At 40.2% G+C, this 288358-nt stretch overlaps 2 protein-coding genes across 3 annotated transcripts; one reads left to right on the top strand and one right to left on the bottom strand.

Moving 5' to 3' along the window:
- Positions 1–65210: 65210 nt before the first annotated feature.
- LOC121491532 (citrate synthase, mitochondrial-like) lies at positions 65211–66588 on the top strand. Its single transcript, XM_041756558.1, is given in 2 exon segments — positions 65211–65423; positions 65425–66588. Coding segments are annotated over 2 exon segments (1377 nt in total).
- A 99545-nt stretch (positions 66589–166133) lies between these two features.
- TBX15 (T-box transcription factor 15) lies at positions 166134–276288 on the bottom strand. Of its 2 annotated transcripts, none has more exons than XM_041757449.1 (8): positions 275597–276288; positions 217861–218074; positions 212790–212891; positions 210853–211024; positions 209433–209600; positions 197591–197655; positions 182469–182566; positions 166134–170130 (listed from the first exon to the last, which is right to left on the bottom strand). In XM_041757449.1, the coding sequence occupies exons 1-8, from the start codon at positions 275799–275801 to the stop codon at positions 169346–169348; spliced, it is 1809 nt and encodes a 602-aa protein (XP_041613383.1). In that variant the 5' UTR covers positions 275802–276288; the 3' UTR covers positions 166134–169345. The 2 variants fall into 2 exon arrangements, with proteins under 2 accessions (XP_041613383.1, XP_041613384.1); XM_041757450.1 differs by lacking the exon at positions 275597–276288 and adding an exon at positions 229848–230032.
- Between the last annotated feature and the right edge of the window lie 12070 nt (positions 276289–288358).

The raw sequence follows: 288358 nt of genomic DNA, 5'->3' as shown, positions 1-288358 counted from the left end.
CAGAGAAGAGGCATAGGAAATTCTGGGTAGTGGGAAGGTGGACACTATTTTAAAGGGGGTAATTAGGGACAATTTCCATGAGAAATTCACACCAAGTAAAGTTTTCTAGCTCACTCTTTTGGCTTTTATAACATCTTGGTTTTCCTTCTTTATCATGGTTTCCCTCATGTTTTCCATATTGTTCATTCTTAGTTTCCTTTTCAAGATCCTATTCTTCTGTTTACCCTTGAAAGTTCGTATTCCTCAGATTTTGCCTTGAGCTCTTTTCTCATTCTGCATACTTCCCCTGATGGTCTTCTACATTTCTATGGTTTCAAATATAAAGACATACATTTCCTGAACAAGACAGCTTCCATTGTCTCCTGGCCCATTATCCACTGAACTACTATACATTTCTATTTTGTGACTTACAGACTCTTTCAACTAAAAGTATATGAAAACAATTGCAACAATTTTCCTTCTAAATCTTCTCCCTATTCTGCATTGCTTTTCTTATAACTACCAAAGTCCTGGAAGCCATTTTAAATTCTCCTCTGCTTCATTTCCAAAAATGAGACTGAAGGCAGAGAGAATAGCTAATTGCTTCTATAAAGATGATGAGAACCTACCATGGGCCATCAGGAGTGGGGATGAAGAGGAAGAGATGGTTTTGAAGAATTTTATCAAGGTAGAATTGACAAATTTGTGACAGAATGGCTTGGAGAGAGTTTGGGTTTGGGTAACCTTAGTGAGTAAAGAATTGAGCATAGAAGAGGAAAAGCAGATTGAAAGTAGAAGATAAAATTGTTTCGAATGAAATATTCTTGAGATACCTGTCAGTGAAATGGCCAGGTTAAAAAGTCCTATAGTTTGCTTAATGCCTTACTTTGAGTTAGCACAGAAATAGACTCTTGAGATAAGAATTCAAATGCAAGCAGTGTATTTTGGAAGAAACCCTGGAAAACACCAGTAGGTTAGTGTGAAAGTGAGGAAGGGAAAGTAAGAAAATCTACAAAATGTGCTTTGTTGAACCAATTAAAACCACCAAACATGGGGAAATTCAGTTTAGCACCACTAGTAAAACTTTAGAGGATGGTATAGAACATACCTTAGAGTTACCACAACCTACAGGTTAGGTGCTAAAGTTGCTATCCACCAAATTTCCACCAGCACTGTTTAAGAGCCATTTCTGGAGTCGTTAACTTTCCCAGCAACTCTGCAGCCGTTGCAAGCTTGTGTCATGCATAGGATGCTCATTCTCTGGCAGGCCATCCCCACCTTCCACCAAAAAAAGGCCCACGTGTGGAGAATCATAGGCTACTAAGTAGCCTACATTATATACAGTATAAATGCCAAGGTGATATGAGTGAGACAGTGATGACATTTGATATATTAAATATGTGAATCTGAAGTTCAGGGAAAGATTTAACTAGACAAATAGATTTGGAGGGTCTTTAGTGTGGCGTTAGTCAAATTTATATCTCCAAAACCACTAATTTACTGAATTGGTCAAATAACATCTCTAAATGTCAACTGAGGAGAGAGAGAGAAGATATGAGCTATTTATATCAGTAATCTGAAGGTCAAGGCAATATCCCTTAGAGGATGAAAAACTGTGTTTAGGGGACAGGATCCAAAGAGGATATGAGGTCTACTTTGGAGGTAGACAACATTAAAAAAGGAAAGAAAAAGAGAATTGCTAACAACTAGAGGAAAAAAGGAAATTTCCACAGTGAGGTTGAGAGTGTCCAGGGAGTTATTTGCCCTCATAACAAGGAACATATGTTGCTTGGGGGAAAGCACTGGATTCATCCTTCAATACAGCTCTGAGAAGGAGTAGAATATGCAGTAGAGCTGGCATCATCAGAAATTCCAGGAAGAGCCCTCATAGCAGAAGAATTCCATCAAAAGTGATGAAGTAGGAGAGCAAGGCTAAACCAGTGATCTCTAATTGATCCCAAAATATGAGAATTTATCCTCTAGTGACTGTACTTGAAGGGAGAGATAATACTTCCTATGGATCATCCAGCTACTGGGGACACTAGAAGACATTGTAGCTTCTGTTTTCTGCATATCTCATGGTATGTGTTGATTTTTGTTTTCTTTTAAATTGATCTCTTTCAGTGTTCCCTAGTAGAATATCCGAGTAGGGCTTTTTTTTTTAATTTCTGAGAAGGAGCTTGAGCCAAAATATTAAGACCTCAAGAATATATTTGATCCAGCCCCAAGTGTAACCCAGATCCCAGATTCTGTAGCCATCTTTGATGAAAATGTCCCATTAGCAAGCATTTCTAGCTTCTTAGAGCTGGACATGGGAAGCCAAAAGAAAAAGTATTTAATCTGGATTTTCACTATAGAGTTCTCCAAGAAATCTCTGATATCATTTCACATATCCAAGTAGTTCACCGGATTCAGACATCATTCCAACCCCAAAACAAGCTCCTGGTAATGTCAAATACAATGAGTCCCAGACATGTGCAAATAGGTGTATCAAAAAGCCAGCCTCTACCATGGTAGTGAGAGTTATGCATCTGGAAGGAAATTGATCTTTATCCCATTCAAGTTTTAAACATCTTAAGCTTCAGTCTTTGCAACTTTTACTCCTTCCATCCAGTTCTTTTAAAAAATGTCTTTCTAAGATTAGTGTCAATTGGAAAGTATTTGTATATCCTGGCTGTTAAGATGGAAAGTGTGAATTTACAGAAACTCTAATATGTAGAGAGATGGTGGTAAGTTTAGTAGAGTAATGGAGGGGTAGTAGATGAGAGTGGGGTGCCTATGGGACAGAGCCAAGAAAATGAGACTCACAGACTGAGAGTCAATTATGCTCAGATTTCACAGTCTCTCCACCTATGTGCCAAAGGCAACGTGTTAGATGTTGGGTGAAGTCTCAGCCAGGAAAAGAGAGCCTAGTAATGTGTTGCTGTGTTTAGTAATGAGGCTGGTAAGCATTTGGCCTTCATTTAGTTTTGCTGGCACATGCAAATAACACTAGACCAAACCTAAACATAGTTTTAAGGTTAAAAAATCTCTTGTCAATTTTGCATAATCACTTAGTAGGGAGGATATAGATAGGAAAAAGCAATTGAAAATATAGACTTCTTTTTTCCAGACCCCATCCTCACTCTCCAAAAATAAGGTCCATTAACCTGGGAGATGTGGAGGTGAGGAAATTAACTCACCTTCTTGATCTTACCCTTAGATTGGAGTTTGGGGACAAAATTCATAAACAAGTATTTAGTGAACAGTATTTTAAAGTTTTATTTTCTCCCTTGTCCTGCCTTCTAAAGAAAAACTATTAGATCCCTTTTAAGAGTTGGGAAAGAGAAGCAGTTAATTAGAGCTACAGGGAACTGCTTGAGGGCTAAGCCAACTGGCTCAAATTGACCTGTTTGTGACTGGAAAGTTAGTTTGGCTCCTTCATGTTTTTTGGTGCTTTTATAGACTTTATGTTGTTTTTCATTCAGCATGATTTCATAAGGTGCAGAAAGTCAGTGCTGTTAGAAAAGACGTGTTTATTTACTGCTTCCATTTTTCTATAAATGAGCTATTCCTCCTTACCACCCTACCCAGCCACAGGCTTTAGTCTTCATCTCCATTGTAATCCCACATAGCTCCAGAGCCACCTGCTAGCCAATTCTGTGAGCTCACCTTTTGGTTCTTATACTAAGATCTTGCTATAAGCTTTGCCAAGTCTGGAATAATCAGAGCTGCTTTGGGGAGCTACTTCCCCGGGGTCACCACTTTTCTAAAAATCAAAGTCCACAATGAAATATGGTGAGAAGTTAAGAAATAATATCCTATAGCCCCAAAACACATACCAGTGCCATTACACAACACTTATTTATGAAGCCCCTTTTGAACAATTATGGAATGGAGCCAAGGCAGGAGCTGTTGGAGAGAGCAAGCTAAGAACAAATATTGGCAGTTTTATCTTAAAGTCACAAAACTACCTAGAGCAGCAATAGCTAGTTCGATCGTTGGATATATCCCTCAAAGCAAATTGTTCCTTTTTTCCTGTTTTTATATTTTAAAAATGGTATGCTCACTCTCATTACCATCTGGCTATAATATTATACAATAACAGGAATTATATTGATTCTCAGAAGTATTTTAGTATGCCTAAGTAGTGGGAACATAAGAAGACAACAAGCACTTCTAAATGCATCAGGTTGTTCCTTTGATATAAAATTACCAAAAAAGAATTTTCTAAAGGCTACCTACAAAGTAATCCATATATAGATAATAGAGGGCCTTCCAGAAACTCACATTATATATTAATTAAAGTAACTGGTGTATGACCTTGGGAGAGGGTCCATATTATCATGTCTAAATTGTAGCCTCAGGACGCCTGGGTGGCTCAGTGATTGAGTGTCTGCCTTTGGCTTAGGGTGTGATCCCGGGATCTGGGAATCGAGTCCCACATCAGGCTCCCTGATAGGAGCCTGATTCTCACTCTGCCTATGTCCCTGCCTCCCTTTTTGTGCCTCTTATGAAAAAATAAATTACTGAATAAATAAATAAAGTATAGCCTCATCAGTTGTGTTAGATCTTGTGTCATGAAAAATAAAGGTGCTAATATCCAGGAGCTGGCCGGCAAGGAGATTAGTGTAAAGAGTTGGTATAAAGTAAGAGTTTGTTCTGTGTATTTCCAACTCTGTCCAGAAAAGAGAAAGCCTGGACAAAGGACCCATATCCATTATTTTTGGTAGGTCCTTCTATAAGTGCATAGGGTGACGGCACCAGCCATTAAGATCTTCCGAAGAACTTACATTTTTAAATTCCATGCTTACCTGATTCCACACCTTTTCCAGGGAGGCAGGAGGAGATATGAAGTAGGCATGGGGGTGGGGGTTCACTGTGGAGAGAATTGTTGAAAATGCTGAAAACAAGAGAAAACAACAAGTCCAATACTCAAGATCAAGCAGTGGAGCAAGGCTCATAAACCAGAGAAAGGAGTCTAAACTACTCTTTAAAATACAATAAGACAGCCATAAATAGAGACCATGCCCAATTACAAAGCCAAAGACATGGAGCCCTGGGTAGGAATGATCTGTGAAAAATGGAACAAGTAAGAAAAAAAAAAAAAAACACTGAGTAGGAGAAAGGACATGCCAAAATATTACTTCTGAGGCATATGATGCTGTCTGAACTGATTTTTAAATACTCTCTGTAGCTCAGTGTGAAGAAAATAAGCAGAATCTGATCATAAAGGGCCGAGAGTGCCTAATTGTTTTAATTTTATTTTTTTTTTGTCTTTAAAATGGGGTTACTTTTTATTTTCTTTTTTTTTTAATTAATTTTTATTGGTGTTCAATTTACCAACATACAGAAAAACACCCAGTGCTCATCCCATCAAGTGTCCACCTCAGTGCCCGTCACCCATTCCCCTCCAACACCCGCCCTCCTCCCCTTCCTCCACCCCTAGTTCGTTTCCCCGAGTTAGGAGTCTTTATGTTCTGTCTCCCTTCCTGATATTTCCCAACATTTCTTTTCCCTTCCTTTATATTCCCTTTCACTATTATTCACATATCAGATAAAGGGCTAGTTTCCAAAATCTATAAAGAACTTTAATTTTATTTTAAAAGATATGGGGAGCTACTGAGGGGTTTTAGTTTTGAAGTGGCATTAGCAGATGAGTAAAATATTTATAAGCAAAGTGAAATAAATAAAAATTATATCACTGAATACATGAATACATTTAAAGTTATTATTCATTTAGTAACAAACCAGATGCAAACAAAAAACCAATAGAAAAATATGTATTTTCTAGTTACTCAGCTAGATTTTTAATTTACTCAGGATGTAATGTAATGAGAAATGAACTAACCAGACTACCTCTGACTCTTTGGATATGAGAACAGTTCCATCTTAGATCAAAAGGTTTGTTAGCAAAAGTTATATCAGAACTTTATTATTCATCACATGCCTACTTCTTTGCTGTTTTCTTTTAATTGAAGCCATCATTGATTAGTGAAGCCAAATCTTTTCACTAATTGCCCTCAAGTTCCAAGAAAATATTGTGGTTCATGGCCTGTCCTTTATAATCAGGGGAAAAAACAATGAAGAAAAATGATTCATCCAAATTGTTTCTTAAAATGTATAATTTGGAAGAGGCACTGACTTTATGGTGGTATTTGATGCCTAAACCCTGCCATTCCTGTCCACCTCCAAGTTGCTGGCTGAGAGACATGCACAAGGACCAGATCACCTAGAAATCGCAGCTCCTTTTTTACTGCTCCATGAAGCAGGCATTGAAAAGACAGGGTGGAACCTGCTTCTAGATTTTGAGGGACAGTAACCATACATACTTATAATGTAGTCCAACAATGCCAGTATTTGAACAATCAGGTCAGCTATTCTTCTCCTAGTGGGAGAAGACAATGGGGAAGAGGGTGGAGAAGAAGCAAATGTCCTTATTCCTATATCTTCTGAAGGCATAGAAAATAGAGGACCCCTTCTCTGTGAAAATGTAAAGAGGTGGAAATACATAGACCTTCTTTTTCCCAACAGTGATCAGCTTCAGTAAATTACAATTTTACTTTAGAGGAGAAATAATAACTGGTAAAATAATACTTGTCTAAGAATATTGAGTTGTGTCTAAGCAGGGAGTTGTAAAATATCTAATGAATCCTGCCTGTACTATTTACAATGAACTTAAAAAAAAAAAAAAGAACAGGAAAGATGGGATATGCTCAACTAGATTTGTTAAGTCCCTTGAAAAACTTTTAAGAATCTATGTTCTACTCACATGTTTCCACAAATCTTCAGAAAATATACTTTCTGATAAAATATTTATTTTGGAAAATGAGAAGCTTGGGAAAAATAATTTATGACAATTTTATCTTTTTACAAGATAAAAGACATACTACTTTGTATTTTACTGTGTAAAAGGTAGATGATTCAGGGTGTCTGGGTGGTTCAGTCAGTTAAACATCTGCTTTCAGCTCATGGTTCTAGAGTCCTGGAATCGAGCCCCACACAGGGCTCCCTGCTCAGTGAGGAGCCTGCTTCTCCTTCTCTCTACCTCTGCCACTCCCCCTGCTTTACGCCTCCCACCCATCAAATAAATAAATAAAAATCTTTTTTTTTTAAAGTAGGTGATCCTCAGTTATAAGGATAAAGGGCTTATGCATGTACATGCAATTATCTAAATAAGTCATGCTTCAAACTAATTTTTACCTTAAAAAGTTTACATAATTTAGTAATAATGATTATAATTATTTCCATTTTTCAGTTGACTTTATAAAAATGGTTCTGCTGATAAATGACTTTCTCCTAGGCAGGATTAATGATGAGTTGCCTCTGAAACAACTCTATCCCACTTCCTTGTAACTAATAGCTCATATTTATAAAACTGACTAGAAAGGGGAACATAGTCTATGTATGGTATTAGAACATTTTCCTCTGCATGAGGAAAATTGTTCCACTAAAGGAATCAAACTGGTCTGAATGAGGATCAGACCTAGACTCATTAACACCATATTTTAACCTAGTAGAGTAAATGGTTTAATACATATTTAAGAATTGTGCCTAACTGAGAGGATTCATAACAGAACTTTGTCAGTGATAGGATATTTTTTTCCTAAGTTCTATTCAATATCTACATGTTATGGTACATGAAACAGGATTGTTTCAAATGGATTGGTCTCATCCTGTTCAGTTTACTCAAATTGATTTTGCTATAACTTAAACATGATTATATCTCTTGCAGAACAAAACTATGTACATAGAATTTTCACATTTTTGTAAAATAACATGTATATATAATTTTCCTTCAAATACTTCTGTTTGAAATTTTTTACAAATGTGCTACCTTTGTAATTTAAAAATTCCTGAGATTTTTCAGTGAAAGGAGTATATAAATACAAATTCTATAATTATGAAAATACAAATATAAGCTAGATTTTCATAGTTTTATATTTTACCAACTACTTTATAATCTCTGTGAAATCAGAGGTAGAATTTCTACTGTTTCTGTGTCATACATTTATATTACATTGTATATAACAAATATGGTCAAAAAATTCTTGTTGGAGGAAAAATAATCCAGTATTCTGGTGGCAAATTGGAGAATGGATGTAGTTAATCCTGGTATGTTTTCTTACCTTCTCACATTGTTGTAAAACAAAGAAATAATATATACAGTGGATAATTTGGATGATTCTAGATATATATACAACACAATTTAGTCAAATTATCAGATGCAGTAGAAAGAATTCTTGGGATGAGAAAATCAGAGATCACTCAATTTGGTTAAAGTCATTTTTCAGGCCACAGTATTATGTGAAATGAGTATAGATAAAATGAAAATTAGTTGATGGGAACTTTAAAGACAACAGGGCAGTAGGGGTCCCTGAAGAGGTGTGTTGCTGTCAAAGTTTCTAGTATAAAAAATGTAAGTAGTATGGTCACCAGCAGTTAAGAATAAATACCCATTTGGGAACTGACAATATCCTATGGCTCTGGTTTTCATGAGGTCTTTATGGCACACCTACACCTCTAAAGAAAAGCTGAGTTGATGAATGGAGGACCAACATGGTTCTAGAAAACTAAACCTGAGAGTATTACACAGTCTATGATCCTAAACCCTTGACCAAGATACTACTATTTGTGGACCAACAAACTGAATTATAAAACAGTTTTTAAGATATAACCCACAAAAGGGACATTGGGGTGGCTCAGTTGGTTAAGTGGCTGACTCTCAGTTTCAGCTCGGGTAGTGATCTCATAGGCCATGAGATTGAGCCCCATGTTTGGCTCTACAGTCAGTGGAGATCCTGCTTGAAGATTTCTCCCTCTACCCTCCCCCACTCACTCTCTCTCCCTCTCTCTCTCTAAAAATAAATAAATAAATCTTTTTTTATATAAAAAAAAAACTATACCTACAAGAGCCATTCTTGTACCATATGCTATTGAGATTATTTTCTAAACTCCTGATTAACAAAGCTCTAGAGGAAAAAAGTCTTCCAGAAACTTCTGGCTGGAGATCTTACAGCCTACAAAATCAACATTCAGTGAGAGTAGAGGTACAGGAGGAAGTGCAGAATTATTTTTTAATCACAAGAATGATGAACTTGAAATTGCAGGCATGCACTCCCGAACAAATCGGTTGTTGAGTGATATATATCAAAGCCTTGTTAGAGCAAAATATTGAGTCATTTCCCAGGAGGAGCATGAAGCCCAGGATTTTGCCAGGGAGACTACATTAAAACTAAAATTACAAATAGAAAAAAAAATAGAAAATGGACAAAAAGACGAAAAGCACAAACTTGAGATGAGATGGTACACAAACCACAAATTTAAAAAAGGAGTATTAAGAATTAAGAAATAGAGAAGATGGGTAAGAACCTGAAGCTAAGAAGAAATAAAACTAAGCAAAGAAATACTGTTGTGTAAGTACATCAACATTTTTGAACTTACAAGTTATTTTACTACAGAATGGATAAAACAGGAGATAGCTAATTCCTACACTGATATGAATAACATTTATATGATATAAATATAACATATTGGATATTTGGCTACTTGTAGATAACTCATATATACAAATAAAGATAGCCTATATCAGATTGTGATCATGGATGTATGAGAACATAACTGGTTTCATAATTCTTACATAATTAGCTGCAAATGAGGACCAACTAGTATAAATCAGAAAGTATTGAGGTATATATGTGTGTGCATGAAAGACAAAATGATATATGTAAAAAAAACTTAGTCAAGCACTTCACCTTGAGAGGAGTAATGATCTATGTTAAGGGACAGAGCCAGCCTAGGATGACATCATATGGAAGAAAACAGGGAAATAAATACTCTGACTTGATTCTCTTTCCAATCGCAGACCAAGAGTTTCCCCACCAGTTGATGGCAATGAAACCAGAGAGTGAGGGAGCCCTTGGATGTAAATTCCAGGATCCTGGGGCACAGAGCTAAGTAGAGAAGGGTGCACAGGGGATCCAGAGGTGCAAACAGATGTAGCACACTTACTTTAATGGAAATGTTCCAAGGGTTTCTTTTTTAAGTAAAATATTTGTTGTAGTTTGGAGTGGATACTATTATCAGGTTAGAAATTTCCCTTCCAATCCTAGTTATCTTCATAAAGTTGAATTTTTAATCTTACATAAATTGAGATAATTTTGTGGTTTCCTCTTTTAATCTGTTATCATTTTGATCTAAATTTGTATGTTTTCTGATGTGATTGGTATGAATTCTGCCAAATACCACTCAAAATCAATGTATTATGTATATACAAAGATTGATTTATTTTGCTGATATTTCCTTTAGAACTTTTGAAATATCCACGTTTATTTTGTAAGTCAGAATGAGCTATAATTTTATTTTCTTGAGATTTCCTTGGCTGTTTTTTCTGCCAAGACTTGTTCATGTACTGAAAAAAATTGTAATTTCCTAAAGGTTTGGTGAAATGTGTTTATAAAGCCTCTGAATATAACGTTTTATTTCAGGAGGGATTTTTTTCAATTAAATTGATTAATTTGTCTTTAATGTCTCCAACATTAAGGTTTTTGTCATTCTACATGAATCAACTTTATTCAGTTATATTTTCTGCACATTGGTTTTATCCACATTTTATAAATTATATATGAACATATAGTGTTTGTAGAATTATATATTTTTAAAATCATTAATATTTTCTACTTCCCTTGTGGTCATTCTTTTTTTATTTTAACCATGACAATCATATATGAATTTTTTTTTTTAAGTAAACAGTTCCACTGGGCAGGTTATCAGAATAGTAAAAGTAGTTCCCTATATCTTTCTCCCAGAGACCGCACTCAAGTTTTCTCAGTTGTTTCAGTAGATCCTTTATAACAAAGGAGTGAACCCAGTATCACAAGTGTTACTCCATTTGTCATGTTTTCCTAGTATCTTTAAATCTGGAACATTTTCCATTTTTTCCCTGAAGGTCTATTAAGACTTTCATAACCTTGTCATTTTTTATTGACATTTTTTCTTCAAATTTTTAATGTAAATTCTGGTTAGTTAACATATTCTAGTTTCAGGAGTAGAATTTAAGGTTCATCACTTATATATAATACCCAGTGCTCATCAGAACAAGTGCCCTCTTCAATACCCATCACCCATTTACCCCATCCTCCCACTATCTTCCTCCCTCCCACCAACCCTCAGTCTGTTCTCTATAGTTCAGTCTTTTATGGTTTGCCTCTTTCCCTCTATTTTTTCCCTTCCTCTATGTTCATCTGTTTTGTTTCTTAAATTCCACATGAGTGAAATCATATGGTATTTGTCTCTCTGACCAACTTACTTTGCTTATCATAATACTTTTTAGCCTTACTCATTCTTAATATTATGTCTTTTGAAGGTTGTCTCTTCTGTTTGTTCAAAATATCAGCTTTTATTTTTCTGGATCACCTCTACTGTTTATTTGCTGTCTGTTGCATTACTGTTTTTCTTTTATCCTTACCATTTTTTCCTTTCCACTGCTTTGTTTTAATTCTGTAATTCTTTTCAGTGTTTTGTTTTGTTTTATAACATGTGCTCTTAGGAGTATACATTCACCCTCCAAATACTATTTTAAGTACATCCTACAAGTTCTGGTAAGTAATGCTCTCGTTGTCATTTAACTTCCAAATATTTTTTAATTCACTATGATTTTTTTTATTCTTAATGTATGAATTATTTAGAAGTGTTGTCCTTTTAAATTTCCCTTGTGATTTTTTTTATCACACCATTTTTGGGGTATATTTTCATTAATTTCTAATTTTATTGCACACTAGTCAAAGAATGTGTGAAATTTCAAGACACTACCTCTGTGGATTAGTATACAGTAAAATTTTATAAATAATGAACATAATTTTGAAAAAAAATGTATAATCTCTATGCCTGTGGGTAAGGAATTTATATCCAGCTTGTAAGTCATGTTGTTATGTAAAGGTGATCAGAGAGAGGTATATGATAATTTATCTCTATTAATGTTATGGTTTCTGTATTTTAATCAATTCTTACCTATATGTGTCAATACTTTTTTAGATGCATTTATGATCATATTTGTGGATGTTTCATTTTATCATTATGTAATACCCCCCATCCCTATTACTACTTTTTGTCTCGAGTTTCTTTTCTTCTGATTTTAATATAACTGGTATTGATCAGCCTTATCTTGGCAGAGAATGAATATAAAATGATTTGATTTTTGCAGTCACTTCCCCCTCTGTCTTTTAGTAAAATATTGGGCAGAACCCACAACTTTTCAATCACTTATAGCCATTAAAAGTTCAATCCAATCGTTCAAAACTCTAATTTCCTATATAACTTAATTTTCATCTCATCTCTATCCTCTAGTTGCATACTACTTTTCCATTCCAGATCCCTCAACCACAGCCTAAAAATTCCTCCACATAAACAATTCATCATTCAAGTCAGTGTTGAAATTTACTTTAAAGTAAAAATTAAAATAAACAAAAATCACCATATCTTTGCACAAAAATGAATAACAAAATGGGAGGAAAAAAGAAAACCTTATTAAAATTACTATTAATTCTGATTCTCTCTCTTTTTTTTTTAATTCTGATTCTCAAACAACTTTGCCTTAAAATATCTAATGCTAGGAATCCTGAAGACAGAAAGGAATGAGAGTAGGGGAAAAAATAAATATTTGAAGAAATAATGACTAAGATAAAAAATGCTTAACAAAATATTAGCAAATTGGATTAAGCAATAGATTAAAAAGATCATCCAATAGGGTCAAGTGAGATTTCTTCAAGGATATAAGGATGGCTCGGTATTTGCAAATCAATCAGTGTGAAAACTCTACATCAACAAAATGAAAGATTAAAATCATGATAATTGCAATAGTTGCAGAAAAAAGCATTTGACAAAATTCAACATATATTCATGATAAAAAAAAACTCTCCACAAAGTGGAGGATGGGGGGCACCCAGATGGCTCAGTGGTTGAGCATCTGCCTTTGGTTCAGGGCCTGATCCCAGGGTCCTGGGTTCAAGTTCTGCATCAGGCTCCACATGGGGAGCCTGCTTCTCCCTCTGCCTGTGTCTCTACCTCTGTCTGTGTCTCTCATGAATAATAAAGTCTTTTTTAATAAGTTGACTAGACAGAACAAACCTCAATGTAATAAAGGCCATATATGAAAAATCAACAGTTAATATCATAATGGTGAAAAACTGAGAGCTTTTACTCTAAGATCAGAAACAAGACAAGAATATCCATTTTTGACACTTTTATTCAACATAATACTGGAAGTTCTAGCCACAGGAATCAGACAAGAAAAAGAAATTAGAGGCATCTTTATTGGTAAAGAAGTTAAACTCTCACTGTTCACAGATGACATGATACTATACATACAAAACCCAATGACTCTACTAAAACCCTACTAGAAGTAATAAATTATTTCAATAAAGTTTCAGCATACAAAATTAACACCTAGAAATTAATAGCATTTCTATACCCTGATAACAAAGTAGCAGAAAGTGAAATTAAGAAAACAACTCCATTTACAATTGCGTCAGAAAGAATAAAATATCTAGGAATAAAATTAATCAAAGAGGTGAAAGACAGGTGTTCTGAAAACTATAAAACACTGATGAAAGAAATTGACATGGCACAAACGGAAAGATATTCCATGCTCATGAATTAAAGAACTAGTACTGCTAAAATGTCCATATTACAAAAGCAATCTACAGGTTCAATGCAATGCCTATCAAAATACCAACAGCGTTTTTCACAAAACTAGAACAAATAATACACATAGATTAGTGGAACAGAATAGAGAGCCCAGAAATAAACCTGTGGTTATATGGTCAACTAACCCATGACAAAGGAAGCAAGAATATACAGTGGGAAAAAGGCAGTCTCAAATAAATGGTGCTGGGAAAACTGGACAGCTACATGTACAAAAGTGAAACTATACCACTTTCTCACACTAGACACAAAAATAAACTCAAAATGGATTTAAAGTCCCAAATGTGAGACCTGCAATCATAAAAGTCCTAGAGAAGAGCACAGGCAGTAAGCTCTCTGACATCAGCCATAGCAACATTTTTCTAGATTCATCACCTAAGGCAGGGGAAGCAAACACAAAAAATAAACTATTGGGACTTCATTGAAATAAAGGCGCTTTACACAGTAAAAGAAACCATCAATGAAACATAAAGGCAACCTACTAAATGGGAGAAGATATTTTCAAATGATATCCAATAAGAGATTAATATCTGAAATGAAGAAGGAACTTATACAACTTAACACCAAAAAAAAAAAAAAGAAAAGAAAAGAAATCTGACTTTTTAATGGGCAGAAGGCCTGAATAAACACTTTTCCAAAGAAGGCATACAGATGACCAACAGAACATTTGAAGATGTTCAAAGTCAATAATCATCATGGAAACGCAATTCAAAACAACAAGCAGATATATCATCTTACTTCTGTGAGAATGGCTAAAATTTAAAAAAAAAAACAAGGAATAACAAGTAATGGTAAAGATATGGAACAAAAAGGAGCATTTTATACTGCTGGTGAGAATGTAAATTGGTACAGCCACTATGGAAAACATATGGATGATTCTAACAAAATTAAAAATATAAATACCATATGATCCAATAATTCCACTTCTGAGTACCCAAAGAGAACAAAAACACTAATTCAAAAAGATATGTGTACCCCATGTTTATTGTAACATTACTTATAATAGCCATGATATGAAAGCAACCATCAATAGATGAATGGATAAGGAAGAAGATGTGTGTGCGTATAGACACAAACACATACACACATATGCACAATGGATTAATATTCAGCCATTAAAATATGGGATAGTTGCTTTTGAGACAACATAACAAGGATAGACTTAAACAGTATTATGCTAAATTAAATAAGACTAAGAAAGACAAATACCATATAATTTCACTCACATATGGAATCTAAAAAACAATGAATAAACAAACAAAAAGGAGAATATGATGCATAAATGCAAGGAACAAAGCACTGGTTGCCAGAGGGAAAGGGGTGGGGAAATAGGCAAAATTAGTAAAGGGGAGTAGGAGATACAGTCCTCCAATTATGGAATGAATAAGTCACATAAATAAAGGTACAGCATAAGAAATAAAGTCAATGATATTATAATAGCAGGTGATAGATGGGGAACATAGCATACTTACTGGGAACATAGCATAATGCATAAACTAATTGAATGTTATGTTTTATACCCAAAACTAATATAATATTGTTTATCAACTGCACTCAAAAAATGTTTAAAGAATGGCTAAGAATTATTTTTTAAATTTATGATACACACCAAACCATAGATAGATGCAAAACAGTTAGATGACACCAAACAGGATAAATACCAAAAAAAAAAAAAAAATCTATACCTAGGTATGTAATATTCAAATGGTAGAAAATCAAAGATAAAGGAAAATATCTTAAAAGAACCCAGAGAAATAAAACCCCTTACTTATAGCGGAATAAGAACTATATTGGACATTAAGAAATCTGGAAGTAAGAATAGAGTAGGGTGAAATATGTAAAATGTTGAAAGTTAAAAAAAAAATGCTGCCCAACTAGAATTAGGTATCCAGCAAAATTGTCTTTCAGCAGTGAAGGAAAAACGCTATCTCAGACAAACAAAAATTGAGGGACCCTCTTGCCAGGAGAGCTGCATTGGCATGAAATGTTCAAAGAAGTTCTTTAGAGAGAATGAACTATATGACTTTCTGGAAAAGGCGAAACTATAAGAACTTTAGATGATCAATTCTGTGGTTTCTTGTTTTTGTTTTGTTTTATTTGCCATGGGAGGGAATAGGTGGAGCACAGAAGACGTTTAGGGCAATGAAACTATTCTATATGTTATTACAAAGGGGGATCCATAACATTATGTTTGTTAAAATGCACAGAACTAGATGTACCACACTAATGCAAGATGTTAAAATAGGGAGAAAAAATGTGCAGGAACAAAAAAAAAAAAAGAATATTCAGGAAGTCTGTACTTTCTACACATTTTTTTCATATAAACCTAAAGCTCCTCTTTAAAAAATAAAATCTTTTTAAAAATTAACATTTTAAAAAATTAAATATGTATATATTGCTTGTGTGTGTGTGTGTGTGCACAGAAAGAGATTATTAAAAAGATTCTTAGGGCATGCCAGGGATAAGAGTAGAGTATTAATTATCTGAATAGTGTTTTTAATGTTCCACTTCAGCTTCTTCCAGAAGCCAAGAAATTGTTAAGAATATTTTTTAAGACTCTAGTTATTTTTCTTACTACATCTCAGCTTCATCACCTGGGTGAAGTCAGCATGTGTTGGGAACTTTTCTGTGGGTCACTGGGTTCCCACACAGATGATGCAATAGAAAAATAACACACAAGCAAGGGAAATTATTTAACTTTGTTATTGCAAAGAGAATTTTTGGTTGACCATATAATATGCTGGAAATTAGACTTTGCACCCCAGGATCTCACAGCTGTCGTTCTGCCGTCCAATTTTTCTCTGTCAGAATGTTAGAGCCACTGTAGAATACCTTGTTTGTTGTTGTTTTTCACAACATTCATGTATGAATCCCTGCATTCAGAGCCCCTTGCTGTGCTGATGTGATTCAAAAGAGCAAATTCAGAACAAATGATTGAACCAAAGAGCTCAGACTCAGCCAAACTATTAAGTGGTTTTTACTGTTTTGTTTCTTCACCTTTCTTCATTCTTCCCTTCTTCATGATATTTATATTGTGGCCTTTGTCTTCAGAGCAATAGGGAGATGATAAAATGTTTTAATTAGGGCAGGTGGTGGAAATCATACCTACATTTCAATAAATCACTCTGGTAAAAAGATCAAAAGGAGGCAAAACTGGACATAGATTTACCTATTAGACAGTTATAGTCTTGTAGATAAGACATGGCTCTTCCTTTTTGAGAATATCTGCATTATAATAGTTAATAATCCCTTCACTCAAAGGAAGGGATTAAAATTTCAGATATTCTTGAATTACATTTTGAGTAGTCCCAGGGCCCTTGAAATTATTCTAATTATCTTTAAGTACTAATACACTTTTTGAAATTAAAGAAAAAAATAATGCAGTCAAGCTCAATATTTCTTGCTCAATTACTTCTTCAATGGCATTTGAGTTGTAAGGCTACATCTCATACCTGATTGCTGGAACAAATTCAGACCCAATGGGGTCATTGGAAGGTTTCATTTCAGCCTTGGTAAAGTTACATGATTTCACTATTCTCAAATGATCTTTATTGGCAAATAGTTTACTAAAGGCTGCTGGGTATTTTACAAAATGTATAGTTTAGTCGATGAGTGCAATAAGGTTCAGTTATTCATGCACTAAGGTACATATTTAAACAGCAATTGAGATCCTAAAACCATGCTTTGAACTGTGGAGGATATAAAAATTCATAAGGTACATTACCTACCCTTGAAGGAACATAAAGAAGAGCTAAGACGTGTACACAAACCAAAGAAGAATATACATATAATTTAAAATTACCTGGGAAGCTGTGAACATTCAGAAAAGGAAGACATCTAGGAGAAATTTGTTTAATTTAATTTTTAGATTGTATTTGCATAATATTTTACAAAATAGGTAGATGGAAGCAGAGGATATTCCCAGTTGGAGGTACATCATGAACAAAGGCTAACTCATATAATGGTCAGCTATCTAATTAGGGTGGAGCTTGAGAACCTTAAAAAAGTGTAGAGTCTGAAACTGAAATGGAGTGTGGAGCCAGATTGCAAATAGCTGTGAGCATCAACCAGGATAAGGATCCCAAACTTATACTTTATTAGTCATGGAAAGACTAATGAAGGTTTTAAAATGAGAAATGATATACAGAGAGCAGTGATATATGGAATTATAGGAATTTTTCTAAGACAACATTTCTCAGAAATGCCCAAGGTACAAGGTACACTTTATCTCCAGAGATTGTGAATTAATTGGTCTCTTCATCTATTTTTTAGAACTCCCTCGGTATTCTAATGTTCAGTCAGTGCTGAAAAAAAAAACAAAACACTACTTTCAAATGTATCTGCTCTGCTCACAATAAACCCCCTCCTTCCAGACCCTACTACATAATTTGCATGGTCTAATGCAAAATGGAAATGCTGAGCTGGTCCTCCTCTGTTCAAAAATATTGATAATTTTAAGATGGCAGTGGCATTTAACCAATGGTTGGGCCCTTCTGAGCCGAAGACCCTGCATGACTGCACGAGTCACACAGCCAAGAAGCTGACCCAGCCTTCCTTGTTTTTCTGTTAATTGGCATCACCCTAATCCAGGTGAGGGGTTTCTGCAACCATGTTTAGACTTTTTTATTCCATTCCCCCAGCCACAGCTGGTTACTGCAGCCCGAGCTGTGTAGTGTAATCTACTCAACAACACAATATGGTGACTGAGACTGAGGGAGGGTACATGAATTGCCCAAGGTCAGAGAGAGAGACCACAGCAGATCTGAAGTACAAATCTGGACAACTGACTCAGAAATGAAGCTCTGCCTCCCAGTGCTTCATGTCAGATAATTGTGTGTTCTGAAATAAGTTATATGACAAAACTGATTTAAGACTCAGTTCCTTCTAGCCAATATAATAAATAAGAATATGTTTTATTTGTAAAATTTTTTACATGTGCCACCTATAAAATGCTTTCTTGAATGATTACTTAAATAAGTTTGATTGTCATTTAGCAACACTTTGTCAAGAATTTTTTTAAGAAAAAAAAACTGGCTTCAGGATAGTACACTTGTATCTTAGTTATATTTTGTCTCAAACTGCAGTGGTTTGCTTCCATTTCTACTACCGTCTTTTCAATCTAGGATTGCCTTACACACTCTTGAGACTATTCCAATAGCCTACACCTAAGCTCTCACTGTTCTGCATTGCCCCAGCTCACTTTCCTTAAAACACTGCTATAATTATCACACCCCACCCCCTGCTTAAAATCCCACATCCCAGTCTCCACTAGCAGACCCATTGATTCACTCCATCAGTTACATGAATGAAACTCTAGTTTTCCCATGAGTTTAATTCCTAACTGAGGCAGGAGATTTACCAGTGTCTCCCACACCCCCCTCTCTAGTAAGCCTTAATATTTAGTCATTCCCTATGGCCCAAAGGACTGTCACAACTGCAGCAGCTTCGCTGAACCTGTGTTCCCTCCCAGGGATGACTCCTGGGCATGTGTGTCACATGAGTGTTTTGCCCCACCCTGTGCCCTCCCCTACGCTGCATTCCTGCCCCCTTAGCTCAGGGAGTAAAACAGGGCCCTATCTTGGTTGTTCTTAATTCCATCTGTTTTCAGCTCTAGTTCAACAAGCCCCTTTAGGCTTGGAATGCTTTCTTCTGTTAAATGCAAGCAAAATACTATACTTGAGGGAATTCTGAAACAGAAATGATATGGTCCCTGCTTTCAAGAAAGCATGAGGATTGATGGATATGTTAAATTATAAATCGATAACTGTAATCTAAGGTACAATAAAATGAATACTATAGTAAATGGATAAACAAAGTTCTAGGGATTTCAAAGAGAGAAAGCTCTAAATTCTGGCTTCAAGGACTGGAAAAAAACTAAAAAAGGAGTGGTATTTGAGCTGGCTCTTGGAGAATAAGCAAGAGTTTGATCGACAGAAAAGAGAATTCCAGAGTAAGCAAAGGCACTGGAGTGTCATGTGATTAGAAAAAAATGGTCTAGTGTGACTGAATTCAAGGGTATACTAAGGGATTTAATAGGAAATTAGACGAGAAAAAAAAATGACAGAGGATATGGACCTTTCAAAGCATACTATTTTTATGTTGCAAAGCTATTTGAATAACTATCAGTACAAATCATATTATGATTATAAATTTAAGGTAAAAAATTAACACTAATCTGATATATCAAACAAAACCTTACTTTGGAAAATAAGTAATTTAAGTTTAAAGAAATTAAAGAAAATTTAAGTAATTAAAGTTTAATTAGCATTATGATCCATGACAATTTACATGCAAAGTATATTTGTGTTTGTAATCTTATGTTTTAATCTGGATCACTAAAAGTCAGTTTAGTATATTAATTAGACATCTTTTGGAATTACACATTTTTAGTGAAATGGCATCAATGCTGCAATTCTCTATTTGTCTGTCTCCCACTTGACTGAGAATCCCTTGAAGGCAGCGACTGTCATTATGTATTCCTACTACCTGGCACATGGTAAGCATGCCTTAAATATTTATGAAGGGGATGAGCGAATTGTAATTTATTGCCTTACCACCAGAGAACTTAAATTCCAACAATCAATAATTTCATAGATTAATCTAAATAGTAAAATACCACCACAGTCCTGTCCCTTGATTAGTCAGGATTCAAATACTTGTATCTTTCAATTATAGTAATTCTTAGTACTCTCTTTTTAGGAGAATAAGATTGATTTCCAGGACAATCAATAATCAATTTTACAATCAATCAATTTTACAGGGTGTAAAATTAAAAGTAAAGAACTTAAGCACCAAAAGAATAGTACAATGTTTCATGATTATTTAGTGTTTTCAGTACACAAATTGCATAGCATGCATCAATTTATTTGAGCTACAACCCTGAAAGGTATGAGTTATTTAAATCATCATTTACAAATGAAGAAAGTTAACGTCAAATGAGGTCATAAATTGCTCAAGATCACATGTTTATGAACTGTAGAGCTAAGTTTTGAACATTAAATTATCTTACTACACTTATTGGGGTAGAAAATGCACTAATATTTCAGAAACATTTACCATATCAACTTACAAATTAACCAGAAAAATCTCACTAACCAGAAACCATATTCCTCAAGCAATAAAATAGTACACTTTTTTTCTGCCCTATATGTGAACCCTCTTTTTGTTTGAGGAATTTTATACCATATGAATTTTGGAGGCAGTCAGAACTGCCTTCCACTTATGGAGGCTGAAAAGCCAAATACTTGATTTCCTAGCCTCTGCTTCGGCACACATTGAGGCACTTAACCTGTATTGAGTGTCCAGATGTTTCTGCCCCAGACTTTGGATCTGAGTGCTGGTACCACAAAGAAATGAAGATAAAGGTAACTCTACAAACAGTTCTTGGACATGGCTTTAGCAGTCTGGCCTCTCCCATCTCCTGCTTATTTGCCCAGTCTTATTCTCTAGCTTTCCAGGGATTCTAGTAGGTTTTCAATAAGTTACTTTTCTACTTAAATCAGCTGGGAAATGTTTATTTGCTTGCAATTATGAACCCCAAATGACAGATTCAGTGATGTGCCTCATTAACAGCTAGGTGGTACAGGCCCAGTTTTGTCTTTCAGTAAATACTGGGCTTTTTTTTTTTTTTTTTTTTTTTTTGCACCAAATTGGGACATAGACAAGTCAGAAAAAGACACATTGTGGAGTGAAAAAGTTTAGGAACCAATGCAGTAGATTAATTTATTCATTTATTGTTCTCACGTTCACAATATTTTGTCTATACCTTTATATTCCACAGTGAAAATTTGCCAGTGTTCTATATTATGATCTGAAAATTAAACTCTGCTGCTTCTCACATTTTTGTCACATGTTAATCTTCAGTAGTAGCTCAGCGTGGAGGAAATATCCAACAAAACCTAGTCATTCCAGGGATGCCTGGGTGCCTCAGTGATTAAGCATCTGCCTTTGGCTCAGGTTGTGACCCCGGGGTCCTGGGATCAAATCCCACATCAGGCTCCCTCTGCCTGTGTCTCTGCCTTTCTCTCTGTGTCTCTCATGAATAAATAAATGAAATCTTAAAAAACAAAAAATAAAAAACCTAGTCGTTCTTGAGCAAGGGAATCCATCAGAATATCCTATGGAACATTTTTTTTTAAACACAGACTTTCAGCTAGAAAGTTAACGATTAAAACAAGCAAAAAAACAAATGAACCATAGACTTCCAGATCTTACCCCAGATCTGATAAATTAGAATGTCCGGAGGTCATTCCAACACAAGGACACATATCCCTCTGATGACTCTATAGCATACCTGTGGTTAAGAACCACCGGCTTATTCACTATTTCTGTTTGAATATTTCATGTGCTTCTTTTAGAAGAATCCCACTGTGGTGGTCTCTTAATACAAATAATAAAATTTAAAGAGAAATTATTAAGTTTAATTTTACCTATCAACACCACAGTTTTCTTCCTGATTTCTTTAGGAAATTTTCTCAAATATTAATGCATTGAATCATGTAGTCCTCCTAATATCAACAGAGTCTCTATGACTCTATACCAAGATTTTTCATCTTCAGGTTATTTAGAAAGTGGATTTTCTGCAGAGCTTTTGAGTAATCATGGCAATTAGAATTGAAGGAGAGTTTTTTTTTTAAACCAAAGTGATTAAAGTCCTATTATATTATCATCACTGAAGAGTGAAAATGAAAACAGGAGGATGATGTCACCAGCACTGTGTGAGGTCAGGAAATTAATCACAACTTTCACAGCTCAAAAATTATCAAGTAAACAGATTGTCCAAGACTTCAACACCTTCTACTTTCTAAATTTAAAAATCTGGTAGGTTCTCAGTGTTTTGTCAGACGTGCATTTGAAGAATCTTCACCTTCTTTTTTTTTCTTATCTCAAGATTCTGATCAGTTTGAAGTGGATTCACTCATCTGAGACAAGGCAACTTTATGTGTCTTTTGAGTAAACTTCATAAAGTCAAGTCTGATATGTGCCACTGCATTTCACATCATGATGAAAACTATCTCTCCTTGCTTCAATTTTTTTTCAGGTTTCATACTGTTGTAAGCTTGTATTAAATGTCCTAGGGGAAAAATGTTTCCTTATAAAAGTTGGAGCTGATGACCTGGTGTTTGTTTTAATGGCTTCCTCCTGAGTGTGAAGTACTCGAATCCCATATGCCAAGTGCAGTAAAAAATAATGTGATAAATATTTTCATCTGTCTGGTCCTAGATATATTTTGGTATAGTATACAATGTAATAAGATTTATTTTGAATGGCACACACTTTTCGTGGCATAAAAATCTATCACTTTATTTTGTAAGGTTGAATATGATGGCACACAAAGAAAGGATGGAGGGGGCTTCTGGACATAGCTATCTGAGAGGATGAGAGGATGAGAGTATTTTAATTGTACTCAATACATGGTATTGTGCTCAAAACTTATTTAGGACAATAATCAAAATTGAGAGACCTGCATTCAAAGAAACTGACTACAACAGTGAATGGGGGAGAAGAGGAGAATAGAAACTGTGGGACGATGTCTGAGAAAAATTCAAAAATGAAAAAAGAGGTCAAATAAGGTAAGGTAAATCAAGAAAATATGGTGTTCCAGAAGCCATGAAGGAGAGGGTATGGGAAAGAAGGAATGAGAAGATGAGAGTCAAGGGAACTTTTAGAGGGAGGAGTGAAAGAATCTTGAGCTTGTTTACAGGCTGAATGGAAAAAAAAAACTGCTAGGAAGAAAGATATTGAAGATACGAGAACAAAAAGAGGCCAAGCTCCAGAGGTACAGTGGGAGGACATCAAGTGGGATGACCACTGCTTCTCCAACACTCAGCAATGATCTTAGCTCCTGCTACACAGTAAATTAAGAAGATACCAGGTCGGCACTCTGTCTGCTTCCTGGCCCCTCACAAATAGACTTAGAAATATATCTTTGTCTACACCTCTCCCTTCTTCTTTCCCTTCCATCTGTGTAGAAGATGTATTTCTTCTCATGAACAAGGTCAATCTCTGCGTGGGTAAATAAAAATGTGGTTGATGTTTGCCACATATATTACTATGTAGCCTAAAGAACATAAGAAGTATGAATTATCCTTGATGTATTTAGATCTATGCAGTAAGCATATCCTTTATTTCTGCACAAATAGAACAATTACAATATTGTTCCTATAAAATGGATTACTCTTTTTTAATATAAGAAATCTGACCATTCATTAATATTGCCCCTGGTAAGATTCATATCATGAATAAATACTCGACAATTGACTGATTAATGATATAATCCATCCAATTATCTGAATAAATATTCAAATAATATAAGACACATTTCTTTTTATATTACATCATATAGACACAGTCTTTAGCTTTATTGGACATAAAAGATGATGTAGCCAAAACTCAAGTCAGAGGAATGATAACAATAGGAAGAATGAACTGTCTCATCTATAATTTTATATATGCTTTCACCTAAGCCTTGAGCCTAGTAGTCAAAGCATTAGCTTTATACTGCTTTTGGAAGAAAAAGTGCTATAGTAAGTGTTAAAGTTTATATCCTCTGATCAAACATTTTACTTCTGGAAATCCATTTAAAGGGAACAATCTGAAATAGAAGAGAAAAAATCCAATGCAAAAGATAATCATATTATGATTTATAGTAGCAAAACAAGAATTAAAACAATTCCCTATTTTAGGGAATTAGGACAGTCCAAGTTATGTCATATAATAGATAACCTTAAAATTTTAGTGGCTTAACACAACAAATGACACAATCCAATGTGGTTAAAGGCTCCCCTTGTTAGCGTTTCTGTAAGCAGTGATTCAGAACTCCAAACCCCTTCTGTCATGAATTAGCAGCAATGATATTTGGAAACTGTGCCTTTCAAGAGAAGACAAAAGAAAGCTAAAGGACCATGCTGGATATAAGCACAGGGCCTAGAAGAGGTTGTATCACTTGGCCCACATCCCATCCACTCTAACTCAGTCGTATATGCCACATCTAAATCTAAAGGGAAGCTGTAAATGTAATCTTGTTATGTGCCAGGAAGACAAAAACAGTGTCAAGAACAAAAAGCTATATCATTGTAACAAAGAGTTTATAAACTGGACAATGTATGCATGCTTTTATCAAGAGTTTATAAAAATACCAAAAAAAGGTTTTGCTATGTTTAATAAAAATTAAGCATGCAAAGATTTATCATTATCGAAAAATGTGCATATAAAAGGGACTGGCAGGAAATGCACTAATATGGGATGAAAGAATCATAATTTAAATTTTTTCTGCTTGAATTTCCATGTTTCTATTAAAATTTCCACATTTCTATGATAGAAAAAATCTAATGACTTTTTAAATTTTTTTTAAGACTGTCTTATAGTGGGACACCTGGGTGGCTCAGCAGTTGAGCATCTGCCTTTGACTCAGGGCATGATCCCGAGGTCCTAGGATGGAGTCCCACATCAGGCTCCCGACAGGGAGCCTGCTTCTCCCTCTGCCTATGTCTCTGCCTCTGCCTATGTCTCCCTGGTGAATAAATACATAAAATCTTAAAAAAAAAAAAAAAAAAAGATTGTTACAGCAATTACCATTCTATTAGGACTAACTAGAAATCAGATACTCTATGGAGGTGGCAAAGAGGGAAAATGGGGTGGGGGGCACCTGTGAGACCCAGTCAGTTGAGCTCAGATTTTGGCTCAGGTCATGATCTCAGGGGTCCCCAAACTCCCACATCAGGCTGTCTGCTCAACGGGGAGTCTGCTTGAAGAACTCCCTCTCCTTCTGCCCTTCCCCTGACCTGTGCTTGCGCTCTCTCTCTCTCTCGCTCTCTCTCTTTCTCTCTCTTTCTTTTTTTTTTCTCTCTGTCTAAAATAAAGAAATCGTTAAAAAAGAAAAGAAGATGGAAAATAAAATGAGATAGGTAGTAAATTAGAAGTAAGTAGCTTTTGGAGATAAAAGCAACAGACTGTGAGCAGTTTAACCTAGGAACCACAAAGGGAACATCAAGAATTATTCATGTAAAGGGACTGGGGCCCTAAGAAGCATGAAAACCTGGCATTTGTACAAGAACAGAGGACTGATTGCAGAGTGGCCCTGATGTGAGGTCATCATGGATGAGGCTAAGGGTACATAACCCTCTGGGTGATAGAAGATATAGGGATCATTTGCCTCTGCAAATGTATTACTGAGTAGAAGAATGAAATGTTTCCTTCTGTATAGATGTCCAAGTCATACTATATCTCAGAAGCCAGAGCAAATATCAACATGTACATTTGGACATTGGGTTTCATATTTACTGTCCTATAAGTTACTTATATCCTGTGTAGAGATTATATAAAGTATGTGTGATTAAAATTCTGCCCAGAAAATTATGGAGTCCTATGTACTTGCAGTCTAAAATCAACATAAATCTTTAGTGATATTGCATGCTGACTTTCAGCAAATGAGTATAGAAAACTCTTTCTCTGACATTTAAATACATTGCAGGTCACTTGAGTTTTTCATTTATCTATTCTTTTACTTTTTTCCTTAGGAGTTAAACAATCTACTATTTGTTTTGCTAGATTTATTGTTTTAGTACCAATTGCAGGTGAGAGTGAAGGCTTATACTCTCAGCTCCTCTTACTAAACTTCAACTAGGTCCTGGTTTTATTATCTTGCTGTCTTCCTCAGGGCCTGACACAGTGTCTAGTGGCTAGTTGCTTTCTAAAAATATAATTATCTATTGAATGAATGATTCCTTCCAACTCTCCTTCACATCTGTAAAGCTTGTGCAGTCTAATTTTTACTTTGTAACAAACTTACTGAATATCACTTCTGATGTCATTTTTCCCAAATCAGTTTGCGCTGAATCTTTGCAATCCTTTTTCAAATAGTAGGTTAGCTTGTGGAATTGCCCCACAGGAGCTTGTGGTGTGCCATCTAGTGACCAATGTCACCAATAGATATATCACACTAAGGACATTTGATATTTTAAATGTATGCACTAATGTTCTATTAATATTTGAAGGGAAAGGCATTGTTTTCTGAACAACCATGTGAATATTATTATAACTGAGGTATAACACTCAAATAATAGAGAAAGAGGGGAAAATGTTGGCTGGTGTTGACCTATTAAGCATTCCTATGGTGTATACAAAATGACTAACCTCTATGCTGATCCTTGTTATCACCACTGGTTACTCACCACATACCTAGAGTATGCAAGGAACTGTGAAGAAAACCAAAAACCATTGACATGGTTGGTGTCTTCTCTACAGGCATGATAGGAATATATTTAAAGAAAAAAAAAACAGCAAAATGCAAGGCAGTTTATAATAACAAGTGACAAATATCTGAGGTATACTACCACAAAGAAGTCATAAATAGATTAAGTATGAAGGTTTCAAAGGGTGGAAAAGGCAAAAAGTGGAAAGGGGAATGTCTTAAAAAGGAGAACATAGAGACAATATTCATAAAGAAGTAAAAGAGCCTTAATGATGGCAAAGAAATTCAGATTTTATCCTGCATCCTGTAAGTCATGAGAACCCCAAACAGTTTTAAAGAAGAGAGTAACATGATTTAAAGGTCATTTGAGCAGGGGTGTAATGTGGTTAAATGATAAGCACAAATTCTCTCTTACAAGAAGAAATAGGATACAGATTAAAATTAGACTGATTTAATCCTAGGTCAACATAACAATTTACAAAATAAAATCTGTTTAGAAGATACCTGATATTTATTATTATATAGACAATCATGAAATAATATTGGTAAGCAATATCATATTTGTTTAAATTTTTCAAAATATTTTTACAGACTTGTTGTCCTAGCTACATGAGCAGAGTAGGGGATAGGCTTGGTTTTCACATAGTTATGGGGAGTGTGTGTGGGGGGTATCTTCTCTGTTTTCTTTTACATGAACTCTCATAGTACCAGGGGAGTTTAAGATGTTTACTGGATCTCAGTCCTAATGGTGAGGCTGTAAGTTCCTGCCCGATGATTGACAGGTTCATGTAGGGCAACCTTCACACTAGCAACACAACTTTGGTTGCTAGATAAACATAAGCAGAGGGATCCTGCTTCAGTGATTTGCAGCAGTGATGGATGGCAAAAGTATTTAGAATTCTCCTTTCACCAAGTAGGACACATCAAAATGATTTGGCAAGATGGAGAAAAAGGATTAGATTTAAATGACAAATGATTACCTGACTTCAGCTGAGTTTCCTTGGAAGGGTTATTATGAAGCTGCAAATAGCCAGCATGTATAGGACTGTAATTTTGATAATTTAGTAAGAAAAGTAGTAGAAAGAAGGTAACATTTCCTAGGTAAGCAATCAGGAGGAAGGCTCTTGGCCCTCCCATAATTTATGTTGCCATTCCTTTCCATTAGCTTGACTTGTAACATTGATTATATTGGAAATTGTACATAAAATTTATTTTTAAAAGTTCTCTTAAAATACTTTTCTGAATATGGGGACAAGTTTTTTAAAAAATTACATCTGCCTAAACTCAATCATATCCACAGAAAAGATGATCAAGAGGTTTGACAGTTCTGAATCCTTAATAATAAATTTTTCCTTTATATTTTGTCTGGGTTCATAAAAACATTGTTTTAGACTCACACTTTAATCCAAGTGACTATTTAGGTTCCATCCTATGTGATCTACAAAATATTCTCAATTATGATTTTTTAAAAGGAAATAACAAGAGTGAAATGAAGGTAGCAAAGGGGATCTTTCAATAAATCTTCCGAAAATGACAAAACAATTATACATGTGTATCAAGTAGATCAAGTTCTCATTATTTAGCATGAAGGTTTTTTCTGCTCTTGTAATTCCTACACACTCTTTAGAGTTCACCTCCAGCATTACCTCCTCAAGGCTGCCTCCCTAATCACCATCCAGCCCTTTCCTCACTAGGTTAAACAGCCGCGATGTGCATGCTTCCAGCACCTCATGATTCTTCTCAACTATAATAAATAGGTAACTTTGTAAATAATTAATCTCTCTCTCCTCTTGCAGAATGAGAGGGACATGAGAAAAGGGCTCTGGCCTTTCTTCTCAGCTGTAACTGCAGGGAGAGAGTGGCAACTGAAATCTGGCACCTTTCCAACCTTTCTGCTGAAGCACCTTCCCAATCCCTACCCAGAAGAACACCCCTCTCATTACTCCTCCTGTAAGAGGGCAGATCCTGCATGGCCACCCCACCCCAGCTGCTTGCCTACACCCCATCCACTGCAGAGGACCTTCGCTGATCCAGACAAGGGTCATTTCAAAAGTCAACAGCTTTCTCCTGGAAAGTATTCAAAAATTTCAAGGACAGCTTCCCCTACCTTCTGCCTTTGACCTAAGAAGGGATCCAACTTATAATGATGCTAGTGACTTAACTGATTAGGATGTAGACAGCTAGACTCAAAAGTTCTTTGAAGAGATTAAGGACGCAATTTCAGATTTTAAGAACATGCATATTATAAAAAGTATATAGGACTAGGGTAGGAATGGACAGTTAAGTATAAATACAGATTACAATGCATCATAGTGTGAAAGAAATATTCGTTATTACTTTTTGGATACATTGTATGAGCCACTGAATGCTACTATTTCCATTGGGTGCCATGGAAATACAGATGAAATCAGATCCAATAAAATGTGATACAAAAGAATTTATTTTTACAGCATTCCAAGACTGGCAAATAAAACACTGGTTTCCTAAGGCTCATTATGATCTTGCACATTTTTTGCATATCACGTTTATGAGGATTCTTTGGGATTAGCCAGTATGGCTATGAATAGCCAGTATTCTGGGGGTGAAATCTTTTTTTAGTAACTGCAGTTTCTCAGGAGGTACTGAATTTGGTCATAGAGGCTGTTTTGGTTGCTCATTAAATAGGTCATTCCCTTGGTATGGGGTATAATAAGTGATACCATACATGTAATTTGGAGAAGTATATTATAGGTAGATCAGACTAATCTGATTGCCATGATGACTATTTCCAAACCACTGGGTATCCAGTGGTTTGGAATGTTTCAGTGACATACCCATGGTCAGTGCTTTACAAGAGCAATGTGGTAACAAATTGGTGGGAAAAAGGGGAGGAATGTGACTGGCTTCACATAAGAAAGTGAAGAAGATGCATACTATCAGTGAGATTTTAAAAGAAAAAGTGATGTAAATTGTACTTTGGGACTTTACTATATAAAGAGTGCAGTTTTATCCCTGCTGAATACTTTTGCAGAAAGAAAAAAAAGGAATATAATCTAGAGGAATTTTGTTCAGATATCTCAGAAGACTGCCCAATAGATGTGAATGTACAAGATGGAACCTGTGTTGAACCATTCCCACTGCTTAACATGGTATTTGCAATTCTCACCTTCAGTAGTGCAGAAACATTTTGCTCAAAAAACAAAGAACGGGGGAGTCCTGGGTGCTCAGTCAGTGAAGTGTCCAACTTTTGATGTCGGCTCAGGTCATGATCTCAAGATCATGGGATCGAGCCTCACATCAGTTTTGTTCTGAGTGTGGAGCCTACTTTAGATTCTCTCTCTCCCTCTCTCCCTCTACACCTCTCCCCAACTCATGGCCTCTCTCTATATATATATAAAAAAAAAGAAGAAAGAAAAAAAGGCACAGAATGGTCCTATTAAGAATTACCAGGATAAAGGAGACAAAGTTTTTGCCTGTGGTATTTCAGGCATTAATTACAGAATTACAGAAAAAGTGTCCGTCAAATGAGCAATCAAGCCAAAGAATCCAATGTGTCAGTGCTAAGGACATTCCTATTATGACAGAACACAGTTTCCTAATTCAGACTTGAATAGAAAGCAACAACAGCACTTAGCAGTGATCCCATCAGGCTTGCATGATATTGGAAGAGTGAAAGCTCTTCATTTGGCAAGAATGAAATATGTATTCAAAGAATATGTCAGTACATATCAATACTCAATATGACTGTCATCAAGAAAAGCACACCCAACAGAGATACGCAACAATATGAAATACTGGCACTGTAATGGTCCTATTTTTCTGTGAATATCCTAGAAATGAAAGAAGCTTAACATCAACAGCCCGGAAATCTCACAATCTCTTTTCTCAGGGCAGCCTTTGAGGTCACCTTTCACAAAATAACTTCTAAAAGATATGAATAAAAAGACATATGTCAGGAGTACCTGGGTGGCTCAGTTGGTTAAGCTTCCGCTTTCAGCTCAGGTCATGATCCCAGCATCCTGGGATCAAGTTCCACATCAGGGGGGATACCTGGGTGGCTCAGCGGTTTGGCGCCTGCCTTCAGCCCGGGGCGTGGTCCTGGAGTCCAGGGATCGAGTCCCACTCAGGCTCCCTGCATGGGGCCTGCTTCTCCCTCTGCCTGGGTCTCTGCCTCTCTTTCTCTCTCTCTCTCTCTCTCCCCCCCCCTCTCTCTCTCTCTCTCTCTCTTTCTCTCTGTCTCTCATGAATGGATAAATAAAATCTTTAAAAAAATAAAAATAAATAAATAAATAACCACAATTAAAAAAAAAAAAAAAGTTCTACATCAGGTTCCCTGCTCAGCAGGGAGTCTGTTTCTCCTTCTGCCTCTCCCCCTGCTTGCGTTCTCTCTCTCCCAAATAAATAAATAAAAATCTTAAAAAAAGAAAAAAGACATGTGTCACGTGTGGGACACAGCTATAAAGCAAAATCTTATTTTCACTTTTCAATATAACTATGGGATCTTTCTCATTATCTTGTGATCACACCTTATTTAACTGACAAACAGAAAAATATACCATATTTTTCTCAAAGTTTAAAATAAATTTGCATGTAAGTTTCTATAATGTATTTTTGAAAATGGCAGGGGAAGCCAGAATCATTAATTGACTAGCAATTAATATCACTTTTCATTGGCTTGGCTTCTTTAGATCGGACAATGAAATGCCACGTTGTATTAAAACCAAGTGGAGGGGCACCTGGGTGGCTCAGTGGTTGAGCGTCTGCCTTCGGCTCAGGGTGTGATCCTGGATCCTGGGATCCAGTCCCACATCAGCCTCCTGCAGGGAGCCTGTTTCTACCTCTGCCTATGTCTCTGCCTCTCAATGCTGTGTCTCTCATGAATAAATAAATAAAATCTTTTTTAAAAAAAGCCAAGTGGAACTTTGTTTTCTTCCTATACCTAATGTTGATAATGAAGAAATCCTGTCTTGTAACCCACCTTGTCATAAAAGCATGAAATAATGTATGCTAGATGATCTATGACAGCTGCTTCAAACTACCTGCATTTAACCACCTGTATCAAAATTATCTGTGGAGCTTGTATAAATACATATCTAAGCAAACATTGACAATGTCTAAGGAAAAATATTCTTTTTTTTCTTTTTCTTTTATTTTATTTTTTATATATAAATTTATTTTTATTGGTGTTCAATTTGCCAACATATAGAATAACACCCAGTGCTCATCCCATCAAGTGCCCACCTCACTGCCCGTCACCTAGTCACCCCCACCCCCCACCCACCTTCCCTTCCACCACCTCTAGTTCGTTTCCCTGAGTTAGGAGTCTTTCATGTTCTGTCTCCCTTTCTGATATTTCCACTCATTTTTTCTTAAGGAAAAATATTCTTATCCATATTTTAATCTACAGAGATAATCCTAAGACTATATGTTATGCAGCAGTATAAATTCTACTTTTTCAGTACTAGTTTGCATATAAACAGTGAAATTCCAATCATATGAGTTTTATTTTTTTAGGATTTTATTTATTTGAGAGAGAGAGAGAGAGAGAGAGAGAGAGAGAGAGAATGAACAGTAGGGAGGAGCAGAGGGAGAGAAAAAGAAGCAGACTCCCTGCTGAGCAGGAAGCCTGATGTGGGGCTCTGTCCCAGGACCCAGAGATCATGACCTGAGCCAAAGGCAGACCCTTAACTGACTGAGCCACCCAGGTATCCCATATTATGAGTTTTAAAGAAAAATAGTAGATGAACTTGAGTGAACATCTACTACAGCCATGGTAACAGTTATCTGATCAGTGGTTATATAAACTTCCAAACGTATCTCATCATCATTTAGCTAATTAACTTCTTGCAAAGCTTACAATTATCCATTCAATTCTCTGTAGAATTAGAAAGTACATTAACAAGGCCTTGATTAGACTCTGTTAAATGCTTTTATCTCCCAAAATTTTGTCCATGTATTTTTAGAAAAAATTCTACAGGAGAGACAGCACATTATTAACCCTTCCTGAACCTCTCTCCTTATCTGCAGGCTTACAAAAAGGATAAGCAATACCATATGTTGAGTTACTGGCACAAAGCATCCGCTCAATAATTGATAATTAAATCATAGTTACTGTTATTATTCAGTGGTCAAAATCTATGTTTGGCTTTCCACATATTGCTGTACCTGCTAATGCTTGATTGTTTATAAGCTTATACTACGATGTAACTGGTAAAGGTCAAACTTGATATTGTAAAGTCACAAAGGAGGCTAGACAATTTTATGATTATAGATCTTCAGTCTGTACTATCAGTTACTTACTGATAAAGTCAGCATATTCATTTGATTCTAGACTTCCTTGTCAATATTAATTGCTATATTTGGTGTTCATGTCGTTCAAATTGCATCTTAAACCTTCATATAAAGTTGAGCCTTGAGATATTATTGTTAGGATTTACAAATTGCAGCAAAAGTAACTTATCCTACTATGCACACAAACTAGAATTGTTACCAGTCATCTTTCAAGAACAAGAAGCACAGATCCTACAGATTTCCAATCAAATTAAGCTTTGACAAACTGGAAGAGTATACATGACTTAATTCATAAAAATATCTTTGTTTTTAGAATTTTGCAATTTATACTTTGGTAACATTCCAATATTACCCCTTTGGAAAAATAAAGTTTGTATCACAGCTTAAATGGTGGTGCTAAAATATAAATTCATACCAACATTAGAAATATGTACGTATCTTTTCATAATTGGACAAGTACAAATGCATATTTTTGTTGGTTAAATGCATGGGAGTTTGGTATGAGGTGCCAAGTCTGTTTTCTCAAGTATCTAGCATCTGAGCTGAGTAGAATTTAAAGACTGTATACATTCAGGAAAAGGTAGCATAAGGTTGAGAAGCACTGATACCCTTCCAATTAAAAAAAAAAAAAAAACTGGAACCAGTCCCATTTTTCAGCAATATAGGCAGATAAAGTATCCTAAAGAAAAACCTTCTACCTCAAAATACACAGAAAGGTGGTGGGTAAAATCTATTACATATCTTTTTTAAGTTTCTTACAATAAGAAAACATCCAGAGGCCAAAAAACAAAGAGAAAGCTGAAAATTAAAACTGACCTTTGTTACCTTGAAAGCGTTAACCAAACACATAGGGATTTGGATTTTAGTAGCCATACATGGATACAAAAGAAGACCTTGAGCCAAAATGAGAAAACAAGAACTAAATAACATACATAATGCTTATGTTCCTAAAAGAATACACTCTTAGTGAAAGGATAGGTTAGAAGAAAAAGACTATATATTTTAGCCTCAGTGCTATTCTCATAATCATCAACCTACCTTCATGCAGATTTAGATTCTAATTTACTCTATCTCCAATAAGCCGAGAAACAAAATATTACAACATGAAGTGGTTGAAAAAAGCATTCAAATGTGTCAGCAGTCACAATAAATGTAAACAGACTAAATCAATTAAACTAAAAGAAATGTTCAGTTGGAATACAAAAGCAAAATCCAGCTATAAAAAAAATCTAAAACATAAAAAAAAAAATTGGAAATAAAACAATGAAAAAATATATACCACAGACTGTTAAGTAAAATTACATTGGAACAGCTATATTAATATTAAACAAAATATATTTTAAGTTGAATAACATTATCAGAGGAAAGAGTTACTATCTAATGACAAGGATATAGTTCACCATGGAGCTATAACAATTCTAGGCTTATATATGTTATAAAATAAATACAAAATGCCTTTTTTAAAATGACAATTACTAGGAAAAAAAATCACAAATCCAGATTTACAATGTGTGATTTGAATATATTACTATTGGAAATGATAGATTAACCAGACAAGAAATAATTAAGAATGTAGGATATATTAAAAAAAAACACAATGAACAATGTTGAATAAAAGTACATATTTAAAATACCAACCTTAGCAATTATAGAATGTTCACTCTTCTGACCAAAAATTGCCCTTGTATCAGATCATAAGGCAAGAGTTCTCACATATCAAATCTTAGGTATCATAATATAATAATCAAATGAAATAAATTTAACTTAGAAAATAAATCGTTAGAAAATGACAAGAGTGATAGTCTGCTCAGAAATTTTAAAAATATATTTTCAAACCCAGAAAAAAAGAAGTCAAAATGTAAATTGTAAAACATTTAGAACTGAATAATTGTGAAACTTACTACATCCAGAAGTTTGTGAGAGGAAGCAAATAAGGGAAATATAATGCTGAATGCTTATATAGGTGACTGTGAAAACTAAATAGCTACCTATTAACTTAAGGAATTAGAAAAAGTATAGTAAATCTACGAAGGCTAGGCAGAAACAATAAAGGTAAGAGTAAATACATATATAATAAAAATTAGAAGTATCATAGGTAGAAACTATAAAGCCCTTTAGTTTGAAAAGCCAGTAGGTAAAATTCTGGAAAAATTAATCGTGGAAAAAACAGAAGCCACAAATCAAATAGTAGGGGGAACAGAGTAGGTATGCAGTCAAAATTTTAGAGAAAATGAGGAAATAATGTGAAAATCTTTATTTTAAAATATTTGAAAACATGGATGAAGTGAAGAATTTGCTAGGTATAACCAAGACAGTGAAATAAGGAAACCCTAGCCTTTGTCCCCCAACAAAGATCAACAATTTGACATGAAAATAGATTCCTAGAAACATACACCTTAGCCAGTCTGAATCACAAAGAAATAGATAAATCTGAACAGACTAATAATGAGTAAAGAGAGTGAATCAATACTCAAAAATCTCCCAACAAAGAAAGGCCCAGGACCAGATGGCTTCACAGGTGAATTCTACACAATACTGGAAAAAAAAAAAAAAAGCCAATTCTTTTTATTTTTTTTTTAATTTACTTATTTATGATAGTCACAGAGAGAGAGGGGGGTAGGGCAGAGACACAGGCAGAGGGAGAAGCAGGCTCCATGCACAGGGAGCCCGATGTGGGATTCGACCCCCGGTCTCCAGGATCGCGCCCTGGGCCAAAGACAGGCACCAAACTGCTGCGCCACCCAGGGATCCCGCCAATTCTTCTTAAACTCTTCCCAAAAATTGAAGAGGAGGGAAGACTCCCCAACTCACTTTACAACCCAGAATTATCCAGATACCAAAACTAGATATAGATACTATCAGGAAAGAAAACTGCAGGACAATATCTCTGTCAAAAATAGATGCAAAAATTCTCAACAAAATACTGACAAACTGAATTCAACAGCACATCAAAGGGATCATTTATCACGGTCAAGTGGGATTTATCCTTGGGATTCACAAATGGTACAGTATATGTAAATCAACAAATGTGATACAGTACATTAATAGAAAAATGTCATGATATTCTTTTTTTTTAAGATCTACTTATTTATTTATTCAGAGAGAGAGAGAGAGAGAGAGAGAGAGAGGCAGAGACACAGGCAGAGGGGGAGAAGCAGGCTACATGCAGGAAGCCTGAGGCAGGACTCGATCCCGGGTGCCCAGGATCACACCCCAGGCTGCAGGCGGCGCTAAACCGCTGCGCCACCGGGGCTGCCCTGATATTCTTAATAGATGTAGAAAAATCATTTGACAAAATTAAAAATTCTTTCATGATAAAAACTCAAGAAATTGGGTATAAATGGAATACCTCATTGATACCTCAACATACTAAGGACCATGTGTGACAAGCCCATAGCTAACATCATACTCAATGGTGAAAGTTTGAAAGCTTTCTCATTTAGATCAGGAACAAGGACGAGAGTGCTCACTCTCACCATTCCTATTCAACATTGAACTATAAGTCCTAGCTAGAGCAGTTGGGAAAGAAAAAAGAAATAAAAGGCATCCAAGTCAGAAAGGAAGAAGTAAAATTGTCTCTGTTTATTTATGATATGACCTTATATATACAAAATCCTAAGGATTCCACCAAAAAACAAACAACAACAACAACAAAACCTGTTAGAATTAATGATCAAATTCTGTAAAAGTTCATGACACAAAATCAACTTAACAAAAATCAGTTGCATTTCTATATATTAACAGTAGACTATTTGAAAAAGAAAAAAACAATCCCATTTACAGCAGCATCAAAAATAATAAAATATTTAGGAACGATTTGACCAAGGAACTATAAATCCTCTATACTCTGAAAACTATAAAAGATTGGTGAAATAAATTGAAGCAGACACAAATAAATGGAAAAATATCCTATGTTCATGGGTAAGAAGTTAATGCTGTTAAAACGTCCATATTATTCAAAGCCATGTCAATGCAATTCCTATCAAAAGTTCAATGATGGGCAGCCTGGGTGGCTCAGCAGTTTAGGGCTGAAGGCAGCACTTGTGTGTGTGTGTGTGTATGTCTCTCATGAATAAATAAATAAAGCCTTTAAAAAAAAGTTCAATGGCAGAATTTGGAAAAAAACAATTCTAAAATTTGTATGGAATGACAAAAGACCCCAAATAGCCAAAGCGGGCTTGAGAAAGGAGAACAAAGCTGGATGCATCACATTTTCTGATGTCAAAGTATATTCAAAGTTACAGTAGTCAAACAGTATGGTACCGACACAAAAACAGACACACAGACCAATGGACCAGAATGGAGATCCCAGAAATAAAAGGCACACATCAACTAATATTTAAAAAGAAGCCAAGAATACACAATGGGGAAAGGATTGTCTCCTCAATAAATGGTGTTCTGAAAGCTAGATATTCATATGTAAAATAATGAAATCAGACCCCTATCTTACATTAGTCCCAAATATTAACTTTAAATAGATTAAGAACCTAAACAATCAGACCTAAACACATAAAACTTCTCAAAAAAAGCATTGGAGAAAATTTCTTGACATTGATCTTGCCAACAATTTTTTTGGATGGGACACCAAAAGCACAGGCAACAAAAGCAAAAATCAGCAAGAAGGTCTATAGCAAATAAAAAATTCTGTACAGCAAAAGAAACAACAAAATGAACCTACTGAGGGAGAAAAAAATTTCAAACCACATATCTGATAAAAGATTAACATTCAAAATGTATAAGTAACAATTCAGTAGCAAAAGACAATCAGATTAGAAAATAGGAAGAGGAGTTGAATAGACAAGTTCTTCAAAGAAGACATAAAAATGGCCAACAAGTACTTGAAAAGGTATGCAACATCACTAATCATCAAGGAAATGCAAATCAAAACTGCAATGTGATATTACCTCATACCTGCTCTGATGTTTTTTATCAAATAGACAAAACACAACAAATGCTGGTGAGGATGTGGAGAAAGAGAACTCTATTACACTGTTGGTCAGAATGTGAATTGATACAGCCACTATGGAAAACAGTAAGGAGTTTCCTCATTCTCAAAAATTAGAGAGCTACCAGCAATCACACTTGTGAGTATATCCAAAGGAAATGAAAATAAGATCTCAAAGAGATATATTCACTGTCATGTTCATTGAAATATTATGCACAATCGCCAAGACATGAAAACAACCTAAGTATCCATTGGTGGATAAATAGATAAGGAAGATGTAAAACACATACACACACGCACACACACATGCACACACACACACACACACATTCACACACAGAGGGGAGTGGAATATTATTCAGCCATTAAAAATAGGAAATCTTGCCATGAGATAACATGGATAAATCTTGAAGCCATCCCTCATTTATTTAATTGGAATAAGTCAGCAAGACAAATACTGTATAATCTCTCTTACATGTGCAGTTCACCTAACTCAGAAATAGAGTAGACTGGTGGTTGCCAGGGGCTAAGGGGCAAGGGAATTAGGGCAATATTTATCAAAGAGTACAAACTTTCCGTTTTAAAATGAATAAGTTCTAGAGATCTAAGGTACAGCATGGTGACTATAGTTAATAATACTGGATTGTATACTTGAAAGTTGCTTTGAGAGTAGAGCTTTAATTTTCCCACTATAACAACAAAACAAAATAGTAATTGTTTGATGTAAAGGATGTGTTAACTAATCTCACTGTAATAAACATTTCACAATATATACATATATCAAATCATCATATTGTATGCCTTAAACTTATACAGTGTTATATGCCAATTATATTTCAATAAAACTGGAAAAAATAAAGAAGAAATAAAATCTACAATAATTAAACAAATTGTGTTAGTAATATGATCGATTGAATTACTTGTTCAAAATACTTGTTGCATCTCTTTACCAAGCCCTCCTCATAAGAAGAGCATATTTACCTCCCCATTGATGATCTGTTTGGCCACACGACTTGTTTGGCCAAAGAATATGAGCAGAAGTGACGTATGCTGTGTCTGAGAAGCAGCTTTTTTTTACCCTTTCTTGTTTCACTTTTTGTCACCTTTGACTTACAACATTTAAGTGTGCCCAGGGTTCATAATTGAATAAAATTCTGATTTCCCGTCCAAATATCTATAATGAGATCATCTTAGAACACTTCAAGATGTCTCATATTAAAATCTTCTTTTCCTTAGAACACTCCAGTTTTCCTATCTCACCAGCATCTATTGTCATAACCACTGCAATCATTCCTGAATGTGTATTTCCATGGTGAAAAATATCTATGTATCAAGAAAAACCACTGACTCTCAGGCAAATGCTTAAATATTCTTTCTTTCCCTGCCATCCTCCCCACTGATGTTACCAGCTCAAATCACTATTACTCTGCTTCTCCTCTTACAATAGTTAATTCCCCACCAATTCACAATATAGTTTTCTTCTCATCAGTGGGCAGCTGTGTGCCACACCCTACCATTAATTTTTATGAGTCCTGAATGCTGGTTTTCCATTTGCTCTTACACATGGTTTTCTAATGCTGACACTGGTTTTCTCATGCTAGTTAGTTTATTTTCCCTATTTGTTAGAAGCAGGTCAAAAATCATTCAAGGAGAAAATAATAGAAGGCTATAATTTCAGCTTGAGTCACACAGAAGTAAAAAGAAAGTTTAGAAATCACAGGCACACACTCCATTCTTCCTCGAAATTTATTTCCCAAATCAAAGCCAGAACTCAAGTCGCTAGGATTCTGCCCATTTTTAATGAAGGAGAAAAAGTTCCACAATGAAGTCAGAACGCAGCCAGAAAGCATCGTATGGTCTTGAGTAGAAAGAAACTTATAGCAGCAAACATCAATTGGTGCCAACCATCTGTTACTACCGTAAAAAGGCAAGTGAAGGCTACTGCCAGGGCCTCACAAGCCAAAGACCCAGGCTTCCTGGAGCCCATGAAGAACACTGTTAGAGGGTCTCTGGAAATGTCTTTAGGGCAGTTGCCACACCACTAACACGTGGACTAATTAAGCAGCTCCTGCTGTAATTAACTTTTTGGTCAACATTTTGTCTGGTCAGAGATGGAAAAACTGTATTTTTAACTATCTTAAAAGTGTGCATTCTTGGTCTTAAAATGGAAAGGCTAGTAGAAGTCCCTAAAACTAAAGATTCCATGTATTTTAAACAAAGCTAATTTCCTGGAGTAGCCTTCTGCTACAGGGAAGCTATGAAACTTGCATCCTTCTATAATCTTTATGAAGATTTCCTTCATAGCTTTATCTTTTAAACATTAGCCTTCCCATTGCTATAATCCAACTGGAAATATCCAGCAGGCAGACACTGGTAGTTCTATTCAGACCCTATCTGGCCAAGCATCTAAAACTGAAACTGTCTCACTAAGGAAAGAATTGATAATAGGTTATCTATAGACTTATAAAAGCATACAGGGATACCTAGCCATATTTGACTCATAAAGTCCAAACTTTAGAGGAAGAAGAAAAGATTTAGAATCTCCTAGTCTACTCAATTTACAAATTAGCAAGGCAATGCTATAGTGGGTATCTGTTATATTTGCCTGCCAACCATCCCTTTCCTGTTCTTCTGGTGACAGACTCTACTTTTCCTGGGAATGAATCATGGCACCCCTCACCTTAATCCTTCCCTCACCAGGGGATGGGTACATTAAGCAAACCATGCCAATCAAGAGTTTTATGGAATCTAAATTGGAGCCAAGCCGCCTCTAGGCAGTGTCCCAGAGGGACACTTCGATTCCTGACTCATGTATCCCTGGAGCCACTTTACTTCCCAACCTAGTTGCTCACTTTTTCCTTTGCTTCTGTGGAATCTCACGTATCTTTTCCAAGAAATTCACTCTGCTGCATCCCCAACTTAACTTTTGTTTAAGTTAGCCAAAGTTGCTTTTGGTTTCTGTCACCAAAGAAACTGATACAGAGATCCTGTCAAAGGTATAGGGGAAAATTCTCACTTGTTTACCTCTGACCATGCTGTACGCTGCACAAGGCTGGTTAATGAGCAGGCAGAGCAGGTGGCCAGCTAAGAAGTGTAAATGACACTCTCATACAGCCAAAAATTATGCTCTTAACTAAGTAACCATACTCAAAATGCTGCCAACTTAGAACTAAAAGTGGTTTTCCTAAAGTAAGCCTGTGGCTTATTCATCATGTGATATCAAATTGACTCCTTGTTCTAATATCTGACAAAGACGGGCTTTTCTAGATAGAAATATAAGTGGGAAATGAGAAGAGATAGGCAAAATGGAGGGTGGGCAGTCTGGGACCACCAGAGGTGTCATACCAACCCCTGGTACAAGAGAGAGCATCACCCTGTGTCCCTGTGGCTTTAGGATCTTGCTAAGGTGCTTGCAGCCCCTCCTGTCTCCAGTCCCACCACCTCCCTCAAATCCACCTTCTCTACAGAGGTCCATGATCAATTTTGAATGCAAATTTGGCCATCACTCACCTCCTTTACTAACAATTCACTCACTTCCTCGACTACAGGGTAAAACTCAATTCTTCGTCATGGATTAGAAGGCCTTTCATGATCCTACACTTATTTCTTGCCACTGCCCTATGTTCACTCACATTCTAGCTATACCTAACCACTTATATTTTCCTACACCTGTTCCACTCACCCTCCCTTTATGCCTTTGTAAGTGCTTTCCTTTCATCAGGGATGCCCTTCCCTTACATTTCACTGGGCTCACACTATTCCCAGTATAAGCTCCTTGGGTATCACCATTACTAGCAAGACTCCCAGGACCCTTTAGTTAGGAATAGGTGTCTTTTTTCTCTTCTCCTTTATTATCTTAGAATTTTATTTTAACTAGAATATATACCACAGATTTTAACTGTCCATTTATGGATCTAGATAGACATAGAGTATCTTCAGGGTTTAGTATGTCATTTATTTCTGGATCCTCAACACCTAGGCTTTCAATAAATGTTAGTAAATGAAGTTCAATGCTCAAAACTGAATTTAATTTTCCTTTTTTTAAAGCAATTCTACACCTTTATTGTTTATAAATAATATCATTATTCATCCCATCAACCATGATGAGAATTCAGTCATATTTACCTCTTTACTATTTCTCTATGCCTTTAAGCATTCTGCACACCCAGTGGGCTAAACATCCTAACCAAAGAATAATATTTATATCCCATAAGGAGTAACTATTCACACTTCTTTATCTTTTCCACACAAGTTTACAAGATACCATGAGTCTGCACTACCTACAGCAATGCCCTTGTCATTTGAGTTTTCTCGTTTGAACTTTGGTTTATTAAAAATAGTAGTTAGTTATTATGGTGTCCATTTGCTGAGGCAACCAAATCTTCTGGGGTTAGTGATAAAAGCTTTAAATGGTAGCACATATCTCAAAGATAGGAACATCCGCCATAATAAAATTATCACCTCAGGTTAGGAAGAAGGGACAGGCCTAAATTGGAGTTGGTGGGGATTAACATGGGGGAAGGCAGGAGCAGCTGGTAGACATTCTACCTTGAGCACATAGTATTCAGAGTTTAAGATTAGCATGTCAGAGACCTTCTTTAAAACCACAAGCTCCTTTCACTCCTTTCAACAGCTGAGGCTTCCAGCTGAGAGACAGAATACTTGCCTATCTTAGAATATTTCCCTGCTCAGTGATTGATATGTTCTCTACTGCTGTTGCGTTGTGGAGAAAAAGCACTCTTATATAAATCGCTAAAAGAAATGTGAATTGCTACAGTCTTTTTTGGAAAGCAATCTGGCAATTTCTTTTAAAATCAGAAATACACATACCCTTTGACCCAGCAATCCAACTCCTAGGAATCTATTCCACAGAAATAAAGGCATGAGTATGTAGGGAAATAACAGAGCCAATATTCAGTGAGCACACACCCGTACAATGTACCAGCCAGCATCTGTTCTGATTGGTCTGTACCTATGCCATACCGGTTGTTAAATATTTTTAATGCCACCTCTGGATATATAAATAAAATTTTACATAAGTGAGATTTTTTTTTAAATTACAAGCACTTTTTTCCTCACAAACTGTGTGTGTGCAAGGCAACATGTGCCTTGCTTCTTTCCATCCCCTCCATATCCCCTCACTTTAAGTAATCAATATTTTTTACTCTTTTGTGCTCATATAATTTATGTATAGATATATACACTTATGCACATAAGACTTAGAGAAGCTCATTATTTATTTTATAAAGGAGTTCATATATACATCTTGATTTTCTCTGTACATTTAGAAATCCTTCAGTTAAACTACAAACTCTTAACTCTTAACTCTTTCTTTTAATTTCCATGTAATATTTATAGTCTAGATGTATTACAATATACTCAGTCATTCTCAAATTGATAAGCATTTGCTATGTTTCTGCTTTTCCCTCTATCACAAAGACTGCTGCAATATATAACCTTGTGTTACCAATCTGAGAGGGGAGATGTTCCTATACTGAGGCAGAGCATATGTTCATATTTTAATGAACCCTTTGAATTTGCATTTCTTTGAATTGCTTTTTCCCATTCTTATTGTGTTTTTGTCTTTTTAGTAGCAATGTAAAAATATCGTGTATTTAAATATTATTTCTCACACATATTGCAGAGAAACTATTTTCACTCTTTACTTTGTATCTTGCGTATGATATATCTTACTTTACAAACATTCTTAATTGTTATGTAAGCAAAAACTCAGTCTTTCCTTTCGTGGCTTCTAGGTTTTCTATCTTGATTTAAAAGTTATCCCAAATCTAAATATATTTAACATTTTTCTGCTGAATAAGTATGGAGAAAGAGTAAGGGAGGACAGGGGAGGGAGAAAGAAAAACTATTTCTGGGCTTTCTCTTCAGTTGCATTAATCTTTTTTTTTTTAAACTACTCCAATGCAATTATCTTTACAAAATATCTTTTTATTCATTATTTTGGAGAAATTGACATTTGTACTTGTTAATTTTTTTCACCCAAGAATATGATCTGTAATTCCATTCCATTCCATTAAAAGTCAAGGGTAAGCAAACTATAGCCCATTGGCCAAACCCAGCCCATTTCCATCATTTATATTTTGTCTATAGCTGTTCTAATGCTATCACTGAAGTCAAGCAGTGGTAGAGTTGGATAATTACTATGGAAACCATACGTACCACAAAGCCCAAAATATTTACTATTTGGTCCTTTACAGGAAAGTTAGCAGATACCTGGTTTAAATTATCATTTATATTCTTAACTTCCATGGTTTTACTCATAAGGACCTTTCTTGTTAAATTTATTTGTAGCTATTTTCTAATTTTGTTTATAATGGCATTGTTATGATAACATATTTTCATGATAATTATTATATGTAGAATTAGAATGTCACATGTTGTTTATGTACCAGGTCCTGCCCAAAGCACTTTGTACAAATCACAATTCATTTAATCCTCACAAGGCCCACCATTAGAAGCAAGCAATGGCCTTGCATACACTTCACCAGCTCCTCTGCTTTAGACTTCTCTCCAATCCTCCATTCTTTCCCTTTTAGACCTTTATTCCCCCAGCTTTATTCCCACAGTTATTTCATGTCACTCAGTTCCAATGCTTCCCTAACCAAACACACATTTTTTTCTTCTTTCTGTGCTCTTTTCTTTTTGCCTATTCTTTCCAAATTTTTAAGTTGAAAGCTTAGTTCATTTGTTTGCAAACTTTCTTATTCTTCTACTAACTATTTTAAAGCTACACATTTCCCTATAAAAATTACTTTGGCTGTGTGCCACAAATTTTGACAAACTGTTTTTAAAACTGTTAATGGTGGTTATCCTTTTTTTTTTAATTTAAAAAGTTAATTAACATACGGTATTATTGGTTTCAGAGGTAGAGCTTGGTTGCATATAACATCCAGTGCTCATTACATCAAGTGCCTTCCTCAATGCAGCATCACTCAGTTACCCCATCTCTCCATCCACCTCCCCTCCAGCAACCGTGTCCTATAGTTAAGTGTCTCTTACGGTTTGTCTACCTCTCTGATTTTGTCTTATTTTATTTTTCCTTCCCTTCTCCTATGTTCATCTGTTTTGTTTCTTAATTTCCACATTTGAGTGAAATCATACTTGTATTTGTCTTTGTCTTTCTCTGATATTTGTCTTTCTCTAACTTATTTTGCTTAGCATAATACCCTCTAGTTCCATTAACATCTTTGCAAATGGCAAGATTTCATTCTCCTTGATGACTAAGTAATATCCCATTATATATATGTACCACATCTTCTTTATCCATTTATTGACAGAGAGTCTTTTACATTTTCTTTAGTTTTAAATATTTTTCAATTTCCCTTTTGGTTTTATTTTTAACTCAATGGTCATATGTTAATACTGGAAGAATACAGTCTGTATGACACAGGCTACCATTTTTCTTTAATACCTAGTGATTTGTTCATATTCTCTATTTCTTCTTGTACCAATTTTGCAATTTAATTTTTGCCAGAAAGGTCTTCATTTTATCTAGATTATCAAATTCATTAGCATAAGATTATTAGTACAACATAATGATTAAGAACAATTGCACAACTGAGTGAATTGGACAAGTTACTTAGCTTTTGTGCTGTAAAATGGAAATAATAATGGACTTATTTCATAGGGCAGATTTCTCTAAGGATTCATACTTAGAACCATGCTTCACACATTCTAAACACCTGATTGTTAGTTATTGTGCTCATTTTATGCATCATTACTTATTCCCTGGGATGTATTGAGGCTTCCTTTGTACATGGTCAAATTTTGTAAATATTCTATGAATGCACAAAAATGTATATTCAGTGTTGCTGAGAGTTCTTTATGTAACTAATAGCTTGGACATATTAATTGCATTATTCAGGGATTCTATATCTCAGCTATTTTTTCCTACCTCATTCCAAGAGTATTGTGCTAAACTCTAAAATTGTAACAGTTGATTCATCTGTTTCTTTCCACAGTATTTGCATTATGTATTTTATATAGTGTCAGATGTCAATATTCATAGCTATTATATCTTCTTATTTTATTATTTCTTTTACTGGAATGTGACTTCTTCATCTTTGTAATTGTTTTTACTATTTCATCATATTTTAAGATGGCTAGCACCCCATCTTCTTTTGGTTAACACTTTGGTTATTATTTTTTTGTTCTTTTTTTTTTTCAGTTTCTAAATCCTATTGTTTTAAGTTCCATCTTTTGGACATTAAATGAAGTTTTTTGAGATTTCAGTCTCAACCAAGAGTATCTATCTTTTAATTGTTGAGCTTACCCCTTTAAATATATTACATTTATTGTAATCACTATTATATTACTACCATCTCATTTCACATATTCTATTTCCCAAACTTTTGTTTTTCTCCTTTATTGCTTTCTAATTAAGAGAACAAATTCTTTTTCTAATGGTTTAAAATTTATTACATTCTATTTTTATTTTCAGAGATTGCCCTCAACACTAGATTCAAACATAAAGTTTCTCAGACTTATCACTCTCTATACCTTTCTTTCAATGGAACAATGCTAGAGTTATACTCTAGCATGCCTTCACATTTCTGTGGGGGTTTTTTCCACCCCTTTCCTACAAAGTCAATATTGCCAAGAATTCCAATTCTGAGTTACATTACAAACATCCTAACTTGGGCCTTAAAATAATGGGCATGTCTCTCTGTGCTTTGTTGCCTCTTGATACCAGCTGAAAACCATGGAATACCAGCTGAGACCAAGTAATGATAGTGCCCTAAGAGATGGCAGAGCAACATGATAAGGGGTAGTAAGATCCCTGATGTAACTAGTGTATATAATATATATCATTAATACAATGATATATACAATAATATATCATATATAATATATGGAACCAGCAGTTCTGAAGTATGGTCTTCTAATCCTTGGGGATTCTTAAGAGCCTTTTAAGAGGTCACAGGTAAAAACTATTTTCATAATAATACTAAGACATTTTTTTCATTTTTATTGTGCACTAATGTGCAAAAAAGAAAGGATGGGTCAAATTGTTTAACACAAGGGAGAACACTGAACTGTAATGGAAGTCATTTTCCTCCCTGAAACACATTTGCAGTAAAACAAAAAAAAATACTTTTTTTACTTAAGAATATCCTGCTGAAGCAGCAAAAATAATTAATTTTATTAAAACTTAACCCTGAGCATATCTTTTTAATATTCTATATGATGAAATACAAAATGTGCCAAAAGTACTGCTGTGTATAAGGGTAAGATGGTTGTCTTGAGGAAAATCAATTGTGTGATTGAATTGAGAGCTGAACTACTTGATACACGTACAGACAGAAAAATAACTGACATTTCTTGCTAAAGATAAAATATAACTTTTAAACAAAAGTAACATTTTGAAAAAAAGAATATGACCTTGACCCCTTCCTCATACTTAAAGACTTTTCTGATGAGATTGGTGATATTAATGACTCTAGTCTTTTGATAATGTAAAATGACTTGTCAACCTTTGGAAGATCTGCAAACTCACTGAACCAGTGTTTTCCACATTACCAATGCATGATATGACAAAAGGATACATGGGAAAAAGACCCCTTCAAAGTACACAAGCAATCAATGGATGTTAGCGTAACTGAGTATGTAAGGTTCATTGATATTGTCAGGTTTAATCTGATCGGTAGTGAAACGAAATAGAGAGGCCAAGCAAAAGTTGGTATAAACAGGCTTTTAATAGGACGTGCTATTCTGCGAGGTTCTGCTGCCAGCAGGGGAGGGAGGGGAGGGTGCCGGGAAGTCGTAGGCAGGGGAGAGCAAGCGGGCTTTTTAGGGGGAGAGGGGTGAGGGATTGTGTGTCTGTATGGGGTGATAGGTATTAGGCATATCACTGGTGAAATCGGCATGGGAAGCTTTTGCACAGCAAAGGATACAGTCAACAAAACTAAAAGACAACCTACAGAATGGGAGAAGATATTTGCAAATGACGTATCAGATAAAGGGCTAGTCTCCAAGATCTATAAAGAACTTATTAAACTCAAAAGCAAAGAAACAAACAATCCAATCATGAAATGGGCAAAAGACATGAACAGAAATCTCACAGAGGAAGACCTAGACATGGCCAACAAGCACATGAGAAAATGCTCTGCATCACTTGCCATCAGGGAAATACAAATCAAAACCACAATCAGATACCACCTCACACCAGTGAGAATGGGGAAAATTAACAAGGCAGGAAACCACAAATGTTGGAGAGGATGTGGAGAAAGGGGAACCCTCTTGCACTGTTGGTGGGAATGTGACCTGGTGCAGCCACTCTGGAAAACTGTGTGGAGGTTCCTCAAAGAGTTAAAAATAGGTCAGCCCTACAACCCAGCAATTGCACTGCTGGGGATTTACCCCAAAGATACAGATGCAGTGAAATTGGGACACCTGCACCCCAATGTTTATAGCAGCAATGTCCACAATAGCCAAACTGTGGAAGGAGCCTCGGTGTCCCTCGAAAGATGAATGGATAAAGAAGATGTGGTTTATGTATACAATGGAATATTACTCAGCCACTAGAAACGACAAATACCCACCATTTGCTTCGATGTGGATGGAACTGGAGGGTATTATGCTGAGTGAAGCAAGTCAATCGGAGAAGGACAAACAGTGTATGGTCTCTTTCATTTGGGGAATATAAATAATAGTGAAAGGGAATATAAAGGAAGGGAGAAGAAGTGTGTGGGAAATATCAGGAAGGGAGACAGAACATAAAGACTCCTAACTCTGGGAAACGAACTAGGGGTGGTGGAAGGGGAGGAGGGCGGGGGTGGGGAGGAATGGGTGACGGGCACTGAGGGGGACACTTGACGGGATGAGCACTGGGTGTTATTCTTTACGTTGGTAAATTGAACACCAATAAAAATTAATTTATTAATTAAAAAAATCGGCATGGGGCAATAACTGCCCATGCCCTTATATTGGGTTTGGGTAAACTACGGTTCAGGTTTCCTGGATAGGTCCAGTCTCCCCCTGATGACATGTCCTCAGGTGGTCAGCTGGTGGTGGGAAAGTTCTGAGGTGGTGAGCAACAGGTGGGGGGTCTGCCGTCATCTTGTTGGTGCCTCCCGATCCCCCTTGATCCCACTGGCCCAACAGATATAGTTTCAGATTTCACATTGCAAATAACATTTAAGAGCACACCACTTGTCAGGTTTTGGTGTGGGACTAAAGAAGAGTATCCATAGTTACCTGAAGAGGCTACTGAAACACTCTTCCCTTCCCAACGACCTACGAGACTGTATGTATGAGGCTGGATTTTCCTCACATACTTTAACTGTAATATATACATTACAGATTGAGTGTCAAAGCAGAATATGAGACTACATATTTCTTCTATTAAGCCAGATATTAAAAATACTTGGAAAATTTAAAATATTGTCACTCTGTACTTTTTTTGTTTTTGAAAGTATAGTTATCTTCATAACATATGTTATTCTTAACTTATAATGAATTTATTATTGTTATTTAAAATAAGTTAATGAATATTTTCAACCATCACTTTTAATTACTAACATGGTAAATACAGACATATTATAACTCCCATGTTCTAACATATACCTCTATATATATACCCATAGTATATTTACATACACAAATGCTATTTGGGGACGTAATTATATTTAAGAGTATAAAGGGATCGTGAGACCAAAAAGATTGAGGATCTCTGATACACACAGATATTCTCAAATCATTGGATACAACACTATATTCATATCTATTAAATTCAAACTGTGTGTGTAATAGTGTAATTCAAGTCTTCTGTGTCCTTAGTAACATTTGACCACTAGATTCATCAGTCTTGAAATGTATAACAATATCTCCCACTACAAGTTTAATTTTTTTATATTTTAATTTTTTTGCATAGCATATTCAGCTACATGGTTGGTACACATTGATTTTTTTATTGTTATACATGTTCATAAACTGCACCACTTAATATATATATGTCTCCTCTTATCCTGTTTTATATCTTTTAACTTATCTTTTCTAATATTAATAGTATGATTAATGCTTTCTTTTTATTTGCATGTACCTTGTGTCTTTATTCTTTTATTTATAAACTTGGGTTATCATTTTCAGTTGTTTGTTACTTGTAAATAACTTGTAACCGGGTTTTGTTTCTTAACCTAAGCAGATCATCTCTGTCTTTTAATAGAGGGATTCAGTCTGTTTCTGTTTAGTGTAACAATTGATATATTTGAAATTATGCTTTCCCTGGTACTTCACGCAAACTATTTATTTTACTCTGTAGTTTTATCTTGATCAGCTGTTTTATTTATTTATTTTTTAATTTATTTATTTTATTTATTTATGATAGGCACACAGTGAGAGAGAGAGAGGCAGAGACACGGGCAGAGGGAGAAGCAGGCTCCATGCACCGGGAGCCCGACGTGGGACTCGATCCCGGGTTTCCAGGATCGCGCCCTGGGCCAAAGGTGGGCGCCAAACCACTGCGCCACCCAGGGATCCCCTTGATCAGCTGTTTTAAAGAGGATAAGCACACAAGGCACTCACTAAGAAGCTTGGAATCCAGGGTGAGACAAATTAGAGCAGTTAGGTCAAATAAAATAATTCATCAAGTTTTAATAAAAATGTGTTCTTTTGTATTTCTGTTATTCTTGCAGATATCATCTGTGGGAGATAAAGTCTGCCAAGGTGCCTCAATCTCAAAGCATCATGCCACCTAAAATGATAATACTGACCATCATAATATTGGCCAAGCATTGTTCTAAGTGGTGTATAGCCAAAATCCTCACAACCAACATATGGGATATATATTATGTTAGCCACTTTAACGCATAAGAAAACTGAAGCTAAGCAAAGTGACTTGTTCATAGTCGTATAATCTATATATTTGATTAGGAATTAAATTTCTACTTCTGAAGTTGAAGCTTAGAGGATAAACAAATACACCTTTGCCACAGAGCCCAACTGAAAGAATGTAGATTAAGTGCAAATAAACTTTCTCACCACCTCCCACCTTCCTGGGTTGTATGGAAGAATGGGGAGAATGCATAATAGAACATGAGTCACACCTCATGGTTCTATTGGCAGGCAGGTTTCCGATGTGCTATTAGAAAAGAGTGATTTTAATAAGTTCTTTATAGATCTTGGAAACTAGCCCTTTATCTGATACGTAATTTGCAAATATCTAATCATGAAATGGGCAAAAGACATGAACAGAAATCTCACAGAGGAATACACAGACATGGCCAACATGCACATGAGAAAATGCTCTGCATCACTTGCCATCAGGGAAATACAAATCAAAACCACAATGAGATACCACCTGACACCAGTGAGAATGGGGAAAATTAACAAGGCAGGAAACCACAAATGTTGGAGAGGATGTGGAGAAAAGGGAACCCTCTTACACTGTTGGTGGGAATGTGAACTGGTGCAGCCACTCTGGAAAACTGTGTGGAGGTTCCTCAAAGAGTTAAAAATAGACCTGCCCTATGACCCAGCAATTGCACTGCTGGGGATTTACCCCAAAGATACAGATGCAGTGAAACACCGGGACACCTGCACCCCGATGTTTCTAGCAACAATGTCCACAATAGCCAAACTGTGGAAGGAGCCTCGGTGTCCATCAAAAGATGAATGGATAAAGAAGATGTGGTTTATGTATACAATGGAATATTACTCAGCCATTAGAAACGACAAATACCCACCATTTGCTTCGACGTGGATGGAACTGGAGGGTATTATGCTGAGTGAAGCAAGTCAATCGGAGAAGGACAAACAGTGTATGTTCTCATTCATTTGGGGAATATAAATAATAGTGAAAGGGAATATAAAGGAAGGGAGAAGTGTGTGGGAAATATCAGGAAGGGAGACAGAACATAAAGACTCCTAACTCTGGGAAACGAACTAGGGGTGGTAGAAGGGGAGGAGGGCGGGGGTGGGGGTGAATGGGTGATGGGCACTGAGGGGGGCACTTGACGGGATGAGCACTGGGTGTTATTCTGTAAGTTGGCAAATTGAACACCAATAAAAAATAAATTTATTATTTAAAAAAGAGAAAAGGGTGAGTGACATATTTTCCAAGCAAAAGAGAGAAAGTACTACCATCAGTTTGTCTGAACAGGTGCCATAGTGGCCATAAAGGCTGAGTAATTTTCATTCAGTGTTCCATAATTGGCTTTCAACCCAGTTTGCAAAGTTCCATCTTCTAACAGCTGTTCCAAGTCTTGGCTCTTCCCCAGCCTGTCCTTTCCCATGTGTCATATTCATTCCTTCTGTGGATCCACCAGGAGAGACAAAGCCTCTTGGAAGTCTTTCCACATTAACAAACAGCAGTCTGACCAGTTCATGGTATCACCTTTATTTTTGTACTAGACTATAAGTCTTTTTCAATTTGTTTAAACTACATAGCCATGCTGTAATTTAAACAATATTCCCCAAAGAGTTAAAAAGTAAGCTTAAATCTGCAAAATTTTTAATCACATACTGACACTATGCAAGAGATCATCAAATCACTTTATGTTACAGATGAAGTCCTGAGGCCCCCCCAAAAAAAGAATTTGGGGTAAACCCTATTAATGCCCTGCTGGAAGAGTTTGATTTTCCTTAGTAGTTAACAGTTTGCCCTTGGGACTTCAGAGAATTTCTCTTTGTCCCTAGAGCCTTGTCTTTTACAGAAAGCCTTGGGAAGTTGATTGTTTGCCACCCCCACCCAGCACTCCACCCCGGTCGAGGACAGCCAAAAACTAGCTGGTACAAGGGTACAATGTTCAGGGTTTAGGTGGGCTTTCTTATGTTGTTATTTTTTGTTGTGTTTTTTTATTTGTTTGTTTTTTGTTTTTTGTTTTTTACAAAATTACCTCCATAATAGGTCACTTGTACCCAGATACAAGCCTAGGAGTTTGTTTCTGGGGTACCCACCTGGGGCAGGAGTAGATGTGTCTATGGTTACACCTTTACTCAGAGGCAGAACCAGGACAGAAGTACATGTCTTCTGTCTCTTAGGTCAGTACATTTCTCAGTTGTTTGCAGGGACTCCTTAAAATTCAACTGCAAGAAATAATGCTCAGGTTACCTAGTCAGGGTATCATATCTACCCAGAGCTCATTATTTTGAACTCTTGTGGAGCTGCTGCTACTGAAGTGAGCTACTGTTCTGCCATTGGCTTCTCTAAAGGATTCAATAAAGAATGTTATAACACTATTTTGTTTATGGTAACTAGGTGATCAAAAACAACATCTATCACATTCTCCAATATCCCCTTTGTGAAAATATATAGGAGAAATTTTTATTAGACCTCAATACTGGGGATCCCTGGGTGGCTCAGTGGTTTAGCGCCTGCCTTTGCCCCAGGGCACGATCCTGGAGTCGTCCCGGCATCGAGTCCCACGTCGGGCTCCCTGCATGGAGCCTGCTTCTCCCTCCTCCTGTGTCTCTGCCTCTCTCTGTCTATCATAAATAAATAAATAAATAAATAAATAAATAAATAAATAAATCCTTTTTTTTTTTTAAAGACCTCAATACCAGAAACTCTTTGCTTCTCTTAACAACTCAGGGGTCTATTTATTATATAGTCAGAAAGAATGTTGTAGTTCATACTTTCTCCTTTTGTTTTGGCCATTAGGAAGTTCAGAGGCAAATTTACACTTCATATTCAGTAACCATGTTATGCTTTGTGGCATGTCTGTTACTGACTTTTTCTCTAACTCCATTTAGCATTCCACACTATTTGTCTCTGCCTTAAAATATTCATTTTTCCATCTTTTGATATACAGTTTTTCACCTATCCCCAGACCAAGTTAAACAGAGTGTTAAAGAGACTAAGATGATGATAGTCCATTCTGGAGCTACAGCACAGAATAGTTTTACTTCAGGAAAACTATTCTGCAAATACTGGCTTAAACGTGCTATATACTGTTCCTTCCTCGTACTATCGTAAATAAGCTTTCCACTGATTATTTTTAAATGATTTATGGTAATGACTGTGTTTTTCCAAAAAGTATCTCCACTGAATTACTGTGTGTGATACAACACATATACAGAGACTTTCTATGTTTAAATCATTGCAATATAATTTTCCCATGGCTTATTTTTAAATATTGTTTCCTGTATCATTAATATAGCAAATGTTTTCAACTTCTATTACATTTATTGCAATTTGTACTCACTAGGCAAAGCTTCCTAGTAAATATTCCCAGCATTTCTGTAATATTGGCCATAACAAGTAAAAAGGACTTTCATCCTAAACCATTACAGAATTGGTACTATCTTTAGAGAAACATAGCTAATTGCAATTAAGTTGCCAGGGGCCTCTTTCAAAGGCAAAAATTACTTAATGAAAACTAGAGATATTTTCTTAACTAATTCTTGCCTCATACTAAGAGGTAGTCCAAATTATAATAGCACACACTTATTTGGCACTTCCTATATACAATATACTATTCTAATCTCTTTATGTATATTAACTCATCTGATTTTCACAATGAACTTTTAAGATAGGTTTTATTTTTTTATATTTTATTTATTTATTCATGAGAGACACAGAGAGAGAGAAAGAGAGGCAGAGACATAGGCAGAGGGAGAAGCAGGCTCCACGCAGGGAGCCCAATGTGGGACTCGATCCCGGGACTCTAGGATCAGGCCCTGGGCCGAAGGCAGGCGCCAAACCACTGAGCCACCCAGGGATCCCTGATAGGTTTTATTTTTATCTCCATTTTACATACAAGGATATTGAGGCCCAAAGACATTAAGGAACTTGCCTCTGCTTCTCCCTCTTGCTCTTACTTTATATGCTTGCTTTATATGCTTGCCTCTTACTTTATATGGAAAGGATGAGTGGAAGTGGCAAGAAGTAGAGTCACAGAGAGCTTAAATTGGTTTTGGTTGTCATACAAAAGAACATGGGAATTGCCACCATGTAATTCATGGTTTCTGGATCACAAACCCAAATTTAGTTTATACCCTTATGGGGTTAGCAGTACCTTCACATATCTCCTGTATATTTCCCTGAGAGACCTCACAGGAATCAGTTTCTAAGTCCCATGGCCAAATGTTTGTTGAATAAATTAAATTTATCAGGTATAAATTGGGAACAAAAGATGGTGGACAATGATCATTGACAATAAGCACTATAGTAATAGGAAAGGATCATTCAGCCAAACAGCATCATCAACAAAATACATCATCGATCAATCATCCAGTTTTAGTAAAAGTACAAAGTAAGTAAATAGTCATTATTGTTCTTTTTGGATGAGTTTACAAAATAAAAAAATGCATGAACATCAGTATTACTTATGAAAATCAAACAATGGATATAAAGAGGAAATATAACTAATATGTATTATATTTATGTTATGCCTGCACTTTCTTCCAGAAGAATGGAGTTACTACCTACTACATGCCCAGACTGAAACCATGGTGGTCACTGACATTCTCTATCAGCTCTGACACATTGAGGCACATAATAAACAGTAATAATAATCTCACATCCTACCTGTGTAGTTTTGGAAATTTTTATAACCTCGGCACATAGAGATATGCATATCTCTAAAAAGTCCTCACTCCAGAACAATGTTCAGCAACAGTAGCATGTTGCCCTTGTAATTGACGCTTACGAGTCATGAGAGACCTTCAAGAATGGAAACATCTAGTGTTCTTATTCTTCTGCACACTCTTAGAAGATGACACCACAAGAGTTATATAAACTTTTTATCTATGGCTCACAGAGTCTCCCTGTGGAATGTAAATCAGGAATTCTTTGAAAAGAAATGGGAAAAGGGAACATTCCAGGCAATGAGCAAAGCTGAAGGATAAGAGAGTTAAAAACAGGATTAGGATAATGAAGGTGTTGAACAGATTTGGCTAAAATTAGTTTTTAAAAAAAAAGAATGGGAGAATAAGAAATTACCAAAAAAAATTACCAAAAGCAAAGAGCTGGAAAAGAAATTACCAAAAAATTTTCTACTAAAAGTAAAAGAAGTTACTAAAATTAGTTTAAAAAAAAAGATGGGAGAATAAGAAATTACCAAAAAGGGGGTGCATAGTAACATGGTACCTTAAAAGAGAGCATGAAGTATTAAGATGTTTGATTCATAATATAATGGCAAGTCAACGAGGGGCCTTAGTCACCAGGCCTAGGACAGTGCCCCACAAATAGTAGTCAGGCAATAAATATTGCCCTTTATGAAGGCAATGATGGCAATATGAATTTAAAGAATAAGGCTGATGTGCTCTGGTATCAAACAAAGAGCTTTGACAGTTTGTTCCTTTTCATTGTGTTTGGAGTCCACTAAAGAAATAAATAACATTTAGCAGAAAAGTATTTAAAGTGTGCACGCACGCACACACACACACACACACACACACACACTGGTCTTTAAAAATGCAAAGGAGGGTGGCCCAGTTATGGTCAGAAATGAAGTGGGCCAATAATAGAGCTGTACAGTTGTACTTATATCACAGCTTAGCTTGAACATCACACCTCTGAAGTCATCCCCTCCTGCTCTCACATTCCAAGTAACTCCCCACCATACTTTCCAGCTCTAAGCATCTACTATGAGACCTAATTCTACTCTTTACATTCATGCATACATCAGCAGCATCTAACCTCTTCATCATGCTGCTGTTATCTTCCAGCTCATGTGGATTTCACCAATGTAAAATGACTAATCATTTCCTAGTGGATATAGCTCTAGAAATTCTCAGGGAATTAAGAAAATATGAATATGGTTAAAAGGTTTTTTGTATATAGCACTGTGAAAAATGAAGGGAAAAGATTTTTCAGGGAAAGTAAGATCGAGGCATTGGGTCTTTACCCATACGCATACAACAAAACCTGGATTTTTTAAATAATGAATAACAAAAAAAAAACAGTAATAATAATCTCACATCCTACCTGTGTAGTTTTGGAAATTTTTATAACCTCGGCACCTGTAGATACTTAGGGAAATGGCAATAGGATAGATAGTACATTCAAAATCAAAAAGATGCCCTACAAACACCTCGGAGTTATAAATTGCAAAAATTGGAGAACTATTTGAATGTTAATTCGACCACTGACTTAGCAGCTTGATATATTAAAGAAGCTTATGTGAGTGCCAGGAATGGGACTAGTTAAAGAGAAGGAAAATTCAAGCTAAGGGACAGCCATTGGCTTTTAACACATTCAGAGAATAGAGAGAGCTGTGAACCATCAGAAGAAATAACTAGCAAATGATAGGATAATTGCAAACAGATGTATCTGAAACTACTGGTGGGATTTAGAATTGTGGATTTTATCAAACGGTAATTTATCCTGCAACAAATGTCAATCAATGAACTATCCCATTCCAAAACCAGGATTTATTTCCATGGTTTGCCAAAATATCATAGGAGAACAATTATTGAGACAGTAACCACTCTCTCAAATAAATGGAATATTCAGGGAGTGAGTCATTCTGTTTAAAGGATACTAACTGGTAAACTGAAAATTATCCAGAGAACCCTTGCAATTTTCATCTATATTTTTGGAAATGATTTCCTGTGATTTTCCATAGAGGATGGAGTTTTCTTGCTGTTAGGAAGTGTAATGTCTCATTCTTTTTCATCACCCAGGACTCAAGTGGAAGGTGTAAAGTACTGGGCTTCCTGTGTCTTAGTCTCAAGTCATGCTCTGAGGGCCCCAGCATTGCCCAAGCCAACGGGACACCCTTCACACTGAAAACTGGGCTCCAGAGTACCAGTCACATCATGAATGAGATCCCCTGGAAAGATTTAATTCTCTCTGGCAATGTTACTCTTATTGTTTTAAACAAATGCCTACTGTTCAATTGTTTGCTTCTTTTGTCATTTGTTTTTTTTTCCCCCAAAAGCAAAGAGCTGGGTACACCTGGGTGGCTCAGTCAGTTAAGCAGAGACCTGAGGAGAGGCATAAAAGGATGAATGTGATGATCCAGTTGGTCTTAACAGTGTCTTAAACAAAGGCTATTATATTCCCTCCCCCCAGGGGACATTTGGCAATGTCTGAAGATATTTTTGAATGTCATAACCAGGGGGTTGATACTGGCATCTAGTAGGTAAAGGCCAAGGATGCTGCTGAACATACCATAATATCTGAGACACAGAATTATCTAGCCCACAAGGTCAACAGTAATGAAACACAGAAATCCTGGTCTACAGAACTTTGAACATTTTTCCTACACTTTCTCTATGAACAGACTCTTCAACTAAGTAATTAACTTGAGTAATTTGTAAACAGCACTATAGAAAAAGTGAATTTAAGAAGCAGGACTAGAGGACGTATTTTGATCTGTGACATAATAGTGAAAGTATCCACTCAAGTAAAATTAAAAAGAACCCAAGACATGAACTATCACATTTAGTCTTCAGTCTGGTGGAGTTGGCTCTTTTGCCATGTGGGAGAAAGTTCTTTTAATTGCTCAATCACAAGAACAGCTGGCTCCTCAATGCAGAACGCCTCTAAGCCAGTTGCACACACATTCTGAGTCCTGTCTTGGATTTCTGACCTGTGGTCTAAGCCTGTGGTCTCAAGAAGACTGTTAGAGGGGAATGAAAAACACATTTGTTAATCTGCATGACATTAGCCCTGACCACCCTGCAATGGGATAAAAACTATCATTGCCAGGCATCTGCAAACCCACAAACACCAGGATGCCTGGACGTTTTTCTGATTAACTAGGATGCTGTAAAGTTTTCAATTTTATATCTGAAATGTGCCAATCAGCAATACTGGCTGTAGTGGTGTTCTAGGAATTTTAGGTTACTATCCTTTACTAGTTAGATCTACAAAGCAAACCTAGATATATGTTGTGCTGGCACTTATGTTACTATTTCTCTAATTCTGAGGCTACCACAAGGGAAAAGGTTTTGCTGTTGGTAGAGTCTAGCCCAACATTGCCATGATGGATAGTCCAGAAAAGGAGAAAATGCACAAAATCTAATTAGTAGTGTTTCTTCTATCAAATTGCTGGTTATTACTCAAATGATTTTAAAATATTATACATAAAAGACCACAAGGAAGAAAGACAGAAAGAAAATACTACAATCTAGTCATGTTCATATTTTCTACTCAACTCTTATTCTTGTCTTGTCTCTGAGAAGCCTTTCTTTATATTCCTGGCATTGCTTCTTTTTGGCTTCCTGATATCTTTGAAATTTCTGGGCTTCAGAGTTTTCTATGAAATTTCAACATTTTAATACTTCATCAAAACTTGTAATGCTTTGCTTCCTTTGCTTCCTGTGTACCAAGCTATCCTTGCCTCCTTCTGCAACTCAGAATTTGTCTTCACAGTCAGGAGAGCATAGTCCGTTTTCCATTTATATTTCTCATACAGCTCCAATCAATCACACAAGAGATCTTGATGAAGGTAGACCTGAATACAAAAATCAACAGGAGGCTTCATTACTGAAAAATTTCTAGAGCCCAGGAATTCAGGCTGCCATCTTTCCATGTGGCTCTTCACCCTCGTGCATCATGTAACTAACCTACTTTACTTCATCTTTTCTTCTTTTTCTAAAATTATAATCCATTTTTGAGCAAAGCATGATAGTTTTACTTTTTTAATTTACTAAAGAAGTTATATTACATAAATGTCACATAAACACATGAAATGATGCTCAACATCATTAGCCATTAGATAAATGCAAATCAAAATTACAATGAGAGATACCACATACCTAAATACTGGTGAGAATATAGAAAAACTGGACCTCCCATACACCGCTGATGGGGATGTAAAATAGCATGACCATTCTGGAAAACAGTCTGACAGCTCCCTTAGAATGCAAAAATGAACTTTCCTTTTTTAAAATTTAAATTCAATCAGCCAACATATAGTACATCATTAGTTTTAGATGTAGAGTTCAGTAATTTATCAGTTGTATATAACACCCAGTGTTCATCACATCATGTGCCTTCCTAATGCCCTTCACCCAATTACTCCATCCCCCCATCCACTTCCTCTCCAGGAACCATCAGTTTGTTTCCTATAGTTTGTTCCATGAGTCTATCATGGTTTGTCTCCCTCTCTGATTACTTCTAATTCAGTTTTCCCTCTCTTCCCCTATGATCCTCTGTGCTATTTCTTATTCTTCATGTATTTACAATGTATTTGCTGATGTACAGATGATTATTTCTTTTTATTTTCAATAAATTGCATCTGCATTTCCTAAATCAAAACAGTTCTCATGTGAAGTTCATGATGAAAAACTAATTAGGAGACTAAGGTCTCCTAGGGGGAGAAGCAGGCTCCATGCACCGGGAGCCCGATGTGGGATTCGATCCTGGGTCTCCAGGATGGCGCCCTGGGCCAAAGGCAGGCGCCAAACCGCTGCGCCACCCAGGGATCCCCTAAAGTAGGTTTTTAAACTGTCATGCTTTTTCTTATATTCCACATTTGAGTGGAAAAGCATGAACTTCATGTGAGAACTCTTTTAATATAGGAAATGCAGATGCAATTTATTGAAAATCTAAAGAAATAGTCACCTGTACATCAACAAATACATTGCAAATACATAAAGAATAATAAAAAGAATTCTAGGTTTCTTGGGGTTTAAAATGGAAAGTTCTTTTTTTCTTTTCAACAACTTACTAAATGAAAATGTGAAAGGGAAATTAGGTAATTTAAGCAGTTGCAAGTTTCTTTCAAATTGAATCCATGGGAAAAAAAAAAGTAAATGAGTAGTGAATATGGTTAATTATACCTCTGAACAAAATAGGTGACTGCCAACAGAAGTGTGATTTGAAGGATTCCAGAAATACACACTTACCTGAAAAACAAATCTCCCCTCTCTAATCTCCCAGTGTTTTTAATGTCATTATTAGAGGTTTGGGTTTTTTTTTAAGTAAATATTGTTACATATAAGATACCTATTAAAATGTAAATGACCTTCCTAAATAAATAAATTAAATGGTTTTGATCATTAATATATTAACGAGACTCGGGGAGCAGGTTGTAACCCAATAGGATAGTATTGATGAAATGAGACATTTAGATAAGTGTGATTGGGGCCCCCCCACTCCTACCCCAAAGGCTTAAGTACAATTTAGGAAAATAATTCTGTTACTGGGTAGTGTGTATGCACGAGAAGAGAGTATGAAAGACCTAGGTAAATCTAAAAAGATGTGAGGGAAGAGAAATCAAGAAAGAGAAAAAAGTAAAAACAAGGAGGTGAAAACACCTAATTCACAATTTTACAGTCTGGAAAAGTATTATTCTACACGACTATCTCCCTCTGTCTGACATTGAGCCTCTGAAATTTTCTTTAAAAAGCACTTTTCCTCCAACTCCTCTTAATACTCTGCTTAAACCTAGCTTAGCACAGTGCCTTTCACTTAGTAAGCATTCAATAAATACATGATTGATTGATACTCTTCTGTCAGACTTACATGTTCTACAACTGACACCCTAAATCAAGGGAATCTGAAAACTAGGTAGAAAATGCTCATGTTGAATATGAGGGAGACAGATATATTCCCAGAGTTAATGCATGCATCCACACAACTGGATACATGTAGTGGGACAGCACACCACAGGTGCCATTTATATAGTTTACTAAGATGGATAAGGAGCAAATGCAATCTTACCTTCCCTGGGAAAAATATCAAGAGAACTTCCTGACATGGGTTATTGTGGTCATAAAAACAGATTTAATAATCCTATGTTGCAGATGTAAGATACCAGTTAATAGAAAATTATAGTATTCAAATGCATTCAAAGTGAACATAGTCAATGAGCAACAAAACTTGGCCTCTTGAAATTATCCACCGAATTCACAGCTTAACCTCAATGAAATGGACCAAGAGTCATTAAATTCTAGCTGGTCACATATGGTAGGCTCTGAAAGGAATTCTGCTGTCCTTTCATATGCTGTAGCATTATGCTATTTGGGAAGTTCCATACAGTTTTCTGTAATGGTACAAATGAAACTGTAAACTGCTGTTAGTGAACAAAACCAGATTGCTCTGGGCACGGAGCCACACCAATCTAGGCCTAATGTGTCAACCAAAACTGAGCCTGGTAGGTAGCCTCTGCAAAGCAAGATAATTATATTAAAGAGATGAGAAGCCTACAGCTATTCTATGTAAAAAAATCAATCTAGCTACCAAGCTGAAAAGGACTGTGGGGTGTCTATAGGGCAGAAGCATGAAGACCAGTTAGTGACAGCATTGCAATAATTCAGGCAAGAAAGATGTGACAATGGCTTAAACTAAGATGGTACCAACTAGACATAGTGGTAAGAATTCCAGATATTACTTAAAGGTAGAACTGAGAGAATCTGGAAATGGATTAAACATGCAATAGAAAGGAAGTAAAGATGACTACACTTCTGACCTGACCAACTGAATGATAAAGGTACAATATACTTATTGCATCAAAGTGGAAGACTCAAGAAAAAAAACCCAGCTGAACTTGTTAGAGTTGAAATGTATTTTAGACATCCAAGTGGAGATATCAAGTAGACAAATGGGATTTACCACTCTGGATTTCACAGAGGTTTAGACAGAGATATAAATCTGATAGTCATAAGCATTTAGATGATGTTTAAAGCTATGAAACTAGATGAAATCACTAGGAGCTAAGTGTTGTTATAAAAGAGATGTTCGAAGCCTGATCCTCAGATACTTCAGATGCAAATCTTGGCCTTACTGGTGGAGTTTGCTAGAGGATGGTAATGAGGAGACATTCTGGGACCACTCACCTGTAAAGGATCAAATGACCATTATGGCACATGACTATTTCTGTATTAGAGAATCAGGTATGTTCAAAGCTCTTAAATTCTCTAAATAAGCATTTTATTATGTGTAATGACTACATAAGGAAAACTGAATAAGTTATCAAATAATTACTCTGTAAATAATTAGTAGATATTATTAATTTAGCTAAATTTAGTCCACAATCCTTACCTCTTCAAACATTTTTTTTAAATCCTGTTTTTCTCTTAAGAAGAGAACATGGGGACTGAATTGCCTTAATTGTTTATTTCATTTTGTAGGGGATAAATCTAGAGTGTCCGTAGCCCAAAATCAAAGGGTTGATCTATTTATTATCTGGTTAATTTAAGTTGTCAAAGTTGAGAAAACTTTTAACTGGGTCACCTGATTTTGCCTTCAGGCTTGATCATATCAATCAGACATTATTTACTTATGTTTATATATTCCTGGAAATCATATATCCATTTTACATGATTTAGGAATTGAGATAATGAGAACATGTAGCTTTGGACACATAGGAAACTATTAATCTCTGAAATAATGTTTACTGGACAGATAGTTGAAGGAAGGAAAGATGAGGTTAAAATACATTGTATAAATCTTCTCTAGTGATTAGTATACATCAAGACCAATGAACCTGAGGTACATTGACAATGATTTCAAAAAGATGGCAGAATAGGAAGCTCTGGACTCTTCTTTCCTTCATGAACACATCAATTCAATAGCAGTACATAAATCAATTCCCTTTTAGAAATACAGAAACTAGTTGAGAGCCTCCTGTATCCAAGACAAATGGGAAACCATCCACATCAAAACTGGTAGGAAAATTAAGACACTTTCTCTCCATAATCCCTACACCCAGCATAATGCCACATAATCAGGAGGAAACCCTCAGTTCCCAGCTTCTCCTTGAGAAGAGGAAGAATTAGATTGTATATCCAATATCTCAACTTCTCTAGATGATTCTCAAGGGACTGGCTTTTATTTTCCCTGTTTGAGAACACCGATGGGACCCTGTATATGCTAGATTCTTGTGGGCTATAGAGAACAAAGATGGCAGTTTGAACTAGGGAACAGACACTTGCCACAAGAGGAGTCCTGGTTTAGTACAGAGCAAGCAGATGGGAAAAGAAAAAAAAAATAGTTCCCAGATTCTCTCTGGGAAGAGAAAGAATTGGACCACATATTGAATATTCAAGTTTCTGGGGGCTGCCCAATGATGGCTTCTGTCTTATAATGTTAACAGGATCCAGAATAGATACTTGGGATCCACTGAGAACAAAGAAGGTATTTTACACTAAAATACAAGAACCCTTCGAAGCCTCCTGCTATAGCCCAATGTAGAGCACTCACAGAATCCATAAGAGGTAGAATCTAGAAGTCTAGAGGCCATTAAGAACTAAGATGGCAGGGCAGCCTGGGTGGCTCAGCAGTTTAGTGCCACCTTCAGCCCAGGGCGTGATCTTGGAGACCCGGAATCAAGTCCCATGTCGGGCTTCCTGCATGGAGCCTGTTTCTCCCTCTGCCTGTGTCTCTGCTTCTCTCTCTCTCTCTCTCTCTCTCTCTCATGGATAAATAAATAAAATCTTAAAAAAAAAAAAGAACTAAGATGGCAGTTTGGACTAATATGAAGATTTGAGAAGCCTACACAAGCTCTGGCCAGGTTGATTGGTGAAGGTCCTGCACGTGGCCAGTGCATGGTGAAGACTAGGAGAAGTGGCAGGTTTTTCTAATGTGTAGATACTCATATAGAGTCAACGAAAATGAAGTAACTGGGAAACACAATTCAAACAAAGGAATTAGATAAAACTCCAGAAAATGGTCATAGTGAAATGGAGATATGAAATACTTGACAAAAAAATTCAAAATAACCATCACAAAATTGCTTACCAAGCTCAGAAAAACAATACATGAGAAAAGTGAAAATTTTAACAAAGAGATTTTTTAAAAAAATAAAAAGAACCAAATAGAAATCATGAAGCTAAAGAATAAAGTAACATAACTGAAAATTCGGTAAAGAGGTTCAATAGCAGAGTAGCACAGAAAAAGAACAACAAATTCAAAGTTCATCTGAAAGTATCCAATCAGACAGCAAAAGGAATGAAAAAGAATGCAGAAAACTTAAAGGGGTTATAGTTTACCATCAAGGAGCCAATATGCATATTATGGAAGGCCCAGAATTAGAAAAGAGAGTGAAAAAAATGGATAAAAAATTAATCAATTGAATAATCACTGAAAACTCCCCAAATTTGAGAAGGAAATAGACATCCAGATTCAGGAAGCCCAAACAATACCAAATAAAATGAACCCAAAGAAATCCACACAGACTTTCAACCTTGTCCGCCCATCAGCGCGGCCCTCGGTGCAGCGGCGTCGGCTCCCTCCTGCCACGGCTCTTCCCGTCCTGCCCGAAATCCCCAAGCCCGAGTTCTCCCGTCATGGCTCTACTCACTGCGGCCGCCCGGGTCTTCCGAGCCAAGAATGCATCTTGTCTTGTTCTTGCCACTCGGCATGCCAGTGCCTCCTCTACAAATTTGAAAGACATATTGGCAGACTTGATACCCAAGGAGCAGGCCAGAATAAAGACCTTCAAGCAGCAACATGGCAAGACAATAGTGGACCAAATCACTGTGGACATGATGTACGGTGGCATTGAGAGGCATGAAGGGATTAGTATATGAAACATCAGTTCTTGATCCTGATGAGGACATCCATTTCCGAGGCTACAGTATCCCTGAGTGCCAGAAACTGCTGCCTAAGGCTAAAGGTGGTGAAGAACCCCTGCCAGAGGGCTTATTTTGGTTGCTGGTAACTAGACAAATCCCAACAGAGGAACAGGTGTCTTGGCTCTCAAAAGAGTGGGCAAAGAGGGCAGCTCTACCTTCCCATGTGGTCACCATGCTGGACAGCTTTCCTACCAATCTACACCCTATGTCTCAGCTTAGTCCAGCCATTACAGCCCTCAACAGTGAAAGTAACTTTGCCAGAGCAGAGGGTATCTGCCGAACCAAGTACTGGGAGTTGATTTATGAAGATAGTATGGATCTGATCACAAAGCTACCTTGTGTTGCAGCAAAGATTTACCAGAATCTCTACCGAGAGGGCAGCAATATTGGGGCCATTGACTCTAAGCTGGACTGGTCCCACAATTTTACCAACATGTTAGGCTATACTGATGCTCAGTTCACTGAGCTCATGCGCTTGTACCTCACCATCCACAGTGACCATGAGGGAGGAAATGTAAGTGCACATACCAGCCACCTGGTGGGCAGTGCCCTTTCAGACCCCTACCTGTCCTTTGCGGCAGCCATGAACCGGCTAGCAGGGCCCCTGCATGGTTTGGAAAATCAGGAAGAAGTTGACACAACTCAGAAAGAAGTTGGCAAAGATGTGTCAGATGAGAAGTTACAAGACTACATATGGAACACACTGAACTCAGGATGGGTTGTCCCAGGCTATGGCCATGCAGTACTAAGGAAGACTGACCCACGATATACCTGTCAGCAAGAGTTTTCTCTGAAACACCTGCCTCATGACTCCATGTTTAAGCTGGTTTCTCAGCTGTACAAGATTGTACCCAATGTCCTGTTAGAGCAGGGCAAGGCCAAGAACCCTTGGCCCAGTGTAGATGCTCACAGTGGGGTGCTGCTCCAGTACTACAGCATGACAGAGAAGAATTACCACACAGTCCTGTTTGTGGTATCACAAGCACTGGGTGTACTCGCACAGCTCATCTGGAGCTGAGCCCTAGGCTTCCCACTAGAGAGGCCCAAGTCCATGAGCACAGATGGTCCAATGAAGTTTGTGGAATCTTAGGGTAAAACTGAAGACTGGGAGAAACTAACTATCAGAAAGTGAGGGAGCTTTTTAAAAAAAGTATAATTTTGTTTTGTTCCAGGGGGCTTTTTATGACTTAAGATTAAATTGTATCTGAGGCACTGATAATAAGTTGGAGGTTAAAATATAAATTAAGACTTTAAGAGATAAAAAGTAACCCTTCATCCCCAACCAGTTCCTTTCTTTTGCCTGGTGAGTTGCCCATCAACTGTAGGGTGACCAGGACTAATGCATGTGGTATGGGTTAGGTTTGGGCCCCCCACCATCTCTAGAGTGAGAATCTGGCTCTCCTTTCCATGGGTCAAAGCTGGTTGCAGAGAATCTGCAGTCACTTCAGAGCTTTTGGTTCTGTTCTCTCCAGCCTTCTGTAGGCCAGCAAATCAGGACTCTGCATTTTTTGTTTCTATAGGAATCATGTTGGATTATCAGCTCTATCAAGCCCTGTCACCCTCTCCCATGCACACAGACACTTCCTAGCAAGACCTGTTGGTTAGTTGGACATCTTTGGCATTTTTTATGCTACCAAGTGACCATAAAGGCCATTAATATTTTGTGACTGGCACCCAGTGTTGTTGTTGTTGTTGTTTTTAATTATCCCATGAAAATTAAGTTCTGAAGTGTTCCATTCCCCACTACTTTAATAGTTCCCTCCTTCCAGATTTTCTGTACCTGCTGCACCTCATGCTGAGGGTGCTCTGGACCTCCCCTTCTTTGTCCTTACTAGAGACCTCTTTCAGCAGGTTATATATGCCACTATCTAAGGAAGTAGTAGTTCTTCCCAGTCATTTGGCTTTATGAGTGCTTAACACGATCTAAGTTTTCACTTCTGTGGAACACAAGCCACTACCCTCTGACCTTTTTTCTCCCCTTTATTTTAATATGCTATGGGCCACTGAATAAGGACTTGGGAATGTCCAGCATGATATCTTCAGAGTCTGGTTCCAGGGATATAGGTACTACTTTCTGAGCAGGGAAATTATTTAAGATTGAACGTGGTTTCCTTTGACTATCAGGTCCTGGGGCTAAGAACATTAAAAATAGTAGGTCCCCTTCTCTTTTCCTGCTACAAGGAAATATCCCTTTATTTATCAAGGTCCTTATCCGGTCCCTTCCCCAAGAGCTCACAGTACAGTGCTTGTTTCTTATAAGCCCCATTTGCACAGGTTTTCAGTGACTCAGAATGCTCTACTGCCTTTTCTTTAAGAAAGGATTGAAATACACTCCTACTGTGCCCCCTTCATCCCTTGCAAACTCCTGTCTGTGTTTGTGTGGATCCCTAATCCCCAGAGCCATGCTGAGATAGACACATTTTCTGTAAACCCCTGGGTAACTGTCAAGTCATGATCCAGACTTCAAGTTGTTCTGTATAAAATGCAAAATAAGTGTTATTAACAAAAAAAAGAAAGAAAGAAAAAGAAATCCACACAGACACATTATAATTAAATTGTCAAAAAATAAAGACAAAAAGCAAGTTTTGAAGGCAGCAAGAGAAAAGCAACTGGTTACACACAAGGGAAATTATAGATTATTAGTGGGTATTTCACTAGAAACCTTGCATGCCAGAGTGAACAGGACAATATATTCAAAGTGCAAAAGGAAAAAACTGCCAATCTAGAACACTATACCTGGCAAAACTGTCCTTTAAAAAATTAAGAGATAATAAAGGCTTTCACAAGTAAAAGCTAAAGGAGTTCATCACCACTAAAACCTGCCTTACAAGAAATGCTAAAGGAAATTCTTCAACTTGAAATAAGAGGACAGTCTCAAGTTGAAGAATTTCCTTTAGCCATTTCTTGTAAGGTGGGTAGAGTGCTGCAAATGTCCATTAACTGATGAATGGATAAAGAATATATATATATTCTTTATATATATATATATATATATATATATATATATATATATATTCCATTATATATATGATTCCATTATATATATGATATATACATAATGCAGTATTACTCAGCCATAATAAAGAATGAAATCTTGCCATTTTCAGCATCATTTCAGCATCATGGATGGAGCTAGAGGCTATTGTGCTACATGAAATAAGTCAGAGAAAAACAAGTACCATATGATTTCACTTATGTGGAATTTAAGAAACAAAACAGATGAATATAATGAAAAAGAGAGGGCAAACCATAAACAGACTCTTAACTATAGAGAAAAAACTGGCAGTTGCTGGAGGGGAGGTAGATGAGGGGATGGGTTAGATGGGTAATAGGTATTAAGGGGGGCACTTATGATGAGCATTGGATTTTATATGTAAATGATGAATCACTAATTTCTACACCTGAAACTAATATTACCCTGTATATTAATTAATTAGAATTTAAATTAAAACTTAAAAAAGTAAAAAGGATACTAAAGGGCAACATAACAGCATTACAAAGTATAAAACATGTTGATAAAGGTAAATATATAGGCAGATACAAAATATTGTATCACTATAATGGTGGTGGGTAATTCTAGTGTATCAGTTAAAAGAAGATTCTTGTGTATAAGTTAAAAGAAAAAGCTGTAAAAATAACTATTACTAGGGATTCCTGGGTGGTTCATTCAATTAAACATCCAGCTTTTTAATTCAGCTCAGGTCATGATCTCATGGGTCATGAGATGGAGCCACACATCAGGCTCCATGCTCAGCAGGGAGTCTGCTTGAGATTCTCTTTCTTCCTCTTCCTCTGCCCCTTCCCCCACTGTGTGCATTCTCTCTCTAAAATAAATAAATTAATCTTTGAAAAAAAACTATAACTAAAAACACATTAATTGATATACATTATATAAAATTACATATAATACAATACAAAATACAATATATTACAATATAATGTATATATGATACAAAACAGATGTAAATTATAACATCAATAACAAAGTATAATACTAGTATAGAATTTTGATATATGATTGAAGTTGATATTAGCTTTAAATAAACTGTTATAACTATAAAATATTTTATGTAAGCCCCATGGTAAACACAAAGAAAACACCTATAGATGTTACACAAAAGAAAAGAAAAGAGAAGAATCAAAACATATAAATTCAAAAAAAATCAGCAAAACACATAGAAAGCCATTGATATAGGAAAAGAACAAAAGAACTATATGACAAACAGAAAACAACTAACAAAATGATAATAGTATATTCTTCCCTATCAATAATTACTTTAAATGAAAATGAGTTAAAAATCCCAAAGCAAAAGACACAAAGTCAAATTATAAAAACAAATTATAAAAACAAGATATAACTATATGCTGTCTACAAAGTATTTATTTTAGTTATCTGAAACCATAAATAAGGACACAAATAGGCTTAAAGTGAAGGGATAAGAAAAGATATTCCATACAAGTAGTATCCAAAAGAGAACAGAAGTGACTATACATTTATCTGACACAATACCTTAAGCCAAGACTTGTCACAAGAGACAGAAAAAGAGTCAGTCATGTAATGATGTATGTTATGTAACGATAAAAGGATCAGTTCATCAATAAAATCTAAAACTTATAAATGTATATGTACTAAATATTAGAGCACCTAAAGATATAAGGCAAACACTGGGAGGACTGAAGGCAGAAATGAACAGTAATATAATAATTGTAGGAGACTTTAATTCCCCACCTTTAATAATGAATAAAGCCACCAAATAGAAAATTAATATAAAAAAAACAGCAGATTTGAAATGCACTGTAGACCAAAGGGGTCTAACAAACATGCAGAACCCAATAGTAGCAGAATTCAAAATATTCAATTATAGATAGATGATAGATAGATAGATAGATAGATAGATAGATAGATATAGAGAGAAGTACCATAAGCAATCTCACTTCTGGGTATTTATGTAAAAGAAATGAAATTGGGATTTGAGCAGATATTAGCACTCCCATGTTCATTGTGGCACTATTCACAATAGTCAATATCTGAACACAGCCCAAATGTCCACTGATAGATAAACAGATAAAGAAAATGTATTATATACATACAATGGGATATTATTCAGTCTTTAAAAAAAAGGAAATCCTGCAATATGTGACAAAATGGATGAATCTGGAGGAAATTATGCTGAATGAAATAAGTTGATCACAACAGGACAATACTGCACTTCTATACATATATGATTTCTCCACAGATGGAGAAAATAGAATAGTGGTTTCCAGGGTCTAGGAAGAGAGAGAAATGGGGAAGTACTAATAAATAGTATAAATTTCCAGAAATGCAAGATGAATAAGTTCTAGAGATCTTCTATATAACATTAGGCCTATAGATAACAATACAATAGTATAACCTAAAAATTTATTAAGAGAGTAAATCTCACGTTATGTTCTTAACACAATAAAATAAATTTAAATTAAGAAAAAAGGACTTCTTCCTACTGAACTGAGAAAAAAAAATGTTTAAATTCTCTCACCCACGGGCACTTAGATGGCTCAGTCTGTTGAGCATTAGGCTCTCAATTTTGGTTTGGGTCATGATCTTAGGGGTGTGAGATTGAGCCTCATGTTGGGCTCCCAGCTCAGTGGGGAGTCTGTTTGTCTCCCTCTCCTCCCACTGCCCCTCCCCCTGCTCATGCACACTCTATCACTCTCTTTCTTTCTCTCTCTCTCTCTTTTGAATGGATGAATCTTTTAAAAATAAATAAATAAAATAATTCTCTCACCTAATGTTCCAAGCCCTCTACTGTCTATTGGTATCCTTCCTCACCTTTTTTAGCTCCCACTATTTCTCTGGATGACTGCTCCCATGACGTCACTATCTACTGATCATTTCTCACCTTGAGCTTTCCTGTGTCTTAGGGTATTGTGTCTGATAAAAATATAGTCACCTCTGTTCTCTTTTGGATACTATTTGTGTGGAATATATTTTCTTATCCTTTCACTTTAAGCCTATTTGTATCCTTATTTAAGTGTTTCAGATATAACTAAAACAAATACTTTGTAGACAACATATAGTTATATCACAAAAAAAGCGCACTTACCTGAATGTTGGTAGCACAATAACTATAAACTCTTTTGAAGGCATTTGCCACTTTCTATCTTGCTCTATGCTTACCTCCCCTATTAGACATTAATCTCCTTGAAAACCAAATCCACCTCTAATTCATATTTGTTCCATCTTAAGTGGTAAAAATAGTGCTCGAATATAGTAGGTGCTCAAAAAAAAAAAAACACTTTTGTTTAGTGAATGAAGCCATCCTGGAGACTTTAACATAAGGAATTCATTGAACAAAACAATTGCTAATAGAAAATAATTTATGCTTGGCTTTGGCAAGCATAGGTAGGTACATAAGCCAAATTTGTGAGCAATAATTTTTTTCCTCAGAAATTTCTTTAACCTCTTCAACCATATTCAGTCCAAAAAAGCCAGGTCATCTGTGCAGCCTCTCTGTTTAGTAGTTATAGTAGCCAAAACTGTAGATAAACCATCATAGATTCCACATTCACTCTCCTATAGACAAAGCCTACATGTCACAAACAAAGAAGCTCAGGTTCACAGCCTTACCTTTCTTTTGGCACCCATTATGACCATTTCATTCCTACTTAGTGCTGCTTTAATCACAGAAGGGGGTCTTCAGATTACTAAAATAATTAGCCAAGTAAGCAGTCGATTCTGATGTAGGGAATAATTGACCATTGTGCTTTTCAACAATGTACTGAACAATCAATCACACAAAGCCTCAGTGTAAAATATGTAATAGCCACTTGTTCCAGTCTTTTCCCTTCTTTACGCCTCCACCTTTTCCCTGCCCAGCCCTAGCACCTTTTCCTGCCAAGGAAGCTTGCAGAAGGATTTCCTTACTTCTATTGTATGTATTATTTTCCATCTTCTCATTTGGAACAAAGGCTTGCTATGGTCTTGTTTTAAATTTTGTGTTGGACCAAGGTAGCCATTTGTTGGAGTGGAACAAAGTGAAATCCAGTCTGGAAAATGATAATGCTGCTTTCCAACTTCTCATCACTGCATATTCTGCCCGCCTTGGCTCCAGAAAATTCTCCAGTTATTTCCTTTTGGCAGCACCATTTTAGTGCACTTAATAAATCTGGACTTATGAGGGTGTAGAGTAGCCTTCCCAGCATTTTTTTAATGTTATGGACATTGCTGTTTCCCTTAGGGAGAGCTAAGTAAAACACCTCCTGCTCTTTGTCATTCCTGGCTCTGCTGTCAGTTTCAGGTTTTGCTGCTCTTGGTGCTGCTTCAGGAGAGGCAGACTAAGAGTTCTTCTACCCAACACTATTCAACAGAGTCCAAAGGAGTTCTGGGGATCAAAATTCCTCCCCCCCCACCCCGCTCCCCAGAAGACAATCAGCTTCACCCTTTAAATGCATTGAGTGCTTAAAATTCCCTCATTATTTATTACCCTATTATCTCAACTGTCACTTTTCTCCATGAAGCCTCTCATAATTTCCTCTACTCAATTTAGCCTCCCACTCCAGATATAATAAATCAACCCATTATCTTGTTTCCATGATTAAAACTAATCATATTCTATTATATAATTAGTTTTTTATGTTTCTGTCTCCCCTACTGGACAGTGAAAGTCTCAAAGGTTAGAGCTGCATCTTATTAATCAGTTTTCTCAGCATCTGAACAGTAATTAATGTTCCATGAATGAATATAGTGCCTGAGATTCTACTACACATCATTCCTTTGGATTTCGTCCCTACAAAGCTTCTTCTTAAATGTGAATACTGTTGGGTAGAATATCATGATGTAATACTGATTAGGCAATTATTATTGGTAAACTATTAAAACATTTCTCTTGAGAGGAACCAAGATCAGGATGAAAATATTGGGGGCTGGGGAGTCTGCCAAAAGATGATTAAAAAGGGAGAGAAAAGGCCCACAAACTGAGGCATCAAAGATTATCTACTTGATGATTTTGGTTTTTCGGCCAAATCTATCTCTCAGCTCAAGGCTAATTTACTACAGAGAATTATGCTTTTAAAATTTTTGCCCATAGAGGATGAAGGAGTTGACTGTCACAATTAATCTAGAGATTCATTTGTATCTGCAATATAATAGGGTACATGAAACCTTGCCTAGAGCCAATAAGCCTTTAGGCTGGAACTCAATAATGATGCACCTATAAAAATGTTCCAGCTATTACCAAAAGCCCTGGCAAGCTGAGGGGCTCTTTTCACAGCCAGCACTCTGGGGTTCTCTAGTGACTCACTGTGCCCCTGCTACACCCCAGATCATTAAGTTGCTGGGCTATACAGACAGACATTAATTACTCAGAATTAAGTGCCTGTGTATAAATGCTTATTTTGGATAATTCCAAAGGTTATTCTAAAGAAGTACCATTAACTCCCTAGTAATTTTGACTTATGTTCAAAAAGCTTTACTCAAGAAGGCCAGTCACCTCTTGACTGAAATGGTTTGCTTTCTAATCTTCCTGGCTCTCCTCTCTGTAGAATCCTTAGCACCTAAAAGGACTGTCTCCCCAGAGATTAATTTACTCATATATCAGGACCCCTGGAAAAAAGTCTCCATAAACGTCTGAATCACTCTCCAACTGGCTGCTGTATTACTGACACAACTTTTGTGAGCAGCCATGTTAAGGTGCTTCCAATAGAGGGCTCACTTCAGAAGCAAGACAAGGGTGAAATCCTTCATCACCACAGCTACTGCTCTTGGAACCACAGGCTTCCTGGGACCAGAGAGTTTTAGGTATTTGAGCATAAATTTTTTTAAACGGAAATTCACATTTTAATTTCCCTCTCCAAAGATACAGTAATTTTTCATTAATATTTGCATCAAATTTAAAGTTTCCTGTTAGGTAGTCCCCCTGCCCACCTCACACCCCTTGCCAAGATATTAGCATTAAGATTAATATCTGAGAATTAAACTGTAGAATTCACCTATAACAAAGATCTGAAATGAGATGGTCACTCCCATAATTATGAGACTCTAAACCTGAGAGTGGTGATAAGCTACATCATTACACTCAGAAAGTTCTTGTCTTACTCCTTTACCTTACCCTTTACATGTTATATAACTTTTTGTACCTCAGGTACTTCCTCTTTAAAGTAATAATAATACCTATTTCATAGAATTGTTTAGGGTGTGTTTCAGTGAAATGATATATTTAACACAGTGTCTGGCTTATAATAGGCACTCAATAAATGTTGGAAATTATTATTATTAACCTCCACCAATAGAATATATATTCAGATTGAAGCACCAACGTGTGCTTTGTACTATGGATGAAAAGGGCATAGAATCATGAAATTTCAGAATAACAGAGACAAAGAAGGGAGTCTATTAGAAAGGGAAAATCCAGTTAACTTACAAGAATTGGAAATCAAAATAATATCAGACTTCTCAACATAACCACTGAAGCTATAAAAGGATGACTAATGCCTTAGAATTATTGAGCAAAACTGATTTTCAATGTAGAATTCTGTGGAAAAATAATTTACCTATCTAGAGTGATGGGTGAATGATATATTACCATCAGTATCCTCAGAGAGAAAAGATAATGCATCTGTAAAACAAAAACAGGATGCCATGAAACAGGAATTAAGTGAAAAGGGGGAGACAGAATTCTTGAAAGAAATTTTTAAGGAAGTTACTAGAATAACTCAAAAATAAGTACTGGAAGTTAAGGTCAAGATAACATCTTAGAAAAGAGGGGAAACATAAGTCAAAAGAAAAGCCAATAGAAGATAAAAGAAAATTAACAAATTCAGGAATAACATTCAACTAATAATAGCTCCAAAGAGACAGAGACAGAAAAAGAGGGAAATAAAATTCTCAAACAAAAACATACAGGTCCTTAAACTGAAAGACATGAGCCTCCAGATTAGAACACTCCATCCTGTGCTTTATTATAGGTGGAAAAAAGACCCAATACTATTAATGAAAAAGACATGTAATCAGGAAAATTCAGAAGCATTGCAAGAGGGAAATACCTCATATGACATACAATAAGAAATCAGAATGACTTTAATTCAACAATTGCTAGAGATAAAGGAAAAATGCAATAATAGACTAATGCCTTAAATATTCATATACACAACCAATCTATCCATCTAGTATGAGGATAGAATAACACATTTTTAGACCTACACATCAAAAATTTTATCTCCTTCATGCTTTTTAAGGTAAATCTACCAGGGATGCTATCCAGCACATGAATGCAGGTTCCAATAAAACCAAAGCAGAATGAGATTTGAGATCCAATAGATGGAGGTTCTATTATAATTTAATAAAAAGAAAGAAAAGTCCTACTTGACAGAGGAGGAAAGTCCAGGAAGACAGAAGTGAAGCAAGCCTGGAATAAAAGGTAAGTCAAGAGGATAGATGACTGAGAGACTGCTGTCTGTGGGGAATGGAACTGACGCTTATATGATTGTTTGAGCTTTTGTAAATAAGATTATAAAGCAGTTGGCAGATCCATTGGAAAACTCAAGAAAAATTAGCAATAGACACATAGAAAACCAAGCAATAAAACTTAAAACAACCCACATTCAGGTCATGATTTCTAAATACCATTCCACACTGGAACTGAAACTCTCAGAGAAATGGCCAATTCTAAGGCCAAGAAAGGAAAATTATACAAGATGAGACTGGAGCATTTTGTAGTGCCAAAAAGTAGAAAAATACCCAAAAAACATAAGGATGGGATCATGTCAAAGAGATGCAGGAGTCAACCTGAAAGAACTCCCAATGGCCAAAGCTAGAACAATTTGAGCAACAAAATAAATAAGCTAGTATATGATATAATCCAAACTATAAAATAAATACCTATAATTCATACTGATATAAATAAGTGGGAGAGAAGGGACAAATCTTCTTTAAGAAAAAAACCCAAATAAGTTATATACATCTTTCCCTCCCTTCCAAGAGATGAGGCCTAGTTATGCCTGTCTGTTGAGTGTGAGCCAGACCTTGTGATTTACATCCAAAAAGTGGGTTATAGGGAGAAGAATTAGTAACTTCACACTGGAAAATACTGGTAAATATTTCCTTGACCAGTGATCAAGGTTAGCACCACCAGTCATAATCCATGTTGATTATGTTACATATCCATTAATATGATGCAAAGGGCACTCTATCTCTGAGTCTGTTCTTTCCAAAAAAGCGTAATCCCAATCTTTAAAATTTAAACAAACTCAAATTGGAGTTTTAAACAAACCCATTTTACAAAATATCTAACCAATATTCCTCAAAACTGTCAACATCATGAAAAGCAAATAAAGACTGAGAAACTTTAATAGACCAGATGGGACGAAAGAGACAGGACAATGCAATGTGGTACCTCAGGTGGATTTCTGGAACTGAAAAAAAGATGCTAGTGGAAAAATGATTGAAACCCTAATAAAGTTTGGGGTTATTAGCAACGTACCAATGCTGGTTTCTTAGTACTGACAGTGTACCATGATAATATAAGATGATATTAGTGGAAACTAGTTTGAAAGGTGTAGGTGTATAGAAACATTTTTTACTATCTTTGCAACTTTTCTGGAAATATAAAATTATTCCAAAATTAAAATTTTTTCTTTCCTTCTTTCTTGCTCTTCTTTTTTCTTTCTTTCTTTTCTTTCTTTCTTTCTTTTTCTTTCTTTTTTTTTTTTTTTTTTTTGCCAAATACAAAGACATTTAATAGTAAGTCAGTGTAACCTCTTTGAAGGTGCAGAGTTCCTCTCTCTGACCTAAAAATAGCCAGAAGCCTTTTGAGTAGAATGCCCACTTCAAAGGGGACTCAGGTTAGATCCTGCAGTCTGAGCCCCATCATCGTGGTGAGCAGTCTGCAGGCCCACCAGAGTATAAACCTGGAGTTCTGCTTCAGTGACACACACTGCTGGGCTGGGTGTCTTCTATATATTAATTCAGGCCAAGGTGATTAATAAAGGCCAAGGCCTTTATCACCATTCCAACCAACCTCATAATCTAAATTCCATTCATTTCAATTGCACCAATAACAACATTTTATTAATTAACTAACCCTAAGTCATTTATGTAGAATAAGGAACTCTCTATAAATAGCTCTCTCTAATGTTTTAACTATAGGTAACTTGGACCTGTCCTGTAGTACAGTATTCGGGGTAAATTTTCTTACAGACAGTACAAGCAGAGGAGGTAGCACTGGAGCAGGGCTTGAATTAAAACTTAATTGAAGGCTAATTCCAAAGTCCTCAGACTTTAAGATAAATAAGAATAGAAAAAGAGAAGAGAAGGAGGGGAATAGGGGGGATGGAAGGGGGAAAGAAAAATGTGATTCTTGCCCTCCACAATTTCACTATCTACTCATGAATGGGAATCACGATGATTGTTTCATTTGGGTGGGTAGAGTAGGTGAAAATGGGAAAATATTTTAAGCTAAGGATAATGAATTTCTATAGAAGCCCTGATGTGGCTTCTTTGTAAGTAATCAATATATATTTGATGGGGATCCCTGGGTGGCGCAGAGGTTTGGCGCCTGCCTTTGGCCCAGGGCGCGATCCTGGAGACCCGGGATCGAATCCCACATCAGGCTCCCAGTGCATGGAGCCTGCTTCTCCCTCCGCCTGTGTCTCTGCCTCTCTCTCTCTCTCTCTGTGACTATCATAAATAAATAAAAAAAAAAAATTAAAAAAAATATATATATATATTTGATGATTAAACAAAAATATCTGAAAATTTTAGTAAAGCTTTTTTCTATCTTCTTCCATCTCTCCCTTTCTTCCTTCTACTTCTATTTATTTTTCAATTTTATTTCATTGTATTTACATTCAATAAATTAAAATATAGTGCATTATTAGTTTCTGAGGTAGAGTTCAGTGATTCGTCAGTTGTATATAACAACTAGTGCTCATTACATGATGTGCCCATCACCCAGTTATCCCATCCGCCTACTCCTCTCCCCACCAGCAACCCTCATTTGCGTCCTGTGATTAAGAGTCTCTTATGATTGGTCTTCCTCTCTGATTTTGTCTTGTTTTATTTTTTCCTCTCTTCCTCTATGATCCTGTTTTGTTTCCTAAATTCCACATATGAGTGAAATCCTATGATAATTGTCTTTCTCTGATTGACTTATTTAAAAGTTTATTTTCAAAAAGCAACTGTTAACTCCAGGAAATCAAACATTTTTATAAAAAGAAAATATCATTCAGTACACCACCTGGCTCTGTAGTAAATAATACTTAATTGTCATGATAGAATAAATCCAAATACAGACTTAACCAAAAATTGCAACATCACTATGATGAAAGGAGGGGAGGGAAGAAAGTGGAGGACGTATGTGAAAGAGACTTCAGTCTCATTTACAGAGGGAATCAATAGGTAATGTAAAATATTATAAATTAAGAATAGCAGTGTAAGGACATTATTTTCAAATATAGAAGTAGATAACAGTATAAACAACTAAAAGAACTTGAAGTGATTGGAATTAAGACATAAGAATGGGAAAAGAAGAAGAAGAAGAAGAAGAAGAAGAAGAAGAAGAAGAAGAAGAAGAAGAAGAAGAAGAAGAAGAAGAAGAAGAAGAAGAAGAAGAAGAAGAAGAAGAAGAAGAAGAAGAAGAAGAAGAAGAAGAAGAAGAAGAAGAAGAAGAAGAAGAAGAAGAAGAATGGGAAAAGTGCCTGCTATTTTTTGTATTTAGTGTTTCATTTGATTAAAACAAACAAAAACCTCTCTTCAACAAACTACATGGTCGTTTTTCCCTTAAAATCAGAAAAGAGGTTCAAGAAAGAAAACTCTTTTTTTTTTAAGATTTTATTTATTTATTCATGAGAGACACAGAGAGAGAGAGGCAGAGACTTAGGCAGAGGGAGAAGCAGGCTCCATGCAGGGAGCCTGATGTGGGACTCGATCCCGGGTCTCCAGGATCATGCCTTGATCTGAAGGCAGACGCTTAACCGCTGAGTCATCCAAGCATCCCAAGAAAGAAGATTCTTTACAAGTTTATCTACGAAGTATCTAGGAAGGACGCACCCCCATCTGTGAAAGACATAGCCGTCCTGTGATCAATATTATCCCTATCTTATGTCTAGTATTATCCTCACATAGTAAGTCCACAAGAAACATTTTTTGAACCAACAAAGTAAGTATATGAGCCATGGGGGGTAATCCCCCTCTGTACTGGGCACTAAACATATATCATTTCACTTAAATTCACAGAAAACTGCAAGGTAAGTATTATTTCCAAGTTATGAAACTGATGTGTAGAGAGTAAATATTTTGCTTATTGTCACAAAGTTAATGGCAAATGTGATCTAAACACAGCTCTATCTAGCACTAAAATCAAGTTACTTTAGTGCTTTTACCACCCTGATTCCTATAAACTTCGTGGAAAGAACAAATTAAGGACTAGAATGGTGATGGACTAGTCTGAGGAGGCTTCTTGAAGAACTCAAACATGAAATAACCAGAAGGAAATAGCAGAGTACTCATAATCCATCAAAACAAAACTCATGAAAGCCCAGAGGTGGAAAAGAGCAAGAAATGATATGGTGATGGCCTGGGCTGGAGAATAGAAGCAAAAGAGAAATGGTTAATATTTCAAAAGCTTCTTAATATCAAACTATGAAGGAGGCTTCAACCACACTTTCACCATCTCTCTTTCAGCATTAAGTTTAAGAGTGGGACTGAAGTTAGACTACCTAATTCAAATCTCAACTCCGCAATCTTAGTAAAAATAGTCAACCTTTATGTGCCTTGGTTTCTTCATTTGTTAAATGAGGGAAGTAATTGTATGATCCTCAATATTGTAGTGAGGATTAAATGATATAAAACATTGAAATTCAGAAAACTATTATTGGCACATTAAGTGCTCAATAAATACTAGCTATGATTGGCTCTTACATGATTGGTTATAAAATAAAGTTGGTGCCCTCCTCCAGCTCATTTTAGCAGAGCTACCTGGTTGGAAAGAGGAGATGCGAACATACTTTGATAGAATTAGACAGACTTAACAAGGAAGACAGGCTTTTCTAAACCCTCTGTGCCACAAGAAACCCTATTTGGACACTCAGCCAGTCTCTCTCTTCAGCAATGTGAATGAGAACAACAAGCCATTATTGGACTGCTTCACATCTAAACATCAACTCCATTACATTGATTTGCTTCCTTTTTCATTCTTTTATTTGGTCAAAGCATTTTATTGGCACTTACCATGAGCAAGGAGCTGCTAAGCCCTGTATCAGATATAAAGACACAAAGTTTGGAACTCATAACCTCTTGCTTGGGCTCTTGCAACAGCACCATTACTTCTCTCCCTGCCTCCTGTCTCTTACTTGTCTAAGTCAATTTATATAAAGCTCCAGATAACTCTTTTTAGAGTGTAGAATTTGGATCATGTTGTTTTTTCCCTCAAAAATATTTTGTAAAGTCTTTTCCTTCCCAAATAAAGTTCAAACTTAGACATTTGTCATTTACTGTCCTCTGGCACCTAATCTGAATCCACAGTTCTTATTTCTCTTTATAGGTTTACTGAATAACTCACACAGACCTGGAATTGCACTGCTGCTGGGGACTTCCACACTCCATTTGAAATCTCTCCAGACATTGAAATACCATGTATCCTTAAAGATCATCTCAAAAACCACTTTCCCCACCAAACCTACCTTCATCCCATCCACCAGCCCACCAACAAATATATGTCTAACATTTCCCATGTTTTGGGTACCCCAGGTAAAAAACTAAGGGCAAGGAATACACAAATGAATGAGGAGGTAATGCTTCTCCCCTTAAGAAGCTCACAGTCTAGTAAGGGGAGACACAATTATACTCCAGTAAGACTGATTCGAATAGAAATATTTACACAGGGAAATGAACCAAATAGGAATTGTCAATGTGTTCTCGAGGATCCAGAAGCAGTTTCAAAGAAGAGTTGACACTTGCACTAAGTGTTGAATAAACAGACATCTACGAGGCAAGCAAGATGGTAAATAGCACACAAGGTGGTAAGGACAGCATAAATCAAAGAACAGGGCATTATACTATAAGGTAGCCCCAGAAACCATCAGTACATGGGTTTGGCATGGAGCATGAGGAAGGAACAGGGGAGGGCTGGTTTCATGTGCCATGTACTAAAAACACAAGACCTTTTTCTAGGGACCATGGGAGCCATAAAAAGTTTTAAACAAGGAAGTGATAAGTGAGATTCTGATTTTAAAACATTCTCTGGCAGCAAGATAAAGGATGAATTGGAAAGGGCATGATGATGGAAGAAGAAAACTATTAGGATTCTATTCCAGTTTCCCAGTGAGATGAGAAAGGCAGGACTAAAGCAATGGCAGCAGGCATACAGTGGAGGGAACTAATTGAGGAATGGTGAAAGAAAGAGAACAGAGAAGATTTGGTCAGAGTCCAAATACGTGAGGATAAGGAGAGTGAGAAATGGAGGATGACTCCCAAAGCCACCTTCTTCCAGAGCTGTTTTCAATGTGAGTAGACAGCATTTGCTACACAGGAAATAATATAGAAAAAAAAATAACAGGCACATATCATCAATAAAGTCTTATAATTAAGAGGAGCAATTTCAGTGACTTCTTCAACCCAGGGCCTCTGCTTCAAAGCAATTTTCTGAGCCCAATTATGCAGAGGACAATAAAAGGCTTAAATATCTAAAAATGAAGTTTCTATTTCTCCAAGTGTCATGTTTAAAATATTCATACCTTAATAGAGAAGACTGTACCCAATTCCTTTGGATCCTTTGGGATCCCTCATGGTACCTCATTCATGAATTTTATTCCAGTGAGCCTGAAAATTCTCAATTACAAAAATGTCATAGAGTTTCCTATTTTCATCAGCCAAAGGCACTGAACAGTTAAGGACTTTTACTTGTAGATATCACTCTGCCTATGCCAAAGAATTTGAGGCAAATCTAAACTCCAAATATTGTTTGAGCACCTATCAATTTCACCAGCTACAAAATATATCACTAGGACACAATATCCTTTTAAAGTAGATTTAATGGCATATTAGGTACAAAATAATAGCTTGCCAACCATTCAAGAACAAGTAATTAATGGTAGACTGAATACAAACCTGTCCAAACCAAGCTTCAAGATCCATGTTCTTTTGGTAGCTCACACCATTTCTGAAGTGCCAGAACAAGTGCAACAAAAAGGGAACTGGAAGTTCCCTACTAAACAGCACGACCATGTAAATCAGGTGACAGATAAGAAAAAGCAAGAGTTTTAGTCACAGCATATAAAGGTAGGAACAGGATAATGATTGGTTTAGGTGTTGGTAGATAGACATAGCTGAAAATTAGTATCTTTTTGCTGCAAAACAATATGTGCAGCACATAAAGTGGATGAAATATTAGTAATCAGAATATTTGAAAAACTAAAAGAAAAAGATGATCAACTCTTTAAAAATAGGTAAAAGGACATGAACCAGAATTTTGCAGATTAGAAAACACAAATTGCCCTTAAATGTGTGAAGAGATATTCAACCTCATTAACCATCAGAAAAAGATGCAAATTAAAACACCACAATTATATTAAATTTTATAAAAATTTTGTTTATAGATTAACAAAAATTTGAAAAGCTGAAAGAACCAAGCTGCAGCAAGGATAAAAGTTCTTCTTATTTATTAGTATAATATAAATTGGTACAATCACTTTGAAAAAGTTTGACATTACCTAGTGAATCTAAACATGCTTATACTTTGACTGGAAGTTCAAGTCCTACCTATGTACACACTCTAGAGAGACATTTTCATACACGTGTTTATGAAGAGACATGTACAAATGTCCAAAACAACATTGTTTACAGTAACAAAAAGTAAAAAAACAAATATCTATAAATAATAGAATGTACAAATAAACTGCGGTAAATTCATAAGATGGAGCTCTATTTAATAGCTGAAATAACATCCACAGCTTTAACATGGATAAATCTCAAAAACAAGTTTCAGAAAGAGGAGCACATAACAAAAAATATACACAGTATGAAACAGTTCATATAAAACTTGAAAACAGTCAAAACTAAAGAATCTGTCTCATAGGTATTCATGTATAGGGGATAAAAATCATGTAAAAGCAACATAATATTAACACAAAATTCAAGATAGTCACTATTTCTGGAGTGTGATCAGGAAGGGGCATAGACAAAGTGACTGAAGTCACTGATAATGTTCTAGTTTTTAAATTGAGAGATGATTGCAAGATGTTTGCTTTATCATTTTTCTCTAAATGGTACGTATATATTTTAAAGCCTTCCATATTATAATTTATTCACAATGAAAACTTTTAAGCAATAGAAATCTTAAACTAAGAAGTAACAACTGCATTTTTTTACAAAGAATTCATGTAGTTCTTTGCCAGCATGTGGCTCAACATAAGTGGGCTTCAGGAAGCAGGCTTTCCCACAGGTGCCAGCAGGAAAAGGAGAAAATGTTCACGGCAATTGTTTATGGAGATTAGAATCCAGGGCAGAGAGCTCCTTCCCAGAGCTAAAAATCTCTCCACACCTGTCTACCATAATCCCAAACCAGAAGCAGCAAGCAAGGAACTGAAGTTTAGTACTTCAATGCCCAATGTTAAAGAACCTATGATATATGATCATGGGAGAAAATGAGCAAAAGAACTATCCTAGAGAATCCAAGTGGACTGATCAAATTTTGTACTCTTGTCTTTTCGGGTCTTTTTTTTTCCCCACCTTGTAAATTACTCAAGGGCAGAGTCTGTCTTCTGCTTTATTCTATTCTTTGAAATCTTTCTTTCACATCTCAGATAGCTTTCAAGTAAAAATATACTGTGTCTGTCCAACAGTGGGATACATTATTGATAAATACATAGGGTCAGGATGCCTGGGTGGCTTAGCAGTTGAGCATCTGCCTTTGGTTCAGGGCGTGATCCCAGAGTCCCAGGATCAAGTCCTATATCAGGCTCCCTGCATGGAGCCTGCTTCTCCCTCTGCCTATATCTCTGCCTCTGTGTGTGTGCCTCTCATGAATAAATAAAATCTTAAAAAAAAAAAAAGTTGGCTAACTCTCTAAAATGGTTGCTGGAAGGATAATGTAAGAATTATATGAAATCACTTTGTAAACTGTTAAACAATGTGTAAATGTAAAGAATCTTAATTTTAAGTTTAGGAAGTATACATTGAGTTTCATTTATAAGAGCTACAGCTTTGGGGTTAGAGATCTCTGTATCCCTAGCAAGACATACTTGCTGACTCCAGTGAAGTAACATCTCTCTAAATTTAGGGTCTTTTAGCTGGAAGATTGGATCAGTTAGTTAATAGTACTTACCTCTTGATGTCAGAATAAAGGCTTAAATAATATAATGCATGTAGATACTTAGACCTATCCCTGGAAATAGTAAGCACAAAATAAGTGTTTATTGTTACTATGTGCAATGAAAATCCTTCACTGGGTTCATCCATTCAAGTTAGACATTCTCTTTTTATAAGATTATAAGAGTTTTTCCTGTGAAATTATTAAAAATTATGTTCTCAAAATCAAAAAATGAATGGCTAATGTACAGATATACATAACTATATCAAAAAAATCACTTATTCAGTAAATAGTTGTCATTTCTGAGCCTACATATCTGATGCCAGGCACTGTAGTAGACATTTTATAAACATTAATTAATTTAATCTTTACAACAAGCTTACCAGGTAGTTACCATTGCCAATTCTTAGAAAAGAAAGCTATCCTCAGAGAGGTTACAGAAGTTGCCTATGGTCAAACACAAGTCAGAGATAAAGCCAAAATTTCAATTTAAGTATTCTGACTACTGGTCCCATCATCACATTTTCCTTTTCTTTCATCTTCTTGTCTTTCTCCAACCTTGCTTCCTTTTCTTTCATTGTTGAAAGATTTAATATAACAATGTTCTAACTCAATCCAAATAGTTTATCATTGATACTGACTAATGCAAGCAAAATTAGCTTGTTATGAATCATTTTTTGCTGTTGGTAGGTGAACTGCTAAACAAAGATTGAGTAGGTACAAATAATCTGTGCCACTAACTCCTCATCCCTCTAATGGGGACTTCTTTCTTGCTTTGATAGATACTAATAAATGAGGTACTTGTGTAGGGTGTGAGGAGTCACCTTTCCTGTGCCTTCCACTTCTACATGTCTGAGCCAATCTAGACTCAGTTCATTCCTATTGATTTCATATATTGGGGAAGAGAACTTTGAGAATTTATAACCACTCATCATTCAAGCATCAATGGAATACTGATTGCATACCACTTTTGAGGAAGGGGTTGTATGAAGTACTAAAGACAAAAATGAAGCGGATCTTTTTGTTTCTTTAAGCAAGGTAAAGGAATAGGTCCTGACTTCTCACATCACACATCATTTGGATGGGAATCTAGATTTTCTGCTTTCTTTTATTTTTTTTTTTTTTACATTTTTTTTTATTTTTTTTTTTAAAGATTTATTTATTCATGAGAGAGAGAGAGAAAGAGAGAGAGAGGCAGAAACACAAGCAGAGGGAGAAGCAGGCTCCATGCCAGGAGCCCGATGCGGGACTCGATCCCGGGACTCCAGGATCGCGCCCTGGGCCAAAGGCAGGCGCTAAACCGCTGAGCCACCCAGGGATCCCCTTCTGCTTTCTTTTAATGAGGAAAATATATAACTTAAAATAAATATTATAAAGGAAATCAGATCTTTTTTAGTGATGCTAATATGCTAAACCCTGCTGTGGAGTTCCCAAAACCTTTATTTTGATGATATCTTCATGTTTTGGGAGAGAAAAAAAACACAATTATTGCACAACTGAAACAACTTTAAGCAGCAATGAACTATTTATAAAGATATCTGAAGATCAAAAAACTACATAGGAAATGCAGCCAATCAGAGACAGAGATGCTGTTTGACAACCTAGCTGATGAATAGGATTTTAAGCAGCAATATTTTAGACAGGTTTTCAGGTATGCAAAATTCTAATATGAATGTAGTAATTACTCAGGAACAGCAGGATATCTTGACATTTTTAGATTTTATTTCAGTAATGGATATAAATTCTTTGAGTCCTTTCTGAGGAAAACAGTCCTCTGAAATCCTAATGCAGCCATAGAAAGCTTCACATGATGAAGAGGAAACATAGGTAAAAATTCTGACATTCTTCCACTCATGTCTCATCATCAGTGAACATGGCTGATTGATCTCTGTTTCTTCAATTTGCCCACAAAGCAGTTAATAATATTATTAGTTTCTTCTTTTACCTGCCACAGTATCTTAAAACCATTCATACCATGTATGCCCACATTCTCCACTATTTAACTACAGTAATCATAACAAACATGTGAGAAAATACAATCAGCTGCTAAAAGACCTTCAAAGTTGTTCTGTACCTGCACTCCAACATTTATAGCAGCAATGTCCACAATAACCAAAATGTGGAAGGAGCCTTGGTGTCCATCGAAAGATGAATGGATAAAGAAGATGTGGTATATGTATACAATGGAATATTACTCAGCCATTAGAAATGACAAATACCCACCATTTGCTTCAACATGTGTGGAACTGGAGGGTATTATGCTGAGTGAAGTAAGTCAATCAGAGAAGGACAAACATTATATGGTCTCATTCATTTGGGGAATATAAAAAATACTGAAAAAGAATAAAGGAGAAGGAGAGAAAATGAGTGAAAATATCAGTGAGGGTGACAAAACATGAGAGACACCTAACTCTGGGAAACGAACAAGGGGCAGAAAGGGAGGTGGGGGGGGTTGGGGTGACTGGGTGATGGGCACTGAGGGGGGCACTTGGCAGGATGAGCCCTGGGTATTATGCTATATGTTGGCAAATTGAACTCCAATTAAAAAAAAGAAAGTTGTTCTGTAAGAGTCTTTCACATATAAAGACCCTACTTCAGTTTGTTGAATGAGGAGATGTGAGTAGGTGCTTATAGACTTCATCTTGGTGGCTGGGCTTGAGGATTTCCTTGAAAATACTGCTCTTTTCATATTTGAGATCTTTGCATCTAGCAGTGTATCACCATTAAATATGCTGGCAGAGAAACTGAACATAACTCTAGGAGAAGCTGAGAGGTGTATTCTGAATTTATAAGAAATACAAGAGGTGGCTCAGTGGTTTAGCACTGCCTTCAGCCCAGGGCCTGATCCTGGAGACCTGGAATCAAGTCCCACATCAGGCTCCCCGCATGGAGCCCGCTTCTCCATCTACCTGTGTCTCTGCCTCTCTTTCTCTATCTCTCTCTCTCTCTCTCTCATGAATAAATAAATAAAATCTTTAAAAAAAATACAAGATTGATTCTAGAATAAGCCATGTGATGATGGGCAGTCTCACCTCATCCACAAGTAATCAAAAAGAACAAAGTCTCTCCATGCTCATGGACTGGCAGAATTAATATTGTGAAAATGTCAATGTTACCCAGGGCAATTTACACGTTTAATGCAATCCCTATCAAAATACCATGGACTTTCTTCAGAGAGTTAGAACAAATTATTTTAAGATTTGTGTGGAATCAGAAAAGACCCCGAATAGCCAGGGGAATTTTAAAAAAGAAAACCATAGCTGGGAGCATCACAATGCCAGATTTCAGGTTGGACTACAAAGCTGTGGTCATCAAGACAATGTGGTACTGGCACAAAAACAGACACATAGATCAATGGAACAGAATAGAGAACCCAGAAGTGGACCCTGAACTTTATGGTCAACTAATATTCGATAAAGGAGGAAAGACTATCCATTGGAAGAAAGACAGTCTCTTCAATAGATGGTGCTGGGAAAATTGGACATCCACACGCAGAAGAATGAAACTGGACCACTCTCTTTCACCATACACAAAGATAAACTCAAAATGAATGAAAGATCTAAATGTGAGACAAGAGTCCATCAAAATCCTAGAGGAGAACACAGGCAACACCCTTTTTGAACTCAGCCACAGTAACTTCTTTCAAGATACATCCACGAAGGCAAAAGAAACAAAAGCAAAAATGAACTATTGGGACTTCATCAAGATAAGAAGCTTTTGCACAGCAAAGGGTACAGTCAACAAAACTAAAAGACAACCTACAGAATGGGAGAAGATATTTGCAAATGACATATCAGATAAAGGGCTAGTTTCCAAGATCTATAAAGAACTTCTTAAACTCAACAGCAAAGAAACAAACAATCCAATCATGAAATGGGCAAAAGACATGAAGAGAAATCTCACAGAGGAAGACATAGACATGGCCAACATCTAATGCATTTTAGAGCACATGAGAAAATGCTCCACATCACTTGCCATCAGGGAAATACAAATCAAAACCACGATGAGATACCACCTCACACCAGTGAGAATGGGGAAAATTAACAAGGCAGGAAACCACAAATATTGGAGAGGATGCGGAGAAAAGGGAACCCTCTTGCACTGTTGGGAATATGAACTGGTGCAGCCACTCTGGAAAACTGTGTGGAGGTTCCTCAAAGAGTTAAAAATAGACCTGCCCTATGACCCAGCATTTGCACTGTTGGGGATTTACCCCAAAGATTCAGATGCAATGAAACGCCGGGACACCTGCACCCCTATGTTTCTAGCAGCAATGTCCACAATAGCCAAACTGTGGAAGGAGCCTCGGTGTCCATCGAAAGATGAATGGATAAAGAAGCTGTGGTCTATGTATACAGTGGAATATTACTCAGCCATTAGAAACGACAAATACCCACCATTTGCTTCGACGTGGATGGAACTGGAGGGTATTATGCTGAGTGAAGTAAGTCAATCGGAGGACAAACATTATATGGTCTCATTCATTTGGGGAATCTAAATAATAGTGAAAGGGAATATAAGGGAAGGGAGAAGAAATGTGTGGGAAATATCAGAAAGGGAGACAGGACATAAAGACTCTTAACTCTGGGAAACAAACTAGGGGTGGTGGAAGGGGAGGAGGGCGGGGGGTGGGGGTGACTGGGTGACGGACACAGAGGGGGGCACTTATGGGATGAGCACTGGGTGTTTTTCTGTATGTTGGTAAATTGAACACCAATAAAAAATAAATTTATTATTAAAAAATGATAAATTAGCATAAAATAATTTTTTAAAAAAGAACAAAGTCTGTCATTTACAAGCCATATATTTGCCATAAATATTGAGAATAAGCTTAAACATAATGACAAGACAGTTGTTCTCAATTGGGCAATTCAAGACTTTGGCTCTACAACACACCAAATGTGTCCCCCCAAAACTTGTGTGTTGAAACCTTAATCCCAATCTTATGATGTTTGGATATGAAACCTTCAGAAGGTGATTAGGTCTGAGGGTAGAGCCTTCATGAATGAGATTAGTGCCCTTATAAGAAGAGGCCAGAGCGCTAGCTCACTCTTTCCACCATATGAGGATACAACAAGAGGTCAGCTATCTGCCATCCTGAAGAAGACTTTAACCAGAACCTGATTATACTGCATCATAATCTTGGATTTCCAGCCTCCAGTGCAGTGAAAAATGAAATTCTGTTGTTTATAAGCCACCCTGTCTATGGTACTATGTTATAACAGCCTAAACTGACAGATAGCCCCTACCAAAGAATTATAAAAGAAATATTTAGAAAGTCAATATCATAAATCCATTACAAAAGAATATGATAATGCATTTTAGAAGTAATTAAAATACTGTGTAGAAATTTGGGGGTAGGGAAATAAATCAGACCTGGATCCTATCCTCAAATCATCTATGACCTAATACAGAAAACACAAAACTAACTACAATGTAAAATGGAAATTTAAAATGGCATCAAAGATGATAGAGTTAGGTTCTGTAGGATTTAGAAGATGAGAAAATATTTAAAGCTGGAGGAATCGATGGACGATTTATGAAGAAATGGGGATTTGATCTGGGCATTGAAGAATGGCAGCATTTTATATATGGCAGAGGGAGGAAAGAGTAAAAAGAAAGCAAAGGTACAGGGGAGACATGGCTTTTGTACATCAAACTAGCTTTTTCAATTGATTGGAAGGCATGTAAAAAACATTAGCAAGGCATTAGTGCAAGAAGCTAAGCAGAAATAACTCGCAAAGGTCCTGAAGCCTGGTCACAACATGGCACAAAGCAGCCCTCCTCCAACTCTCCTTTTAGCCTTTTTCCAACAGGATTCTTTCCAGAAAGTTCCCATTTATGGCTCCCCACTTAATGCTATGGCCTTATTTAAATAAGACCTGACACCCAACACCTCTCTCCTTTCTTCCCCAAGACATTTGCCTTCTATCCTTGACAGGATGCACGACTACAAGAGCAGCCTGAGCACCAAGTTCCCACTTTTGCAGATCTTACAGAGAAACTTGTGGTGTGGCAGGCTGCCAGACCCTGAACACTTAGCCGGGGGAGCCCGCCATGGGGGAGTTAATCTGACGTGCAGAATGAGCTGCAAGGCTCCCTCTCCAAAGACACTACTGGGGCGTCAGTGCTAAATTGTACCTGACATTTAATTCCAGCTTTGGGCAGTTCTGTGTGAAACTTGACTTCACTGAGACATTGATCAGCCCGCAGCTCTTCATGAGCTTTGACACAATCAATTTTCTCCAGTGGATTGGGCGATCATTAGCTGACTTACAGAAAGGCCTGGGTCACGCACAGCTTTCTACAGGCCTCGAAACTGCACGCCGGGAGGAAATGATGAAAAATTGCTGCTGGCAACTGACTGCCCCCTTCCCTGCAGAACATAACCAACAAGAGTATAAAGAGCACACCCACCTTCAATCTCATCATCTCAGAAATCTGGGTCTTTGAAAGGGTTAAGAAAATTATCCAGTTGATATAGGAAAAGGGGACAAAGTTGGATGAGACTACTCACTTGAGGTGTCCTTTACAACCATGCCTTATTGTCTCAGATGTTCTAAACTTATTTTCCCCATCTTTACTTATCCTGTATTGTCTAGAAATGAAACAAAAACTATGGCATTAGCGTGGCTTAATATAACTTATTATGAGGCTTTGGTTAGTCAGTCAGCAAGCATGTATTGCATTCTTAGAAACAATGTAAAGGCAAAACAGGTTTTAAAGCCACTAATTCCCACCCTTATATGCAGAACTGTTCTGCAACAGACAGTATGGATAACTTCCTGTATTATATGATTCATAAGATGCAAAAAGGCTTGCTACTCCCAAAATATGAACCACATTTCAGAAAGCACATCTACATTTATTCTCAACTCTGCCCAGTGGCCAGCTAAATACTTGCCATATGGCCAGTGCTCATTAAAAAAAAATCATTGAATGAATGAATAATTCAAATGTTATATTCCTGATATTGGAGTATTTCCTGTGGTGAAAGTGTTGCTACAAGTGTTTCTAGAAAGTTCCCACCAAAAATCCCATAAATACTAGCTTATTTGCATACCTATGTATGTTGGTACAGCATGGCATATATTCAGTAAGTAATTCATGAGTGAACCTTGTTTTATTCAGCCATTTTGGAATATGAAGTAAGACAGGTAAATTTTAAGATGAAAGAACAATCTTAGAGCAGTACTACATCTATGTCTCTGGAGACTTATTTACAATATGCAGGAAGCCCAGTTACCTGGCTGCAACATTATTGGGAAATATGTGTGTTATCATCCCTACATGAGCAACCAGGGGGTTTATAATCAGTCACAAAGGTAGTTCCTCCCACTGCCCACAACTTGAAGAGCAGTTAATGAGAGTGTTCCCTATGCATGTCTCCTATTCTTTCCCACCTGAATGCACAGGTCTTTCTGCAACCTCATGAAGAGATGCAGATTTTAGTCTTTTGAGGGAAGATGTGTGGGGCCTGAGCTCAATGGGCTTTGAATTACCTCCTCAAGGAAAGCCAGAGCCATCTAAAACAGAATCAATCTGCCAGAAACTGGCAAATGGTACAAGACAGGCCAGTTCAACAATAGCAGGCACTTGGGATTGAAGAAGGCCTGGAGCATACCAGGGATTTAGGAGATATTTTAAAAAGTTTGCTGAGGGAGTTCATTTCATTTCATTAGGTATTTAAAAATATTTTGTATTACTTGTAGAGCAGATGTTCTCATGTCTTAAAGCAACATGTCAAGAAGGCAAATGCTTTAGGTTTAGAATGAAAAGACATGGATTTCAGTCCTGGCTGTGCCCACCTGTCCTTAACTTATCTGGCCTCAGAGATGGTATGATACCTTTGCTGCCTTCCTTGCATTATTTTTATAAGGGTTAAATAAGACAACAAATATGACTGTTCTGTAGAAAACTAATTTACTGGGTAAATAAGGAATAAGCTTTCATTAGTAGATATATAGTTTAACATACAAATAACTTGTACTTGAAGTTTAAATGGTATTGCTGGTACATAATTTTTACATATGCTGCTGAAAAATCCTAAATTAGCATAATAAGCACTCTGTTTAAACAGAAGGGGCACAGTAGCACTTCAGACAGAATTCTAATCTCATACAGATGCAATGAAACGCCAGGACACCTGCACCCCGATGTTTCTAGCAACAATGTCCACAATAGCCAAACTGTGGAAGGAGCCTCGGTGTCCATCGAGAGAAGAATGGATAAAGAAGATGTGGTTTATGTATACAATGGAATATTACTCAGCCATTAGAAACGACAAATACCCACCATTTGCTTCGACGTGGATGGAACTGGAGGGTATTATGCTGAGTGAAATAAGTCAATCGGACAAGGACAAACATTATATGGTCTCATTCATTTAGGGAATATAAAAAATAGTGAAAGGGAATAAAGGGGAAAGGAGAAAAATGAGTGGGAAATATCAGAAAGGGAGACAGAACATGAGAGACTCCTAACTGTGGGAAACGAACTAGGGGTGGTGGCAGGGAAGGTGGGCGGGGAGTGGGGGTGACTGAGTGACGGACACTGAGGGGGGCAGTTGATGGGATGAGCACTGGGTGTTATTCTATATGTAGGTAAATTGAACACCAATAAAAAATAAATTTATTTTTTTAAAAAAAGAATTCTAATCTCAGCTCTCCCAACCGCAGTATGATCTTCAAAAACTCACTTAGCTTCCTCAAGCCTCAATTCCTCTGTCTGTTAAAACTGACCATACCTGTCCTATTTATCTCAGAGATACTGGTGAAAGTCACTTCAGATAATAGACAGGAGTACACTTTGAACAACAAAAATAAAGTATAAGTTTTGCTTTCTTAAAAAAAAGAATCATCCCTTGATATGGTCTAATGAAAAAAAAAACACATTTCCTTCATTGATACAAGTCTCCCCTGAATATGGATTCTGGCTCAGGGACTATCTGCCTCTGAACACAGCTCTCCTGTTCATTAAGAAATGCTCATCAATATAGGGAACTTCAGCTCTAGGTATTGGTCAGGATTCATTCAAAATACTCAATGTGGTGGAAATAAAGTAATAGCCCTGGCATTATGGTCATTCTCAGGTTGCCACCCAAACTCAATGTCTCTCTTAGAAAGGAACAAGCTCACCAGCCATGGGCCACTGTATCCATCAGGGTTACACCACCAGCAACTATAACAAACCCCAACTCCTATCAGCTTACCATAAGTATGGCTTATTTCTTACTCACATCATAGTCTAATGCAAATTCGGTGGCTCTCTTTTTAAGAATAGCTCAGGGATTTAGGCTGTCTCCCTTTTGTGGTTTAATGGTTAGATGTGAGGAAAAGAGTTTGGACAAAGTATACCAGGTACTCACTGTCTCAGCCCTGAAGTGATAAGCAACACTCCTCACAATCCATAGGCTACACTAGTCACGTGGCCAACTAACTGTAAGAGACTAAAAACTTTGAAAAAGAGTGCTGTAAACTAGTCTTCTTTTCTATGGATATGAAAAAAATGAGCCCTATTAAGAGACAATGGCTTAGCCAACGTCATACAGAGAGTGAGTGGCCAAGATGGTATAGAATCTTACTGCCTAATATAGTAGCAACTATCATATGTTGTATTGAGCACATAAACTGTGACTAGTCTGAACTGAGATGTACCATTGTGTAAAATACACACTGAGTTTCAAAGACTTAGTGTAAGAAGAATATAAAATATCTCATTTTTTTTGTTTTGAGAGCATGCTGAAATTTTGTATTTTTATTATGTTAGGTTAAATAACATAAATTATTAAAATTAATTTGTTCATTTATTTTTTAATGGGACTGCTAAAAATTTTAAAATACACTTGTGCCTCAGAATATACTTCTATTGTACAGTACTGAACTAGCAGATAGGCCTTTCACCTCTATGAAAGTTGTTTTCCATGCCATAATAACTACTTTCATTTGCCTTATTAGTTCGTACATTTGTTTGTTTGCTTGATTACTTTCTTAAATACTATCAGCCTACTCAGGACCTCATCACTTGTCAACCTTAAATCAAAAGAAATTTAAGTAAATGATCTAATCATTCTGCTTTACTCCAAATATGAAAATGCTCTTCTACACAGAAACAATCTTTCATGTGTACTCAACTAGTTTTCCCTAGCTGAAATATTGATGGCCTTAGAGCACAGGCTCCAAGTTTAATTTGCACCCACCCCCAGCCTCAACAAGGATTCTGGTAAGCCCAGTATCTGCTAACTGCTGTATAGGACAGGACCCAGCAAATATCGTAGCTGTCCATCTGTCCTCAGGAAGATCTAGCCCCATGATTTTGGGATTTTGTTGTTATTCAAATAAACAAACAAACTAAAAACAATAGCTGGTCCAACTCCTCAGTCTTCTTTCCAGGCACAACCTGCTTTTTATATCAACTTTTTATCAAGTACCTCTTTGCTAGGAATTAAAATAGGAAGGAGCTCATAGGACCTAGAATCAGCATCTTTTATTATGCTGTGAATTCAGAGAGAAATCTAAAGGGGAAAGTAACCCTAGATGTAAGGAAAGACAAAAGCAGAAGAGAATGCAATCTTCTGCTACTATTGTCATGCCTTGTGTCCTTTTTCTTGGCTTCTTACTCTTTTTTTCTGGCTTCACCTTCCCTTCTAATTTTGTTCTGAAAGATTGTCACTATAGGTTGAGTAATAGAAAGGACGCATATCTATTGATGGAGCCCAAATTAGAAGCTATCTAGTATGCAAAGACAGACCACTTACCTGCTCTTGCCAATTGGACAATCTTTCAATCAGAAAGAATCCGGTTGGCTACATGAATGTAAAAGGCAAGATTCTGTGCAGCATAAGGTGGGGGAAGAAATTGACCTCATACAGCCATCCCTGCAGCATCACTACCCTGTAATATATTTAAAAGTATTCCATCCAGGGATCCCTGGGTGGCTCAGAGGTTTGGCGCCTGCCTTTGGCCCAGGGCATGATCCTGGAGTCCTGGGATCGAATCCCACATCGGGCTCCCTGCATGGAGCCTGTTTCTCCCTCTGCCTGTGTCTCTGCCTCTTTCTCTCTCTGTCTCTCATGAATAAATAAATAAAATCTTTAAAAAAATAAATAAAAAATAAAAGTATTCCATCCAGACCTGCATTTAGAGAAAGTGAAAAAACCACCTTCTTAAGGAGATTACTTCTGTACACAGTGTCCTGAGAACTCAAGCCCAGTTAGAAATACCTGATCAGTGGTTTGCCTTTTCACTTTTATTAGCTTCCACTCCATTGATCCTTGTTGTAATCCCTTAATAGGAGCTCCTCTGTGGTAAGGTCATGGATTAGATATTCCACCAAGGAATATCCATGTCATTAGTAAACTTTTCTTTTCTGAGTTTCTGCCTTGTAACTGTCTTTTGAATGTCACTATCAACTACTGTTGAATCTTTCTTTTACTTTTCATTAGCTTCAGATGAAAGTATTTTTCTTAAGACATATGTTATGAAGCTCACCACGGAAGTCAGGGTGCATTGCCTAAGTAGGCATTTTCCTCACCTTCAAAATTTGTTCACTGGAAACACAAATGTTGTTCACTTAGCAACCTCTCCTGCCCTTGACCCAAGAAATGAGTAACAGAGGTGATGCTGGAGAGAGAACCAATCTCAACTCAGCTTTTACTCCTAACCATAAAGAGTCTATATTCTAAAAACAAACCTTAATCCTGTCCCCTGCCTCTCCCCCAAAAAACCAGCAGAACAGATCCTTCCCAGATTGGCAACAAAAGCAGGCCATAAAAACAACAGCTGTCACATGGGTCCCTCACTCCTATCACCTAACTTCTGCATGCCATCTTGGGTGATCGTCAGCCACATTTTGACCCAGACTCCAAGAGCTCCAGCACATTCTCTTGGACATTTATTTTGTTACATCATTCTCAAGTGCATCTGCGTTCAGGGGCATTAATGTCTCACTTTAACCCAAATTATTTTATCTCTCCTTTACTCTGAATAACAACAAGGAAGGAGATAGGTAGGAGTGAAGGAAGAGAAGTTGGGTTTCTAATAAGAAACATATTATGCTCTTTCTACCCTGGATAGGTCTTCTAAGCACAACATCTCCAAAGAAACGAGAGCTTTAAATGATACACTGGACCAGATGGATTTCACAGATATCTACAGAACTTTACATCCAAACTCAACTGAATACACATTCTTCTCAAGTGCACATGGAACTTTCTCCAGAATAGACCACATACTGGGTCACAAATCGGGTCTGAACCGATACCAAAAGATCGGGATAGTCCCTTGTATATTCTCAGACCATAATGCCTTGAAATTAGAACTTAATCACAACAAGAAGTATGGAAGGACCACAAACTCATGGAGGTTAAGGACCATCCTGCTAAAAGATGAAAAGGTCAACCAGGAAATTAAGGAAGAATTAAAAAGATTCATGGAAACTAATGAGAATGAAGATACAACCGTTCAAAATCTTTGGGATGCAGCAAAAGCAGTCCTGAGGGGGAAATACATCGCAATACAAGCATCCATTCAAAAACTGGAAAGATCTCAAATTCAAAAGCTCACCTTACACATAAAGGAACTAGAGAAAAAGCAACAAATAGACCCCACCCCCAGCAGAAGAAGAGAGTTAATTAAAATTCGAGCAGAACTCAATGATATCGAGACCAAAAGAACTGTGGAACAGATCAACAGAACCAGGAGTTGGTTCTTTGAAAGAATTAATAAGATAGATAAACCATTAGCCAACCTTATTAAAAAGAAGAGAGAGAAGACTCAAATTAATAAAATCATGAATGAGAAAGGAGAGATCACTACCAACACCAAGGAAATACAAACGATTTTAAAAACATATTATGAACAGCTGTACGCCAATAAATTAGGCAATCTAGAAGAAATGGACGCATTCCTGGAAAGCCACAAACTACCAAAACTGGAGCAGGAAGAAATAGAAAACCTGAACAGGCCAATAACCAGGGAGGAAATTGAAGCAGTCATCAAAAACCTCCCAAGACACAAGAGTCCAGGGCCAGATGGCTTCCCAGGGGAATTCTATCAAACGTTTAAAGAAGAAATCATACCTATTCTACTAAAGCTGTTTGGAAAGATAGAAAGAGATGGAGTACTTCCAAATTCGTTCTATGAGGCCAGCATCACCTTAATTCCGAAACCAGACAAAGACCCCACCAAAAAGGAGAATTACAGACCAATATCCCTGATGAACATGGATGCAAAAATTCTCAACAAGATACTAGCCAATAGGATCCAACAACACATTAAGAAAATTATTCACCATGACCAAGTAGGATTTATCCCTGGGACACAAGGCTGGTTCAACACTCGTAAAACCATCAATGTGATTCATCATATCAGCAAGAGAAAAACCAAGAACCATATGATCCTCTCATTAGATGCAGAGAAAGCATTTGACAAAATACAGCATCCATTCCTGATCAAAACCCTTCAGAGTGTTGGGATAGAGGGAACTTTCCTCGACATCTTAAAAGCCATTTACGAAAAGCCCACAGCAAATATCATTCTCAATGGGGAAGCACTGGGAGCCTTTCCCCTAAGATCAGGAACAAGACAGGGATGTCCACTCTCACCACTGCTGTTCAACATAGTTCTGGAAGTCCTCGCCTCAGCAATCAGACAACAAAAAGACATTAAAGGCATTCAAATTGGCAAAGAAGAAGTCAAACTCTCCCTCTTCGCCGATGACATGATACTCTACATAGAAAACCCAAAAGCCTCCACCCCAAGATTGCTAGAACTCATACAGCAATTTGGTAGCGTGGCAGGATACAAAATCAATGCCCAGAAATCAATGGCATTTCTATACACTAACAATGAGACTGAAGAAAGAGAAATTAAGGAGTCAATCCCATTTACAATTGCACCCAAAAGCATAAGATACCTAGGAATAAACCTAACCAAAGAGGTAAAAGATCTATACCCTAAAAACTATAGAACACTTCTGAAAGAAATTGAGGAAGACACAAAGAGATGGAAAAATATTCCATGCTCATGGATTGGCAGAATTAATATTGTAAAAATGTCAATGTTACCCAGGGCAATTTACACGTTTAATGCAATCCCTATCAAAATACCATGGACTTTCTTCAGAGAGTTAGAACAAATTATTTTAAGATTTGTGTGGAATCAGAAAAGACCCCGAATAGCCAGGGGAATTTTAAAAAAGAAAACCATATCTGGGGGCATCACAATGCCAGATTTCAGGTTGTACTACAAAGCTGTGGTCATCAAGACAGTGTGGTACTGGCACAAAAACAGACACATAGATCAATGGAACAGAATAGAGAACCCAGAAGTGGACCCTGAAATGTATGGTCATCTAATATTCGATAAAGGAGGAAAGACTATCCATTGGAAGAAAGACAGTCTCTTCAATAGATGGTGCTGGGAAAATTGGACATCCACATGCAGAAGAATGAAACTGGACCACTCTCTTTCACCATACACAAAGATAAACTCAAAATGGATGAAAGATCTAAATGTGAGACAAGATTCCATCAAAATCCTAGAGGAGAACACAGGCAACACCCTTTTTGAACTTGGCCACAGTAACTTCTTGCAAGATACATCCACAAAGGCAAAAGAAACAAAAGCAAAAATGAACTATTGGGACTTCATCAAGATAAGAAGCTTTTACACAGCAAAGGATACAGTCAACAAAACTAAAAGACAACCTACAGAATGGGAGAAGATATTTGCAAATGACATATCAGATAAAGGGCTAGTTTCCAAAATCTATAAAGAACTTATTAAACTCAACACCGAAGAAACAAACAATCCAATCATGAAATGGGCAAAAGACATGAACAGAAATCTCACAGAGGAAGACATGGACATGGCCAACATGCACATGAGAAAATGCTCTGCATCACTTGCCATCAGGGAAATACAAATCAAAACCACAATGAGATACCACCTCACACCAGTGAGAATGGGGAAAATTAACAAGGCAGGAAACCACAAATGTTGGAGAGGATGCGGAGAAAAGGGAACCCTCTTACACTGTTGGTGGGAATGTGAACTGGTGCAGCCACTCTGGAAAACTGTGTGGAGGTTCCTCAAAGAGTTAAAAATAGACCTGCCCTACGACCCAGCAATTGCACTGTTGGGGATTTACCCCAAAGATTCAGATGCAATGAAACGTCGGGACACCTGCACCCCGATGTTTCTATCAGCAATGGCCACAATAGCCAAACTGTGGAAGGAGCCTCGGTGTCCATCGAAAGATGAATGGATAAAGAAGATGTGGTTTATGTATACAATGGAATATTACTCAGCCATTAGAAACGACAAATACCCACCATTTGCTTCAACGTGGATGGAACTGGAGGGTATTATGCTGAGTGAAATAAGTCAATCGGAGAGGGACAAACAGTGTATGTTCTCCTTCATTTGGGGAATATGAATAATGGTGAAAGGGAATATAAAGGAAGGGAGAAGAAATGTTGGGAAATATCAGGAAGGGAGACAGAACGTAAAGACTCCTAACTCGGGGAAACGAACTAGGGGTGGTGGAAGGGGAGGAGGGCGGGTGTTGGAGGGGAAGGGGTGACGGGCACTGAGGTGGACACTTGACGGGATGAGCACTGGGTGTTTTTCTGTATGTTGGTAAATTGAACACCAATAAAAATTAATTAAAAAAAAGAAAGAAAGAAACATGTTATGCTAAGGTGTGACTGGCTCAAGGAAGGAAGGAAGTGGGAAGAATCGGTAATAAACCCCAACAAGCCAATTTGCCAAATTATCAGACAAGATCATGAGTAAGTCTTGATTTTACAGAAAGCATAAAGAAAAAGCAAAAATCTATGTTTTAGGACACTATTGAGAATTCAACTCTCTTGTCGCCTGTATTCATATTCTAGTACTGTGTAACAAATTACTCTAAAAACTAGAGGCTTACAACAACAAATATTTATGATTGGGTAATAAATCCACACCTGTCTTATATGGGTACATCTGGCTCAAACTTTCTCATGAAGTTGAAGTCACAGGCTAGGGCTGTGGTCTCATCTGCAGGCTTTGCTTTAAGAGATCCACTTCCTAATTCATTCATATGATTTTTGGCAGGACACAATCCCTCACACTAAGAATTCTGCTAGGCCCAATGTCTGCTAACTCAGTGAGAATCCCTGTGCAGGAGAGGATGAAGCAAATACCGAGGCTGTCCATCTGTCCTCAGGAAGCCCTGGCCTCATGGTTTAGGGAGTTTGTTATTATTTAAACAGAACAATAATGAGTGGTCCAACTACTCAGTCTTCTCTCCAGTCCTAACCTACTTCTTACATGATCTTTATATTAAGGCCTCTTCACAAGGATGTCTCATGACATGGCAGCTGACTTTTTCCAGGATGAACAATCTGAAAGATAGCAAAAAAAAGTATTCCTAAAATGGAATCCACAGGTGTTTTTTTTTTTTCATTTTCCCTTATTTTCCTCATCTCCCCATCTACTTCCTCTTGGATAACTCTCAGTTTGTTCTCTATAGTTAAGAATCTGTTTCTTGGTTTGTCTCTCTTTTTTTCCTCTGCTCATTAGTTTTGTTTCTCAAATTCCACATATAAGTGAAATCATATGGTATTTGTCTTTCTCTGGCTGACTTATTTCACTTAGCTCCATCCATGTCCTTGCAAAAGGCAAAATTCCATTATTTTTTATGGCTGAACAATACTATATATATGTTATATATATAACATTAGCGCCTGCCTTTGGCCCAGGGCGTGATCCTGGAGACCCGGGATCAAATCCCACGTCGGGCTCCATGCATGGAGCCTGCTTCTCCCTCTGCCTATGTCTCTGCCTCTCTCTCTCTCTCTCTCTCTCTGTGACTATCATAAATTAAAAAGAAAATAGAACTGTGTATACACACACACACACACACACATATCGCTTAGTCTTTATCCATTCATCAGTGGACACTTGAGCTGCTTCCATAATTTGTATGTTGTAAACAAGGCTGCAATAAACAGGGTTCAAGTGTCCCTTTGAATTACTATTTTTATTTATATTTTGGGGGCGAATACCCAGTAGTGTGATTATTGGATCATAGGATAGTTTTATTTTTAATTTTTGGAGAAAACTCCATACTGCTTTTCAGAGTGTGTGTACCATTGCACCTCAGTCAGGCTGAGTTCAGGCCTTTAATCCATATCCAAGTTGGGAACTGAAATACAGTGTATGGGAAGAAGCAGCCTTATACATAAGAGCTGCCTAGTAGAGTATCAGAGGCATCAAGGAAGGCTCTTACCTAGTAAAATACCAATCCCACTGCTTGATGGAATAGAGCTTCAATTCCTCTAGAAACAGGCAAAATGTTGTTATATATTTAGAGGAAAATCTTAAAGTGCTTATACCCTAGGAAAAGGTAACATACTGAACTAAATTTGCATCAAGGTGTGAATGATTGGTGACAGATTTTTTTCCTGAGAAGAAACTTTCATAGAGTTTGGGCAACAAATAGAAATGGAAAGATTCTACAAAAAAGGATGGGAGAGGCTTCCAGGGAAGTGAAAGTCAACTCTCTGACATCACCATTTTTCCAGGACCCACACTTATCCTACAGCAGTTCAAAGTGGGAATTACAGAAAGTAAGATATAGTAGCCAAAGAATAGTAATGGGTCCTAAAATAAAGTACACTTAGGAACTAGTTAACTGAAAGAAATGTAAATTTTTTAGGAACTATGTTTTTTTTGCATTGTGATGAATGGTCTCCCCATGCATGCTGCTCTGCTATGTTAAAATTTTAACAGCTCTTACATAAGGCAGTATTAATAGGACAGAGATAGAGGAGATGGCATGGAGTTCTGTAGAGATGCAGTTGTAAAACCACACTTGGACCAAAAATAAATTACTGCAGCCATGCTTTTACTAGTCCTTTATATCATCTGGAAGTGTCCCAAAGGGGCAGAAAAAAATATACCAACTTTGTCCTATGTTCCTACAAATTACTAAAATCTGGCTGTGTAAAGAGTGTTTTTAGGTCAAGTCCCAGGACAATGAGTTTCAAGAAGCATGGAGGGGTGACTGAATGTTTCCAAGGTTCTGCAGTTTGGTCGTACCAAATATTGCTCAAAATTACTCTCAAATACCTAAAAAACATTCCAAGGAAATAATCCCTACTTGAATTAATTAGGACTTAATATATATAGCTCATAGACTATAATTTTTTAAATTGTGGATATTATTTATTATGTAATACTTAATTCCTTTGCCATGTCTCCCTTTTCCCTGCCAGAACCAACTATGCTACCACATTCTCTCTTTCTGCTAGAAAAAAAAAAAAAAACTACTTCCATCTCTTTTCTCCTTGTTAGCCATGACCACAAGATATCATTTTTGTCATTACCACGGAGTGTTCTTGTGGGCCATCATGCCCACATACTACACCATGCAATCAAATGTTTTATATTTTGGCTTTAGAGGAAAATCCATTTATACAGTTAGGGATTATACACACACACAAAGGAAAAGAGAAGCAAAGTTTTTGATTGGAGTGCTAGCATAGATAAGAGTGTTTTCCTCAGTGGAGCCTTTCACAAAGAAGACACCACTTGTGAAATAATTGTCTCTGATAAGAGACTAGGGAATGCAGAATTTGATGTGGGAACGAAAGAATTTAAAACGGTGTCCCTTTACCTTTTTTCTTCAATTATACTTTAAAGGACCATGTATTACTCACTGTTGTGCCAGGTAAGTAATGAAATAACTCACGTAAATACTGAACAAACATTTATGAAATGAACAAAGGTGGATAAATAATAAATGAAACGAGTTAATGCAATGTAATATGACTCTGCCCCTTAACTGTAATCTGCTACCCCACAAATTCTATGGAAAACTTATTTACCAAATCCTAAAATCTGGCTCTATACCCAAGATTCATCTAGATTCCCAATACTGTTTCCCATATCTTTACTCACTGGCCCTAATTTTCACCCAGACACCTCCCTTCTCCCTTCCCAACCTCCTATCTCTACTGATACTCACAGATTAAATTAAAACAGGCCCAAGAGAAACTGAGCCCAGAAACAAAAATACCTTCTTGACTTACTGTGCCCTCACTCAAGCCCTGATTTCAGTCATTCATAGATTCATGTATTAGTTCATTCATTCTTTCAACAAATGATTGAGTGACTTCTGTGCTATTATCCCTATTGATTCAAAGACACATCCACTACAGAACCTCCAGGAGTTACAGTTCAGTAATCAAAATCTGGCAAGAAAGAATTTATTCCTAGTGCTGAAGTGCCAAGTTACTCCTAGAGCTAAATCCCATTTTCAATGATGATGATTATAGAGGAACCAACATTACAGAGTTTTTACTCTGTGCCAGGCACTGTATTGGACACTTTCCATATGTTGTAAAGACTAGGGAGCATGGGCAATGTCCTTAGATACTTTTATTACATTAAGTCTGTATGTCCAGGAGAGTCCTCTAGCTCTGCACACTTTTAGAGTCCCCTAGTTGTTATGAAGCCAAGAACTGAGTCACAGCTAATAGAACAACTATAACTATCAAGTCATAGATCTTGCCTATATTTGCAGAGTTGTGCCTCCCCTGCCCCCAGAGTAAACATTGGTTTTGTACTGTTTAATGTTAGAAAATTAGACCATCATTATTCCCAGGATTCATAAGAAATCTAACTTCAAGTTAGTCACAAGGGATAACTGCATATCTGAGAATGAACATTAATGAAATCAAGAATAAACTCACTGGGGTAAGTCTTTGACTTTATTAAACCTTGACCAGGGATCCCTGGGTGGCGCAGTGGTTTAGCACCTGCCTTTGGCCCAGGGCGTGATCCTGGAGACCCAGGATCGAATCCCACAGCAGGCTCCCGATGCATGGAGCCTGCTTCTCCCTCTGCCGGTTCATGGAGCCTGCTTCTCCCTCTGCCTATGTCTCTCTCTCTCTCTCTCTCTGTGACTATCATAAATTAAAAAGAAAAAAAAAAACCTTGACCAAATGAGTATATCTGATCTTTTTCTTTTCTCATCTGAGCCTCTTTCTTCTTCCCCTGTCCTTAGCCCCCCATCTCTCCATCTCTGAATGTGAATGATTGTTTTCATGCTTCTTGGATTTGGGTACATTGAACACAGCTTACCATCCAAAATGCTTCTAGGTTTGGAGACCTCCTTCTGAGCATCAGGAAAGTCAAAGGTGGCTTGCCAGGTGTGTGAGTTCTCAGTTTGTGCCAAGGTAATGTGCCAAGTCACTTGGGAAAGAATATAAGATTTTCCAGTGTCCAGATGAGCCAATGAAATATGTTTTAAATTCCTGAAGTATAAATTGACTATATTTTGTGAAAAGATTCTCTGTTATAACTGAGATCTGGCAGAAGGTGGAGCAACCTGAGGGGACTTTCTCCTCTCTGACTTGAAACCCCTGGGGAAATGAGGTTTCACCTTTAAGCAGGTCTGGTTGCCAATAAATTCAGTATGACTGGACTTCACATTTTAAATTCCATGAAATTTCCTTTAAAAAGAAAACTCTTGAAACTTGACCTTTTATGGTCATAAAATTCCACACCATTTAGCACATTTACCTGCACCTGAAATGATGAGTGAACATCTTGATTCAGTTTAGCATAATAAGAATCTGATAAAATAATGCCCTTAGGGCATCCCTGAGGTTTTATAATTAGCTTAAGCTGTCATCAACACATTATCTCTGTTGTCTTCCTGATTAATTATGATTGTTACAGCCAAATTCACTGTGGGTAAAATGGTAAAAAAAAAGAATTAACTATCAAGTATTTCTTATAGACAGATGAACAGAACAGAAAAGGATACATAAAGTCTAAATGCTAAATGTAAGAGGCAGATATGGTTTAGTTTTAAATTGGAACCCCTCCAAAGTGGTACTATTTCACAAAACCTTCTATTTTCCCTTCCCAAAAGCACAGAAAGGAAATAAGAAAATAAGGATAAAAGAATGATATGTCAGAAGGTTGTATAATTATACAGATGTTTATCTACACTAAATAAAATTGTGTTTTCCCCCTCTCCGCAGCTCAGTGGAAGTCTGCTTAGCCCTCTCCCTCCACTCCTGCCCCCAACTTGTGTGCACACAAATTCACTCTCTCTCTCAAGTAAATAAATAAAATATTTTTAAAAATTACTGTCTTCAAAAAAAATAAATAAAATAATAATTTCTCCATGATTTTAGATTTTCAAAATATTCTTGTCTTGTTTTTATTCTGATCAAGCCTCAATATACAAATACTTACAAAATCACAAAGCAGTTTTTTAGAGGGGACTAAACTGAGGCAATCCTCCAGATAATTCTTTGTAAATTATCATCAATATGTTCTAGCTCCTAAGCTCCTCTTCTATTAAAGATAGTATTTTAATTGGATGATGAGGAAAAGTTTCACAACCTTCTACCTCTTTATACCTGGACAGATCACAGATATAGAGGAGTTCTGCCTTCCTTCTTTTCTTTCATGTGCATGCAAAACCCTACAAAGAAATTTATCCAAATATTTGTAGTAATTAACTTCAGATAGTGGGGTAAAGAGTTATTTGTTATTAATATTTTCAAATTTTTGACTAGAATAATGTATCACTTCTCAGTGAAAGGAATAGTGTTTAAAAAAGAGAACTGACCAAAAAATACATGCAATTTAATAAAAGATCCTAGGTCCCAGAGTTCCCATTTAATTAGGTTTTGTCCATCGAGATGTATGAGACTCAATTTCCTGGAGTTCATTTGCAACACTTTGTCTTCGCATATGATGAAGGACTCCCAAATCTTATTATCCAGAGCCCTGAATTCTTTCCATCAGTTCTCACCGATCAGCCCCCCTCTATGTACTGACTGCATGAAATCTGCCTCTGAATTGCTTTTGGACCTACAGACTTCCTGAGTATGGGTGATTGTAAATAGCCAGAACCCCATTCTCTCCATCTCCTACAAATGTATGCAATAAGGCCCTCAGTGCATGACCTTGATCATTTGATTCAGCTCTTACCTATTGGCAAATACTACTTTATTTTTTTTTTAATTTTTATTTATTTATGATAGTCACAGAGAGTGGGGCAGAGACACAGGCAGAAGGAGAAGCAGGCTCCGTGCACCGGGAGCCCGACGTGGGATTCGATCCCGCGTCTCCAGGATCACGCCCTGAGCCAAAGACAGGCGCTAAACCGCTGCGCCACCCAGGGATCCCGGCAAATACTACTTTAGAAGGCTAGGCAGATCCCGATCTGGCAACAACATACTCCAGCCCTGTTTCTTGAAACCACACAAGGAATAGGACACAGAATTCTCCTTCATTTCTGTCTTCAAGTGCTGGGAAGCCTCTCAGTGTTAAGCTGCCTCTTTCTACCTCTAATATAGACATATGTAGTGGAAGGTGAAATGATTCTGATTCTGAGTTTGTATTTGATCACAGTAAAGTTTTTAAAGTGCTTTGAGATCTTTCAGGAGGGAAATATGTGGCTACAAATAGCCCCTACTTTTTAATTTTTTTAATAATAAATTTATTTTTTATTGGTGTTCAATTTGCCAACATACAGAACAACACCCAGTGCTTATCCCGTCAAGTGCCCCCCTCAGTGCCTGCCACCATCACCCTCACACCCCGCAATCCTCCCCTTCCACCACCCCTAGTTCGTTTCCCACAGTTAGGAGTCTTCCATGTTCTGTCTCCCTTTCTTATATTTCCTACCCATTTCTTCTCCCTTCCCTTCTATTCCCTTTCACTATTATTTATATTCCCCAAATGAATGAGACCATATAATGTTTGTCCTTCTCCGATTGACTTACTTCACTCAGCATAATACCCTCCAGTTCCATCCACGTCGAAGCAAATGGTGGGTATTTGTCGTTTCTAATGGCTGAGGAATATTCCATTGTATACATAGACCACATCTTCTTTATCCCTTCATCTTTCGAGGGACACCGAGGCTCCTTCCACAGCTTGGCTATTGTGGGCATTGCTGCTAGAAACATCGGGGTGCAGGTGTCCCGACGTTTCATTGCATCTGAATCTTTGGGGTAAATCCCCAACAGTGCAATTGCTGGGTCGTAGGGCAGGTCTATTTTTAACTCTTTGAGGAACCTCCACACAGTTTTCCAGAGTGGCTGCACCAGTTCACATTCCCACCAACAGTGCAAGAGAGTTCCCTTTTCTCCACATCCTCTCCAACATTTGTGGTTTCCTGCCTTGTTAATTTTCCCCATTCTCACTGGTGTGAGGTGGTAGCTCATCGTGGTTTTGATTTGTATTTCCCTGATGGCAAGTGATGCAGAGCATTTTCTCATGTGCATGTTGGCCATGTCTGTGTATTCCTCTGTGAGATTTCTGTTCATGTCTTTTGCCCATTTCATGATTGGATTGTTTGTTTCTTTGCTGTTGAGTTTAAGAAGTTCTTTATAGATCTTGGAAACTAGCCCTTTATCTGATAGGTATTTGCAAATATCTTCTCCCATTCTGTAGGTTGTCTTTTAGTTTTGTTGACTGTATCCTTTGCTGTGCAAAAGCTTCTTACCTTGACGAAGTCCCAATAGTTCATTTTTGCTTTTGTTTCTTTTGCCTTCGTGGACATACTTGCAAGAAGTTACTGTGGCCGAGTTCAAAAAGGGTGTTGCCTGTGTTCTCCTCTAGGATTTTGATGGACTCTTGTCTCACATTTAGATCTTTCATCCATTTTGAGTTCTATCTAGTTAGCATATAGTGTATATTAGTTTCAGGGGTAGAATTTAATAATTCATCAGTTGAATATAACAGCCAGTGCTCATTATATCAAGTGCCTTCCTTAGTGCCCATCACCCACTTACCTTCTTACCTCCCCTCCAGCAACCCTCAGTTTGCTTCCTAGAGTTAAAGATCTCTTATGGTTTGCCTCCCTCTTTTTTTATCTTATTTTCCTTTTCCTTCCTTTCTCCTATGCTCATCTGTTTGTTTCTTAAATTCCTCATATGATTGAAATCATATAATATTTGTCTTTCTCTGGCTAACTTATTTTGCTTAGCAAAATGCCCCCTAATTCTATCATATCATAGCAAATGGCAAGGTTTCATTCTTTTTGATGGCTGAGTAATATTCAATTGTGTGTATGTGTGTATGTGTTTATACATATATCACATATATATTCTTTATCAATTCATCAGTTGATGTACATCTAGGCTCTTCTCTTTCCATAGTTTGGCTATTGTGGACATTGCTATTATAAACATAGGGGTGCATGTGCCCCTTTGGACCACTATTTTTGTAGCTCCTAATTAAAAGAGATTAACTTTGTTAGATTTGAAACTTGAACATTCTCCTTAATGGCCATACTTACCTGCTAAATGATATGGAGAGAAAAAAAATGAAAGGAACAGATTTAGCAAAGCATTGGATTTCAAAAAGACCTGTTCAGTTGACTGAAGTTTTTAACATTTTAATCAATTTGCTTTGATGTTACCTAGACATATCTTGCAGTAGAAAGTGGGAATTAACTTTCTCTGAGGTCAGCTAAGGTCCCTTAGGACTTGATAAAGTGATGTGGGTGACACAGCAGTGTTGCTACAGGGGAGCCAAACAGTAAATAATATTTATAGGGAGAACTCTCGGAAGTAAAATTATCCTCCCTTTGTTTGTATCCATGTTGGCATCATGGAATGGATAAGAATAGGTGAAATAACTCTCCATAATGCCCTCAATCTTTTGTCTAATGCACTCACTATAATTTTCAAAATATCTCAGAATATTGACAGGTCTTAGAAATTACTATGAATATTAATCAATAAGCCTATGAAAACTAAAACTAACTTTTAAACTTAGATGCCCTAAAAGGTGCATCTTGGTCTTACTCAAGAATTCTGTCATTGGGCATCTGGGTGGCTCAGTGGTTGAGCATCTGCCTTTGGCTCAGGTTGTGATCCTGGAGTCCTGGGATTGAGTTCTGCATCAGGCTTCCAGTGGGGATCCTGCTTCTCCCTCTGCCTATGTCTGTGCGTCTCTCATAAATAAATAAATAAAATCTTTTTCAAAAAAGAAAAGAAAAGAAAAAGAATTCTACTCATTAAGCCTGTGGACCACAGCAGGATTGAAGACCTGCTGGTTATCCTATATAGTAAGAAAAATCCCTTTAACATGTAGAGTGCTGTCTTTGGCATGACCCAAATAAGATGTTTAGATTTCATTAAACATCAGAAGTAAATCTCTAATTCAGAATAGTAGCATCAATGTTATATTATTAAAAATATAAATGCTACCTGACACCAATCTCCAGGCTACCTGGAAGCATTTCAAGATAATACTACAAGAATTATAGATCTAAGGGAGGACATGCATAATGAAAAACCTAGAAAACAGAAGTCTATGCTGGACCTCATCTTGTTTATGACCTCATTTGGTCACCTCATTTTAATCAGACAGATCTAAGTGTTCATTTAGAGACAAAGTGTGTATACACACAGTGTGAGTATTCTATCTCTAATCCATGATTCATGAAAAAAACTGGCCCTCTGGTCCCAAGTTACACATTTTTATTATATGGACATCCATCCCCACATTTGAAAGGAATAACACAACTCAACACCTGAAAGGGTAAAAGTAGCGGTTGTAAGATTATTATTAAAGGTTTGGGTAAATACCAACCTTTAATTTTAAAAAAAATATTTCATCTTAAGGCTAAATCCTGCAATTTTTCCCTTAAAAAATTTCTTCCTAAGGGTTCTAGCCTCAAGTATTTAATAGATCATAAAGACACGTGTCAGTAGAAATAACTACTCTTTCTCCATAAAGAAAGCTCAGGCAGGAAAAAAAGACCTCTCTGGAAGTTGTAAAATCTCCAGATGAGCCACCCACTTCTGCAAATATTATTCAAGCTTTAGAATTTTATTCATAGAATTTTTCCCCAAAGTTTTTTCAGCTGAAAGCTACCTCTCCATGGTAAAAAGAGAGGAGCCAACAGTAAGAGCAGTCAGGGTTAGTTTTACCTCCAGGTGAATTTCTGGTCTACAATGATAGATTGGGCCATCAATATTGCTCATATTCCTGAATAAATTACATAAATTTCCCCTATATAGATCTAAACCACATTTAGGGAAAAATTAAATCATTACAGAAAGCTCTGAACAAAGCACTAACTGAATAACCTTTTATTTCTGATACCATAGCCAGGAGGACATCTGAAAGGATTGTACCATAAGGAAAGAGTTCCTAATTAGAAACACAGACATTCTAGACAACACTTAGCCAGACATGTGTATAAAACCCTCCCACTTACTAAAAAACAAAACAAAACAAAACAAAACCCTCCCATTGCTATAGAGAATAACATTTGAATTAATGAAAAAGTTCCACACTGAGGGGAAATCACTTGCCAGTACTTCTGAATACGTGTAAAGTAGTAGAGCAACTAGACAGTATTATATTATAAAAAATATTGCTACCTGACACCAATCTCCAGGCTACCTGAAAATAAATAACTGGAGCATGGAACTACAACTCATGAAATTCATGTTTTGACAGAAAACTCTGCCTTTGAAAACTTTGAGCACTCTTAAAGAAAAGAAGGTTTTTAAAAATGACCTTGATTAAGAACTCCTGGGTGGCTTAGTGGTTGATCATCTGCCTTTGGCTCAGGTCATGATTCTGAGGTCTTGGGATCGAGTCGCACATTAGGCCCCTACACATGGAACCTGCTTCTCCCTCTGCCTATGTCTCTACCTCTCTTTGTGTGTCTCTCATGAATAAATATATAAAATTTCTTTTAAAAATAATCTTGATTAGTACATCAGCTGTAGTATAAAAATTAGGCTTGCATAGGGCAGAGATCAACATGAAGCAGAATAAAACATGAAAGTACATTATTAGATTATGTGAAATCAGCACGTGAATGTGGGAACCTAGCATACAGTCTACATTCTCCACCTCTGGTGGCAGAGATCTAAGACAGCCGTGTGAGGATTAATTGAATCGTTAATACCAAAGCCACACTGCAGTTTAACTGTGTTATTTACAATTAATCAGTGTGTGTTTGTACTTACATATCTAATTATTCTTTTTTTCATATCTAATTATTCTAAACCAGTGACACCAACTTCTTCCTAATTACTCAAGTCAAATGAAGTCCTGTTGGACTTGTTCCTGACCTCCACTCATGATATCCAGACAATCATATACTTTTGCCAGTTATCCCTTTACGGCCACCCACATTCTCCTCCCTCTCCTTTCCCCTATGCCAATTTTTCATCAGTCTCTGAATTACCAAAACTACTTAGTTTCTTCCCTGTCTTGAATGCTACTGATAGATAACAAATATTCCTTAAACTCTCCTTTTGATGCTGTTGTTTCACTACTTGAAAACAAATAGCAGCTTTCTGGTAAAAACTGTCTCAAGTGTGGTGCTCTGTGCCAGTCTTTCCAGACACTGTATAATCAGTCTCACCCAATTGATCTTACTAGCCCCCAACACTTCTTCCAGTGGTCACAAGTCACATGCCCATTCCTTTTCAGACTAGGTGGCTTCATTGTTGACCTCTGTCTCAATTGCCTCTCTAAATTCAGTTTCTCAACTATATTGCAAATTTTATTAATTTAATTCTTTTATTCCCATGCAAATAGGTACATTCATTCAACTTGGTACAGAAGATGTTCCAGATAAAAGAGTGACAGTGCTCAGAGTAAGAGAACTTCTGAGTAGTTCCAACATGAGGCATAAGGTGACAAGAGACTAAAAAATAAAAAGATCATAGTGATAACTGAAGTATAAGCAGAGAAATGCCTGCCAAACAAGTTATGCAAAGATTGTTTTAATTTTTTCATCATTTAATTATTTGCTTTTACTTTACAATTACATATTTGAATTTTATATGTATGAATATATACATATTTTTTTACTTAAATGCATAAGTGCGATTATCAGGCACACTGGCTATTTTTTTAATTAATTAATTAATTAATTAAAGTAATCTCTATACCCAATGTGGGGCTCAAATTCATGACTCTGAGACCAAGAGTCGCATCCTCTTCTGACTAAGCTGCAGTGGCTATTTTAAGGAATTTTTTGTTTTTTGTTTTTTTGGTTGTTTTTTTTTGTTGTTGTCTTTCCTTTACCCTTCTCTCCCATCTGCATCCCGATTGTCTTCACTCACACCAAAGAAGCCCAAGTTTATCGCTGCTTTATTATTTTTTTTTCCTAGCTTCATGTAATTATATAAGGCTTATATGGATATATGCACATATTCGCACACACAAGGAATCTTTTGATTTTTTTTTTTACAAAACAGAATCATACTACATACATTTTCCCCTACATTTTGTTTTTCTCACACAACAATTCTTTATGGAAAATCTTCAAGTAAATTTTTATACCTTTAATTCGTTCTTTTTTAAAATGTATTACATAACATATCAGTATGTGAACATACAAATTAATCATACCATAAGAATGGTTTTTGTTTTGTTTCTATATTTTGCTCATACTAACATAAATATAATAAATAAATATCCTTTATTTTGATGAGATAGATTCCCAGAACTAAAATTGCTAAAGGACCTTATCTTTATTTTGATTTCTGATAAAGTCATAATGCTTCCACTGGAAAACACTATCTTTGTCCATGCAAATCTCAGCAGTTCTTATTAGAGCTTTTTAAAATTTTACCTATCTGATGGATGGTCTCAATTTAATATTTCATTCTTAGTTGAAATTGTATTTTTCTGACTACCAATGAATTTTAGCATTGTTGTCAATTTTAGCCATTTGTATTTACTCTTAATTATTAGAATTTGTAATTGTGAAAAATGGAAACATACAAAAAGTAAAAATAAATTAATGTAGCAGACACCAAAATACCCACTCTCCAGACTTAATACATTAACATTTGGACTGATTTGCTTCAGATTTTTTTTAAATAAGTAAAATATTGCAAATATGTTTGATGAATTTCCCTCTCCACCTCACTACATGTCATTTCCTTCTAGGAAATAACCATACAGTTAGTATGTGCTCTTTTTCTCAATGTTTTTATACTTTTACCAAAATACAGTGATTTGGGTTTCCATTTTTTTATTTCTCTACTTAGTTTGGACATTAAACCTTTTATCACTATTGTTTTTGTGCATATCTTTCATTTTTAACATGTATACTTGACATAAAGTCTAAAGTTAATTGATATCTATGTCCAGAAAAATACAGGACCCTAAGTGACTTAGCTATGACAACTGCCTCCCATATTTTGCAAGTTTTTAAAATCTACATGTTTACTAATTCTTTTACCTTATGTTCTTCTTATAGCTTTCCCTTCCTTCTGAATTCCTTCTTTCTTAAAAATAATTTCCTATGAATGGTCTAAATTCTTCAATAAGACTTTAGAATTCTAAGCTGAAACCATTTCTGGGGGCTTTTTCCTCAGCTCTTTAAGGATTTTCATGTATTAACCTCTTTATCCAATTTTTCTTTTAGGCAACTTCTTCAGTCTCTGGTTAACTGTGTCTTTCACACTTCATAATATGGTTTTACTATATGTATAATCTGTGAAGCATGAACATATTTTTCTTCGTGTCACTCAGGTCTCATTGTGCTTTTTCAAATGGGTGTTCACATATGGATTTTAATTCTGAAAAAAATTAGCTATTATTTATCTTTGAATAAATATAAATTTCCCTAGTCTCTCCATTTTCTCTCTTTAGAACCCTTATTAGATATATATTATCCTTTTCATTCTAACCATCATGTTTCTTAATCTCCTGTTCATATTTTCTATCTTTTCATATACCTGTGATGCATTCTGGGGAATCACTTCATCTCTACTCTTCCAGATACTAGCCTTACACAGGAGTTTGCATTTCACCTGTTCCTTTCATAGGTCTACACCTTTGTCTCATATTGCCTTAAGTGTACCAACATTTCAGCTTCTCATTTCTTGGGCCTATTTCTGAGTCTAAAAGTCCTCTGTACTTCCAATAAGTCATTCATGTAGGTACATAAAAAGTAGATATATTCAGAATGGTGACAGGCCTCAAAATTAAGTCCAGTGGAAGGTTTTTTGGGGGTTTTTCTGTTTTTTGGTGTTTTTTTGTTTTCTTTGTGTTTTGTTTTTTTATTTGGTTTGGTTTGGTTTGGTTTGGTCTGGAAAAATCTTGATTTCATTCCCACCCTTGAACTAATACTTTCACTGGGTAAAGAATTCTAGGTTTACATTTTTCCTACTCAGAATTTTGAAGAGTTTGGCATGCAGAGAAGATTAAGTGTGGATAATACAGATTGTTCTCAAGCATCTGAAGAGCTTTCTTGTAGAATAATTACACTTTCCATGTCACCTTGCTGTAGGACTAAGGATAATAGATGCCTGCAAAAAGGAGAAGGCTTGTAGTTCACATAAGGAAGAATCTCCCAACATTCAGAAGCTGTCAAAGATGGCATGAGCATGTTCAAGCCGTACCAAGATCCCCAACATTGGACTGATTTTCATGTATAAAGAGGACAATTAAAACAGGCAAACATTTGACAGGGATATTTTACAGGGCATTCAAACATCATGTGATTGTTGAAAAGATTATGCTCTGAGGTTTCTCTCAGAATTGAAAACCTCTAATCCCCTTATATAACCTAGATACAATTCCATAGTGCTTGCTATGTGCCAACAGTTGTTCAATGTTTATTGATTCAGTGAAGATCAGACCCCCAAATCTTAGTTCCTTATAACAACAAACATTTATTTCTTTTTAAAAATTTTTTTTATTGGAGTTCAATTTGCCAACATATAGCATAACACCCAGTGCTCATCCCACCAAGTGCCCCTCTGCCCATCACCCAGTCACCCCAACCCCCCCACCCACCTCCCGTTCACTACCCCTTGTTCATTTCCCAGAGTTAGGTGTCTCTCATGTTTTGTCACCCTCAATGATATTTTCATTCATTTTCTCTCCTTTCCCCTTTATTCCCTTTCACTAATTTTTATATTCCCCAAATGAATGAGACCATATAATGTTTATCCTTATCCCATTGACTTATTTCACTCAGCATAATACCTCTCAGTTCCATCCACGTCAAAGCAAATAGTGGGTATTTGTAGTTTCTAATGGCTGAGTAATATTCCATTGCATACATACCACATCTTCTTTATCCATTCATCTTTCAATGGACATCAAGGCTCCTTCCACAGTATGGCTATTGTGGACATTGCTGCTAGAAATATCGGGGTGCAGGTGTCCTGGCGTTTCACTGCATCTGTATCTTTGAGGTAACTCCCCAGCAGTGCAACTGCTGGCTCGTAGGGCAGGTCTATTTTTAACTCTTTGAGGAACCTCCACACAGTTTTCCAGAGTGGCTGCACCAGTTCACATTCCCACCAACAGTGTAAGAGGGTTCCCTTTTCTCCGCATCCTCTCCAATATTTGTGGTTTCCTGCCTTGTTAATTTTCCCCACTCTCACTGGTGTGAGGTGGTAGCTCATTGTGGTTTTGATTTGTATTTCCCTGATGGCAAGTGATGCAGAGCATTTTCTCATGTGCGTGTTGGCCATGTCTATGTCTTCCTCTGTGAGATTTCTGTTCATGCCTTTTGCCCATTTCATGATTGGATTGTTTGTTTCTTTGGTGTTGAGTTCAATAAGTTCTTTACAGATCTTGGAGACTAGCCCTTTATCTGATAGGTATTTGCAAATATCTTCTTCCATTCTGTAGGTTGTCTTTTAGTTTTGTTGACTGTTTCTTTTGCTGTGCAGAAGCTTCTTATCTTGATGAAGTCCCAATAGTTCATTTTTGCTTTTGTTTCTCTTGTCTTTGTGGATATATCTTGCAAGAAGTTACTGTGGCCAAGTTCAAAAAGGGTGTTGCCTGTGTTCTCCTCTAGGATTTTGATGGACTCTTGTCTCACATTTAGATCTTTCATCCATTTTGAGTTTATCTTTGTGTATGGTGAAAGAGAGTGGTCCAGTTTCATTCTTCTGCATGTGGATGTCCAATTTTCCCAGCACCATTTACTGAAGAGACTGTCTTTTTTCCAGTGGATTGTCTTTCCTCGTTTGTTGAATATTAGTTGACCATAAAGTTCAGGGTCCACTTCTGGGTTCTCTATTCTGTTCCTTTGATCTATGTGTCTGTTTTTGTGCCAGTACCACACTGTCATGATGACCACAGCTTTGTAGTACAACCTGAAATCTGGCATTGTGATGCCCCCAGCTATGGTTTTCTTTTTTAATATTCCCCTGGCTATTCGGGGTCTTTTCTGATTCCACACAAATTTTAAGATGATTTGTTCCAACTCTCTGAAGAAAGTCCATGGTATTTTGATAGGGATTCCTTTATTTTTTTTTTTAATATTTTTTTCTTTATTTATTTATGATAGTCACAGAGAGAGAGAGAGAGAGAGAGAGAGAGAGAGACAGAGACACAGGCAGAGGGAGAAGCAGGCTCCATGCACCAGGAGCCCGACGTGGGATTCGATCCTGGGTCTCCAGGATCGCGCCCTGGGCCAAAGGCAGGCGCCAAACCACTGCGCCACCCAGGGATCCCGATAGGGATTCCTTTAAATGTGTAAATTGCCCTGGGTAACATGGACATTTTCACAATATTAATTCTTCCAATCCATGAGCATGGAATATTTTTCCATCTCTTTGAGTCTTCCTCCATTTCTTTCGGAAGTGTTCTGTAGTTTTTAGGGTATAGATCCTTTACCTCTTTGGTTAGGTTTATTCCTAGGTATCTTATGCTTTTGGGTGCAATTGTAAATGGGATTGACTCCTTAATTTCTCTTTCTTCAGTCTCATTGTTAGTGTATAGAAATGCCACTGACTTCTGGGCATTGATTTTGTATCCTGCCACACTGCCAAATTGCTGTATGAGTTCTAGCAATCTTGGGGTGGAGTCTTTTGGGTTTTCTATGTACAGTATCATGTCATCTGCGAAGAGGGAGAGTTTGACTTCTTCTTTGACAATTTGAATGCCTTTTATTTCTTTTTGTTGCCTGGTTGCTGAGGTGAGGACTTCTAATACTATGTTGAATAGCAGTGGTGAGAGTGGACATCCCTGTCTTGTTCCTGACCTTAGGGGAAAGGCTCCCAGTGTTTCCCCATTGATAATGGTATTTGCTGTGGGCTTTTTGTAGATGGCTTTTAAGATGCTGAGGAATGTTCCCTCTATCCCTACATTCTGAAGAGTTTTGATCAGGAATGGATGCTGTATTTTGTCAAATCTTTCTCTGCATCTTTTGAGAGGATCATATGGTTCTTGTTTTTTCTCCTGTTGATATGATCAATCACATTGATTGCTTTATGAGTGTTGAACCAGCCTCGCATCCCGGGGATAAATCCCACTTGGTCATAGTTCCATCCACGTCAAAGCAAATAGTGGGTATTTGTAGTTTCTAATGGCTGAGTAATATTCCATTGTATACATACCACATCTTCTTTATCCATTCATCTTTCAATGGACATCAAGGCTCCTTCCTAATCTTCTTAATGTATGGTTGGATCCTATTGGTTAGTATCTTGTTGAGAATTTTTGCATCTGTGTTCATCAGGGAGATTGGTCTGTAATTCTCCTTTTTGGTGGGGTCTTTGTCTGGTTTGGAATTAAGGTGATGCTGGCTTCATAGAAGGAGTTTGGAAGTACTCCATCTCTTTCTATCTTTCTGAACAGCTTTAGTAGAATAGGTATGGTTTCTTCTTTAAACGTTTGATAGAATTCCCCTGGGAAGCCATCTGACCCTGGACTTTTGTGTCTGGGGAGGGTTTTGATGACTCCTTCAATTTCCCCCCTGGTTATCGGCCTGTTCAGGTTTTCTATTTCTTCCTGTTCCAGTTTTGGTAGTTTGTGGTTTTCCAGAAATGTGTCCATTTCTTCTAGATTGCCTAATTTATTGGCATAAAGCTGCTCATAATAAGTTTTTAAGATTGTTTGTATTTCCTTGGTATTGGTGGTGATCTTTCTTTCCCACTCATGATTTTATTAATTTGAGTATTTTCTCTCTTCTTTTTAATAAGACTGGCTAATGGTTTATCTATCTTATTAATTCTTTCAAAGAACCAACGCCTGCTTTTGTTAATCTGTCCCACAGTTCTTCTGGTCTCTATTTCATTGAGTTCTGCTCGAATCTTTATTAATTCTCTTCTTCTGCTGGGTGTAGGATCTATTTGCTGTTTTTTCTCCAGCTCCTTTAGGTGCAAGGTTAGCTTTTGTATTTGAGTTCTTTCCAGTTTTTGGATGGATGCTTGTATTGCGATGTATTTCCCCCTTAGAACTGCTTTTGCTGTATCCCAAAGATTTTGAATGGTTGTATCTTCATTCTCATTAGTTTCCATGAATCTTTTTAATTCTTCCCTAATTTCCTGGTTGACCCTTTCATCTTTTAGCAGGATGGTCCTTAACTTCCACATGTTTGAAATCCTTCTAAACTTCTTCTTGTGATTTAGTTCTACTTTCAAAGCATTATGGTCTGAAAATATGCAGGGGATGATCCCAATCTTTTGGTATCGGTTAAGACCTGATTTGTGACCCAGTATGTGGTCTATTCTGAAGAAAGTTCCATGTGCACTTGAGAAGAATGTGTATTCAGTTGTGTTTGGATGTAAAGTTCTTAAATATCTGTGAAATCCATCTGGTCCAGTGTATAATTTAAAGCTCTTGTTTAGTTGGAGATGTTGTCCTTAGATCTGTCAATTGTAGAAAGCGCTATATTCAAGTCACCAAGTATAAGTGTATTATTATCTAAGTATGTCTTAACTTTGGTTATTAATTGGTTGATATACTTGGCAGCTCCCACATTCAGGGCATAAATATTCATGATTGTTAGGTCCTCTTGTTGGTTAGATCCTTTAAGTATGATATAGTGTCCCTCTTCATCTCTTACTACAGTCTTTGGGATAAACTTGAATTTATCTGATATAAGGATGGCTACCCCTGCTTTCTTTTGAGGAACATTTGAATGGTAAATTGTTCTACAACCTTTTATTTTCAGGCTGTAGGTGTCCTTATGTCTAAAATGAGTCTCCTGTAGACAGCAAATAGATGGGTCTTGCTTTTTTATCCAGTCTGAAACCCTGTGCCTTTTGATGGGGTCATTAAGCCCATTCACGTTCAGTGTTACTATTGAAAGATATGAATTTAGTGTCACCATGATACCTATTCCATTCCTGTTTTTGTGGATTGTTTCCTTGGACTTCCTCTTTCTTTTACAGAGTCCCCCTTAATAATTCTTGCAGAGCTGGTTTGGTGGTCACATATTCTTTCAGTTTCTGCCTGTCTTGGAAGCTTTTTATCTCTCCTTCTATTCTGAATGAGAGCCTTGCTGGATAAAGTATTCTTGGCTGCATGTTCTTCTCATTTAGGACCCTGAATATATCTTGCCAGCCCTTTGTGGCCTGTCAGGTCTCTGTGGAGAGGTCTGCTGTTACCTTAATACTTCTCCCCATAAAGGTTAGGGATTTCTTGTCTCTTGCTGCTTTAAGGATCTTCTCTTTATCTTTGGAATTTGCAAGTTTCACTATTAAATGTCAAGGTGTTGAGCGGTTTTTATTGATTTGGGGGGCGGGGATCTCTATCTCCTGGATCTGAATGCCTATCTCCCTTCCCAAGTTAAGGAAGTTCTCAGCTATGATTTGTTCAAATACACTTTCTGGACCTCTGTCCCTTTTGGCACCCTCTGGAAACCCAATTAAACGTAGATTTTTCCTTCAAAGTCTGTCATTTATTTCCCTTAACCTATCCTCATGATCTTTTATTTGTTTTTCTCTTTTTTCCTCAGTTTCCTTCCTTGCCATCAACTTGTCTTCTATGTCACTCACTCGTTCTTCTACCTCGTTAACCCTTGTCGTTAGGACCTCCAGTTTGGATTGCATCTCATTTAACTGATTTTTAATTTCGGCCTGATTAGCTAAATTCTGCAGTCATGACGTCTCTTGAATCCTTTATGCTTTTTTCTAGAGCCACCAGTAGCTTTATAATTGTGCTTTTGAATTGGCTTTCTGACATTGAAGTGTAATCCAAATTTTGTAACTCTGTGGGAGAGAGTACTGTTTCTGATTCTTTCTTTTGTGGTGAGTTTTTCCTTCTAGTCATTTTGCTTAGTGCAGAGTGGCCAAAAACAAGTTGTACTGGAAAAAAAGAGAAAAAGAGAGGAAAAAAAAGAGGGGGTCAAACAAAACAAAAAACAAGGGGGAGTATCCTCTGATTCTATATCCTGTAAATCCCTCAACTTCCCCTAGAACTTTCCAGTGCTGCTTGGTCAAGAACTTGCTCTTCGTTTGTCCTTCCAGGTGGTCTTTTGGGGGAGGGGCCTGCTGTGCTGATTCTCAGGTGTGTGCACCTGGGGGAGCTGCCCAGCCCCCTGCCAGGTGCACGGCTCAGTGGGAGCTGTTTATCCTGTGAGGCCCCTGCTCAGTCCCAGGTACAAGGTGACACCAGGAGGAACAACAACAGTGGCGGCGGCCTGCTCTCCAGCCCTGGAGTCAGCTCCTGCAGTAGCTACCACAGCTCTCAGTCTGCAGGGGCCTGGATGCTCCAGGTGTGGGGGGTGCCGATCTGCACAGCTCGGAGGCGCCCTGCAGCAGGAGCGTCCTCACTGTACTGGGCCCTCCCCGCCTCCGCCTGTCCCGCGGGGAGCCCCGGATCCTGGGCTGTGTTCCCCGGCACCCTGGGCTCTGGGGCTTGTGCCGCTGGAATCGCGTTCCCGGGTCGCACAGCCCCCTCTGCACAGAGCCGCTGCCTGAGCTGCTCCCGGGCTGTGCAGGGCGCGCGCTGCAGCCCTTTATGGAGCTCGGCCCCGGGGCATGGCGTGCTCTCCCCCGGGGTGCAGGTCCTCTTTTAGTGCCCCTGGGAGCCTGAGGGCATTCCTGCCCCTCCTGGGATCCTGCCCAAGCTCCCTGTGAGCACCTTTCAGTCCGGGAAGATTTTTGAAGCTCCTGCTTCTCTGGGACGGGGCTTTCCTGTCCTGGGAGCTTCACTCTGCAGCCTTAGCCCAGCTCCTCCTCACAGGGCCCCTCCCCACTGGATGCTTTTTTATTTCTTTATTTTTTTCCCCGTCTTCCTACCTTGATAGGAGCGTAAACTCTTCTCACTGTAGCATTCCAGCTGTTGTCTCTTTAAATCTCAGACCAAATTCATAGGTTTTCAGGATGATTTGAAAGTTATCTAGGTAAGTTGGTGGGGACAAGTGACTTGGGAACCCTACTCTTCCGCCATCTTGCCCCGCCTCCTCCAAACATTCATTTCTTTGCTCACATTGTGCAAAGGTTGCAGCTTGGCTGCGGCTCTGCGGGGCTATGCTGAGAACAGCTCAACTTAGGAGGCTCCATGTGTCTTTTCTTGCTGGGCCCCAGGCTGAAGGATCAGCCACTAACTGGGACACGCTATTCTCAAAGTAGAGGGCAGAAGCTCAAAGACAGTGGAGATAGCAGGTGTAACCATACAAGCACATTTAAACCTTTGCTTGGATATGGCTTATGTTATTCATTTATACCCCATTGGCCAAAGTAAGCCATTTGGCCAATCACAAAGACAATGGAAGAGGAAACTAAATACCTCTTGCAAAAAAGCTTAACAGGGCAGGAAAGAACCAATGATGTGTTGGATCCAGCTCATACTGGCTTGTAACAGCCAATTTTTTTTAATTTCACGAATTTATCCAACTGGTTGTTAAACCATCAGAATCTTGAAATCAGCTATGGTGGAAATATTTACTGTATGGCATTTGGAAAATGCTACAAATCAGACTTTTCTCCCCATCCAGGAGCTGGTTGTTAAACATTTACCAGCCCACTACAAGAAGCAACCAATCTTTGTAAACAAATAGAATGGTCTACCGTTGTTTCCTTGTCAACCAGGGCTTCTAGGAGCCCAACAATGGCAATGGATGTATAACATCTAAAAATCCTTTAGCCTGTGGCTCTTCTCTCTACCTAGAGGTCATAGTACTGGTTTTCTTATTTCACAAGAAAGAATCAGTGTCATTTAGACCCTCTTGAATAACCTTCTGGCAGAGCAAGTTGAAGCAAAATCAAGAAGGTAAAAACCCATTCACCCTCCCCTATCCTTAATGAGCTCAGTTTAGGGTCTTCTGTTTCCTTGGCAACATACCTGACACTAAAACTACTTCCAGTTCCCACTTTTCTCAGCTACTTTGAGTGTTGCCAGTAAAATACTTCCATGCCTTTCTGCTCTCTTGGCACACTCTCTTGCTGTCACCCCACATAAGTCTTGGGATGGTTTCCAGGCTGGGCCCCCCACTTTCGCACACTGTCCCTTCCTTAAACTGGCCTCTAATTGAGTCCAACATTTTCTTTCCTGCAGTATGGACTGGATAGTGCTAAGTGCTGTCACTTAAGGAACCCCAGGTGCAAAGGCTGGGCCTCCCCCAACCCCATATTGTCATCTGTCCACCTCCCACAATCACCAATTGACCTACACTGTCAAGATTTCCTAAGCCAGTGCCTGAAGTCAGGGGTATTTGTGGGTTCGCCTTGGAAACTATCCCATCCTAAAGATGATGAAAGGATTAAGGAGAAACCAACTTGAAATGATACCAATAGGTTTCGGCAGAACTGCCTCCGGAAAACACAAAGGCTGTGTTTCTGCACAAAATCCGTGGCCATTTACCCCTTTGTTGTTTTTTTTTTTTTTCTCTTATTGCTCCCAATTTCCCTCTCTTGGCCTCCACACCCCTGCCCCACCCCCAGCGCTCCAGAGGACTGGTTCCAATTGCAAGGCCATTCCTGCAACAATCTCTGGAAACTGGAGTGAAAGGTGCCGACAAAGAGGCCCTCTCCACAGCTCCCTTTTCACAAGAAGCATGTATCCAATTAAAGGATTTTAATTAAAATGCTTTCTGTAGCATCCTGTTTCTACTCACTGTTATAAATTAAACTTGACATTCTCTGATTTAACAGGTGGGTGAGATTATTCTGAAAGCTGCCAGATGAGAGGAAATAGAAACTAGGCTGAAGGAAGCTGTGTGCCTGGGAGCATAAGCATGTATGTATGAAAACGTGTGTGTGTGTGCGTGTGCACGTGCTGTGTGCACATATGCACTCATATTTGCGCAAGTGCACAATTATGTGTACACATATCTATCTTTAAATTGGTTTGAAATTGTTCAACTTTAAATGGAAAAGTCATGATATAACAAGGGGGACACCAGGAGCAAATAGAACCTTAATCTAAAAACTTAAAATCTCATGCGATATCCATAAAATCTCCATCAGCACTATCCATTCGCACATTTCTTGTGGGTGACATTCTTTTCTAAGTATCAGCTGAGAAAAATCTGTAACCTCTATTTGTTGTTTCCTTTAAATGATGGGGTTTTTAAGATTTTATTTATTTATTTATTCATGAGAGGCAGAGAGAGAGAGAGAGAGAGAGAGAGAGGCAGAGACACAGGCAGAGGGAGCAGCAGGCTCCATGCAGGGAGCCTGACGTTGGACTCGATCCTGGGTCTCCAGGATCAGGCCCTGGGCTGAAGGCGGCGCTAAACCACTGGGCCACCGGGGTTGCCCTAAATGGTGTTTTAATCCACACTATTTCTTTATGCAAGGGGATGAGGAGGGAAGGAGTTTTGGTGTTAACCATTACAGGCTTCACCTCCATAGCGCTTTACAGTCACTCCTTAAATTAAATGCTCCAAAGAGTTCTGATAGATTCTGCACCACACCTCTGGATGTAAACTGGCCACTGCAAGGGCCCTCTTTGTTCCAGCCAAAGCAGTTTACTCACAAATCCTATCATGAGGGATCCCTGGGTGGCACAGCGGTTTGGCGCCTGCCTTTGGCCCAGGGCGCGATCCTGGAGACCCGGGATCGAATCCCACATCAGGCTCCCGGCGCATGGAGCCTGCTTCTCCCTCCGCCTGTGTCTCTGCCTCTCTCTTTCTCTCTGTATGACTATCATAAATAAATAAAATTTAAAAAAAATTATTAAAAAAAAATCCTATCATGATGTATATTATCTAAACTCCACATGGGGCACCTGGGTGGCTCATTGGTTGAGCGTCTGTCTTTTGCTCAGGTCATGATCCCAGGGTCCTAGGATCAAGTCCCACATCAGGCTCCCCACAGGGGGCTCCCTGTGCTTCTCCCTCTGCCTATGTCTCTGTGTCTCTCACGAATAATAATTTTTTTAATCTTCTAATTTTTTTAAAAAAAAATAAACACCACACTATTGTCCATGTCATTCTCCCTGCCTAGACCTCTTCTCTCCAATATTGCCTCTTCCTTCCAGACTCTGTTCCTATTTCTACTCCCCTGTGACATTCTTCCTAACCACTCTAGCTATACTTTCTGCTTTAAGAACTTATCATATTCATCCCTTTGTTCAACAGGACCAAGCAGTGCTATAGATGCTAAAGGTACAGCAGTGAACAATAAAATCAGCAAACGTAAAACATGTTTAGTGGTAGGTATAGATTCAGAAGAAAAATAAAACAAGTTGAGGTGGACAGAGTGTTGTTTGTGTTTTTATCTAATTCTGTTGTCATTATTTAAATTTTTATATGTTGACCTCTCATTCCTCTAATTGGATTGTAATTCCCTTGAGAATCAGAATTATGTCTTATACCTAAGGGTAATATTCAAAATATTTAACAACCAGTACAACAGAGACACTAACCAGTGTGAATAGACCTCAGCCATTCTAGTGTGTCCTAGCTAAACATGATCCCTGATAATCATTGTATCATCCAGGTTACAATGTTACTCAATATATTTTCATCCACATATTGATTTCATAGTATTTGTTTCTCATATTATCTAAATGGGACTCTAGTGACCTAAAAGAATAAATGTATTGCAATCAAAGAGTCTAACTTACTTTTAAAGAATGAACAGATTGGGTACTCCTCAAGCAGGGCCAGATAGTTACCATTAAGCCAGCTGGATGGATTTCCTTTCAGTGTTGAAAACTCATCAGATGTCCTGCCCACCTAGGAAAGAATTTTCAGGAAAAACAGTCATTCATAGCTTTATCTCTTCTGGAAAAGACCTCAATTCCAGCTTTCCCATTTAATTTCTGAGGGGAAAGTGCTTTATTGTGTATTAGAAAGATCATGGACTTTGAATTTAAGACAGATCTGAGTACAAATCATCTACCATAAGTCTCAGGTACTAATTTAGCCTGGTTAAAGAACTTTTCTGAGGATTGGTAATCTTTACTGTAAAATGGAAAGCATAATATCAATTTTGCAATGTTGTTGTGGAAAATTAAATGAAACAAATTGAAAAAAGTACATAGTACCTACCTGACACAAAATCGATGATTTGTGTGTGAATGATTGCTATTGTAGCTATTGTCATTATCAAAAATGGTATAATCGCACTTGTGGTCAGATAGTACATTATACAGATAGACTCACCTTCACATGCTGGTGGTATTAAAAAAATTCAATTGAGTAAATTTGAAAATCTAATTGGTTTTATTAAGCAATTCATGAACCTGGGAGCAACCCATCTAGCAAGTAGATGCTCTGAGGAGTTATACCTAGTGGAAGGTTTCTATAGGAAGGAATGTGAGGCAAGGAAGTTGACAGCAAAAGAAAAGAAAGGTTTATTTTTGGCCAGGGCAGCTTTTGTGGGGGAAAAGACTGTCAGGGTTTTTATCACACAGATTACCTCACTGGTGCTGATCAGGAAATTTCAGATTGACTGTTAAAAAGTCACCTTCTCAGAATAGGTTGGAACTGTAAGTCTTGGTTTGCTGTTGTAGGGGCAATGACTCCATTTGGGGCGTGTATCTTTTTTAACAGTGGACACCTATGTATGGCTTATACTCCCAAATGCCCAGAGTTCCCCTTTACTCTGCTTCTAGCAACTTGTATCCAGGAAAGAGAAGAGTCACCCATAGCTCAAATATAGTGTCCCCATAATCCTGCAAGCTCCTTGAGGACATGTCATCTCAACTTTCATCTCTGTTGTATCTTCACCTCTTCTCACCTGCTGGTATAAGGCTATACCCTCAGGACAAAATACAATGTGAAGCTGTATAGAACAAGAAGAGCAGTTGAAAAGATTGAAGGAACTGTGGGGCAGGTAATCAGATGATGTAAGATTTCTGAGAGAGACTGAAGGGGAACATACTCGAGTCCACTGAATCACAAGTCTGCGCATCCAATGAACGCACTCTTTCATTGGGAGACCACTGGCTCAAGCTGAAAAGAGGTAAACCTAGAGGGAATAAATAAAAATGTCATTTTCCATGACAGATTTTATGATTATGGAACTCATTACTCCCAAGAAATGATGCAAGCTGAAACTATAAATGGCTACAAAAAATGAGTGAGAAAAACCCATGGAAGACCAGCCCGTATTGGGATTACATTAAGGGAAATTACAATGTTTGAGGCATAGTGGCAACAATCAACAAGCACTTATGAGAGCTCCTCTGTGCCAGAACTTGTGCTGTGTGCAGAGGAGAAGCAAAAAAAGTAAAGACAAGGTCCCAGGCCTGAAAGCTCTCACAAAACAGGAGAGGTGACATGTGCTGGCAAATGCGTACAGGGCAAGTTAGAATCTGATCGGCAACAAGGAAGTGCTATAGAAAACAAAAAGTGAGACTGTGGCTTCTAATTTGAAGGCTTCGGTGAAGAAGTAGCATTTGGATGTGCATTAAAGAAGGATGGAATTGAGGCAGTTACTAGAAGTGAGTTAGAGGCAAAGCTCCTGGCAAAGCTGTGGGAGGTGGAAGAAGGGAATAAGAACTGAGGATGATATCCAGTGTAATGGGCCCCAGTCCCTTCTCAGCTGGTAGGCCCAACAATGCCCCCTCTGCCATACTTGGTGGAGGCAGTGAAGGAGAAGTAGAACAGTTAAGGCAAAGAGAAGGAAAGGAAAATGACAAGAAGATTATGTATCTACCAGATAGTAGGGGTAGGAATGTTCAAAAAGATGACATCAAAAATTTCTGCCAGCTCCACAACAGCTGTAATTTATTTTATGCCTAACTCCTGCCCAAAAGGAGTTAACCCCCTGCCCATGCCATCTTACCCCCTCAACACACACAGTAAACTCTAAAGGGTTTAATAAATGTGATTTCTTAAGTAAACTTAAACTCCCATTTTGAGAGGCTTAAGATATGGTCCCACAAACAGGAAGAATCTAAGCAAACTAGAGGACGATAGCCAACATTGTAAAGTGTGTGGGACAAGATCTAAGACAGGATCTTGGAGGAGGCTAAAGGAGGATTGAACATTAAACAGAGGGATACACAAATAAATACATACTTTCAATCTGTGATACACACTCACAGAAAGAGATTGCTGTGCAGTATGTATGAAATACATACTTTCAATCTGTGATATACACTCACAGAAAGAGATTGCTGTGCAGTAAGAGAGGGTGACTGATGGGCAACATATGAAAAGCCAATAAGGGTTTCCAACCCTCTTCTTGGGAGAGGTCTAAATTTACCTTAAATGCCACATTTAGCTTCTCAGATGATTTCCCATCGCCGTCTCCCAACTCATTTTTAGCTCCTTATCATTCAAACACCACTCTCACATACATCACCTCTTTAAAGCATATATAGAAGAATATATAGAAGAATGGTTGAGAAAACCATTCTAAAGCTAAAGCGAAGCTTTAGAGCATAGCTGGTCATGCATTAAGCATCCACCCTTTAAGTCCCTGGGGTAGAATCTATATATGGGCCAGAATATTTTCCCCAAAGCGCCCAAGGAGATGAAACTTCCCAAGAACTCTCCCAAGATGTGCTCCACTTTTCATTTCAGGAGCAAGCCTGCTTATGAATGAGTCCATGTTTGACTCATTGGTAAAAGAGGAATTTGTTGAGCACTTGCATATGACACCCAGTTGATTCTTCTGGCATTGAGTAAGAAAGGCATAAAAATCCTGTGTTTTCTTATGAAAGGACAGTTATTATCCATCAAATTTCTTACTATGAAAATACAGGCAGCAAAGAAGAGAAATGTAGGCCCAGGCTATCAAGATTAAGCAGGATAGAGATCAGGCCCCCTAAGAAAAATTTGCCCATCTTCTATGAAACAGTCAGAAGTTAAAATGTTCAAGGAATCAGGGTGCCTGGGTGGCTGAGTCAGAAGAGCATGCAACTCTTGATCTCAGGATTATGAGTTCAAGCCCCGCACTGGGTGTAGAACTTACATTAAGAAAAAAAAAAATGGGATCCCTGGGTGGCACAGCGGTTTGGCACCTGCCTTTGGCCCAGGGCGCAATCCTGGAGACCCGGGATCGAGTCCCACGTCGGACTCCCGGTGCATGGAGCCTGCTTCTCCCTCTGCCTGTGTCTCTGCCTCTCTTTCTCTGTGTGTGTGTGTGTGTGTGTGACTATCATAAATAAATAAAAATTTTTAAAAAAATGCTTAAGGTACTACGGGAACACCCTAAAGTTAAAACAGAAAAAATCTGACCATACCCTTCATATGGATACACACCAATAAACTGTATTTTATTTCTCAGTAGAAGGAAAGAAGCGAGTCATTTGTGGATACATTCTTCAGTTCTCGACTGCCTTTTGTCTAAGCAGGCTCATCCAAACAATGGTTTGCCCAAGCATAGATTTACCAACTGCTGCTTTTTAGACTAAGAATATAAGCCTATTCTTACTCTGGAATACCTGCTGATAATACCTCAGGGACACAGAAGAGAATAGTAATGTCCTCTTGCAGATAGAGTGAGTAACTGTCCTGGTGCTGGGATTGACCTTGTTTTAGCACTGAAAATCCCACATCCGAGGAACCCCCTTGGTCCCAGGTAAGCCAAAGTTAGTGAACCCTTTAGAGCACACCAAGTCAAGTCCTGACCCACCACTGGGGGATAGGACTAAGGAGTGGCATGGAAATGCTAACTGAAACAACATAATAGACTGTCTTTGACTCTTTGACCATTTTGCCGGGGCCCAAGTCTTGACTGAAGAAAAGCTTTAATGATTACATTCCTTGGGACTAAAAACTATGAAAATTACAAAATGGGACCAATATCCAAAATTGCTCCTCATTCTGGATAAATTAGGAAGCTCCTGACGAGAAAGTATAAGATGAAGGCCTTATCCTTCATTTTAATTGTTTTAAATGGGAAACACTAGCCATTTGTGGTGAAATACTGGAGCTATTGAAAATATCTTAGAGATCTGGACTTTCTGTTTCATGAGAGCAGAAGGTAAAACTACAATTCCTCAATTGTAAATTGTACCTTGAATAAATGGACAGGTCGAAGAACAATCTGAACTGAATGCAGAAAGCAAAACTAGCAGTTCTGTTGAGCTTCTATCTTACAAAGAGAATGGTTTGAAAACTGGGAGGAATAGAACATTAAAAAAGGAAATCTGAGGGGGGCACTTGACAGGATGAGCACTGGGTGTTATTTTGTATGTCGGCAAATTGAACACCAATAAAAAATAAATTTGTTATTTAAAAAAAGGAAATCTGTTCTCAGGAGAGAAGGCAATAAAATATGACTTATATCTCTCATTCCCAAATGTTGCTCCATCTATTGGGTACAATAGAATCACTTAGGAAACTTGTTAAAAAAACACAGAATCCAAGCCCCAGTTTTAACAGTGATTTGGGTCTGGGTGCACCAGGGAATCTTATTTTAACAAGCTCTCTAGGTGATTCTGATGAGCAGCTAGTTTTGGAATCACTGACTTAGATGATTAAAATGGTTTAATGGCAAAATCACATGGATTATTCTCCAAACATCTTCTCAAGAGGCAATAGAACTTGATGGTTAAGAGTTTGAGATCTCTTAGAATATAACAGATTCTAACAATCTAGGATGGAACTTGTTAACTGCACAAACTTGAAAAGTGAATAAATTTCTCTGTTTCTCAATTTCCCCATCTAAATATAATGATAATAATAGTAACTTTCCAGAGTTGTTGTAAGATTGAAATATAGGCATACTTCATTTTATTACTCTTTGTTTTATTTTGCATGGCTAATATGGTATTTTTTACAAATTTAAAGTTTGGGGCAAGACTTCTATTGACCAAGTCTATGGGTGCTATTTTTCCAACAGCATTTGCTCACTTCATGTTTCAGTGTCACATTTTGGTAATTCTCACAATATTTTCAACTTTTTAATTATTATTACACTCATCACAGTGATCTGTAATCAGTAATTATGACTTGCTGAAAACTCAGATGATGGTTAGCATTTTTTATTTGTATTTCAGAAGTATTTCCTAATATCTTTATGGGCATGATGAGTCTGGAGCTCAAGCAAGAGGTATCTCAGGACAAACATATTCAGAACAGCACTTGATTTCTCCTTTGTGGCACCTAAGCTAACTCTACCCCAGCCTTCCCCCATCTCAGAAATAGTACCACCATTCATGCAGAAACCTGGAGATCATCTTGAATTCTAATCCCCACATAGACACAGGCAATTCATCAAATAAGTCATGTAAACTTTACCTCCAAAAAGTATCTTGAATCTATCCACCTGCCTTCATCCTCACTGTCAATCACCACAGTGTGTCTGACCATCCACTCTTGAGAATCCAGAAGCTCACAACAGCCCCCTAACTGACCATCTTATCTCCACTCCTGTTCCCTTCAGGGCATTCTCTATGCAGCAGCCAGAGTGGGCTTTTTAAAAAATATATACCTTATGTCAGTCCCCTGCTTAAAGCTCTTCGGTGCCGTCCCATTGCACATAGAATACTAAGTCTAAATCTCTTACCATGGTCTATCAGGTCCTGCATAATCTGCCCCCATCTCACCCTTGTGCCCATTTACTTCTCCAGTAGAGTTGCCTGCTACCCCTCTTCTCCACACACTGGCCTTCTTTAAACTCAGCAGCATGTAAAACTCACCTCAGACTCTGGGCTTGCTGTTCCCAGTCTTCCTGCTCTTCCCCAGCTTTCCATATGGGTCTCAGTTTAAATGTCTCTTCACAAAGACCCCTAAATTATTCTTTATAGCTGCACCCTATTTATTAGCTTCGTATTGCTTAGCACAATTTGGAATTACCTTTATCTAGCTTACTTTTTGATTATCCTTCCACCAGCACTGCAAGCAGTGTGAGAGCAGAGACCACGTGTTTTATTCAGCAATACATCCCAGCACTGTGTCTGGTATATATTAGATACTCAAATATACTTGATAAGTAAATACACTAATGAAAGAGGTAAATTCATATCCAAGTAAATAGCCATACTCAAAGATTTGACTAACGGACACATTTTTATTTTATAATGATGTAAGTAGGAAGGGATGCTATATAATAAAAATATTTTATCCTTATAGTACAATTTCCAAAAGCATTAAAGGGCAGCAGGTAATGAGATGTCCCTGAAATCTTCCCATAGTTGCCTTTTACTCATCCTAAGGCCAACCCTGTAAATATTATTTAATTTGAATCTTCACTCTGATGCTGCACAATGCTTAGCCAGATCCAGTTAATGGAATTAACTAAATTGGCCACCTGTGAAATGTATTGAGATGCATAAGAGAGTCACAGAGCAGGACAACAGTTAATGCATCCAACGCTTAATGATGAATGGCATCAGTGTAGAGAGTGCTGGGAGTGGGTGAGGTCAAGGTGGGGAGCTCAGCTGAATAAAACCCACATATGCTAGGGTTACTTTGTCTCTAAGTTACTCCTCCCAAGGAAACCTGCGCAACGGTTATTGGCAGGGAGCCAGATAGGCTGACGAGAGTTGCACACCCATTTAGTCTTTCCCCAGCCCAGGTCTCTGGCTGAGGTGCTAATGAGCAGTAAAAAGGCCAGAAGGTGAGGAGGAGGAGGGGATAAGAGAGCCTGGATTATCCATGACCTGCATAATCAGTCCCTGAAGATTTGTTTTAACTAGACTTGCAGAATCCCTCTTCCACCCAAGAGCGTGTGAGAAATCCAGAGGAGATGGTAAAGTAACAGGAGTTGAGACACTGCCTTGTTAAGAGTGTGCAAACATTGATACAACTTCCCTAAGAAGTGCTTTGCAGGGGATCAAGGATAGATATTGGGTGCATGTCAATGGGATCTCTGTAGCTGTGGAATTTTTATAGTTCATTCAGTAAAAAAAAAAAAAAAAAATAGTATGACACATTTGGGCAAAGTTTTCTGGAAATTATTTCCCTTCACCACTCCCATGGCTTAATTCTATGGCCTTCCTCTTCAAAGGAGTAGTTTGGCAAAGTACAACAAAGTGGTAAAATAGGGTCTTCGAAGGGAGCAAAAGCATCAGTTTGTAGAATGTGCAGATTGTCTATAGCAAAAATACACAATTTCAAACTACCAACGTGATATCACTGAAGGCAGAGTTGGGAAGAGGTAACTAGAATTCATGGTCACAAACTAGTACAAGCTGGCTTCATCATACCACTGATGCACACACTGACTTTAGGAGTCAAAAAGATTAATGCTGGGTCTGGCCCTTACTAGCTATGTGACCTTGGTTAAATTACTTAACCTCTTAAAACTTCATACCCCTCATCTTTTAAATATGGACAATGCAGATAAAACACTTAGTTAAAAATAATGTTTAAATAAAATAGTGTTGAGTAGATGGTGAAGATGGTGCTATTACTGATGATGATTTACTTCAGCTAAAAGACCCATAATTATTGCAGCAAACCAATGAGTAGCCAAGAGTTTCTGACTGGAAATATCCAAACACCAACAAATCAAACAAATTTAACTCCTTAGGCACAAAGGCCACTCAAAGCATTTTTCTTGAGAAGGAACTGAAGACAGAAGTAAAAAATAACTTTTTAATAAATATGTTGTTGAAATTTTTACAGCAAGAATTTTCTTATATTTTAAATGTATAGTTATTTTTAATTTCTAAGAAAACCATGGAGAGAAAAATTCCAGAATCAATGTTTTCATCACAGTAGAAATAAGCACTAAACATTAAGATTACCTGAAAGTTGAGAATTATATACACATTACTTACAGTTATCCTCTAGTATAGGCTCAGATAAAATTCCTGGGGAGGGCAGTCCAGGTGGCTCAGCAATTTAGCACCACCTTCAGTCCAGGGCATGATCCTGGAGACCCGGGATGGGGTCCCACATCAGTCTCCCTGCATGGGGCCTGTTTCTCCCTCTGCCTGTGTCTCTGCCTCTCTCTCTCTCTCTCTGTGTCTCTATGAATAAATAAATAAAATCTTAAAGAAAAATTCCTAGGGAAATCTTACTGGCAACTAAGAACTTGGACAGTGGGATACAGCAAAGAAGTAGGTTCAATGGAATCCCTAGAGTGAATTTTTACAGAGGAATTGAGGAGATAACACTCTAATGAAAATTGTATAAAAAGCAACATAATGATCATTGGAAAATTAATAAAAGGAAATCTCACCAAGATGGAGTCAGGAGACTAGGAGGTGGCATTTTCATTTTCTACCACTCATAGCCAACTGCAGATTTCAATAAGAAGGTAGTGACTTGTATTCAGAACAGAAATAAGCCAACTTTACTACCCAGGCATGAGGAAGAAAGATTTTCTCCTCCCCTGGCAACAGCCCAGCCAATAAGAATGCCACAATTCAGCCAATGAAAAGCCACTACACTTCAAACGCCTAGTTTACTCTGATGAACTTTTTGTTTATAACAGCCCTTTCCAACTCCCCACTTTCCTCTACAAAAGAACATTCTTTTCCTTTGTTTTCAGGACTTGTCTATGTTTTTGCCATAGTTTGCATGTTGCAGATCCAGTTCTCTGTTATTCCCAATTAAACCCATGTTTGTTGATAAGATAACACACAGTCTTGTTTTTAGGGCTGATAGCCACAAAACAAATCTAAAAAAAAAAAAGTTTATTTGAAAACTATTAGTGGTAGGAAAAGTGTCTACATAGTGCTGAGTGAAAACTATATTAACCTCATGAAATCACAGTTGGCAGGTATTATATAACAACAACTCACAAAGTTTAGAAAATAGTATTTATGTGGAAGTCTTAAAAAAGAAAGGAATCATGAGGTGCCTGGGTGGCACAGTGAGTTGAGCTTCAAACTCTTGATTTCAGCTCAGGTTGTGATCTCAGAGTTGTGAGATTGAGCCCTGTATCAAGCTCCACTCTCAGCACAGAGTCTGCTTGAGACTCTCTCTTGCTCTCCCTCTCTCTCTAAAATAAATAAACATTTTTTAAAAAGAAAGGAATCGGGATGGCAAATATCAGTGACTGAGCAATGTGCTTAGGAAAGTCTATATTTCACAATTTCATTGTCCCAGAGATCTATGAACAGACATTTCACAGTAGGGCAGTCACATCATCTACTTACTTTTATGTGAATCACTGAAACCTGACCTTGGGCCAGAAGTCAACTCTGTGTGGGATGTAGTACTATGAGCAATCCCTGGGGTGTCCTGGGTTGAATCTGAACACTGCCATCATCCAGCTATTTCATAAAGTCTTGCATCAGCAATCTTTGGATCACAGCTGGAAACAGTATCACCACTACGGTATTGGAACATTTTTTTGGCTTACATCTTGGGAACAGTGACCTCATGTTCCAAGACTTAGGTGGCTGTGCTGTCCCCAACACTTTGACCAGAAACCTGGACAGGAAGCCATTATAGTGTAAACCCTTGGACTTGGCTTGTAAAGTACATCAAAGCAGGAGTTCAATGACAAAGGAGACTGCAGGGAATGATGGAAACCAAGAATCAGCCTGATGCAGGATGTTGAAATGTAACTTCATGTGTACCTTGGTAGGGTCACCTTAAGAAAAGCCAAGATATGGAAATCTAAATTGATTTAAAATATAAGCCAGCATCTAATTCCTCCTGTCACAAATGGAATCTTTATCTATAAAACTATTCAGAATAGGGGGAATTATTTTATTTATCCCATTCTCTACTAGTGTTAAAAATATGCTTGATTCAGAAAAAAAAAATTCTTGATTCACAAAAACTAGATCCATCCATCTCTCACTGGATATATCTTTTGCATAAAATACAATGTAGCTGTACTTAAATAAATTTAAATCTATTTAAATAAATAGATATATCTTTTGCATAAAATACAATGTAGCTGTACTTAAATAAATTTAAATACATGAAATATGAGTTTGGTTAATGTTCTCTGGATAATATTTTGATCTAGAAGCTCAACAGCTTTTATGAGAGTCATTTCTAGTTCAAACCCTTTCATTAGGAGTATTTTTATTTATTTCATGTGCATGTGTGTGTGTTTGGTGGGAGGGCGGGGTTCAATCATTATTATTGTAGGAGAAGCTTCAATTTGGTTCAAGGCTCAGAAAGAGATTCATAGGTGGTTTCTGTTTAAGTTCAGTAAGTCAGCCACGAGTTCCTGATTTAATTCGGTTCAAGCCCATGTATTTGTGTATGTTGTATATATGGATACGTATACATCAAGTATGATATACATATCTTGATTTTTATTCTAGCTCATGTCACCAGTCACTAAACACTCAGCTCTTGGTTGTGGAAGGAGACCTCTGGGTGCATAAGAAAGTCTGAAAGAACACATGATGTGATGAGAACTGGGTGTTATATACAACTGATAAATTGTTGAACACTGTATCTGGACTAATGATGTACATATGTTCGCTAACTGAATTTAAATGAAAGGAGAAAATTCATGAAGAGAGTTTATGAGTGGAAAGACCACCAGGGGCAGCAGACTGGGATGAATGCCTCCCCAGACAGCACTCATCCCACACACTGCTCAGGCAGTATGCCACTAACTGCTGCTATGCCCCCAATTCTGATCTCTTCCTAAGCTCCCATTTCTAGATGGAAGGGGAATACAGGGCAATACCAATGACCATTCAATAGATATTTGAGCATTTATTATGATCCAGGCTCTATTTTAGGCTCTAATGATTCAACACTGAACAAGATAGACATGTTTCTTTCTCTCATAGTGCTCACAGTGCTCTTCACTGAGGTACTGACCTCTTAAGTTATGGGAATGTTCAGCAAAAATATATTTATCTTTTTGAATGATAAGATTCACTAATATTTGGGATGCACAATATTGCCTCTCCCTAGTCAGAAGCCCATAAATGGCCACCTTACCTGGCATTCACTATTAAATGAGATGATTTCAAGACAGAAGGACCCTGAAATGCACATCATCTTTGATAGATGTTTAGGTTTATACTACTTTTTAAATTTTTTTAAAGATTTTATTTATTTATTCATGAGACACACACACAGAGAGAGAGAGAGAGAGAGAGAGAGGCAGAGATACAGGCAGAGGGAGAAGCAGGCTCCATGCAGGGAACCCGATGTGGGACTTGATCCTGGGTATCCAGGATCACGCCACACACCGAAGGCAGATGCTCAGCCCCTGAGCCACCCAGGCGTCCCATAGGTTTATAATACTTTTATGTCAAGTTAAGGCTTGCATTCAAGAGTTGCTGTGTTAAATCTGTTAAGAGACCTGGTGTGAATAGACACCATAGTAGATTTGGGGAGAAAAGTCACTTATTATGTCTATTCTTCCTATATTTGTTACTCAAAAAATATTGATTGAGCCATTACTCTGAGCCAGGAACCTATGTCTCAGCATTTATTACGAGTATTTTCATATTCATCACCTGAAACAGTTCAAAGAACTTTCCTATAATATAGATAAAGCAATCATTATTATTTATGAGTCCCACCTTAGCCCTGAGTACTGAGGGCCAAAAGGTTTAAAATGCCTCCTCAATACTGTATAGCTGAGAAACAGTGCAGGCACCTCATCAGGGGTTATGAACACAGTATAGAATTCTGCTACTTGTGATCAAATTCTGCCTCTGTTGTGTGACACCACATCAGAGTGACATCTCTGTGCCTTGGTTTCCTCATAGGTAAATGAAGAAAATAATGGTTACTGATTTATAGGGTTGTTGCAAGGATTAAATCAAATGTTACAAATTAGCCATTTAGGGTTGTGTCTGGCAGCTGGGAGTGCTTACTAAGAGTTTGCCATAATCATCAAATTCAGTCTTATGGTACCAACACCTCTATCTGCTTCTGTCCATAACTCCTGCCTGATTTTACTTTGCTCAGTGTGTTACTCTCTCAGATCAGAAGCATTTATGTTTCAAAGTCTCAAATTCCCCTAGAAACTCTGAGTAGGCCAACCAAAACCATTATTACAAAAGCCTTGAGATTGGTGTCCTTGAACCAATATAGTCTAATAACTTTTTCACTTTCCATAGGAAAAAAAGTTCGATTTTTCCAAGTCCTTCTATCTTCCCTTAGAGAAATTAAACCACCTCGGCTTCTGGGAAGCATATATTCTTTTCACTGAAGCACTGATTATTTTCTTTATATAGCAGAGGTAAAGTTTGCCTCAAAGAACTGATACACACATATATATGTGTATATATGTATATGTGTGTGTGTGTGTGTGTGTGTGTATATATATATATATATATATATATATATATATATATATATAAAACAAAGATCACTTGAGAATTAAAAAGGAGAAGGAGAAGGGGAAGAAGCAGGGGGAAGAGGAAGGTTTAGCTTAGTTTAGTTGAAGAGAACTTCTGTGAATTTTGTTTTCACACAATGACCCCTTAGCCAGCAGTTAGTCAGCACACATTTCCTGAACACTTATCTTATGCTGAACCCTGCGATAAATAATGGAGATTCAAAGATAAGTAAGAAGTGGTTCCTGACATCATGGCCAAAAGGAAATTGGAGAGGCAGCTGCCCTCTAATGGGTATCCACATGTTGCTATAAGTTACCTTGTTTGAAGAAATCTGATTTGGAAGAAGCATTCGAAAATTGCATGCTGAGCTCACTTCCTTTGGTGCTTCAAGCATGTTGAAGGTGCCAAGAAACCAATCAATCTCGTAGGTACAACAACCTCCATAGCAAACACAGAGAATATTGGATCCATTCTGCCTGTAAAGTCACAGAACTGGGAGAAACCCTGCAGTCTCATGTCCAGAACGGGCAGACACTTTGGCCAAGTGGGGAACCCAATGAGGTTGACAGAATGTCCTGCAGTAGGGCTCTAAAGCCTAAGATCCATGTTCCCTTGGCAAAATAGCAGCTTCCTGCTTCTAAGTAAATAAGTTTAAAAGGCTTATGGAAATGGTTCTGAAAGATGTTTGGCTATCCAAAAGTTCTTACAAAATAACATTTCAAATAAGTCAAGTGTGAAAGAATCGGAAACAGATGGATTAAGTTTCCCATAGAATACCCAGGACTTAACAATTAACAAAAAAAAAAAAAGTTTTAAAAAGGGAAGAGGGGAAACCATGTTTGGAATTGTCCAAGTCAGAACCCTTGAAGGAGGATTTGGGATGTTTTGCCAAATACCTAGCTTCATCAGGTCCTTTATTTTCTACCACACTACAATTATGGAGCCTCAAATGAGGTTGAGTTTGTATACAGTTGCAGCCATCTCCAAAATATGAACTATGGAAGATACAGTCAGATGCTCCCTTAGTTGTGTAGATCCATTTCCCAGTATATGTCCCACAGACCACTGGTTCTATGAGATACAAACCTCCATGACATTCTCTCTGCCAAAGAGGCCTTTCACTGCTAAATTAAACCTTCATATCCCCATGGCATCTCCAATGCCAACTTCCTGAAGGTATTTTCTTTTACCTTTTTTCAACTAGATCTCCTACATAGCCTGACAAGTGTGATTCCTGTTGGGTGTCTCCAGACAGCTGCCACCAAAGAAAAAATCCTAGTTGTACACAAACCAGAAAAAAAACAAAGGCAAGTGAGCTCCTCCAAGAACTAAGTGTGCACTTCAGTACTACCCCAAAGCACAACTCCAAGGGACACTGTTAATTTTACTCTATGACAACAGCTTCTTCGATAACAAAGCACAATTGCACGATTCCCTATGGGGTATGTAAAAAAAAAAAAAAAAAAAAAAAAGCAGCCTTGCTATACTCATTCATGGTCCTACCTCCTCACATTTAGCCATATATTGATGGCCTTGCTGCCCGGGACACAGCTAGGGCAGAAGACACTTTATTGTTTGAAATGCAGAGAAAATTAGGACCCAGGAATTTCCATGGAAGAAAACAAGATATGGAGTGGTCTACATATTGACCCAGATTTAATAATGTAGGCCAATATTTTCCACACTGTATTCTGTGGGATGTTTTTGAAATATTAAAAATATGATTCTCAGGTCAAATTAATTGGGGATTTCTCCAAGATTTCCTATAAACAAATACGTTATTTTGCATTGTGAATTTCCAAAGTGGGAGTGGAGAGAGAATTGGATATAGTGTTTCCCAAAATCATTTTACCAACAAACCTATTTTTGTAAAGCATAGTTATAGCTTTCTGAAAAAATGTTTAAAACAAGAAAAAGAGATGGTTTCCTGGCTTTTCATAGTACTTTACCTTGATCTGACTATCTTATTTCAACCTCATAATAGTCACTTTGCACCATTTGTCATTAATGTGGAAACCATGGATTGGTTACAGGAAATTTATGGACACCCTGAAATTGCATGCAAAATTGTGTTCACATATGTAACATTCTTGGAAGAGAGGTCCTCAGATTTGAGGAAGGGTTCAAGTCTCCAAAGTAAGGCAAATTCTCAAACCCTCTTTAATATCTTAGTTCAAGGTCAAGGGCAAAGAGGAGGAGTTACTTTTATGTACAGGTAGGTAAGCATGCATAAAACAAACTCAACAGAAATGCTTACCTTAATGTTATCACCCAGATCTATAACAAAGGTAAGTGATGTTCCTCCTTTGTCTCAGAGCCTTTTCCTAGGCAAGATGTGAAATTTCCACTTTGAAAGGCCTGGTTTGGCATTTAACCTCATGATGAGAATTCTGGTTTCCAAGGCCTTCACCTTACCCTCTACCATCCCAACAGCAGGCTGGCTGGCAAAGGCATGGATGGCAAATCCATTGGGAGGGCCCCCAGATGCCTTCAGGCATCACAGAAATGCGCCTCATTGTACAGGAAAAGGATCCAAGGAAAAATGAGGGAGTTCAAAAGATCAAGATGCATTTTCATTGATCTTGGACTTGTAAGAGCCACACCATCAATCACAGTCATTTAAAAATTCCTATTAATGGCCTGGAGTGCTGGGGCTTCCATATGGTTTGTCTTTGTAACATTTGGTTTGGGCACCTCTTTGGAATCAGCATGAGAATCCGTCAGTGTCAGATTCAGACTTGCGCCTGCTGCCTCACTCCCAGTCAACAATGTTAGGGGTGGATGTTTCAAGGTGATGGATATTCGGTGCTCCGGAAGAAGCCAAAGCCTGAGAACCCTTTATCTTTAGGAGGAAGTGGAAAAGCCAAGTGAGATTCAGCCGGGCCAAAGAGAAGGTCCTAGGACATGTCTGGAAGAATAGGGAGGAAGCAGCATGTCTGAAAAGGAAATCTGCTCCATCCCATCTATCCCAAATGTACTAGTGGCGTGAGAGGCAAGGCTGGGTGTGATGCTCCCTGGTAGAGAAGCAGTGGGCACTTGCAAGGGCTGTGTGTTTAGGACAGATCAGTTGGAATCAAGAGAGCACCGGAAGGCACAGTGCAAGGGGCGAAGTCCTTCCTTTCTTGCTCCTCCTCCTGCCTTCACTGAAACAATGCAATCCAATGCACACCAACTTGATGCGGGCAGAAGAAAGCCCAACACTGTGCTACCGAAGATGGAAGCTGCTGGTTGTGTGTGACGGTAACACTTGAAATGGCTAGTCTAAATCTGAGATGTGTTGTACATGTAAAATACATGCCAAATGCAAAGACTTGATGTAAAATAAAATATTTAAAAGAAATAGCATTAATAATTTTATATTGATTACATATTTCAATAATTTTGTTTTTATTTTTAGCCTGTTTTTTACAGTTTTATTAATGTATAATTGACATACGAAAACTGCACATATTTAAAGTGTTCAATTTGATGAGTTTGGGCATAGGCATACACATATATCATCCTCACCACAATCAATGTAACAAACATATTCATCATCTCCATAAGTTGCCTCATGCCCCTTTGTTTTTTTTGCTGTTGTTTTTTTTATGATAAAAAACACTTGACATGAGATCTACCCTCTTAACAAAAATTGTAAGTACATATACTACAGCATTGATAACCATAGGCACAATGTTGTGCAGCCAATTTCTAAACTTCACTCATCTTGCATACTTGAAACTTGGGTTAAATAAAATATTATTGAGGGGCCCCTGAGGGGCTCAGTCAGAAGTGTCCAACTCTTGATTTCAGTTCAGGTCACGATCTTAGGGTCATGAGATTGAGCCTCAAGTTGGGCTTCATGCTAGGCATATAGCCTACTTAAGATTCTTTCTCTTCCTCTCCCTCTCTTTCTCTCTCTGCTCCACTACTCTCTCTCTCTCTCTCTCTCAAAGTAAAATAAAATATATTATTGAAAATAATTTATCCCTTAAACTTTTTATGCAGTGACTAAAATATTTAAAATTGTACATGTGCGTCACATATTTCCATTGGACAGCACTTTTCTAGAGCTTAGCTATATTAGTTTCTAGGGTTGCTATAGCAAAGCACCACAAGCAAAATGGCTTAACACAAAAGAAATTTATTTTCTCACAATTCTGGAGGTTAGAAGCTTAAAATCAAGATATCAGCCAGGCTGTTTCCTTCTGAAGGGCTCTGGGGGAAAGTCTGTTTCTTGCCTCACTCCTTGCTTTCAGTGGTTGTCAGTGGTCCTTGGCATATCTTGACTTGTAGATACATTGCTCCTATCTGTACCTCCATTGTCACATGGCCTTCTCCTTGGTGTGTCTCTGTCTTTTCTTCTCATGAAAGCACTAGTCATACTTAGAACTTGCCCTACTCCAAGATGGCCTCATCTTAACTTACTAAGTATATCTGCAAAAACTCTATTTCCAAACAAGTTTACATGCTAAGGTTCCAAGAGTGACGTGAATTTGGGGAATGCTATTCAACACAATATATTGGCTAAACTTGTCCTTCTAAGGCAACAGCAGCCTGTGCCTCCCTGCCTTGGAGAACACACATTTTCGCATCATGGAGTGTTGAGATATGCCCACCATGTTCCCCTTCCAAATTCACACCATGAACCCAAAAATAACTGGAAGTGAGGAGACCTAGATTCTAGCTCTGGCTCTATTATCAGCCATCAGAAGAGTTTCCCTATTTCTGCAGTGGAAATACAGTCCTCTACACTTCAGATTCACAAGATAGCTGTGAAGATCACATTGAATAATTGTGAGAGCATTTTTAATCTATATGCAAACATAAACCTTTGTTACACGATGCCAATTTTGATCCTTTCTCTCTAGCTTTGAGAGAAAGAGGAGAATCACTCTGAATGCTAGAAGATCTGGGATCTCTCAGCCTTTAGCACATTTGGAGATGGACTCCTGCAAAGATCTCACTACTGGACTCCCTGCCCCAGAATTGTACCTTTCAATCCAGTCCTTCAGCTGCAGCTTGAGGGTTATTCAGAATTTTTTAATTTAATCATTTCACACTAGGTGTTTTTTTTTCACACTGGGTGTTATTCTATATGTTGGCAAATTGAACCCCAATAAAAAATAAATTTATAAAAAATAAAAATTAAAAAAAATTTAAAAATTAATCATTTCATTTACTCCCTGCTTTAAAGCTTATACTGTGTGTGTGTGTGTGTGTGTGTGTGTGTGTGTGTGTGTGTGTGTGTTTAAATAGAGAATTAATGAATGACACAGAACTTGCCTACTTCTGATCCAGGGAAAGAGGGAGGCTGAGATGGTCTTCTACTACTCTTCCTCTGGTTGAGGCTCCAGCATTAGAGTCAACCAGAAATATTAACTGATGAAAGACTTGAAAAATTGTTTGATGTCAGGAGAAGGAAATGGGCATTATGCTACATGGAATGCATGCAGCTATTCAGAGGAAACCCAGGACAACTAAGCCAACTGTGAAGGAGGCCCAATCAGCTGGGCAAAGAGCATCAACTTCTGCAAGACCAGGTTCCAATGGCACATCAGAGAGAGGAGGCCCAGAGGAAGCCTGAATTAGAAACACTTGCTGTTTCTCATTAGGCCTAAGAAAGTTATTTATTTTGTTTTTCCCAGACTGTTTTATTTGGCAGATCCTGGGTGAAATGGCATCCTCCTTTCCCAGGGTCCTTGAGGCTGCTTGTTTGTTTTTGCAATTGGCCATTTTACAAGTAGGAGTCATGGGCACTTAGGCAGAGACCTGATGCCACTGGTGAGCACATTACTCCACTGAAATACAGGACTTGGGTAAGGTGAGGTGAGTGGCAGAAAGTCCTGGCCCAAAGATAGCAATACATTTCCCACCAACATTACTGGTGGCTACTGTTCACAGCCCTGCCAAGGAGCCTTCCAAAGTCCTCCACCCTCACTATGCACCGAGAATCCCTAAGTCAACTATGAATTTGCTGTTGATGCCCCCTGCGTCACCAGCAACTGTCTCTATCGATACCACCTCCTCTTTAAGAAAATGCCAAAACTGAGAGCCATCTCAGTCAACCTATTCTGCAAGAGGTTTACCTCAGACAGTCCTAGTTTATACTTGCTCTGCAGATATAATAGTGCCCCTTTCTCTCAGGATTCTCCTGTCTTGGATGACAAATTATAAGAACATTCTATTTCCAAACTATCTTTTCTAAAGAGTGTTCTTTTGAATGATTGTACCAGCAGATGTCCAGAACAATATGCTTGGAAAAAAATACCATACACCTTGTCTTAGTTACAGCTCATGTTAGGCTCTGAGAAGTCCCTGAGTAAAGATGTTCCCAATATTTATTAAACCACTCTCTGATTTAAAAAAAAAACATTTATTAATAGTTTCTTAGAAAGGAGTTTGGAAATGCTTCTCTGCAGTGTTAGAGACCTACTGTGCTATTCCTCTCAAATACCGAATTTCAAAGATATCCCTCAGGGAGAAGCAAGCAATTGTCTGAGGAGTAGATGCAATTATCCCTGTTTGTCATAACCACAAATTTTGAACTAAAAATCTGACAATGTGATCTGACACATAGTCTAAAAATGAGACAAGAGATTTAAAGTCACGACAGATCTAAACAAATCTGAGTCTTCTATATACAGTCCTGCTTCCATTCTCCCCCAGATCAGCCTCAGGACAGATCTTTAGCCTCTCACCAGAAGCCCATGTGACTGGTGCCACTGGTATGTCCCAGCTTATCTTTGAAATTCTCCCAGCGGAATAATGATGTACTGTTGCTCTCTCCCAGAGCCTTGCTTGCTATACTGCACAGAAATCACCCACTAAGAGGCCAACCATTCAGGAATGAAGGGAGCTCATATATCCCTGCAGAAGCTTCCCTCCATGGGATCATAGCAGCCTCCTTTCTGATTCATGGGGTAAAGACATAAAGAACTAGATCTTGCCCACTTGCCATATAATTGTTACCATGGGAACAAATCAAAGCCTGCCTACTCACAAATATGGATACTCAAAGAGCTAAAGCTTTATTCCATTGTGAAGTGCCCAGGACATAGGAAGCAGGAGATATTATAAACTGCAGATATTACAAGCTGAAGACACTTACAGCCTGGAGAAGTGAACATCTATGTTTTCTTAGTCATATGTAGGGGTTTTTTTCCTGCTTTGTTTCTATCATAATCTTCTATTTCTCCACTCAGAATATCCATATTAATAAAATGCTTCTGGCTTTGAAAACTTTTTCCTGGGGGCACCTCGGTGGCTCAGTGGTTAAGCATCTGCTTTCACCTCAGGTCATAACCCAAGGGTCCTGGCACCAAACCCACATCAAGGTTTCTGCTCTGCTGGGATCCTACTTCTCCTTCTACCTCTGCCTGCCACCCTCCCGGCTTGTTCTCTTTTTCTGTCAAATAAATAAATAAAACCTTAAAAAAAAAAAAACCAACAACAATCTTTTTCCCATTTGTTACAAGCCCAGTCATAGTTTTACATATTATCTTTAATGTTCCTCTGGAATCTTAAATGATATGTAGGTGATGTGCTAGCATCTACCTCTTATAAAATGACTTTCCTCTGATCCTCAGCACAGAAAGTGGAATAGAATGGACTCTGAACATTTCTGGGTCTAAAAAGTGGATGATATAAGAACTGTAAGATGGGCCTCTGGAAATACATAAACTTTTACAACCTATTTATAATCTATTATAAACTATTGTAATCTATTATAATAGGTATTATTTGTTATAATAAACTATTATAATCTATAACTGATACTCTATAAACTATTATAATTATTTAATATTTTATTTATTTTATATTTAAACATATCCATTTTATATTTAATATTTTAATATTTATAACTAATATCTTAACTATTATAATAGTTATAACTCTTTTAGACTATTATACTATCATATTATTTGATAACACTTATTCACTTTATCCTAGTTTTAAAGACATAGATCCCCTTTGATTTTGGGGGGAAATTTTTTCAAAGTCAACACTAAATTACATAATACCCAGGAGAATTTATAGAGCCAGACACTCCTTGCCCTGTCAAGCCATGCTGACTGCATCCTGGTATCCTGAATATTAAGGACTAAAGTGAAAGAAGGAACCCTATTATTGGTATGACTCCACCCTATAGAAGTTTATGGGAAAAGCACTGGATGTAACCAAGTGGTTGAAAAATCAAAGCTAGCATGACTTTATTAAAGAGACAATAATTGTTTCTCTATGAATGGTGAAGGCTGAGGAAGGTCTACAATTTGTTATACAGGATGGTCTACAATTTGTTATATAGAAATGATGTCTACATTTTCTCTGAAACCAAAGTAAGAGAAAGTAGGAGTAGGAAGCAGTTTGGTTCTGTGGCAGAATGCTGGGAAACACACTCTGGATATGGGATAATTCACTCATTTCCTTCTTGTTCATCAAGCACTTAATGAAAATTTACTACAGTTTGGACACTGTAGTCCTCAAGCTTATACAGACCAAGAACAATTCCAGTTCTTTAGCTATGCACTGTCTAGTTGGGAAGGCAATGTGCAAATGAATAGTGACCATATGTCAGTGAGTACTAAGAAAGGGGAATGGGAGCCACAGGATGCAGCAAAATTGAAATTTTGAGCAACATCTTGAAGAAGTAGGAGTTCTTCTTGTGGACAAAGCAAACAAGGGCATTCCAGCTCAAATGAACTCCACAGAAGTAAAAAAAGAATCAAACAGTATGGCAAGAGCACAAAGAACAAATTGGGAGGTGGTGAGAGAAGAGGCTGGTGCTGGGTTGCCCAAAGGCACAGGGGTAGACAACTAAGGTCTCCACCATTCAATAACTCTAAGATTCATGACTGTTTTCCTCCAGGCTGTCACCAGCTTTTGTGCCATGAAATGATAGAGTAGCTCTTATTAACCATGTCAAAAGCTCAAAGTGGAAGGTCAGGCTCAAGCAGGAATGAGGACAATGCTGATGGATTTCCCTGCCCAGTCTAAGAGGATCCGTATGTTCACTGGAAACTGGCTTCACCAAGGGCCGATAATGTGTATATATTTCTCATACTGCTTTATGAAGAGGTTCATGTAGGTTTTCCCTGATAACAGATACTTGACCCAATCAGTGATGCCCCCAGCCACAGGAGAAATCATGCTCGTTTTTTCTTACCTTAAAGTTTCATAATCATATTACATCCCGCCATCCTTAATGAGGCTGCTTGAATCTAAAATATCTGCAGAATCATGGTGCCACCCATTCCGTTAAGCAAAGTGGGTGTAAGTTTCTGCTAGACCAGAATTAGGATTTGCCCCACACTTAAAGAAAGCAGCTCTCCCCTCAAGAAAGCAGACTGCCCTCAATACCAAATCCAGAACTCATTTAGCAGTCATGGCTTTTATATAGCTCAGTAGGGGAGGTGGCAGGGCTTGCTGATTTTCCATGAGCTAAGGCTTGGAGCAGAGGCCCCTGGATGTCATCAGAAGAAGCCTAGGCATCCAGTACCAAGAACACTGGAGCCAGTAAGCTACAGGCACATCCTATCCTCTGGCCCACATGTTGTCATTAACATTACTGAATCCTTTTGGCTCAGAACTCTGTTTTTGTTTGAAATGTATGTGACCAGTAAAGATAGCCAGAGATCATTTCTGTGGCATTGAGAGTCCCAGAGATCTATCTGGGGCTTTCTTTTCTACATAATCTCTCTGAACAATTAAATTTTTGATTGATTCTTCTAGAAAATTTCCTACAAGCTCAATTTCAGTGTGGCTATATTGACAGTTCATCTGTTACCAGGGCTGGCTTCATAGGTCCCGCAATCAGAAGGGCCCACACTTGCTTTAATATCCCGCTGTGCCATCTTAAAATTCTCAATAAATTTTGAACAAGGAGCCCCACATTTTCAATTTGTGCTGGCCCAGCATATTACATAGTGATCCTGACTGCAGCCAAAGAAACCATAATCTCTGGCTTTGGAGTAACACTTTCTTACAGCTTCGGAGTACTTTCACATCCATTATCTCATGTGATTCCCCACTATTAAGCAGCTAGAAAAGGAGAAGAAGTGGTGAAGACATAAACCTTGACGTCAGAAGAGATCTGGATTCAAGTCTGGACTCTGCAGTAATCTTAGGCTAATGAGTTAATTTCTGTGATCCTCAGCTTCTTCTCTAAAATAGCAGTGCTACCTGCCATATTGAAGTTGATGTGGCAATTGTGTACAATAATAACGCATGATAGTGCTGGCACATGATAGACACTAAGTCTTTCCCTTCCACTTTTCCAGACTTCTCTCTGTCCCCTGGCTCACTCAGTTTGTAGGATATAAAAATTGAAACAGAAAGGTTTAAAGGATCTGCCAAGTATGTTATTCTGGGTTCTCTGAAAAACAGAAGCCAAGCTGGTACCAAATGTCCAAAGATTTTTATTAGGGAAATTGCCTGTGTAAGTGAAAGGGAAAAGGAGCCGGAAAAAAAAAAAAAAGAAGAAGAAGAAGATGGAACAGTTGTCAGACAAGGAAGCCCTCAGTCCAGGAAGTGAATCTAATTCTAAGAGAAAGGGAGAGTGAGAGAAAGTTGAGAGGGAGTGTCCTAGGCTCCTGTACCATCTAATGAAGATCCTATAAGACAACTGGGGAGTCCTTGAGCCAGCCAGCGTCATTTGTCAGCACAGTCCCACATCTTCCAGAAATAGGCTTGCCTTAGTGTCCTAGCCACATTCAGTCACTGGTGGCAGCAGCTCATGGGAGGTGTGGCATCAATGTGAACAAGGCAGTAGATTTCAGGGTACAGCATTTAGGCCCTTGGTCAATTATTCTCCCTGTATTTGAAAGGTTGTGAGGTACATTTTCATGGTCACATCAAACTTCATGTTGAGTTGGTGCCAATGCCCGATCCACCCTTGACTCTTACCTGCAAGGAATTCAATTAAGAAGTTCAATTAGCCCAATATCTTCCTGGAATGTGAAAGAAGTTATTTTGAGCCACTGCTTTCTCAAAGATCAAGATAGCTTTCTGGTAGAATTTGCAACTTTGCCTCATTCTGGACACAGAGGTTCTATCTGCTTGGAAATGCCTTTGTGCTGACTCTAAGGAAGCAAAACAATTCCACAGGATGCCTCCGTTGCTGCTCAACTCAACTCCTGAGCCCAGGAGAGAAGATTCACTCAGCCACGGAGACATAATTCTTTCCATACCTTAAGGGTCATTTGGGAAATAAACACAGGAAAGTTAAGTATCAGTTGGCTATAAGGATCCATGAAATAATTTTTAAATAAAAGAAGGGGGAAAAGAACAAATGAAGGACAAGAGGATGAGAGAGAAAGCAACCTCTTACTTACAAAGAGTGTTCATATGCATTACAATGTTGACCCATTACTCTAACAAGTGGGTGAAAATAAGTTGGGTGATCTTATTAATTCCCAGTTTTAAAATGTGAACATTGAGATTCACAAAGATTAAACCACTTGCCCAGATTTCCATAGTTTATGAAAGCGCAGCTGGAATTTCAATCCATGCTTTCTGCTCTCCTCTAATATGACTGGATCATCAACAAACATACTCTCAAATTTTCTTAGGCTCTAGATCCCACGATATATAGTCACTGCTTCCATTCATGTGAGGGAGAAGGGAAAAAATCACACACACACACACACACACACACACACACACACACACACAGAGTCAAACAAGCAATGGTGGGCAGAGCAGAAGAAGAAGGAAGGAGTGAATAAGAGCCCTAGCCCTAACTCTACATGAATCCAAATAAAGTAATGTTTTCAAAGTAAATTCTGTTTTACTTTGTTGTTCTTACCTAAATGAGGTAGTAGGAGAAATTCTTCAAAGATTTACTTTAATGAACAGAAATTAATTGTAATATACACTTCTCATTCACTCAAATATTCCCAATTCAGAGTTTTTATTGTTTAGAAAAGGGCCTGAAACTTAGTTTGCATTTCTAGTACATATTAAGAAAGACAGTCTAAACCAATTAGGGGGAGGGGGGGAGACAAGAATATGAGGGAATCTGTTATTAACCCACTTGAATGAAAAATAAAAACTATTTACTCATTTAGAAGCATTGATTTATTTGTTAAAAAAGAAACACACTAAATAAGCTAGCTTATTCACCAAAAACAGATATATAATGAGGTCAGATTTAATCAACTTAAAAATAATAAAATAAAACCCAATTTCTTAAAATACTATTTTATTCATTCTTGAAACCTAATTCAGAGCAGCCTTCTTATATCCTACTTGCTCTTCACCACCACCCCCGCAAATTCACACATACACGCCCTGGTCAGTTAATCTAAATTAAAGAAATTTTACTGTGTTTGCATGGTAAATTTGTAGGAGCTTGTTTCCGTCCATGATGCCAAGTAAGAAAGTGAAAGCCCAGGACAAAAATTTTAAATAAGCACAGTGTCCTTTTTTTCCCCCCACAAAATCATAAGAACCAAAGTTTCTACCCAATCTGAGAGTCACTTCAACAATAGTCTTCAAAGTTACACCTCCTGCCTCCACAGCAACTCTCCAGGGACAGATTACTCTTAGCCAGAAATCATGGCTTTATAGAAATGAATCCAACTTTCAAAAAACCATTTCTTCTACTTCAAGTCCAAATCAGCTCTTCAACTATTTGAAGATACTTATCCTAGCAACTGTTTGTCCTCTCCTTGCTAAGTTACATATAAGCAATTCTGTTAAACTCACAGGACGTCTATAAAGAGGTCAGTCCCATTTCTTTGAAATATGTAATTTGCCATTGTTCTTCTTTAAGAGTAACACACAGATCTGAAAGGTGCCACCACTGAATCTGTTTCTTCTTTATTTTTTTTAAGATTTTATTTATTTATTCACAAGAGAGACACAGAAGGACGCAGAGACACAGGCAGAGGGAGAAGCAGGCTCCATGCAGAGAACCCGATGTGGGACTCGATCCAGGGACTCCAGGATCACGCCCTGTGCTGAAGGCAGCGCTAAACCACTGAGCCACCCTGGCTGCTCTGTTTCTTCTTTAAAATTAGGTTCATTGGGATGCCTGGATGGCTCAGTGATTGGGTGTCTGCCTTCAGCTCAGGTCATGATCCCTGGGTCCTGGGATCAAGTGCCACATTGGGATCCCTGCAGGAAGCTTATTTTTCCATCAGCCTATGTTTCTCCTCTCTCTCCTTGTCTCTCATGAATAAATAAAATCTTTTTTAAAAATAAAAATAAAAAATAAAATGAGGTTAATTAGTGAAATGACAGGATACCTGCACCCCAATGTTCATAGCAGCAATGTTCACAATAGCCAAACTGTGGAAGGAGCCATAATGTCCTTCAACAGATGAATGGATAAAGAGGATGGTGTATATATATATATATATATATATATATATATATATATATATAATGGATATATATATACACACACACACACACACACACACACACACACACACACACAATGGAATATTACTAAGCCATCATAAAAGATGAATATCTACCATTTATTTTGATGTGGATGGAACTGGAGGGTATTATGCCAAGTGAAATAAGTCAATTGGAGAAAGACCTTTATTAGGTTTCACTCATATGTAGAATATAAGAAGTAGTGAAAGGGACTAAAAGGGAAAGGAGGGAAACTTAGTGGAGAAAAATTAGAGAGGGAGACAAACCATGAGACAATCCTAACTCTGGGAAACAAAACAAGGGTTGTAGAAGGGGAGGTGGAAGGATGGGGTAACTGGGTGATGGGCATTAAGAAGTGCACATGAGCACTGGGTATTATACTATATGTTAGCAGGTTGAATTTAAATTAAAAAAATTTTTAAATAAAATAAAATGAGGTTAATAGTATCTACCTCACAGGTGTGTTGAACATTTAAATAAATAATCCAAACTGGTAGGGCTTGCCAGTATCTGTGCTCTGTTCATCCTCTTGGGCACACAGCTGGAGTACATGTTCCAGCCTTCTGTGCAATTAAGCAAGGTCATATGACTGAGGTCTAGGCAATGGAAAATCGGCAGAAGTGATACATACCACTTTCAGATATTCTCCTCCCCCACAAAAAGTTTCTTGCATGTGATCTTTCTTTTTTTTTTTTTTTTGATCTTTCTTTTTTCAAATCTGCCTGCTTAACAAGGATAATTACAAGAATTTGGGGGGAGGGAGTGCATAAGAGAAAGAACTTGAGTCTCTGCATGACTATATCCCCTCACCTTCATCTCTCCCCTGTCCCTGTGAGACATAGGCAAGAATAATTTAATTATATTAAGTAACTAAGATTTTAGAGTTATTTGAGCCATTCACCTAATATTGCTATGTATATTAGGCTAGTCCATTTATGTAAAAACCACAGTGCCAGGTATGGCGAGAGTGCTAGGTAAATATTAGCTACCATTACCACTAGCAGTACCTCCATCACTAATACTTCTGCAATTACCCCTACCAGAGTCTGACTGGAGTCCAATATCTTATCTCACTTGCTCTAGATGCATCAGCCTTCAATTGAATCTGCTACTTAAGGAGTCATAACATACTTTGACTTATGTTGAAATTTGAGTCAACAGCTCTGAAAAGAAGGAGAGAAACAAATTTTTTTGCATATTGCTTCTTTCAACATAGTTCTCCCCCACCCTGTACTTTGAAGAACAGAAAACTTTGGAGTTTAAATGTAAAAATAAACAAGCACTTCTAATGAGTTTACTGATTTTCATTTATTGGCCCATTCTGAAGACTGGATGTATATTTTTATTAAGTTTTTAATTTAAAAAAGTATACATTTTTATTAATTAATAATTAATTAAGTAAATAATAAATTAAGTAATTTAATTACATTTTAATTTAAATATATATATTATTAAGTTTTTTACTGTAATTCTGAATTTTCATTATTAGTCTATTTTGAAGATTGGCAATTATTTTTGAATCTTGATTCTCTCATTCACTGCATTTTCCTCTCTTTTTATATGAACTACAAATTTTTCTGACATGTAATCTATTTTCAACCTAATTACTGATGAAGGTGTCAATGAAGAGAAGGCTAACTAAAGGACCCTGTGGTGTGGCTCTGGGGGGTTCCCTCAAAACTTGAGAGCAATATACTATTCACAGTGTTTGAGTTCTACACATTTGGACTGTGTTGTCATTTGATCCAAGTCTCACCATCTTGTTCACAAAGTATCTTGAAATCTTTGTCAAAAGTTAAATCAATAGTGTGATTATCTAATCCATAGTATTCTCCTAATCAACTAGTAATTTTGATAAAAAATTAAAATGGTATTTACTTGGAATAATCTTTTTCTTAACAATCCTGACTAACTCCTGGTAATCATTGCTGTCTTTTCTACCATCTGTTGTCTTCTCTAAACCATTTGTTGCCTTTCTCTCAAACCATCTGCTTATTAACATATGACAAAATTTTGCCTGGGTTAGACAGCAAATGCATACCATTAAAACCCTCTTCCTTCCAATTCCCCTTTCAACATAATGACATTTGCCCTTCTCTAATTTTTCTAGGACTTATCTCATTATCTGTGATCTCTTAACCATTACCAATGACAGTTGCTTCATCTCATATGTAAATTCTTCCAGTACCCAGCGTGTTATTCCTCTGGACTTAAAGAATTGAACTTACCAAAGTCTGAAGCCCCACCTCCCTAGTCACAGAAAGTTCTAACAGCTACCAAATACTGTAACCATGACTACAAATAGTCCCGGAGACAGGTTGGGAAACTTTATCTTACTTATGGAGCACCCCCAGTCTAGGAAACCTGCGTATCCATTCAGCTATGTGGCTGAGGGTCTGCCATGTGCCAGGCATTTAACACACATACCTCATTTAATCCCAACCATGAAAACAGAACTTCAGAGAAGAAAGTTGACCAAGGTTACACAACCAGAGGTAGGCCAAGTCAGGAGCCAAACCCAAGTATGTCCCATTCCAAAATTCATGCGCCTCCCACTGAGCCATACCTACTTTCTCACTGGGACTCTCATTCTGTCTTCCCACCTAGGTTGCCCTTCAGTTCCCTTTTAATGATACTGTTCTGCACTTCACAATATCCAGACACCTCTCCTTGGTGAGGAAAATGGGAATTTGTCAGAAACTGATATGTTTTCCTCCCTCTCATATCTGTACTTATCTTTTAAGCATTCATCAAAAAATTATGTTCTAGCAAAAGGAGCTCTATCTTTTTCACAGCTTCAACTTCCACTCTTATGTTGACCCCAACCTCACCCCCATAGTTCACCTAAAAGTCCCTCGATCGTGTTGGTAAACCTTGGTTCCTCTGGGTCTTCAGGATATACATTTTGCTCTTTATCAAAAGTCCCTATATCTCATATCAACACTGTTCTTCAAATCTCATCCTAATATCAGGGCCCTTTGCATGCCCTTCTTTCTATGTAGGGCCAATGTGCAAATGGAATATTCTTCTCACTTCCTCATCCACCCTTCTTCAGGCCCATTCTATGCCCTCATTGGACTTATAAGCTAAGAACATGGCTGTCAACTAACTATCCTTTGGTATCCACTGATGAGCACACCAAATCTCCCTTCACCTGGAGGCATTTTCATCTTTGGAAGGGACTGATGGAGTGATTCCCAGCACAGCTTCTGAAGGGTGACTGCCTGAGTTCAAATACTAACTTAACAATCTACTACCTCTGTTATCTTGGCATTTACTTAACCTCTCAGTGCCTCAGTTTATCTAGGGGATGGGAATAACGGTTCTGTAAGGACAAATGCTGTTAATTGTCATCAAGTGAATCTTAATGTTGGCATTTTTGCCCTCTAAATAAATGAAAGAAGAAATATTTGAGAGTTGGAAGCTTTGACATTTGCCACTACATTCATACTGTGTGAGTAGTAAGCTCTTCTGCTTAGCAATAAGTAGCAACAGAATTTCTGAGCTACAAATGCCATCACAACCAAGCCAGAGGCCAGAAGTTATGGACTCAAATACCAATGTAGCAGACCGGATATAGACCTTGCTTATGACCCCTCTGAAGATGGTAACCCTACTTGGCACCCACATGAAACTGAGGCCTCAATGTTTACAAGTCTTCCTTTGCTTTTTTCCTAAAAGATACCAAAAAATCTAGACTTTTATGTAAAATATCCCCATTTTTAAATGTTGGCAAATTATTTTTATATATTTTATTTAAATTCAATTTGCCAGCATGTAGTATAATACCCAGTGTTCATCTCATCTTGTGCCCTCCTTTATGTCTGTCACCCAGTTCAAATTAATTTTTTTAAGATTTTATTTATTTATTCATGAGAGACACAGAGAGAGAGGCAGAGACACAGGCAGAGGGAGAATCAGGCTCCATGCAGGGAGCCTGATACAGGACTCCATCCCAGGACCCTGGGATCACAACCTGGGCCGAAGGCAGGTGCTCAATCGCTGAGCCACCCAGGCGTCCCTCAAATTATTTTTAAAATATTTAGCCTTTTATGTGTTTAAAAACAAAATACCAGCAGTTTGCAATCTCTGGCCTAAAGTCTGAAGCCCCACAGCCCTAGTCACAGAAAGGACTTGTAGCTACCACATGCTGTAACCATGACTACAAATAATCCCAGAGATAGGTCAGGAAACTTTATCTTATTTATGGAGTACCTCCAGGATGGGAAACCTGCGTGTCCACTCAGCTATGTGCTAGAGTCACCCTTTTTTTTGCCACAGATATTAATTTACCACAAGATTGCTCTTGTCAGATCCCCCAGAATCTCCAGGTCAAATTCCTGGCCCATCCCAAGATTCCAGGCACTCACCGGTGATCTTATTTATGGTGTCAATTACTAATGGTGCTGAGATTAAGAACCCGGTAAAACAGATGCCAGACAAGCTGTTGCTAAAATTGTCTATGTATGGTTAGAGACAGAACCCTGCCCTGGGCCTGAGCATCTGTGGAAGAGAGGGGGAGGTTATTGGAGCCAACACTCAATGTGTTCATGGTCAGGTCTGCTAAGGCCCACAAGATGATCCATTTGAGGAAACTGGGGCTGGTGGCAGCTGTTGAGTAAGCCTTACTCATTTGAGGATTATGAGAGAGTTGAAGAAGCCTTGATAAGTCGCTAAGAGCCAAGTCTATCTTTGGAATCCAACATAATTTTCCAGCAGACTCAACCCATAAAGGCTAGAACTAGAATTAGCTAAGATTTAATGCCTACAAGTGGCCAAAATGTATATTTAAATTTTTTATTTTGGCATTGTTTGTATTGGCAAAATAAATAAAATAGAAGGAAAGAATTGGATATAAATTATAGTACCTTCATCCAATGAAATAGTATACAGCCAGTTATGGGAAAACTTAAATTAGTTTTTAAGAGCTATATATAGAATAATATGTATGGTATTATCCCTATTAGGTTAAAAACAGATGAAGAAAAGAAGAAAATAAAAACCAGGTGAATGTATGTGTAAGTACCAGCAGACATACGAGTGTGTGAGCTGAAGAGTCTTAGGAAAAGAATCTAGAAAGATACATACCAAATAATTAACAACAGTATGCCAGGAAAAAAAGAATTATTGAATATGCTCTTGAACTTTACTTTGTTACAGCAAGCAAGAATAATTTTGTAAATCAAAAGGATGAATAAAGAAAATATTTAATTCTCATGAAGTCAATTCATAATTAATATAGCTCCTAGTGTGACTCCAATACTGTGCTATATGCCATCAAGAATATAAAAGAAAAATGCCTCCTATCCTTGAATATTATAACTTACTAGGAGAGCCTATATATATATTAAACATTGCTCAAACCCAAGTAATCAAGTTCTTCCCATTCCATACATAAAAGAGACACCATTATTCCTATTTCACAGATGAAAGAAACTGAGATGCAGGGAAGCTCAGTGCCAGCAAGGGAGGGGACTGGGTTCTGTCTCTAAAGAACCAGGGATCTTCACTACTAAATGCTTAAAGGTAAGTATTTCTTTGTGAATAAAAAAAGGTATTTCAATAAAAATTCATCAAGAAGCATTTAAAAGTCCTTGGTGAAGAAAAGATACCTGAATTTTCAAGTCTGACTTTCTGCACAAGTGAAATCTGTCAGCTTATTGCTGATCCTGCTTTTCACCTACTTCTTTAAACAGAATCTGCTGCAAATATTGACCAAAAACATAGACAAGACCCAGCTATGTCTCATGGAGAATCAGAGATGGCAGAGACCCTAAAAAACACCTCTTGTCCCATCTCTATTTTTAAGACAGGAAACTGAGGCCCAGAAAGGCCTGAAGACTGTCATACAGCTGACCAGGGACAGGACTAGGATTTGAATCTATGGCCTTTTCAGCACATTCATGCCACGCTCCTCCTCATGAATAACCTAGTGACACATCAAACTAGCACTCCTAGGTATCCCAGTTAATGAGGCAGGTGCTCCCACCAAATGCAATCTAACGTTGGTTCAAAGTCTCCCAAATCAGCTTTGATGGAGCAAGCAGTCATTCTCCTCTAATCGTGTCTTCCTTGGAACAGTTTTTGCTATCCTGTTATTTTCTACCAGGAAGACAGAAGGACAAACACCAGCACAATGAACATTTACCAAGTGCCTGTTATACAGCCCTCACTGAGAGTAGGGCTTTCGATTATATTATCTTTTAACAATCTAGGAAGTAGACTATGATCTCCATTTCACAGCTAATAAATGATATAACCAAAGGCTCAAATCCAGGCCTTTTAAAAATATGTCTAAGACATGTTCCCTGTGTGCTGCCTTCCTTGTAGCAGGAAAAAAGAAAAAGAAAAAGAAAAGAAAAGAAAAGAAAAAAAGAAAAGAAGAAAAGAAAAGAGAAAAGAAAAGAAAGGAAAGGAAAGAAAAGAAAGGAAAGAAAAGAAAAGAAAAGAAAAGAAAAAAAGAAAAGAAAAGAAAAACCCATTGGATATGGCCCAAAGACTGTAGCTTCTTTAGAAGCAAAACATGTTAATAAAATCTCTACTTCCAGGGGTGAGTCAATGAAAATCAAATAAGAGTGCATTTCATTCTGTCATCTCCTGACCTATAAAAGTGAGTTAGAAGACTAGACTCCTGGAGAGTCACTGCCTCCAGGCTCTACAAGAATCTCTGCTCATTTCTCAATGTTCCAGATTTCTGGATCTTGTCTTTAGGCCAGCTTCCTGCTCTCCTCTAATCACAGCAGCACTCCATTCTGTGCTTGGACAGTCTGTGAAATCTGTGCTCCCTTGGAGCTGATGATAGGTCTCAGGCTTAAAAATCCTATAAATTCCATCCTCTGAGTTTCTCGAGGTGGCCACTGAGGAGAGCTGAAAGCAAAAATTGATGTACCTCAGTGAAGTCTAAGTGTTATTCTACCACTCTCCCACTCTTCCTTAATGTCTCCTAGTTCTGATCAGATCTACTGTCTAGTGAGTGCAGTGGAGAAAAAGGATGATTTTGTGTGCACCAGCAGGTCCCTTTAAAGCTCATGCTCCTACAGTACAACTCTTTGCAAAGCAGCATTTTCCAAGATAATGAGCTGGAATGAATAAATCCCCTACTGCTGTTTCTTCTTTAATTATTTCCCTAAACAGAAAGGACTATGTCATTGAAAGTATAAAATGCACCTAAAATAATATTCTTCAGTAAAGTGCAACAGAATCAAGGTGTGACATCCCCAAGAACGGCCAAGTCACAAAAGACCTAGTCATGCTAGAGGCCAAGGTAAATAACTCATAATTTTGGATCTCTGGGTCCTGCTAGCACTCCTGAGTGGGCTTATGAAATGCCTGAACAGGCAAGACGGCCCCTGTTGAATCTTGCTTGACTTGGCCCTCGCATGGGTAACTCTTCTGTGCTTTGGCTTTCCCCACACATCTCACACCTTCCCACAAGTGACCTTTTCACTCTGTGCTTGGCTTTTCTATGGTGGGTTAAGTGTCTGCACACATTCACGTCATCAGGTTTATGGTGTGAAGATGACGTGGTATTGCTCTCCAAATATGCAAGAGGGGTTGAAGTTCTGCTTTTATTCCTACGATCTTTTCTGGGATGATTATGGATAAAAAGGACAAAGTAAGAGGATGTATGTCCTACCTTTTCTCCATGACACTATCTCTTGTAGCTCTTTGAGCTGCCCAGTACTTTTTATCAAAGTGAGATTCCACATATCTAGTGGTGCTTACTTCCTTGGATTCCTAAACTTAGACCTTTGTTGTTGTTATTTTCTACCACCCCAGAGCCATTTTCTTTCATATGAAATTTCCCAGAATTCCACAGGTATACTGCATCATGCAGCACTGGATACCTGAATTTCCTTAGAACATTACTATAGGACACCCTGATTACAATCATCAGTCCTTCACTTATCCTACGTCTGTGCTAAGCAGTCTTACTTCTTTTTTTTTTTTAAGCAGTCTTACTTTTAACTATCCATTGTCATCTCCAAGAAGTCTTCCTCGACCTCTGGATTGACCCAACTGCTTCTCTTTTGTGCATAACATCCATGTTTATCTCCATCATAGCATTTTCTTACTACAATAATTGCTTCTGCTTATGATCTGTCTCCATGCTGGGCTGTGAGCTTCTAAAATGTATGGACTAGCGCTGGCCTGTTTCAGGAGAATGAGCCCATTAGGACAGGGCCTGGAGAGCCTAATAAGAAGACATATGTAAGCCCATATAGCAAAAAAACAAAACCAACATTTAGGAAAAAGACTTTATTGATGAAGCATTAAATCCTCTGAAGAACAGAGTAGACTGATAATGGGGTATGAAACCTGTGACCATTGACCGAGGTGTTTCTGAGAATCATTTCTGGATGATGGAATTGCTAAACTAGTTCTTCTCTGAACAGAATATGATTGGTGAAGGGACATGAGATGGTTGTTGGCTTGTACTGGGTGCTTCACTTTGTAAGCGTCCTTTCTGAAGAGCATCACCAGCAGCATTCTGAGGCCCAGATCTTGTGCTGTAACAGGGTTAAACAAAGCCTAGTTCTAGAAACCTAGTTTGGAAGCCACATCGGAAGATTTTACTGCGTCTTTGGGTCTCTGGGTCTTTGCACAGTACCCCATGTTCTTACTTTGGGGTAGAAAGTGTCACCTGAACACCTGCAAAACTACAAGCTGAACAGAATGTGATCCTGACACTCTAGAAAGATGGCTTATATGTCCATGTTCACTTTGTGTTGGCCTCAGCCTATTGATAGTGATTATAGGAATGACTGGGGTACTCACCTGAGCCCCAACTACTCTTGGCAACCCCCCACAATCTCCCTGATTGACTGGAACCAATTCTGTGGCTGAACCAGCCCTTGTGGTCCTTACTATGATTGCAAGGTACATCTTTGAAACAGCCATCAGGGAACTTTGAAAAAAAAAAAAAAACCAAGGTTCTTTTCACAGGTTCTGGAGGGTACATGGCATACCCAGAGCTACACAATGAGGTCACGAGGGACATGGACCTGACCTGGGACTCTCTCTTGCTGGGGCTGCAAGTGGGGTGCCTAGGGTTTCTCAAGTTCACTCTTTATTGGTGAATTTAAAACATAAGAATAGGAAATAGAGCATGGGAAGAAAAAAGCAGGGTCACTCCAGTGGGCTTTTCTAAAACAGGGAACTTCAAAAAAAAAACAAACAAACAAAAGAGATAAAACAGGGAACTTCATGGGCAGGGTGGCTTTATTTAGTTGCATAATTATCAGTATGTTGGATGTTTTTAAAAAACAGTAATCTAAAAAAATTAAAAAATTAAATAAAAAATTTAAAAAATTAAAAAAAACAGTAATCAAAAGCTTACTGTTGAGCACTTATATTACAATTTTTTTAAAAAGCTAATTATTAGGCACTTAACACTACAGGGTTATGCTTGGGATCTTTCTGGATGAAACCCAGTAAGAACTGAGAATGGTGAAAATTAACAAGGCAGGAAACAACAAACGTTGGAGTGGATGTGGAAAAAGGGGAATCCTCTCTTTTTTTAAAATTTTATTTATTTGTTCATGGGAGACACAGAAAGAGGCAGGGACGTAAGCAGAGGGAGAAATAGGCTCCATGTAGGGAGCCTGATATGGGACTCATCCCAGGACCTCAGGATCATGCCCTGAGCCAAAAGCAGACACTCAACCACTGATCCACCCAGACATCCCCAAAAGGGGAATCCTCTTACACTGCTGGTGGGAATGCAAGCTGGTACAGCCACTCTGGAAAACAGTGTGGAGGTTCCTCAAAAAGTTAAAAATAGAGCTACCCTATGACCCAGCAATTGCACTACTGGGTATTTATCCCAAAAATACAGATGCAGTGAAATGCTGGGACACCTGCACCCCAATGTTTATAGCAGGAATGTCCACAATAGCCAAACTGTGAAAGGAGCCATGGTTTCCTTCGACAGATGAATGGATAAAGAAGATGTATATATATAGAATGGAATATTACTCAGCCATCAGAAAGGACAAATACCCACCATTTGCTTCGATGTGGATGACACTGGAGGGTATTATGCTGAGTGAAGTAAGTCAATCAGAAGAGGACAACCATTATATGGTTTCACTCATATGGGGAATATCAGAAATAATGAAAGGGATTATAAGGAAAAGGAGGGGACCTGAGTGGGAAAATTTAGAGAGGGAGACAAACCATGAGAGACTCCTAACTCTGGGAAATGAACAAAGGGTTGTGGAAGGGGAGGCGGGGAGGAGGCTGGGGTAACTGGGTGATGGGCACTGAGGAGGGCACTTTATGGGATGAGCACTGGGTGTTATACTGTATGTCGGCAAATCGAACTTCAGTAAAAACAAATAAACAAGGTCAAAAAAAAAAAAAAAAAAAAAAAAGAACTGATTCTTTCTGGGCAGCCCAGGTGGCTCAGCAGTTTAGCGCCATCTTCAGCTCTGGGCGTGATCCTGGAGTCCTGGGATCGAGTCCCATGTTGGGCTCCCTGCGTGGAGCCTGCTTCTCCCTCTGCCTGTGTCTCTGCCTCTCTCCCTCTGTGTGTGTGTGTGTCTCCCATAAATAAATAAAATCTTAAAAAAAAAAAAGAACTGATTTCTTCCATAGTATAAGCTTTCTTGCGGTAGGGAATATGACTTATCAATAATATTCTTGGCATTTTGCACAAGTAAATAAATATAAAATTAAAAATCCATAACTGCCTTATGTTAATGAATAGTGCAAACTCTGAGTGGGATTGCCTGAGTATGACCCTGTGCAAGATTCTTGGCCTCTGTAATTTTTCTCTTACCTGCTTGATATAGGCATAAAAATAATAATATTTTGGCTCACCTGGGTGGCTCAGTGGTTGAGCAACTGATTTTAGCTCAGGTCATGATCTCAGGGTCCTGGGATTGAGTCCCACATCATGCTCCCCACTGGGAGCCTGCTTCTCCCTGTGCCTACCTCTCTGCCTCTGTGTTTGTGTGTGTGTGTGTGTGTGTGTGTCTCATGAATAAATAAAAATCCTTAAAATAATAATAATAATAGTAATGCTGGCATGTAATAAGCACTCAATAAACATTTCTTGTTTTATAGTTATTACCACTTGGGAAAAGTTCATTCTGCATTGCATAAATCTTTGAGATATTTTAGGAGAATAGAAAGGAACTCCTACTGAAAGATACATCTTACTGATGAGCTGACCTCTAGTGGGGTAAAGTCAACTGCTCCAGATAGTTTTGCCAAACATTCGAGAAGCTGGGACTAGATGTTAGCCTTACCTTTACCGGCTGGGTTTACAAGAAAAACAGATCAGAGAAAGTAAGTGTAGTTCAGTTCTGGGGCTTGCAGGGACTCCCTGATGCCTACCAAACCTGTCCCCTCTTCTTCCTAGGCACTCACCTAGACTGTATATTTCCCAGTTTCTGCAGGTAAACATGGCCATTGGAGTTCAAACTGCAAAGTCAAGAGGAAGCCATGTAACCAGTTCCAGGACTGATAAATCTCCCAAGTTCAAGTTTCCACTCTTTCTCCATCTGCTGCAGATGAGAGGTACCAAACTTAAGTGTTGAAGACAGTAGGGCCTAAAAGGAGCCTAGTTTCCAGAATTGTTGCTAGGAGAAGCCACCTAACCAGGAAGCCCAGATCAGATTGCAATATGAGTGAGAAGTTAACACTAATGTGTTACTATTTGAGGGTTCATATGTTACATCATCCAAAGACAACTTAGAGGGGCTCTCCCTGCTGGTAGGTAGAAGAGGGATGTGCAGCATGGCAAGAAGGGGAAACTCCACAAATCCTCCTCATGGAGCCCAGAAACTTCCAGAGTGAGGACTACTGGAGGATTGACCTGGCAGTCCTCTGGCAGTCTCTTTTGTCCACTTCAGCTTCACTGGGTGAAAACACTAAAAAGGATTCAAAACCTCTTTGGTTTTCTGTGCCTCTACAGGGCCTGCAATAAAGTCTAATAAAAGCAGAAAATGTGAGTAGGAAGCATCTGAAGTGGGAAATGCCGTTAGGCTGGCCCATAAAAGATGAGTGCTATGAGCAGTAAAATGAGCTAAGAAGGAAAACATGATGAATGTTTTCTCGGCCTTAAACAGCAAGATCCCCTTTCACAGTCCCACGTGGCACTGCAGGCCTGGCTGGAGAAGCAAGGGGCTCTGTGCAGAGCTTGACTCAGGGACTGTGGCAGTGAGCCTGTGCCTACGGACCCTGGTGGGTTTGGGGGGATGTATATCGACTCCTCCATCACGTCCCAGCCCCCCTGGTCCTTACCAGGATGAAGGCTTCCAAAGAGGCCCTGGAGGAAATTCTGAATTGCCCATGTTACAGAGCTAGGACATCTCACATAAGGAAAGGAAATCCAGATTCACAGTACCAGGAGCAGACAGGGAGAACATTTGACTTAAGAAGTTTGAGATTTGACTTGAGAAGGTAAACACCCTCCCCCCACTGCCTACTGCCATAACTCACTGTCCCATATAGAAAGGACTTGAATTTCCTGTGCTGCTCCCCACACTCACACTTAGACACCTCTCTCCTCAGTTTATGTAGTTGCCAGGAGTTCCTCAAACAATTCAAGTTTGTCTTCCTCCATGAACACTTCTCTCTTTATTACAGTCCCTTTGAATCTCATTTTTAGAAAAACATCAGAGTGGAAAGACCTGGGCTGGAGCCCTTTCTTTGTTACTTACAAGTTCTGTGATTTTGTGCACATTGCTAACCTCTAGGAGTTTCTATTTCCCCATCTATAAAATAGGGATTAAAATACAAATTCTGTAGGGTAGTTGCAAAGATTATGGGATAAACTTGCATAATGTGTAACATGTAATAAAAACTCAATAAAAACATGTTTCCTTATAAAATTCTGCAGAATATATGGTCATTACTACAAGTGTAATGCTTTCTACTGTTCACTGTTTCTTATGCACGTATCTTGACTTCTCAACCAAACCGAAATCTTCTTGAAGGTAGAAATTTTCTACATCTCTGTATTATATAGAACAGTTCTGAGAAAATTATAGAATATCAAGCCATATTTAGTACTTTTTTATTAATTGTTACACATAATTTATCTGATTGCTATTAGTTAACAAATAGTTTTAACCTCCTAAGGAAGTCAGATAGAAGGGTTGGATGACACTCATCCTTGGCCAAGGAAGTCATGAAAATAGGACTGTACCAGGGCCATCAGAAGACAGATCAAATTTGAGGAGTCTCTAAATGGCCCCAGTCCCAGAAGACCAGCAGCCAGGCTTCAGCAAATAAGAATCAATGCCACAAATCCCTGGGAAGAACAAAAATACCTGGTCTAAGCTGGTGCCAGACTAGCAGAGCATGTCCTCCAGTGAGGATATGGCTGCCCTCAGTGTAATCTGGAGCAAGCAAATTCTGAGATGTCTACATGTGTACTTGCCCAAATGTCATCTCCTTAGAGCAGTGCTCTTAGAAAACACTATTTAAATGAGTGTTCATCCTCATTCTCCAATCATTCTCTATCATCCTGTTATTTGTAATTCCTTCAGGATGATTCTTACAATCTGAAATTATATTATTCATTTGTTTGCTAGTGTATCCCACAGCAGTCTCTCACCAGACCATGAACTCCTCAGAAGCAGGAATATGTCTAATTTTCCACCTCTGTGTCCTCATGCCAAGGACAGTGCTTGACACAGAGTAGGCATGAAATAAATGTTTACTGAAATTGAACCAGATGAATGAATGAAGCTAGTCACAGGCATGGCCCTCTCTGGAATTCAGATCTCCAACTGACAACTGTAAGCACAAAAGAGAAAATTTATCTTTGTGTCTAGGTTTCCTCAGGAGGATAACTGTCCTTTAGCTTATTGAATGCAAATTAGTACAGCAGAGCTTCTCTGAAATCCTCCAAGTACTAAGCAATGAATCAAACATTTGGCATCAGCCAAACTGCTCTGTCCTTCCATCTCTAGTCTCTATATGCTCACTAATGATAAAATATTTCACAGGAGAGAATATTAGTTTATAGGCTACAAGAAGATTATGAATTCTTATTTTATTAAATTACTAGGCTTGAATTGAGATGCTATCATTTTTCCTCCAAAACTTGTTTATTTATTGACTTTTAAGTTATCTCATTCTTAACCCACCATTTCTGCTATAAAAATTCTGAGCATGATTCAAAGTTCAATCAGGTTCTACCTCCCAGAGAAAACAGTTCCAACCTTACCTTCTTACACTGAGCATCTCCTCTGAATTTTTAGTCTTTTATATCATTTGACTCACAGGCACATGACTGCCTGAAAAGCGAACCCTTTCAAGAAAGAAACCATGACATGCATTTTTTTTTTACCCCTCCATTATGTATTAGTGGATCCCGACAAGCTAGTTTCTACATTAGATTTACATTCATCTGCCATGGAATGCTATATGGAGAATAATCTTTGTTCATTTGGGCCCATTAATTTGGAGTGAATGATAATTCAGCCATGCAACCATTTTGCACTATTCTTGAAAAATGGGCTTGGTCAACAAATTCAGCAGTAAGAATAACTATGCATTGAGATTCTGTTGCAGGCCACAAACTTTCCAAGGATGCAAAGAGGAACAAGACAGCCTTTCCTCCAGAAACATGAGTGAGGGCAGAACAGATTTCTAATAGCTCTTTGTATGTAATCAGTGTGCCAATTATAAGGAATTTTCACCATTACATTAAAGAGAATTGGGTAGAGCATATTCTCAACAATTTTTTATCCAGTTTGTTAAAATAAATATTTTTATTACTTCCCCATTTGTAGATAGAAACACATGCCATAATTGAGATGTAATTGACTTGGACTGCTCTAATTAATCCAAATAACAGAAATTTTGTACTTAACACTCATAAATGATTACTGAAATTCTTATTCTGTTAAATGAAATTTCTATGTAAAGCTTGCTCTTTGGCATATAATGATTATCTATTGCCTAAAAAACCTCAAACACACTTAGACCAGTGCATAATATTTGGTATGCTTTTAAGTCATAAAGAAATAACTGTAAGCTTTATATGTGGTTGCTTTCAGTCTGCCATTATGAAACCAAAGATTTCCACATAAATAGAATTCAATGGAGATCGGATTCTACAATCCATGGAGATTCTCATCAGCCATCATCCCAGCTCTTTCAGCAACCATGTGATAGCTAATGGAATTACTCCTCATTTCAGTCTTTGAAGTTATTTATAAAATCAATGCAATGATTAAAATTTTTGCTTCCCCAAATCAAGCTCCGTTTCCAGCAAATGAGTGTGTGGTAGTGGACAACTTGACCCCTCAAATCAAGCTCTGGTGAAATGGGTCATGGGGCTCCCAGTGTCACTGTCAACCAGGGAAACAGTCCCGATAGAGGTAAAGTGGGAGGTGTAGAGTTCTGGCTCTGCTGCTTCCCAGCCACTTTGAAGTACAGGCAGGTCACAACCTTTAGAATCCTTGTCTCCCATTTGCAAAACAATACTTCCTACCTTGTCCATCCATTGTGGTTACTGTGAAACACAAATGAGAGAATCTAGAAAGAGAGAAGATGGAACAGCCTGCGGCACTTTATTGATCTCTTATAAGTTGTCATTTGGTATACGACAATTCAAAATCACTCCTCCAGCCCTGTGGTGACCCATTTAAAGGGGAGGGTATAAATGTATGACTAAAGGGCCTCAGAGGCGCACTCACCTCACTCCCTTAGGTTGTAACTTCTTTCCTGATTGTTCAAGTGCCTCTTGGGACTGCTGGGGCTCCGGCAGCAAGACTCATGCTAACTGCACGGACCAGGAGGTGAAACTGCCAGCTTAATCACCTGCTACCTGAGGGACTTAATCGAGTACTTAATATTTTAAAAGCTTGTCTCCAGATCTCTGAAATGATGACAAAAAACAATACCTATCTCACAATACTGTGGGAGGATGAGGTGAGATAAGCACATTAAGAATGGTATAATGCGCGGGGCACAGAGCCGGGGTGAGGATCACTGCTGGACTCCCTGGTTTCTGCAGCCAGCATGAAAGCGAACATCCCACTGGAGTCAGACCTGGTTTCAAGTCCTCTTTCCCTCTCCAACTGGCGCTAGGGTCCCGGATAACCCGCCCAATCTCGCTGGAGCTCAGTTACTACTCAAAATAAGAATGGCAAAACCTACATCATGAAGCCTTATGTATAAAGATCATGTAAAGTAGCCTAGACGAGGGCACTGGGCTCACTGTAAAGCATAATGCAAATGCATACACGGCTCTTTACTTTTTCCGCACAAACACGCAATAATACAATTGCAAAGATTTTATTTAGCGGCTTTCTGTGCTTGGCACTTAGAAACAGAGTTCCGTGCATAAGGGCAAACTTTTTATACACCTTTACTTCATACATATTTTACATACCCTTTTTATTGCCCCCTTTTTTAATATTCATAATATTGGATTCCCCACTAGGCACATAAATACATTTATCTACAACACCTCAAAACCAAAAAATCTTAATAATATCTGTATTATTTTACTTGGTATTATTTGCATTTCCACACCACTTAAAAAGTTTAGCTTGCACCAAACTTCACTTGTTTTCTTAACATTAAAGGATCTGAAGGGGAAGGGAAAGATAAGGAAAAAAAAAACCCAAACTTCAAAATGCAATAATCTATTTGATAAAAATGGAGATCTAAGGGCAGGTGGAAGGATGTAGAAGGCCCATCTGCTATTCCCTGGGACATGCCTGGATTTCTCCTGCCACAGGGGCTACAGGGCAGCCAATCCAGGTCAGGTGTCTGGATCTGGCATAAGAAAGGTCAGGCCTCTATTTGTCACCTCTGCTCTTGGTATCATCTGTTGGGATTATAACACCCTTCCTTCTTCACATTCCTTCTGTTCCCCCTCCCTGCCAGGCTGTGTGCTCTGGAATCAGCCCTCCCTCTTGCAGGGTACCCCTCTTCTAGATCACGGTGCTCAGAGCTGTGGGATCGAAGTGCATTCCTTGCCCAGGTCCCTGTCACCAGCACCTTGACTCTGCAGTGTCCCAGAAAGGCTTCCTCCTTAGTAATGCCACAATTCTTTCTATAACCTGTAAGGGGGAGGGCAGGAAACAAACCAAAACCAATTTCCTTGGTGCGTTAAAACTTCCACCATTGCTCATACTTCCTCTCTCTCAGTCTTGCTCACCGCCTCTCTCTTGCTCATTCCTCCTTCTCCTCCTTTCTCCTTCAGCTGCTCTAAGCTCTAACTCTTTCCCCAGGCACAGCTGGGAACGTCAGCGACAGCACACCGAGCCCGGGAGCCAAAGTTCAAAAGCAATCTTGTTCAGGAAGCCCAGTCCCATTGTAGTGCTGACGTCTGTCTACGCTCGTGGATGGAAAGGGACTCCAGGATACGTGTGGTTCATTCCAGAAACAGGGTAGGCTGTGGGGGAGAAAGGTTGACAGCTACTGCTGGCCCAGTCCATCTAGTGTTGTACATAGACCAATTCTTGGTGAAAGCACCCATCTGGGCCCCCCCCCCCCAGAGTTCACCCACTTCCGAGTCAGTGTGCGTGTATGTTGGTGTGTGTAAGAGTCTACGTGTGGATATATATGTGTGTGTATGCATGCATGCAAGTATGTATGTATGTATCATGTATAGGTAGGTCTGTATTTGTGTGGGGGTAAATTTTCATGGCTGCTACATGCTAGCATCTCCCTTAACATTATTATAAAATGATTATTCAGTTTCTTCAAAGGCCACTCTGGAGTAGACAATGCTTTATAAAACTAAGGTTTGGGAAGGCAGGGGAATGGCCACTGAGTCAGAGATGATACCACTGCAAGTATCCTTCAGTGGCTTAAACGTCGTTTGCTGTTCTTGGGTATGTGCTTTCCTCCTCCAGAAAACGAAACAAAACACAGTTCCCGTTCTTCAAAGGCTTGGGCTCCCGAAGAGGAGGACCTGCCCACGGAGACTCTGGGCTGGCCCTTAAACCATGTGCACGGACATCTGGGAGGAGGAGCCCGGGACCGCCCCATACTGCCGGCCATCACAGGTGTTAGTCGCCTGCTGGTTATTGGGCGAAGGGCTAATCATGTGCATGCTGTGCTCCATCCCCGTGGGTAGGTACTGCCTCTCTCCAAAGGCCCCATTGGAAGGAGAAGAACAGAGTAAAGTGCTTTGAGAGGCGCTCAGTTTTTCTGGGCTTGCAGCTAGCCTGGGAGAAGTGGGGAAATTGTATCCGTAGAGATTGTAAGGGTTGTGGAGAGAGAAGGCGTTGTAGGAGCTCTGCTGCATGTGGCTGCCCCCGAACATGTGTGGGGATGAGGAGCTGGAGGCTGCGTTGCCCGCCTGCATGACGTACTGGAACTGGGAGGTGGGGAAGGACCCCAGCTGGCCACCGTAGGCTTCCATCTTGCTGTTGCTAGGCAACGAGGGAGGAGTCGGTATTCCTGAGATCAGGGATGGAGTCCTCTGAGGCATGAAGGTTTCGGAGGGCTGAGTGGCTGAAGCAGTGCCACTCTGAAGCCTGTTGTAGCCACTGTCACTCAGCCCTGGGTAGCTCTGCAAGGCAGCCATGTTGCTTCGGGCACAGGGCGGATAATCAGAGAGGTTGAGATTGCACAGCTGGCTCTCTCGACAGCCCACGTTGAAAGTGTTGGGGGCCAGATGAAATGTTGGAGGAGAACAGGATGGAGACAGAAGGTGAGAGGAAGCTGAAGGGGATGGTGTCCCGGTGCTGGAGGTGGTCGGGGAAGTGCCTGTGCTGCCCCCTGAAAAATAAAAGGTGAACACCATTGAGCCAGAGGCCTTTCAAGATGAGTCTGTCTGGCCAGATGCAAGCCACGCAGGAGGAAGCCTCAGATGTCCAAGGTGGGCTGATTTTTACAGAACCATTGCTTTCCCTTAACCGACGTATGCTAAGTGATTCCCACTGTGCACACAAAAACAGGCACACACACACACACACACACACCCCAAAAGAGAAGAGGACAAAGAGGTGACACACAAGAACACTAAACTCTTGTGTCCCTGTGTGTAAGTGCCTTCAAAGTCTTGTTTAAGAAAGCAATAAGCATTCCAGTATCCACTTTGCCATCTCTCACCGTCAAATCCACTTTCCAGTAAGACCTCTGGTGATCAGCATTAAAATCCACCAGCTCAACTTCCCCCCTTGTCCACGGAAATATGTTAAATACGTGTTGTCACCTGAGACTATTGCTGACCTTGCCATAGTTAGTCCTCCAGCTAAAAACAAATCTCAGGCCCTGACCCTCAGAGGAAATGGGGTACTGGGGTAAGGTGTCAAGTCAAGGTTGAGGCCTGGAAAGGCTGAGCAGGGAGGACCAGGCAGTAGGAAGTGAGGTATGGGATCGAAGTTCTGTCATATGATATTACAAGCACAACCAGAAAAGCTAAGCTAACCTGTAACAAAATCATTATAATCCAGAGGCTCTGCTAATGTCTCTCTAGAAGAGCCTGCCCTCTGTCTCAGAGACTGGAACAAAGACTGCAAACGTAGTCTGTGGATTTGGGGTAATTCTGAGGGCAAGAGTCCAGACAGGTCACAAAGTCAAGAGATCTGGGTTCTCACAGCTCTGCCACACAAACCCCCCATCTGACCCTGGGCATGTCACTTATCTTCTCTGGGTTTGTTTCTTTATCCAGAAGATGAAAAATTGAATTAGATCAGTAGTTCTTAAGCTAGAAGAAGCTGCAAGCTTCAAGTTCCAGGATCCCACCTACCTCAGACCAACTAAATGAGAAGCAAAGGATTCTAATGTGCAGCCAGGGTTGAAAACCAGTGATACCACCCAAATCCCTTATATCAGAATACCTGGCAGAGTGATTCTTAAACTTTAGGGTGCAAGAGAATCACCTGGAGAGCTTATTAAAACAAATTGCTGACTCTGTCCCCAGAGTTTCTAATTCTACAGGTCCAGGGCAGGGCCCGAGAATTTGCATTTCTGAGACTCATGCTGCTTGCTAGCCTAGAGACCACACTTTGGGTTAGGAGATCTCCACATCCCTTTCATCTCAAGTTCCTGAAACTGCATTTGACAGAGTTGCTCCTCTGACGTGTGGATATTAGAAATGGATTGGTGCCTGATGCACCAACAGATAAAGGGCAGGTTCAACCCAACCTACTTCATGTGTGTTCTCACATAGTCTACGAAGGCAGAAATGACCTTTCCAAGCCTCTCCTTTCAGGGGCTACAAAGCAGCTGGGCAGCAGCCACTTCTTGCCTCACGTGCTGGGGCTGCTGGACCTTCCAATTGAATTCCAGAATGGGAGGCTGCTCTGTCTTCCATAGGCACGCTCCCATGATGGAATTCCTCCTTCAGGACAAGGTTGGGAGCTTCCCAGAGTTGTTGAGAGCCCCAGTTCCCCCAAGGAGCATGGTACCCTTAGGTCATCCACAACTCATGTGAGGATTTTTAGAACCTAAGATTCTATAAAAGGGTAAAGGACATTTTAAGTGGGAAGGAGTAGTAATAAAGTTTTTATTAGTGAGAAAAATGTGAAGAAAACTGGCAGGATTCCAGAGATATTGGGATAGAGAGAAACCATCAACAGTGTGCCAGGGAGGTGGGTCCAGATGTGCAAATTGGGAGGCAGATACCTCAAAGAGAAACCCAAAGTTAATTTTTAGCCTCAGCCTACATACACAGATATGGTAGTAGTATTGACTGTGGAAGTACAAATTTATATCCTGTTAATAGTTTTTTCAATTTTCACAAAACCCAACTAGTATCATCTCTTCCTTGGTCAAAAAAATTTCCCAATGAACTTCCAAAGTAGAACAGTAAACAGTTGCTGATTTTAAAGTCATTTCAGGAAATTCACCTTCCTGTTTCTTCTTTATGCCTTAAATTCCTTTAAGAGAGGTAAAAAGAGTTTTATTCCACAAATTGAGATAAGGCCAATATCATATATATCACTGTGTGAGGTAAGTCAACAGCTGACCATTGGTAGGAAGAGCACCCAGTCTAATTCTAGGTCCGTTGGCCTCTGTCCATCTCATGACCACAGGCAACATGGGCTACCTCTTCATTCTCCCCATCCTTAAAGAGAGTCTCAAACTGATAGGCTTCAGTCCTTCTCAGAATTACATCTGTGTCTAAGGATTAAATTTGTGGTAGAGTGTACATGGGCAATAACAAGTACTTTTGAAGGAACCATTTTAATACAAAGAAGGAGTTTTGGAAGGGGAGAGCTGAGCAGAAAAAGGAAGAACATTTCCCACTTCTTGTCTATGGACCACTGAGTGGCCTAGCCTACCGGGCCTTATAGGAAGTTCAGAGATTCATTTCCTGCAGGAAGCATTCTACACATTTTCCTCCTCTTCCACCCTAACCACTATGAGCTTCAGTGAAATAAGTGCTATGGCACACATGGAGAAACTTGACTCCAGCTGTAAAGAGATTTGTGTTTTATGGGATATGTATCTGGTCTCCTCTCTTTGAAAGTCCGTCCTTGCTTTCCCAGATCTGGTGTTTATGTGATCCCTGAAGAGACCCCCTGTTCAGCACCCCGCACTGTCCTGTTATAGGTACACTCCATCAGGCACCAGCCCTAGCCCTGCAGCAGGAAGTGCAAGATGGAGCAGATGACTTTTTACAACTCTAAATGGTTTTCTCAGATGGCCCAAGATAGAACGAATGGTACTGATTTAAGGCCTCAATTGGTTTCACTACAAAAAAATAAGAAGGGAACTATTAACAAGTTACAGAGATTTCTGCTAAGCAGATGAGAGGTACATGTTAAAAAGTTTGTAGTCAGCTTGCTTTGGCTTTTAAATTACACTCACTGGAAATGAGACTTGGTGGCCTGCTGAGTTTCAGGGGGTAGGAACCCCCACATGAACTAGCGTTTGAAGAAATGCTCTTCTGCATTAAAAAGACTCAATATAAATAACAGCTATTTTTCAAGGTCCACGGAGAAAGAGAAGACTATGGTACTCATTTTGTAGAGAAGCAAATCGAGATACTGAGAAGTCTTTACTCTCTTATGATCTCATAGCTTGTCGGCTGTTAAACAAGATCAGGAGTGCCAGCCAAGTGCTAAGTAAGCACAAGGAGGCAGGCTGCCCTCCCTGTGCATTTCAACACTTGGCTGCCTTGAGGCCTCACATCACCGAAGAGCTAGGGCAGAGTAGGAGGCCAGGCCACACTCATACAGAAGGGTCAGAGCTGCCTCTCAAAGAAAAGCATACCTCCCTTTCCTGCGTAACATTCTCATCTCACCCCCTCTGGTTCAGCCAGGTCCTGAATGCTCTAAGGGTCTTGATTTAAACCTGCTTTAATAGATGAGAATGGACTGGATGGATCTGGATATTTTTTTTTAATATTTGTCAAAATTAAATACATTGTAAATATTGTTTCCTTTTTTCTTCCCTTCTGTAAGTGAAGGAGGAGTGAAAGAAGGAGTAAGGAATCCTAGTGCATTTGAGTTCTGATGGAAAGACTCTCAGGTGTTGGCTTCTGTCCATGCAGCTGAGCATCTTGGCCTCCCCACACACTGGTGAGCACATGTCATAGCTAGATGCCTGGATGTAACAGGCTGGAGGAGCCTCCATGGCTGCCAATGATAAAGCACTGGGCCCTTGACCCCTACAGGCCCATTAAGCCCGTATTCCCAAAAGATAAACCAACTCTGTAACCCTTCTGACCTCTCTTTTCCTCTCCCCTCACCCTCCCTCCCCCTGGCCCAGAATGGAAATTTGATGCCCCATGTCTCTTATCTCTTCTCAGACCAAGCAAGTGGAATTGAAAACAAGTAGGTAGGTTGGTATCTTTCCCACTGTCCTCAGAGGCCCTAATCCACTTCTGAGAGGTAATTAAAATGTAATGCCCTAAGTAGCTGAAAACTCCCTGGTATTCCAGGACCAATCCCCTACCCGCCACACCTCCCTGCATCCTGTCTCACCCATTGACTTAAGTGAGGAGGTACTCCTTGAAATTCATATTCAACATTAACTTGCTCTAATATTCAAGGCTCACAGCCAACCTAACCAAAAAGACTGTGTTTAGCAGTGATTCCATATGAGGACAACAACCTAGAATATACTTGTATACCATGAAGACAAGTTAAATGTGACCATGAAAATCCTGGATACCAAACCTGCTGACTTTTGCATCTTTAAATTGATCACTTCCAGACTGTAATATGGAGGCTTTCACATACAGTTTCCTTTTGGGTTTATTTTGTTGTGTTTTATTCCCCCTGCCCTCTCCCTACACACACAAAAATTGAAAAACAGTAAAAAAAAAAAAAAAAAAAAAAATCCCATCTGAGCTAGTAAAGAATGAATTTCCATGTAATTACTTGGTTCTACAAGCCAGACTCTTCTCTCATATAACTTGGTGGCCTGTGTCTCTGAAGAATGTGGAATCACTGTGTCCCTGAGTGGCCTTCTTTGAGGCGTTCAGATAAAAGATAAAATGTCAGTACCCTATGGACTTAACCCAGGAATAAACCTAGAGGCCATAAAGTTAATGATCATGATCACAGCCTGCCCATCCCTATTAAGGAATCACCCTTGGTTGAAATGAGTACCCTTTTTAAAATGCAAATGTGTAACATTAATGACAATTGTGTAGTTTCAAACTTAGAAGACTCCTAATGCAACATTCTCCATAAAGTTTAAAGATATACATTGATCTGAACCTCTTCCTTTTAAAATAGCTTTTAATATATTCACCCCGTACCCATTTTTCACATTGGTCCTCAGGGTTCTGAGTCTCTGTGCTTCCTGGATGGTCCTGTTTCACACCTGTCACACTGCCCAGGTGGGCTGTTCCTGGTGTTTCCCCGTCCATTAACTGGTTTGTTTTCTCTGCTACTTCTTTTACTGCCTTCCTTGCTACCACATACACTTCAGTTGTGATTGCCATTTAGAGCTGATCCCCCTCTCTCCTAGTCACAGTACCCAGCTTCCCACTGAGTATCCTCCCCCCCATCTCAACCCTTCACTCTTACCTCTAGGAAGGCATGTGACTAAGGGCAGGATGGTGCAAGCACCTTATTCCCCAGTCCCCACCACAGTAATTGGTTCAGAGGTGATGAGAGTTAGAGTTAATGAGACTCCATGAGATTTTGCTAGGAACCTTAAGAAGGACACATGACCTTTCCCATCAGATTTAAATTTAAGAAGATATAGGTCTAGGGCTACTGGCAGCTGTGTTACCACCATGGGGGAGAGGGGGTACCTGAGAATGAAGTCAGGTGGGAGCCTGGAGCAGGATGGTGGGAAGGGAAATTAGAGGTATGGATGGATTCCAGAACTTGATGACGTTTAGCTATGCTGGATAGGGATGGAGGGAAACACCCAGGATGGTGAGTGGATAGCAGAGTCCTTCCCCCAGGAGAGGGCGCCAAGTCTGCGAGGTAAATCATGGACTCAATTTTGGACATGTTGAGCATAAAGGACTTTGGGACGAAATAGAATATGTCACCAATAACGGCTTGTTTTAGCGGACTGAATTGAGATGCTCTCCAATCCCTGTTATAAGCGCCTCATGGGCATCATTCCTGATCTCAGTGATAAATGAGATATGTGTAAGTGGCTATCTGAATTGTTAGAGTGATCCACAATAGTTCAAAGACAAGCTGTTCATTGAACTGTCTTCCATTCCTGATCTTTTACTGGTATGAATTTCTCAGTATCTGATCCTCTTCAAGGATCAACCTCTAATTATTACAAATCAAACTGATGAAAATCCCAACACTGAGAGAAATGCTCACAATCCCATTAACTGCCTGACAAACATTAAAAGACCCAGTGGTGTTGAAATCTCTCTAGTGACGTCTGCTCTCAGCTGAGGATAAGGGAGGGCTTCTGTAAATGACAGGTCTCCTTATTTCAGCAGATGGAGATGTACTGCCACCTCTGGTGTCCCTGATCCAGGATTATCCTTTATAGTACAGCAGCTGTCAGACCCCTTGGAGATGGATGGTGCTCACAGCAGCTCCCTCAGCTTGGGCCATACAAATAGCTCTGCTGTATGTATCATCAGAACAATAGGACTGCACTTGGCCACAATAGACCCAAGCTCTTATTTCTCTCTTTCTTCTCTGTGTTGCCTTGGTCAGTGTTCCCAAGCACCACTTACTTGGTGAGTTCTTTTTGTCCCTGCCACCAGCAGTATTCAGGCAGAAGCCACTCCTGAAATATAATCCCTATCTCCAGACTCTCCAACCACATAAACTCCCTTGCTGATTCTAAATAAAGATATCTGAAGGTTAAAACCATCTATTTGACTTGATACAAAATAAAATAAAATATTGACCTAGAGTTAATGCTCAAGCTGTTGACAAGAAAACATCAAGTGGAAGAGTAAACTAATTTAATTTGTTGTGGCAAATTAAAGCTCTAGTAAGTAGGAATGAAGAAAGCAAATGTGTCTGGTGGAAAGGAGAGTGCCCTGTCAAGATGGAGAACCACTTGGGAATCCTCAACTCAGTTCCTCAGCTATGTGAGTAGCCTGCTCTGTGCCTTGGTTTCTTTTTGTGTAAAGGGCAGACAATGATGAATCCTATGCACTCTTCTCCATGGGAGAAAACCACTATACTGACTAACCCACTCAATATATCTTTCAAAATAGAAAGATTTGAGTTTTTACAAAATGGTGGCCAATTCAACTAAGGTGCTTTCCTTGAAATTTTATCAACAAATGGGTCTTAATGCAGGAGGAACAAAAATGACAGCAAGAGTGGGATGAAGAAAGCCTCCTTAATCTCACTCAGAAGAGTGGGTTCAGCCTCCAGCAGCAGCAGTGGCAGCAGGAGCCCAAAACTGGCCAAAGGCCATGGATGTGATGTGTCAGATATTCATGTGTTTGAAGGAATGAGGCTATATGGATGCTGGGTGAGTCAATCGTTATATGGAGCTTAGGTTTGGTGCCAATGCTGCCAATGCTGCCAATACTGTCTTCACCAAGAGGGAGTTACTCCAAAATCAGTCTACCACTAGAAGTTTCCACTAGAAGTTCAACACTCTCTACTTCTTCTAAGACACAAAACAGTTCAACACAGATGGCTCTGTCTCTTTTCTTTATTTTATGGGTGATACTGTCCAGAGCTACTGGAACTTTTAGTTCTTAAGGGAAGAGGGAGTGGATGTTGTTTCTTTTACGTCAAGAAACCAAGCCACATATTTTTTAATAATGAGAATCTGGATCAATTTCAGTGTATAGTTCAAAAATGTATTCCAATTAAACAGTTTAATAGAATTTTGGCTTTTCCTCTAGCCCCATCCCACTACCATATGTATCCAATAATTCCAAGTTCATCCTCTGCCCCACTAATAAAAAATGGAGTCACTAAATAAGTGTGACATTTTGCTTCAAAAATTCAGTTTCTCCAACCAGCAAAACTAAAAGGCAGCCAATGGAATGGTAGATGTTTGCAAGTGACATATCTGATAAAGGGTTAGTAACCAAAATCTATAAAGAACGTATCAAACTCAACACCCAAAAAATAAATAATCCAATTAAGAAAAGGGTAGAAGACACGAATAGACGCTTTTTCCAAAGAAGACATTCAGATGACTAACAGACACATGGCAAGATGCTCATCATCACTCATCACCAGGGAAATACAAATCAAAACCACAATGACCTATCTTCTCACACTTGTCAGAATGGCTGAAATCAACAACACAAGAAACAAGTGTTGGCGAGGATGCAGAGAAAGGGGAACCCTCTTACACTGTTGGTGGGAATGCAAACTGGTGCAGCCACTCTGAAGAACAGTTTGGAGGTTTCTCAAAAAGTTAAAAATAGAACTACCCTGTGATCCAGTAATTGTACCACTAGGTATTTACCCGAAGGATACAAAAATACAAATTTGAAGGAGTACATGCACCCCAATGTTTACATGAGCATTATCAAAAAGAGCCAAACTGTGGAAAGAGCCCAAATTTTCATCAACTGATGAATGAATAAAGAACATGTGATATAAATACAATGGAATATTATTCAGCCATCAAGAAGAAGGAAATCTTGTCATTTGCAACAACATGGATAGAGCTAGAGAGTATAATGCTAAGTGAAAAAAGTCAGAGAAAGACAAATACCATATGATCTCACTCATATGTGAAACTTAAGAAAGAAAATAGATGGACATATGGGAAGGAGGAAAAGAAAAAAAGAGGGAAACAAACCATAAGAGACTCTTAACAATAGAAAATAAACTGAGGGTTGATGAAGGGAGATGGGCAAAGGGAGGGGCTAGATGAGTGATGGGTATTCAGGAGGGCATTTGTGATAAGCACTGGTGTTTATGTAATTGGTGAATCACTGAATTCTACTCCAAAAATCAATATTGTACTGTATGTTCACTAAAATTTAAATTAAATTTTTTTAAAAAATAGGGGTGCCTGGGTGGCTCAGTCAGTTAGGCATCTGCCTTCAGCTCAGGTCATGATCCCAGGATCCTGGGATTCAGCCTCACATTGAGCTCTCCTTTCAGCAGGGAGTTTGTTTCTCCCTCTTCCTCTGCCTCTCCCTTGCTCATGCGTTCTTTCTTTCTCAAATAAATAAGCAAAATCTTTAAGAAAATTAAAAATAAAAATAAACATTCTTCAAAAAGTTAAAAATAAAATTACTCTATGACCCAGCAATTGCACTGCTGGGGATTTACCCCAAAGATACAGATGCAGTGAAACATTGGGACACCTGCACCCCAATGTTTATAGCAGCAGTGTCCACAATAGCCGAACTGTGGAAGGAGCCTCGGTGTCCATCGAAAGATGAATGGATAAAGAAGATGTGGTCTATATATACAATGGAATATTACTCAGCCTTTAGAAGCGACAAATACCCACCATTTGCTTCAATGTGGATGGAACTGGAGGGTATTATGCTGAGTGAAGTAAGTCAATTGGAGAAGGACAAACATTATATGGTCTCATTCATTTGGGGAATATAAAAAAAGTAGTGAAAGGGAATAAAAGGGAAAGGAGAGAAAATGAGTGGGAAATATCAGAGAGGGTGACAGAACCTGAGAGACTCCTAACTCTGGGAAATGAACAAGAGGTGGTGGAAAGGGAGGTGGGCAGGGGGGTGGGGTGACTGGGTGATGGGCACTGAGGGGGGCACTTGATGGGATGAGCACTGGGTGTTATGCTTATATGTTGGCAAATTGAACTCCAATAAAAAAATATACAAAAAATAAAATAAGCAATCCAAAATAAAAGAAATAAGAAATTTTAAAAAAAGAAAGAAAGTTCAGTTTCTCTTAAACCACTGTTTTCCAAGGGTCAACACTAAATTTATCATATGGACAAATTTTCAGTAGAAGCCCTGTGAAACCTGCCATGCTACACACCTAAGTACTCCGTGCCTGCTCCTGCTCAACTCCCCCACATGCCAGTGAAATGTAGATTGTCAACTCCAAACAATCATCACTCCACATCCATATCCACACACATATTAGGTGGTTGTGCTCCAGACATGTGTATCAGCAACCCTGCCTACCTGAGCCACAGTGCTACCAAGTGACTTCATTTCATTAGGTACGTTAAGAAGTACCTGGGTGCAAGGCCCTGTGACAGTTCTTGAGAAGACAGCAGTAAACACAGTGTTACCACCAGTGCCTGTTCTTGGCAACTGGCAATATCCCCACCAATCTTCTCATGCCAGCCTCCACGATACAAACTCCTGCTTAGATAGAGCTTGGGAGGTCAACCAGTAAAGCAAGGACAGAGAAGCAAGAAGCCACCTCAGAAATAAACAGAATCAAGTAAATGTCTTTGCATGAAAATGACACATTTTCATTTATCTAAATGACCTCACACAAAATTTACCCCTCTTTGGTAGGTGAGAGAACAGACTCACTAGAAATAACTTCCCCAAGGTTATAGAGAGAATCAAGTTGAAGCCCCAGATCTCCAAATTGTCATAAAACCTCTGCCTCTCTAGGGCCACAAGGGCCTTAGAGCAAGAGCAACACTCTTAATATGAACTGACCCTGCTTCTCTCACAGAATTATAAGAAGAAAGTTGCTTCACGCAGAGTGCTTCCCTTTATCCTCCATTTATTAAAAAAACAAACAAACACTAGATGTAATTTCTGCCTCCCCAGATCCTTGTGAAGATGGTCTAATCCTGTTTTAAATAGCTAATCATCAGAAAAGCAGTATCTCTTGTTGCTGATGCATCTTCCTCAGGTATCCACGTCCAGGGCCATGGCGGGGGGGGGGGGGGCAGTGTTACAGATGATGTGGTCATAGTGGTCATGGTGGTGATATGATGATGATCACCACCACAATTGCTGAGCTCTTACTCCATTTTTAAATGCATTCATTTAATCCTCACAAGAATTCTATTACAATCTTCCATTTTGCAGATGAGAAAACGAAGTGTCAGAAAGGATGGGGGACTTGGCCAAAGTCACAAAGCTAGGAAAGAGCAGTGATAAGAGCCTAAGCCAAGGGGTGCCTGGGTGGCTCAGTGGTTGAGCATCTGCCTTTGGCTCAGGGCGTGATCCCAGGGTCCTGAGATCAAGCTCCGCATCGGGCTCCCTGTAGGGAGCCTGCTTCTCCCTCTGCCTATGTCTCTGCCTCTCTTTTTGTGTCTCTCATGAATAAATAAATAAAATCCTTAAAAAAAAAAGCTTAAGCCAAGTGGTCTGATCCCAGAGCCTATACTTTTAATCACCTTTTCTTCATTTTAAAACCTGAGAGACTTCAGTAATTTAGGTTACAGAACCTAATTTAGTGTGCAGACTCCTGGAAGCTCCTCTGGGAGGGCAACGTAATGTCACGTGTTATCAAGTCCTAGAAGGGTTTCCCATACAGCAGAGCCACAATTTGAAAACTTAGGGTTTTGTTAATGGCAGCCGTGTGACATAACAGAATAAGCTCTGTATGTAAGTGTCACTTCGGGGTGGGAGGAGGTTGCATAAAGAGACTCAAAAAGTGTCTGATACTCTGGGAAGATTCCTGAGCTGAAAGGGTGCTGCCATGGGAAGAGCACAGACTGAGGAAGAGAAGTGAGGTCAGCCCACAAGCCATCTGTGCTAAGGCTACAGGCTTCCCCACCTGAGCTGACAGAGAAGGAGAAACGGGAAGAAAAGCACAAAGCAGTGCAAGGAAGAAGTTCACCCAGCCCATCAGCTTGAGACAAGTGTTGAGGGAGCAAGTTGCAAGCTTCAGATGGGCTCCCAGAAGTCCCCTCCTCACTGTAGGGCCTGAGCTATCTACTTCCATTGTTCAGACTGAGGTTTTTCTCTCCTCTATAAAACCAGAATAAGGTTTTTGCCATGAGGAATCAATGAAGTGCCGGAGAATCTGGTAAAAGCACCATTGTGAAGCAGATGAGGATCCTGCATGTTAATGGGTTTAATGGAGAGGGCAGCGAAGAAGAGGACCCGCAAGCTGCAAGGAGCAACAGCGATGGAATATATTATCCCTAGATGATGGATGGCTACAGTTTCTCATCTTCCTGGCTATGTATCACACTTTGCATGCTGGAATTGCCTGGTCTTAGAAACTTCTAATAAGAATACTATTCTGTTGTGGGGGGGAAGGGAATGGGGCCCTACCACCTAACCTCTAAAGATAACTGAAAACCAAAAAAATTTTCAAAAAAAAAAAAAAAAACAATTTACAAAAACCCCACAAAAAAAATACATGACATGAAATCCTTCATTGGCAAAAACTTAGTGTAACAGCAATCCAAAGGCATCTACGTAAAAGTGACTGTTTACTGTACCAAAAGTTGGCGTTTGAGAACTACCTGACAAGCCCTTAACTGAACCACCTACTGTGTACTAGACCCTTGCACCCTGCTAATACCTTGCCTGCACTTCTATCTGTGACTCTGTTCTGCAAGTAAATATAAGAATTAACATACGTGATAAATAAAAATTCTCTGCATGTCTCAGCAAAAAAAAAAAAAAATACCAAGGGCTACGTGAATGCTTAGGCAAAGAAATAAAAATTTCACTGCCATCATAATCATGAACATAACCTTGCTTTTCGGAAGGGGGAGAGAATACTGCCTCTGGGGCAGGTCTGTTCGCACAAGTGGTGATGCATTGGTTATTAACAGAGCTACCAGGTACTCTTCATTCTAGAAGAATTGGTGTGACCCCAGGACTCTACCTTGCTGCTTTTGCATGGTGGTGAAATCCTCAAAGGTGAGTGTGCGCACAGGGGGTCTCCAGAATGCATAAGTCTCCATAATGGCTTCCAGGCCAGTTCTGCAGAGAGAAAAGCCAAGAGAGCAGGTTGTAAATACTGCCAAGAAACACATTGACTTTTTTAAAGATCCTGTGGTGGTTTGTCTGACAAGTGGTATACATGTTGGCACTGACAGACATCACCACTGGGTAAACCAGTCTAGAAGAGCACAAGGTACCGACACCGATATGCATAAGGAAGAAGAAATGAATGCAGTTCAGATTATTTGCCAGAAAGTCACAACTATGATGAAATTTAACTCTAAGCCTTCTTCCAAGAAGGTTCCGGACTGCATGAAAAAAAAAAAAAAACACTATTAATTGTTAAAGGTCAGAGTCACTAATATCATGAATGAAATTGAGCCAAGAGTAGCACTGACTGCTTCTCAAGCTCAGTACAATATCATTATTACCACAGCACATAGACACGGCTTGCAACAGAGTCAACTCCAGCAACGGGTATGAGGAGTCCATGAAACTGTGAAATTGCTGTGGTTTTACAGTTGTCTTAAATCAACAGAAATAAAATAAAAGAAGAGGTGAGCAAGCAAATATGCCTGAGTTTCTGTTGCGACAAAAAATACCCACCTGAAGGTAAAGAAAAGGGCTTGGCCCAGAAATTACACCTCAGGCAAAAAGGCCAACACATTTCCGTAAATATTTATCTGTATTTTATAATCTGATAATCAAGCTGGCCTTTGAGGGTCACATACCTGAGACTGTCAGACCTCAGAAAACATCCAGTATTTTACAAATACACTAAAGCTTCTGTTTCATCCATACGGGAGATTCTATTAATTAAAATATGTACATACTGCCTGATTTACCCTTGAATAAGTTCTCTCTCTAGCATATGTATGAGGTACTAAGGGATATCATTTCAACATAACTCTCCAAGTTATCTCAGAGGTCATATTCTTGTGGATATTCCATATCCTCAAAAGAGAGCATTAGTTGGGGGCTTTGTTTAAAGCTTTGAACACAGCCTCTGATTATTGACTTTTCTTTAAAACTAACTGCTTCACTTGCCTTCACTAACTGGAGGGAGTGGAAGTAAAGGGCCTATGGAGACCGTAGGACAAGGAGGGCAGAGAAGAGTGGGTGTCATTGTCCCTTCATTGCCAATTTACTAGAAGGTAACATGGTGTCCCATCCTGCAAAAGATAAGCGTTCCCTCTTGAGATGAAACTTATGCTGCCTGTCCTTCTCCCTAGACAATACATTTCCAAAGTTCTCTTCAGTCCTGCAGACCAAGAATAAAGTGAGGAGTTTTATTTCAAGTGAGAACAAATATTCTTTCCTATGAACAACTATAAGAACCCCTGAGGTTCTTCTCAGATGAGCTACTGATACACTGATTGGCTCTTTGTGTTGGAAAATTTCCTCTCTTAACAGACTTTACTTGCACAGTTAACTTTCTAAAGTCTTCCCTGGAATCTTGGAGGCTTTAAATACACCAATGTTGGCAAATCAAACTCTGTATTTTTAGAAGAGGTTGAGAAGAGAGGGTGTTGCATGGTGTTTATTAGCTGTTAATCTGTTAAAAGTAGGAATAGAAGACATGTCCACATAGTCAACTACATTAATGCCGAATACAGTACATGCAACTATTTGTAGAGAGAAACTGTCCAGGCAATTAGGGAGTTCAGAATAATAAGGGGATAGGCAGATAAAGCAATGCTGAGCTTTGAAGAATATAAGAAAGAGATAGGCCAGACATGGATCTCACTGCCTTGTTTTGGAATGTTGGCTGCCCACCAGAACATCTTAGGATTCCCTTTAATGGTATGGGAGGCTCACTGCAAATGGCAAGGGCTTTGTTGTTCACCTCCTATTCCATTCTTCCCAGGAACATGTACCAACGAGGGACAAAATATTAACTCAAGGACAAAGAACAGTCCCTTCTCATTTCACAATAAGGTGGCAAAAGACTGAAGTAACAGTTACACACTGATACATTGCCCATATTCTGTTTATTCAAGAAGTAGAAAAAACTTTGAATTTGTTTTCATAACAGGCAAAAAAGACTGCGGCAAAGGTATTAATAATTTTTTAAAGATTGTATTTATTTATTTGACAGAGAGAGAGAGCACAAGCAGGGGGAGCTACAGGCAGAAAGAGAGGAAGAAACAGGTTCCTTGCTAAGCAGGCTTGATCCTGGGACCCTGGGATCATGACCTGAGCCAAATGCAGATGCTTAACCAACTGAGCCACTCAGACACCCTAAGTATAATTTTATTTAAGCTGTCAATTCTGTGTAGGATAGTAACCACTTACCCATATGTCCAAATCTAAAATCCAACAGAAAGACTGAGTTATATATACTGAGTTGGGTATCAGCTACTTCTACCTACTTCTACCTCTAACCTTGGATGGCTACCCAGCCTCTGTTGGGGTATTTCCCAAAGAAAACATTCAGTTTTCTAACAGATGTTAGAAAGTTCTTTCTGACCTTGGGCTGAAATCTCTGATGAAACTTTTACCCTCTGTTTCCATTAGCAATGAGTAAATGGTGACAGTGACACACACTTTCCACATCCTCACCAGGAAGACTTTCCTTAACTGCTAAGAATGTAAATATAGGGGTGCCTGGGTGGCTCAGTTAATTAAGAACCTGCCTTCAGCTCAGATCATGATCCTAGGGTCCTGCAATCAAGCCCTGCATCAGGTTCCCTGCTCATTGGGAAGCCTGTTTCTCCCTCTTCCTCTGCCTACCACTCCCCTTACTTGTGCTCTCTCTCTCTCCCTCTATCAAATAAATAAAACCTTTGAAAAAAAAAAAGAGTGCAATTTACCAGATACCACATGTGGACACAGCTACGGTCCAGTGATCTGTCACAACATTCATTTTGGTGGTGGAGTTATGGAGGAGGGGTCCCAACTATTGAAAAATAACGACTAAGACCACATGTTTCTCACCACACTTTGCTGTGGATCTACCTCTCTTGGATATCCCAGACACTTCCTGAACCTACTTATATATTCAAAGTATATATCTTTTTAGAAAAATTAATCCTATTTGTTTACTATCTGCCACATCTTATTTGTCCTCAAACTCCAGTAGGCTTCATTGGATAGATCTAATTGTTAGAAAGTACTAGTCCTAGATATCAGGATTTGGTGACATGCCATGGTAAGATAAGTATTAGATAATCCACCTCTTTCCACCACCAGCATGTCTACTTTGGATCCCATGTTCCTCAATGTCCCAGTGCTTAGGATGATGCCTGTTGCATGGTAAGATCTCAATTTGCATGCATTGAATTTATAAATAAAGGAGTAAGTTTTCACCCTATGTTTTATGAGTGTGCCATGATTTCATGAATTTTAGCCAGCCTAAAATTTAGAAAAGCAACCTAATGTAAAATCAAGATTCTGAAGACAAAAGGAATCCTTTAGTTCTGGAGACTTGGGAATTGTTTCTATAGCTGCTGGTGCCTTTCTTGACTCAGGTCTCAGAGGAGTTTCAGTTTCCCTTTGGTTTCATCTTTTCCGGTCACAGAATTTCTGATCTGTAGCAGTCTGAGTCCCTTTTCCTGGGCCAGTCATTTCTACCCTCATCTTCTCTTATAGGAGTCTTTGCCAACTACCCATTAACATCTTTGGCCAATTGGACATCTACTCAAAGCCTATCGTGAGCAATATATTGCTTACTTATTCATCATCATCCAACCTTAGTGTTGGAAAATTTTATCTTAAGGGTTTTTTTTTTTAAGATTTTATTTATTTATTCATGAGAGACACAGAGAGAGAGGCAGAGACATAGGCAGAGGGAGAAGCAGGCTCCCTGCAAGGAGCCCGATGTGGGACTCGATCCCAGGACTCCAGGATCATACCCCAAGCTGAAGGCAGACACCCAACCACTGAGCCACACAGGCATCCCTATCATAAGGTTTTTAAAGTGAATTTGTTGTCTAACAGATAAAAGAGCAATCTTAGGTAACCTCACGTCGTTAACATGTTCCACATGGTGGGCCTCTCAGGTCTGTTACACACCAGAGACCTGATGTCTGAGGTTTACAACCAGAAATGATCATATTTACAAGTGCCTCCCTCTTGCTTACTTTTCCCTGTTTTCTCCAATGACAGCTGAGGCCATATCCAATCCCTCTATGTTCAACAGTCCTTTGGCTGGAATCACCTCTCTGATTTCCAGGCCTCTTTCCTTTAGACTTTTCAGTCTGCTCAGTGGCCAAACCAACAGAATGTGCTGAAGATGAGGAAGAAAAGGAAGGAAAGGAAGCAAGCCAAGGATCTCTTTTGCAAATTGATGATGCCTCAAGATCAACTGCTTTGGAAAAAACAGCCAGACTGTAAAGAACTTTTTCTTCTGAACTTTCTCATAAAAAAAAAAAAAAGTGGGACTACCACCTTTGAAGTTCAGCAAATATGTGATAACAACTATGATTATATTCATGAACCTATTAGGTAGCACACTGCTGCATACTTTCTGTGATTTATTTGTGTTGAGATAGAGGGTTGCTTTTTATGTTTCTTCCATTTATTTTCTCTGTAGTTCTGACTTTTAACCCTTCCCCCAGACTATTGGCTGGTGATTCTGGCAACAAAGGGAACACACTCAAGGGGTTGATAAGGTCATTGGTCATCTGTCAACAGAAGACAGTCAAGTGCTACAGAAATGGGGTTTTGAAATCATAAAGAAGTTTTCCAACCAGTAAATATGCTCAGTTCAGGAGATATAGAGACAAACAAGGACATAGGGTCTTTACCCTAATTTAAGAGTGTCTTGTTCAACAAAAAGAGAACAGCATGTAAAAGACTAATTTCTGAACAGTGAGATGAATGTTACATTGAAGATACATAGAAGAGGCCAATGGAGCAAGAAGTACTTCATACACCTGGAAAATTCAAGGGACACTCCTTAAAAAAACCAGTCATTTCAGCTGAATATTAAAGGATTCTCGGCAGTTTTCCACACAAACAAGAGACAGAAAGAACTTTCCCAGGAGAGTTCACAGTATGTACAAAGCCTTGGAGGTATGGAAGAGAAGGAATGTTCTGGAAACTGAAAACGGTTGAGTGTGGCTGGAGCTCCAGTTGCAAGATGAGATGATGGGGTGGATACCAGGGATACTCACTCCATGTAAAGGGCTTGGATTTTATCCCAGGGGCGGTACTGCACCTCTGATCTTCTTTCCTTTCTCCTCCCGTTCCAGCATTTGAAAAGACACAGAACTAGAATATACTGTTCTTTCAGATCTAATTACTGTATCTCAACTTTCTAATCCTCTTCCTTAGACTGTCCTTTACCCACTGAGGTGAGGTCATACCTTCCACACATCCTTCTCCTTCCCTGGATCTGGAGTTGGCTCCTAAAGATTTGTTGTCCAGGAATATTCTAAAAGACCTCTCAACAGAGGTCTGTAGATTGGCAGGGAAAAAAAGCCATCAATCAAAACTTGCTGAGTCAAAATCACCCGTTGCCCAGTGATCCCCAACTTGAGACCCCTGTCCCCAACATGGAGTCTGAACAGGCAGCTATGGCAGTCCCTCAGGAGTTTTCATTGCCTTAAGAAGTGTGATAAAAATCCCTGATGACACAACACAACCCTAACTAAAAATGAAGTTTTTTTAGTGACTGGAATGGTCTGACTTTAACTCAGTAACACAAAACTGCACATGGGGCAGAATGGTTAAGAAGAGAAAAAGCTGGGACCCCTGGGTGGCTCAGCGGTTGAGTATTGGCCTTTGGTTCAGGGCGTGATCCCAGGGTCCTGGGGTCGAGTTCCACATTGGGGTCCCTGCAGGGAGCCTGCTTCTCCCTCTGCCTATGTCTCTGACTCTCTCTCTCTCTGTGTGTGTGTGTGTCTCTCATGAATAAATAAATAAAATCTTGAAGAAGAAGAAGAAGAAGAAGAAGAAGAAGAAGAAGAAGAAGAAGAAGAAGAAGGAGGAGGAGGAGGAGGAGGAGGAGGAGGAGGAGGAGGAGGAGGAGGAAAAAGAAAGAAAGAAAGAAGGAGAAGGAGAAAGAAGAAGGAAGAAGCAAGAAGAAGGAAGAAGAAGGAAGGAGAAGGAAGAAGAAGAGGAGTAGCTCTGGAGCTGGCCTGCCTGGATTCACGTGGCAACCCTGCTGCTTATTGGTGCCATCTCAGCCGGGTCATATCACCTTCTCATGCCTAAGGCTCCTGACCTATAAAACGGAGATAACAGTACTCCCTCCTAATTGTTACTTAACAAATGCAGATAGATTGATTAAAGACAAAATATATCAAAGCAAGGGAAAAAAAAAAAAAGAATGAAAGCTTGTGGACCACTGGTCTACAAAGAAACACCACCACCGTCTGCTCAGGTTGTGACTTGTAACCAGAGAAAACATTCTCACTTCACTGGTATTCCAACCTGTGTCAGCCCTCTGGCTCTGGACTGAACGTGGAAGGACCTGCATGTTACCTAATCCCATTTCTCATTCTCTCTTCAAAGAACCAAAAACGTGTCCCTCAAGCCTCTGTAGGCTTCATTATCTTGCAGATATTTCAGACTCCAATATGTTAGCCATTAAAAAGACGTCACTCTGTTAGATGACACCATCCCTGGGCAAGAGCCATAGATAATAAAACAACTGCCAACTTTCCCTGGCAAACCCACATGGCCAAGAGGACAATGGTGGAAAAGGTTCATGACAGGAGGGAGAACAAATAACAAGGCAGAGAAAAATGTCAAATACTGGCTGGAAGACAAGCTAGGGGACATGATAAACAGCCAGGGTGTGGAAGAAGAGGGGGAATCTGGCAGGAGGCTGCCACCAGGGCCTAGTACGGAGCCAGCTACCTTGAACTGTAGATGCAACAGTTCCTGAGAGGGAGCCCAGCACTGATGACTTACTTTCGATCTGCTAAAATGGCACCCGTGCCAGGGATAACAAAAGAGTCTGTAAAATCCACAGGGGCTAGTAAGATTGCCAGGAATGAGCAGGATGAGATTGGCTGGAAAAATACAGTCAATGGATCCAGGGAGGACAAACAAATACAGAAATTGAAAGTGAGGGAGATCCTTGGAAGTCGTGCTGGTTGAAAGAAGGCAAGTGGTCAGTTCACTGCCTCTCCACTTGCTACATGAGCCCTTCAGGAGCAACAGGGACTGGAACAGAGACACGGGCAGCCCCGTCTGCTCGCTAGCAAGTTATGCCTCACAGAGTTGAGGGACAACACCCTCTGGATGCTGCCACAGGCTGGATTTGAAAATTCTGAAAGCTAGTACCTCATTCTACTCAGTTTTACCATCTATAAAATGAGAAACACTCTAACAATACCAATCAGGTCAGAGATAAAAAGAGACTGCAGATACTCTGTGAAATGATTATTACTATTTTTACTGTATTCCTAGGATCTGAATACCTAGAAATAAATATGCAAGTTTGAACTGTATGAAATTACCGGTATTTTACCTCTCTGGCCCACAAATATAATAACTTCATAGGTTCAGCTTAATAGGTTGGTAAAAGTGTGGACGAGAGTTGAGACACTTGGTTAAAACAGAGAACCCTTCTGACAGACTTTAAGTGAGACCCATCCTGCACACTTCTTTCCCAACTCACAAAGAAAAATGGCTTCTTTCAGATCTAGGCACAGATGACCTGGGCCTGGGGCTGGTGTCTAGCTGACTCTTCCTTTTCTTTCCTTCTCATTTCCATTAACTGGAGGCACTCCAATTTCATACTGGGTTTTGAGAGAAGGAGCTGGGCCTTGACAGGGCTTCCTGTCTGTGCCCGAGGAGATGGGTCTTCACTCTATGAACGTGGCCTTGAGGCAACAGCTGTTTAAGAGGGGGTCAACAGGAAAATCCTTTACTCCCAAATATTTTTCTCCCCATCCATGGAGATTCCTTCCTTTGGGTTAAGGATTAGCCTCATTAAGCATCCTCCTCCAGCAAGCAAATATATCTATTCCCATAATGCAGTTAATGGCTCCATTTTTAGATCACTCTCCCCTGACACATTATGTAAAGGGATGCTGGGTACCAAGCAGGACTGGCAGCCACATTCCCAGAAGACAGCAGTGCTGGGTGAGAATTAGCTCAGGCTCACACTGCCTCATACACCTCATCCTGCAGGCCCTCTTGTTTTTTCAGGGAGGGGCAACCTATCAAAGCTAGTTACCCATATGAACCAACCACCCCACGATACAGGGCCTGTCACCAGTTCCTTTCTGTCACTTCCTAAATTGTGGAATTTGAGTGTCATAGTTAAGCCTCCAAGGGTGGCCTCCCTAGAGAAAAAGATACCCTTTTAAAAAGCTGCACCAGTTCCCTGCACTGCAGAAGGCCCACCCAACCTGGGACCTATTGTGGCACCAACAGCGATGGCTCCTGGGGCACCATGCTGGCTAGGAGTATGCAGAGGAACCCATGTCACATGGGACAGTCCCCCCTGCAGTTGCCTTAGATGCAATGAAACCCAGAGTCGTATATTCCATGGCACTTTTTAAAACAAGTTCATAGAACCTTTACTCTCCAGACAGATCATAATTTTAATCCTCTCCTTTTTATGTACATGTTTGCTTTGGAGGAAGTCCCTGGGAATTATATAAAATTTCCTAAGCTTACTTGGGCTTTCTGTAAAATCTTGGCAGCCATTCTCAGCAGAGACAAGGCTCTCACATCGGATGTGGACTGGGGACTCACAGAGTCCTTTTTTCCTTCTGCTCCTCCTGCTATGCCTTTAAACTACAAGGTCTTTGCAGTTGTGATGCTCCCTCTAGCTGAGCACAGTGGGTTCACCAGGTATGTGGACAGAGGTGCCTCCCAAGGCTGCTTATTGATCATGGGACTCAATGTAAACACTCTTGCTTCTCTTCAGTCCATGACTTTTGTCTTCTCTTTGGAATGTGCTGCCCGCTGGGGTGGGCCCCCATAAAGATGTAATTTTACCTCTCTGCTCACCACTGAGCAACTTTTCTCTCTCTTTTAAAGATTTCATTTATTTATTTGGGAGAGGAAGAGCAGAATCCCCACTGAGCAGGGAGCCCGATGTGGGGCTCAATCCCCACATCGTGATCCTGAGATCACGATCTGAGCCAAAGGCAGATGCTTCACCAACTGAGCCACCCAGGTGCCCCTGAGCAACCTTGCTCAACTAAACCTCATTCTGCTTGGCTCAGCCTCTGGGACCCCTTCTTTCCTGATGCTCATGGACTCTGAAACTTGCTGGCTATCTTCCTCTTCTCCAGCTAGCATAAATGTGTCCCCACTGTAAAGAGACAGCTCTGATGGCCTGAAGGGTGTGCATGTTTAATATGGGAATAGGCTAAATCCATGTCTTTTTTTTAAGATTTTATTTATTTATTCATGAGAGACACAGAGAGAGAGAGAGAGAGAGAGAGAGAGAGAGAGAGAGAGACGGGCAGAGACACAGGCAGAGGGAGAAGCGGGCTCCATGCAGGGAGCCTGACATGGGACTCGATCCCAGGTCTCCAGGATCACACCTTGGGCTGCAGGCGGCGCTAAACCGCTGCGCTACAGGGGCTGCCCCGCTAAATCCGTGTCTACAGTATCAGTCCACACCAGGTTTGAATCAATATTGCCCTTTGTCTTCGAACTAAGCCTATTTATAGATTCACTCTTTCTTCCCTTCTTAGTTGGTATCTAAAACTAGCTCCCTGCTGTTGCTACACCTGATTCACTATTGGTTGGGGTAAGGTTTTCTCTCTCCAGAGGTCCTGGTTTTTAATTTCTTTGCCACTCATCAACTCTGTTTGCTATTTTGCAACTAAGTGAATAATTATTTTACTCTGTGTACCTGGCACTGTAGGAAAGAATCTAAAACTAGAATCCTGAAAAAGGTATAGTCCCAGTCTTCAAGGAACTTACATTCTAGCATTAGGCAGAGCCCAAGAACACAGACCACAGGACACCAATTCATCACGCTGAGGGGAATCTGTTTTCCCTAGGAATAAGAGGTGCTACTGCCTCCTCCTGGAAGGAGAAATCTTCCAGAGGTAACGCTGGATATTATGCTCTGAGTCTAGGCCTGATTGAAAGCAAACATGCATGGATCCCCTCCAACCTACCCAAAACCAGATCTGGGCCACATAATTTCTGAGAAATCTAGGAACAATTTAGAAGTAAACACAACTGCTCTTCCACTGCAGAGACAATGCCTGGAAGCAAGATCTGTCAGTGTCTCCATCCAAAAGAACCAGCTGTCTGCTACTCTTCCTCTCAACACGAACATACACACACACTCATGCACACACACTCTTCTGGGGGAGATTCCTAAGGAGGGGACACAATTACATGGGAAGACAAAGTAATAGCTTGGTAAGTACAGTCTGAAGAGTGGTGACATTTTCACACTGAAGCCTGTGAATGGCACTTCCCAAAGAAGCAGGGAGGATTGTGACAAGCTCTGGTGATGGTGACACCACAGGACTGACACTGTGGAGTCACTGGGACTTCTGCTGGGGTTCTGAAAGGCCCAGAGAATGTCACCTCTTGTCCCCATTTGAACTAAGAATAAAATCTGACAAAGACCTAGGACCCCGAAGCAGCGGAGACTGAAATACCAGCTTTATAATTCATAAAGGTGTCTGGATACTATGGCAGAGGTGTAGGGGCTGAACAAGTGGGCCAGAACTCTCCTGAAACAAGCCAGCGCCCCAGAACGGCAGGCCTCCTCTGCTGTACTGGCCACAGGATGGCAAGAGCCCAGGATTTTTGCTGTCTGCAGGAAACAGGTCCTCCGGAGTTCCCTCTCCCAGACTCAGTAAGCAGATGGGTCGCTCTGGTGCCCAGTGAGGGGACAGAGAAAACAAGAAGACTAGAAGCCAGGAGTGTTCTCCATGGATATCTCTTTACCCAAAAATGTGAGGAATGGAAATCAGTATCCTCATCCCGCCCCACCCCCACCCCTGGGGTTCTTTTCTCTGCTCAGGACACTGCTGTCTGGCCAGCTGCACTCAGAGGGTACCACAGCGAGAGGCTAGCAGGGCAGGAGGGACTCAGGAGAGGCACTGGAAGGGAGCACAGCGGCTGCTGTGTCCTTCCCATCTTCCCTCCACGCCCCTCCCTTCCTGAGCCTTGGGATGGCGCACTGGGATAGACTGAGATCAACAAACCTAAACATGTTTTGGTTTGAGGTTTGGCAAATTCCGTAACTCCAAAGTATTCCACAAATGTTTTGTGTTCTGCAAAACCAAAAAACATTGGCCAAGCACTTTCCCCCCTCCTAATTTTTAAACCCATGTGTTTTTAAAGGAAATGCAATCCGTATGTTTTGGGTACGTTTATATGCAACTCATCAAACCATGCTTGTCTGTATGAGTCATTTGATGTCTAAAACTCATGGGGAAGATCATAGATTCATAAAAATTCTGTTAGCACCAGAGGGGCAATAAGTGAGGCACTGGTTGGAAGGTGAGGAACTAGATTCTGGTGTTGGCACAGAACAACCAGATCCCAGAAGATGTACAAATAATCCCTTCTATCCTCACTCATCCATCACTCTTTCCCATCTGCAAAATGACCTTAATAATTCTTGCCCTCATCAGATCCTACAGGCAGCTAGTGAAATTTCAAGACTGATTATCAGGTAATTCTGAGCTTTTTAAAGAGAAAATACAAGGGCACTTGTACCTGCCATGGGTCTATATTAATCTAGCTTCTTAGAGTGCTGGAAGAGAAAAAGGTTTCTGTATTTAATTATTTATCTTTGCCCTATCATGAGACAGGGGATTTCAGGGTCATTATGTCACAGTTTCAACTGCTAGGGAAGATCAGCCTGACTTCCTGCCCTCTGCTAGGGAACCCCTTGTTTATAGAGGGTATAGCAGGCAGATGACAAAGCCATGGGGAAGTCTACAGAGATAGGTGGAGAATGTACAGGTTGTTTTATTTGGAAAAGTGAAGGTTCTGAGTACTTGAGTAGTATCTCTAAGTAAATGATGGGTTTTTAGAGGAAGAGTTCTAGTCTCCATACCTGTTGAAGATAAGTCAAGTTTAAACTGTTAACATGGTAGAGCTCAAAGTTCACAGACTTCGAGGTCAGGTAGACCTGGGAGTTATTCTGTGCTCCAGCTTTGCTGTATGATACTAGGGAAGTTGCTTAGGCTCTCTGAGCCTTGGTTTCTTCATTTGTAAAATATGGGTCATTTTAAAGATTAGAAAAAAATAGACTAAATAAAAGGTCTAGAAGAGTGTAAATGTTCAATCACAGATAATTTCTATCATTACTAACGTTACTTAAAGTAGCCTACAGCTTTTAATGGGGCATCATAATGAAAAATCACCACAATACCAGAAAAATAAATAAATAAGGCATTGCAACGGGCTAGTGAGGATCCATACCTCTGCTTTCCTGGAGTCCTTACAAAGAAGAGTAGCCCACCAGGCAGGACAAACAAATAACTGTCTGTCCTGAGCAGGAAGACATTCACCAGCCCCAAAGCAGACCCAGGACAAATGTCAAGGTTCCTTCTAGCTCAGTGAGGGGACAGGAGGACCCCAGGACTTGAACCAAGTTGTCACCACAACTTCCCAACCAGAGTCAAATGCTTCAAGATACATGCACTTATTCTCAAGATTAAAGTGTGGCTCCAGTTCTCAGAGCATAGCTCCAAAACTGGTCAATACAGTCTATCTTTTTCAATTTTCTGTTCTGGGTCATGCCTCTGAAAAACAAGGACTCCAATGGAAGAAAAAAGCAAAGAAAATAATCAAAACAATCTTTGGAGTGCCAAGAAGAAAATAAATACTCAATGTCACTGAGGAGACAGAAGCAAAGAAAGAAAATAGTTGAATGACTAAAGTCATTAAGGTTGACCCTAACTGTGTCTGGGACAGAAATTCTTAACTTTTGGACATGGAACTTTTCAAAAACCTGTTGAAAACTATAGACCTTTCCCCAGAAAAATGCACACCTGCTCATGCACACACATTTTTCCTTATAATTTCAGGGAACTCACAAAACCCCTGGAATCCACCCATGGACTCCAAGCTAATGGATTTTAAATACCCTAGAGGCTTCTTTATCAAAGGCCATCTTCTACTGAGCACACCATTACTACTAGCAAGGTCCTTGATAAGCCTAGAATGAAAAAAAAGAAAAAGAAAAAAAAGAAAAAAGAAAAGAAAAGAAAGAAAGAAAAGAAAAAGAAAAAGAAAAAGAAAAAAAAGAAAAAGGAAAGAAAGAAAGCAAGCAAGCCTAAAATGCAGAGCCCTGAAAAGAAAGCGACAGGAAACAGTTCAAAGGCAAGTCCTGAACACGGAATATAAATAACTGGCAGGAGAGAACTGTCTCAAATGGAAAGAATAAGTACACATCCCTCACTGGCTGAATTTTGAAGACAAAGGTCTTCACTGAAGAGGGAAGCATTTGGCCTTGGAGTTCTCATGCCTGAGTTCTAGTGTGGCCACACAACTAACCAGTTGCTTGATCTATGACACATTATTCAATTTTGTCATCTTCAAACTAGAAGTTTAGGTCAATTTTACTTTACTCAATAGATGTAACCTTAAGAAATTCTGAGGTAAATAAAATTTTATAGCAATCTAAGTGTATTTTAAATGAATCCTAAGAGCTTCATAAAGAAGTGCTTCCTTAGGGGATTAAGAGTACATTTATCTCGATGAGCACTGAGTGATATATAGAACTGCTGAATCACTATATTCAACACCTGAAACTAATATAACATTGTACACTAGTTATACTGGAATTTTAAAAATAAATAAATTAAAAAAAAAAAAGCAGTGCTTCCAGGGGTCCTGGGTGGTGCGTACAATCACTTAAGTACCTGACCTTTGGTTTCAGCTCAGGTTATGCTCTCAGAGTCGTAAGATCAAGCCCCGCATTGGGCTCTGAGCTCAGCGAAGAGTCTGCTAAAATTTCTCTCTCCTTCTCCCTCTCCCTCTGCCCCTCCCTGTCCTCACTTTCTCTCACCCTCTCAAATAGATAATCTTTTTTTAAAAAGTGCTTCCATACATCATTTTGTAAAGGAAATGGTCACTACAGAGAATTTTTAGCATAAATCTGGATTCAAATAGAATGTGCTATATAGTTCATGAAGTGATTCTAAATATGATACTACATAGTTTATTTGAAAACTCTTGCAGAAAAAAAAAAACAAAGGTAACTCCAGACAGTCTCTGTCATTCAGATGTAAAGAAATACCCCCAAAGGGAGAAAATGTCTGAACACTAACGTAAATAGTTAACTGCAAAGCCTACACACTTTACAACACACACGTGTCACATTTGTGGTTTCAGTATAGTTTATATAAAATGAAATTTTTTTGACTGACTAACCTTAGATAGATCTGTGCTCTCTGAGAATTTCAGTTCTCCCCTAGCTCTCTGGATAACAGATTCTGATTTTATATAGGAAGGGTGGGAAAGAAAGAATTTAGAGAGAAGCAGAATTAGTGAGAAAAATGCCACAGCCGCTAAGACCATTTACAATAAGTGCAAATAGTTCTGCAAACATCAGCAGTTCCTAAGAGTTTCCCCATGTGACAATCTAATCCTAATGATGATGCTGAGGCATCAAGAAAGGTCATGTTCTATACACTGTCTTTACTAAGGCAGGCAACATATTTTGGGGACATTTCTTAGGAGAAAAATGGTTAATTTTTAAACAAAGTTTTTAGCTCTTAAAGGTAATAATTTTCTGATAATTTTTATTTGTTCACACTTCCTTGTTTCCTGATAATACAAAATAAATGAGATACCACTGTAGTAGGTGCTGCTGCCACCTATAGTACTCATCAGAAAAAGTAGCAATCTTTCAATGATCATAAATCACCAGAAAATGTGGTTTAAGTGCCTGGATTACCTAGCATGATGCAGGGAGAAAACCACCATGAGGGATCCAATCTGGTGATGTACAGTGTGTTAACAAAAATTGGAAAACTCAACCTTTGGAGGATTGGTGTTTTGATTCCCAGATCAGCTTGCCATCTCTCTTTGCCTGAGTCAGCACAGAGGCACAGTGTGCCAGTGTTCCCGGAAAAGCAGGAGTCAAAAGCCACCAAAGGGGTGGGAATAATGTCACACAGCAGAGAAATGTTGGTGAGTCTATTTCCCGATTATTCTTACCTGTTTCTTCCAGAATCTCTGAATCCTTTAGCAAAGGGGTTTCGATCAATTTTTAATCTGGTGATCTAGAAACAAACAAAGAGCATAAATTGTGTTTACATTAACTGATTTCTTTTTTGGTAACTCCTAGAAAGTTAGCAAAAAAATCACGCTGTAAGTAACAGCTGTTGTTTTTATTTAGTTTCCTTTAAGTCTGAGATTTAAATGTAAGTTGATATAGGACTTGGGCCTGGCACACAGATGTCTGACCCACCTGACCCACTTCTCCTTAAAAACCAAGGTCTTCCCAGTATGTGACTGTAAACTCTCCTCTGCTCACCTTTCTTGCCCCCAGAAAAGGTGATAAATCACTTGCCTAGACAAAGGCATGGAAATAGAAAACTGGGCAATGGTCAAGTCCTTGATACAGGACATATAGGAAGCACTTGAAAAGCACTTGTTGAGTGAATGAATGAGTGAACGAGTGAGTGAATAATGAACAAATGGATTCAGTCAGTCCAATCCAATGGCATCAGGCCACCAGACAACCTACCTCAGCCTGAGAGAAACATATAATTGACTGCCCTTCCCATTTCACTTTATTTGTCCTTTCTCTGCCCCTAGAGATTGTTCATTTAATGACCAAAAATGGTCTTGTAAAAGACACAAAAAGTAGCTACACTTTTATCAAGCTTGCACCCCAAGAAAAATCTATAAACAAGGGACTCAATGGGGCAGGCTACACCAGTCTCCAAGGCTCACAAGCAAATCAGAAGGCACAAACAACTGTGTGAGCCAGGTGGGATGAGTCCTCGGGGGTCATTCTGCTTCAACATCCGCTCAGCACATAAGCCCCTCTCTACCACATCTCATTGTCCCCCTCAAACTCGGCGAGGGTCCTACCCATCACCCTCATGCCCCCAGAATAAAACAAGCCTGACCAACAAATTCCACATGTGCTCTTATGTTTCCCCTTTCAGCCTTGGTCATGGGAGGCATTTTTGATATTTTTGTGTCTAAACCAGCTGTTAATGATTCACTATCTTCAAGCAACAGAGGCGTCAGGGTTGGGGTGAGGGAGTATAGGAAAGGAGGCAAAGCACTTCAATGGAAGGGAATTGTAGAAAGAAGGGAATCTCATTACTGAAGACCACCTTTCCATTTCTGATCATTGCAGAACTTATCATGTCAGGGCAGCTAAAGTTATTTCTTATGTTGCAGATCTTTCTGAGTGCCTCTCCCATCTCACTGTGTCAGAGTGGAATTGCCCAAAGCCACAATCTTTAAAGGTCTTTAAAATGCAATGTGAGATTCTGACCAACAGACTTTGACTTGAAAGTACCAAAGTTGTTTTTTTTTCCCCCTAAAAACATTCCTTGCCTCGAGAATGGTACACTAATAATGTAGCACTAATAATGTAGCAAGAGCAATTTTACATCTATTTTATAGACCAGAGCAGGAGCCTTCAGGCCTTGGCTTTCTAAAGTCTAGTGTCTGCCCTGTGAATATTGTATTGAGTTTAAAGACTGTCACTGCTTTTCTGTTTCTGACTTAAAATTCTTTCTTTTTTCCTCCATAATCCACAGCAATAAACTGCACACCATATTTTCTTTTCAAGTTGGGGTTATAATATTTTATTTTCTCTTTCAAGTTGACTTATCCTGTCCAGCTCATTTACGATAGGGTTTTCTGATATATGATTGTGCTGCCATGTTTTGGGGGCCTCCACAGACCCCTGTAAATAAAATGACATTCTATTTCATGGATCTGGGAGAAAAGATTGCAAATCTGCTTCCCACAGCTCAGTCTATCTCTGGCCAAGAACTCTGTGTGAAGACTTAATAGAAAAGTGCCACCAAATGTTAGGAAAAACAGCACCTCTATACTTGTTTCAAAGCTTTTAATGGAGATTTAGAGAGCTTCATGTAGTGTGGTTGCATACTCATTATTTATTTATTATCAAGTACCTTTATGTACAAAGCCAGGTGACAGGAGGCACAGGTGACAGTGATATATAGTCCATATATGGCTGTGTATTGTCTGGTTCCCCCCACCCCAGAAGCTTATAATATAGAAGAAAAAAGTAAACATATACACTAACACAAAACAGAAAGTGGTAAGGTTTGCAAGGAAGGCAAAGTGCCGTGAGAGCTTAAGGGGAAGTAGTGATGAGTCCCAAGTTGAAGGGCTCTGAGGTTTCACCTTAGAGATAGCACATGACCCAGGCCTTGAAGGATGTGCAGGACTTTAATGAAAAATGAAAAAAGGGGAGAAAGGAACAGTGAAGCATGTCATAAGACATGTCCTACGTAAGCCAGAGCATTGAAGTAGAGAAGCATGAAGGAATGAAGTGCGCCAGAGAAGCACTAGAGTCCAATCTGGCCAGAGTGCAGGGTCAGCGGAACAGAGCCAGAGAGGTTGCCCCAAGGCCATATCCCAGAAAGCTTTCACTGCCCTGCTTAATCATTTATAAAGTCTAGAGGCAGAAGATAGCAATTCAAACAATGTAAACCAAACTACCACCCCAGTTGATGCTCCCGCTGACAACTTTGCCTATGTCTACCAATACCAAGGGTAACAAGGACAATAATTTGGAGGAATAAACCAATATATTTTCAACCTTGATAATCCATAGTCTCATGATTCCCATATCAAGAGCTAGCCTGGGGGGATCCCTGGATGGCTCAGCGGTTTAGTGCCTGCCTTTGGCCCAAGGCGTGATCCTGGAGCCCCGGGATCGAGTCCTGTGTTGGGCTCCCAGCATGGAGCCTGCTTCTCCTTCTGCCTGTGTCTCTGCCCCTCTCTCTCTCTTTCTGTGTCTATCATGAATAAATAAATAAAATCTTAAAAAAAAAAAAGAGCTAGCCTGGTAGCCTCAGATCTTACAAGAGTATGTCATATAGCATAGAAAAGGATGCAAATGACAGTGGTCACAAAGGACAGCAGGTCACAAAGCTTGCTGTCCTCTGGAAGATAAGGATGTAACATAAGGTGAATGCTTATCAAATGGGACAAGAAGTAAAAAAAGCTTCCCCTTCCACCCCAGCTGGAGTATGAAAAAAAAAAAAAAGAGGAAACAGATGAAAGAGAAGCAAGCCGGTAGATTTACATGTGCCTTAGCTCCCCACTCAAACAAAGATCGAGGGGTGCAGGTGGTGAGCTTCAGAGGAAGACTGGCAGGGCAACCTCCGCACACACACAGGGCTGGCTGCATCAAAGTAAAAATGCTGCCTGGTCTGAAGAATCAGGAAGAGGACCAGGTTAGCATCTCCAGGCCTCCTACCACCCTTCTGTGGTAGGTCAGGGACTTAGAAGTCCTCACATCCCATGACAGGGAAGCCAGGGTGACCTTAACACAGAAGTGCTACAGCCCAGGCAGGAGCCCAACAGAGGACCTAGGTGAGGTCCTGAGCCTCACCATGAGCCCTGAGGTGAGGCTGAGCCATCCAGGGAGGTCCAGGAGGCCCAGGTGAGGCAAAGACACAAAAGTACAAGCTCAGCCATCCTCTATCAGTAGAGCATGTCCACACAAGGAACCCAAGGCCCAGACCAGACATGACGGTCTCCAGCAAGGGCCAGTGAGGCCCACAGCAGAGGGACCCACAAGAAACCACATGAGGACTCATAACCCCCACTACCTCTGCCCTATGCACACACGACACATCTAGAGGCCATCTGGATCTGGAGTAGTGTAGGAGGCTCATTTGAATAGTTCATTTTCATTCCTACTCCACAGTTGTGTGTATCAATTAGACCCAAATATGGCTGTCAGCCTCCATCTCCCCACTTTTGACCAGAACACAGTCATCTTTTCACTCAACTACTCTATATAACCTTTGGACTAATCTCTCTTCTTCCACTTTTGTCCCTGTCTGGTCTCTTCTCTACACAGCAACCAAAGTGATCTTTGTTAACACAAATATGGACCACATCATTCTCATCAGTGACTATCACTCTACTCAAAACTCAACCCAAACTCCCTGGCTGGCCTTGCAGAGCCAGCATGGCCCCAGCCTACCTCTCCACCCCCACCCATGCTCCTCTACACCTGGCTCCCAGTTTCCCACCAAACTCAGATGCTCTCAGGCTACAGTGTGTCAAACTCTTTCCCTGCTCAGGTCGCTCACACTCACTCTACCCCTGAACAAAAATGTTCTTTTCTGCACTCTTCACATAGCTGATGCCTCATCCTAAGTCTCAGTCTAAATGTTACCTCCTGAGAGAGATCTTTCTTGATCATCCCTCCAAAATAGGATGCTTTCAGGTAAGAACCATGTCTATTTCCTATACCATTTTACTAAGAGCCTAACATGACATGCTACCTGTGCTCAATGAATATTTGTTCAGTGAGTGAATGAGTGGTGAGTGCATGAATGAATAATGTGGGAAACAGGGATCACCAGTCCCAAAGCCATAACATGCCTTGGAAAATACAGACCAGACAACTCCCTTGACCCTATCTGCTTTCACTGCAGCATTATATAGACAGAAGTCTCAAGTGTCCTACTAAGCAGAACAAGGTCTATTAGTAACTGCCCATGCAGCTAAAGTTATTCTACAAGTGGTCATGTTCAAACTTACTCCAAGGATAATGAGGAGACATGGAAAGTACAGAGGTTGGGGGAGCATTTTTCTTCACTGATTTGATTTCCATAACCTTACAGTTTTTTTGTCGGGTTTTTTGCATTTTTGTTATTTTTTTTTTTATTTTTTTATTCGAATTCAATTCACCAACATATAGCATTACACCCAATGCTCATCCCACCAAGTGCCCCCCCTCATTGTCCATCACCCAGTCACCCCAACCCCCCACCCACTTCCCCTTCTACTACCCCTTGCTCATTTCCCAGAGTTAGGCACCTCTCATGTTTTGTCACCCTCACACTGATATTTTCACTCATTTTCTCTCCTTTCCCTTTATTCTCTTTCACTAATTTTTATATTCCCCAAATGAATGAGACCATATAATGTTTGTCCTTTTCCAATTGACTTAATTCACATACTGATTTGTATAGTCTGCATCATAGAAGACCATAGCACATGAAGAGGTGGTTGCTGGCTTGCCACCTTTGGTTTTAATCATTTTCACTGACTTTTTGCCTAGTAACATGCAGGCAGTTAATAAATGAGGTATACATCACAGTGCACAGTGTAGACATAAATAGCACAACCTACAAAGAAAATGAAACTTCAATATCCTGAGTATGATTTTACAATACTGAGGCTGAAAATGCCTCCCCTTATTAACACTCTCTTATTCTTTTTTTTTACCATATTTCTTTGAAAGGTGTTCATCAAGGAAGAAAAAGAAACTTAGCCCATATAAAAAATAAAAAAATAGAAAACCTCTGTGCTGATTTGATTGGAAAGTTAGAGCACAACTGGCTCAATAGTTTAGGATATAATGAGTGGCTCATAACTCCTATTGGATTTGCTTACACAAACCTGGCTGTGGTTTCAGACTTCCTATCTGGTTCATGTAGCCAATTCTCATCAAGAAATAAGACTGTGTTACCTGAGGAGAACAGGGCTGTGTCTTTTTGAAATCTAGTTTCCTGTTTGGAAAAAAAAAAAAATCAAGGCTCAGCAGCCTTTTCCCCTTAGAAAAGACAAAGACTCTGCAATGGAAATTTCCTGCTAATTCCATGAGGACAGGCTGGCGTCAGCTTCTTCCAAGAAAAAGCATTCGGTGTAGAGTCACCTTTATTCCCACCTCTACTACTTCATTCTCCACGATGAGATTCTGGGCATGGCATACCTTTCCTCTCTGCCTTAGGCCTGCCAAGTTGGCACTCCAAGAGCAAATAATAGTAATAATAACTTCAGTATGCTAGCAGCCCTGGGAGTCTATGGGTCAGTCAGCAAGGGTGGGAGGAAGGAATGGGAAGGGGGGAAAGAAAAGCATAAAATATTTCATGAAAATAGAAACTCTTTCTTCACATTTCACTATTACTTATGTCCAAAGAAGCAGAACCACAGATATGTAAGGAGACTGGTAGTGGAGGTATGCTGGCTAATTATTCATGCAGTCATTTTCCAAGCACATATTCTGTGCTATGCACCATGGGACAGACACAAATGCCTTAGAGTTACACAGATGGAAGAGTCCTTCCTCTTAATTAGTGGTTTCTGGGCTTCAGGGCGATTCTAATTCCCTCCCTCCAACATCTGAGGGATCAACATTGATATTCCAGTTACTTATTCTATCAAACAAAAAGAGTTACATCTACCTACCATCTCTTGCCATCACCATTTCATAAAATAAATGACATTTTAGTATCAAAAAAGTAAAACGGACAAAATAAAATGCAGTCTATTTAAATGAGTGTTTAGGTATAAAACGCCCGCATATTATCTGTATTTTTTTTCATTTCTCAGTGGACTATAAAATTTTTCTCCATAAATTGGTAGCTGAGAGGTAAACCATTGATTTGTAAATGAGGATTCTGAGGTGGAGTGATTTGTCAGATGCAGTACATTCTATCAGCTGCAGAGGTGGATCTAAACCCTGAGTTTCCTAACTCCCGACCTGGTGTTTTCTACCATGTCAAACTGGGTTTTGTAGAGGCACAATGTTTTGTTCTCAAAAAGCTCAAAATACTGAGAGGAAGACTGGGCAGGCACATAGCTTAGAATGGACAGGGTCACGAGAGAAGTAGAGTTTGATGAGGAAAAGCTCATTCACAGCTGAAAAGGTAAGGAATGTGGTAGAGGAAAATGTAAGGAAGGTTGGTGTTTGTACTGAACTTGAAGAATGGAAGGAAGCTAGATGAATAAAGATGAACAGAAAATTCATTCCTGGGATCCCTAGGTGGCGCAGCGGTTTAGCGCTTGCCTTTGGCCCAGGGCATGATCCTGGAGGCCTGGGATCGAATCCCACATCAGGCTCCCGGTGCATGGAGCCTGCTTCTTCCTCTGCCTATGTCTCTGCCTCTCTCTCTCTCTCTCTCTCTCTGTGTGTGACTATCATAAATAATAAATTAAAAAAAAATTTGAAAATTCATTCCTGAAAAGACAACAGCACACGCAAAAGCAAAGCAGCTACAAAGTGCCAATAACAGTAAAACTCTCACTAGATTGCTGAACTTTTGTGGGCACGTGATGTAGATTAGCGGGGAAATGAGCCTAGAAATGTAGCTGGTAGCTAGCTACAGAGGACCTTAATAGAAATACTTGGGGGGATCCCTGGGTGGCTCAGCAGTTTAGTGCTGCCTTCGGTCCAGGGCGTGATCCTGGAGTCCTGAGATCGAGTTCTGCATCAGGCTCCCTGCATGAAGCCTGCTTCTCCCTCTGCCTGTGTCTCTGCCTCTCTCTCAATCTCCCTCTCTCTCTCTCTCTCTCTCTCTCTCTCTCTGTGTGTGTGTGTGTGTGTGTGTGTGTGTGTGTGTGTCTCATGAATAAATAAATAAAATCTTTAAATAAAAATAGAAAGACTTGGGATCTTGGACTATACTTACTTTAGCACTGAGGAGTTGACAATTTTTGACAGGGAAAGGATGCAGTTGGAGCTACGCTTTAGGAAGACCCATCCCCAAAAAATAAAATAAAATAAAAAAGGAAGACCCATCCCTCAGTGACTATATGTGATGGCTCATAAGACCATAAGACTCAGTTGGAAGCTGTCATAACAGCCCAAGGTGGAGAGAGGGCAGGTCCAGAACAAGGGCAAAAGCAATAAGATTAGAAAGAAAAAAATATTCCATCAGTAGAAGCAATACAGTCTGGTGGCACATTGGATGTGTGGAGAGTCAGGTGTCCAGCCAGCCTGGGTGTCATGATAGAAGCGAACAGGAGACATAGGCTTTAACAATGGAGAGGACCAGTGGGAGTGACAAATGAATAGAATATCTTGGAATATTTTGCTTACCAGCAACAAAACACCAAGTTCCCACCATTCCAAATGTGAACTTGCTACAACTCTATTGGTCTAGACTGGTATGGGGGTTAAAAAAGAGTTGACACGAACATTCAGATAATTTCCAACACTTGTGTGTGTTGGCTGCCCCTGCTTGAGAACAATAAATTGTTTTCCACCCTCACTCATTAAAAAGAATAAAGAAAAAAAAGAGGAAGAAATTATTATTTCAGAGCTAACAGAGAACTTAGAAAACACAGGCTAACTGCTCATTTTCTTGAAGAAGAACTCAAAGCCCAGAAAGAAAATACTTTGCTCAGAATGACACAGGTAGCTAGTGGGACATTTAGGATGAAAACTCAGGCCTCCAGTGTGGAGGTTTCTCAAAGAGTTAAAAATAGACCTGCCCTATGACCCAGCAATTGCACTGCTGGGGATTTACCTCAAAGATACAGATGCAGTGAAACGCCGGGACACCTGCACGCCGATGTCTATAGCAGCAGTGTCCACAATAGCCAAACTGTGGAAGGAGCCTTGGTGTCCATCAAAAGATTAATGGATAAAGAAGATGTGGTCTATGTATACAATGGAATATTACTCAGCCATTAGAAACGACAAATACCCACCATTTGCTTCGACGTGGATGGAACTGGAGGGTATTATGTGGAGTGAAATAAGTCACTTGGAGGACAAACATTATATGGTCTCATTCATTTGGGGAATATAAAAAATAGTGAAAGGGAATAAAGGGGAAAGGATAAAAAATGAGCAGAAAATATCAGAAAGGGAGACAAAACATGAGAGACTCCTAACACTGGGAAACGAACTAGGGGTGGTAGAAAGGGAGGTGGGCAGGGGGTGGGGGTGACTGGGTGATGGGCACTGAGGGGGGCGCTTAATGGGATGAGCACTGGGTGCTATTCTATATGTTGGCAAATTGAACACCAATAAAAAATAAATTTATAAAAAAAAAAAGAAAAGAAAACTCAGGTCTCCAAAGGGCTAGCCTACTGCTGTCTGTGGAAAGTACACTGCCTTTCCTTAGGAAGACTGGATAACATTTCATTTCAATTCCTCTTTGCTCTCCTAGGCCTCCTAACCATTCCTTTAAAAAGAAATACATGAGGTAAATAATTTTGCCCTGAAATGTTAATTGTTCTCATTCAAGACAGTTGAGGGAAATAAAAACATGGTAGTAGGTGATCTAGCTCACAGAAGAGAATAGTTTACACTACTCGGCGTCTCCACGACAAGTCTGAAAATGATTGCTAGGTAACAGAATGCAGACCTCAAGATTCCTGGGGGAAATACCTGAGGTTATTTTGCTTTACTAGAAGACATTATGTTATATGAAATCATATCTACAGCCAAAGGGAATGTTTAATAATCATGTACATTGATGTATTCAGGGACTGGAGACTTGTGAAACAGGCAAAAACCATTATCTTGATATCAAACTGGGCAGAATTGGGTGTACGTGACTCATCTCTCTTGAATTCACCAACACGACATGAGAACAGAAAGATAAAAGTAGTTACCTATTGATTATAATACCTTCAAGAGCCAATGCAGGTCCTCTGATTCCCAACGATCCACTTTCTTCTTAATAAGCAATTTATTTTGTAAAATTGCCTCTACTCCCCACTCTCCTTCATGCCTGTGCAGACCCAGCAATTTCCCAACATAGGCTGACTACTAGTAATCAGATGCTGGGTGTGTGCCAGAGGCTTTACTCATGTTCCCTCATCTAGTCCTCATCACTAACTCGATGAGGCCAGGACATTTTCAGACGAGGAAACACTGATGAGTGGAGGTAAGAAATTTGCTCAAAGTCATCAGTGGAAAGGTCAGAAATGAGACCAGATATGTCTGCTACCAAATCCTATGAACTTAATCATGGTGTCCAGCCCCCAACAAACCACCAAGACCCCCACCCCAGTTCAGATGAAGACAAAATATTCATATGAGAAGAATGTACTCAGACATGGGAATGCTGTGAGAGAAGGCAAAGGAATTGAGAGGAATTTCAGGCAGCTATGTTTGGTCTTCTTTCATTGTCATTGTCGCAGTGAATTGTGGCTGTCTAGTTTCAGTTTGGGTTATAGTACTGATGCTCTTGACCTCTACAACTGATCTCAGTGAGGCAGCGGAATGTCCATTCACCAGTGTTCTAGTTTGCCCTACAATTAAATTCCAAAATTGCAATATTTGTTACATATCTCTGCTTTCATAAGAAACTAATAATTAAAATGGTGGCTGGGTGTCTTGGAAAAAATCTAATCAGTTATTCAGAAAACTTAACGTTGTGCTCCCCCTCTCTTGAACCACAGTTAATTTCAAGATTCCAGTTGCTCTAAAGGGCATGTCTATATTGCTGCACTATCTTGTTTCAGAGCTTTAAAAATCTTGATTATTAAAGATTCCTGTAAGGACCCTCTGTGGCCTCTGTTATTTTGCTATCTAAGGAGCTTGAGAGGATTCAATAGCTTTTAAATGCTACCCAAAGCAAACTAAAACCCTTTCTCTACTTTAGATCAAATGTGGCAACCACAAGGAAAAACCTAAAATCAGGCACACTTTACAGCTGCTGAGAAAGCCCAACAAGTGTATAGTACTTGTCTACCAGACTAAAGGGTTGTTGTATATCAAGTTCCTCTGGAGGCAACATCTAGGGAGAAAACATCTAAAGAGTTTTATCCACATGCAGTATGAATGATCAAAATACTCTTACTATATGAACCAAAGATTATATCACTCACCTTCACTGCCTGACACATAGTAAGCACTCAATAAATACTTAGTAAATGAGTATTTTTCCTCTATTTCTTTCTTTGTCAGAGCACCAAGCATAGTATCCAACACAAAAAGATATTTAATATTGTGGTAGAAGTTCATTTTGCTCCAAGCAGGCCCAAAATCAAAATATGCAGACTTTCAAGCAAAATAAACAAGCAAAAACTCTTCTTTCCAGAAAGGTATTCACCTCAGGATCCTATTAATTAGACAAATTGTCAAAAGATGAAATACAGTGTAATTTGCAAAAAAAAAAAAATGAGATGCATATGCAACTTTCAGAGAATTGCATAAAGTGAGATCACTTGTAAGTCCATCTACTTACCCTCCTTGAGAAAAGAACATTGTCTAGAATGCCCACAACAATTCCAGACTTGGCATCTCTCTTCCCTCTCCCCGTACCTCACTCCCACTTACTTCCCCCATTAGTCTGCCAATTCTCATGTGTGTCTTATCATCAGAGAAAGCATCAGCTCTTCCAGGAAACCTTCCCTCATTCCCTAAACCCAAAAGCACCCTGTCCACATCTCTGTCATTAAATTATTCCAGTGTTTTATCATTATTTATTTACATGTCTTTCACTCAACTAAAACTCTTCTTGCTTATGGAGAAATAAGTCAATCTGCTCGATTTCTCTATTAAGATTGGAATATTGTAAGTTCTCAAACATTTATGGAGTGAATGAACATATTGCTGACATAAAAACACAGATGTTAGGGTGTGGTCGGTGATCACACAGAGGTAAATTTAGTCTGATAGTGTAAATGGAAGCAGTGGGTCTTCAATGGATTTTGAGAGGCTTGATGACTTTGATGTAGCTGATGCAGGGATACATGGAAAATTGCAGAAAAGAGGGAAGGAATGAATCAAACCTTGGTACTTGCAAAGGAATTGCAAATGATGAAGAATGAACGTTTGCCACATTGCAGGAGAGACCATGAACACGGGTACAAGTGCAGAGAGACATGAAAATGACTTAGGAGATTCAGTCCTCCTGGTCAAAGATTTTGTCTTTGATCTAAATCTAGACTATACCAGCTGCTACTAGGCATCATGGCCTTGTCATCACCAACATAGCATTTGCACAGCAAGCCTGGCATCTCTCATTCCAGCTTTTCGGTGTCATGTAGAAGGACAAAGCATTTCTTATCAAAAGCATGAAGAAGCTCCTTTAAAAGCAGATACAGCAGGAGACTCTCAAAGGCAGCCTCTTACCTGCTGGTTTTGGTAGGCTGTGACCGTGGTAAACACTGTCTCAGGGAAGTTGAATGTTTTCACGCCATCCCCAACAGGGACAGGTTTGGTGGGCGACAGGTCACTGCTGAAATCCTTGCGGATCACATGAACCCGAGGCTGGTATTTGTGCATGGAGTGCAGAATGATCTGAAATGAGAAGGGGCCATGTTATGCCAGAGTTGCTCAAAAGTCCCTACATCTTTTCAAACTCTCATGCAAACGCAACCACAGGAAAGAAGCACTATAGGAAGAACATGGATTAGGGGGCTGGGATGTGTAGGAAACTAGAAGTCAGTGTACTTGCCTATGGCAGGAAGGACTAAGTGACTGGATAGCACTACATGGACCCAAACAGCAGAGTATCCCAATCATGGGGGGTGGGGTGGATGTGGTATTGCCTTAATTGGACCATACTGAATAACTGTCCCAACACCAAAGACAGCACTCTGCTAAAAAGTCTCAGAATCTCAGGGATCCCTGGGTGGCTCAGGAGTTTAGCACCTGCCTTCGGCCCAGAGTGTGATCCTGGAGTCCCAGGATCAAGTCCCACATCAGGCCTGCATGGAGCCTGCTTCTCCCTCTGCCTGTGTCTGTGTGTGTGTGTGTGTGTGTGTGTGTGTGTGTGTGTGATTAATAAATAAATAAAATCTTTTTAAAAAAAGGGCTCAGAATCTCTATGTGATAGTTGCTCCCTCTTTCACATTTTCATAATGGGCTCATTCAGAGAATGTAAGCTGTTATCTACACTTTGTTACTAAATTTATTGCCACTCTCTCATATCCTGTGAGTGAATGGTGTATGTGTGTTCTTTCTTCCTTGGAAAATTGTCATTTCCTTAAAGACAAGAGCCATGGTTTTAGTTATTCCATCTTCCTGTAGCACCCATCTGGATGCTGGCATTTAGTGAAAGTTCTATGTACGCCTGGCCATGAAATATAAATTAATAACATCAAGTGCCCTAATGATACCTGGAAAGTTTTAAGATCTATTCTTCTCTTAAAAATAGATACATTTTCTTGACAAATCAGCCCAAACCATCACTTCAATCATTTCTCTGAGTTTATTGTCCCATGAGTCATTCTACTGAATGTTGTTATTTCCTTCACCATTTTTAAACGTGTCCTGTGTTTCTGCCCTCAGACTCTCCCGTCTAGACTGTGGGTCCCTGGAACATGAGAACTCTGATAAACACAACCCAATGCACAGCAGACATTTGCTAAATGTTGGATTTGTAATAAATGAAATTTCATGGGAGGGAAAAAAAGAACGTATGCTTATACTTAAAATGATTCAAAGTGGCATAGAGATTCTTATTTTACCTGTTTGAAAAAGCCTAGAACTAGTCAGCTCTAGAGCCAAAAGGGAGGAAGAAGGAGATGGATGGGATTCTTTGACTCACATGTCCTTGATCATCCAACTCATTGTTGGTCAGCTTGAGTTTGTCGAAACTGACCACCTGTCTCATCCAAGTGTCTCCAGAAGCTAGAGAATCAGGGTGTATATAAACTCTTGGGGGCACAGGGGAGTCCGCGTTGCCAGCCACCATCCACTTGGAGCTGTGGTACACATATCTGAGGTGGAAAGGAAGAGAGGAGAAATCAGAGACAGAAACAGAGAGGGAAGAGAGGCCCAAGAAGCCAGAAGAGACAGGAGGGGGAGAGACAGAGAGAGAGCAAGATGGAAAATAGTAGGGATTAAACAGAGAATACAAGACAGCAAAAGAGTAGCATAAAGAACCAGGGACAATAAGATAGAGATGAAAACAGAGAAGGAGGTGGGGTGGGGGAGGGCAGCAAAGGGTTGTGGTTAATGATCAAAGCTGCTGCCCTCACAAGGAAAACATTCTCACAGTACTTTTTCTTTCTTCTCCTTCTCCTTGCCTTGCACCCCTGTGTGCTCACAGGCATCCTGAATCCACGTGTCTAGCTATGGAAAAGGTATTTTACTGCAACCTTTCACCTTTCAAATGCAAACCATATAATCTGTTGGCCACTTGTTCAGGATTTGGTTCCTTATTAAAAACATCTTCCATATTGTCCTATAAAACACAGCCATGTGCAGAGACCCTCCAAGCCCCTCACTTGTTAACCATTTCCTTGCTGAGAATCTGAATTTTGAGGCATTTCTGTGAAAATGGAGACCCTTTGCCTCAGTGCAACCATTCCCAGAAACACCACCAAGTCCTCCCAGTTAGTGTTTAGTGTTTCTTTGATGAACCCAGTTTTGAATATCACCATCATCCACATTCTCCCACAAAGCCACTGGAAGTGATATGTTGTTAGTAGCAAAGGAGGTCAGTTTTCTGGAGTTTGTCGATTGCCCTGCAATTCTAAAGAGAGTTCTCTATGGATTTGGCACCTCCTTGCTTCTCACTTACAAAGAACCACACAGGATCTGGATGCTAGCAAACAGAGGCACTCAGTCCAAATCACAAGATCCTCTAAAACTGATTGGAAGCATCTCTTGTCCTAAGTCCTGCATCCAGATCACTTCTCTCTTAGCTCTCTCCCTCTGCCATACTAGCGCTGGCATTTCCCATTCATTCATTCATCCATTCATTCATTCATCTCTCCCCTCCTAATTCATAGAGCTAGCACCAAGTTCTCAAATATTTCAAGAATAAGACATGATTCACTGATCTGATTGAAATCTCAAGAGATTGGTTAAGTCACAACTTGTTTCAAATAAGACTGATGTATATAACCCATCCAAGAGACATAGACATTGTGTTGGACACTTACTATAATGACTTTGAAGGAAAGTTATTTAACAACTCACTCATAACCCATATTGATAAGCAATAATTCTGCTTCACTAAGTGTCCTTCTTGAAATCTTACCCAATTCTCCTCTTCTTCCCTTCCATCATCCACAAGATAATCCATCAGATATATGATTGAATATACTGCACTGGTCCACTTCTCCTCTGCCTCTCCAAAATAAATCATCTCAACTCACTTAGCATTTCATAAACCAAATCATTCAATGTGTTAATCACTTTCAATGTGAACTGAATTAACTTTAGACTTAATCCATTTGATTTTTGCAACCCTGACAGACACTATACAATCCCACTCTCTACAGAGATGGGGAGGGTTCCATACCAAATGATTACTAAGTCCTGATTTCCAACCATGAGTGACTACTTCCCACATGGCGCTTTGCTACAAGCTATTGGTACTTCCTCCATCCTTGTTCCCTGTATAGTATACGATACAGTGCATTGTTAAAATACACTATGTTTAAACTAAGGAGTTTAAAGAACTGTCTTGGAATGATAATGGAATTACCTTGGAATGGTAATGTCCACAATTCCACACCCCAGAGTCATCATTACCTGTATCTTTTATTGTCCACAGGCACAATGTCCATTGCTATGTAATACTGCTGGTGTGGATCCAGGCCAGTGATTTTCACTCTCATGGCAGGAAACATCCTCCTATGAAGGGGAATAGGCAGTAAGCTCAACAATCACAGAGGGAGAAGGAGCAGGAGTAAAGGCTTGGAGAGCTTCTTCTTATGAAGAATGATAAGCAAACCAAAGTTCAGTTCCTCCAATTCTCAAAGTTGCCTGCTTTTTTACACTTTGGAAATTATTACTATAAAATATGCTGAGGACTCATTGTTGAAATGGCACCTCTTCTTGCCTCTTTAAGGATCTTCCCTTTATCTTTGGAATTTGCAAGTTTCACTATTAAATGTCGAGATGTTGAGCAGCTTTTATTGATTTTGGGGGGGAGGGGATGTCTCTATTTCCTGAATCTAAATGCCTGTTTCCCTTCCCAAGTTAGGAAAGTTCTCAGCTATGATTTGTTCAAATACATATTCTGGACCTCTGTCCCTTTCGGCGCCCTCGGGAACCCCAATTAACCTTAGATTTTTCCTTCTGAGGCTGTCATTTATTTCCCTTAACCTATCCTCATGATCTTTTGTTTTTCTCTTTTTTCCTCAGTTTCCCTCCTTGCCATCAACTTGTCTTCTATGTCACTCACTCGTTCTTCCACCTCGTTAACCATTGTTGTTAGGACCTCTAGTTTGGATTGCATCTCATTTAATTGATTTTTAATTTCTGCCTGATTGGATCTAAATTCTGCAGTCATGAAGTCTCTTGAATCCTTTATGCTTTTTTCTAGAGCCACCAGTAGCTTTATAATTGTGCTTCTGAATTGGCTTTCTGACATTGAATTGTAATCCAAATTTTGTAACTCTGTGGGAGAGAGGACTGTTTCTTTCTTTTGAGGTGAGTTTTTCCTTCTAGTCATTTTGCTCAGTGCAGAGTGGGAATGGCACCTCTTCTTAACTTCTTAACTTAAATTGACCTATTTGATGACTCACACACTTCCAAGTGCTCCTACCATGCCCTGATTTATATTATTAACCTTTAATGTGATTAGATTGATAATGTATGTGTATAATACATACATTTCCTATCAGATTATAATATTCTTGATAATGCTTACACTCTTACACTTAACATATTTGAGTAACTTATGTTCTTATTACTCAAGTAGCTTATCACAGTTGATTGTAGGTGATGATGAAATATTTTTGATTGGTTGAGTCTATTTAAAAGTAATCTCTCAAGAAAAGAAGAAAAAAGGAAAGACTATCAATCTCCAAAGTACCAACAAAGTTGCAGGGTTTTTTAATGCATAAAACTGTAGAAAAATTTCTGCAAGTTCTCAGGCTGTCAACATATGTGTCAGAAGAGGACCCTGTGGAATAAGGAGCGAATACCAAATGAATTCTAGTGGCCTCTGGGCAATACCTTGTTTCTACCACAATGGCTTGTTAAACTTGCCAAAGCAAGCGAGGTCAGGATACGGCACTTTACAACTACTCTCATAATTGAAGAGGAGGAGAGGGAGCAACCCAGAAGAGTATTGAGTTTCAAGGGTCTAGAATAAAATTCTCCATTTTTCTTTAACCATAAAAAAGTAGAAAAACATCAAGCTCTTTTGTATGTCATTCATTTTGGAGTCAGACATAAAAAGTGCTCAGTTCAAAAATTTGGATTGCATGAATGTGTTCTAGGGTACTTGTACACAAAATGCTGCATTAAGCTTAACCATCTGGGGCCAGTTAGTTGAGCTGGGCAGGGCACAGTGCTAATGAGGTCAAGGTCACAGACTTGATCCACATACAGCCTAATTGGCTTTGCTCCATTTCACGGCCATAGACCATACTCTGACCCCAGACAGCCATCTTGCATATGTGCCCTAGTTGTTTACACATGGGGCTTTCTGTGCTAGTCACACACTGCATTGCTCACTGGAAGCAACTCAAAATGCAAATGTCCTGTGGTAGTAGGTTAGTGGCATAATCATATCCAGGTGGGGAGTGGGGGGGAAACACAGAACTTAATGGGAATGATGGCTAATTCTTAAATATTACCAAAGAATAATATACAACCATTCCTTCTTTCCTACTTTATAACTTCTCAGAAGCTTCTATTGGTATATAATTCTGGATATTCTACCTCTAGCCCCACAAGTTTAATTACAAAGCCTTATATTTTTGTCTTGTGGTGAGATAATGAAATTCAATGGTGGATTTCTCATAATGACTAAATCTAGCATTCACTATAGGTTAGGCACTTGAATCCACATTAATTCTTTACAAAAACTTGGGAACATTGGTCTATATATATTTACATTTAAACCAGTAATTCCTTTCTTAATAACAATGACTTATGACTGCCTTGTATTTATAAATGGTTGGAGAATACCTTAACAGGGATGGAGAGAAAGTCCTCTCACTTGCTATCTGAGGTAACAAAATGTGGTTCCTCTCAGCTATCTACATAGGATGTGTTACACTGCAAGAGATGAATGTCTTTCCTTCATGATTCCAAGAAAAAGGGTTAGATGTTTTTAAATTCAATACCTGTTTTGTCTGGAACACTCACATGACCTTGAGTGAGGAAGCTACTGTTTCTTACCAATACCCAACTTCTAAATGAATGAGATGTGTGACTTTTGAAAAGTTACTTAACATTATCATCGGCTATATAATCTCTAAGATGCCTTCTTGCTTTAAAATTCTATGACTACATTTGAATTCTCTTCTTAAAAATTTACCAAAAGTTGCTTTTTCTTTTTGCCAGTATTTTAGCACATAATATCAAATGAAGTCATAACACCCTAGGGAAAAATTAATCTTCCATATTCAAAAAATGACTATGTTTGGTTTTAATTTAATGGCTAAATTTAGGCCAGTTCTGTGTCTTCCAAACCCATTAATCCCTACAACCACCTCTGTCCATGGTGCTGATTTTACAGATTATATCGTTATATTAAAAGATTGAGGGTTCTGTAGACTGCAGTAGCTCTCAACCAATAGATTACAGTTTGGGATGTGAGAAGAAGTAGAGTGTGGCTAAAATCTAAGCAAGAAAAAGGACAGAGAGTCATACAAAACTAATGAAACTAAGAAAATGAAAATTAAGATTAAAATTGGAAAGGACACCACAAAGGAAGGAAAAGGAAAAGAAAGAAACAGACGCGGCAGGAAGTGAAGACAAGTCACAGAAGAGAAAGCTTTCTTTGAATGCTTCTGAATTATCCCAGAATTACTTGAGTGGAGTTACACAGAGCAATAGCAAAGGCTGAGGCAATCCCATAAATAAGCAATGAATAATGTATCTAAACCTAAACAAAGGAATATGGCTAAAGAACAAACCATATATATTTGTATTCGAAATATCTGGGTAGACCCAGGTATAAAGTGAATCTGGGAAGACAGAGAGGTGGAAATGAAAACAGTGCAGAACAAATCTTGAAATGAGATCACAGGAGAGCTGTGGAAACCAACCCACTTGCCAAAAACGAAGAATAAAAACTTTGTCCTTGAATTGCTGTTTCCTTCTAAGCCATAACATCTCAAAATGTGGAATAGAAGTAGACTGAAACCCATGCAACAAAAGGTATGGTATTGGAAATAATTCCTCTTCAGAGTTGCTCCTCCTAAGAAGCCTTTTAATGGTTATATTCACTACCAAAACTTAGAGAAGGAAGAAGGTTCCAAAGGAGAAATAAAATGAACTAGATTTCAGGCTTATTTTGACCTCATGCTTTTGTGATGCCTTATATTGGGAGCTTCCTCTACATGCATTCAAATACTCCTTTACTTTAAATGTCTATGTTCATGAAGACAACCAATGACCAATCAGGTGGGTCCTTTTAGTCCTTATGATGGGTTAGTCCTACCTAGATTGGGTTTAAAACATGAAATCAGTATAACTGTTTTAGCTTTAATTATTCCTACACACTCAAATGCTTAGTCCAAATTTATTTTTACTTAAATCATTTTGAGGGCACCTGGGTATCTCAGTGGTTGAGCATCTGCCTTTGGCTCAGGTCATGATCCAGGGGTCCTGGCATCGAGTCCCACATCAGGCTCCCCACGGGAAGCCTGCTTCTCTCTTTGCCTATGTCTCTGCTTCTCTGTCTCTAATGAATAAATAAATAAAATCTCTTTTAAAAATTAAAAAATAAATAAATAATTTTTAGATTTTTTAATCCAAGGGCAAAAACTACAACCATTTCTTAATAGTGCAGACTTATAAATAATTAAGACCACTGCTTTAGAGCCAGATAGATCTGTGTGGAATTCTGGAGCTGCCCTTTCCTATCAATGTGACCTTAGTCAAGTTCATTAACCTCTTTCAGCCTTTGCGTCTTCATCCATGTATGAGATTATACTATTGTATCTCGTAGGATTCCTGTGATGTCTAAATGATATAATATAGGTTGAGTACCCAGTATGAAACAGATACCTAACTACAGGAAAACCGAAAGCTGTCAATGAATGAATAGCTTAATTAAAAGTGTTTATTTCAAGCAAAATTGTATTTTAAAAACTTTTATCATCCTACATAGTTTTGCAAGAGTTTCCATAGGGTCACCTTTAAAGTTTTGTAATAATTTCAAGCCAACAATAAAGCAGGGCTCAGACACGAAACACGCCCAATTCTTACCAAAAATAAAATTCTTACAAAAACACCTGGCTGCTTTTAATGCCTTAGAAGATGCAACCTGTTATTTGGGAAGCAAATTTTTTTCTCTTGAAAACATTGGATGGTGAAGTACCACTTGCTTTGAAAATCTACCATTTGGTTCTTATGTACCACATCAACCTCTCTTATGAGCTGAAATACATTTGTAGGCAGAAGATGTTTGTGAGTGTAGAGGTGATTTAGAGGTTGTAATGGCCCTTGGAGGAAAATAGCAAAATCACCATAAACACAAGATCACTTTACCAAGATGTCTGCATGCAGAAAAGAGAGTACAAGTTGCTTTGGCTTCAGCAATGCTACCTACCACAAATAAGTGGAAAGAAAAATATAACAGCTCCTACTTCTGTTCTCCATTCTTGGAATCTGGCCATTCAAAGGACCTTGTCCTTACCTGCCTGCTTTGGTGATAATCATCTCAGTTCCAATATCATGGAACCTCTTCCAGAGGTCAGCACACTGCAGCTCCACCTGAATCTCTTCCATGGAAGACATGGCTGCAGGCACAGGGCCTGCAGCACCAGGGCCCAAGTCAGTGTGAGTGTCAAAGGAGCAGGAAGTACGCTCAGTGAGCACCTCAGAGTCTGAACCAGTGCTTTGCTCGGAATCTGCAAAATAAGCAATCAAGTTTTAAGTGAGAAACTGCTGAGCTTCCCCCTGCAACCACAGCCCTAAAAGATGGGAGGTTGGGTTGGGGGCATGATGGAGTAGGAAGGGGGTGAACAAAAGAAGGCTTAAAGCTGGGAAGCTCCAGAGCACAGCACTCAGGGTATTTTATTATTTTTTTTTATGGTTTGTTTTGGTGATTTATGACCATCTTTTAGGTTTTGTGTTTCCAACATGACATCTGGCATTTTAGCAACAGCTGAAGAAAACTGGTCCACAAAAGGCAATATAAAGAGTACTAATGTCACCACAGTGAAGGGAAGAAGCCAAACCAGGACAGTAAAGTAAATAAATGCCAAATTAAAAAATGATAATAATAATTACAGACCACAGCTCCAAATCTAGACAATTTCACTGGGGGTGTGAGTGTGGGGGGGGGATTGTTCAGTGCTAATAATAACATGTTCTTTAATGTCATACCACTCAGCATCATTGCCCATCAGTCAGTAATTTTTAAACAAAGCTATTTTTCCTCTATATATCCTGGTCATCAAAAGTAATGAAAAGTTGTTTGGGATCTTTAGAAGCACTTTGTCATATATCTGAGTAAATGGCTTTTCCTAAGAGTTCCAATCAGGCCATTTTGGATGAAAAGAGGGGGAAAAATGTCTGTTGTAAGGCAAGGATATAAGCATATGGAAAAAGTTACCCAAGAAAGCAGTTGAAACAAAGGGAATAAATGAGTTCAGGAGACACCTTGATTGGTTTCTGAAGTATGAGCAGAGGGGAGGGGTGATCCAAACAGGAAGGTAGGATTGAGAGCAACCAAATAAAAAGCTGGCATGCTGTGCCAGATGGTGCTTTCTTCCTGTGTCTTCTGTACTCATGAAGGGGTTCGGGCGGAGGGGTGGGGGAGGGGGGCATGGTGAGTGATAGAGAAAGCTGGAGTCAGACTTACCAGGAACTTTACTGTAATTTTTAAAGCTTTTTACTTTTAGAAGCTCAATGCCAATAATTGTATCTCATAAGATTTTCCAAATTCAGATTAGCTGATACAATCTTCTTACATCAAATGATACTGCAAGCTAAGCCTGAGAATCTATTTCTCCAACCCTCCCTTAATATCTAGGATTCTGATTGCTTCTCCCATAAATAAATACATACATGAGTAGAATTGGAAACAGCAGTTCTTATGCTGACAACTGACTGTTCAGTGTTGTCAAAGGTCAGGGCCTCTTGGACATCTGTCCTTGACACTAACAGGATGAAGAAGGATGGGATGGAAAGTCAGACCATCTTTCAGCCATCTTCACCTACCTGCAGCAGGTTCCTAGGCTTGTGAAAACCCATCCCACAAGACCCTCCCTTTTCTTTCATTCTAGCCCTGACATGTTCCTCTTTAAAATGCAGGCAGCATTGCTGGCAAGTCTCTCACATGCTGCCAGCACCCACAGGGAGCAAAGTGCCACTTATCTCTTCCCAGTTCCTCACCCTTCACTTCTGAAGACATCCAGGGTACTGCAGAACTGAACCAAGCTCTAAAATGACAGGAAAGTCTTTGCCCCAAATCTAGATTATCCACAGTCACTATATATAGGTTTTACATGTTTAAGCATACAATTTTATACTTGGAGCTAAACAGGAGCTAACTTTGGTTTCCTTCAAGCACAGAAAAGTGGAGCTACTTATCTAAGATGAGAGCTGCTGCTGAGTGACAAATCTCCATCATAGCTTGATTCTATATGCCTAACCACTTCAGAGGCATTATATCATCATCAAACACTCAGCCAAACACAGTAATTCTGATCCCCTGAGACATGGATTCCCAAACCCCATTGTTCCTGTGATATGCCAAGAGCTCCTCACTTATCATGAGTATTTTGAACTTTTCAGAAACTTCCGAAAGCAAGAGTTTCAAAAAACAATTTTGTCCTACCTTTGGAAGTAAAGTGGTATGAAATTCCCTTACATAATGTGCTATAATTATGAAAAAGTTGGAAATTTTGAACATATGATTTCCCCAATAAGTGTTTAGGAAGAGGGAGAGAAGGAGAAAACATCACTGCACTAAGTGAGAACTTTTTAATGGTGGCCAAATTGGGGTTGGGATTTGAATGGGGACTATGGCTGGAGAACTGGGAAACCAGAGATTCTACTTTTAACTTGCCATGTCATCAGAAATAAAATGGAAGCTCAAAATGTAACATTAAATGGACTAATGAATCACCTTAGACAAGTCACTTAACTATAATGGATATATTTCCTTATGGTGCATTTAGAAGGACTTAGCTGAAAACTTTTATAATCTCTTCTACCTCTAAGGACTTGAAAAGTGTCAACATATACTTTCTAATGTGACTTTCAGTGATAACCCAAGAAACCTCAATTAGAAGCATCAAATTAAAACGGCTTGGGCAAGACAAGTTAAATGAGGAAAAACATTGGGGACTTAGATTCACGTTATCATAGAAGTTAAAGAATTCAGTGGGTATTCTGTTTATAGTTTCAATCAAATCAATCAATAAGCACCTATCAGCATGTGGCCCTATATGAGGTACCATGTAGATAATTTGAAACAGAATCCCAGACCTTGAGAAGTTTCCCAGTTAGTGTTGATTAATTATGTGTTTATTGGGTGCTTACTATGTGCCCAGCACTGTGCCAAATCCTAAAAAATACCAAAGTACAGAATGAGGCTCCTCCTATACACAATTACATACTGCCTTGTTTGTCTCATAGAAACCTAGCAAAAAGAAGGATCTGAGAGGACTGGAAAAGTTCTGGGGAACTCATGCTTACTAGAAAAAAAGTGGACAAGATGTAAAGACATAGGGAGTATTTGCCCATGAAGAGGATTTTTGGACACAGTTGTTTGTTTCCCTGGAAATACTCTGTGGTCCTGGATTCTTACTCCCACACAAAATACAGTCCAAGTGACCTTTATATACAGAATACAGGCACCAGCCCACATTTTCAATAACATAAATTAAGCTACCCTATAATTAAATAGGGGTAAGATCAACTCCCTAGGTAAAAATAAAATGTAATTCCTTTGTTAAAATACATTTCTAAATCATAGTTAGATAAAATATGTAGGCTAACTAGATCATTTATTTCAGCTATTAATCAGAATGTATAATCAAGTTAACTAAATCATTAAATAAGAAATGCAGAGCAGGTTACTTCAATCAAATAGGGCCATCCATTCAGAAATACAACCAGTCTCTTGAATATCAGAAAACACCTCTATGTTTTCAAGGTTTTTTTTTTATTCTTGGCAATTTGTGACTTCCTGCCTTCAAAAAATAACCATGAGGAACTCATTTGAATGACCTAGAAAGACATTTTGGCTGTCAGATGTCTCTTGTGGATTGCATTGTAACGAGTGAACTTTTAGAAAATCAGGAACGTAAATGATAAAGTCACACATCACTAAGGAAGTTAAAGAAAACTTTGGGAACTTGCATGGAGCCAGTTACAGGTCACTGGAGAACATCATGTGACTCATATAGTCAAACCAACATACCTATTACCATCCAAAAAAGTCCGTAAACAAGAGATTCTAACCGTTAGCTTATAGTGTCACTTGTTTTCTATCTCTGATCTATTTCATGTTGATAATAATGGACACTGTTAACACCAAGTTCCTATAGAAAGTTGAGTTTAGCTTATAGCAAGTTCAATTCTCAATTCACACAAAATAATAGCATAAGAGAAATAGATGCTTCATTTACATTTTACACATTATTTAATATATCCTTCCATTTGTTAGGTAGAGATGGTATATTTTTATGTCCAATATATTGATGAGGAAATTGAGACTAAGAAAATTAAAAACAACAACATGGCCTAGAAGGCAGATCTTTTGCCTCCTAATCCAATGATCCAGTCTCTCCCAAGATCATATTAGATCCAACCCTGGTCAAAATAGCCAGCAATTCTGTAATAACCCTCAACTATTGTAACCATCCTTACAAATGAAATGGCTTAATATGTTTGATCCTGGTCAAGTCATATAAGTATTTTGGCCCTCATTTTCCTTAGTCATTTTAGCACAGCACATGCACATTTAATTAGAGGTGCTATAAAGTCCCTTTCAATTTAATTTTTACTGGATGGATTGGTAGTGCAGCTTAAAGACTTGACTATGGTAAGTTGAGTTGGTTGGCACGCACAGAAAATGCCTAAATTATTTATGTGTATTTTGACTTAATATCAAAACCAGGCATTATTAAACATATTTCACAGTCTTCCAGGTGATTTTCATCTCCACTTAACTAATAACTTTGAGCAATAATTCACTCCTACAGTAAACACAACATATTTACTCTTAGGGCTCTGCTATTCTCTAAGAGTATGGTGTTAGAATGTCATTTCATTTTATGGAGCCTCAGTTTCCATATCTTTACTATTTATCTTTATCTATTACTATTTTCTTATCTTTACTATTATGGGCTTGGGGAAGATATCTTCTTACTTAAAAAATTATATTTATATCCTTATGATAAAAGAGAAATTAATGATTCTGTTGATAACGATGCTAGTGACTTTGACAGTGAGATGAATATAAGTCCACAAGAACTATCCCAACCAAACAGTTAATGGTCAAAATCTATTGAATACTTACTAAGTATCTGGCACTCTGCTAAGACTTTATATATATATATTTATATTTATATTTATATATATCATATGTAAAAGGGAATATATATTATATATATATAATTTAATAAAATAAATCTAAGAGTTATTATTATCTCCATTTTATATATTATTGACACAAAAATTCAGATTATATCAGCTATACCTCCTGAAGATTGCAGGAATGTGAGACTATATTTAATTCCACTTTTGTTTCACCAAACATTTCTGCTTTGTATAGATCAGGTTACATAGTAATGGACCAAGACAGATAAAATATATTCTTGCTTACAATCTGATAGGAAAGGACACACATACTGTTAAAAAAGACTGGCTATGATAGGTGTTCCAACAGATATGAGAGCAAGGTATTAAGGAGCTTTGAAGAACAAGCAAGTCAATGATTTAAGATCACGAAGACTTCGCAAGGTGACATTTGAGGATGGACTTGAAACAGAAGTTCAATATGCACACACAAAGACATTATGGGAATGGAATTTAAGGTAAAGGGAATAGCATGATGAAGGACTTGCCATTTTTAGATAATTGCAAGCACACTGATATGACCCGAGCTTAAAATACATAAGGGATGAGAGGAGGTGAGATAAGAAGGTGGAAAATCAGATTCAACTCAAACTCAACTAAATGACTATTTAACATTTACTATGTGTCAGTCACTCTTCTAGGTCCTTGAGACATCAAGGGGAAAAAAAAATCTCTGGTCACATGGAATTCATATCCCAAGAGGAACATGGGTGTCAAAATATGGAGTTTAGACTTTGTTTTCATTATTTCGTTAAAAGAAAGTCTTCCTTTAAATGAAGGTGATGAGGGCAGCCTCGGTGGTTCAGCGGTTTAGCGCTGCCTTCAGCCCAGGGTATGATCCTGGAGACCCAGGATCAAGTCCCACATCGGGTTCCCTGCAAGGAGCCTGCTTCTCCCTCTGCCTCTCTCTGTCTCTTTCTGTATCTCTCATGAATAAATAAGTAAAATATTTTTTTAAAAAAACTAAATGAAGGTGATGATAGTTCTATCTTCCTTTCTAGACTATGAATTCCACAAGCTGAACTTAATGCTTTGCACATTTCCTATATGAATGATGTACAGTAGCCCAGTTTCAGTGCGGGAGATGGGTAATAGAAGACTACTATCAGAGTCAGATAAGAGATGCAGAATTTTCTGAGATTGGATATACAGGCCACTTCCATAAGCCTGGACTTCAGCTATCATATTTTAGTCCAAGGAAGAAAGTAGTTTGAAACAAAGGAAAAAGACACAACCCAGATGATAATCAGTCATTTTTTTTTCTGCCAATAACTAGAACATGACTATACTGAGTGGTACTTCCTATCTGATATTGGTGGAACAGCCATCCCCTGGTCTATTTCCTATATCCTAAAGTCTCAAAAACCAAGAGTCCCACAGCCATCCAAGGTTTCCCATTCATACCAGGGAAGACATCAGAAGCTTATAACTTAGGCAGCACTCTCTGTACCAGGCTCAAGTAAACTCTATTTCTAGAGGACCTCAGCAGTGGAAATTGGTTCTAGAATGTCAAATTTTATCAGGCAGCTTAGCAAAATCTGGTGATGAAACTTTTCATGAGTAATTCTAAATATGGCCAAAGCAGAGCATTTGGCACTGACCTGAGTACGAACTGAGCCCAAATTTGATACCCAGTCCAGAGCTTCAAGGGAATGAACTCTAACCTGAGTTGGATTAAAGTAAAATTATGGTGAGAGCAAACACTCAAACAAGTCTGTTAGATGACTTTAATGATGGAATGAAGTCTCTGAGCTCTCCATGCCCTCCAAGTTCTATTTGGGAAAAGAAGGGAGGTAACCTGAAGCCTCCAATTCTCATGCCAATAAACCAATTAAGGAGAGTAAAAGCACATATCTCTCAGCTGCCTAAAGCACTCTCCACCTGACAACCAGCATCTCTCTCAGTGATACACAAATTCATCCCTGAGAACTCAGCTTTTTAAAGAGGCTTTGCAAAGAAGTGGCAGCAGTAATTTTTATATCTATTTCTTGTTGATCGAACGAAGGCTCAATGTCATGAAAGGTTCAGCCTCTAATGTTCCAGCATACTTTGAAGGTGGAGGAAAAAGGGAAGAAAAGTCATGAGCACTACACTAAATACTCCATATATACTATCTCATGCAATTTTCATAGAAAACCCTATGAAGTAGGCACTACTGTTGCTATTTTACAAAGGAGGAAACTGAGGCTTGGTGGGACTGAGAGGCTTTCTCATATTTTATAACTAGCTGTCATCATAGGATCTGACAATACAGTTGATGCTCTTTCTACTACACACTCTTTCTCCATTTTCAGAATAATACCTGCATAGGTGGGTGCTTCCCACACTGAACTTGGAAATGCAGAGCTAATGCTCAGGCTGTTTAGTCAAAAGATAGCTCTAAGGAAACTTAAGACATTGTCAATTCTTTGGGGAGAAGAGAAAAGTCAAGGCAAAGTCAGACAGGAACTTTCCTTTCTCAGTAGCAAGGGAATTGTGTTCAGGAATATCTGAGGCATTTTCACCAACTTAGTATTATTTAATAAGTAAGTACAAGTGCAAAAGGCCCCCTCTTCTTGCATTTCACTTCCTGTCCCCAGTCTCCCCTGGGTAAAACATCCAAAGGTGACAGGTCACTGAAGATCGCTGTCAATGTCAAGTCACTCTTTCACTCTAGCCTAGACCGTAAGCAAAACATTAGAAGGTGATTGGAAAATATTTGGACTTTGAGAATTGTATAATGACAGCATTGAAAGACAATAAAAGGCAGCTGAGGTAGTTCCTACTTGTGCAGGATTTGGTTTATTTAGAATTAACTCAAGTCACAGTTCACAGCCCAAAAGTTTTTGATAGCCCTAAATGGATATCTATATTTGAGGAGAATTCGTCTGATAACAATGTATGTGAAAACATTTATAAACAGTAAAGTAACAAATTAACATATAGGACTATATGCCAATGATGAAGTTAATCAGAAAGACCAAGAAAAAATAAAGACAAATATGGGTCTCAGTTTTTTTAGGACAGTCCTAGTTCCAAATATTTTATCTCATTCTTCCTATAAAATTAAAATTTTTGAGATTGACTTTTGGCTTAGAAAATATTCCTGATGGAAAACACAGAAAATGCATAAATGGATAAATAAAAAATTGGTCACAAGCCACATGGCAATATTCAATCTAAACACCTCTTATACCAGAGGTCCTCCAAAAGTTGATCCTAATTGACAGGGTGGTCTTCAAGATTTACCAGTCAATTTTGAGCCAGCAGCTGTCAACACAGGCCCCTCCTTGAGGCTCTTGGCATGTTTTCTGGATGAAGTGACACATTAGCTCATCCCCAAGCCAGTTCTTGTTTACTCTTTGCAACCACAACTACTTCTAACCTCCCACCACCACCCTGGCCATTGCCATAGCACAATCATCATCTGCCATAGTGGTGTTTTAATTTCCATGAAGTGAGAAGGAGCCCTTCCCCTACAGGCTCTAGAAGAACTTGCCTTATACCTTGTTATGATATTCTCACTGAGCACCAATAAATAAACAAATTCATGCTAATACACAAAAGGGGAAGAAATAAACAGCCAACTTCCAAAAAATAAGCATAATTTAACATCCAGAGACAGTGCCCTTGGAAATGGCAATTTTAATCATGAGGACACAGAGAGAGGCAGAGACATAGGCAGAGGGAGAAGCAAGCTCCCCACAGGGAGCCTGACGTGGAACCAGATCCCTGGACTCCGAGATCATGCCCTGAGCCAAAGGCAGACATTCAACTGGTGAGCTGCCCAGGCATCCCTGGAGATGGCAATTTTGAACATGTAACTGAAAATAAACAAACAAACAAATAAATAAATAAACAAACATGTAACTGGATAGACATTTGAGTACAACCAGGAACACGAAATTCCCTTCAAATTATACTCAAGAGACCACCAGCTACACTAAGTTTAAAACCCAACATATCATGCCAAACATAGAGAACCATCCCATTTATTTTTTTAAGATTTTATTTATTTATTCATGAGAGACAAAAAGAGAGAGGCAAAGACATAGACAGAGGAAGAAGCAGGCTCCCTGTGGGGAGCCTGATACAGGACTCGATCCCAGGACCCCGGGATCACGACCTGATCCAAAGGCAGATGTTCAACCACTGAGCCACCCAGGTGCCCCAAAACCATCCTATTCAATGACTATAAGAGAACTACATGGCTGGCAACTATGTAACAACCTCCCCAATAATCTTCTAAATCCATCCATTTGATAAATCATTTATTTATTCAGCAAATAATTATTGATTAACTAGCTTGGACCTAGAGATGTGCTAGGTACTTTGAGGGGCACAACATTGAATAAGATATGTTCTCTGTTTCCAGGAACTCACAAAATCACCTAGGAGACAGTATGGGTCAATAAATAATCTAATAAAAGTAGAACAGTCAAAATCCAACATGGCACATAGCACACTGGGGATTGGAATTTGGAACAAAAAACACCAAGTTCTAAAGTTCACCTCTTCCTTTCCAACTGCCTAATCTTAAACAAGTCACTTAACCTCCTGAAGCCTTCGTTTTATCATTTGTAAAATGAGGATATCACTAGTACCTATTGTGTGAATCACTAACAAAGCATGTATGTTTATGCAAATACCTTATCAGTAGTGAAAGGGAGAGATAAATGGTAATTTTAATGTACTATTATCTAAGAGAAATATCAATAGAATGCTATGAGAGTTTAGAGATGAGAAGAATCTCTTCCAGTCCAGTGGTCTTTTCTAGAACTAATGAAGGAAGGTCTGTAAGATAAAAAGGCAGAAATGGGGAACGGAGGAGAAGGATCTTCAGGAAAAGGGAACTTTACGGCAGAGGCATGGCAGTAAAGTCTACCAGACAGGTTTAGAGAATAGCAAGTAACTCAGAACACATCTGCATTAGTCCTCTGATATCCTCAGCACCTGGGACAGTGCCTGGCACCTACAATGCATTCAATAAAATATTGGTCTTGTTGAATACATAAATGTATGAAATGTTATGTTTAGCAAGGCAAGAGGAGAGATGTGACCAAAGGGCTGGAACGTAGACTGAAGCCAGAGGGAGAAATGTGAATGCTATTCATCTTCCGATCTTCTTCCAGAGACCAATACACCTCTGATAAAGAGGTATCTTCACTGAATGCCATGTTCCCAATTTAATCCCAACAGAGTCACTTTTGTGTGTAACCTGCATTATTGGAATCCTACCCACACTTTTCCTCCATGACTGAGTTGTGTTAAGCTGATTGACAAGGTCTGACCTGAGGTCATTCACGGGCTTCAAATGAGTTCAGTGAATTCAGTCATTTCTGTGAGTAGCACTCCCTGCCAAGCATCTGCGAAATGTTCAGACACTAACTCACCTCCATAGAAACTCAAGAAGACAAGGTGCCAGCGGTCATGAGGATAAAAATGGGGAAAAGAGTAAGGCCTTCAAGTACTAGAGATGGTGATACTGAGGGAGAAGTAGTGTGGCACACAAGCCCTCTCCTTCAGAAACAGAATGACTCCTGCCCCCTGCACACCCCCATTCAGCTAGGGTCTGTGCTATCTGCAGTAAAGCAGGGTTTTCAGAGATGCAGCCAGGAAGGGGGTAAAGTACAGTCCTTCTTTGGATCACACAGACTTAGATGTATGACTGAGCAAGTGACTTAACCTTTCCTGGCCAATTTCCTCATCTAAAATAGAGATTCCAATAACTCTCAGTAAAGCCCCTGGAACACAGCAGGAGTATATTAAATGTTAGTTCCTTACATCATTTGGAAAGGTGAGTGACTGCAAGGGTTAGATCTTTTCCCAATCACTTCCCTGTCCATATCTAAGAGAGAGAAAGAAGCTTTGTGTTCTTTCAAATAGAGAAAAGGAAATCCTAATAAAGAAAATGTAGAGCAGGAAAAGATCACACGGTGAAGAAAATAATTCAGGGCCTGGAGCAGAAATCATCAAAACTAAATGGTGTTACAAGAAATGGCAGAAAGGCAGAAGGAAGGAAAGCAAAGAAACAGTAAAAATGTCAGCTAAGAAAGGCTACTTTTGTGTGGGTCTGCCTGTGTGATGCTCTCCTGGTCCACAATGGCCACCACACTATTGAGAAGGAAAATGACTAGAATCTGAAAGAAGAGACAATGGGGAATACCACTGAGCAAAGGTGTATGTTGGACCTTCAGTAAGGAAATGGGGCTGAGGAAGCAAAACCTAACCTTGAGCAGAGAAGCAGGTAGATCAATCTTGGCTGGAGAAGCAATCCAAGGGTACTGTTCCACAAGAAAGGGGGGAACACAGGAAAGAGCCGGAAGGCTGTAGCATCCCCTAATTCCAAATTAATGCCCTTGTCAAGAGCCCTCACCCTCTGGCTCAGGCTAGGGAAAATACACAGTAAGGAAGCAGGAAAGATCTAGAGCTTAAAGGAGTCTCCCAGGGAGCATGGGGATAAGGTCTGAGAGCTGGGCACTATAACCCTATTGCTGAGACTTAGCCAAGGTGACCTGCCCAGTGTAACCCACCCAGAACTACCAGAAAGAAGGACTCAGTCATGCTCCAAAGCTTGAACTCAACCTCTGTGCTACACTTCCTTCAGAAGTTCTAAAGCCTTTGATGCGGGAAAAGAATCCACTTTGGGGGTACAGAGCAAGTGTTGAGAGTGAAATAAACACCCTGGATTAATCACATTCATGGCAGTGTCTTTATATTTACAATTCACCACCAGCTTGAGATGCTTACCAGATTTGGAATCCCGTCTTCATATCCCAAGTCCCCAGAACCCTCCAGGAAAAGCTCTCCTTCTGTCTTCTCCAGCCTTCTTTGTTCCCTCTAAAGCCCTCCCCAGAAGAGAATGGGTTGTCAAAGGATGCTTACCCTAGGGCAGAATTTGGTGATGGTCAAGAAGAGGGTGGGGCAAGGTAAGGGATTGCCTAACACTGTCCTCTGTGTAAAGGCTGATTTGGGAATCCCAAAGTCAACATGTTATTCCTAACTCCATTCCTGACTCCTTGAGTAATCTTGCCCAGATCATTTAACTCCACCCATTCCTCAGCCAATACCTTGGCTACAGCACACTTCTTTTTCCCCAGGCCTACCTACCTTGGTCAGAACGACTCTTGAAGAAACAGTGTCCTCCAAGTGTGTCAGCAATTCAGAAACTGACAGCTTCTAAAATAGCTGGTGTGTTGTTGCTGAGTGTCTGTTGCTTTCCGAAGGAGTGGTGGTGTCACTGAGGCAGCAGGATTTCCTTGCCAACGTTGCTCCTACCCTCCTCCCCATAAGGCTCTGCCATGCCTCTCCCTGTCCCGACCCAGGAAGACTTGGAGCTCAGGGGCTGTGGCATTTAAGCACTGACAGAGTTCCCACTTCAATCCCCATCGTGGTGCCAGTTCAGCATCTGTCATGATGACCCAGCCTGAACCGTATTTAGAAGCTTCTGACATGGCACCGTGTCCCAGCCCATCTCAGAGTGACAGGAGATTTCCTGAGCACCTGGGCTTGTGATTCCTTCCAGAGAATGGGGGTCAAAATGACTTTCCTAATGGTCTGTTTCCTTCTCAGGAGGGTACCCACCTGCTAGAGGCCTTTCTCAGAGATTCAATCTCCATCAATGCTATTATATCATGCTATTTTAAAAATCCAGACTTTTTATAAAGCTTACAAGACATGTTAGAGGAAAGAGAGAATAATGGGAAAATCTATCAGAAAATGGGTTTAGTGGTCTGTCCATGGACTATTCTTACAAACATAAATGTCCCTAGAATTCTATCCTGGGAATGTACAGAATCTACCAAATATTGCCAGTGAACAGGGAGAGCCTGCCTAGGACTCTTAACTTCTTGGGGGACAGAACATAGTAATTCACTTCATCTTCATGGCAGCCCCTGTGCCCATCTTAAAAATAGCTTACTGGAGTCTAAAAAAAATTGTAAGTTATTCCCTGTTACTGGTTCAAAAACAACAACAGCAACAAAAACTTTTATTTTTTTAACAAAAACTTTTTTATTTACACTCTAATGTAATCTCCACCCAGTCAGGCAGACTGGTAATTGTATAACACTAATTGGGTAGGCCATCATTTTTGAGGGTTACTGCACATGGAATGAGTCTAGTCCTCAACTCTACTAGAAAAAAAGACTTTCCCTATTCACCCTCAACTCTCTGTGCCAGTGTCCCTGACCAGAGTCCCATGGAGATATCCTGTCATTTAAAAGGCATCAGTGTTTGGCCTCTCCCCATTTCTGGGCAAGGACCCAACACTCAGAGAATGTGGTTTTAGGATCATGGCATCTAATCCATTCAAGGATTATTTTCCCCCCTACTGCTCAGATGGGTGTGTTAATCATCACCTCCCTTTGTTCTGTAATAAATTCAGCCCTGGCTAATTCCAAGCCTCTATGCATCAGTGGAGTTTAAAGATGGAGTTTTGACAGGTCAGATATTTAGAATCAATAGACCACCAGCCAGTCAAAAATCTTAAGTAGTTTTAGGAACATGTGGAAGTAATTTTTTCCCAGAATTCACAAGTCTGAAGGATGAGATCTTATTGATGGCATGTGGGCTGTTGTATATATTAAAATATTACTTTATAACCATATTCTATGTATAATCAAAATTGATTTAACAGTGAAGGCAGATTTTCCTTATTATACCAAATATCACATGTATTATCAGATACAAATTACATTGGAGTACACACTACACAGTATCTTTATAAAAAAAAACAATAAAAAAGTAAGATAAAATTATAAGTGAATGTGGGAGCACCTGGCTGGCTCAGTCGGTGGAGCATATGACTCTTGATCTCAGGGTCATGAGTTAGAGCGCCATGCTGAGTGTAGAGCTTACTTTAAAATATATATATATATATATATATATATATATATATATATAAAACTGAATGAGCAATGACTACAGATATAAAACACTAAATGTTGTAGGCTATGGAACTTCACAGAAATCAGAATATTTTGTGTGACATTGGCTGTATACCTACATTTTAATTATAAACATCTCAGTTGCATGCAGTAAATCTTTTTGCAAAAGAAAAGTTGTTCATAAAATATTAATTTCTAATATTTTCAATGAAAAGGTTATTAACCTCATGTCAGTGGATGGGCTTTGGGGGTTTATATGACCTAAAGTCGTAAGTTAAATTCGAAAGAGCTTGCATTTCTCTGGGAAGAGAATGTATGGTATTTATGGGATTCTTAAAGCAACCGATGACTTTAAAAGGATGAGGGCCACTGGTTTGATAGGCTTTCTCAAGTGGGGAAACTGTCCAATTTCTAAGTTCTTCTGCTGTAATGTAAAGCATTTCCCCTTTGCCAGATATTTTCAACAAGGGAAATATTCAAAAAACGACATAGAATACTAGTGGTGCTTCTTCACAAAAATGCATTCTTTGTCTCCCTTACAAGGATAAAGTGGTTGTGTTTCTCTGGGAGCATTAAACTTTCTCTGTATGGTTCCTTATTCCTTAATTATCTGTATTTTTAACCACATATATATGTATGTATAAATGTTTTTATTTTAATTTTAGTCCATATCTGGGGCACCTGGGTGGCTCAGTTGGTTAAGTGTCTGCCTTCAGCTCAATTCATGATCTCAGAGTCCCAGGATGGAGTCCCGAGGCAAGATGCCTGCTTAGCGGGGAGCCTGCTTCTCCTTCCCCGTCTGCCTCTGCCTCTGCCCCTGCTTGTGCTCTCTCTCTCTAAATCACTCTCTTCCTTTCAAATAAAATCTCTACAAATAAATAAATAAATAAACAAACAAACAAACAGACAGACAGAAAAATCATTTGGGGAGGTAGGGGGAATTAAAAATTATCTTTAAGTAAATGAAAATGAGGCCTTGTCTTCAGCCTTGCTGCTTTTGCTCATTCATACTCCCTCACCCTCCTCTTGCCCTGCCACTCAGAAAATCCTCAGTGGCAAAGGAACCTCAGGCTCCCTAGGCTGTTTCTCTTCACATGTGCCAAAACCCCAGTAAGTTTGCTACTGTGGGACACACAGTGTGGCCCCCTCACCAGGGCTGGCTCCAGGTCAGTAGTTCCCATACCTCAGAAGAAACTCTACTCCCAGCCCTCACCCCTCACCCCCTGCCCTGTGTCCTCTAGGGCAGTGCCGGCAAGAGGCAGCTCCTCAGGGAAGGCTGGGCACAGTGAGTAGGTGACACTGCCTGCTGTGGGACTGCCAAGGCTTTTCTAAAGGCCATGGCAACCGAGCCTGCCCACGAGAACATTTTGGTGAGCTCAGTTTGTTTGCTACTGAGAACCTCTTTGCTCTCACAGTCTATTTTTACCAAGCTGTGACGCTGAAGACTCTTCTGTCACAAAAGTGAATGATAAATAGAGTAAACTCTCCATTATCTATCATTCTGTGGTCAAAGGAACCCTGGATTCAGAACCAGGAGGCAGGAGTTTGTGCCCTGGCTCTGACCTTGCTGTGACCTTGAGGAAGCCATCTCATCCTGCTGAGTAGCAGCTAAGGCATCCATAGAAAGTGGCTAAGGAATCCCACTGCTTATTACCCCACTCGAGGAGTCCTCAGCAGGGTGACATAATGCAGATGAAAGCACTTTATCAACTATAAGGTGCCTTCCAAATACAAGTCATCAGCACTACATTTCATCATTTAACCCACAGAGATTTCTCCCTGTGCTCCTAACACGATGCTAAACCGACATTTATTTGTCCATGCCCAGTAAAGTTAGGAAACTGAGGCTCAGAAGCAAAGTGGTAATTTGAGAAGGTCTGCTGGCTGGAAGCCCACTCTCTCTCCTCTCACTCCCCCACGCCTCCCCACCTTGTGCACTTAACTTACTCTCACTAAGCAACTACTGCCTCCTTTTAAAATGGACTTGATGAGAATCCCTAGCTCCTTGAGGCAAAGATCTAGACAAAATGCCTTCCCCGGCATCTCATCACATGACCTATGATTTTGCTAGATCTGAGCAAGGTGTCAGGGTGGTACCTGATGGTAAGGAGAACCAGTAACCACGTCTGCTGACCAATGGATCCCATTGCATCATTGCTGCCATGACCCCTAAGCTGCAACACCTGGTCATTACCCCAGTAATGACCCTGCAGCATGGCAAGATCCTGAATAATCAGTGAGAAATCACGGTACAGTTTGGGTCTCTCCCAGGCTTTGCATGCATTTTACTATATTCTCATTCTCTGTTAATCAAAGTGTGTGGCGTTTTTTCACTGATCAAGAAAAACAGCCCATACCCTAACGAGGGCAGGCAGATAGTTGTCTTTAAATGATCAGATTACATTATGTACTCCAGGAGATCTGTTCCATCACAAACTGCTTTATCACTGGGCTGTAGGACAGTTATTATAGCCAAATTGCTTCAGTCATTATCAGCGACAGGAGGTTTGTTCACTCCAATGATAAAATGTTTTGTGGATAACCCCATGGGATTCACAGACCTGCAGCAGAACTGTTCTTCTGCCCCCTTAGTGTGAAATAAAGGCCCATCCCAGAGAAACTGCAAGTTCTCCATAGAGTTACTCAGCTTCTCTAGGGTCCAACATTCCTGTCTTCCTTCTCTCTGGGTTTCCGTGAAGCTCTTTTCTCAAAACATACCTCACTTCTTTGCCCCACTGAGTCATTATGAAGGCAGGACTCGACAACGTTTACAAACTCTGTGAGGAAATGCCTAATGAAGGATGCTGCTATTCTCATTCCTTAAAGGAATTTCTGGAGCATACTGCTTGTTGCCACAGAGGAAGTGACTTCTCTTCCCTCCAGAAAGACCCTACTGTGGTTTGAGTTGAGATTGCACATCTGGATTCAGTTCTCACAAAACTATTTACCCATGGAGATAGATGTTCTGCTAACTTAGCCTTTAGAAGAAAGAATGTTTCTTGTCACGCTCTTGAACTAAACTACCTGTGAAAGACTTCCTTCTTGTCATTATAATTTAATTATGAACCATTGTGGTCCATACTAAAATATACTCCATTAAGCAAGGAGGGAAAGTGAGTTTTAACACATATGTCAACTCTGGTCATTTGATGGTGGGAGTCAGGTGCACAAAACTGAGGAGTATGAGGCCCAATCCAAGCTCAAAGGAAAGAGCGCCAGATTGATTAGTGATGTCTGCCATGAGCACAGAGATGGGGGATAGCAGCCCATGTGCTGCATATTCGCTATTATATTCTTTCCAAGGTTTCTACTAAAATGCTGTCATGCATGAATCAGCATGTTGTCCCTCTTACCTGCTTGAGGGGAATAAAGGCTGTGTGTTATTGTTCATGTCTTGCGCCATTCTTTCCAAGTGGACCAGGATTTCTAAAGGCAACAGATAGGCCACTACTCTTTCTCCTGTAGCAATACGGTCATCATGTTAGCAAACTTCCTCTGCTCTGACAGAGTTGTGGTTTTAATGGAGAACTAATGTCTTCATCAGTATCTGTGCTATTTCACACTTCATTTCCTTCCCCAACTCTTGGATGAAAACCATCCGGTCCTGGTGATTTACTTTGTGGGAGTTTCTTTCAAGTTAGTTTCCTTCCCTAGGGATGCCATGTAAGCATTTTCAGGGCTCCAGCTGGGGAGCACCCAGCCTTGAAACATCAGTGTGTGATCAAGTCATTTAAGAAAGCCAAAGGCCTTGGCAGGGACCTAGCAGTGAGGTCCTTAGCCTCCGTCTTTGAGGCTGATGGTAACAGAAGCAGCTGCTACTTTTTCTGCCTCTCAGGCAGCACTGGTTCAGTGGCATGACATGGTCTAGATTGTTAGGACCCTGAGTGCCAGGAGCACATAGAAGGAAAACACAGACTCTTTGAACTGTGATCCACAGTTCAGGCCTCTCCATATTTCTCAGTACAGTTCAAACAATCTCCAAACAAACCTCAAGGCAAGAATGGTCTTTTTTTTTTTAAGATTTTATTTATTTATTCATGAGAAACACAGAGAGAGAGGCAGAGACACAAGCAGAGGGAGAAGCAGGCTCTCCCTGCAGGGAGCCTGATGCAGGACTCCATCCCAGGAACCTGGGATCACAACCTGAGCCAAAGGCAGATGCTCAACCACTGAGCCACCCAGGTGCCTGGCAAGAATGGCCTTAAACTTCTTTTCTATGACCTCTAAGACAGTCATAATTTCAAATATCCCATTCTGTGGCTTTTGAAATACATTTGCTTTTAAAACATATAGATAGGAGATAACATCTGTCTTGAAATGCCATCCCTGGGCAGCCCGGGTGGCTCAGCGGTTTAGCGCCACCTGCAGCCCAGGGCCTGATCCTGGAGACCCAGGATCAAGTCCCACATTGGGCTCCCGGCATGGAGCCTGCTTCTCCCTCTGCCTGTGTCTCTGCCTCTCTCTCTCTCTCTCTCTCTCTCTCTCTCTCTCTTTCTCTGTGTCTCATGAATAAATAAATAAAATCTTAAAAAAAAAAAAGAAATGCCATCCCTTGGCATAAGTACACAATAAAATACTTAACTTTTAATTTGGTACATTCTGGCCAAATGGTACGACTGGCAGGAGTGGGAAAGAAGGGTCAAGGAAAAAGGGGCACGACTTAAAAAAAAAAAAAAAAAAAAAAAAGCTAAAAAAAAAAAGTTTTAAGAAACCAAGTATCACTTGGTTGTAACAGTCACACAGCCTTGAGGGCTGGGCATACATGGCTGGTGAAGGACAGGTTCCTCCGCAGCTTCATCAGGCAAGGCCACATCTTATTCTCCACCGAGACGCTTCTCAAAAGGATTGAAGATAAAAGACCCAAGATGAAGCTGCCTGTTGCAGAATCAAAATCCACTGGCATAAAGGAAACCTCTCTCCGAATGCATCCTTAGGGCAGAAGCCCACATGACGTGGTCTCGTTTTTAGCCTTGAACATAATTTAAGGAGGCCAGAGCCATGATGGACCAATGAAGTACCTGCCAACTTCAGCAGAAGACACATGAGCACCTTCCCTCAAACTCCACATATTGTGCCAAGCCTGAGACCTTCCCAGAAAGCCTGTTCAGTGGCATCGGCCTGAGCTGTGTAACCTCTGATGTGATTTTGCTGCTACTATTTTGGGTTTTTTTTTTTAATATCTGATACTCATACCTTGATAACTATGAGCCTGCCCTTCACCATCCGACAGGTAAGCTTTAATCAGAACACCAGACAGAGTTCAAACATTATTACCAAGAAGAGTAAGAAAGAACAGCTTCAACTGCTCAATGCTTGCTGATATTAAAGCACAGTGTGCGACATATTTCTCATTGGAGGACCTGGTGGGTCATTCTCAACATCAGTATGTGGGACCTTGGGTCTTTGCCAAAACAGGCAGTCAAAACAGGAAAGCCTAGCATGTCACACTGGCACTCTGAATAAGTGTTAGCATTTATGCCACCCAAAAAAAGGTAGCACCCATGAGCCATTTTCATACTACAGCAAATGCAAATTTTCAAGAACAGATGAAATCATTACACTGTTCAGATGTCATCCAGCCATATACAATCAGATAGAATATTCCAGAAAACAAATGACTAGGAAAAAAATTATATCCGTAATGTCAGAAAACTCCTAGTTTGGAATAAATTTCCTTGACAACAGAGAAACAATTTTCCTTACCCAAAGACTAGAAATGTCCGAATTCCAGCTGTCAGAGGATAACAAATTAAGGGTGAGTTTATGTCTCCATTGATAGGAGATACTGTCTCTGCTTGGCTAGGTATTCTAAGTTCTTAGTAAAGCCCAACATTGACTTCAGTGGGAGTTCCACGCACAGTCAGCTGCTCACATGCAGTCCCCCTGAATAAGAATCAGGGATGTTTCTCTGCTAAGGAATAGGAGTAAGCTGGGTGGCTCCCCCTTCTTGCAGTAGGAGAAAGGCCACTTGACAGGTTCTGAGTAACAATAATACCAATCATTGGCTCCAAACCTGGGGCAGAAGATCTGTCAAATCCCAAGCTCTGGTCCTCCCCCTTTGCAGGGCAGGGTCTCCAAATGGCTCTTGAGCTCTCCTTGGCAGTCATTAAGTTCACCTTGCTGCAACCACAGGTGCCATGTTCTACTCTGCCTCATAGCCTTGTTTGCAACACCTCATTGCTTTTGATCTTGGGGGGCAAACATGAAAGTCACCATTGGCCTGGTAAAAAATAGCTTCCTGCTCCATTCCCTGCCAATTTGCAGCACACACTCCCAAAGGTCACTGGCGCGATGTGAGTGCTTCCTATGCCTACTTGAGTCTTGCTGGTTCTCCAGACCTACAGCCCCTAAGGGGTTCTTTCTTCTGTGCTGTCCCTGCTGCATGTGGGAGAGGGCCCTGTCCCCAGCTGTGTTGAATATCTGAATGGGACTCTTGAGCAGTTTCTTCAGCTCCTAGGAATGTAGGGCTGTAGTGGCAGATGATGTAAGTGTGCTACAAGGAGCGCAATTTTTCTGTGCTTGAAAGCAACAGGGTCTTCAGACTGAAACCAAGACTCCCAGTTCTCGAATGGTCCATTACCGAGAGGCAAACTTGTTAGGCACTCTCTTTTTCTAAGCCTTGTTACAATCCTGGAGCCAACCAGTAGTGCCAGGTGTTTAACCCCTCTGTCTCCTTGGCAGCCTACCCTAACATAGCCTTGAACATCTACAAATGTCCAGACTGTGTGCCCACATGAAGTATGGCTGAACTTCCCAGGTGGGCTAGCCATAGGAGGCTTCATAGTTACTCTTTGGCTCTGGGAAGGCTGACAAAGACTTTTTTCTTGTCCAGGAAACTGCCCTAGAGCCCACAAAAACAAACTCAAACCCTCAGCTCAAGCATTTTAGAGCAGTATAGAAACAGAGAAAGCAGCCCTGAAAAGAGGTTGGGAGAAAGGGAGGCATTTCATTTTTTTTAAGTACAAAGACCCAATCCTGACATTTTTCCACATTGCTAGCAATTGGCTTCCAGCCTGTTCTCTTTAAGACTTAATTTTGTGACAAAATTCATCAAGGCCACTGCTTCTAATTATAAAACACATTTTAAAATGCAGTTTCATTATTTTGCAGTTCACACAATAAGGTTTCAGATGGGAATGGAAGATGCAGGAGAAAAGCTGTGTGCCCATAATATGTATGATGCTACACATGTGGGAATTGTCTGAAACTCCTGTCTTCCTAACTCAGCACTAATATTTCACACATAAGGTTGTTTCACATTTTTCTTTCTTTTTCCTTTCCAGTTTATTGGCCTTCATGCTTATGTAAGACAGTAATTCTCTCCATGAGATTTTTTTCAATAAAAATTGGTGAATATTTTCTTGCCCCCTACAAAGGTAGACATTATTTCAGCAAATCTGAATTCATTCTATATAAAATCTCTAAAATTAAAACGGCCAAGAAGTGGTCTGTATTTGGAGTGGGAGTGGCCTTAACATGAACACTATAGCCTGTCTATAATGGCTTTGTCCACCTTTCCAAGTCTTATTACCAGAAAGGCCAAACAAAGCCCAAAGTCCTAGCTCTCAAGAGTTGTCACATGACAGCCAGGTGATGACTGGGGGATCACTAATCTTCATGTGAATACTTGGAAAAGCCTCAGTCTGATCAGCTACTTTCTGGCATACTGGCAAAGCCTTCTTTTTCTCCAATCTGCAGTCAAGTCAAACTATAATTTTAAGACTAAATGTCACAAATGGACAAAGTCAGATGAACCTTTGGGGACCAAGGAGTCCCCTGCTTGGGCTTGCCAAACCCAGGATCAAAGGAAGCTTGGAGTTGGTGCAATATCACAGCCCTGGAACAGAGGTCAGGTATTTGGCCTTTTCCCAGCTTCCAATGATACTGAATACAACAGATAAATTAAGATCAAGGCACACGGCAGTTCTAAAAGCACCAGCCTGTCCCCAGGAGATCCCAGGGGAGAGCCATCATCCACTGCAGGCCAGATCTTGTCGTCACTTGGAGGAATGCCTGTTAACATGGGGATGAATTACATACAACAATGTCTAATCAAAAGCCCTACAACATGATCACAGAAGGGGGCAAACTCATCAAGAACATTCACTTGGCCAAGGAAGGATCCTAATGCAACACAGGACGAAGTTGACAAAACTCCCTATGCTCCGGCTCCTTATTAAGCATATGTGTGTGAAGAGGTGATTACCCAAAATAGCAAGAGAGCTCAAGTGCTTACGGGAAAATCTGACCCTTTAACTTAAGGCAAGCGTGGCCTACCAGCAAATCTCAAAGACATGAAATATTTCTGGGCTGGATAACTCAAGCCAATATTCATTTCAGGGTGGGGGATTTCCTTAATCCAACTCTGGTTTCCAACATTGATGCACACAGGCATTCCAGCTGTAAGCACTGCATGATTTGATAGTTCCTTGTTCAGTAGAGCCTTGGTGTTCTACCAGAACCTACCACTGCCATTAAGAGGGCAGAGTCCCAAGGCCTCCTTGGCTGGAAGAATTATAAGACACTAAGCTTCAGGCTTCACTGGCCCAAGAGTAAGGCCCAAGAAGGGAACATAAAGAATGTAAACCATCTTTCCAGGAGCCATCTTCATGGGCAGCAGAGAAGTCACCTATCTGCTTTTATTTTAGGGTTGCCAGGAAGGCCTCTCTTGCTTTAAGTTTGCCTACAGTTCAATACTGAAGATCATCTCGGTCATAGTTTTCATTTTATTTAAAAGAGACTTTTCAATATATAGGAGCTCCTTTCTTTTAAAAGGCCATCTGCTTTTTAAATAAAGAACAATGTGCTTTAAAAAAATGTTTTGGGTACCTGGATGGCTCAGTTGGTTATGCATCTGCCTTCGGCTGAGGTCATGATCCCAGGGTCCTGGGATCAACTCCCACACCAGGCTTCCCACTCAGTGAGGAATCTGCCTCTCCCTCTGCCCTTTCCTCTGCTTGTGATCTCTCTCTCTCTCTCTCTCTCATATTCTCTCTCTCCCTCAAATAAATAAATAAGATCTTTTAAAAATATATATTTAAAAATGTTTATGAAAAGTGAGGTCTGAACTGCTACAGTGATTTTGCTTCTACAATATAGAATATAGAGCCACTCCAGGGCCACAAGACTAAGCTAACACACATAAGAAAGCTTTATATTTACACAACTCAACACATCTCATTACTGTATCTCCCATGTTACACATCCCAAAACAATTGGAGTTATTTCAGAAAAACAATCAATGAATAATTCGTAGACAGACACAATGGGAGATGCCAATAAGTAAAATAAGGGGCTCTGTCCCAAGGCATTTACAACCTAAAGTATAGACAGTATGGAGATATAAAATTATTGGGCCAGAAAAAAACCTTGGCATGCTTATCCGCTAGGTAATATTCTCTCTGCAAGAGTCTGGCAACATCACTCTCAAGAGCAATTTTACAAAGACTCAGAGTTCCTTGCTCTAGGATAATTGCGAGTGAATAAAGGCAGACAATGTCATAGGTCATGCTATCCTACTTCAACTCCATGATCCTGGTCTAGGCTCCAAGGAATGCTTATGTATGGAAATTCAGTGAGACCCAAGACTTTGTTACAGCAGCCCATTCTTCCCTATCTGTGTCCCATTGAGATTTATAGCCCAGGTGTAAAAGGTCATCTATGAAACAGTTCATCTTTCTAGGCAAGGTAATGTTCAGAGTTTATCCTAGGTCTTGCTTGCCTTCTCCATCCTCATCCATAAGAATTAGCACAGACTTACTACTGGCACCCATATAATGCAGTGGTGATTTATATACTTTCATGTGGCATTTGTCATGGCTTAGTGTAGGCTCTTCTTGTCTTCCCTACTAGAATATGAATGACTTGGGAGCAGGGACCATATTTTATGCCCTAGAGAATCAACAAGGACTAAGCCCAGAACCAGCCATCACTAGATATATTAACTGTCAGTTTTAGTTGCAGTTCTTAACGAACACACCCAAATAAAGCATGCTTTATTTGGTCAAATATATATATCAGTCAAAATGTCAAAATGATATATCAATGCACCTGTGCAAATTATACCCAGGCCTGAAATGCTAAATAAACCAAAGCAGAACAATGGATTCAAAGAAGACTAACTGATGACACCTTTTTATAGGAAATGCTGATGATGTCACATTTGGAACATGCTGCCTAGTACAATGAACATAACAAATGACATGGAGGGCATCTGGGTGGCTCAGTTGTTTAAGCAGCTGCCTTCAGCTCAGGTAATGATCCCAGCGTTCTGGGATCAAGCCCTGCATTGGGATCCCTGCTCTGTGGGGAGCCTACTTTTCCCTCTCCCTCTGCTGGCCACTACCCCTGCTTGTCCTCTCTCTCTCTCTCTCTGTCAAATAAATAAATAACATATTTTTTTTAATGACATGGAATCCAAACTCTGTCTTCAGCTAGAATAACCTCTCCAAAAAAGAAAGGGGTTAATGAACTAAAATTTAATAATATTGTTCTAGAGATGGAGCTTGAAAAGTGCAAGACTTGTCTGGAACATCTTGTTGCATCAGAAAGTAAGAAAGTGCTCAATGAAAAATGAGAACATGTCAAAGCATACAAGAATATGCAAAGCATATACAAAGCACAATTGGAAAAGACTTCCACTGGCCAAGTCAGGAGTGATCTGAGTATCAACATAAATAAGAACAGGTTATAATCCATTAAATAATACAGGAACCTATGAGTCTAAGAGACTATTTAAATAAACAAATGCATAAATACATAAACATTTCACTTAGGTAACTAATAAAAAATAAAAGCTCCTCCTTGCACTAGAAGGTCAACTAATACATACAGAAGGAATGACGGAGATAAAGATATCATCATCAATGGACTTCCAGTCCAGTTTCTGAGCCAGCATGTAAGGAGCTTAGACCTGAACAACTGAAAAGCCAACAACTCTTCTTGGATGTGTCAGAGAAACGAGGTCACAGAGCAAACCACTTTCGCCCAGAATTGAAGAGATAGACAGAAAGATACTAAGAATCAAAACTTACTGGAGAAAACCATGAGCACAAACCCCTGCAGGAATAGTGTGAGTCAGAAAAACTGATTATAATTGACCAACTGCTAGAGGCTCAATCTGGACAAGTATGAGAGTTAGAAACTCCAGGGGAACCTAGTCATAGGGGGCTATCACACTTGTGTAAGTTTTCCCTCCAAGAGCTCTACCAGGAACTCTTCATAGCAACTAGCAAAGAAAAACCTCCTCGTGTTTCCAGCCTGGGGAGAAAACAAGGAACCATTTTGAAATATGCCACAGCATTCTAGTCTTAAAAAGGCCCACCGTCAGGAAAAACTATTTACCAGAGCCTAACCTACCTAGAGAAGAGAAATGCTCAACTCTGGCCACCCTCTAGGCATCCAGTCCCAACCACAAGGGAGAGAAGAGGATACTGGTGAGAGACACCAGAAAGATATGGGTGAAGTTCATGGTCTACAGGAGACTACAGAACACTCTCCTCCCTTGACAATGTCTACTCGCACTCCATGATGGAACTAAATTAAAAAGCAGTAACAGAGCTGGAAAATCCCCAAATCCTTGGAAATTAAACAACACACTTTTTTCTAAAGATTTTATTTATTTATTCATGAGAGACACAGAGAGAGAGGCAAAGACATAGGCAGAAGGAGAACAGACGCTCAACCACTGAGCCACCCTGGTGCCCCTAAATAACACACTTCTAAACAACACATAAATCAAAGAAAAAAAATCCCAAGAGAATTTTTTGAATACTTTAAATGAAAATGGGAAATAATCAACAATGGATACTAAAACAAATGGGTGAAAGTTTGATTAGGAACAAAACATACAGTCTCAAGATAACTCTCTATAAATTGTTTATTAATTTCAAAGTAGAACCAACTAACTTTATGGTGGAGAGAACCATCTGGCACTATCTTAACCAAGTGACCAAAGTGAATATCACCAAGATGGTGCGACTAACCCTATTGTGTCAATTATTTCACAATGTAATCATATATCAAATTATCACATTGTACCCCTAAAATTTATACAATGTTATATTTCAATGAAATCTTAATACAAGTGGGAGAAAAAAAAAAAACAAGGGGCAAGGAAAGCAGCTGGGTGATATTGTCTCAAAAAAAAAAAAAAAAAAAAGGAAATTAAACATCACCAAAATTGGGATAAAGCACTACCATGAGCTTTTGATATGGCAAACTGAGGATATATCACTTCTGTGGTATTCCTGCCAAAGATGTATAATCTGAATCTAAACATGAGAAAACAATAGACAAACCAAATTTAGGAACCGTCTACAAAATAACTGTGCCCTTCAAAAACTTAACAAAGTCAAGAAAGAAAAGGAAACGCTGAGGAACTGTTCCAGATTAAAGGAATTTGACAACCAAATGTGATGCATGATCTTGGATTAGACTGTGGATCCAGGAAAAAGGAATAGCTGTAATGAATGTTAAGACAACTGGTGAAAATTGAATATGGACTGTGGATTATATAACAGATTAGATTAATGAATGAGGCCTCTAATTTACTAACAAATATTTGAGAAAACAATTATATATTTATATGTATACCTGTGTGTACATATGTACATGCATTTGCAGCTCATATGTATTATGCGTGTTCGTATATAAATGTGTGTTCATGCATATACATGTTTATTCATACCTGTGTGTGCTCATATGTATATGTGTATGCATGTATACACACAGAAAGAGCTAATAAAGCAAAATATAAACAATTAGTGAAACTCAGTAAAGCGTATATAGACAGAAATCCTTTGCACAGTTCCTATAACATTCCTGTAAATTTGATATTCTTTCAAAATCAAAAGTTTAAAAAATACTTAATTCTGGGAAACTATCAAAAAGATTGTGAAAAAAGTCACGCTGAGAGCTGAAACGATACTTACAGTTTTTAAAATTAGATTAAATCTGCAAACACACCAAAATTACAGACGTTACAGCAAAAGTTTGCCTAATAAAGCTGAAGATTGAAAATGGGTTCTCTAGCTCCTGACTACCTCCTGACTACCTCCATTCACGTGAAAATTTTTAAAAGTTATATTTGATTGGGGCACCTGGGTGGCTCAGTTGGTTAAGCATGTGCCTTCGGCTCAGCTCGTGATCTCGGGGTCCTGGGACTGAGTCCTATGGCCAGCTCCCTGCTTAGCCTGTATACCTCCCTGCTCATGCTCTCTGAGTCCTATGGCCAGCTCCCTCTGCCTGTATACCTCCCTGCTCATGCTCTCTGTCTCTCTCAAATAAATAAATAAAATCTTTTTTTAAAAAAAATCAGATTTGATTATGGAATATTATATTTAACTAGTTATTGCAGCACTGGATGAAATGCAAGGTCCTGTGGAGCAACAGAAATAATTAAGTTTTGAAAATGCAACCATACCCCTGACAATAATCAAAATAATCAAATAATCAAAAAGGAAATGAAGAATTTGGTCAACATTGGACCAATCCAATGAGTGATCGACCTTTAATTCAGGGTAATGCCTTGGCCCAATGTCCCTTTCCCAGATCCAGGAGTTGGGGTCTCCCTAGAGCAGGGCCAGGACGAGGACAAGGTGAATAAGGAAAAATTGAAAGTAGCGCCAAAAACATCAGTAATCAAAATACACAAAATTTTAATGCAATATTCTTAAAAATAAAAATACAAAAGCCAGTGATAAAATATCAAAATATCATATAAAGACAGTGTTATGGATGGACTGTGTCCCCCTAAAATTTGTATGCTAAAACTTTAATCCCCAATGTGATGGTATTTGAAAGGGGGACTTGGAAAAATAACCAGAGCAAGGAGACCATGAGGATGGGGCCCTCATAATGGGATTAGTGCCCTTTTAGGAAGGGACACACCAGAGTGTGCTCTCTGACTGGTGTACACCCTGTCTGTCTCTTTGCCCCTCTCTGTCTCTGACTCTGTCTCTATCTCTGTATTTCTCCCTCTCTTTCTACCACATACAGCCATATGCAAGCCAGGAAGACAGCTCTCCCCAGAAACTGACTCCACCAAACCTTGATCTTGGACTCCCAGCCTCCAAAACTGAGGGAAATAAATGTCTGCTGTTTAAGCCGCCCAGTGTGTTGTGGCAGCCTGAGCTGACTAAAACAGACAAGATCGGTATTACTGCCACCCCAATGTTTTGACAGGTTAGCTCACCATGGATTTTTTTTCACGTTGAATTCAATCATTGTCAATATTGCACTAAAACATTACTCACCTTGATAGTGAGGTCAGTGTGCCTCGCCCAAGTGCTGGCCCTCCCCTGGGAACATGGTCTAGAGCTGAACTCTGCTCCCACCACAACATCCTCACCTGTTGCCAGTGGCCCGCCCTCCTGCAGCAAAGCAGCCAAAGCCCCGTGGTTCCTGGCCGGTGTTCCGCCAATGTCTTGCCTTGTTAGGCAATGTTGAGGTGCTCACCAGCTCCCTGCCAATTCCACCTGGCCAGCCCTGCCTTGTCTGCTTTCCAATGGCCTGGTTCCAAAGAAGGAAAATATTAAACAGATGTCTCACCGCCCTCCCTGAGGGGGCAAAGATAAAGGCTGAATAGTAAGTGAGATGGCAAGTTGATAAAGGAGGGGTCGAACACCGTGACTGGCGGCCCAGGGTTACTTATACTACTTAATAGGGAGTCTGGGAGAAGAGGCGTCCTACTGGTCATCAAAGAATATAATGTCTTCCATTATACATGTACACATAATGGGACACTAAACACATGTTCTGGTAAGTTCCCTCAAGAGAGAAGGTAGGAATGAAGATGAAAGGGGAGGTAGAACGGAGGAAGGGAAGCTGAAGATTAAATGCCTACTCTGCACCAGGAGCTGTGCTAGGTGCTTCCCATATTCACTCACCGAGTCCTCCCACCTCATGCTGAGCCGGGAAGGAATCACTCTGCCCCTCTGCCAGAAAGCTTTCAGGCGCATAAGAGCATGTATTTATAGACATCTGCATGAGAGACCATCAGCCCTCCCTGCTGGAAGGCAGAAAGCTGTGGCCTGCCAGGTGTGCTTCTGCATCTGAACACGAAACGTACGAGGTGTCTCGGGCCGGTGCCTGGGAGATGATGGTCCTTGATATTTCCAGAACCTGACCTCTGTCAGCACTGCATGGGCCCCAGCCTCTGTAGCTGGAAAACACACACCATTGCTGCCAAGCTGGGCGGGGCCCTCCTCAGAGTTACTGCTGCGGCAGCACCTGTTTCGTTGCTATGTGTTTTACCCATCTCCTAAACTCACCCTGCCACGCTGAACGCTAGCAAAATACAGAGTTGTGCTCTGCAGAACCATGTCTGTCCTCCGCCGGACTCCTAATCCATCACTCCCAAATAGAGGATGAACTCAGTTCAGGGTGTTCCAAGAGCTACCCACGGACCAAGTGAGAAAGAGACAAGATCTGACTTCAAAACCAGAATAAGCACAAATATCTGCAACGAATTCAACATATCCAAAAACACCCTGATTAAAAGTTGAGTTAGGAGCCAATTTCTCCTCCTCGTAGAAGAAACACCTGGAATATATTGCCTCGGGGTGGAACAGAGAGGCATGTTTCCGGTGGCTTCCCAGAGAGGAGAAATCCATGGAGGAGACCAGCTTTCTCTGCATCTCTCCTGCACTCCAAAAAAAAAAAAAAAGACCTAGCAACTCCAAGATTATCAAGCCAACTGCAGCCCTGCAGGCCAGCTGAGGAGTCCCTGGAGCAAAACAAAACTTGGAGAGAGAAAGAAAAACAAAGAAGAGGAAGAGGGAAGGGAGAGCAAAGGAGGGGAACGTCTGGCGGGAGCTGGCGGGTTTGAGTGAGGTGGGATGGGGGACCCCTCCGCTATTTCTGCCTCTGCTTTTGGTGGCCTCTCCATCTTGCTGTGTTTATGGACCTGACATGACTTTCTGCCCAAGTACACTCCCTAGGCTTGCACTGGAAAACTTGCCACCTTCCCCATAGTTCAGGTTCCATCTGATTCATACCAGGAAGTTCTGGTTTCCGGAGCCCAATGCGTTTTTGCAACTGGAGGGAAAAAACGATAAAAATCAGATGCCGAGAACATCTGTAGCTCCTCACTGCACTTGTGCACTTGCACCATCCCTCTTGCCACCAGCTAGCTCCCCCATCTAACCTTCCAGGTAACTGACTTGGGTGACCAGATTCAGTGACTGAAGTCCTCCACACTTTGGTGTCCACCAGCTGCCAGCTTCCCAGGACCCTCAATAGAGGGAGCCAGTTCCCAAAAGCACCAAAATTTCCACAACAACACAGGGTGAGGCAGGAGCCCAAATAGCAGAATGAAGGAAAGGTCTGCGCGAATGTAGGCCAGGGCAGGAAGCACAGGGTTGTAATTTATGGGACATGACACAGCCTCCCAGGCAGGCTAGTGTGTGAGCCGACAGTTTCCCTCAGGATCAGGACTTCATGTTTCAAAGCTGAGCAGGCATGAGGAAACAGGGACAAGTCGTCACTCTGACTCAATCAAATGTTTGCTACTCATTGCTTGAAGCGGGGGAGGGACGGTTAGAACGGAGGTCTGGTCCACACAGCAGTGGCTCAAAGTGCAATTTAATCATCCTGGGCTTGATCCAACCTATCCTGTCAGTGTGAGGGAGGAACAATTTGTTACCGCTGCTGTCATGGGCACTGGGCAACCTTAGCCAGGGACCTGCAGGCAGCAGTCCCAGCAGAGGCTAAAGCAGAAGAAGGGGGTGGGGGGTGGCAGCAGTATGGACCATGAGGGCAGCAGAAGAGAGATGTCTCCACAACGACAGGGGATTCATGCAAGATCTTCCTTCATCTAGGCCCTGCTGCTGGGACACCTGGGGGGAATCAAGAAACTACGAATGACCTCCGGCTCCCTCCCAGCCCAGGCGAGGTCAGCTGTCCCTGCTCTGTGCTCCCACAGACTCTGCACATACTCCGTGGGAGTACTCATCACCTGTGTTACATTGATCTGTGGATGCATCTGTCTTCTTGAGAGCAGGGCCTGTGTTCATCTGCTTTCTGCTTCCCAGCACCTAGGAGCCTGTCTGCCTAGGTTCATGCTTGAATGAATGAACTACCACTATGACCAGAGTGTGATTCTTTCTCTCTCTGCCTCCTGATGGGGGGCAAGGGGGGTGGGTACTGCTGTGCTGTAGAGAAGTCTCTACTTTTTGGGATTGGCAGCCATCTTTGTGAGAACTAGTTGGGATCAAGGCAGCCGTCTTTGCAAGGACAGAGGAGCATGACTCAGGGTTGGTTTGTCACTGCCCTGCAGACTTACCTGTCCCAACTAAACTCTGATCTCCCTGGGGTTGCCTGGGTGGCTCAGTAGTTGAGCATCTGCCTTCAACTCAGGGTGTGATCCCAGGGTCCTGGGATCCAGTCCCACATTGGGCTGCCCGTGGGGAGCCTGCTTCTCCCTCTGCCTGTGTCTCTGCCTCTCTGTGTGTGTCTCTCATGAATAAATAAAATCTTTAAAAATAAATAAATAAACTCTGGTCTCCCTGTTCTTTTCTTCTCCCTTCCCACATGTTATCATCTTATTTGCTACCATCACATGAATCTTCCTAAAGCACAATCCTGATGACCCACTGGCATTAACTGATCACTACCCATGGACAACTTTATGTAATTCATAAAACCTTTACAGGTATGGAAATTGAAGCAAGAATTTAGGCAATCTGCCCATGTTTTCAGAGCCTGTGAAGGACACAGTCACAGCTGAAACCCAGTCTAAGCTCATCACTATGCTCCTCAAAATCCTGCATGGATTCCAAATACCTAGTTACTTATTCTTTGTGACTACAAAGGGCAGGAACTCTTCCTTACTCATCTACCTGCTGTAAGTGTTCAAAACATACTTGTTGAACTTAGTTGAATGGACTATTTTGTCTTAGGGCTTTTGTAAAAACAACTTGAAAAGCTAGTGTATGGGTCAAAGAAGCATAGCACAGGGGTGGAATAAGCACCGAGGATCGCAACTGCTAACAGCCACTCTCTGGGGAAAGAGGGATAGTCATGCAGGAATCTTACCCTGAGTACCCCTCCAGGCTTTTCCAGGGGTCCCAATTCTTTCCTACTACAGGAAGGGATAAACACCCTTCATAGATTTCCTCTCACTCCCAACTGCAAGGAAAACAGTAACACTAATTAGTTGTAACAGGGTGTTCATTTCACACAGTTCTCAGCAGGTTGCCCTGCTGTTCTTTGAAATGGCCTGGAAACAGCCTTGATTTTAAACATCTGAAGATAATTGAACCAAAGTTGCACCCAGAAACCCTGAGTGACATGCCTTTTATTCTCTCCCTCACTAACAAGAAATGTTTGCTGCCATTTCTTATTTACTCAACACCTTGAAAGCCTCCGGCACTGACGACTTGCACCCCAGGATCCTAAAAGAGTAACTTAAAGTAATGATTGGTAGTCAATGGAGGAGCAGAGAAGCCTGAGAGATTAAACAAAACCCTACGCCTGTTTAAAGCGAAGAAGGAATTGCCCTATAGACCTATAAACTGAGGCTCTGTATCTGGAAAAAAAATTGGGAAGTCGGGGGGAAGAACTGAAGAGAACTCACGACAAGATCAATTTGCAAATATTTTTCAAAAACAGGGATATTAGAGAAAATGGAAACATTTTCTAATCTATTGCTGGCAAGTGGGTGGGAAAATAGGCGGTCGCACGCGGTGGGTGGAAGTGTAAATTGCACCTTTTGGGGAGGGCAATTTGGGAACACCTATCAAAATGATAAACGCTGTAACTTCTATGCAGCTCTACTTCTAGAATTTATTCTATAAATGCCATCATGAGGGTGGTCCAAAATGACGATGGAGCTGTATTTATAGAAGCAAATAACTGAAAACAACCTAAAAATCCATTAACATAGGTTCGATAAAACCTAGGCTAGACTTACACAATAGAATACTAGGTGTCCTGTGAAACAGCAGGGAGGCGAACTCCTAAGTATGTCCATTCAATGTTCTCTAGTGTAACAGTTCAAAACTAAAGTCATAAAGTCCAAAGTTATGTGCACTATGCCACAGTTAGTGTTTTAACTTTAAAGGCTTGCATATTTGCATATGCATGTACTTATGCATAATGATTCATACATATCATTTATATAATGACTCGTTATACATCCTGTATATATCTGAAGTGATGCAAAAGCCACCGGTAACGGCAACAGATCCTGGGATCATTAACTAGAAAGCCAGGGATGGGAGATTACTTTTCACTTTATGCTTTTCAGTAATTACTTTTTGTGCTGTTGGAACTACTTTATATGTACACAAATTATCTGAGCAGGGTTTTTTAAATTATTTATAAGTGAAAGAGGAGAGTAACAACTGTCCCAGCCTATTAGAGAATAGAATTTTGCAGGTCAGCATGATCAGACATGCTTTAAGGGGAAAAGGAGACTAGAACTCATCCTGTGATTTTGAGGCTTTGATTTCAATCTTTCAGCGAAAAACTACAAACACACTTGCCAAGTAGACAGTGATTCAACAGATATAGAGGTAACCAGAGGCCAATCACACTGACAGGCCCAAGGAAGTACCTGATTATCTCTGTCCTTCAGCAGGGATTTAGCAAATAGTGCAGAGCAGGTGCTCCTAGGCAGGAGGAGGAAACAAATAGTAGACATTTGGGGCCAAAAACACTGGCTCCTCAAAAAGAATGAAGGAGGGACGCCAGGGTGGCTCAGTGGTTGAGCCTTCGGCTCAGGGTATGATCCTGGGTCCTGGGATCTAGTCCCACATCGGGCACCCCACAGGGAGCCTGCTTCTCCCTCTGCCTATGCCTCTGCCTCTCACTGTGTCTCTCACGAATAAATAAATAAAATCTTAAAAAAAAAAAAAAAAGGAAACCATCCGTTTCACTACCACCTGCTGAAGGCACAGCCCTCAGCCAGACTCCTGCAGAACTAGAGGAAAACTCACCGCATACTTGGAGGTCTACACAGTGTAACACAGTATCCTGCCTGCCAGCAGGATAAGAGAAGCACAGTGTATGGAAGCTGGGGGTGGGATGAGGATGTTCGCAGGAAATCCACAGGTCTATCCTGGAGCTCTACTCACACCTGGCTATTTATGATGCAACTTGTCTTCATTTGCTTTCCCATCCCTAAAATAAGAGGACAAGTGGCTCCATTCTGTGTGGTTTCGAGAGAATCAAAAGAGATTGGAGATTATCATGATTTTTCATACAAGGATGAACAATGCTTTGAGAAAATAAACTTCTATACAAATGTAAAATATTAGCAATATTACACAAGTGATCTTTCTCGTGAAAAGTCAGCAATTTGACTACAATCGTAGAATCAGTTGGTTCAGTCAAAACAGTCAACGCTAACAGAACCCAAAGCTATGATTCGTTAATTAACTGCCACGCACATAAAATAAGCACTTCTTGCAAGGCAGGGGTGGTGTGAGGACTGCACATAGAGAAGCCAGACTCCTGACTCAGAAAATGCCAGGTCTAGTCAAGGAAATACGTGAACAAATAATTGTATCCCCATATCATCACTACTGTATTTTATTAGAGGTATAAGTACAGTGCCACAGGAGAAAAGGGGTTGAGCCTGTGGTATGGCATTGACCTCCAAAAACAGACAAACCCAAAAACCAAAGTATACACACTAATGACAACTGCTCACTACACTGCACACGTATTTGGTAAAGGATCTGAAAGATATTAGTAATACTTTTTGTAACAAAATATTAATCAACGTATTTCTTTAGTATCATTCTGATTGAGTTAAAGCTCTCATCAAACAATCACAAAACTAAAGAACCAAAAATGACCCTATCATGGGTGAATCATTTCAGATTTCAGTCATGGGAACACTGGGGAAAAATTAAAGAAATGGAGGCACCTGGGTGGCTCAGTTGGTTAAGGGTCTGCCTTCAGTTCAGGTCAGGATTTTGGGGTCCCGGGATCAAGCCTCATGCCTGACACCCTGCTCAGTGGGGAATCTACTTCTCCCTCTCCCTCTGGCCCTACACACCCCCCACCCCTGGCTCATGCTCTCTCTAATTGTCTTTCTCTCAAATAAATAAAATCTTTTTTAAAAATCAAGGAAATAACCTGCAAGGAGCAGCATTATTAGGCAATATTTTAATCAAGATAACTTCAAATAACATGTTCACCAAGTTCAGATTTTTTGTTCTCCATGTGCCTGAAAAATATAGTTGTATTCCTCCCTCCAACTCGATATATCCCATGCATCAGTTAAGAGGAGACTGAGAAGTAGAAGATAAAACATGCCAAGCAGTTGCCTAGAGGCATTGAGACAAAAGGAAAGGTTAACCAAATGTTTCACTTCTAAACTTGTGTTTTATTCAACCTGGTGTTCCATTCAGGACTAAATATCATTCTATGAGTTGCAAATGTTGAGCAGAGCTCCCTGAATTAACCTGCATAAAATTAAATTTAATTCTAATTTAATTCCCTTCCAGAATGGTATTCTATTGCCAATATGAAAACCCTGAAGGAGTTTCATTTTCCATGACCTCTATAAAGCAGCAAGTTGTATTTGCCACAACCAGAAAAAACATTCTGAGCCTTATTTGCCTAGGGAGCCTGTAATCAGATATGACTTACTGGCACACATTATTTCAATAGCCACTCGTCATTCCTATTAAAACAAAAAGTAATTTTCTGATGTTGTTACAATAAGAGCTGTTCTCAGATATGACATTTATTTGGGTGCTGATAGAACAATAGTTTTAAAAATACAGGTTCCAGAGAATTCTTGTCATATGCAAACGTACACTGACCAGTCCCTCGTCTCCTGTGAATTTCTAAGGAAAACACAGTGGTAGAGAAGAGTGGTTTCCAAACCTGATTGCCCATTAAAATCATTTGAGGACTTCTCTAAAACACAGACTTCGCCACCTCCTCCAGTTCAGATCTCCTAAGAGAAGTCAACCATGTTGGGGCCCCAGAATCTGTCCTAGAAAGGCACCCTTTAGATATATTAGGCAGTCAACCTAGTATAGACCATTGTTTGGTGCATGGCATCCTCTAAAAGAACAAACAAAAACAGGTGGGCAAAGTAGGGGAGAAAAGTTGGCTCTGAGGGCTTACCAGTTTCTGAACAAATCAAGGAAATTTGAGTGTGGATTGACTAAGATGATATCAAGGAATCAGTGTTGATCATGGTATGTGTGATGATGTGATTATATCTAGGTCAGCAGATGATCCTCTTTGGAGGTCTCCTCAAGTACTGAAATGCTTAGTGGTAAAATGCCAGAAAGCCTAAGGTTTGCTTTTTAAAATGCTCCAGCAGGGGCGCCTGGGTGGCTCAGTCACTTTTAAGCATCTGCCTTTAGTTCTTTGATCCTGGGATCAAGCCCCAAGCCCCACGTTGGGCTTCTAGCTCATCTGGGAGCCTACTTCTCCCTCTCCCTCTGCCCCTTCCCCTGCTTGTGATCTCGTGCATGTGTTCTCTCTCTCTGTGTCTCTCTCTCAAATAAATAAATAAAATTGTTCTTAAAAATATAAATAAATAGGGGGCACCTGGGTGGCTCAGTGGTTGAGCAGCTGCCTTGGCTCAGGGCATGATCCTGGGATGCCAGGATCCAGTCCCACATTGGGATCCCCAAAAAGAGCCTGCTTCTCCTTCTGCCTATGTCTCTGCCTCGCTCTGTGTGTCTCTCGTGAATAAATAAATAAGATCTTTTAAATAATAATAATAAATATATAAATATAAATAAACAAACAAATAAATAAGTAGATGAAATATTCCAGCAAAAAAGAAAAGAGATGGTGGGACAAGTACAGAAAGAATGGTGATAACACTGATGAAGGTGGAGGGAGGGCTCCCAGTATTTCCATGGTGAGAAAGTTTCCTAATAAAATGTTTAGTTGTCTGAAAGAGAACAATAATAGTAACCAGAGCCCGTTTCTGCCACTACCTCTGAAAGAGCTGGATGGCATGCTGCCTCCTCCCCTGGTTGCATGGAGAAGTAAGAGGGCAGAGAGGGCAGATCATGTACCTGGACCTCCAGTACCTGGAGATACCTGATGTTTTTTCCTTATAAGAAGACTTCCCAAAACTTTAAAAAAAAAAAATGAAGAAGAAGAAGACTTCCCATTCAATATTCTACCCTGAAAATGGAATTAGGGCCCTTTCCCTCACCATAACGTAAGCAATGTTTTTGAAGTTGACCCTTGTATTTTGAATTTTTCTTTAAGAAATTCCCTTTTTTTTAATATTTATTTATTCATGAAAGACACAGAGAGAGAGCCAGAGATACAGGTAGAGGGAGAAGCAGGCTCCATGCAGGGAGCCCAATGTGGGACTCGATCCCGGTCTCCAGGATCACACCCTGGGCTGAAGGCAGCGCTAAACCGCTGAGCCACCCGGGCGATGGGGTAACTGGTGATGGGTATTAAGGAGGGCACCTGATGTGATGAGCACTGTATTATATGCAACTGATGAATTACTGCACTCCACATCTGAAACTAATGATGTTCTATATGTTGGCTAATTGAATTTAAATTCAAAAAGAAGAAGAAGGGGGTGCCTGCTTGGCTCAGTTAAGCGTCTGCCCTGGGCTCAGATCATGATCTCAGGGTCCTAGGGCTGAGCCCTGTGTTGGGCTCCTTGTTCACTGGGGAGCCTGCTTCTTCCTCTCCCTCCGCCGCTCCCACTACCTGTGTGCACTCTCTCTCTCTCTCTCACTCTCTCACTTTCTCTCTCAAATAAATAAATTAAATATTTAGAAAAAAAAATGAAGAAGAAGAAGACTTCTCATTCAATATTCTACCCTGAAAATGGAATTAGGGCCCTTTCCCTCACCATAACGTAAGCAATGTTTTTGAAGTTGACCCTTGTATTTTGAATTTTTCTTTACAAAATTCCCTGAAACAGGACACTTTCATTTTTAAGCAGTAATACACAGAATCTCTGAGTTTGGCAGTGCAAGAGGTGAAATCCAAGTCATTAACAGAATGAATCCATTTTTCAGACCCAACAAAAATACAAAATCTGTCACAGGAAGATGACTTTTAGCAAATTTGATATATGAAAATTTGGCATTACTGAAGTGATAGGAATTTGCTTTCACTTTATCAAAGGATTTTTTTTTCTTGTCCTGCATGGCATTTCACTCTAGAATACCTAAAAACAGCAAACAACTTATGTATATTGAAAAGTAAGTTTATTATCCAATAATTCTATTACCTATTTGGCAAAAATTCATATAATTCAGAGTCAGGTATAGCAGCACCTTATTATAAGTCCCACTGATTAAAGTTAAGTAGAAATTTATTTACATGGTTTATTCAGATATCAGAAGAATTGGTACTGATAATATTTTGCACTGATATGTAAATAGGCTGTTTTGTTGATGCTGCCACATGAGGAAGGAAATATCCAGAAGCTCTAAGCATAGGAATGAGTTTGAGGGACTGTTGGCTCTGGTTTGGGCTTCTGAAAAAGGGCGTTGGTGCCACACTTCTCATCTAAAATGAACATGCAATGTAGATATCAGATACTGGTTTGCAATGAACAGAGTCCCTGAGCCAGGCACAGAGAGCTTCTCTGTCCAGAGCCCCGTCCAGACAAAGACACCAGGCCTCAAACTCAAGCTTGATTACCAGGCACTTCAGGTTGTTTTTGTTTTTGTTTTCATTTTTAAAAATAAACATGGGTGAGATTAGAAAATCAATCTGGGGGGTTTCCCTAAGACAGAATAGCATGGATATCATAACCACTGCATCACCTACCATGGACTATTAACAAGACCTGGGTTAAAGAGAAGCTTTGCATGTCACGAAAGGCAGCTGGCACAAGAGTCAGAGCATCTCTTTCCTCAGAGAATCTGTGCCAAGTTCTGGAACATCCTGGACAAATGTACTTACTCTCTGTAGTGCAGCTCAAAGGAGAGGCCTCTCTCCTCATCCTATTGCTCAAGATCCTATCATCCTCTCCTCTGCCCTACATCTTTGCGAAACAGAAAAAAAAGGAGCTCAATCCATGTGATTATTACAAGGGCCACAAGGCAGCGACCTTCCAAAGTCAGTATCTTTAGAAGATACTAACTCTAACTCTAGGTTCTTTAGAAGATACCTGCTCCTGACCTTCTAAACCATGAGAGACCTTAAGGGAAGTCTATCATTTTGTTAAGAATCAGGATGGCAATGAGTGAATAACAAACTTTTAGACCTCTTGTAGACAATTCATGCTCCAGAGGACACACTCCAACATCTGAAGAGCCCTGTTGTCTTTCAGAGGTATGCCAATAGGGTCCTTCATGACCCCCAACCAGATCTGAGTGAGTGGCCATGTGACCCATTCCCAAGTTTGGGAATTTTCTTTCTAAAGAGGATCCATAATAAGCACTACATTGGAATGGTGGGCTCCCAAAAGACAGCAGGACATTGAACAATTCCTTTGAGTCTGTTGGCAATTAACATTTAGCGGCCCACAAATTCATCTTGAAGAAGTATCCTCATGATTTAGGATCAAAGATATTCAACCAGAGAAAGGCAGACTCAGAGTCATCCCACTTGTTTACATATAAAGTGCAGGGAAGCTCTCTTTTCCCACAACTGGGAGCTTCAGGTCGATTGACCTCCAGGTAACTCTGCCTCCACTTTGCTGTGTTCAGAATGTAATAATGGCTCGGAGCCATGATCCCAGAAAAACCCATGACATCGGTTTCTCCCAGTGATCAGCCGCCACTGTGGGGATGGTAGCTGAGAGCCTAAACAAAGGTAGGTTTGGAGAGCCTCTTCCTCTAAAGCAGGTTCCAGCTACTCACAGTTGTATGGCACCTCACAAAGCACAAAGGATGAAGAGAAATATCAAACTGAGGCTGTTTTTCCCCTTGATGCTCTGAGTCAGACCCAGGACAGTCCTAAGGGTCTTATATGTAAATGACAGGTACCAAAAAGTACTTGGCACTTAACACTTAGAAAAGTCTTGATCCCTGACTTTTCTTTATGACTGTGCTGGTTCCGAAATGTGTTCTCACAGAATTCCCTCACCTTCCTCAAGCCCCTACCCTGCTCAAAACTTACCTTATGTTTCAGAGGATTTTCTCTTTTTTTTCCCTCCTGACAATTTGCCTTCTCCCATATCTTGGGGCAGAGCCCTGAGATGGGACCTCCTGTCAGCTCACTCAAGTATTTCTACTGCTCATGGGAAGGGACCGTCAGAAGAATTTCTGTCATTCTGTTTCAGCTAAATGTAACTCTATGCTGCCTTCTTGGGCAAACTCATGCAATCTGTCTTTCATTTGGGGATATTTTTGCACTTCAGTTTAGCACTGGGGATTTTCAGATGGGCTTTTATTCTATTTCTTTTTCTCCCATGCTGGGCAGGAAACAGAGGCTGCCATAGACATAAGGCCTGAAACAAATAAGGTAAGATGGGGCAGACGTACTCCCACAAGCTAATAGTGCTTCTATAGGCTAATGCCTCATCAGGAGGGAGCTTCCAAAATAGGCTCCATGTAGAAAGCATTCAGCAATCAGCTACAAAAATGGCTTGTTAATAGTACAATGAGGTATCCTCTCCTTCTTACTAAAATTCAGTGGTCTTATGTCCATTAGAGATAGAAAGACTCCAGAGTATAGAGACATCAATTGACACATCCAAGATCACACCTACAGGCAACTGGCAGACACCTCATGCTGGGTGTCTAGGACCATCTTGAAGCCAAATTATCTGCAAAGTGGCTGTAGCGGTTACAAAATCCATCACCAAAGTTTGACAGCTACTGATTCCATTTTACAAATGTTCAGGGAGAGCTAACAGGGATTCAGCAATGAGTAAGACACAGTGGTCCCCAGGGTTTTCCACTCTAGCCAATTTATAAAACAAATATGCTCTCCAAAAAGTTATCTTTCAAGGCAAAATATGTTAAGTGTCATAAGAAAGGTACAAAGCATTAAGTTGTATAGGCTTCTACTTAACCCCTTCTTCAGTGACCAGTTTTAAAATGTAGAAAAACACAATCAAAAGCACTGTGCGTGTGTGTGTGTGTGTGTGTGTGTGTGTGTGTGTACGTATGCGCAAAGATAGCCACAGAACAAACAGAGATGGCCAAGACCATCTCCTTGGCTATAGGCATTAGTTGCTCAAGAGTCAAAAAGTATATGTCAATCTAACAGGACAGCAAAAAGATAGCAGGCATATATCCCACTCAGGAAAGAAAGACTAAAGTCCTATTACTGGCCTGTTGGTATTCTATGAAGCCGAAAGAAGGACAGAAGCCTTGCCCAGCAATGGTCTAATCATATTACTTGGTGAAGACAAGCTCTCAAGAGGAGCTTGCTGATGATGGTAGCCAACAAGGAACCCCTGCATTTTTACCATCTTGGCTACTCCTTTGAGAGCCAAATATCATCTAGCTGAGACTCCTTTGTGACTATAAAACGACAGAAGTGCACTGGTACCATTTTGATAGGAAATCATAGAGACTCCTGAAAGTTTCCTTCATAGGACTCCTGAAAGACACCTAAAAAGTCTCCAGGGCAGACTTCAAGTGAAAAATAAAGCTGGTGGCACCCAAGAACTTCCTTCCATTAGCACATTATCCAAACCGTACGTGAGCTCTGCATGTTTGAATCTGTGCATCGTGTCAATTCACATTTGTATCAAATTGCCCTTTTTCATCAGGGAATATTTATGTCATACTAGGTCCTTAAGATGGATCTTGAAAGCAGGATAAATAAACTCTTTTAGGAACTTTAGGATAAAAGAAGGAAGAAAGTGTTTCAAACAGAAGGAGGAGCAGGTGCAACTGCATAGAGAATGATTAAAAAGCCTGCATACAAAGGAAACGAAAGCAGGATCTCAAAAAAGATATGTGCACTCCTATGTTCCCTGTAGCATTATTCACAATAGCCAAGCTACGGAAACAAGCGTCCATCAATGGGTGAGCAAATAAAGAAGATGTTACATACTGACAGAGTGGAGTATTACTTGGAGAAAGAAGGAAATCCTCCCATTTGCCACAGTATGGTTGGACTTCGAGCACATTATGCTGAGTAAAATAAGTCAGACAGAGAAAGGCAGATCCTGCATGATCTCACCTCTATGTAAAATCTAAAAAAGCTGGCCTCATAGAAACAGAGTAGAATGGTGGTTACCAAGGGCTGGGGGGTAGGAGAATCAGGGAGATGTCAGTCAAAGAATACAAAACTTGCAGTGAGATGGATAAATACTAGAGATTTAATGCAAAGCATTGTGATTATAATTGACAACACTGTATTATATACTTTAAAGTTGTTAAGAGACTACATCTTAAAATTTCCTCACCCCAGAAGGTGGTAATCATATTGCAATATATAAATGTATCGAGTCAACACGCTGTATGCCATAAACTTATACAACGCATGTCAGTTATGTGTCCGCTTAAAAAAAAATGTCAGCCTGTGTGAAGGGATGTGTTATGAATGGGGCAGCAATGGAATCAACTAAGAAAGGTAGTTTGGGATGATTCTGTGTCTGACACTCACCAAAAGTTTTCATAAGAACACTGAAAAGCTTCTGAGTTTTCTCAATTTACTAAAAGTCTAATTATGATCAAAGGAGACAGATGCTAATATTGGGTACTTTCTATGTGCCTGGCACTGTGCTAAGTATTTTGCATTTGCTATCTCCCTGAATTCTCACAGCAGCCCTGCAGCAGGCAGTGTTATCCTCAGCTTCCATGTACTCAACTGAGGCAGAGTGAAGTCCCTTGCCCAAAGTCACATGGCCAGAACTATGTGCCCTGAGGGGTCCACAACCCCATGTTCTCTACCGTGTTCTGCTGCCTCCTTGATCTCAATCTATTGTCCTAGTCTCCCATACTAGCCAGTTCCTTCTGCCTCTAGGATATGAAGGGCCCTCTGCCTCTCAAACGTTTCATACTTCATCCCTAAGAAAGGTCATCTGATGAAATAACAGGATTGGTACTAAGCTGACAAGATGATGCCCCCCTTCAAAAAAAAAAAAAACTCCTCAAATTTTATGAAACATACTGGATAAAAACCTCACAAAAGTTTACCTATACATATGCCCCAAAATTGCCCTTGCAATAAAGCCAGATCTGTCATTCTCAACACTCACCAGCAATGAGCCCCACAGCTGTGGAGGCCTAACAGTTCGGGCAGGAAAACAGACAGGCAAAGAAAAAGAAGAATGTAGTCAAGCCCCAAGGAAAAAAATGTTAACATCCGTAACCAATTCACCCACGCAGGCTGGGGGAACTGTTCCTCCCAGCTCTCCATAACACCCCTCGGCACCCCTGCCAGCCCTCCCCTACACACACGCACACACACACACACAAACACACGGTCGCCAGAACTTCATTCACTCTTGGCTCATTCCTACAGCCATCAGATTGCCCTGTGTCTGTAGGAAGAGCTTCCTGCAATACCTACCACCCAGTCAGAATATCACAGAGATGCCTTAAATCTCTGTGATGTCACAGTCTAATCTGGGTAATGCACAGTTGCACCAGATGGGATCTAACGTTCCCAGGATTAATGCTGGCCGTGCAACTAGGGCTCTGAATGCTGGAGGAAAAATGAAATGGCCAAGGCCTGGCTGGTTTCATATCTTACAGAATCTACCTTTGTAATTGAACAGATCTCTTGAGTGACATCCAGCAAACCATCCAAGATTACAGAATTCATCTCATCCTCTGCCACACTCTATATTTCAAGAGTCTGGCTCCACATGGGTTCCTTGGGAAAGGAAGTGGGCCCAGAGATTCATATGCTTCTGTTGATGCAAGAGTATATTGAATCCTATGAATCGCTGCCTGCACAGAATGAGGTGGGCAGTAGGGAAAGGCAAAGCCTTAAAACAGAGATGGACTTTATTTCTCTTTTTAGTTTCTAGAAGCCACTTCTCTAACACGGGCACAACAAACAGGGATATGATAGACCTTACCATTACATAGCCAAGAAACACATTAATATACAGTCCACACACTGAAATCGGGGGTGTAGCTTTTCTCCAAATCCCTGTTAGAGACATCAGACTTCCTAAGAGAGGAAAGTTACTTGGAGTGGGAGGGAAAGTGATGGAAAGACAGTGAACAGGTGGACCAGAAACCCTGAAGCCCATTACTCAGCTCCCTGAAACTCACTGTTGGGCACACAACCATGTAGAACATGCTAGAAGAGTAAAGGAATACTTTGTAGAAGTATGTATAGGAATGAGAGATCTCTGCAAACAATCAATCCCATGCCAAACAAGTCTGCTCTAAATAGAGCTGTTATAAAATAAATGAATCGGAGCAGTCACTCAAAGGTTAAAGTTAAAGCCGAGACTCTGAGAGCTGGTGTTCTTGCTGTGGGTCCTCAAGGCGGTTACCTAATCCTGGGGCATTAAAAAGAAGCCACTGTGGAAATCAGAATCTCTTCCTTTGTAAATTCAATCCATGGCAAAGGGATTTCAGCTGTGATTGCTGAGTTTGAAAAAATCAGCAGTACTTAGAAATGCACAAATTGCTCGTCACTGCAACTGATACGTTTCTAAGCTGTTCCATTTTGAATCAATTACCAATAAGATTCCACCCATCCCGTTGTGAATGGAGAAGGGAATGGCTAAAACAGGGCAGTTACAGTCTCCCCTGAATTTCACTGCATGAGAGGATTTAGGATGAGCAGGTTTTAGATCAAATTCAGTATGTAGCCACCACATTTCAGACACTGAGATTTCTGTGCATGAAGTCAAAGAAAAGTAAGTCAGGTTGGCATGGCTACTCATGCCCTATTCCAAAGACCATGGCTCAGAAACTCCTCCCAGTATCACTGTCACACAGAGGCTTCCTCTAAGCCCGTATGGAGAAGGCACCTTAAGACAGAGACCCAGAGACTGTAAATGAGCTCTCTCTCATTTATGATTTAATTATTTCTGTTTGGGGGAGCAGCACAGGTAGCAAGCACAAATTTCCATCTACAAAAGTTCAAAGTTCTCTCTAGAGCACTGAAGAGCTATCTACAGGGGGAGGCAATCTGGTGCAGTGGTTAAGGACAGTGGCAAATTATTTAATCTCTTTGGGCCTCAATGCCTTCATCCATAAAATGGGGAAACAGGAGCACCTGGGTGGCTCAGTGGCTGACTGTCTGCCTTTGACTCAGGTTGTGATCCCAGGGTCCTCGGATAAAGTCCTGCATTGGGGAGCCTGCTTCTCCCTCTGCCTACGTCTCTGCCTCTCTCTCTCTCTCTCTCTCTCTCTCTCATATGAATAAATAAATAAAATCTTTTTTTAAAAAATGGGGAAACAATCACCTCCCTTCAAGGACTATTGGGTGAATGCAATAAGACAATGTGAATAAAATCATGAGCACTGGGTGGCTCAGCGGTTTCGTGCCGCCTTCAGCCCAGGGCCTGATCCTGGAGGCCCAGGATCAAGTCCCACATCGGGCTCCCTGCATGGAGCCTGCTTCTCCCTCTGCCTGTGTCTCTACCTCTCTCTCTCTCTGTGTCTCTCATGAATAAATAAATAAAATGTTTTTTAAAAAAAATCAAGAGCACAGTGCCTGATACAGAGTACGCCTCAACCCATCAGAGTTTTTATTGGTCAGCACCGGAAGCACTCTGAGAGAAGAGGATATCTGTAAGATTGGGGAAGGAAAGAAACAGCTGTCTTGGAGATAAAATGTGGTGCACAGATCTGTTGGGAAGACTGAAGCCTGAATGCCAGCCAGGGCAGAGCAGCTCCTCCTCCTCTGGATGGTCAGGAAGGGCCTGAGTGCTGCTGCTGAAGGGTGCTGGGCTACATGAAGGAGGCCTTTGGAGGGATCTTCTCTATGTTCCTCTTCCCCTGGGAATGCACTTTCCCCCTCTGTTACCAGGAACCAATACAAACAAAGTCTGGGGTGTTTTTTTTTTTTTTGAAAAAAAAAAAAATAGCAAATGATCAAATCCAGGCTTCTGTTTGTTGGAAGGAAGAAAAGTGCAAAATCGCGCAACCAGATGTAAGTTCTAACACAACGGCTGGGGCTTCTGCTGTTTCCCAGAAAAAAAAAAAAAAAGAAGACTTCCCAGTCTCCTCTTCCTGACAGTCAACTTACAGATTCTCCTTAAACCATTTTTGTAACTTAACAAAGCAACACCTACAAATCCTTTTCTTCAGTTTCAAATTAATGGATGCAACCGGTTCATTTTGCCCAAAAAACCTTGGAGGCCATCAGAACACAGGCTTTACAAAAATGAATCTTCTTTATTCCTCATACGATAAAACCTGACCATTTGGGGATTTCTGAGCTCCAGGCAGGAATATCAGAAACTAACCAGAGAAACATGCTTGTGTTCTTTCACTTCCCGGCGTCCAGAAAGGCCCCTCTGTCCTCTGCCAGAGCCCAGTTCCCGGGGAGTTGGTGAAGCCGAGGCTCCCTGCCCCACCCTCCACCTACCCTCTCTTCCTACCACATGCCAGACAGCTGGTCCTCACCCTTGAAGCCTTCTCTCCCTCCCACAGACGCTTACTCCAAGGCTAGCTTTCTGTCTCAGCAGAACCCTGAATATCAAGAGTCTGCAAAGTCCTATTTGACTTCCCTAGCCAGCCATTCACACTCAGATTCTCTACTCTGTTTCTAACCATGAGCTCTAGACAAAATGCTGATCACCCTCCAAGTCCCAAACATCCCATTGAAAACAAAAGACTGGGGGAGCAGAATAGTGCCTGCTAGATTTATAGGTTGCGACAATTTCTTATCAGGCAGGTCACTAAGGTGCATGATCACTATCAATTCAATTGATAGGAATAACGGACACTGCTAAATCCTTTGTTCCTCTATGCGTACTAATTTAATCCTCACAACCACCAACCTTTTTGATGAATGTTTATTATTACAATGTCATAGGTGCAGAAACAGGGGATGGGAGAGATTAAAGAACTTGCCCAAGGTCATGCAACTAGCAAGTGTTGGAACCAGGCAGGGCTCAGAAAAAAAAAAAAAAAAAAAAAAAAAAAAAACCTGAGCTTTTTTTTTTTTTTTTTTTGGTATAATTTTTATTGGAGTTCAGTTTGCCAACATATAGCATAACACCCAGTGCTCATCCTGTCAAGTGCCCCCCTCAGTGCCCGTCACCCAGTCACTCCATCCCCCCCGCCCACCTTCCTTTCCATTACCCCTTGTTCGTTTCAGAGTTGGGTGTCTCTCGTGTTCTGTCACTTTCACTGATATTTCCCACTCATTTCCTCTCCTTTCCCCTTTATTCCCTTTCACTATTTTTTATATTCCCCAAATGAATGAGACCATATAATGTTTGTCCTTCTCCGACTGACTTACTTCACTGAACATAATACCCTCCAGTTCTATCTACGTTGAAGCAAATAGTAGGTATTTGTTGTTTCTAATGGCTGAGTAAGCTTTTAACCACTATACTGTATCATTCATTCATTCATTGCACCAAACAGAAATGATTAAAAGATAATAGTAAGAGTATTACCATCTCACACCAGTGTGTGCATATATATATGTGTATATGTATATATACACACACACACACACACACACACACTATGTATATTCTATACACACACATTCTATATATATAGTTGTGTATTTTCTGGAATATATATACAGTTATATACTGTGATTTGGAATACATAAATTGTATTTTATACAATAATATAACATAACTATACTATATATTTTAATACATATTATGTAAACTATAGATTTTATCACTATATATATAATATATAACACATAACTTAGCACAGTGACTGGTACATAGTGTTCAACAAATGCTGCTATTTATTATCATTATATATGAAGTGTTGCTCTGTGCCAGCCACTCATGCTGGGCTCTGGAGATACAAAAGTAGTGAAGACAAGGTCCCTGCCCTACAGCAGTTTATGGGGTGGTAGTGAGCAAGGATGACAGCAAACTCATAAGCTCCTTGATGACACAAGTCTACACAGGGGCTGTGGCTGCAGAGAATGGGACCACCAAATACAAGTGTGGAGCTGTCACTGGCCCAGCTATATTAGTCTATAAGGAGAGACAGTCCCACAGATAGAAATCTGAGAACCTCTCCTAGGTGTGTGTTGGGCCCAGTTTTTTGTCTGACCCTGCCCTCAAGTTCAGCAGCTATGAATAGAGGTCTTGAATGCTAAGCTGTCTTCTGATCTATCTTGTTGACAAGCGTTTTGCCTGTTACTAAGTCATCCTTTTAGCATTCTCATATCTCTGCCAGATCAAGACCTCGGCTTAGCAGACTAGACATGGAAAATAGTTACTAGTGCTTTCCATCAGGCTTAGAGAATAATGAGGAGCAACTGATTTTCTTGGGGGGGGGGGGTGTCCCACCAATACAATCTACTAGTGATAAAGTTATTTTTTCTCAGTCTTCTTTTTCAAATCCATAGTTTTTCCAGCTATTTCTGGGGATGGCACAAAAAATGTCCAAAGCATAGATAACTTACATGTCCTTTAAATTCACTAATGCCATAGAATTCTCCCAGCAGGAGGGTCCTGGGCAGTCACACAAGCAACAATAGGTTATATCAAACAGAAAGGACTAGATCCAGCACTTCTGAACATGTGATATTAATCTAAAAACTTTTTAAGAGCTTTATGGAAGCTCTTAATTCTAGCTGTAAAAATATTTTTGGGGGTGGGGTGGTGGGCTTGTGTTACTATTACTGTTACTTTCTACAATTGCAGTAAAACTTCCCTAGTTCCAACAAAGGGATGAGTCAAGTGATGGCGAAGGTACATTAGGAGAGAATGTTAATATTTTTAACAAGTTAACAGCATCACAGAATCTTACAGCTAAAGGGGCTTCACATGTCACATGAATCTCTCTCCCTCATTTCACAAACCAGGAACTGAAGCCTCATCAGAGGCTATGAAACAACTTTAAAACATTTTTTTCACATTTATACATCTGCCTTTAGAACAAATATCCCTGGTTCCAAAATTAAGACTCTAGTCTATAGTACTAGACTCTAGGTCTTGTTTAAGCTATTCGAGCCCTCTTTCTGTCATAAGACATGGATATAATCTTGAATATGAGAGCCCATGTTAAAAGCTTTGTAGCACAGTAAGGACTCAAAGATGTCCACATAACCAATTAAAGTTCCTGAAATATTTTACAATTCAGTATTCTTCTGCAATCTTACTCATAGGATCCATTTTCTCACAAATCCTTTTATCCCCTCATTATTGCATAGGTACATAACCCCTTCCCCAGCTTTGCTGCAAATCAATCAATCAATCAAAGTAGAAGACCACTAAATTGAGGAAGCTTTGTCAAACCTAGGGAAAGTACCGCTGTGCTCACCATCACTTATTAACACCAATGCTTGCTCCTCCCTACAAATCAGTTGTATATTTTTCAGGAGCAAGAACACAAGCCCTGAACCACCCAAGTTCCCTAAGCCCCCTAGGTTACAATTCAGGGCCCTGGGGCCCAGTGTGATTGACACTTTGAGCCTCCAGGAAAGACTTCCTTCTCAGCTAACCTTGAGTTGCTGAACTGTAGCAGGGAAACCATTCCTGCCTGTTTCTTATGTAGTAAGAATGTAGTAGTCAAAGATTAGTAGTCATTTCTATGGGTGTTTTTTTTTTTTAATTTATTTTTAGGAGAAGAATTACTTCACTGTTTTTAATCTCCAAGTATAGCGTGAAGGACAATTGTTTGCTGTCCTTTTGTCTCAGTTGAGCAATGCCAGCTTTCTAGAGGGCAGGGGGCATCTCTGTCATCATGGACCGTCTGAAGCACCCGGGGATCCTCTGTTTCTCGAAGAGGAACCGAAGAACCGACAGAATGATTTTCCTTTTTAACTGACTGGCTAGGATATTTACTGACCCTAGAATTACCCATTTGGAAATGGTTAAGGATTAAAAGTACTTCAGGCCGAAGGATTCTTGGTTTCTAATTGCTAATGTTTGAAGTCAGTTTGATTCCTTGGAAATTTGTTCAGCCTGATGAAAGCCAAAGCTCAAACTCCCCTCAGGGCGCGAGGTGTAAGATCCTTGGGTCTTTTTGTTTTGGGGGTTTTTGGTTGGTTGGTTGGTTGGTTGGTTTGGTTTGGTTGGGGAGGGGTTCTTTGGCTTTTGTTTTTGTTTTGCGGGGGGGTGGAGAAGGATCTTTTACCCAGGCCTTCGGGATTACCCCTGGCGGCCCGCACCCTCCAGGCTGTGACCGAGCTGCGAAGGGCGCCGGCCCTCCCCGGGGAGCGCGCACTCCCGGGTTTCCAGCGGCGGCGCTGACCCGCCGGCGGGGCCCGAGCTCCGAGAGCGCCGAGCGCCGAGCGCCGGGGCAGGAGCCGGGCTGGTGCGCACAGCGGTCGGGCCCGAGCGCTCCTGCCCCGGCAGCTGCTCCCGCCCCAAGGCGCCGCCGAGGCCCGGGCGAGGGGCCGGGGGAGGGCAGGCGCGCCCGGGGCCCAATTCGCGCCCTTGGGAAGGTTACCCGAGTCCCCCATGTTCCCAGGGTTGGTTTCACGGGAAGAGATGCAATCCCACCTCCTTCCTCGGTGAAATTTTATCTCAACTTCTTTTAGAGAGAGAGAGACAGAGAGAGAGAGAGGAAAACTACGGGCGTTTCACTGAGCGCGTAGGAAGTGGGGGGAGGGGAACAGGATATGGGGGGAGGGGAAGTGGGGGGAGAAGAGAGCATAAGAGAGCATATGGGGGGTTGACTACTTTCCGAGCCCACGTCTGGGGCTCAACGATACTTTCATACTTTCGGGGCTATGAGACAGCAGAGAAGGCAGCCGGTGCTGGGAGTGAGAATTTCGGTTCACCCCGTTAAGAACCAGACGCTAAAATGCCAGGGCTCCCGGCTAGGTGCATAATAATGACCTCTAATGATCTCTTCAAGGGAACTCTACAGTTGTCTGTAGTATTCCGGTTTTTAAAAGAAGGCTATATTAGGATATTACGTGTGCAATCCAAACTTGGGGGGGGGGTTGTTGTTAATTTTCTAAAGTGTGTGGCAATTTGGAAACAGCTCATTTAGCCTCCGCAACTATACTGAAGAAAATACAAGAGACTAACAGAGATTTTTCCACATATTTCCTGTGTTGTTAAAGTACTGTCCCCAAATCACAGTTTCTCTCGTTATTTCTATTAACAGATTTCCCTTTGTAATCCCATTAACTCTCTGCATGGAAGAACATGAAATTATTCTTCAGTATAAGCCAGCATTCTGAAATGAAGATGGCATTACTCACAAAATTAAATGTCAAATTTAGTTAGAAAAAATTCCACTCTTCCTGGTCTTTTCAATCGTATCCATCCAGTCTCATTTTTCTGCTGTTTTCTTAGACTTTGGTCAAAATCTTCAATTAATTTGACAGCTACATGGAAATGCCAATACTTAGAAGTTTCACATCTGGGATTCTCTTGAGTTGTCAAGTGATACCTAGAGATGACAAAATTTCTGGCCCCCCAAATTTTAGGTGTTTCCAGTTTATTAACTGACTCCACAAATAAGGAAGGGGCACTTTACTTTCTCTAATATTTTTCTGATATTTCCTGAAATATTATCTATGTCTCATTCAGAGCTGCAGAGTTAAACATAAATTTGTTTGCAAAGACATACAACTGTTTACATACTCTTTAATACATATTATACACTTAGGTGTAAAGGGCATTGCCAAACACTGGCTGGCAAAAAGAGCATAGAATAGAGTATCAAGTGCAAGGCCTATTTTCACTTCTGGTATCAAAAGCTCATCATCAGTTTGTAGTCAGCAAAATGTCCTGCCTCAAAGTGAAGCCATTAATGGCACTGCATAAATGTTGATTTGTCGTCACCAGTTGCTTAATTCCCCACCTCTTCCCATTTCACCTCCTGTCCTCCCTACTGAGTCTCATTTTCCATCCTGACACTTAGAGCAGGGGCCTCACTTAAATTAAGTAATGATTATCCTTGCCCAAAGACATGTAAACAGACCCTAATTTATAAATTTGCTAATTGCTATTCCAGTGCAGACCCCTGTATCTCAGCCATGCACATATAAAATTTAGAGCTTACTGGAAACCAGAAAAGGCAAGGCAAAAATAAACCACATGGATGAAAGAAAAGAAAGAAAGAAAGAAAGAAGAAAGAAAGAAAGAAAGAAAGAAAGAAAGAAAGAAAGAAAGAGAGAGAGAAAGGAGGAAAAAAAAGATTCCACATTCCACCAGTTCCCTACTTTTTCCCTGTGGAAAAATATCCCAAAAGGTCAAAACTAGAAAACCACTAAATATTCTCTCCCGCAGAACTACTTTGTCTTTGTCTTTTGGGAGTAAAAAAGCAATAACCAGCTACCCACCCACCCCCCATAATAATCACTAGATGGATTTCAGCATTTCCAGAAAAGAACGTGAAATGCCAGTCTGCTCTCTGCGCTTTATCCCTGTGGAATCTTCTCAGTGCAGTCTTGTTTCTGTTTTTAACTCTACAGTCACCTAGAGAAGGAATTGACAGATTTAAGAAGTAATCATTTTACTCCTGGGTGCAAGAAATAAACTTCCAACAGAGTCCATAATCAGGATCTCAAAAAAGAAAAAGATCCTACATCTTATTAATATTATATTTTTGGCAACAGAGAGAACAATGGTGACAGGCCTGAAATATTTCTCTCTTTAATACTAGCAGTGCCCTTGGAGAAGCTTGGATGAACAAAATGTTTCAGGTCTTCTGAGCCAATATGTGTTTGTCCCTCTCCTCTTATGGCCCAACATGAAGGATTAATGATGAGGGACTTGCTTCCATTAAATGCATGTCCTCACACACAAAGGAAAATATACAAATAAATGGGAGAACACCAACCACCAACACCCAATCATCTGAGTTTGGGCTCCCAGGTTAGGTATCATACCATTCTTCAGGCGCTCCTCGCGAGCTCGCTGTATTAATTTTTATTTGAAACTAATTTCCTTTAATATTTAAAAAAAATGGTCTTGATACCATTTGAAGTAATGGGGGGGGGGCAGGCAAACGGCAGCGGATACGTCAGTATAATTTCAGTATGAACTCCACTATTAAAAATTTAATTCCCCCTTCTCCTTGCATGAACGCCACGCCGCGAACTTTTCTTTCTGAGAGTTTAACTTAGAAAATCGGGAAACCTCAAGTGGCCAGCTCTGAACCCAAAGAAAGTGTTCGATAAGAAAGGGTGTCGGCTGGGGCGTGGCAGATGCAAATTCAGAAGCGCTGCGCGCCTAGGCTGCGAGCCGATCTGTCCGGAGCTGATCTGTGCGGGAGAGGTTGCTCCCGGCGTTAAGCTCGTGCGCTTCGGACGGGTCTCGGAGGGACAGAGGTGGGCGGCGGGGCCGGGCGAGGCGCCTGGCACCGCCTAGACGCCAAAGGAGAGACCCTCACCCCGCATGCTGGCCTGTTACCCCAGCACCTTCCGCACTCAGCCCGAGGACCTGTGAAGCGCGCGGGGAACGCGAGAAGACCGGAGGAGGTGCAAGACACAGCACACTCCGCCTCCCTTCCTTCGCCATTCCAAACGCTGGGCACGAGGGTCCTCCCAATTCCCTGTCCTCCCCACTGCCCTCCAGCAGTTGGCTCCAAGTGCGGGATGGAGGGGATTAGAACTGTTTCCTCCTCCCTGGGAGCTCCTACTGTGCCACCGCGCCACTGCTGGGCTTTTACAAAGAACGTCTTCAGGACCCTGCCCATCACCCGGGAACGACTGCAGTGCGCTCTCCCAGCCCGGAGTAGCCAGGGGGCGTCCGATTTAGCCACCGTCCGACCTGCGCGACAAAAGGGCCTTTGGCAGTCATCCCGAGCACAACCATCCTCAGCAGCCTGCGACAATTCAGATCTAGCCTACCCCCGCACTCCCCTTCACACAAGGTCACTCACCAAACAGGCGGCCACCGCGGAAGGCCATTTCGACTCTGCAAGCGAGAGCCTTGCGCATGTCCAGCAGGCACCCCACTTGGCTCATCCTCGTTTCCAGGCCTGGCACCTTCCGAGGCCTGCACTGGGGTCGGGGCGCACGCACCACTGAGGAACCAGTGTTCCTTGCCCCGGACTCTCCCTCAGGCACTCACCTTGGCTTCTCGCCCTGCGCACCCCCCATTACCCTTGCCCCACCGTCTATGCTCCGACCTGCGCCCAGGCTAGTTCTTGCCCCGCACAAGTGCACTCTCCCCACTGGCTTCAAACTCAACGCTTTTTCTCCATTACTCAAACTTCAATGAAGAGGCACTTCCTCCGTTTTGACCCTGTGTTTCCCTATTGGGGCGTGGGGTGGGTGGAGGGGTGATGTCAGGATTAAAATCTTGGGTTTTACTCTGAGCAAACAAGCCATAAAACTGGCAGATTAATTCTCGTCAACAGTTGATCTCGGTCATTCGAAAGAAGAGCGAGCCCTGAGGCACTGCACGGGCTTTTCCTGTCTCGTTTCACTAGGGATTGTGCAGATAGGTGCGCGGGACCCGCGATCCTGACACGTGTGCACATGTGCGCGGAGAGCAGATCCGCCTGCATGTCTTGAGTGTGCCTGCTTTGTGTGCCCACCCGCGTACGCCGCCACCTTCTTAAGACTTCCGGAGCGCCGCGGCTGCGAGGCTTAGGGCCGCAGGCCCTGGAGGGGGAAATCCTTTCGCAGAAGGTTTGAATTATTTCGCTCCGCGGGAGACCGGACCTCGGCCGCACTCGGCAGTGGATTTGGGCGGGAAAGGCCCAAACTCGAGCTGGGGAAGCCGGGCGGAGCCGGGGCTGGGGTCCCAGCGCAGATGGCGCTGCCGCGTGCCTGAAATACACTTCCAAGGCCGCAGCCGGAGCAGCTGTTCCGAGCGATCCCGGCTCAAAAGTTTTTCCCTGTTGCAGCTTTGGTGAGAGGCGGGGGCCAGCAGGCCGGAGAATCAGGAGTCAGTCTCCTCGGAGCCCCTCCCGTGCCCGCGGCGGCTGCGTCCTGCCGGCTTCTCCAAAAGACGCAGAGTTATAGCAATAATGAGGGCACCTCACAGGCCCTTCTCCAAGACCCTGTGGGCCTCAGGGTTTTTCGGGACCAGCAGGCTCGGTGGAAAATTTTGAAATACATACTGTGTGTCCTCTGATGTGTGAGTTCCTACAGTGCGCAGGCTGGGCTGGTCCCCGGCTGCTGTAGGTTGGCGCCCCCCGGGGCTGCGGGCTCTGGGCACCAACTAAAGCCAGCTCTGTCCAGAGGCAGAAAGAAAAACGGGCTGTGAAAAAGCAAAAGGCCACGTCTTTGAATAAAAGTTAAACGTTAAAATCTAACCCTTGCGTTATCTCGGGATCCTGGGATTTTGAGGCACCAGAAGGGAGGGCTGGAAACGGAGGTACCAGTCGGAGCCAGGAAATGGTGAAAATGATAAACACAGTTGCTTTAGGCGGGTGTCCTGTCTGTATCTGTGTGCGTGTTTGTTTAATCCTCCCCCAAGCTCCGTGGCAATTTTGTTTTTGTTGTCCTTTTTTCCCCCATTCCTGACTTCTTATCATCGGCCTAGCGCAGGCAAGCCACGCGGGCGGGTCCAGCCCGCTCTCGGTCCTAATCCAAAAAGGGGGTTTAAATCATTTGAGGCCAAGGCCGGCAGAGGCATGGCCCCGGGGCACAAGGGAGTCGCCTGTGTCCCTCTCTGACCTCCACCACCACACACATACCTTTAAAGGTGGTGTGTGTGCATGCATTAGGGCACTGTACCAGAGGAAAAAGAAAGGCCTACTTGGGGACCCCAAGCCCTGGCCTCGCCTTCCTCCAGGATCCAGGCCCAGAGGCTGCAGCTCCGCCTCCTCCACTCTGGGGACTGCGGAGGCTGCACACCACCGTGCAGTTTTTCTGAAAGATCTTTTCTCTTTCTATGTCCAGTTGGTAAGAAAGCTTTGGCCATTGCGGAGGGGGCTCCAGCTTGGAGATTCCCTGGGTGCAGGGCGCAGCCAGGCTCGGCCAGTAGCCTGGCCCCACAGGAGGCCCGAAAGTGCTCTGGTCTTTCAGCTCCTTCTTTCTCCCCGGCCTTAGCCCCACAAACATATTTCGTTTTCTCTAATCCAAACACCCATCTTTATCTTTAAAAAAAAAAAACAAAAACAAAAACAAAAAACAAAAAAAACGATAAGATGAAATGGGAAAGGGTCAGCCGAACTCTGTGTGACATAAAGTTCTGTGTTAGGTCATCACCCTCTACCCCTATACTGTGAGAGCAAGAAAACAGCATTTTGGAAAACAGGTCCTGGCCTTTATGTCTCTGGACTGGTCTCTCCTTCTTCCAACCTTTTCTCTCCTCACTATAGCTGAGAAGAACCGCAGAAAGAGAAAACTGTAAAAACCGAGTCTCTGATTATGACTCTAGGTGTTGGTCCTTTTGAACCAGTGACCCTAGACCCAGCTTCAGCCGACCTGGCCTCCTCTCCCTGGAGAAAAGTACCCGCGGCCCCGGTGCCTGCCACGCGCAGTTGAATAATTTCTGTCTCTTCCACCATCAGCAAAGTAAAATAAACTAACTTCCCTAATCATGAGTTGTCATGAGGCCTTGAAAGAACTTTCACTAAACTGTGTGAAGGCCCAAGTGAGATTCTGACAACATCTAAATGCGGTGCGGAAATAGAGTCTGGCCAGAGATGGGAAATACACATTAGCCACGCGTTCCTTTCTGGATTGCCCACACAGGGGTCCGCGTGGACAGGCACCCGCATCCAAATACAGGGAAAGATTTGAGCGGACGAAATAAATCTCCTTTTAATTTTCTTTTCATCGACTAATAAAAATAATTCCCCAGCACTAAACTCAAATACCGTAACGGGCCACAAGAACACGGAGAATTCATAAAACCCTGGTCTCTGCAAGTCACCCGCTAATCGCGTTATTATTAGCCTCGGGAGCATGGAAATTGAACTGTCACTGCCGAAAGAGAAAATGTAAGCGACAGCTGTCCCTCCTTGGGTCGGCCAGTTTTCCAGCCCCCAAGCCCCTGGGCCCCAAGCTCTGGTCCGCAAGTTCTTGGGCCCGTGGCCGCCCCCCATCCCTTTGCGAGACGCCGCCCCCACCCTGGCTTTCCGCTTTCCGGCGCGCTGACCCAGGTTTACTCCCCAACCCTAGCTGGTCAGCAGAAGCACCTCCAGAATAGCAGTAGAAGTCCTGGCTGGAAAGTTTCTGAAACCGCTAAACCAAGCTGCAAGCGTACGTGTATAAGTGTGTGTGTGTATGTGTGTGTGTGTGTGTGTGTGTGCGCGCGCGCGCGCAAGATTCTTCCGACAACAGCTGTTTCCCAGGGGCTGTTTTGCACAGTGGAAATCTTGGCACTTAATACAAAACGTTAAGTTGTCTCCCCCTTCCTTCAACAACCCATCCAGGTTTCTGCTAAAATACAGATACCAACGTCGGCTCTGTGTTTTACGTGTGGTGTGCATACACTGTGCATAGATCCGAGACACAAATTAATCGCTCTGCTCCCCCCAATACACAGACCTGTGGGCCCTTAAGAGTGACCCAGGGCGCAGGGTGAGAGGTCTAACATACAACCTTTTTCCATAAGCACTGTGAAGGAGAAATATAATTATGCTCCGTCGTCTCCCGAGTAGGGGAAACACAAGAACTCGAGTCCCCGAAAAATTGGTGGGGGAAGGGCGAGGACCGAGGCCGAAGGCTAAATGGGACAGACCGGGCATTTCCCGAGACTGGGTATCGAGCCCGAGAACTCCGCGCCGGTCCTCTGGAGCTCTCAGAAGCGAATCCCAGCCCCTCTCCACTCCTGCGGTCGCCTTCGATCTGCGCCCCTCCTCAACCCCAGGGGCCTGCGGCCGCTCAGCTGTAAACCCCAGAACCGCGCGCTCCGGTCCCAGAACAGAAAGGGATGGGACCGAGGCCTCTTTGCTTGAGGCTGGCGAGGAGAATGCAAGGCTCGGTTCCCCCAAATCGTCCGCGGCGAACTTGGGGAGGGCTCCTGACATTTGCGCAAAGGAAGGGAAACCCGCGTTGGAGCAAGGCAGGGCGTCAGCGAGCAGGGCCTCCCTCCACACCAGTCCGCCCGCCCGGCGGGCCGCCCGCGTCCCCGCTCCGCCCGCCTCCGTCGGTCCGGTCCTGCGCACTCACCCGGGTGAGGCTCCAGGCCGTGTGCGGCCGCGTCCTCCGCGTCTCCGAGTGGGCCCGCGGGGCTCAGCGCCTCCATGGACAGGTCCAACCCCTTCTCCTCCCAGTCTCTCAGTTTCCGCTTTTTATTCGAGCCGATCAGGGCTTCAACCGAGAAGGCATGTGCTCGCGAGCTCAGGGCGACTGCAGATCTTCTCCTTTCACTCATCTTAGCCGCCCGCACCCCGGCCTCCGCTCGCCCCCGCTACTGAGGGAACAGCCCGCGCCCTCACGCTCGGAGCGCCCGCCGGGCCGGGCCCGGGAGAGGCGGCGGCCCTGCGGCTCCTCTGCACCCTCCCCCTGCGTCCTCCCCCGCCCTCCGCTGCCGGCCGGGACCGACGCCCCTGGCTGCCCCAGCCGCTAGGAACGAGCGCCCGGAGCGCCGCCCGCTCGCTGCATGAGCGCCCGAGTCCTGCTTCCCACCCACCGGGGCAGGCGCTCACAGGCTGTGCAGACTGGACTTCATCTTTTTTTTTTTTTTTTAATTCTCTCTCTCTCCTCCCTCTCCCTTTTCTCTCCTCCCTCTCCCTCTTCCTCTCTCGGTCTTCCCGTCCTTCCTCTGATCCAAACTTCTGGGAAACTTTTTTTCTGAATTCCTCCCTTCCCAAGGAGCTGGGGGCAGGCGGTGCGCTCCTGTCCGTGGGGTGAGGGAGAGGGAGGGGGAGGAAGAGAAAGTCTGAGGGGAAAAAAAAGCCAGCCCCCGACCAATGGCGAGGAGGGAACAGGAGAAACCCTGGGAGCTCGGGCCAATGGAAGAAGGGGAGAGACTGAGGCCCGGGCCAAGGCTCGGCGCGGGCAGTCCGGGGATGCTCCCGGGCCGACTTTAACCCCTGGCTCCCCGGTCCCCCACGAGTTCTTCATGGGGGAGGGAGGAAAGCCGAAAGTCGAGGTCTGATCGGTGCCTCTCCATACTCCTGCCAGTCCCAAATCCGTACCTTTTCCTCCCAAATCTAAGTTTCACAGACGCTGCAAGCCCAGAGTCATTTTAATGACCGATCTGGAATTGAGGGGGGGGGGCTCTCAACCTGTCCAAAAACGCCCAGAAAACGACCCCGATAATCTCGCGCCTGCCTCCAGACGCTACAAGTCTTCGGGTTCTGTCGGGATTTCGCCACACAGGTTATTTTCCCGTGGTACGATTTCGAAGCAACCCTGGCTAACGCAAAACGAAAGAAATAAACAAAGTCGCCCCGTTACTATCGAGGGTCTTGTAACTGTGGATCTCAAGGCGCTTCCTCCTTCCAGTTCTACCTGGTGGCGAAGGAGACGTAGGCTCTGCTCTGCTCCGTCCAAGCAAGAGGCCGGCGGCGGGGCGCCCTGCGGACCGCGCGCTCCCAAGGCTTCTCCCGCCTGGGCCCGCACGCAGCAAACGCTCGCCTTCCCCTCGGCGTGGATGCTGAGCTGAGCTTTGCCTGCTCGGGGCGCCTGCTCTGGAGAACCCACGGAGAGGGGATGCGCAAGGGCAGCCAGCAACTTTGACAGCGGAAGAGCTTTTTCAGAATTCCCTTCAAATCTGATCACCTCGGGAACCGGCTGTCCCGGCTCACTGACCCTCCCACCACCCTCAAAAAAAAAAAAAAAAAAATTTTTTTTTCCAGGACAGCGCGGTCGTCAGAGATTTCTCTGGAATTTACAATCCAGCCCTCTGGCCATTCTCATTTCCCACACCCCCTCCTGGGCCATGCCACTGGTCGCGGGCCGCTGGAGACCCCGAGCGCAGCTCAACGCAGAGCCAGTTCACAGGGGCCGAGAAGTTGATCCTGCCAAGCAGAAAAGAAGGTCTCGGATTTCGCGGACGGCGGCCTAACCACAGCCTGATCTTCCCATCCCAACGCCTTGGTCCAGACGCTTCTATCCCGGAGCGAAGAGGGAGGAAAGAGCCAGCTCCCCGGGTGCGAGCGACAGACCGAGAGGATTAGCAGACAAGTGTCGCCGAAAGCCAAGCCGGGAGCAGGGTCAGCAAACCTAGGGCAGAGGACACCTTCTCTCCCCCCCCCCCCCCCCCCCCCCCCGCAAAGAACAAGCGCCCATCTCCCTCCCCTTCCACTTTGGGGCGACAGCGGAGGGCCTGCCTGGCCTCTGAAAAGGCCACATTCCCCTCCGGACCCCGCGGTAAATCTAATCCTTGATATTATAGTTGGAAGTGTTCTGGTGCTGCAGGGAACGGCTGAGTGTCACCACTGCACCTTGGGCTTTTTCGGAGAAAAGCAAAAAAGAACATTTTTAGAGCTCCCTCAAATTGGGCATCAGCAAGGTGAGAGGAAGCTAGCCGAGCAGCAAATGAAGAAAGAATAATGGAAGCCACAGGTTGAGTGCGATTCAGGCAGGCTTGGCCTCCGGTGACTTCCAGGAGCCTTCCTCAGGCTTGGGGATCCCCAGCAGCACTCCAAGAACCTTGGGATCTAGAAGCTACTCACAAAGCCCCTCTGTGTCTCCCACTGCGCTTGGGAGACTGCAGGGCAAGGCACAGGGTCTCCCACCTCAGTCACCGTTCAGCGTTGCTGCCTTGAGCTGGGGCAGAAAGTGACAGCACAATCACCACAACGGGGTCTCAGCAAAAGAGGGGGAGACAAAGGCCAGCCAGGAGCGCACAGTTACCTTTTCCAGTGGCTTAGACCTCTCTTTGGGCTCCTGGCTCCTGATTCTGGTTTCACTGCCCTTCCGGTGGCTGGGGCCCGTTGGGACCAGGCCCAGTGGGATAGCATAGATGGGGCCAGCCTCTCTTCCTTCCCAGGGTTTTCCTCCTCCCCTTGCCCGTATCTCCCATCTCCCTCTGGCAGCCTCTTGCCTTGGCCTTCCCACACAGACCTGGTTTGGATTGAGAAGTAGATGTACCACAGGCCATACCCCCTCCTTGAGACTGTGAAAGCTTCTCAAAAAGAGGACTTTGGCTTATCCACATACCTAGATGCAGGTCCAGAAAGCCTGCACAATGTAGATGACCATTTTACACATGTTGGAGAGACACACATAGAAAAGAGAGCACTGGCTTCAATAGCATGCATCTGCACCTCACCCCAAAACACACATTCTGCATAGAGTTCTCAGAGGAGTTCCTATTACCCTTCCTTCAGGTCTACACATAGGTTGCCCCTGCCTCCATTGCAGTATATACACATATCCTAGAATTGTGAATTAGGCCATTAAAACAAATCAGATGATCATGAAGCCACGTTGCTTTGGATCATTATTCATGAAAATAGAAGCTTTCCTTCAGGTAAATGGGAGGGCCGGGGATATTTTCTTTTTGTGACTGCAGCAGTCATTCTAAGTACCCCTCCCCCAAGGGGCATGCATTCCTTGGTTTGTGACCCAGTACTGACTGGGAGGACGATCCGAAGGAAGATTAAGCAGGATGGTTTACTGTCTGTGACTTAAGTGTATAATTTTATGTGGTTGGGAAAAGAAAAAAAGGCTTGGGGGATGAAACGTAGAAATCTGGGAGTGTGCTATACATTTTCTCCACTCATTATATCAAAGCATTTTCAAAATCTCATGACCCAATCTGTCCCCCCTTTAATGTTTAGGAACTAAAAGTAGGATGCCCAATGCATGAGGCTAATTCCTGAGGCAATCCCCAGATTTCCCAGCCACCAACCTTAGGTCTTGGGTGGAGTCTACAGGTCTATTTCAGGCCTGAAGCTGATGGTAAAGGAACAAGCTGGAGGTCCCCTACCCTATTGCCCTGCAGGTCCTAAAGAGGAAGAGGTTATTAAGCACCCAAAGAGTCAGAAGGAATCAAGGGGAGAGTGGGAGACAGGACCTCACTGACGACCTGTAGGGACCTATGGGAAACGGATACAGAGTCCCAGCCTTGACAGGAAGAAAGCCCAAAAGGAAAGAGCAGCATAATGACTGCTCACCTAAAACTGACCATGTCTAGATATTCTGATTTTTTTTCAAAGGAACAGCAGAGTTCTGCTGTGTAAGGACAAGAGTCCTGGCAACACAGCCTCTACATCCCCCACATACCAGTCTTCCTTCTGTTTCTTCACACTAAATGCCATCACTGCTAATACCTCAATACAAGGTGATCTTACCAGGCTCTGGGATTTTGCAGTTTTGTGTAAGTGAAAACAAAGTAAAAAATAGTTGCCAGCAGGACACATTAGTAGGCCCTTAAACACGTGGGCCAGGACACCCGGCGGGGGTGAGGCAATTACAATGAATTCAAGCCTGTCTAGGCACTAGGTATAAAACATTATGAAGCGACTATGGGGTGGGAGGTAATCCTCTGGACTCCAAGGCAGGTGAAGCCTGGTGAACAGGTCTCCCTCGGTCTATGTGACCTTCCGCAAGCCAGTTCATGGCCTGTGCCTCAGTTTCCCTGTCGGCAGAGTGAAGGAGCAGGCAAGCAAAGCAGGCAAGATTTTCAATCAGAGGCGGAACAGACCTGAGGTTTTATTGTTCCTGTGATCGAATCTTCCGGGAATATGAGGCCAACGTACCCACTTTGCACTTCTTCCAAACTGGCGCCCAGTTAGGGGGTGGCACACCTGGCCTGGAGCCCTTGGGTGGGCGTGGGAGGGAGCTGATTTCTGGAAACGCCCGCCCGCCCGGTGCCAGCGCGGCGGTCAGTGCGCAGGCCCACTCGGGCAGACCGGGCAGACCGCATCTCCAGTCTCCGGGCTGGTTCAGGTTGCCCGGCGCTTCGGGACCGGGCGTGCGTCCTCGACTGTTCAACCACCCCCTCACACTTTTTAAAATAAATGCCCGTGGGGGCGAAAGGGTCTTTAATGATGTTTTTTTGTTTTCGCGAAATAAAATCTTTTGTTTTTATTTTAAACCAGCAGCGTGCCCACCTCTTGGTCCTTCCAGATGTTTGCAATAAAATCGCAGGTTTTGCCTTTGGGACTGGAAATAAAATTTAACGGCCTTCACCCTGTAATTATTCTCTTAGCTCGCCCTTCATAAATTTATCTGCTTTCTATCGGCGTTGGGGAAGGGGGCGAGCGAAAGGGGAGAAAGCCCCGATTTTATATTTGTGACTATAAAAAAGCGCCACCCGGTTTCCTCGCCTTCGGCGGGCGGCCGTGGTGTAACCGGGAGAGCCTGGCCCGGCGGGCGGCAACATTGCGCTATTGTTCGCCGCCTTCGGTCTGCGCAGGAGCTGGGCCCCTCCACAAAGGGGGCCTTGTGCGGCCGTGCCCAGAGCGGCCGCGCCCAGGAGGCGAGGAAATCCTGTTCCCCCAGGCCCAGCGCCTCTTTTCCCCGCGAGGATGGTGCAGCCCGGCAGTCGGAACTTCGCCTTCAGCCTGCGCCCGCCGTGGGGGCCGCCGGCTCCTGCCCTGCCAGCCTTCGCAGGAAGCGAAACCTCGAGCCTGCGCTGAGCCCACTGAGGGTGAGGGAGGAGCCTGCCTCTGCGTACCCAGGAGCTAGGGAAGGCGGGTGTGTGGCCGTGAGGCTGAGGGGCTTTCTGGAAGGCCGTTCAGCGCCTTTCTTTCGCCTTGCTTGGCCTGGGCTGGAAGGTACCATTCCTGTACCTTCGTGAGCTCAGGGTTGCTGGGCAACCCTACACAACCCAACCCACAGTCGCAGATTTTGAAGACACCAGCGTGCACCCCCAAATAAACGTGCGTACACCAGTAACTCCTATAGACTTGTATAGGAAGCTTGTAAGTACAAGGTTCCTGCGTATATTTTGCATGATTATACAAAGCCATGGTTGTATCTGTCTAGCAGCATACCCATGCATGGACACACCAAGTGCAGCCATATGCATGTGCCTGCATGCCTTTCTAGAATCAAACTTGCATGTAGAAACAACCCAGCGTTGGGTACAAAGCATCACGCACAGCCATATGAGGAAACATTCTAGCTGGCCACACACTCAGCTAGCCCTAAAGTCGGCAGAAATCTACTGGAATTCTGCCTGCTGTGTCTTTCCCCCAACTCCTCAGCTCCCTTGGGTGCTCTCTCTCTCTCTCTCTCTCTCTCACCTGCCTAAGCTGAATCCATGTGGCTGTCCCCCCGACCTCCTCCTTCATCTGCATGGAGCTTCCTCTGTCCCTGGGCAAGGTCTCTTAGGTGACAAAAGAAGGGGGAAATGATGAGCACCCATCCTTGAGGCTTCACCCCTTGGGAGACCTACTCAGTGCCTGGGCAAGACCAGGGCATTCCCAAGCCCTGGAAACCCAGCAGGGACTGGAAAACTGGGCAGTGAGAAATGACACCAAACAGGAGCAGGAGGGTTTTGTCTCGTTTTGTTTTTAATCACATGCAGCCCATTTCACCTTCCAGCCAGCCTGCCTTGGGCCAGAATGCCAAACCCCAGGAGCCAGACACTTCTTAGGCAAAGCATTCTTTTGAGTTCCTTCTGACATGAGGACTCCCAGCTCTCTCCTAGGTTTGCCCTTACATGTGACTCCATCTCTCTTTTCCTGCTGGTTTTTGCAGGTGCTTGGCTAAGCAAGGTTAAGAGTTCCCTTTGGTTTTTCCACTGAGAGGAAGGATTATCTAAAGCTTATGGGGGTGATGGGGGGAGAAGCCCCAGGCCCCACAGTCTAACACAGTGGGCCAAAGTCCTGGGACCTACAAAAGGATACTTAGGGGTTCCTGGGGTTGGGATGGGAAGGCTGGCAGTGGTGAGGCAGAAAGGCACTTCGGGGACTGAAATGGGGCAGCCCACAAGGACCAACAGCTAAAAGCAAATGATTTGACGCATTAGGACCTTGATGTGATGGCTTTTTTGCCAGATGTGTTTGGATTTCGCTTGTCACTAATAAAAATCGGCCACCCAGGAGCAAAATGCCTTCGGTAGAATTAGCCGAGCTGTCTGGGCCTGAGCCTGCACTGGCAAACACCGACAAGTAGATTTTAGATTTTTACAGCCTCCTTATGGATCAATCTCTCCCTCTTCAGGAGTGAAGAACGAATTGTCCATTATATAAAGAGAGTGGAAAACTGGCTCTCTGAACACACAGCTCCGAGGACAGGCTGGGGAACTAAATCCTTCCAAGTGGGTGTGCGGGAGTGGGGCGGGGAGGCGTAGCTACACTGGCCAGACCCAGGCTTGCTTCTGCCCTCTGGCTGGGGAAGGAGGAGCTGGGAAGAGGTGCGTGAGGTAGGTCATGGGTGGCTTTTCATCAGTGTCAGTCCATAATTCATAAGCCACCTCTTCTACCCTTTTTAAGCAAAACCAAATCAGTATGGGTGGAAAAAATAGCTAGAACTCTTAGGCGATGTGCATCACATCCCTAGTGACATGGAGACTAGCTGGGATAGGGATGTCATCAAAAGGTTGCTGGGCAATCCCATGGCTACACTTGGTGTGTCCATGCATGGGAGCCTCATGGTCCCCACAAATGAACCCCTTGAAATGTTTATATATGTAAAACATTATTACATGTATAAAACGTACACCATATAATATAAAACCAATTACATATATGTGCATACAGACAGTCGTTTTACCACTCTGATGGGCTTTCAGAACAAAGACACACATGAGTGTCTGTGGAGAGGCTGACATTGCCAGAGTTACAGGGCTTGTTCTGGGAGGAGGGGGAGGAGGCAGTCCAACGCTGGTGGCACTCAAATAGCAGTAAGGACCATCGTACTCTAGCCCACAGCCAAGTACAACAGGAAGCCAGGGACAAGGAAGGCTATCTATGCCTAAGCAGGAAAAATATTCACTGAACTTTATATACTTTCCAGAGATTTCATAGGTCAACAAACCCAGGCAAATGAAGGTGTTTCCAGGACAGAACAATCAGAGCTTGCATATTCTCCCAATCCCCAGTGGTGTCTGCAGCACCAGAGGCCCAAGATGTTTGGGAATTCTGTGAGGCAACAGCAGTGGCATCATGGTGAGCCACTATACCCACCAACATGTGCCCCAATATTGCTCTCCTCGTCTGCTTTCACGGGAAAGAGAACTTCTGACCCAGCTCGGAAAAACAGCAGAGGATTTGCCATCCAGAGGAAAACGCTTCCAGGAAAATCAGAGAGAAAAGTTAAGAAGCACGTATTTCCACAGCCTTCATCTCATGCCACCAAATCTCATTCCGGATCTCTTCTCTTTCTAGTCTGCACCATTTAGGAAGAACTCATACCCACCGGGCCTTTGTGCTAAGTGCTTTCCATAAACCAACTCATTCTACCCACTTTGAGCTCTGTGAACCAAGAACCAGTGCTACCAGCCCCATTTTACAGAGGAGGCAACTGAGGTACAAAGGGAGATATGTAACTTGGCATGGGTCTCACACCTTTCAGTGCAGGTATTAGAGCTCTATAGCCAGAATTCTTTTTTTTTTTTTTTTTTTTACAGCCAGAATTCTTTTTTTCCCCATTTTCTTTTTGTTGTTGTTGTTCAATTTGCCAACATATAGCATAACACCCAGTGCTCATCCCGTCAAGTGTCCCCCTCAGTGCCCGTCACCCAGTCACCCCCACCCCCTGCCCACCTCCCTTTCTCCACTCCTTGTTTGTTTCCCAGAGTTAGGTGTCTCTCATGTTCTGTCTCCCTTTCTGGTATTTCCCACTCATTTTTTTTTCTCCTTTCCCCTTATTCCCTTTCACTATTTTTTATATTCCCCAAATGAATGAGACCATATAATGTTTGTCCTTCTCCAACTGACTTATTTCACTCAGCATATAATACCCTCCAGTTTTATCCACATTGACGCAAATGGTGGGTATTCATTGTTTCTAATGGCTGAGTAATATTCCATTGTATACATAAACCACATCTTCTTTATCCATTCATCTTTCGATGGACACCGAGGCTCCTTCCACGGTTTGGCTATTGTGGACATTGTACAGCCAGAATTCTTAATCCCTATACCCCCAGCCTCTCTGGGTGCCAAGACACTAACATGCCATTTACACACCTGCGTTGTCTCTGCCTTTAAGTGACTCTAACAAAGGTGGCGGAGCTGGGGAGGAATTGATGGAATTGTCTCACACAGGCCAAAAAAAGCCCACCCCATCTAAAATATACCCAGATGGCCTTCCCAGCTTGGGTGCAGTGTCCTTACCAGGGAGGAGATATAGGGGCAAGAGCTCCACCCTGTCTTTCCTCACCTGACCATGCTGAACAGAGAAGATACAACACCACCAATCATACTGGAAGGGAAGGGGGTGGCTGCTGGCTCTCTAAGGAAGATCAAGCTGCCAAGCTCTGGTTGGCTCCCGTGCCTCCTCCTTGGTTGGTACTCACCTCAAGTTGGCTTCTACCTGTACCCACAGACTTACCATCCCTGGACCTTCCCTCCTGGTGAGGCTGGACCCGGGCTGCTTTGCTTTATTAGCATGGGGTTTACGTGCCTAGATCCTTTATTGATTGAACCCCCAAACCACCTATTCCCTGTAGGCTTCCTGCCTGCGCCTGATGGGGCCATCCACTCCCCCAGGCACAGATCTTCCATGAGATACTTTTAGGCTGGTAACTGAGCAATAGGAGGCAACTGAGCCCCACTCCACCCCAGCTCAGTTCACAGCACCTGTCCTTCCCCAGTGACATTTGTCACCCAGTAGTGGATGGTAGCCAGACCACTTCTGCCCTCAGATTGGGAATTTCCTGAACAGATTAACAGTATGTTAATCTGGCATAAGAGTCATAACTCCAAGGTCACTAGGGAGATACTGCTCCCTATGGTGGGCCCTCAAATGTTTTCTTGCTTGCTATTCCTTCCTTCCTTCCTTCCTTCCTTCCTTCCTTCCTTCCTTCCTCTCTCTCTATATATTTTTTTAAAAGATTTTATTTATTTATTCATGAGACACACAGAGAGAGAGAAAGGCAGAGACACAGAGAGATAGAAAGGCAGAGACACAGGCAGAGGGAGAAGCAGGCTCCTTGCAGGGAGTCCGACATGGGCCTCGATCCTGGGGCACCAGGATCACGCCCTGGGCTGAAGGTGGCACTAAACCGCTGAGCCACCTGGGTAGCTCTTTCTTGATTTTATTTATTTTTTCATGACAGACACACAGAGAGAGGCAGAGATATAGGCAGAGGGAGAAGCTGGCTCCCCACAGGGAGCCTGATGCAGGGACTCATCCCAGGATCCCAGGATCAGTCCTGAGCCAAAGGTAGATGCTTAACCCCTGAGCCACCCAGGTGCCCCTCGTCAAACATTTTCAACGTGAGTTCTCCTCCCATCTCCCTCCCCCTCTCACCTATACACACATTCACATGGCTCAATTTAGCGGTCCATAGTATATTTTAGTCCTTATTTCTCCAGCTCAGATCTGTTTAAAATGCAAATAAGGAAGAGGTCATGTGGCCCCTGATTGGTATCAGCAGTTTATTCCTCAAAATAGCTGAAGCCTCAGATATCCGATTTGTCACATAAAAGGGGACAGAGAAGGAAAACTCCTAGGGCCTTAGGACCCAGCATAATAAGGGAGAACTTCAGAGTTTGGAAGAAATACCTGGGTTTGGCTTGAGAAGGATAGCTTTTTGGTTTAATTTGGTGGGAAAGAAGAGTAAAGCAGAGGTGCCTGGTGTCCAAGGAGGGCTCCTTGTGGAGCCGCAGACCAACTGGGCTTGGGCAGGAGACAGACTCATCATCTGGAGTCCCCACCCCTCAAAGGGTGCACCTCTGCAGTGATGCCCCAAAGTCCCAGGAAACCTTCAGGCTCTGTGGTACTCAGACTGAGTCAGATCTTGTTTCCATGCGAGGGGTGGGGGCATGCCTCCATTCACCCAAGTCACAGGGCTAGCTCTTGCTTCCTACACAAAGTGAAGGCAGGCCTGGGGGAGTTGGGGCTGTGTGGGTGCAGGAATATTTTCAGAGAACAGTCCCTGGGATGGCCCTGGGCACTGGTTGAAGCCAGCAGGATCTTCCTGCAGGATCCAGAAAGAGGGAAGAGGGTAGAACTCCAGCAGATCATACCTTCTCCTTTTTTCCTGATTTTGGTTTCTTGGTGGAATGTTGGCAGCCTCTTTTCTTGGGCTATTTTTTCTCTCTCCCTGATGGCAAATCCAGTCTCCCTGGCAAACTTGCTTTGAGCAAACACTGTATTAAAATTCCTGTTGAGGGGCGCCTGGGTGGCTCAGTCGGTTAAGCATCTGCCTTTGCCTCAGGTCATGATCCCAGGGTCCTGGTATAGAGCCCTGCATCGGCACACCCTGCTCTGTGTAGAGCCTGCTTCTCCCTCTCCCTCTGCCTGCTGCTCCCCCTGCTTGTGCTCTCCACCCCCCCCCCACACCATGTGTGTATGTGTGTCAAATAAATAAATAGAATCTTTAAAAAAATTAAATAAAACTCCTGTTGAAGCAATGTTGTATTATGCCCGAGTCCCTGGTGTGGCTGTTTGCCCAGGCAGGAGCTCCATGCTGCTCTCAAACCCCCTTGTGCCCTCACTGGTAACGTCCACCCCTGTCTCTCTTCCCATGGACCTTCCCTCAGTGCCACAGATGCATCTTTTCACCCAACCAGCTGACCTGGTCCACTTTTCTACCTGCCCTGAGACTCCCACTTGCTTCCTTTTCATCTATTTTTCCTGAATGTTTACACTGTCACTGGAAGCAGAGCTCACAGATGTCCTGCAAGGTGAGTGAATGGGAGTGTCAGGGCAAGGGAGAGGAAAAGAATGTGCAGGGGGAGCCAGCCCCTCTCCTGGGCCTCAGGCCATACAGTGCCCCTTGACCACTCTAAGGTGGTCAGCTTCTGTTCTGCTCCCAATTCCCCAGGTGCCTTGCTGGCTCTATCTCGATCTAGCAGTGAGGGTGGGCAAGTTGACAGTGGCTGCCTCAGAGCCTGAGAAGCATGATTGGGACTTTTAGACTGAGAGGCTACAGAAAATAAAAGCCAGAGAAACATGAGAGGAAAAGGAAGGATGGAAGGGCAAACAAAACTTGAGGGAGGGAGGGAGGGAGGGAGGGAGGGAGAAGTAACAAAAGGAAAGAAGAGGAAAAAAGAAAAAGAAAGAAAATTGAAGGAAAGAGGACATGACTATTTCACCTCCTGAAATCCTAACCCTGGCCTGGGCATAAGATCAGGATATCCGGCTCTGATCCATCTTCCCAAAGTAAGCTTTAGGGTGAGTCTGAAGAAAGGACTAGGGAGAGGGCCTGGACCGGGTCTTTCTCATACAGGGCAGAGCTCCTGTAGCCAATGGCCTAGCTGAGTGTTCTTAGTACAGACCAGACGCCTACAGAGACCCCAGGGGCCTAGTAAGACCCTCCTGCAGACAGAAGATGGGTGAGGCTCCTGCATTGCTTCCTCAAGCTGTGATGCGTTGGATACACAGTCCCCACGTCTCAGGGAGAGGAAAGAGAAGAGATTCCAACTAGAGAATAGAACGTAATGGGGTGAAAGGGCTGGTGGGCTGAGGACCGCAGGGAATCTGAGACTTCTAGAGTGCCCTAGAGCGGTGGGAGTTCAGCCTCCTTAGCCTTAGCAGAAAAGGGAGGACCTCTCTGTGGGGTGTGCGGGTGGGAGGAGTCGGTGTGAAGCCTGCGTGTTTGACTGGCGCTGTATGGAGTTTAATATTCTTGAGAATCTAATCCAATTTGAGGCCATTAGGCCAAGTGCCAGAACAGGTTGCACGTCGGTTTTATTTCAGTAAATCCCAGTGGCGGGACAGACCAATGGAACGGGTAGGTATTGGTCCTCCACCCACCGAGTCTGCAGCTGCCCCTTTCCTGGCAGGGCATAAGGTGGCAGGTACCCAGTTCTTCGCTGTAAGGTAGGGGGTGATTTCTCTCTCTGAGCTCCTCCTTCCCTCTCTTCCAATTCAATTCATAGAATGTGAAGTTAGAGTCTCAGCTTTTCCAACAGC

Source organism: Vulpes lagopus, chromosome 5, assembly GCF_018345385.1.
Source record: "Vulpes lagopus strain Blue_001 chromosome 5, ASM1834538v1, whole genome shotgun sequence".
Classification (NCBI taxonomy): Eukaryota; Metazoa; Chordata; class Mammalia; order Carnivora; family Canidae; genus Vulpes; species Vulpes lagopus.
The sequence above is the reverse complement of the archived record's forward strand: the minus strand, read 5'-3'. Positions and strand labels throughout refer to the sequence as shown.

Bases quoted from the DNA above. Each gene is read 5' to 3' on its own strand.
- TBX15 (XM_041757449.1), bottom strand. From the start codon at position 275,801: ATGAGTGAAAGGAGAAGATCTGCAGTCGCCCTGAGCTCGCGAGCACAT. The intron at 211,025-212,789 runs GTAATGATGACT...TTTCCACCTCAG, and splicing joins GTGGACAATAAAAGATACAG to ATATGTGTACCACAGCTCCA. The intron at 170,131-182,468 runs GTAGAGTCCTGG...TTTATTTTTCAG, and splicing joins CACCATGCAAAAGCAGCAAG to GGGGCAGCACAGGCACTTCC.